At 40.9% G+C, this 288,358-nt stretch overlaps 1 protein-coding gene across 1 annotated transcript; it reads left to right on the forward strand.

Annotated features, from left to right (window-relative positions):
• The first annotated feature begins 11,038 nt into the window (after window positions 1-11,038).
• On the forward strand, window positions 11,039-195,241 carry LOC138756704 (gamma-aminobutyric acid receptor subunit alpha-2-like). Its single transcript, XM_069923092.1, has 10 exons — window positions 11,039-11,174; window positions 12,282-12,618; window positions 14,275-14,390; window positions 58,300-58,367; window positions 85,103-85,323; window positions 96,742-96,824; window positions 121,098-121,241; window positions 129,433-129,585; window positions 180,540-180,742; window positions 194,315-195,241. Exons 1-10 carry the CDS (start codon window positions 11,039-11,041, stop codon window positions 194,624-194,626), a joined length of 1,773 nt encoding a protein of 590 aa, XP_069779193.1. The 3' UTR covers window positions 194,627-195,241.
• The last annotated feature ends 93,117 nt before the right edge of the window (window positions 195,242-288,358 follow it).

The following is a 288,358-nucleotide window of genomic DNA, read 5'->3' on the forward strand; positions in this document are numbered from 1 at the left end:
GGTAGGTGGTAGGTTCCTTCCCCTTTCGTTCGAGGGTCTGGAATATTGTGGCATGCACTAATTTGCATCGTTAATGTCCACTAGCTACAAGTTGGCTCATAGGAAATCCATGCCCAGGAGTGGCTGTCAAACTGCTGCTAAGGTGAAGGTCCATCTAAAATGGCTGTTACCAAAGCAGAGGGAGATGGTGCGAGTGTCATAAGTCGGTATGTCCAAATTGTGGGCCGCCTTCAGTTGCTGGGCTGTTTTGCCATTGTGGATATCAGTTTTGGTTGGGGGGAGCATGCTTATCACGTGTCCACTAAAAAACGGCAGCTGGATAGGGAGCCTTGGACATGGAGGCTGTTAATGGCCATTAACGACGACCGGCTTTGGTGTTTCCCGGGCATCCAAGACTAAAGACCCAGTCAAAGAGAATGTTGTTGAGTAGATGAATATATTTAATCTTCATGGTAAAAGATCATAGATCTTTTTGAAGACAATGAATGATGAAAGGAACATTGAAACTACTATCGTTTCAGGTGTACAGATTGTTGAATTGAATAGGAATGAATTTTGTGGTTATTAAATGTATATACTCAGAAGACTATGCCTGTGAATAAAGAGAATATTCCTTATCGGGATGATATCTGTGATAGTACAGATCTATCACCAATGTACATAGTGTATATAGTTACTGTATCTAGACTGTGCTTACAGCGATTGGCTGAGAGCTAAGCCACACCTATTGTCTGGGCCTTAAAGAGTTGTGTCCCTAGCCAGGTCGGATCATTCCGGACTGGTCGGCCACCTGTGAAGAGCTCCTGTCTTTTGCTAATAAAAGCCTTGGTTTGGATCAACAAGTCTTTGGTTCTTTCGACGAGCTCTACAATATCAAACAATGGGATCATCTCAAAGATGTTTGCTTACCCAATATTGATGCTAAAATTGAGATGTTAATTGGATTAGATGTATGAAAAGCTCTCGAACCTCTAGAAGTAATAAGGAGTCAAAATGACAGACCTTATTCTGTGATAACTTTGCTTAGATGGACAATTATTGGACCATTTGGAGGAAAAATTAATAATGATCAGAAGTTGTCGAATGTAAATGTCAACAAAATTTCAGTTGTCAAACTTAATGATCAGTGGAAACAACAGTTTAAAATTGATTTCCATGTATGTCACAAAGATATTCAAGAACCTTTGAAGGAGGACAAGCAGTTTCTGGATTTAGTTTCAAATTCTGTTAAACATGTTGATGGTCATTACTGATTGGCATTACCTTTGAAGAAAGGGAAATTTGTTTGACAGACAATAAAATAGCTGCAGAATAGCGTATGCTGAATTTGAAAAGAAAATTCAAGAGAAATTCTTCCTTTCATTTGGAATATACGAATGTCATGTCGGATATGATAACCGAGGGTAATGTAGAAAAGATATCTAAAGATATTTTGGAATGTAAAGATGGTAGTAAATGGTATTTACCTCGTCTTGGAGTTATACATCCACAAAAGGAGAAGCTACATGTAGTATTTGATTGTGGAGCATCATTTCAAGGAGTTTTATTGAATTCTCAACTTTTACAAGATCCAGACTTAACCAATACTTTAATAGGTGTTTTGTTAAGATTTGGTAACGAGCCCATTATACTTGCTGCAGATAATGAAGTGATGTTTCATCAAGTGAAAGTACCATCAGAAGGTCATGATTTTCTATGATTGTTATGGTGGCCTAATGGTGATTTCAGTAAAGATATGATTGAATACAGAATGAGAGTTCATTTATTTGGAACAACTTTGTCACCGAGTTGTGCCAATTTTGTTCTCAGGAAATGTGCTGAAGACAATGAAGACCAATTTCATTGTCAAACTACAAACATCATCAGAAATAATTTCTATGTTGATGATTGTCACTCCAGTGGTTTCAGAAAAAGAAGAAATTGATCTTTATCATGAGTTAAAAGAGATCTGTAATAAAGGAGATTTCTTCCTTATGAAATGAATTAGTAACAATCGAGATGTGTTGGCTGTTACTCCTGAGACAGAAAGAGGAAAGGAGATAAAACATAGTAATTTGAATTGTGATGTTCTACCTGTTGAAAGAATTCTAGGGGTGCAATAGTGGTGTTCAATCTGATGTTTTCAAATTTAAAATTGTTTTGAAAGAATGACCTTTGACAAGAAGAGGTATTCTTTCGATCGTAAGCTCGATATATGATCCTTTGGGAATATTGGCACTGGTAGTATTAATAGCCAAGAAAACTTTGCAAGAATTGTGCAGAAGAAAATTTGGATGGGGTGAAGCTATACCAGATTCCATTGCACAAGCTTGGATGAATTGGGTTGAGAGTTTTAAAATGTTAGAAAGTTGAAGTTGACAGATATTTTAAACCAACAGAATTTGGAATTGCCACATTTGCTCAGTAACATCATTTTGCTGATGCAGGTGAAGGTGGTTTTAGTACTATCAGTTATTTAGTACTGTGAATTAACCAAGAGCGAGTACATTGTGGATTTATAATGGGAAAAACCAGAGTGGCTCCATTAAAACCAGTCACCATACCTCGAATGGAATTGACTGCCACTACTATATGGCGAGCAAAATGGACACTGTGTTAAGAAAAGAATTACAGATGGAGTTAGCAGACTCTATGTTTTGGACTGATAGTATATCAGTGCTTAAATAGATTAATAATAAAACCATGAGGTTTCTTACCTTTGTGACTAACAGAATTAATGAGATTGAGAAGGTTTCACATGCTAATCAAGGAGATATGTTAAAACAGTGGATTATCCATCTGATATGTCTTCATGAGGATCAAAAGTTCAATTATTTCTGAAAAGAGGAAACACTTGGGTGTTCGGCCCTCAATTTTATTTGCAATCTCAAGAAGATTGGCCTCAAAATCCAGAAGTGTTAAAACAATTTTAACTGAAGAAAACACTAATGTGAATACTATTCAAATATCTAATGAGAATTATTCAATTAATTTGCTATCATTCTTCATGATTTATTGAAAAAGTCAGTAGCATGGATTCTTAGTTTAAAAACTATGTTTTTTTACATTATATCAAAAAAAATCTGAAGTCTCGAGAGAGAGAGAGAGCTGTTACTTGAAAGTTGATGAGTTGACGAATGCTGAATTGGAGATAATTTGATTTTGTCAGAAAAAGGCGTTTGATAATGAGATATCAAAATTGAACAAAAATTTAAATGTTACAAAAGCAAGTCATGTTTATAAGCTAAATCCTATTCTTGTAAATGATGTAGTGAGAATAGGAGGAAGATTGGAAAAAGCAATAATGCCAGAAAAAATGAAACATCCAATTATATTAGCTAAGGAATTTCAAATTTATGAATTGATTGTTTGACATATACATGAAAAAACAGATCACGGTGGTTGTAATCATGTGTTAACAGAATTATGCCAGAAATAATTGGATACTCAATGCTTCAACATTGATCAAAAGAATTATTTCAAAATGTTAATTGTCGACGGCAAATGCTAAACCTGGACAACAACAAATGGTGGATTTGCCACAAGACAGAGTTTCACCTGATGAACCCCCATTTACATACATGGGAGTTGATTACTTTGGTCCTTTGTAAGTAAAATGAGGAAGAAGTGTTGAAAAACAATACGGAGCTATTTTTACTTCTTTGACTATGAGAGCAATTCATATTGAAGTAGCGTAATTGCTTGGCACAACATTTTTTATCACTGTTCTTCGATGTTTTATCGCCAGACATGGCCAAGTGAAAGAATTACGTTCTGATAATGGATCTAACTTTACAAGGCTCAACTAGACTTACAAAAAGCAATTCAAAATAGGAATCAACATCAAATTCATTTTTCATTTCTTCAAAAGGAAATTAATTGGATATTTAGCCCACCCACGGGATCACATCATGATGGTGTGTGGGAAAGAATGATTAGATCAATCATGAAAATCCTTAATTCCATTTTGAATAGTCAAATACTGAATGATGACAATCTTCAGACAGCATTGTGTGAGATTGATTCTATTTTAAATAGTCGTCCACTAACTAAAGTTTCTAACGATTCAAATGACATCAAGGGACTTACAGCATATCATCTTTTATTTCTTAAATCTAAACCTTTAATGGAAAATATGGGTGAAACAATAACTTTCATTATTACAAGAAAGACAAAAATGGTCTAAAGCTAAATTCAATTTTGTATGCAGAGACGTTGTAATTATCATGGACGATTCTGCATCAAGAAATTCTTGGTTGCTGTGGAAAATTGTGGAAGCAGTTCCAGACAAGAAAGGTTTCATTCAGCAAGTGTGAATTAAATTGACATATTACTAAAATCTGACTTTTACAAGAAGCAGAAAGTTTTCATTTCTAGTCTTATATTTACTTTTGTATCTGTAATAATACTTAATATGTCTTTGTCATTAATGTCTATAATAATAATTAGGGGCCAGAATGTAAAGGTTAAAACCTTGTGCTTTTAATTTTTATTTAACTTTATGACTATCCCTTTAAGGATAGATTATTTTTGTAGTGTTACCATAGTTACTATGTCATTATATGTTGTGATATCAGGGCTAACCAAAAGTTTTGTTTCTCATTCTTTGAAGAACCATTGAAGGTACATGAGATTGAAAAACTTTTCTTTGAATTCATTTTAATAATCTTATTTTATGTTAATCATTTATTATTGTCTGATATCTTTATTTGTTTAAATATGCTTTGTTAATTCATCGTTATGAAAATCTTGATGTGAAGTTCTGCGAAATATTATATGTAAATATCAATAAATTAAAGCTACTTTCAGCTGTAATTACGATGTTTGATTTATTGGAATATTAAGATAGTAGTTTGGAATATCAATGCTTACATTTCTTTGAAGATGACATGTGTTGAAATTGGGAAATAACAGAAAATAGAAAGTGTCATCTACAATTGGGAGTTGAAACCCACATTACCTGTAAGGAGTTTGTATATTCTTCCCGTGCCTGCATGGGTTTGCCCTGGGGGCTCTGGTTTCCTCTCACCTTTCAAAAAATGTACTGGGGGTTGTAGGTCAATTGGGTGGCAAGGGCTCATGGGCCGAAAGGGCCTGTTACCATGCTGTATATCTAAACTTAATTTTTTTTTTAAATTTAACCCTTCTCGGTAATAATTTATCACAGATTGTCGAGAAAGCATTGCAGTTGATACTGTGCTAAAGACAGATACCAATTTTGACCGAAATTGAATCTTTTGCTGGTTTGATCGAGGTCTGGTCCTTTACTGAACACATTCATGCTTGTTTTCAGCGTGCTATGCAAATTAGGTGGCATGCAGAATATTAGAACTGTACTACCTGACGGTATCAAATTGCTTCAGAAGTTTGGTTCTTGTCCTCTTTTACAGTCTCTTTTGCGACCTCATTTGCGGCCTCATTTGCGGCCTCATTTGCATCCTCATTTCCAGTCTTCTGAAGTCTTCAACTGTGCTGCAAAATTATTTGCAGATCTTGCCTCACTTGATAGGTTTGCTATTACATAAATTCTCTGATTGTGGAATATTTCAGAATGTAACTTTCCATCTTCCTCTTTCCAACCCAATGGAAATGTGACAGTAGTAAGCCTGAAAATGAAATTCAGTAACCTGTTATTCTGTTGTTGATAGTATTACATTTTTGAGATTAACTGTAATATTAGTATAACTTTTCATCTGTCACTTTATGCACAGAACACTTACTTTGAAGAAGCAACAGGATCATTCAAATAGGTGAATCTTATTGATGTGTTTGTTCTGGTAGAATAAAACTAGCCAAGACCTGAAGAGGCACATCTCATATGTCCTTCTAAAAGTTTATTGAAATGAACAACATTACAACCTGTGGGATTCGGGGGGAAAAAAAAACTACCAAAATAGTCAAAGGTGTTGATAATGGTACGTGGAGAAAACTGAATATAAATAACTACAGTTTCAATGATTTGGCGTACCCAGGATTTTTTCAATTCAGTCCTACTTGTCCCTGATGACCAAGATGCCTACCTACACCAATCCTATTGGCCCGTGCTTGGCCTCCTTTGAAAAAGACTGCAGAGCCCGCCTCACTGACAAAAGACAAAGGAGGAAAAACCCAACACCCAACCCCAATCAACCAATTTTCCCCTGCAACCGCTGCAACCGTGCCTGCCTGTCCCGCATCAGACTTGCCAGTCACCAACGAGCCTGCAGCAGACGTGGACATACCCCTCCATAAATCTTCATCCGCGAAGCCAAGCCAAAGAAAGATGTTTCTGCACCCATTTCCTTCCTCCTTACATTTTCTAGTTACTAATAGAAGCCTACTCTGCCATACTCTTATGCTGTGATCCTCAATCATTGTAACAATGTCTTGAGCCAACATTTCTTGTGCAGTTAGTGCCTTAGTTAATCGATTTATCTTCTGTTGTCTCTGAAGTCTAATCCTTTTCAAGTACTTGCTGTGCAATCTGGCTCCAGTTTCAAATGTTAATTAAGAGGATGGTATTGTACATGTTGATGACGTTCACACATGCAAGTTCCACCTGTCACAAGCACATGCACAAATGGGAATTGGGCCAAGAAGTGCCTGGACCAATTTCTCTCTGGTCAGGACTACACCACAAATGGGGGCAAACAAGGGTGGCACTGATGGTGAAAAGGTGCCATTTTAGCTATTCGTTTTCACAGGATTGTTATTAGGATACAGGATTGTAATTGGAAATTGCTTTAACCCTTAAAACAGCCCAAAGCTATTTGTAAATGTTATTTAAAGAGAGAAGACTTCAGTTCTAAATGCGTTGTCCCTTATTGGTGTATTGCACAATCATCCGAATTTAACACAGTAGATATAATCTGTGGTGGCAGCGTTGTACCTCAATACAAATAATGCTCTTCGAGGCACAGGGTAGAATTTCTGCTAAATGATGGGACGGATGTGGGAGATGGCTCCTTGGGTTCAGAGAAACCTGGGCAGGCTGACAAAGAACTGTATCCACAGGAAGTGTATTCAGATGGCCTAGGGCCATAGCCAGAGACTCCTTGCAGAGCACTTGTGCTTTGGGGAAGTCTACAATGAAGTCAAAAACTTGGTATTCACTCTGCTTGTTCCTGCAGATAAATGGGAAAATAGGTGGTCTCCTTGTCCTGAGTTAATTGTTTACATGATATCCCTCGAGCAGCAGTAAATAACAAATAGTATTATTTGGATGAGATCAGCAGAAACAGACCAAAATAATCTTGAGTCTCTGATACTACGAGTGATTGACCAAAACCTCAAGCCACCTGGGTGCTGCTTTTAAGGTGAAGAAATCAAAGATTTTTTTCAGGCCAGTTCCTTTCTTTTGCTCGATAACCTACAGAGGGCAAAAAAAAAAATGCAGATTACATTGGCTCTTTAAAAAGTATGTAAGTGAATTTGGAAAAAATCTTTTTGTTCCCTGAGCTGTGATTTTAGACTGATGAGGTTGAAAATTTAATTTCATTTGTAATTGTTGTTTATTGCATTAGTGTTGATGCTGTTTGTGGGAGTTTCACACTGGAGAAAAGATATGGAGAGAGCAAATTTTCTGCTCAGAAACACATGTCTAGGTTAGCCCTTTTTTGTCATTTTCTCACCATTACTGAACGTGTTTCTTATTTTGAATCTTTAGGTAAAAAGATGTCATTTGCCAATGTTGAAAGTTGATTTATCCCCCTAAACCTATTCAACCTCTGTGGATCTTGAAGCAGAATAGATTACTGTATCATTGTGAGTGTCCACATTGGACCCTATGCATTTCTAACCTTGTGCTCACTGATTTACTTATTTTCTGTATAACTAGCACATCAGCTTCTACTTGAATGCACTAAAATTGTGAAATTCATAAGGATTAATGATTGTAACATGATTCCAGAAATATTAACATTTTTCTCCAGAAAAATGCAGAGCAATGAAGGCTTCAAATCTGTTGGACTGGAAACCTGGCCTGAAAAATGCAATGGAGGCAGAAGAAGGAAAATATGCTCTTTATTTCATGATTAGATAAGGAACTACTATAAAATAGAGAAAATGGTAAAGGGACCTCATGAAGAAGATGAGTGCAGCATGTTGCAGAAAATGCAGTTTCATACCAATTTGAGGCGCAAATCTATATTTAGACAAATGTGCCGAATACAATTGGACAATATTTTGCCAGACAGTTATGCCAAGTGAACACCTGCACCCGACTAGCATGAACATTGTCAGTATTGATGAAGGAGGTCATTGGATGGTAATTAGGATAATGAAGGACTAGCATCTGCCTCATGTAGTTAATGTGATGCCTGTTCCAATTTGCACATTGCTCTGTGGAGAAAGTCCATTGAAGTTCAACTAATGGCAATGGTTCTCAACCTTATTCTTTCCACTCACATACCACTTTAAGCAATCCCTATGCTATCGGTGCTCTGTGATTAGTAAGGGAATTGTTTTAGGTGGTATGTGAGTGGGGAGGGAAGGTTGAGAACCACTGCTCTTGACCCAATTGTTACTGAAATATTTTCCTTGAGAAAAATTGTCATTGGCCCATTTCCTTTGGAGTTATGAAACCGTGCAATAACAATAATAAGTCAATTAGGTACGATTCAAACAGTGGTTTTCAAACTTTTTCTTTCCACCCACATACCACCTTAAGCAATCCCTTACTATTCACAGAGCTCCTATGGTATAGGGAATACTTAAAGTGGTATGTGAATGGAAAGAAAAAGGTTGAGAACCACTGGGGTAAAGTCTTTACTTGAATGGTATTTCTCTGGTGTTTCCATCCTCTGCTCCAAGTTCAGGATTTAAATTCTACTGAATGTTGTTTGAAATCAGTTGCCTGATCAGTTTATTCTCTAAGCTGGTGGAAAGCAGCACTGTTATGTATTTGATGCAGGCACAATTTTAATACACAATTCAGCATGTCACCAAAGTGGCCAACACATTTGAAGGTGCTGCCTTTGGCCTCTCAGGTGGTTGGTAAAAGCCTACATGGCACTATTCATGAAAAAGGAAGTCTTCAATAAGCTCTCTTTATTTCTCTAGTGAACATTTTTTTTAAATCTTTTGGCTTTACATACCAAATTAATTGTTAGAACACATTGAAAGTACTTGGGATGTAAAGCACTTTTCAGTATGTCCTTGTGTCACAAAAAATTCTTTAAAAGTAAATCATCTTTCAGTTCACGCAGATTCCTCAGATTTTTTAGTGTGTTTTTATTGCAACAGAGCATGCATCTGGGTTCCCTGTGAAGAAGTCTAGTTATCTTGAGAAGATCTCACCTTTGACAACCTGCAATGCACAAAGGGATTTTTGCCAGTATCAAAGTAGTACAAAATGAATAATCATTCAAATTGGCAGCATAATATTGGCTTTGAAATGTTTTGTATGGCTCTGGATTGTATGAAGTGTACATTAAACAATTTAGAAAAACAAGCATTTGTTAACATGATTTTTCTTTATTGTATTTTCCTGTGTGGGAAGGCTGGAACATTTATTTGACTTAACATTGCTAGTAGTCTACTGTAAACAAATTTAAATCCCTAAATATCTTAAGTAGCTTCTGATATTAAAAGGTTATTTTTAGGACTTGTACGTGGGTTTTCTTATGACCATCAACTGAGACACTTGTTTGAAATGGATCCCTCTTGAGCAACCACATTAAAGCTGCTGTTGTCGCTACTTGCTACCTGGCAGGTGGCCCCAAACACAAAACGTGGCGAGCTGACAAGGCCTGCACAGGCTAATGGCCTTTCTCCTTGGCTGACTGCCTGCACGGCGGGAACATCGACCAATCAGTGACCGGAATGCCACTGATGTCAGTTCCAGTGACAATGGCAGGAAAACCATGCCTCCTGACGGGAAACTGGGCCTATATTAGCAGGGGCAGAGAGTGCAATAAACCAGCCTTGTCTAGAACCCCATTGAGTGTGTTGTAGCAACTCACTACATTAGTGACCTGACCAGTGCAAATGGCATTTGGACCCGAAGATGACTGACCAGTCAACTCTATCCACAGGTTCCTTGAAACTGTCGGCATTCTAGACTGCACAGCCACTGGTATGGTTCAAAAAGGCCAAAGCCCAATTCCAACTCTGACAGATCTCTATCAATGCCACAAAGTACTACTATATGGTCATCTCACTTGACCAGGACATAGCCGCACAAGTCGTCGATTTCCTGCAGCAGCCTCGAGAACAAGGGAAATATGAGGCCCTCAAAGAGCTTTTCACCCAAACTTTCAGGCTCTCACGAAGCAAGTGTGCTGCCTGACAGTTGCACATGGTGGGCCTGGGGATCAGGGCTCCATCCTTCTACATGAGCGACATGCTGGCCTTGGCCAAAGGGCACAAGCCTTGCCTGCTTTTTGAGCAGGCTTTTCTGGAACAGCTGCACGAGGATATCCGACTGCTGCTCATCGATGAGGACTTCAGTGACCCCAGGAAAATCGGGTGGAAGTGCTCTGGAGAGCGAAAACGGATGGCAGCTCTGTGATGGAACAGATCACTAGGCCACACACACACAGAGCACAAGGCTGCAACAGCCACCAGAAAGGTAAGTAGACTCCCCCCACTGATCAAACTGCTTCTACCATCAGAGATGGGGTATGGAGGCCTACCAATGCCACCCCTCCCCCTAGCATGTTTCAGGGAACCTCCTTGCCCAGCTGTCACTAGTGGTTATGTCAGTTGGCCAACAAGACAGACTCCTCCACATCTGGGACTCCCTCTCAGGATGGCAGTTCCTGTTTGACATGGGTGCCAAGGTTAATGTCCATCTCCCCCACTCACCCTATGACATCCAGAACAGGAAACCAGGCCCAGCCCTGAGGGTAGTGAACAATAGCAGTATAAGGACCTTCGGCACCCACATCATCCCATTCTATTTTAGCAATAGCGGTTCACATGGACTTTTACACTGGCAGCGGTGGTGCAACCGCTCTTGGGGCCAGACCTCCTCTGAGCCTACTGTCTTCAAAGAGTGGGTTTGGTGCATGCCAGGACTTTACATACTTTCTCCCTGGGTGAAGCCAGATTACTGGCCTCCCATCTCGACTCTGTCTCGATGTCCGAAAATGAGTTCACACGCATTGTGGCTGAATTCCCTTCCATTGTGACAGCTCAGTTTACCTTGGCCAAACCCAAGCACGGGATACGACACCACATCCTGACAGCGGGACCTCCACTCCAGGCCAGGGAACGTAGCTTTTCTCCCGAGAATCTCAACCACACAAAAGAAGAATTTTTTAAAATGGAGGAAATGGGAAGAGTGCAGCGTTCCAACAGTCCTTGGGCCTCCCCCCTACATATGGTACCAAAGGGAGTGGGAGGGTGGTGGCCATGTGGGGACTACTGCTGCCTCGATAAAGCGGCCACACTGGCCAGATATCCTGTAACACATATACAAAGGGCGCAAATATTTTCCAAGGTCGACCTCATCTGGGGTTATCATCAAATACTGGTCCATCCTGATGACATCCCTAAAACTGTGATTATCACCACCTTTGAGTTGTTTTGAGTTCCTAAGGATGGCCTTTGGGCTCAAGAATGCAGCTAAGATCATTCAGAGGATACAGTAGGTCTGAACCTTAGGTTTGTGTCCATTTATCTGGACGATATCCTGATAGCCAGCTGCAATTCCAATGAACACACGATCCACCTAAGACAATTGTGCACCCACCTGAGCGACTTCGACTTCACACTCAACCCGGCCAAATATCAGTTTGGGCTAGAATCAATCGACTCCTGGGCCACATAATCAATAGTCACGGGGTGACACCTCTGCCCTGAAAAGAAGAAGTCATCAGGCATTTCACCAAACACCACACAGTGAAGGACCTCAAGGAATTCATCAGCATGATCAACTTTTACCACCTTTATACTGGCAGCATCCTGTCCACACTCACAACAGGGCAAAAAAAGAGGTAACCGTGGACAAGGAAGCATGAAAGGCATTTCCAAAAGCAAAAGATGCACTTGCCAATGCTACACTTCAAGTGCACCCTAGGACAGATGCCCCAACCGCCCTCACAGTAGACACCTCCAACATGGCATGCTTGAACAGTTGATCGAAGTACATTGGCAGCCACCGGCATTTTTTAGCAGACACCTGAACTCAAATACAGCGCCTTCGATCGTGAACTCTTGGCATTGTACCTGGCGGTTTGATACTTCAGATACTTTTTGGAGGGGAGGCAATTCAAGGTCTTCACAGACCACAAACCACTAACCTTTGCCTTCAACAAAGTATCGGACCCATGGTCAGCCAGGCAATAGACACCTATCCTACACATCTGAGTTTACCACAGATATCAAACACATCACTGGTAAAACCAATGTTGTGGCTGACGCACTTTCACGTCCAGCAATTCAGGCCATCCAGACCCTGTCACAGGGGATAGACTTCAGCGCCCTGGCCAAGCGACGACAGACAGACCCCAAGATTTCCGTTTACAAAATGGTGGTCTCAGGGTTCAGGCGTGAGGATGTCACCATCGACCCAGGCAACCAGATGCTCCTATGCGACCTGTCCATTGGCAAACCCAGCCCCATCATATCGACATCCTGGAGACAGCAGATTTTTGAAGCTGTGCACAACCTGGCACACCCAGCCATCAGAACCACTGTCAAGATGGTAGCCAACAGGTTCATCTTGCACAGCCTCCATAAGCAGGTCAGTCAATGGGCCAAGACCTGCACACTCTGTTAGGTGTCAAAGGTGCAACACACCCCAAAGAACCTCCCCAAACCTTTGAACCAGCACGGCAAAGGTTCATTCACATCCACGTTGACATTGTAGGACTGCTGCCGGTCTCCCATGGGCATGGTACCTTTGATGATGGTCGATCGCTCCACAAGCTGGCCAGAGTGCTTCTGCTGGCAGAAAAAACTACGGAGTCCTGCGCTAGAGCATTGATCAATACCTGGGTGGCAAGGTTTAGAGTGCCAGAGCATATGACTTCTGATAGGGGTGCACAATTCACCTCAGGGCTCTGGGAACCATTGGCCAACCTTCTGGGAACCCAACTCCACCACACAATGGCACATCACCCACAGGCCAATGGGTTGAAGGCAGCTCTGATGGCTCTGCTCAAGGGACCACATTGGACAGATGAGCTACCTTGGGTCTTCCTGGGTATCTGCACAGCACCAAAGGAGGATTTCAATGCCTCGGTGGCAGAAATTGTGTAAGGCGCTCTGTTGGTTATACCAGGCGTGTTTTTGGCTGCTGCCAGGACCCAGAAGCAGCAATGTTGGATAAGCTAAGGGATGACTAGGCACCTTAGCCCCAGCACAGCCCTTGCCGCATGGCCAACCAAAGACATTCATTCCAAAGGACGAAAAGACATGTAAATATATCTTTGTATAATGGGAAGCACACCGCTCACCTCTGCAACGATCATACGAGGGGCCCTACCGAGTGACCAGGCACAATGTGTCTGCATGCATGCTGGATATTGGTGGTAAGGAAGAGACGTCCACTATCAACTGCCTCGAGCTAGCATACCTAGACACCTGCCAGCTGATTATTACACAGGCCGTGCGATGCGGGGGCAGGCCGCCAAAGGCAAAGAAAATACTCAGATTGCTGGTTCGGGGTGGGGGGGAATCATATAGTGGCATGCTACCTGTGAGTTGGCCTGACACATAAAATGGTGGTCAAACGCAGTGATTGCACAAGACCCACACAGGCTTATGGCCGTTCTCCTCAGCCAATTGCCTGCGCGGGTGTGTACATTGACCTATCAGCAACCAGAATGCTGCTGATATCACTTCCGCCAACAACAACAGGAAAATTAGGCCCAACGGCGGGAAACTGGGCCTATGTAAGCAGGGGCAGAGAATGCCATAAATCAGTTTTTGTCTATAACTGCATCGAATGTGTTTCATTCTTCCACTCTTTCCTGTAGCAACTCACTGTACTGTTTCCAATTATTTTAATCCAGGAGAGTTTTGGGTTTTTACACCACATTATATCAGTTAGTATTCTCAAATTTTCTTGATAGCATTTTAGATTAATGCCTCCTGAAACTGGTTGCAGCACTAGACATCCTTACTTTAATCAATTAATGTAATATTGTGAAACAGTAACTGTTTTGCATTGATGAAATTTGTAGTGGTAATGTGGTTAAGTGAAACAATCATGAGGAAAGATAATCTCTGTGTAATGTTTCCAGAAGTATTTTATTATAGTAATCTAAAAGAATTGTTGCATTGAGTATTTATATTGCATTGTGTGCAAAGAGTTTGTTGGGATGCTGGTCATTTTATGCATTTTAACATCTGTAATTTTAAATTCAGAACAGGGCAGCCTAGCTCAGTAGAAGATGAAGCAAGGGACAAAATTACCGTCTTTACCAGAATTCTTGACCGATTACTGGATGGCTATGACAACCGACTAAGACCAGGATTAGGAGGTCAGTAAAGAAAAAGTATTTTGAAATTTGGTTTTATTTTGTTAAGCAAACTATGTTTTTTCTGAAAAAAAAATACTCGTGCCTTCCTGAACAAGAAAAGTACAAGTTTAAAGGTCCAGTTGTCATTGGTATGGTGTTGCAGTAAAATAGTTAAGTGGTACAGAATGCCTGATTTAATAAGGATTTTTTTTAACCATAAGCCTCCTAGATTAGAGCAATGCATGTATCACTCGGTTACCTGGAAACACATACTTTGATTCCACTATCCCAGTCTGGGAACAAACCAGTGTTGGTAAGTGCAGATTTACTTTACACACTGATAAATCTCATCAAAGTTCAAGATATCGGAAGAGCCCTTGTTCATATAGAAATTGCACCATTAATGAAGAATGAAAGGAAACAGCATCAACATTAACAACCTGCACATTTTTGTAACACTGAAAGGCAGAGTGTAATTAGAATGTGTTGGGTAAGATGGAGACTAGGAAGATGAACAAAAGCTTAATTAAATGGTTAGCTTTTGATGGGATAATGGAGAGCAGTTGAAAAATGAAAAGAGAAAATGCCATATCCTTGTGATGGGTTGTGGAAGCTGGGTTATGATGCAGACTCATCCAGAAATAGAAACTCCTGAGCTTCATGTATAGTGAAGAAGTTTGTTGCAAATTAGAAACAGTCTAAAATCAGGTGGCTAAGAATGGAATTAGCTAGATGCAGGAAAAGAGAACACTCTGGTCAATCAATTTTTTTTAAAGAACTGTTTCCGTACTGTAATTATTATATGGTTATATGTTATAGGGTTAACTGCACAGAAGATAAGGACGATGGAGAGCTAAAATGTAACGTACCCATTCTTGATACTTTTGTGAGGGTTTTTTCCACTTTGGGTTGGATGGATTGCTGACGAGATGGAGGCAGGCTTGGAGTCATGGAACAAGTGAGGATAGACGGAGGACATTTCTTTCGTGAACTTACAGAAGAAGAAGATGCAAAATGATAGTTTTTTTCCGAGGGCAGTGAAGCCAAGGATGAATTTATTTTAAGGTTGATGGCGAGGAATTTAAAAGTGAGAATGAAGGAGAGGGAATTGCTTACTGTGTTAGCCATTTGAAGGACAATGGAGGGAGCAGATGGTAAGAATTTTACTAGAAATATAGTATAATTCTTGGATACAACAGAAGGAGGAAAATTGTAGAGAAGGGGAGAGGGCAAAGGGAACAGAGCTGTAGATTGAAAATGGAACAAAAGAAGTCAGACTGCTGAGGCAAAAAGAGAGAGGGGATCATTCTGAAAGCTGATGAAACTTGATGGCTACAAGGTTAGAATTCTGGAAAAAAAGAGGTGAGATGTCTGACAGGTATCAGATCAGAAAGGCAATATGGATCACAATATCACTCCAGTAATTTGTATGGTATAGGTCTTGGAAATAAAAACAGAAACTTCAGCAAGAAGAAAAGTAGCTTCTGTCAAACCCAGGATATCAGTGCAATTGTTCACAGTGATGTTGTGGAGTGCAAGGGCCTTGTTTGTGACTGTTCAAACATTCTGCCAGAAAATGCAGAGAAACATTGATTTTCCTGGAGCATTCAAGACACCAATGCGATGTGTGGTGAGTTTGCTAGTAAGATGTTACTGTGGTTCTCAGCAAGGATGCGTGACATTTGAATTACTGAGAGAAGATGGAGCATTTGTCAGGATGTAGCACTGTGTTCTTAGGTGAACCCAACAGAGAAGATCAAGAGAGGCAAAGAGGCAGCTATGCGTTTAACTACCAAAGATTTAGGATTGTGATACTGGCAAGAAAGCAAATAAAAGGTGAGAGCTTTCACTATGAAAAACAGAAAATTCCTATTCTGTCTGCTACCGCATAATAAAGATCGAGAAACTTGTGGAAAGTTCAGAATGACTGCCTACTGCTAACTAATTAGACTATAAGCTTTGAGAAGAAGAACTGAAGAAAGCCCTCCTGTTTAACATCTAATTCTCTTCAACTTCAGTCACCCAAGAAAATTTGTAATATTGGTTAAACATTTCGGAGAGAAAATGTGATTATGTCTCCCAAAGAAGTGGATGTTTTTTAGATAAAGATCTGAAAAGTCAAGGAAAAATGGAAGCTGCAGATCATGAAACTTCAGAAGACATCTTCAATGTCGTCATTAACATTTTGTCCTTGAGATGAAACTGGCTGGTTTTCAGGATCATAGGAAGTTAGTAGACCTATGGAAGACAAAAAAAACATTTAAAAATTATATAGCCTCCAGTGACCATAAGAAGTTTCTAACAAGTTTGTAAAATCAGAAGTGTTTGAAATATCAGTGTTTGAAGTGTTCGTGTTTAAACTTACAAAAATTGTTTTAAAAAATTGCTTCTTGTATGTTTCCACTTGCAATTTGAGTTATGATTTATTATGACCATAATAGAATGAAACAATATGTTATGTGTGCACATATATCTTTAACCAACTCAAAATTGTGAAACATATCTCTGATGCATTGATTTCACAGATTTCATGTTACTGATTACAGATTTTTAATATCTTGAAACTAAGTATGCCTCTTATCAATTTTGAAAATACATTAATCCAAAATACCCCAATTTTATTTTATGTTATTGTATTCGAAGTGTGGAATTTTATAACTTTACCCAGAGGAGATTGTGCAACAGACTTTCACTGAAATATTACAATGCAAAAATTTGCAATAAATCCAAGTGACTTGTACTATTTCCTTACTTGTCCCATTTGGTCCTTTATATGATATAGAGCTATATTAGAGAAACAAGAGAATTATTTGTTTTTCTCCATTATGAATGGACATAAATTTCCATGGCAAGGTCTGAGTGCATCCAAACCCAACCAACCAGATTCTGGTGTTTTGAAATGATTTATATTAAGACCTGAACTGCAGGTTTTAATTACGTTTTAATAGGAGCTGTTTTTGTAATGTTGGCAAATCTTTTATTCTTCAATATGGTATCTTTTCTTCGTATGAATTGTAAAGTACATTTAATTTTCATTTGCAGCAAAATGATACGGTTGAATAGTTTCTTGCTCTCTTCACTGATGGATCATTCCTGCTCACATTTTATCTTCTGCAGATACAAATGCCAAATTTTGGACTGCTTGATTGGTATCGTGACCTTTGCACAAAACATGAAGTGTTAAATGTACTGAGCTAAAGAGTGTACCTTTCAGAGAATCCGAATAGAAGGAGATGTGGATCATTGAACATTTAAGCCTGTTCTGCCTTTGAGTACCATTATGACTGAACCTTAATCTTAATACCACATTTCTACCCTTTCCCTATATTCCTTGAATTTTTTTTTGTGTCTAGAAATGTTCAGTAACTTGACTTCCACTTATGTAGGTAATTGCAGTTTCACGGCGTTCAGAAAGGGGGGGCGGGGGTGGGGGGATCTCTTCAGCTCTCTAATTCAAAATTGTGTTTGAGACACATCAGCCAGGGACAAAATCGTCCTACCATACCGTCTGTCTAGTCCTAAAGGATTTCAATGAATCTTCTCATTCTTCTGAACACCAGTAGATATAAAATGGGTTGACCTAATCTCTCCTCATGCAACAGACCCACTATCTCAATGTGTTTTAAATCAGCATGTAATATTCTTTCTTTTGGAAGTGCTATGAATGTCATTTGTCACAGCAGCTATCTTAGACATGCATTCAGCGTGGTAATAGGCCCTTCTCACTTCTGACCCATGCTACTCAATTGTACCCATTGACCTTAAACCTCCCCGTATGTTTTCAATCCACACAGACATGGGGATGGCATACAAACTCCTTCCAGACAGTGCTAGATTGAATCTGATTCACTTGTGCTGTATCAGCGTTGTGCTAACTGTTACATTAACCATGCCACTCGCAACCAACTTGATGGGCTAAAAGAGGGTTGTGAACTGTTAAACTTTTTAAGGTGTTGTTGTCTATGGTCATTGTTTATCAAAGTGTATATTATTTAATTGTTGTTACGAGACTTAAATCCAGAGTATAGACTGCCTGAACCTGAGGTTGTAAAATTCTCTGGTCCTTTTTCCTGTGCTTCCTGATTCCGCAGTAAGGCAAGCATGAAATGGTCTGGATTGTGCCTTGCAATCAGCCATTGGGCTGTCCCTATAGTTGTGGTAATCTTTTGTAGCCCATGGGACAAATGGGTCACCAGCCCTGGTTTTCGTGCATATCAGTTCTGCAAAGCAAAGAGGAGCTGGCCATAAGTAGTGACTCATCTTCAGGTGCTTGATCCTGAGATCCTGTCCTTTCTTGCCACATGGTGAGCTTTGCAGGTAATCAGAATAATTTAAAAATAGTTATGATATAATTGAATAGTTTCATTGTTAACATTAATTAAAATAATGCAATACAAACCACTTATATTTGCAATCCAGGTGCATGATTATGTTCAAATGAAAAGCCTATGTATGGCTGAGCCCAGCAATGGAGAAGGAGACCAAATGGGCCAGCAGGATCCTTATTTCCATGTTGTAATGTGCAGGTCTGGAATTCAAAAATTCCAGACAAATTTTAGTCTTGAGGACTTAGAAAGATTGATCGCACTGGAAACCATAGAATAAACTGGTGTGCAGAGACCCACAGCAATTATAATGTTTTTTGCATTAATGCACAACAGCAGGAGGTAATTTTGGAGTCTTATTTATTGACTGAATTTAACATGCATTGATTAAAATCATGTCTGCATTTCTTAAAGGGGAATTTATTTCTACTTGCAGCATCTGCCAAAAATACAGGAAATGCTCAGCAGATCTGGAACTATCTTAAGCAAAGTCCTGGGGATCACACATTAAAGCAATTATTTGGCAATCATTGGACCCCATGTTGGATGCTGTTTTTAAAACCCTTTAGGAAGAGTAAGATATCAGGAGAGAAGTCATGTACTCTTTGGGGGAGAGGCAATAAATCCTCAGGTTTGAGGTGAAGTGCTAGTGCAAGGAAATAAATACTTAGAACAGTGCTTCTAACACCTGGTCCCTGTAGTGCAAAAGTTTAAAACTTGTTCATGAGATCAAGATCAAAAAACAATACTTCAAAAATGTCCCTCTACATTATTAATTCATAATCACACCTTTATTCTTCTCTATCTAATACACAAACATTACTTAACCTCTGTTAATCAGTGCTTCTCCTGCAGGCTGAACACATTTACATTAATAGCTTAAAATTCCCACTCTTACACACCTATTCTCACCTCCTCCTTCTAGATAACAAAAGACAAACATTTACAGTGAAACTGAAGACTACACTCTTCGCATTTGACTCTAGTGTCTACAAACCCTGAAACACTTCAATACAGCAAACAAATGATGTACTTTGAAATGTGATGAATGCCATGTCAAGTTTTTAAAATAAACATGAAGTCTAAGAATATTGGGAATCACACTGTAACATTGAATATTTTTAATTTGTAACACAATAGTCCAATCTTTCCAAATATTCATAGACCCAGACCTTGATGAGATGATTAATGACAACTTATTTTCCATGGAATTGTAAGCAGAAGCTGTTCAACATATGAAGAAGCTCTGACTGTGGCCATCCTGGTTTTGAATTCCTTTGCTGGTTTGTTTTTTGAGAGTGGTGACCCTCCAGAATCTGGTCTGTATTAAGAGAAATTGATGCCAACCTTGTTAGAATACGCATCTGTCCTCTTGGTGGCAGTATTCATACTTTAAGTAATATCACTCTGGCAATGCTCTCATTGTTCACAAGCCGGACAGAGTAGTGTTCTTCCACTATAGATGAATCAGTGCACTAAAAATCTACGCCATGTTTTGGTCATTTTCATGAACATCTGCAATTCACTTGTGACTATTTGAGGGAGGTGGATATTGCCAGCAAGTGTGCATTGCTGATGACCATCTAAGATGGCTACCTGCCTTTCTGGCCCACAGCAAGTGAAGGAATTCCCTTGTGGTGAGAGGTGGAAACTCCAGGTGAATGTGGTTGTTCGGAACAGGAATGTATCAAGTGTGTGTGGCTTGTAATGAACAGAAAATGTCATGGTTAGTCTCTTTGTAGGTAGTCTTTACAAGGTACTTCAATGGTATTTTATTGTTGACAATTTCAGAATCAGAATTCACTGTCATGGACTAGTCACCAAATTGTTTGTTTTGAGGGAGCATCATAACACAAACTTTCATATAAACCACCTTACAAAATAAATAAAAAATAGTGCACAAAATGTCAAAGTAAGGCAGTGAACCCAGAGGACCCCAAAACTCAGCAGCAATAGAAATTCACCAAAACAAATGGTTACTTAAATAAAAGTTACTTTTAATTTTCTTTAAACATAAAAATGGGATCAAACTTTAACTTATTACTATTAACTTAACCTATTTTAACCCCCTTTTAATTCTAAGCACACGTGCATGTAATGTGCATATAGGTTCAGAAAAGTTCTTTGATTCACATTACAATATTACTTCTCACTCAACCAAATTCACTGGTTGCAGGTAATTCTTATACTGTGCACAGAATTTAACATTTATGAAGTTCACCAGGTTTTGGTGCTTGAAAGGTAAATGGCTACCACTCAAGAAGGGTCTCAGTTTTCAGAGAGAGATTTGTTGCTTGTTGGACAAAATGTGTAACCAGTGAACTTGATGGAGTGAGATTGTACTGTGAATCAAAGAACTTTTCTGTCTTGCCGAAGAAACTGGCCCCATCAGGGTTTTCCAGATGATTATCTCTTTCAGGTCACCACAGAGTTCCTTTATGTTTCCCTTCTTTCAAGTAAAACACTATACAGCCAGCCATCTCCTCTTGTATAGACCACAATGGGTTTGACCAGGCTGAACTAAGAAATCACAATGTGTCTTCAAAATGGGGTTTCAAACAAGCTTGCCAGCTTGTCCTGTTCCAGTCCCAGTTGCTGCTGCTGCTGAACTGTAGAACTGAATTCTCTCTTTCTGTCTCAGAGAAAGCCTGTTTGATTCTCTCTGCCTGCAAAACCACATGGCCTTCCTAGAAGAGCAAAATGCATTGAGACAGACTGTGGCACCAGACCTAATCTTTGAGTCCATTCATCTGTTGCTTTTCAAAACAATAATCCATTACTCCACAGCATGTCCAATTAACATCTACTTGTGAACCCCTTATAGGCATTCTTCAGTTTTTTCAAAGGAACCTGGAGCCTGGACTGTCTGGCTTGAGCAGAGCTCTGGCATTTTAAATGAGATCTGTTTTGAAGTGTTTGTATGTGACCTACACTAAAAAAAATGTGCCACAATTTATCTCCTTTAAAACCTATCTATATACAATATAAAAGATAACATAATCCGTCACACATTGATCATTCAAGAACCTGATGACAGCAGGGAAGAAGCTGTCCTTGTGCCGCTGAGTGCTCATTATCAGGCTCCTTTACTTTTTACTGATGGTAGCAGAGTGAAAAGGGCATGGTTTGAGTGGTGAGGATCCTTGAGGATAGAGGCTGATTTATTAAGACACCGCCTCTTGTAAATGTCCTTGATAGAGTGAAGACTGATGCCAGTGATGTGCAGGAAGAATTAACAAACCTCTTGATTTTTTTTTTCTTTTCCTGAGCATTGGCACTACCATACTAGTTAGTGATGCAACCAGCCAGAATGCTCTCCACAGTACACCCGTAGAAGTTTTTGAGGGTCTTCGCTGACATACTGAATCTCATACCAACAACTTACTCCAATTATTTATCAAGAGTTTATTGCATCTGGATGTGAACTGTGAACTCCTCAGCTGAACTAGTGACCAATTTGGCATTCTCAAAAATATTATTTCCAGGAAGAATAAAAAACATATTGCTGGATAAACTTAGAAAGTCAAACAGTACTTTTTCTAGAAAAACTACCTCCAGGAAGAATCTCTTTTTAATAACTATCTGCTTTATTTTTTCTCCTTCCTCAGTTGCACAGTAGGCAATAGCTTTGTTGAAATAGTGACAAAAGGATGGATGAGAAAGTAATGAGGTGAAAGCCCTTCTCTGGAGAGTCCTGCTGGGTGCCTCTGCTCAATCCAGGTGATGCAATATCTGCATGACCACAACATAAAATCACTCATAAGCCTGTATTCTTGTAGCAGTCATTGTTACAACTATGACCAGCAGTAATAGCAATTCACCAAGACAATGTTATCTTCAAAACAATAATTTTTATGAATAATAATTAATAATATAACATTTCGTACTTAACTTTAAACTTAACCCCACTATCCACAAATGCAGATCCGAAACAATTGTGGCACGGCACGCCATTAGGCAGGTGAACTAGCCCCGCTTGTAATCCATGCGGTGGGGCAGCCAGCCAAAATGGCGCTGTCGGTGGGGGTTTCCCCTTCTTCTCAGCACCAGGCTCAGAAGCCTGCGCTGGGGGACCACATGATGCCCGAGTGATGTCGGCATCCCCAGCATGGTTCTCAGCCAGGTCTGTGCTCGGAGTATAAGTCCAGCCCACCAGCCAGCAATAAACCAGTTTTTCTGCTCACTGAGCTCAACCCATCTGGTTGTGTGTTCTTTCAGTAGCAGTGTTGCTGCCACCACACCATTGCAGTTCAGGCACAATTCTGAAAAGTCAATTTCAAATTTCAGCATATAAATCTTTTAAGATGAAACTCAGAATCTTTAAATTGTTCAAAATTATAGAGTAGGTGAGGCGCCAAATTATCAGACTTCTCAAAACTCACAAATTCCTGTAGAGTTGCTTTCAAAGAAATGTTTCATCATACCAATTGTTTTTTTCACAATTACCCTCTCTTTTGTGGAGGTTACATAACTTGTGATTTCCCATAATGACTTCACAAACTCAGTCAAGGGTCACAGTAGCACTGCTCTCTCTTAACAAAGAGAGTCAGTTGAAGTAGCCATATTTTATGAAGTCACTTTGATTCTGTGTTCCTCCCTTGACAAGGAGAACACAATAGCAGTCCTTTTGCACAGAAATGTTACTCCATTTCTGACTTCAGATGAAAGCTGGTTGAATACTTAAAATGCTGCTTTGTGTCTTTAAACATATGATTTCTTTGCTCACTACAAAATTCAATCTCCAGTTTCTTCAAAAGTATGAGTTAAAGAGCAGATGGTCTCCAGCTTGTCTACACAGGCCAACAAGCAAATGGTTGTTTGTGTACACAGGTCATGTCTGAGCAAACATTCATTCTTTCAAAATTTCAATTGAATAATCAACTCTAGTTTTATAGCTCTCCAGCATCCAACATTTTCCAGTTTGTGTTTTATCTGTGTGAATGTGTTTTTTCTCCATTTACAAACCCACGCAATCTTTACTAAAAATAACATTTTTTATAACTTAAAGATTAATAATAATATAATTCTGAAACACGAATCCCTCAATTTCAGGAAATTCTGGACTGAGGCACCTTTGTCTTCCAAGAGCCTTTGAGAGTTTTTCATAGTACCTGAAATATGGTGAATATTGTGGATAGCCACAAAATGAATGAGATAAGAGTTGTAAGGTGCAGAACTCTAATCATGTGGGTTTTTGAATGTGGTTATATTCTATCATGCAGTTAAACATTGAAAAAGACTGGGGTTCTAGTTCATTGTCATATCCACCAGAATGGAGTTATCTGCATTTGTGCATTAGGCCACCTTCTGAGCCTTCCTGAAGTCTATAATGTGGACACATCTGTGTGCCCCCACTGACTGCTCTTGCAACTGGTATAGATGAGCTTGATGAATCAAAGAGAGCCTCTCATGTTCCAGATGAAGAGGTGGAGGTTGCAAGCATTCAAATTCACATGTTGCAGAATCATCAGGAGGCTATGATATTTAGAGTAACCATGAATCTGATATCTTCTACCAGATAGATAGATGAGTCTTTGCATTTGTATCAGATGGCAGATCACAGTGATCAGTGGTTTGAAACTTGCTAGCATATTAATATGATGCTCTCAACCATGTGGAAACAACGTTGCTACGTTGTGGAAACAACGTGACTCCCCTGGGATTAAGTGAAAAAAGTAGATATGAAGTAAAGTTGACTTTATACAAACTACTTTCAAGTTATTTTAAAGTGATCAATAGAAGAGAAAAATGTCACCAAAAAAAAGAAAAAGCTACAAAAGTTACACCAACGGAAGTTGGTTCTGGATCCGTCGGTAAGGACCAAATTATGAACTTTCCTCAGAGCTCTCTTTGCAACACTCCACAAAGATGGCACCACTGGAAAAGACTGCATCGCGCATACCCAAGAAGCTAAAATAGATAGATTTTCAGATGCATTGGAGAGCAATTTTAAACTTTTAACTGTAGAATTGAAGCAAGTTAGAACAGATATGACTAAATTGATAAATGATGTTTCACAAAGAGTTGATAAAGTAGAGGAGAAGATCCAAGATGTGCGTGAAGAAGTACAATGTATTGAAGATACAAATAAAGATGAAGATACAATGACTGGTTTGATTTCTATGAATGAAAAACTGCTTGAGAAAGTTGAAATTTGGAAAATTACAGCAGAAGAAACAATTTTAAAATTGTGGGAATGTCCAAAGGCAAATAAGGTCAAGATGTGATCTGATTTTTTCAAGAATAGATAACGAAAATATTTGGAGGAGAACATTTTGAGGATAAGATTTTAATTGAGAGAGCACATTGACCCTTGAGATCAAAGCCAAGTCCTAACCAGAGAACTTGATCTTTCCTGATTATATTTTTAAACAATCAGGATAGAGAAAGATGCTTGGTTTAGCGATGAGAAGAGCTAGAGAATATGGACCTTTAAATTATGAAGGGGATATTTTGTCCAGATTTGAGTCAATCTCTATTAAAGGAAAGAAGAGATTTTTAACCCGGTTAAGAAGGTTTTATATGATAAAGGCCATCAATTTGTTCTCTGCTATTCAGCTACTTTGAAAGTATTTTTGCCCAGTTCAGCAGAATATGTTTTTGACAAGTCATGTACTGCTGAAGAGTATGCAGAGAGCTTGTCTAAAATTCAAGGAACAAAAGATGCTGATTTGTTGCAATAAATCTAATGTATGAAAGAAGGGGTTTCTTTCCCCTTTTTTCTTCTACTTGACGGATGAACAAATTTTATATGGGGAAGAATTGTTGGTTAGACAGAAAAGATTTTTTTTTATCCCTACAGGGGTCAGGGTGGGGTGATTTCTGATGCCTTCATGTGTTTTCATGGTTTGACCATGACCTGTAAAATGGAGGGTGATAATGTTATTATTTCTAGCATTTTGGGTGGTCCTTTTGTTTTATCTTTTTTTGTAATAACCATTTATAATGTGTTTATTCTGAATCATTTTGATGTTTTTGGAGTGCAGCTGTTGACGTTCAGGACCAAATTAATTTATGGGAATCCTTACTGAATAGGAGAGATGGAAAGGATTTTTTTTAAAAATGTATAGATAATGAAAATGAATAAAGCAGTTAATATTTTGAGTTTCAATATTAATGAGATTAACGGCCCATTAAAAAGAAAGAAAATCTGGTCTTATATTAAGAAATTCGGAGTAAATATTGCTTTTTTACAAGAGACTCGTTTAACTAAAAAAGAACATTTGAAATTAAAAAGAGATTGGGGAGGTCACCTAGTTTTGTCTTTGTTTAACTCTAAACCTAGAGGAGTAGCAATTTTATTTAAGAAAAATTTACCAGTTTAAATTCAAAATGTAATTATATATCCAGTGGGTAGATAGGTAATGGTAAATGGTCAAATATTTTCTGAGGAATGGACTTTGTTAAATATATATGCACCAAATACAGATAATCAGAAATTTATACAAAATACTCTATGGAATTTAGCAGATGTCCATGAAAATGTTTTAGAAGGTGGAGATTTTAATTTTTGTTTGGAACCTTTGCTGGATAAATCATCAAGAACAATAGATAAAACAAAAGTGGCTAAAACATTGTTTTTTTTAATGAAAGATGCATCTAATTGATGTATGCAGAAGGAAACGTCCTAAAGATAGTGATTATTCCTTTTATTTTAGTAGATATTTCTGGTCATTGCCCATTGTTAATTGAATTGGAATTTACTGGAAAACAACACTCAATGGATAGATGGAGATTAAATTCTTTATTATTGAAAAGGGAAGATTTTTGTTTTTTATAAGACAGCATATATAATTATTTTGTGAGACAAATTAACATTCAACAGAGGATAAATTTATTATTTGTTATGCATTAAAAACTTATTTAAGAGGAAAAATTATAACTTATACTTCAAAATTAAAAAGGAACATATGAAAGATATAGATAAATTAGAAAAGGAAATAACAATATTGGAAAAAGAAATTCAAAATTCACCATCAGATAATAAAAATAGAAGCTTAAATTATAAGAAATTACAACATAATATAATGTTAATATATAGAACAGAAAAAATGATAGTATAATTTAAGCAGAAATATTAATAACTAGGAAAACGATCTCATAAAGTTTTAGCATGGCAATTAAAAGCGGAACAATCCTCTAGAACAATTAACACAATACAACAAAATAACAGTGAAGTGACTTTTAAACCACAAGAAATAAATAAAACATTTAAGGAATTTTATGAAAAATTCTATACATCTGAATTGTTACATGATGAAGCCACTATAGATGAATATCAGTCCCAAATAGTATTACCAAGTTTAACTGAAGTTGGTAAAGATGATTTAGATAGTCCTTTCACTGAACAAGAGGTCTATGATGCACTTAATTTTTTGCAAAATAACAAATCTCCAGGAGAGGATGTGTTTCCAGTTGAATTTTACAAAGAATTTAAAGATTTACTGATTTTTTAATTTATGAAGGTAATATAACAAGCTTATAAAGTACATTTTCTTCCAGAAACTTTTTCCACAGTGATAATTACAGTCATTACTAAAATAAATCAGTTAAAACCAGCTTCATATAGACCTTCTTCTTTCTTTGGCTTGGCTTCGCAGACGAAGATTAATGGAGGGGTAATATCCATGTCAGCTGCAGGCTTGTTTGTGGCTGACAAGTCCGATGGGGGACAGGCAGACACGGTTGCAGCGGTTGCAAGGGAAAATTGGTTGGTTGGAGTTGGGTGTTGGGTTTTTCCTCCTTTGTCTTTTGTCAGTGAGGTGGGCTCTGCGGTCTTCTTCAAAGGAAGTTGCTGTCTGCCGAACTGTGAGGCGCCAATAAGCGCAGTTTGAGGCCATATCAGCCCACTGGCAGTGGTCAATGTGGCAGGCACCAAGAGATTTCTTTAGGCAGTCCTTGTACCTCTTCTTTGTTGCACCTCTGTCTCAGTGGCAAGTGGAGAGCTCACCATATAACATGATCTTGGGAAGGCGATGGTCCTCCATTCTGGAGACATGACCTACCCAGCGCAGTTGGATCTTCAGCGGTGTGGATTCGATGCTGTCGGCCTCTGCCATCTCTAGTACTTCGATGTTGGTGATGAAGTCGCTCCAATGAATGTTGAGGATGGAGTGGAGACAATGCTGGTGGAAGCGTTCTAGGAGCCGTAGGTGATGCCGGTAGAGGACCCATGATTCGGAGCCGAACAGGAGTGTGGGTATGGGGCTCTGTATTCGTTAATCTTTGTAAAGTTTTTCAGTTGGTTGTTTTTCCAGACTCTTTTGTGTGGTCTTCCAAAGGCGCTATTTACCTTGGCGAGTCTGTTGTCTATCTCGTTGTCGATCCTTGCATCCGATGAAATGGTGCAGCCGAGATAGGTAAACTGGTTGACCGTTTTGAGTTTTGTGTGCCCGATGGAGATGTTGGGAGGCTGCTAGTCATGGTGGGGAGGTGGCTGATGGAGGACCTCAGTTTTCTTCAGGCTGACTTCCAGTCCAAACATTTTGGCAGTTTCCGCAAAACAGGACGTCAAGCGCTGAAGAGCTGGCTCTGAATGGGCAACTAAAGTGGCATTGTCTGCAAAGAGTAGTTCATGGACAAGTTGCTTTTGTGTCCTGGTGTGAGCTTGCAGGCGCCTCAGATTGAAGAGACTGCCATCCGTGCGTTACTGGATGTAAACAGCGTCTTCATTGTTGAGGTCCTTCATGGCTTGTTTCAGCATCATGCTGAAGAAAATTGAAAAGAGGGTTGGTGCGAGAACGCAGCCTTGCTTCACGCCATTGTTAATGGAGAAGGGTTCAGAGAGCTCATTGCTGTATCTGACCCGACTTTGTTGGTTTTCGTGCAGTTGGATAACCATGTTGAGGAACTTTGGGGGGCATCCGAGGCCCTCTAGTATTTTGCAAAGCCCTTTCGTACTCACGGAGTCGAAGGCTTTGGTGAAGTCAACAAAGGTGATGTAGAGTCCTTTGATTTGTTCTCTGCACTTTTCTTGGAGCTGTCTGAGGGCAAAGACCATGTCAATAGTTCCTCTGTTTCCTCTGTTTGTGATTCTGGGAGAACATTTTCGGCGACACTAGGTATTATTCTATTTAGGAGAATCCTAGCGAAGATTTTGCCTGCAATGGAGAGCACCGTGATTCTCCTATAGTTTGAGCAGTCTGATTTCTCGCCTTTGTTTTTGTACAAGGTGATGATGATGGCATCGCAAAGGTCCTGAGGCAGCTTTCCTTGGTTCCAGCAGAGCTTGAAAAACTCATGCAGTTTGGCATGCAGAGTTTTGCTGCCAGCCTTCCAGACCTCTGGGGGATTCCATCCATACCTGCTGCTTTGCCACTTTTCAGTTGTTCAATTGCCTTATATGTCTCTTCCCGGGTGAGGACCTCATCCAGCTCTAGCCTTAAGGGCTGTTGAGGGAGCTGGAGCAGGGCGGATTCTTGGACTGAGCGGTTGGCACTGAAAAGAGATTGGAAGTGTTCTGACCATCGGTTGAGGATGGAGATCTTGTCGCTGAGGAGGACTTTGCCGTCTGAGCTGCGCAGCGGGCTTTGGACTTGGGGTGAGGGGCCGTACACAGCCTTTAGAGCCTCGTAAAAACCCCTGAAGTCGCCAATGTCCGCGCTGAGCTGGGTTCATTTGGCGAGGCTAGTCCACCACTCATTTTGGATCTCCCGGAGTTTGCGCTGAAGATGGCAGCATGCACGATGGAAGGCTCATTTCTTCTCTGGCCAGGACAGCTTTGCAAGGTGAGCCTGGTGGGCAGCTCGCTTCTTTGCCAGCAGCTCTTGGATTTCCTGGTTGTTTTCATCGAACCTGTCCTTTTTTTTCCTGGAGGGGAAACCCAGTACCTCTTCAGTGGATTGCAGTATGGCAGTCTTCAGCTGATCCCAGAGGGTTTCAGGGGATGAGTCCGTGAGGCAGATTGCATCCTTGAGCTTTGCTTTGAGGTTTTCCTGAAAGTTTCCTCTCACTTCGTCTGACTGCAAGTTTCCAACACTGAACCTCTTTCTGGGGGCTTTACTGTTCCTGGACTTTGGCTTGAAGTGAAGGTTGAGCTTGCAGCGAACAAGCCGGTGGTCAGTGTGGCATTCCGCACTGGGCATGACCCTGGTGTGGAGCACATCTCGTTTGTCTCTTTCTCGCACCAGGACGTATTCCAGGAGGTGCCAGTGTTTGGATCGGGGATGCATCCAGGTTGTCTTCAGGCTGTCCCTCTGCTGAAAAAGGGTGTTTGTAATGACAAGCCGCTGTTCTGCGCAGAGCTCCAACAGGAGGCGCCCGTTGTCGTTGCACTTGCCGACACCATGCTTGCCCAGGACTCCTGGCCAGGTTTCTGAGTCTTTGCCAACGCGAGCGTTGAAGTCGCAAAGGATGACAACCTTGTCGGCTGTAGGGGTGCGTTGAATGAGGTTGCGCAGATCAGTGTAGAACTTGTCCTTTTCTGCTGGTTCCGCCTGGAGGGTTGGAGCATAGACACTGATGAGGGTGATGCGACGCTTGTTTTGAAGGGGGGGGTCGCATGGACATGATCCGGTCCGAGTGGCCTGTCGGGAGGTTTTCGAGTTTGGAGGCAATGGAGTTCTTGACCATGAAGCCAACACCAGATAGGCATCGTTCATCCATAGGCTTTCCAGACCAGTAGAGTGTGTAGCCCGCGCCGTGTTCTTGGAGCCTGCCTACATCTGCAAGGCGGGCTTCACTGAGAGTGGCTATGTCGATGTCAAGTCTGAGGAGTTCATGTGCGATGAGGGCAGACCGACGTTCAGGACGGTGGCTGTCAGCCTTGTCTAGCATGGTTCTGATGTTCCAGCATGCTAGCTTGAGTTTGTGCATATTTTGAGGGGGAGGATGTGGAGAGGGAGAACGTGGACATGTCCTCGGGCCTGCGCAAAGGAGCTTTTAGGTGGAGTGCAGTGTCCGCAGTACTGGCCCCACCCTTTACACCCATGGTTCGTGTGCCGTGGCCAAGCAAGCTGGGACATGGCAGCGAGGTCCTTGGGTCGTAGGTTGTATATCGGAGTGGCCTTCTCCTATGCAGGTTTCTTACCCGGGCTGGAGGGGCCTGCCTCCCCTCTTAGGTCGGACCATACCTGGTCACAATTCAACCTGTTGGCCTATCATTATTAAATGTTGATTATAAAATTATAGCAAAAGTATTAGTGATTAGGATTAATGATTATCTTCTTGAATTAATAAATTATGGACCAGGCAGGTTTTGTTAAAATACATAAACTCAAGATAATATAGTAAGGTTATAAAGTATTCACTTAGCACAGAGGAAAAAATATTTAAGTGTAATTGTGGCTTTAGGTGCCAAAAAGGATTTTGATAGGTTAGAATGGGATTTTCTATTTAAGATCTTGAGTAAGTTTGGTTTTGAATTTTATAAATTGGATTAAGACATTATATAAAAAATCCTAAAGCCAAAATAATAACAAATGGACTCAATCTTGTAACTTAACTACATCAAGTAGGTAAGGATGTCCTCTATCTCTAGCTTTGTTTGCTTTAGCTATAGAACCACTTGCACAAAGGATTTGAAATGATTAACAGTTAAATCAGATGGAACATAAAATTAGTTTATTTGCTGATGACATCTTGGTGTATTTAACTTAGCCACAATTATCACCACCTAGAGTTTATAGTCAGCTGTCAGAGTATGGAAAAGTTTCAGGATATAAAATAAACTGGGATAACAATGAAGTAATGGAATTGGCACAAGGAGATTATTCTGTTAGAAGCCCAAAGGACCCCAAAACCCAGACATTCACCAAGACAAGTGATTTTTAAAACAGAAGTTATTTTAATCAACTTTAAACTTGAAAATAGAATTAAACTTTAACTTAACTCTATACTTAACTAACCCAAATGAACCCCCTTCTAATTCTAAGCGCACGTGTATGTAATATGTGTGTAAATTTATGAAAAGTTCTTTGGTCCACAGTTCAATCTCACTTCTTCTTCCAAGTTTTCTGGATGCAGGCAATTCTTATACTGTACACAGAATTCAACATGTATAAAGTTCACCAGGCATTGGTGCTTCCAGAAAGCCCCATGTGACTCACTTGCAAAACCCCCACCTTCTTCAGCAAACAACAGGAGTTATTTCTTCTGCTCAAGCTGTTGTTAGATAAACAAAACCCAGAAGTGACCTTACTGTGCACTCTTTCAAAACCATTGAAAAGAGCTTCCAACATCCAGAGTGTCTCTAGTCTCAATTTATGACATCAGTTCAATTAACACCTACTTGTGAAAGGTGCTTACATTCTCCAGAGATCTTCAGTATTTCTTGTCTTTCAAATAAAATCTATTTTAAAATGTGTGTATATATGTAACCTATGTAAATGGACACATAAGATTAAATATTAAGTATATGTATTATTAATTGAAAAAAATATATAAATTAAATTATATTCCAATATTTAAGATGATAGATGAATATTTTTTTTAATGGGTGAATTTGCCTATCACTTTAATTGGAAGAGTTAATTGTATTAAAATGAATATTCATCTGAGAATCAATATTTATTTCAGACTTTACCTATCTTTATACCTCAAAATTCTTTTCAGGATTTAAATAAACAAGTTAGTAAATTTCTTTGGAAAGGAAAAATGGCAAGAAAATCATTAGAAATGTTAACATGGAAATATGAATTAGGAGGATTACTACTTCCTTATTTCAAGAATTACTTTAAGGCAGCACAATTAAGATTTCTTGTTTCTTTGTTTGTAAAATCTATATAATCTTGGATGGAAATCGAATTAAATAAAATCAGAGAAACTATATCAGAAGAGTTTATAAATGGGAACCAAATTTAATAACAATGGATAAAGATGCTCCAATATTGAAGCATTTGCTTAATATTGGGAATAAAGTTAAATTAGAAATTGATGGAAATATTTTTATCATTAAAATGCCATTCCTCTTTTAATTTTTTATAAAGATTTTAACTTTCCGCATATTGACTGGGTCTCCCATAATGTAAATGTGCAGGATGGCTTGGAGTTGGTCAAATGTGTTCAGAAAAGTTTTCTAAATCAATATATGTAGGTACCAACTAAAAATAATGCAACACTGGATCTCCTATTATGGAATGAGACAGGAAAGGTGACAGAAGTATGTGTTGGGGAACATTCTGGGTCCAGTGATAATAATGCTATTAGTTTCAAGTTAATTATGGAGAAGGATAGGTCTGGGCCTCGGATTGAGATTCTAAATTGAAGAAAGGCCAATTCTGAGGAAATGAGAAAGGATCTAGAATGCGGGAAATGGGATAAATTGTTTTTGGGCAAGGATATGTGAGGTAAGTGGAGGACCTTCAAACGTGAAATTTTGAGATTGCAGAGTGTGTATGTTCCTGTCAGAATCAAAGGCAAGGTTAGAAGGCATAGGGAAGCATGTTTTTTGAAGGATATTGGGGATCTGGTTCAAAATAAGAGAGAGGTGTATAACAAGTATAGGAAACATGGAGCAAATGAGATACTTTAGGAATATTAAAAAATGCAAGGAATACTTCAAGAAGGAAATCAGGAAGGCTAAATGCAGTCATGAGGTTGTTTTGGCAGGCAATCTGAAGGAAAAACTTCAGAGTTTCTACAGGTCTATTAAGAGCAAAAGTGTATAGTAAGGGACAAAGTTGGTTCCCTGGAAGATCAGCTTTGTATGGAGCCAAAATACGAGGGAGAGGTCTTAATTTTTTTTTTTTCATCATTATTCACTCATGAAAAAGGTACAGAGTTGTGAGAAATAAGGAAAACAAGCAGTGAAGTTATAAGACCTAGCCCAGTGGTTCTCAACCTTTTTCTTTCCACTCACATACCACTTTAAGTGATTCCTATGCCATCAGTGCTCTGTGATTAGTAAGGGATGGCTTAAGGTGGTATGTGAGTGGGAAGGAGCAGTTGAGAATCACTGCTTTAGACCCAATTGTTACTGAAGTCTTTTGCTTGAGAAAAATTGTCATTGGCCCATTTCCTTTGGAGTTACGAAACAATGCACATAATGGGTCAATTAGGTATGATTAAAACAGTGGTTTTCAAACATTTTATTTCCACCTACATACCACCTTAAGCCATCCCTTCCTAATTACAGAGCACCTATGATGTAGAGAATACATGATGTAGTGGTATGTGAGTGGAAAGAAAAAGATTGAGAACCATTGACGTTTACAGATTAAAGAGGAGGAAGTGCTTGCTTTCTTAAAGCAAGTAAGGGTGGATAAATCCCCAGGGCCTGACAAAATCCCTCGGGCCTTGAGGGAGGCTAGAGCAGAAATTGCAGGGCCTCTGGCAGAAATATTTAAAATGTGCTAGAGTATTGGAGGGTAGCTCACATTGTTCCGTTGTTTAAAAAAGGATCCAAATGTAATCCTGGAAATTATAGGCAAGTGAGCCTGACATCAGTAGTAGGTAAATTATTGGAAGATGTTCTAAGAGATACAATTATTTGGATATCCATGGACTAATTAGGGATAGCGAACGTGGCATTGTGCATGGTAAGTCATGTTTAACCAAACCTATAGAGTTTTCTCGAGGAGGCTACCAGGAAAATTGATGAAGGAAAGGCTATGCATGTTGTCAACATGGACTTTAGTAAGGCCTTTCACAAGGTCCCACATGAGAGATTAGTCAGTAGGAGCCAAAGAGTATTGGTGGATGATTGCTTTTCAGACTGGAACCCTGAGACTAAGATTGAAGGTGTTGTAGACAACGAAGAAGATTTTCAAAGCTTGCAAAGGGATCTGGACCTGCTGGAAAATGGCAGATGGAATTTAATGCAGACAGGTGTGAGATGTTGCAATTTGGAAGGCTGAATCAAGAAAGGATGTACATGGTAAATGGAGGGGCACTGAGGAGTGGGGTAGAACAGAGGGATCTGGGAATACAGATACATAATTCCCTGAAAGTGGTGTCACAGCTGGGTAGGGTTGTAAAAAGAACTTTTGGCATATTGGCCTTCATAAATCAAAGTATTGAGTACAGGAATTGGGATGTTTTATGTGAAAGTTGTATAAGACATTAGTGAGGCCACATTTGCGCTATTGCATGCAGTTTTGGTCACCTAACTGTAGGACAGATATCAATAAGATTGAAACATTGCAGAAAGGATTCACTAGGATGTTGCCTGTTCTTCAGGAACTGAGTTACAGGGAAAGGTTAAACAGGTTACACTTTATTCCCTGGAGCATAGATGAATGAGGGGAGATTTGATAGAGGTATTTAAAATTATGAGGGGGATAGACAGAGTAAATGTAGATAAGCTTTTTCCACTGAGGGTAAGTAAGATACAAACCAGAGGACATGTGTAAAAGGGAAAGTTTTAGGGGAACATGAAGGTGAACTTCTTTACACAGAGAGTGGTGGGTGTATAATATGACCTTCCAGCTGAAGTGGTGAATGCAGGCTTAATTTTAACATTTAAGAATAATTTGGACAGGTACATAAAGGGGAGAAGTATGGAGGGCTATGGACTGGGTGCAGATTTGTGGGACTAAGCACAAAATGGTTTGGCACAGACTAGAGGGGCCGAAGAGGCCTGCTTCTGTGCTGTAATGTTCTATGGTTCTGTGTGGGTTTACTCAGAGTGCTCCAAATTCCTCTTATCCTTCAAAATATATAGGGTTTGTAGGTTAATGGGGATATTTGGGTGTCATGGGCTTAAGGTCTTGAAGGGGCTGTATCGTGCTGCATGTCTAAATTTGAATTAAAAAAATTAAAACAGAAGGGGTCCAGGACCCTTTGTTCTTGCGAAGGGTCTCAGACTTGAGACATTAACTCTGTCTGCCTGCAAATGATACTTGCGTGTTTCTTGCATTTTTGTTATTTCAGAAATCTACCATTTTTCTAAAAATATGGAGCGGACATTTCTCCCATGTTAATTTTTCCTTTTTGCACATCAGCAGTCTTGTTTGTAATTTTCATTGTTTATCTGTGGGGCTAATTAGCTTATGGCTACTGCTTTCCAATTGTTATCCTATTTTCACAATATATTTGCCAAGTTCGTTATGCAAAATAGGGAAACATTTATTATCAGTTCTGTGATCATTATGGTTGATTGACACAAGGGGAAGGGTTTTAGTAGATGAATCAATGTTGATTGAACTGGTCTGAATTATTGTTCTTCCACTCTTGGAACCTGCACTCTCCAAAACAATCCTGTGATGGACCCTTTGAAAATATTGGGAGGGCGCTGTCCACCAGATATTGCTTGATGCTGATAATGGGCAATTTCCTGGTGTGTCCATTTGTCTCCAACACTACCCTGAATGACTGTTTCCTTCACCTGATTTTTTGTTGTTGTTGCTCTTGGGCCTGGCATCTGTTAGTCCCCTGCCTCCATTTCCCCATCTATCCATCATCCTTCTACACTCCCTGGTTCATCAATACCCTACCACCCTCTGATCTGGCCTTCCCACCCTGCCCCAATTACACTCTATCCCCCTCTCCTACTCCATGTGATGAAATGCTTTGAGACATAGGTCATGGCCAGAATTAACATGTACCTAAGCAAAGGATTCAACCCACTACAATTTGCCTATTGTCACAACGCTCCACAGCAGACATGATATCACTGCTCTTCACTCAGCTCTGGATCACCTAGAAAACAACAACTCAAACATATGACTGCTCTTCATAGACTACATCTCAGCCTTCATTATTTCCACAATGCTGGGCAACAAGCTCCAAATTTTGGGCCTCTTCATCCCCCTCGGCAACTGAATCACTGACTTCATCATCGGAAGACACAGTACGAATTGAAAACAACATCTCATTCTCGTGGTCTTATCAACACAGGTGCACCACCAGGAAGTGTGCTTAACCCCCTGCTCTACTCGCAAGACACCTATGACTGTGTGGCTAGACACAATTTCAATGCTATCTATAAATTTGTCAATGACACCACAGTTGGGTTGCAGATACAGCAGGTTATTAAGAAGGCAAATGGAATGTTGGCCTTCATCACTGGAGGAATTGAATTCAAGAGCAGGGAGGTCAAGCTGCAACTATACAAGGTACTGGTGAGGTTGCACCTGGAGTACTGTATGCAGTTCTGGTCTCCATACTTGAGGATGGATATATTGGCCTTGGAGGCAGTCCAGGGGATGCTAGCCAGGTTGATCCCAGTAATGAGGAGGTTGACCTATGAGGAGAGGCTAAATTGCCTGAGATTATACTCACTCAAATTCAGAAGAATGAGAGGAGATTTTATAGAAACATATAAAATTATTAAAGGGATAGATAAGATAGAGGCAGCAAATTGTAGGTGAGACCAGAACTAGGGGACAGAGCCTCAAGATTCAGGGAGTAGATTTAAGACGGAGATGTAACCAGTAGAGTGGATGGGGGGAGGGGGAGGAAATCAGTGGATGTAGTATAAATGGACTTTAGTAAGGCATTTGGTAAAGTTCCACACAGAAGACAAGTGTACAAACATAAAAAGCATGGTATAGGAGGTATGGTATTAAGGTGCATAGAGAATTGGTTGATGGATAGGAAGCAAAGAGTAGGTATAAATGGGTTATTTTCAGAATGGCAGCCAGTGACTAGTGGGATACCGCAGAGCTCCGTGCTGGGAATACAGTTTTTTACAATATATATCAACGACTTAGATGTGGGAATAGATAGCAATATCTCAAAATTTGCAGGCGACATGAAGTTGGGTAGCAGAGTTGGCTGGGTGGAGGACGCTAGGAAGGTGCAGAGTGATTTGAACAAGTTAGGCAAGTGGGCCAAGACATGGAATATGCAATATAATATGGATAAATGCGAGGTTATCCACTTTGGAGATAAGAGGAAAGAGGATTATTATCTAAATGGTATCTGTTTAGGAGAAGGGGAGATGCAGAGAGACTTGGGTGTTGCTGTGCATCAGTTGTTGAAAGTGGACGTGCAGGTGCAGCAGGCAGTGAGGAGGGTGAATGGTATGTTGGAATTCATAGCAAGAGGATTTGAATAAGGAGTACAGAGATCCTGCTGCAGCTGTACGGGGCCTTGGTGAGACCACACCTGGAGTACTGCGTGCAGTTTTGGTCTCCTTATCTGAGAAAGGACATCATTGCCATGGAGGGGATGCAGAGAAGATTCACTAGACTGATACCAGGGATGGAGGGACTCGCATATGAAGAATGGTTGGATAGACTAGACTTGCATTCTCTGGAATTTAGAAGATTGAGGGGGGATCTTATAAAAACATATAAAATTCTTAAGGGTTTAGACGTACTAGAAGCAGGTAGATTGTTTCCAATGCTGGGAAAAACCAGAGTCAGGGGTCACAGTTTAAGGATAAGGGGGAAGTTCTTTAGGACTGAGATGAGGAAAAATGTCTTCTCTCAGAGGGTGGTGGATAGATGAAATTCTTTACCACAGGAAGTAGTAGAGGCCAGTTCCATGTCAATATTTAAGAGGAGGTTAGATTTGGCCCTTGTGGCTAAGGGGATCAAGGGGTATGGCGAGAAGGCAGGAACTGGGTACTGATCAGCCATGATCATATTAAATGGTGGTGTAGTCTTGAGGGGCCAAATTACCTACTCCTGCACCTATTTTTCTATGTTTCTATGAGGAAAAACTGTTTTTCCCAGAGAGTCGTGAATCTGTGGAATTCTTTGGCCAGGGAAGCAGTTGAGGCTATTTCATTAAACATATTTAAGGCTCAGTTATATAGATTTTTATATAAAAAAGGAATTAAAGGATATGAGGAAAAGGCAGGTAGGCAGAGTTGAATCAATGATCAGATCAGCCATGACCTTATTGAACGGCAGAGCAGGCTCAAAGAGCCAGATGGCCTACTCCTGCTCCTGTTTCTTATGCTCTTATGAATCACAAATGGCAATGAGGAAGCGTACAGGAGAGAGATAAATCAGCTAGTTGAGTGATGTTATACCAACAACCTTGCATTCAACATTAGCAAAACCATGGGGATAATTGTTGACTTCAGGACAAAATCCTGAGAACATGAAACAGTCCTCATCAAGGGCTCAGATGTGGAAAGGATCAAGAACTTCACATTCCTGGTGTCTTTACTGGAACCTATGTGTTGATACAATAGCGATGAAGGCTCACCAATGGCTTTCCATTGTGAGGAGTTGTTAATTTATTTTTCATTTTCATTTGCATCAAATTAACCATTTATATAATGATATAACATAATAAAAAATGGCACAAAATTATACAATTTTTTCCCCCACTTTCTCCCCTCCCCTTCCCCTTCCCAAAGAAAAAAGATAGAAAGAAGAGAAAGAAAAAAAGATGAATTTATATTTGATCACTATTCATACTATTCTAACATGATAATTTTATCCTCTAAATATTGAGTTGGGAGGAGTAGGGGTTCTGGATGATATAAATGGACTTTTTCCCAACAAAATCCATATACGTTTTCCAAATTCTATAAAAATTCTATTCTTAGATATTTAATTGTTTCTTTTTGCCACTTAAATTTTGTAATTTGTTTACATTGTGTATCATCTCTGTCAATCATAGGCATTATTTCACTATTTTCTATATTAACTTTATAACCTGATACCTGGCCATATTCTATTAATCTTTCAATTATTTTCTTCAATGATGCTTCCAGTTTTTTAGCATATAATATAACATAGTCCACAAATAAATTAATTTTTTGTTCTTCTTCAGCTCTCTGAAAACCTTTAATCTCATTACCCCTTCTTATTATCTCTGCCAGGGGTTCTGGAGCTAAAGCAAATAAAAATGAAGATAGCAGACACCCCTGTCTGAATTATCGTTCTAGTAAATAAAATGTAGATATTTGTCTTTTTGTAACCACTTTAGCTTTTGGTTGATTATACAAAGCAATTCTCCAATTTATAAAAGCATTTGTAATTCCAAAGACACCTAACCCTATAAATAAAAATGCCCTATTCTAACCTGTCAAATGCTTTTTCTGCATCTAATCCAACAGCTACTGTCGGTATATTCCCCATCTGCACTACATTTAATAAACTCATAAATTTTACTATATTATCCTTAGATCTTCTATGTTTAATAAAACCACTCTGATTCATATTTATTAATTTGGGGAAGTATTTAGTTGGTCTATTTGCCAATAATTTAGATACAATTTTATAGTGTGTATTTAATAATGATATTGGTCTATAAGAAGAAAGTTGTAAAGACTCTTTTCCTTTTTGTTTTGGAATAACTGTTATTAATGCTGTTTTAAAGGATTCTGGTAGATTATGAGATTCTCTCATTTGGTCCAATAGTCCCATCCAAACAGGAATTAATATTTCTTTAAATTCTTCATAAAACTTTGGAGAGAATCCATCTTCTCCCAGATCTTTATTAGTTGGTAAAGACATCAGGGTTTTATACACCTCCACATTGGTAAAAATATTCGATTGAGGAAGTATGATTTGTGACAAATATTCCTCTCTTTTGTCATTTTTAGAGACTAAATGATATAACTCTTTATTAAAAAATTTCTAAAATTATCATTAATTTGTTGTGTCTGATAAGTAGTTTGACCATCTTCCCTCTTTGTTACTATTATTGTTCTTGATACTTGCTCAGCTTTTAAATGCCACGCTAAAACTTTATGGGCTCTATCTCTTAATTCATAGTATTTCTGCTGTGTTCTCATTATGTCTCTTTCTACTCTATACGATTGTTTTGTATTGTTTCAATTTTTTTGTCTAATAATCTTCTTTCTCTTCATTTTTTGAACATGTAATTCCTTCTCTAAATCAAAAATATCTTTATTCAATTGATCTACCTCTTTCATATGTTCTTTCTTTATTTTTGATGTATAACATTATTTGACCCCTTAAATATGCCTTCATACAGTCCGATATAATAAATTTATTCCTTATGAATTTTCTTTAGTTTCTAGAAAAAAATATATCTGCTGGCTCAAAAAATCACAAAAATCCTTTCTCTTCAAGATAACTGTATTAAATCTCAACATATAACCTATATTTTGCTCTTCCTCCAATGCAACTGACACTCCAATAAAGGTGAGTGATCAGATAAAACTCTTGCTTGATACTCAATCTTGTAAACTCTTACCTGTAATTGTGCAGAGATTAAAAAACATATCAATATGTGAATATGATTTATGTCTGAAAGAATAGAAAGAATAATCCCTATCACTTGGATGAATCCTTCGCCAACTATTAACAAGTTTCAACCCATTCATTAAATCTGTTACCATTTTAACTACTTTATTTTTTTTGTATTAGTTACACCTGATCTATCTAATTTTGGATCCAAAGTAAAATTAAATTCTCCACCTATTATTATTTTACCCTTTGCACCTAATAATTGTAAAAATATATTTTGCATAAATTTCCCATCATAAACATTTGGTGAATATATGCATTAATGTCCAGTATTCTGAATAAATTTGACAATTAACCATTACATATTTCCCCACTTTATCTATCGTTGTATCCAATATTTTGATTGGTAAATTTTTATGTATTAATATAGCTACTCCTCTAGCTTTAGAATTAAATGAAGAAGCAACCACCCTTCCTATCCAATCTCTTTTCAAATTTTCATGCTCTATCTCTGTCAAATGGGTATATCTATTTTAGTTTTTTTCATATAATTTAATAATTTCTTTCATTTGATTGGATTTTTTATTTCATTTATATTGATACTAATTAAGTTCAAATTTCCTGTCATTGAATACCATTATTAAATCTTTTGTCTGTCAATTGTCCCTCTCCCACTCCTCTTTGTGAGGAGTTTGAGGAGATTAGGTACGTCACCAAAGACTCTTGGAAACTTCTATAGGTGTACCATGGACAGCATTTTGGCTAGTTGCATCACTGTCTAGTGCAGGAGTGCCAATGCTCAGTACAAACAAAAACTCTCAAGGCTTGGTAACATGGCCTGCGACATCCAGGCACCAGTCTTCACACCATCGAGGGCATCTACAAAAGGGATGTCTTAAGAAAGCAGCCTCTATCCTCAAGGACCCCCACTACCCAGGCCATGCCCTCTTCATTCTGCTCCACTAGAAAAAGGAACAGGACCCTGAAAACAATCACTCAGCTGTAAAAGGACAGCTTATTTCCCTCTGCCATTGGATTCCTGAATTAACCATAGACACTGCCTTATTTTGACTTTTTCTTGCATTATTTCTATTTATTTTGTAAGATGGTTTATATAAATGTTTTCACTGTGATGTTGCTGCAAAACAGTGAATTTCATGGCATGTTCATGTCAGTAAATTCTGATTCAGCCACCTGTGACATTAGGGCACATCTATGACACCTTTTTTACAAAGGAAACTTAATAATGCAGCTGAAAGTCACTTAAGTTATTTTGTTTCTTTGACAGTACACAAGCCCATTCCACAGCAATCTAAAAGTAAGAAAAATTGTTGGAGATTTGTCTTATTTTTTTAATTTTTAGATTTGAGACATACATCTTGGTAACAAGCCCATCAGCCTGTGCTGTGCAAATACACCAATTAACCTAAAAAAACTTTGTACATTTTGGAGGGTGGGAGGAAAATGGAGCACCTGGAGGAAACCCTCACAGTCACTGGGAGAACATGCAAACTCCTTACAGAGAGCACCAGATTCAAACCCGGATCACTGATGCTGTAATAGTGTTGCGCTTACTAGTATGCAAACCGTGTTTTTTGGATAAAATGTTGAGAACCTGTCCACCCTCTCAGATTGTCAGATTGTGGATTGTTATCACTGATAGATTCATATTTATTCATATTTATTCCTCAAACAGGGTACCTTATACAGGCAATCTGATGATTATCATACTGCTGTGTGTAGTACCTTACAACATTTTAATTTCTTGAAGTGTTTTCTACATTTCTGTAATTTGTGCACTTACTAAGTGTTAAGAACTAACCAATCCCCATTAATACTAACACAGGAACAGCAATGGAAGATCAGCCATACAGTGGGAAATGCAAAACACTTAACTCCAAATTTACTTAACTCTAAACTTAAACCACACTATGCACAAATGTAATTGTATTAATGTGTGTGCGTGTGTATGTATTGAAGTTCAAACCTGAGTCTGAAAAGTTATATTTAATGCCCAGTATTTTAAAGTCATGTTGAACTTGAAGATCAGAAGTGAAACATCAAGTTCTTTTAAATTATTGCTTAAAACAGTAAGAAAGCATTTGCTAACATTGACTTAGTCCTTAGACTGTTCAAACTCACAAATCTTGTTGAGTTATTTCCTCAGGAAGAGATTTCTTCTTTAACTCTCACACTGGTGATCTTCAGCTCCCTCTTAGCTTCTTAAGAGATCTGGAGTTCTTGTCCATGATAAGGCTGTCTTCATATAACAAAAATAAACACTCAGAAGAGGTCTGGCTTACTTTAAGGCCACATCCTCCTTCTTCAGAGAATTCTGTCAGTCTTCTTTCTGGTTTCTTCTTCTGGTTTCTGGTTCTTCTGGGCTTCTAATGCCTCTGCCTTCGGATATATATACCCTTCTTCTTTGGCTTGGCTTCGCGGACGAAGATTTATGGAGGGGGTAAAAAGTCCACGTCAGCTGCAGGCTCGTTTGTGGCTGACAAGTCCGATGCGGGACAGGCAGACACGGTTGCAGCGGTTGCAGGGGAAAATTGGTTGGTTGGGGTTGGGTGTTGGGTTTTTCCTCCTTTGCCTTTTGTCAGTGAGGTGGGCTCTGCGGTCTTCTTCAAAGGAGGTTGCTGCCCGCCAAACTGTGAGGCGCCAAGATGCACGGTTTGAGGCGTTATCAGCCCACTGGCGGTGGTCAATGTGGCAGGCACCAAGAGATTTCTTTAGGCAGTCCTTGTACCTTTTCTTTGGTGCACCTCTGTCACGGTGGCCAGTGGAGAGCTCGCCATATAACACGATCTTGGGAAGGCGATGGTACTCCATTCTGGAGACGTGACCCATCCAGCGCAGCTGGATCTTCAGCAGCGTGGACTCGATGCTGTCGACCTCTGCCATCTCGAGCACCTCGACGCTAGGGATGAAAGCGCTCCAATGGATGTTGAGGATGGAGCGGAGACAACGCTGGTGGAAGCATTCTAGGAGCCGTAGGTGGTGCCGGTAGAGGACCCATGATTCGGTGCCGAACAGGAGTGTGGGTATGACAACGGCTCTGTATACGCTTATCTTTGTGAGGTTTTTCAGTTGGTTGTTTTTCCAGACTCTTTTGTGTAGTCTTCCAAGGGCGCTATTTGCCTTGGCGAGCCTGTTGTCTATCTCATTGTCGATCCTTGCATCTGATGAAATGGTGCAGCCGAGATAGGTAAACTGGTTGACTATTTTGAATTTTGTGTGCCTGATGGAGTTTTTCAAGCTTTGTTGGGACCAAGGAAAACTGCCTCAGGATCTTCGTGATGCCACCATCATCACCCTGTACAAAAACAAAGGCGAGAAATCAGACTGCTCAAACTACAGGGGAATCACGTTGCTCTCCATTGCAGGCAAAATCTTCGCTAGGATTCTACTAAATAGAATAATACCTAGTGTCGCCGAGAATATTCTCCCAGAATCACAGTGCGGCTTTCGCGCAAACAGAGGAACTACTGACATGGTCTTTGCCCTCAGACAGCTCCAAGAAAAGTGCAGAGAACAAAACAAAGGACTCTACATCACCTTTGTTGACCTCACCAAAGCCTTCGACACCGTGAGCAGGAAAGGGCTTTGGCAAATACTAGAGCGCATCGGATGTCCCCCAAAGTTCCTCAACATGATTATCCAACTGCACGAAAACCAACAAGGTCGGGTCAGATACAGCAATGAGCTCTCTGAACCCTTCTCCATTAACAATGGCGTGAAGCAAGGCTGTGTTCTCGCACCAACCCTCTTTTCAATCTTCTTCAGCATGATGCTGAACCAAGCCATGAAAGACCCCAACAATGAAGACACTGTTTACATCCGGTACCGCACGGATGGCAGTCTCTTTAATCTGAGGCGCCTGCAAGCTCACACCAAGACACAAGAGAAACTTGTCCGTGAACTACTCTTTGCAGACGATGCCGCTTTAGTTGCCCATTCAGAGCCAGCTCTTCAGCGCTTGACGTCCTGCTTTGCGGAAACTGCCAAAATGTTTGGCCTGGAAGTCAGCCTGAAGAAAACTGAGGTCCTCCATCAGCCAGCTCCCCACCGTGACTACCAGCCCCCCCACATCTCCATATACCCTTAAACTCGTATGAAATGACATCACCAATGAGGTCAATCTTAATTCCTCAAAAACGTGGTCAATTATTGGAATTTTAAACAGTTACCAACCCCAGTTTCTTGTAAATCATGTGATCATCATACCTGTCTTGTAGATGATACTACTCCAAAAGATTTCCTCTCTTCTGTTTCAAAGGCTTAAGTATATTACTCACAAGGCTCTGAATTTCACTTCTCTTGTTCAAGAGGCCTTAAGTTGTTTCATTTAAAAAAAAGCCAGCTTCCTTCAGCAGTTTTTATTGAGTACTTAAATAGTTCTATTTTTTATAAAGCAAACACTGCATTGTTCTTGAACAATTAAGACCCATTTCAAATCCATTAGCTCTGTCTTTCTAGATGGCATGACTCCAAACTGACACTGCTCTGAGTGCTATGAGGCTTTTGCAAAACATGCTGCAGCCTGTGTGTAACCCTGTTCCAAACCCACTACATTATTTAAGACATATTTATAAGAAATACAACTTCACCTTATCCTAAATATTACTATTAACACAGATGCATTACTGTAAATACTTTGTTGAAGTTGAAGGACGCTGGGATTTCCTCAAGTTATGGAAGTGACTTTACAACTGCAGGCTACTTTCCTTCCCACTGGTTGGTGATGATCTGACCAGCTACTGAAATGCCAGGAAAATCAGAAAACTGTTCAATACAAGTTCCTTCCTCCCCTATTGGTCCTGCTTGGGACATACAGAGGCTCTGAATGGGTTTTTGGACCACAAGTGAGCTAAAATTTGGAGATCAGGCATTAAGCTGGAGTTAACACCAATCAAATCAAACAGCATTTTATTTACTGATGCCCAACAGAAATATGTGCTAGTCTAATCACTGTGTGGCAATGGACTGAAATAACTTATTAGCCTCATTCTTGATGCTTGTGGGATGTGCTGAAGCAACTTATTAAATATGGGACAGTGAATTATTTCCTTGCAAATCTGGAGCTACTTCCTGGCCCTCCTCCTAATCTCTCGGGTTACAAACAGTAATGAGTTTTGCTTATTTGACAGAAACATGTATTTGATCATGTGCCATTCATACAATATACTAGTTCTCTTACAAATCATGGAGTATTGGCAATGCATCCAGGAATTCCCAGGACACAGCCAGTGACCATCACATAGTTAGAAGCACCTTGTGACCAGGAAGAGTTAGGAAGTAGGACTTGACAATGACTGATGTCCTCTCAGTCCCTAAAACCCACCTGATGCCAGTCTATAAGGGCAGCCATCTGATCAAAATAAAAAGATGGCAGCAGAGTGAGGAGTGTGGTTTATGTTCAGGCCTGGATTGACATACAGATCAGGACCCCAGTATAGTAGAGACATCAGTTTAGTGTCAGATCAGATTCGCACCTGTGACATCACTATTACCAACTCCAACATTTTGTAAGCATTTCTATTACCTAGAAATTTCATGCATTTCCCTTTTGTATCACACACATTTACTCATGTTATCAAACTTCAGGAGCTTCTCCGAAAGTTGTCTGTTAATGTTGCAGAACTTTTGTTGCGCACAAAATTTCTTCCTTATACTATCAGCAAATTTTTTTGTTTTTCTTTCTAGAACTTTGAGAATTTGAAATGCAGCAATATTCTAGTTCTGTATATCATTTGCAAGTTCCAGTGCTTCACTCTTCAAAAAGAGTTGATCCCTTTTGAAATGTGTGTATTTCAGAAAATGGCAAAAATAGGATCTATATAAAAGGTAACACTTTAATAGCAAGTTGAAATTTCCTATTTTAAATTTTCTGAATTCCCAGTACTTTGTAGATCTTAATATATGCCTGGAAGGGACCAGAAGAAAGGGATTGACCTGTCCAGTTTTAATGTGAGGAATAACTGTCCAATAGGCTTTTAAGACAATGAAAATCCTAGATAAGAAAGCCAATACTGATGTCTAATACTAACTTGTAATATCAGATCTTCTATCCCAGAGGGGGAAAAAACAAAGAAGTCTGTTGCCTGCTTGGTATTGGCTCCTTTCCAAAAGTTTCTTTATTGGAATACTGTACTATCTATTACACAGCACAAACTTGCACATTCTCAGCTGGTCTCTGGATAAAACATGTACGTGTTTCAAATAGAAAATGTAACTGGACAGATAAGTTTTTATCTGAAATAAAAATAGAATCTGTGAATGCTGGAAGTATTTAGCATATAGGGCATTATCTGTGGAGAGAGAAAGAGAGTTAACATTTACACCTGCACTATTTGGACTTAGATCATTATTTAACTCAGAAATGTTGTTCAAACTAATTATGAAATATTCAAATAAAAAGAATATACAGGAGGAATATGAATTTAATTTTCTATTGTTTCCTTTTTTCCTCCAGAAGATGAAAATAAAGCATTGAGTACAAAGGCCTATTCCCAAGTATTTGTGTTGACAAACATTTTGGATTGGTTGCCATGAAAACTGATCACATATTCTGAATATACATAAATGTGAAATATTATATAGTAAACCCCTTGGTATCCAGTACCTATGGGGGTTGGTTGCTTGATATTGCATGTTGCATGCTTGGCAAAGTAATAGCGAGGCTGGCAACTTTAAACTTCCATATATTTTACCAATTTTATTTTCTGCAATTTTTTTTTACAAATTCTGCTGGTTGCTTGAATTCTGGACAACAGAGGTTTCTACTTAACTGCATAAAAGTTGTTAAATACACATAATATGAGTGAAATTGAGTTAATAGCAGCCTTGGAGAGGCATTGGGGAGAAAATAATAATTAAGGTTAGCTTAACAGTTGAGGGGAAGAATGTTGCAAAGCTCTACTATAAGTACTAAAGTAGATGTTACTAGAAATGTACAGATTGATTTACAATATCTTGCAAGATCACAAGGTACATCTGTAACAGTATAATAGAGTTACCATGCTGAGAAAATGTAATGTATTGCTTAAGTCAGATGAGTACAGAAAAGAGGGCAAAGCTGATCTCAAGTGAAAAAGCAGTATCTTATAGCATTCTGGTCCAGAGTATTTCAAAGTAGGATCCTGAAAAAGAACACAAACCAAAAAACCCTTTTTTTTCTACATTTCCAAATAGTGGAAGAATAAAATTACTGTTTTCAAACATTAGATTTCATAATTACAGTATATGTACACTGGAGGGGACGGCACATGATGCTGTAAGATTCCTAACCTTCCTGGTGAATTAGTAAAAAGGTGCTGTTTAATAAATGTTTTGAACTATTAAAAATTTAAAAAATGTATTTGAAAACACTTATATAATACTTTCAAGATGCCTATGAGGAATAATAAAGTAGCTGTTGGCTTACCTTGAGTCTGACGTAATGAGAAGGCAAAGAGAGACTGGAGGCCTGCTGTGAGTCAGAAGTAGGTAGTTAGCACCCAAGCTACTCCCTGGGTGAGTGATCCTGGCGACGGGACTTCTGCTGTCATTGTTCTCCTGCAGTGTCAAAGAGATGGTGTGGGAGAAGAACTCAGAAGTGCAAAGTCCATGCGTGAAAAACTGAGGCCTTCAGAAATGCCGTGAGAGGAAGAAAAAGAAGAATCAGGCTCCCAATGGACCAGCAGTGAAGAGGAGGAAGATGAAGAGGAAGTTCAGCTACTATGAGGAGGAGGTATTAAAAGAAACACAAACTTTTAAAAGTAAAGGACATAACCAGCATTGATTTATTAATAAAAGAATTTCATGAAATGAGAAGAGAAATGAAAGGAGAAATAGATAGATTTGTGGATGTTGTTAATAAGATGAAAAAAATGATAGATAGGAAAATGAAGAAAGTGCAGGAAGATATGCAACATATGAATGGCAAAGTTACTCGAGTGGAAGATTCCAACACTGCTTTAATTATGGAAAATCAGGAGCTTCAGCAAAAGGTGGACAAATTGGAAAATTGAAGTAGAAGAAATAACATCAAAATAGTGGGTCTTAATGAAGGAGTGGAAGAGCAAAATCCAGTTGTTTTCTTTGCAATAGTAAGTCAAGCGAACTTTGATCACCTAGAGATTGAAAGAGAGCACAGAGCTCTTAGTCCAAAGCCACTTCCAAATCCATGGTCTGCATTAATTAAGTTACTTCGGTATCAAGAAAGAAAAAAGATCTTGACATTAGCAGCAGAAGGGGCAAGAGAAGGAAAGGTCCACTTGAGTATTTTATCCCAACATACGTGCTGATTTATTTAAAAAAACAAGAGAATTCAATCTAGTTAAGTAGATCCTTTGGGGAAAAGGATATCGATTTGTACTGTGTCATCCGATAACTTGGAAGATTTTCTTGCCTGGAGGTGAAAATAAATTATTCTCAAGCTTTGGGCAGCAGAAGAATTTATGTAAGATCCCCCTAGAGTTCAAGGGAATGAAGCTATCAAATAGTTTTGATGGACTAATACTATTTTTCAATTTATGATGAACGGATACTTAAAAATATTGTGTACTTATTTTTCTTTTGTTGATTTTTAAAAATTAAAGATATTTTCTTTTTGAATTTTATGAATTTCTCTCTTTTACGTATATATTAAATGATTAAAGATTAATTAAAGAATATACCAGGGGGTTGGGGGAGGAGATGAGTATCTAACTTTTACTGTATCATGTGGGTAATTGTGACTTTGGTTGCAACCCGTAAAATAGAGGGAGTTAATGTTGGGTATTATTTAACCAACACTCATTGGGTGGGGGGGGGGGGATGTTATCATTAATATATAGTTATAAATGTAGCAATATCCATGCTCCAGAAGTACATTTGTTTTCTTTATCTGGATTGCTGGACAAGGTACCAGATATCCACCATAAACTGGATTTTGAATAAAAGAGTCAAGGAAGGAGGGGTCGCAGGCAGAGGCGGAGGAAGGGCTGGATTAGTAAAATGAGTAATATTGTGAAAGTTTTAAATTTTAACGTTAATGAGTTAAACAGGTCGCTGAAAAGAAAGAGTGTGTTAGCACATATTAAGAAAATGGGAGCAGGCTTAATTGAGAAAGAACGTTTGAAATTTAAAAGGGACTGATCTGGGTATGTGGTAGCTTCACTGTTTAATCCTAAGGCAAGAGGAGTGGCAATTTTTGTGTGAAAAAAATCTTCGTATTAAATACAAAATGTAGTAATAGACCCTGTAGGGAGATATATGATATTAAATCACCAAATATATAAAGAACCATGGATTCTTCTAAATCTTTACACACCAAATGTGGATGATGAAAAATTTATACAGGAAACTTTTTTTGAATTTATCAGAGGCACATGAGAATATTTTAATAGGAGATTTCAACTTCTGTTTGGATCCAATCTTAGACAGTACTATGAGAGGAATATCAAGAGCTAAAGCAGCAAATGCCACGTTGGTTTTAATGAGGGACTTAAATAGAGGTGCCAAGGAGAATTCATACAAGAGAAAGAGGCTATTCTTTTTATTCAAATAGACATGACTCCTATTCCAGAATTGTTTTATTTCTGATTTCAGCACAATTACAGGGCAGGATATTAGATGCAGAATATAAAGTGAGAATATTGTCTAATCATTTGCTTTTATTAATGACAATTGCAATGCCAAAGAGAAATCGGTTTATAGATGGAGTTTGAATTCATTACTATTAAAAAGACCAGATTTCTGAGATTTCATTAGAGAACAAATACAGCTATTCTGTGATATAAGACCTATTTCATTATTGATGCAAATTACAAGATTCTTGCTAAAATACTGGCAAATAGGATGACTAAGTTATTGCCTAAATTAATAAATATGGTCTAGAAATGCTTTGTTAAAAAGGGACAATCGGACTACTTAGTATTATACATTTGGCACAAAAAATGAAAAGATCTATGTGTTGCGGTGGCTTTAGATACAGAAAAAAAGCAAATTGGAATGGGATATTTTGTTTAAAGTTCTGGATAAATTTGGATTTGGTCATACATTTATAAATTGGATTCAGTCATTATATAATAATCCTAATAATGGAGTAACTAATGGACAGATATTTACTCCATTTCAACTGACGAGATCAAGTAAACAAGGATGTCCTTTTGTGGTGAATCTCTGCTAAGCTGTCAGTCTTCCCTTCAGCTAGCCTTGCCTTAATAACATTGGCTGTGCATTATCTCTACTGTTAGGGACACTCCCCTTGGATTTAACTGTGTATGCACCCATTGTTTTTCATTATTGTAACATGAGTTTCTGCTAATAAAAGCCATGATTATTGTTTGACTACATCGGCTTTGTCAACTTCATCAACTGGCACTTCACTTTTATCTCCAGCTTCATTTGTACTAGCTATTAGCAGAAGTAAATAGAAGTGTTCTAGAAATTAAGGGATTTAAGGTTGGTCAAGAAGGGCATAAAATTAGCTTATTTGCAGATGATGTTTTAATATATTTGACAGAACCTGAGACTTTCTTAAGGAAACTACACTTTAATTTAGAAGAATATGGTAAAATCTCTGGTTATAAAATAAATTGGGACAAAAGTGAAATTATGCCTCTTACTGAAGGGGATTATAGTTACTGTCAAATAAATACTCAATTTAAATGGCCAAAAGATGGAATTAAATATTTAGGCATCTGTGTAGACAATATTTTTTAAAAATATATATAAATTTAATGATTTCCATTATTCAAAAAAGTTGATTTAAAAATTGATGACTTTACCTATAACATTAATAGGAAGGGTTAGCTCTATAAAGATTAATATATTCCCAAGAATTAAATATGTCTTCAAACCTTAACTATATTATTGCCACAAAAGTTTTTTTCAAGTATTAGATATTCATGCAAGGAAATTTTTTTGGAAAGGTAAAATGTCATGAGTCTCTATAGAAAGATTAACATAGAAATATGAAATAGAAGGTTTACAGCTTCCTAACTTTATGAACTACTACTAAGCAGCTCCAATGAGATTTCTTACATCTCTCTTTGAAGGAGTAGAAAAACTGGCATGGGTTAGATAAAATAGGAGAGAGATAGCAGAGGAATTTATATACGAAAAGAATTCAAAATTATTAATCAGGTTTAAAGAGACATCATTGCTAAAACATTTGATTACTGTCTGGAAAAAATAAATGACAAAATTGGAATTAAAGGAAGTATATCACCTAAGATGCCTTTAATTCAAAACCAACTTATACCTTTTTCAAAAGATAATTGATTTTTAATCATTTGGTTTAGTAAGGGTGTTAAAAATACTGGAGATTGTTATGAACAAGGCCAATTAATATCTTTTGAACAAGTGAGGAATAAATATGGAATACCTAACAATACTTTGATATTCCAGCTGAGGAAAAGTTAGGTTTAGAGATGCAGTTACCTATTTGTAGGGAGGTAGAAACTCTTATTAGGAGAGGAAATATTAAGAAATTAACTTCTGCAATATATCTTCTATTACAAAAAGGGAACTAAGAACAAAACGTAAGTTGAAATTATCAATATATCAATTGAAATTTGTTAAAATAGCATGAGCAGTAGCAAGGAAGTATATGGCAGTGATTTGGAAATTGAATTTATATATAGGCATGGGAAGATGGAATGCAGAAATTCAAAGCTGCATTTCTTTAGAGAAAATTACATATAATTTGATAAATAAATATTCTATATTTCTGTGAATTTCGAGCCCATATATGCAAACTTTAGGTATAAATATGTAGAAATGAGTTTCCAGCCTCTTGAGACCCGTGTAAGCTTCTTCCTTAAAATGAAAATTACCATATAAAATCTATTAAGTTCCAGTGACACCCCAAGCATTCCAAGGTACCATATTTATTTTATTAATTTTTATTACTAAATGTATTATTCTTTACAAACACACCACACACACACACATATAATATATATATATACACACATATATATAGATATAATTATATATGCAAATAATTTATATTATATTACTATATATTATTCTTTATGAGAGGAAGGCAAGCAGGGGTTGGGAGAGGGAGAGAAGGGGAGGGGCTATAACCATCATGCAATGATTGAAATTTTGTTCAATTTAATCATCTATCGTGATGACGATTTATTAATTACATGTATATATAAAAAATTAAATATTTTTTAAAATGTGTGCACTGGAGACATGAACTGCAATGAAATGCATGCACTTTCCACCCAAGTTCTTTCCATGTCAAAGTGTGACAAAATTTGATAAGAATGCATCTTGGAGTCAATGCTATAAGATGATATATGAAATGACCTTAGTCAGTGGAATGGTTTGATGAATGCCAACCTAAACAAAGTTGGAGTCAATGCTATAAGATGATATATGAAATGACCTTAGTCAGTGGAATGGTTTGATGAATGCCAACCTAAACAAAGCATGATTGAAAAATAGAAATTGGATTATTTCCAAAATGTAGTATTCTAAGGTTCAGCCAAGCCCATTTTACGATACTACTATTGCATAAAGTTAGTTTGCATTTATAGAACATCTTTAATATACTGAACGATCCTAAATTTCTTCACAGAAGCGATAACAAATACATTTTGACAGCAAACTGCTTAAGCCGTGATTGGTACTTGTGATCAAAACCTTGATCAAAAATGGACCTCTTAATGAGTGCCTTAAAGGTGACAGTGAAATAGAGATAGGTTTGTATTCTCAGAAATCCAGAAATCTCAGATGAAGGGCTCAAGCCCAAAATGTTGGTTAAAAATCTTAATCTTTGCTATATAAAATACATTGTGTGACCTGCAGAGTTTCTCCAGCATTGAGTTTTTACTGAAATCTTAGAAGCGTTTGGAACAATAGGAGGAGACTGCAGTAAAGTGCAGGGGGAAGTAATGGAGATACTATTTCATAAATCATATTCATTCTGAAGTTATCTTGAATTTGCATAACAATGTAACTCCTATTCAGATAACTGGTATCAACTCCTTTGATGCTGCCATATTGTGTTTGACTGGTGAAATTAATATCTTTGCTCTATTGGTTCACAAATTAGTTACTATACAGATTATAATTGGCAATGTTTTGTTCATTCAAAGAGGTTAGAGCTGGAACAGAAGGAGAATATCTGCAAGATTTTATGTAAATAATTACATGCACGTAGCATAATAAAATAGTAGTTACTCATAGATTTCTGGAAATGTGCTGTTCAAATATTTGAATCATCTATCGTGGCCTCAGATGTCTCAAAGCAATGCACTTCTAAATATTAGTATGTAGCGGCGGCTACTCTGTTACTGAATGATCTCACAACCAGACGGGTTGAGTTCAGTGAGCAAAGACTCGTTTATTGAAGTCTGCCTGGCTGGTCTTATGCTTCCAGTCCGGACCTGGCTGAGAACCCTGCCGGGGCCTTGACGTCGCCGGGGTGTCACGTGGGCCACAGAGTGTTGGCTTCTGAGCCTGATGCCGAGGTCGGGGAGAAACCCCCGATGGCGCAATTTTGGCCGGCTGCCCCACTGCATGCGTGACATGCGGGGCCGGTTCGCCTGCCTAATGGTGTGCCGCCACAAGTATTAATTTTTTTTGTAATAAATGTGAGTTCAACCCATTGAGCAGATACTCAGTCAATTATCACTCCCTTTAGATTGTAAACAGTACTTCATGCATTCTTTGTACATTTCTGGACTTTATTATATCTTGCACAATGTGAAAGATGTTTCCTATAGCGGCAGCTGAGGGGCGGGACTTCATGCTTGAATCACCCCTGTGATTCCAGCCAACTACGCGTTCCATGGGTCCATGCCAAGATGGCGCTGGTCTCCCTTCATCTCGGGGATGAAGTCAGCAGACTGTGGTATGTGTCGGGAACGTCATGATGTAGCTCTGCCCTTAAGGCACCACATTGGTGACCTCGACAGTTCAGATGTCTCTGAATCCTAGACAATGGCAAATGAACCAACTCTGAGCGCTGTTGCTGTTAAGTGGCTAGCTTTCTAGCCACACAGACCACGTGTGTGGTTCATCTAGATGGAGGCACAATTCCACCTCTGCAATATTACCAGTGAAGCTAACAAAAATTGGTATGCTGTCGTGTCGCTAGACGAGGAGTTGGCCACTAAAGTCGAACTATTCCTGAGCAACCCTCCAGCAGAAGGTCAGTACAAGGTGTAAAAGATCCACCTCCTATGAACTTTCTCCATGACCGAGGAAAGAGGGATGGGCATCCTCAACCTAGATGAACTCAGGGAGGGGTCCCCCTCCAAGCTAATGACTGAAATGCCAGGGCTAGCCAATGGACATTCCAAGTGCCTGATGTCCAATGCTGCCTTTATACAGCGCCTTCCCTGCGATATTGCCTTGTTCCTGTCCGACGTGGATTTTTCTGACCCTCATGCGGTAGCAGCCGAGGCAGACAGTCTATTCAGAGTTCCCAAGACCTCTGTCCTGACAGTCCAACAGGTCACAGCAACCAACGGAGTGACTATGTCGTCCACCTCAGCAACCGCCCATAACCCCAGACAGGCAGGTAGACCCAAAGCCCAGCAATAAGACCGGTGGTGTTTCTACCACAGAAGGTGGGGCCAGAATGCCCGCATTTGAGTCCCACCATGTACCTACTTGACTAACAACCAAGGAAATGGCACTGCCAGTTGCCAGTAATGGCCACAGCGGTTGACAAACACACAGGCCTCTTCTGCGCTGTCGACCAGATCTCCAGACAAAGAATTTTGGTCGGCACAGGACCCAAAAGCAGCATCCTGCCTCTGAACGCCTTTGAATGGGGAACACAGGCCAAGCAATTCAACCTAATTGTGGCAAGCGGAACACCTATGCCCAGCTATGGCAGCAGGTCAGTCTATTTGTTACTGGTGACTCGACTTATCGGTGGGATTTCACTATCGCAGCCATATGCCAACTGATCCTAGGGGCATATTTCCTGAGGGCCAATAACTTACTGGTAGATGTGTGCCACCGCCAGTTAGTTCATGCCTCCACTTTCCAGACATTCCCACCCTCGCCTAGAATGCGGCCAACCTTGCATGTACAAACCCTAGCTACAGACAACTTTGCGAAAGTCTTAACTGAATTTCCCGAAATCCTCACACCAGATTTTAATTTGAACACCCCACCACACAACGTCCATCGTTATGTGACAACCGAGGACACTTCCCCCTCCCCCGACTGTCTACAACAGGAAGCTCCAGGATTGTGGTCTTACCGTCAACTCAGCCAAGTGTGAATTCAATAAGGACACTATTGACTTTCTCGGGCACAGAGTCACATTCGCCGGAGAAGCCTTGTTGCCAACTAAAGAGGCAGCCATTCGGAACTTTCCAAGACCCTCCACCATCAAAGTTTTGCATGAGGTTTTGGGCATGGTGAACTTCAACCATGTTTTGTTCGCACGGCTGACAAGATATTGTGCCCACTTTTCCACCTCTTCTCAGACAAACGAAAGAGGAGGCAGAGACAGCATTCTGGGAAGCTAAGGAGGCGCTAGCTAATACAACCATGCTAGCACACCCACGCATGGACCCACAGCAGTTGGAGCAGTCCTAGAACAGCGAGACAATGGCCACTGGCAGCCACTTGCCTTTTTCAGCTGCCATATTAAATATAGCGCCTTCGATCGGGAACTGTTAGCACTTTATCTGGCCGTGAAACACTTCCGCCATTTTCTATAGGGATGGCAATTCATGGCATTTACCGACCACAAACCCCTCACTTTTGCCCCATCGAAAATCTCGGACTCTTGGACAGTGAGACAACAGCAACAACTGTCTTTCCTTTTAGAATTCACCTCCGACATTCAATGTGTTGGGGAAAGACAATGTCATTTCATAAACCCTCTCCAGACATAAGATCAGCTCCATCACTGGGGCCCTGGACTTGAAAGCATTGGCCACAGCCCAGCAGGAGGATGCAGAGGTGCAAGCTTTCTGGACCACAATAACAGGACTCCAGCTGCAAGAAATCAAAATGGGCCCAGAGAGAACCACACTGCTCTGCGACATTTCCACGGGTAAAGCCCAGCCCCTCGTACCAAAGCGTGGTGCAAAAGACTTTCTGACCAGGTACATAGGCTGTGGCACCCATCGATATGGATGACAATTAAACTTATGGCATCCAAGTGGATTAAAAAAAGCAAGTCTCGCAGTGGGTAAAGACCTGTCTGTTTTGTTAAACGGCCAAGGTCCACAAACATACCGAGGGCTCGGTACAGGACTTTCCCCTGACCACCCAGAGGTTCCAACACAAACACATTGATATCGTTTGACCTCTGCCCATATCATGCGGCCACAGATACATCCTCAACATGGTCAATTGTTTAACCCACTGGCCAAAACCTGCACCCATGGTTGATGTAACAACAAAAACTTGTGCCAGGAATTTCCTATCTATCTGGGTGGCACGTTTTGGGGTACCAGTGCATATAACCTCCGACAGAGGTGCAGAGTTTACTGCCTTGTCTCACCACTGTGGCACCCGACTCCATTTCACCACGGCCTACCACCCACAGTTCATTTTTCAGAAAAATGGCGCGTTTTCACAGAAACCTGAAACAGGCACTGTGTGCATGACTCACAGGACCGCAGTGGCTGGACACACTACCCTGGGTGATGCTGGGGATACGGACCACTCCAAAAGAGGACCTGCAACCATCATCAGCTGAGCTGGTTTACAGCATGCCCCTGTTGGTGCCAGCCGACATTTCACCATCGCCCTCCAGTATCAACTCCACATTTTTGAATGAGCTTCAGCGCTTGCGCCAGTGACTCGGGGCGTTGGCCCCAATTCCAGTCACAAGACATGGCTCAGCACCCACACACGTACTGGTGAACATCGACTAAGTAGGCTTTGTGTTTGTCCACTGCCTGATACAGGGAATACAGCTGCACATCCCTACATCAGTCTATACAAAGTGCTGAAAAACAATGGTTCCACCCTGTTCTTGGACATTGGGGGCAAACATGAACTTTATACTCGGGATTGACTCAAAACCACCCATGTGAATACAGCTGCCATTTCCACCTCCACGTCGCCGTGATTGCCACCCCCCCAAACATGCTTGAATCGCCCCCGTGATTCCAGCCGACCACGCATTACGGGGGTTTGCGATAAGATTGCGCTAGACCCCCTTCATCTCGGGAACGAAATCAGCAGACTGGGGTATGCATCAGGAGCGTTGTGATGTCACTTCTGGTTTTGGGATGGCTGAACCAGAGGTGACATAAAAGTTGCCTGTAAAACTGATTAAAGCAGTTTTTTTGCTGACCACTACTTGAGTCAGACATTTTGCTTGTTGCTCTGCCCTTGAGGCACTATATTTCCAATATATCTGAGCAAAAAAGTGATTGATCAATATTTTAAGTGCTGAAAATTCTAAGTGAATTTGAACTTGACGAAGTTTATTGAAGTCAGCATCAAGTGTTTGAAATAAATTATGAATTTTGATGTGTAACAAACAAAACAATGATAGTAGCAGCACATAATCTGAAAAGATTAAAGATTGCTTGTCCGATAACTTCAGTGTTTAGATTTTTGTGCTTGATTAAATGGAGGATGTTCAGAATTTGTTTGTACATTGAAAAATATCAAGTGTTTGTTTTATTTTATTAGAGAGAATAACGGAAGTGAAGACAGACATCTACGTAACCAGCTTTGGACCAGTTTCAGACACTGACATGGTAAGGAGGAATACATTTTTGAAATTAAGGCATTGTTTACTAACTGGCTATCAGAGCACATTGTCCAAGGGACGACTTTCATGAGGCACTACTCCAACTGTAACACTGATCCAGGAGGCTAGCAAAATAAGGGCTTTTTTGCCTTTCTCCCACCACCCCTCTCCATCAACCCCAGATCTGAAACAAGACTCTATAATATTCTGAGTTCTCCTGACACCTGGTGCAGAGACTGACCTCCCACAGGCACATTAATTTAAAACTTTAACATTTGTTGTTCACCTGCACTGACATGAGCAAATAAAAGTGGAATTAAATCCAAAGAAGAGGCTTTTCAAGTTGCCAGAAATATCAGCAGGCTTGAGGTTTGGAAGCATATTAGAAGCAAAGATTGGAAGTGACATTTTAGTCTCAGAAATTTCTTTCTTCAAGAAGTGTTGACCCCTTTCCATTTTCCTAGCTCGAAGAGCTGTTAATGGCCAGTTGTTGATACAATCATAGTAGAGTTCTGCCTGTCCCGCATCGGACTTGTCAGCCACAAACGAGCCTGCAGCTGACGTGGACTTTTTACCCCCTCCATAAATCTTCGTCCGCGAAGCCAAGCCAAAGAAGAGTAGAGTTTCCTAAATGTCTTTATATTAACAGAAGATGGGTTAATGAGGATCGGGCAGGAGAATGTTGTTGAAACAGAATATCTTGATGAAGGCGGGTAGGTAGAGCAATTGCAAAGTGCCAAATGCTGAATCATTCTCCTTTTCTATGACAGGGTCTTTTCCTGTCCTTTAAGTTGGTAAAAAGTTTCTTAGCTCACCTACCTGGTTAGCAATATTCATCTAATTGTCCTGAAGGAACATGAAGCTTTTTGCCTTCTGAGTACCAGCTAATATTTAACAAGAATATTTATATTTTGATTGGATCCAAGAACTGATAAAGGTTCTGAGCTATCAATTGCTTTTCACTAATTGCTTCCAGATGGATCTGTGGAAATCGCAATGAGACTCTGCCACACTCTTGGCCAAAGAAATGTGGTTTATCCCATTGAATATGAGATTGATTTCACATTTATGGTGGCAAATATCATCAAACACCATGATGCTCTAGTTGCAGTCTGGGGTGCTGAGCTCTCAGCTCAATTGTGTTAGAAGCCACTCACCTTGTAAATTGAAGGCTGAGGAATTGTAGCTAACAATCTGCAGTTGGCTACAAGATTTAACATTATATCTTGACTAACAATAAACCTTCTTTAGTTTCAGGCACATTTTACAACTACATAATATCAATTCCATTTCCTTTGTTCAAACAAGTTCCAGGAAGTAAATAACATGACCTTCTTTTTCTAAATCACCACTCACTGCCCTTTAACAAATGATTATTTTCGAAGTATTATCTTGCTAGGCAACACTTCATCCATAGAGACGAAGAAACAGAAGCATGATGTGTGAAGAATATCAATGGATATCCTGTATGCTTCGGCCATTGCCACAAAACAAATCTAAAAATATTTGCCAAATAATTGATTTCAAACAGAACTGTTCGAACAGTGATTAAATGAATGGAAACAATAAAAGGGAAAGGGGATTGAATTTCCAGGTGTTACAGTTAATTGATAATGGAGTGGAAATTTATGGGTCTACATGCTGTTGTCACATTACCGATGAATGGTCCAAGCAGCCTCAACTCTGATTAATTCTAGCATCACTCAATAATAATGCAATTTTGTTTTATTCAAATGTTATTATAACTGAAATATTGCTTGCAGTGCAAACATGTCCAATCTATTATAAAACTTCATTTATAGTTGCAAAAAATGTGAATTAATCATTAAATCTGTCACACAATAGATTAGTGATATGATTTAATATTATATTGAGTGCATCATATGTTACTGAATTTATTAATATTTCAAAATTATTCACTATTAGAATTGTGTGCTGGAACTACAATCCTGCCACTAGACCATCAACGAAGGGCAGTGCGGAGGGTGGGGAAAGATTTTCCCCTTCTGATTTGTGCTCCTGCTCTGTCAAACTCTGTCAAACAGAGTCTGAATCTAGAGGGCACGGATATAGAGGAGAGAAACTGAAAAGTGATCCAAGGAGTATTTTGTATATAGCATGGTTAATATCTGGAATGAGCAGATATTAGAAGCAAAGATTGGAAGTGACATTTTAGTCTCAGAAATTTCTTTCTTCAAGAAGTGTTGACCCCTTTCCATTTTCCAAGCTCGAAGAGCTGTTAATGGCCAGTTGTTGATACAATCATAGTAGAGTTCTGCCTGTCCCGCATCGGACTTGTCAGCCACAAACAAGTCCTGTTCCTTCAGGACAATTAGATGAATATTGCTAACCAGGTAGGTGAGCTAAGAAACTTTTTACCAACTTAAAGGACAGGAAAAGACCCTGTCATAGAAAAGGAGAATGATTCAGCATTTGGCACTTTGCAATTGCTCTACCTACCCGCCTTCATCAAGATATTCTGTTTCAACAACATTCTCCTGCCCGATCCTCATTAACCCATCTTCTGTTAATATAAAGACATTTAGGAAACTCTACTCTTCTTTGGCTTGGCTTCGCGGACGAAGATTTATGGAGGGGGTAAAAAGTCCACGTCAGCTGCAGGCTCGTTTGTGGCTGACAAGTCCGATGCGGGACAGGCAGAACTCTACTATGATTGTATCAACAACTGGCCATTAACAGCTCTTCGAGCTAGGAAAATGGAAAGGGGTCAACACTTCTTGAAGAAAGAAATTTCTGAGACTAAAATGTCACTTCCAATCTTTGCTTCTAATATGCTTCCAAACAGGAGGTAATGGGGGCAGAAAGGTATTTGGATACAGACTTAAATAGGATACAGGTCTAATCCAGGCAAGTTAAATTAGCATAGAAAGGCATTTCATCTTACATGGGTGAGGTGTACAGAAATTAACCATTTCTGTGCTGTATGCTTGTACAATTCCTGCTATGCGAGTCCTTTCTCTTTTTCACATATTGTAGATCCAGCAAAATAGACACCAGCACACTTATGTCATAATGAACCATTCAGATATAATTTCAGGACACACCCTCCCTGGATTTTTCTCCAATTAACTGGGCTCCCAATCAATTACCAACAAATCAAATTGGATACATTTACATAGATTGCAGTATTTATCCTGAAACTAAATCTCTAATTTTTCCATACACGATGAATGCATGGGATTTCTAGATTAGCTTGATCCAGTCTAATTTGGAAAGGATGGTATTAAAATTGACATTGATATCATGATGTGGTCGCTCTGTTGTTCCAACCTGTGCACATCTCAAAGTGATTGTGATGGTTAATTTCCCAGGTTCATGACTTGTTCTAAATGTTTGCAATAATGTGTTGGGCAGAGAATTAAATGCCCATAGGTCATTATTTCTTAGTAACAATTCCTCAAAACAGTAGATTTCCTTGGCTATAATTTTATTTTAATAAACACTGCACACTAAAAGAGAGTAGTACCTAGATTAATGCATTATTTATTCTTGTCTGCTCCTTGATATGAATCAATAGGTGTTCAGATTTTTTGATAAGAAGGCATTTGAAGTTTGTGAAAGAATGTGACACTGAAGCAAATGATTGTATTGACTGGCAGATCAGGTTCTGGGGGAAATGTTTCTTATGTTGTTATATATTAAATTACTTTAATAAAATGAATAGACATCTGGCCTGATGCATAGGAGTTCTTAAGAAACTTTTAAAATCATAACCATAATACCTTTCAATCCACAACAAGTCCGTTTTAGATTTTCTGTTTCATATGGTCTTTGATCCTGCTGGATATTCATTGAATCCAAAATGAGAATCCAATTTTTGATGTTAATAATGGTCGCTTGTTTATTTTTATTTCCCTTCAAACAGTGATAAAGTTGTTCTATGGAAATACAGATGAATTCCTGTCATATAGGGGTTACTGTGGTTTCTGGTGTTGAGGCCAGCAGAGATAAGCCATGAGCATATTGAATGAAGGGACTGGTGCCCTATGTCTGCTCCTCCTCTATTGTGTTCTTCAGTAATTTTAAGTTCTTGATGCTCACATAGAGAACTTAATCAGCAAATCAGCATTGTTCTGTGTGGCAACAGTCATAATGTTGAGGACTAATTAGACATGTGTTGCAGGATTTGTTTCTAGTATTCACAATACATTCTCTGATCTGCACTCGTTCAAACTGTACTGTCCGGGTCTGCAAATATTGTGCAATACACAAAAGCACTGGAGAAGCTCAGACTTTCCTGTTTAACTCCACATATTGTGCTTCTTGTTGCTGTTGTTATATTTCTGATTTTTTTTGTAGGCTTTTTGCCTCCATCATTTTGCAGTTTTACTTTTATATTTCTTCTTTACCATTGGATATAGGTCACACATGTCAAACTCTGGCCCGCGGGCCAAATTTGGCCCGCGATATAATTATATTTGGGCCGCAAGATCATTTCAAAAATGTATTAGAGGTGGCCCGCCCTGCAGCAAGAGCCGATGCTGTTTTTTGGTAATGTCACCATTGTAACACGAGAAATTGTAACGAGAAGTCTGTCGATGTCATCAGCCGGCAAGCCAGTTGGAAGGCTCCCCGCACAACCAGTCACTTCTCCCACCTGTCGAGTGGAGCGGCGGATTGGCGAGCGCCTGTGATTTCCTGTCGGTGCAACGGGCATGGCAGGCTGCGCACGGCCCCCGGGCTGCGCGAGCCCCGCGTGACTGGCACCGGACGGCCCTTCCACAGCGTGAGCGCACTTCTCCCGGTCGCCACAGCCTTCAGTGCTTGCACCCGCGCGGACCCCAGGGTCGGCTGGTTCGGCCCTGCACGTGAAGAGAGAGATGGTGGCTGTCCGCAAAGGCTGATTGGCAGCGCGCTGGGCCTGAGTGGGTGGGTAAGCAGGGGTGGGCAGAGGGTGTAGGTGAGGAGTAATGGGCAGGGGAAGTTATGGTGGTGCGAGGGGCAGTTAGAGGGAGGGATGAGTAGAAGGAGGGGTGGATAGGGAAGAGGTAAAAGGGGAGGGGCAGGGTGAGTAGGGGAGGGGTGATTAGAGGGTGAGAGACGGGTAGAGGGAGGAACAGGTTGAGGGGAGAGGCAGTAGAGGGGCGTGTATTGGATGGGGTGGGTAGAGGCAGAGCGAGTGGAGTGAGGGGTGAGTACCTGGTCAGGTAGAGGGATGGTGGGTCGAGGGTGAATAGAGGCCTAGAGCCTGAGGAGTGAGCAGGAAATGCTGAGTCCTGATGCAGGCCAAAATGGACACAGCCTATGAATGCTGACTACATCTCCACAGGGACCAAATATGTTTCCCTCTTGAGCTACCTACTCCTGACCTGTAACATTATCCTCCTAAAGTTATATCCTAAAGTTTAACATTACATATGTTGAAAGAAGAGAAAACATGCAGATGTTGTTGAAAATTTTCAATAAATATTTAGTTCGGCCCTCGACTTAGTCCAAGTTTTTAATTTTGGCCCTCCGTGAATTTGAGTTTGACACCCCTGATATAGGTGATACCTGAAGTGACTTCAAGTGGTGAAGTTTAATTGCAAAATAATGAGGGATGCAGTGCAGGTTGCAAAGCTCCCTTGGGGTTGCATCCCAGGTACTGCCAGGGATGTGATCTTTCTGGTTTGGAGAAGTCATTATCACAGTGTGAAGAGAGGAGGCTTAGCGAGGACTATAGACTGACAGTGAAGAGCAGGAGGCATCTGAGGAAAGGTTACATACTCAGACAGCAGTAATAGAAATTAACCAAAACAATGTTATATTTAAAATAATATTTTAATTTATTAATCAAAAATATCTAATACCTCATCTAATATATTTAAACTTAATCCCCAAATATGCACACCTATACATGTGAGTGTGTGTGTGTAAAATATCCCAAGCCATTACAGTTCAGGCCCAATTCTGGAATGTCAGTGCAAAGAAATGTTTACGAATGAAGTGGGAGAGACGAGGGTGAAATCTTTGTTGGTTGCTTCCCAAGTGGTAGTCAACACTTCCCTTTTCCTTTTCTAGGAGAAAAGAAGCTAGTGGCTTTCAGAAAGCTTCCCAGAACTCTTTTGTGGGTCACTCAAAATGTGACCTTCCCTTTCTGGTCAAGGCATGGTATACTGAGGCCCCTTCAAAAGTGACCTTTCCTTTGGCCATCAGACATATTGTCCATTACCACATAAGGCCACTTCAGCACCATATTACTTCAAGATCTCCTGCTCCTGTGCTACCTCCTTAAAATTGTCCCTGATCAAATAGACTACTGTTTCTTTATTATGTTGGACACATGGTCTCTGCATCTGTGTTCCAGGGCCTTCCTCTCTCTTCAAAAGTAGCGAATTTGAATACACTCTCTCCCTAGACCATCAACCCACAGTTAATCTCCAAAGCTTGCAGATTTGCAGCTCTTAAATTGACAGTCCCAGCTTAAATGAAAATGAACTTTGAGCACATAATAGTTAGTCAGTTGCATTGTACAGCACACATAACCATCATTGACAAGTTAAAGCAAGTGTGGTGGAAATGTGCAATAGAGAAAATATTTATATGGAAGTTTTTGTTAAGTATTATTAATAAATTTAAAATGAGATTCTCATGATATATTGGAGAATAGTGTATCTTATAATAGACATTTTTGTTCTGTGTAAAAAATATAATGGGGTCATTGACTCCAAGTGACTAAATAATTTTACATATAATCTGATGCATGTAACAGGATAATTATATATTGGTTAGATCTGTGTTCCTGGTATTCAGCAGTATGTGGAAGAGCCGCACTGGGTTTGGCAGCATTAAATGGATCTTTGGATGATTTGCAGCTCAGTTTGCATAACCCCTCATCATTAATTATCCCTTTTCAGTTTAGGCAGAACTCGGTTGAATCTGAGACCATTGTATCCTCCATGGGGTCCACTACTAGAAGTGAAAGAAATAGTGGATGTTTCCTGATGATAAAAGACATCAATTTGTTTTTTTTTCCCCACTCAACAATAATATTTAAATGATTCCTTTGTTTGAAATCCATCTCCAGAAATGTATTCTGTTTCCCACTCCATTCCTACCTATAAACCTTACCTGATTTCCTACACCTTTACGTTCCCCCCTCACCCCCCCCCACCCCCACCAACCAGTCCAGCACAACCACTCTCTACCTTCCTTACATCAAATGGTGACAGAAGAGGAAGAGGATCAATACCTCTGAGCAAAAAACCCTGTAAAATGTAGTGGACGCAGGGTACATTGCAGGCAAATCTTTCCCCACCATCAAGAACATTGTTGCTCTCAGAAAGCAGCAACAGTCATCAAGGATCCACACCACCCAGGACATGCTCTGTACACGCTACTGCCATCATGAAGGAAGTACAGATGCCAGAGGACTCATGCATCCAGTTTCAGGAATAGTTGTTAACCCCTCAACCATCAGACTCCTGAAGAACAAACTCGTTCAGAGACTCATTTAAGGACTTGTAGTTTGCTAATTATTTATTTCAGAATATCTGTATTTCACATTTCTTTTTACACATTTCTTTCTTCTTGAGTAGATTTTAAAGTTACCAGTAATTAGAAATTCTGCCTGGCCTGCAAGGAAAATGATCTCAGGACTGAATATAATATCATGTGTGTACTCTGACAATAAATTTGAAGTCTAGCAACTTTTCTATTTTACCACATTCTGAAATATTATCAAATTCAGCCCAACTGTTAAGGAACTTCCAACAGTAACTGGAAAATAGATCATTTTCATAACTGAGAAATACAAAAACTGCAGATTCTGGAAACTTCAGTGAATTTTGAGGGGCAGGAGGATCTCAGTGATTCAGGCCACATCCTTGGCAAACAATGAGAAGCTTCCTAGGATGCTGTCTGGCCCGTTGGGTTCCCACAGCTTCTCATTGTATGTTCGTTTCATAGCAGTCAGCCAGTCTGCATTTCTAGTTTTATCACTTGTTAGTATTTGCAAAGACTGGAAAAAAAACCTGTAGAACATTTTGATATATACTTCAATTTTCTAAGCTTAACCATTATTGAATAATTCTGATATTCCCCCCCACTCCTTTCCTAACGTTTGTTCAGGTAAATAGCAAATGCATTGTTTTATTTTGGCTTATTAATTCCATGGTTTATTTGGACCGGAAAATAGAATTCAACATTGTAATGCAGACAATATTCATCCCTGTGTCTTGATTTATTGGAAAGGCAGCACATTTCTTGAAGATTACATGTGGAAACATTACAAACATTTTTATCTTCATTATTGTTATATATTTCTGATTTAATTGCATTCTATAAAATCTATTTTGTATTTATGTTAAACTGCTATGCTTACTGGAGAAAGATATCATTTAACTCACCATATTGGTTTTTAGTGTCATTTATTGTCACATATCAACTAGGGAATTTATTCAGTCACCCTCGATTAGCAGAATTATACATTTGCCCTTTTCTAATTAACAGCTGCAGAAATAACTATTGATTGTACCTTAGTAATGTTATCTGTGCAATGCATAATAACATTTTATTAAGGAAAGGTAAAGCATTTGTGAACAACAAATAGGTTTTTGCATTTTTAAATAAAGTAGAATAAACTAAAAGATACTCACAAATTTTTGGCAAGGAATATTAAAAGTGTAGCTTTCAATGGGACAATAGGGAAGTGTTTTGAGGGCCTGTTGATTCATGGTGTGGGAACCTCAGTGTGTCACATACAACATACAGGTCTCTGACATTGGCAGGATCCAGCATTTTACCAGTAGTTGCCGCACTGGTGAGCTGTACCAGACAATGAAGGTGTTAGGCTCCATGTGATATTGAGTCTGAAGATCCAAGGATCAACTCCACCAGATTACAACTAAGTAGGATGTTTTTAATGTATTTTACTATTATAAAAAGATGACAAATGGCACAGTTTTGTGATGGGTTAACTTTGTTAAGGGTTGACCATCTAAATTTTCACCAAAATAAGTGGCATTCTTGGGCCTGAATTATGGGATGTTAATGATGCTGTAAAAACAAAAAGGTTTCCTCAGCTCCTCTGAGCATTTCTCAGACTCAGCCATAGTAGACATAAAATTTCTTGTTCCCATTCAGTATTTTAGTTCATCATTGAGATTATATTTCCAAACTGACATCCCTCATACTTATGAAGATTAAGAGTGCCCTCCATAATGTCTGGGACAAAAACACTTTTTTTCTCTATTTGCCCTGTGCTCTACAGTTTTAAATTTGTAATCAAACAATTCACATGTGATTACAGTGTATATTCCAGATTTTACTCAAGGTTATTTGTACACATTTTGGTTTGACCGTGACGGCACTGTTGGTGTACGGTTAGCGCAATGCCCTTACAGCGCCAGCAATCAGGTCCAGACCAGGGTTCAAATCCCACACTGTCTGTAAGGAGTTTGTATGTTCTCCGCTTTCTGTGTGGGATTTCTCCAGTGGTTCCATTTTCCGCCCACCCTACAAAACGTGTCGGGAGTGTAGGTTAATGGCGTGTAAATTTGGAAGCACAGACCGAAATGGCCTGTTACTGTGCTGTATGTCTAAATTTAAATTTAAATGTAGAATTACAGCTCATTTTAGACATAGTCTTCTCATTTCAGGCTACCATAATATTTGGACATAATGGATTTTGTTATGTCTATCTGCGTATATTTATGTAGTCAAGTTTAATACTTTGTTTCATATTCCCTGCATGCAATGACTGCTTGAAGTCTGTGATTCATAGACATCACCGAATGCTGAATATCTTCCCTGCTAATGCTTTGCCAAAGCATCTACTGCAGCCAGCTTCAGCTCCTGCTTGTTTCGGGAACTTGTTCCCTTAAGTTTTCTCTTCAGCGTATGGAAGGCATGCTCAATTGGATTTAGATCAGGTGATTGACTTGGCCATTCAAGAATTTTCCAATTTTTAGCTGTGAAAAACTCCTTTGTTGCTTTCACAGTATGTTTTGGACCATTATCTTGCTTTAGGACGAAGTGCCATCCAATGAGTTTGGAGGTATTTGCTTGAATTTGAGCAGATAAGATGTATCTATACATATCAAAATTCATATTGCTACTGCCATCAGCAGTTACCTCCTCAATGAAGATGAGTGTCCCAGTTCCTGTGGCACCCATACATATCCAGGCCATAACCATTGGCATACATAGCGCAATGACAGCCAGGACACTTGCACTGGGTGCCACTGTCCTCACCTCATCCACCCAATATTGAACTCCCAAGTCCCAAGCCTAACAAAGAATCTCCATCTGACAAAAGAACTTCAAGGTATGGGCGACCGACTGAGGTTCTTTAATGATTGTCACATTTTGCTTTCTTTTTTTTTATAAACTTTATTTAAAATTTTATGACATGAATAAAATAAAAATTACATCTAAAAAAATAATAAAACATAAGATAATAAAAATTAGAATACTACATCATTAAACTACACAAATTAAACCCCCCCAATAATTATAACACAACATTAATCATCTAATTTAATATTAGTCCAACCCTCCCCTCCCAAAATAAAGAGTGAAGAATTAATTAACAATGTTGTAAATAAAATAGAAAAAAACACACTTACAAAAAAAGGATAAAACTTAACAACAAAAAAAATCAATAATAAAATAATACCCCTAAACATTTATTTAAATCAAACATAATACATGTATTTAACAAATGAAATCCACTTTAAAACTAATTTCAAATATTAAAATCATATATCAACCACATATCTGTTATACAAAAAATCATAATTAATAATACATAAATACAGAATTTCCATTAATACCAAGTTTCCTTTATAATTCATCGAGAGAACAAAAACATCCCTTAGAAAAACAATCAGATAAACTTTTAATTCCCTTCCTCTCCCCTTATATAAAAAAGAAAAAGAAAAAAGTTCAAACTCTTATAAAATTCTCCACATTCTTCATTTATAACATCTTCAAAATTCTCTATCGAAATTAACTTAATTTTATTAAACTCTTCTCCCTCAATGTATTTGTACTTAATTTTCTTCTTTTTCTTCTTATCACTTTTCCCCTCATCTTCCTCTTCATCTAATTCAACATCCTCAATTTTTGACTTATTATCTTCTGTGACATCATCCTCTTAAAAAAGAAAGAAAAAAGAGAAAAAATCCCCCCCAAAAAAAGAGAAAAAAAAGGAGAGAAAAAAACCTCCTAATGCACTCTCAATTACATTCAGAAAACAAAAAGAGTTAAAAAAAATTATTTATTTAAAAAAAATAATAAAAAAAAACCTTCACTTCTTAACCCAAAAATTAAAAAGAAAAAAAAACATGTCGGAGGTCACAACTACCTCCTCCTGTTTAAACCGCCCAAAGCGGTAACTCCCCCAAAATATTGGGTGTGAGATAACTCACAGGTAGCTGATGACTTCTGGAAACTAGTGCCCACCCAGTTCCCTCTCCCAACTCCCATTTCATTAAACTATCATCATTATTTAAGCTATTTAAACTCTTCTCAAAAAAAAAGATAAAAGATTTATTTTTTAAAATCAACGTTTCCACTTCGGTCACCATTGCTTCCATTTCTTTTAAAAAACTGGATCCCACCTTACATCTCTACTCTCTTTGGAGACCTTGAAGGACTACATTGTTCCTAAAACTGCATGACTGGTAGACACTGAGCAAAGTCCATAACCTCTTTACGATTGTCAAAGAACTTTGGCTAATTTCCATCCTAAAAAAATCTTCAGTACCGCAGAATACCTGAATATTGCCTTATGTCTTTTTTTCCACAACCTTTCTTTCACAGAATTAAATTTGCGTCGTTGAAACATAATTTCTTGGCTCAAATCTTGATAGAAGAAAACAGGATTATTCTGAACCATCAAAGGAGATCTATTTTGCTGGGCATTTCTAATAGCCGTACGTAAAATTGTCTCTCTGTCACAATAGTTTAAACAACGGAGCAAAACAGATCTTGGATTCTGTCCTGAAAAAGATTTTCTTCTTAAAATTCTATAAGCACGTTCCAGTATTAAACCTTCAGGGAATTTATCCCGTCCTAACACTCGTGGAATCCATTCAGTAAAAAATTTTCTTGGATCTGGTCCTTCTATGCCTTCTGGCAAACCAACAATTTTCATGTTGTTCCGTCTAGATTGATTCTCCAAATAATCAACCTTTTTTGCTAAATTTTTATTTTGGATCTGCAATGTTTCAATTATTCTATTTTCATCTTGCAGTTGATCCTGTGCATCGACTAAACCTTGATCACACATTTCAAATCTTTCAATGGTTTCAAGCTTAAAAGCTCCATTAATGACTTCCGCCATCGCATTAATCTTGGAAATAAACAGGTTCACAAAATTAGCTAAGTGACTCGATACAGAATATATCTTATCTTCAAGATCCTTAACAGACATTTCAACAGAAGTAGATTCAGGCATAATGGGGTCTTGCTGTTCCTTAGAGACCACGGGATCTTCTGTCGCTTCCCTTAATTTAGTATCTTTTCTAGCAGTTTGACTTCGTATAAAAATCCCTCTCAAAGTCCCTTAATTTAGTATCTTTTCTAGCAGTTTGACTTCGTATAAAAATCCCTCTCAAAGTCCCCCCAGCAATGCCAGGAGACTGAAGATCAGGGTTATCTTTAAGCCAAATCTCTTTAATCATCTTCACTGAATCGATGTCTGGAAAAACCGTTGTAATTGAAGATGCATTTTGCAGCGCCACCACTGTAGCAGTAGAATGACAACTCTTTAACTCTCCAGCTGGTGGTGCCCCAGCTGATTCAACTGTCAAAGTCTCAGTAACAGCACTCTCAGTGGCCGTTGTGTGAAATACTGGCACCCGTCCAGCCCTTTGTTCTGAAAGCTGTTGAGTGCGACCTTCAGAGAGCCTCACCAGCTCAAAATGGAGCTTCAATGCCGAACTCTGCACGTCCTCCTCTGGATCCATTCTACGCTGAGTCCTGGCTTCTTGTAAACAAGTAGGCTCAGACAATTTCAGAAAATGTAGTTTTTTAACAGTCTGTTGATGTTTTCTTTTACCTTTTTTTTGCATATAAACCATTGGGCACTAATCCAACACCTCTTATTATTTATAAACTTTTAAAAGAACTTTAACGGGCACTTAAAGACAAAACAATAAATCAGAGTCAGGAGAGGTCTGGAAGGCACGTCTGTTCCCTACACCATCTTGCCACGCCCCCCTCACACACATTTTGCTTTCTGATGAAATCCCCACTCCTGCCAGCAGCCTGAGCTCCCCGCTCCTGCCTGGGAGCCTGATTTCCCCACTCCTGCCGGGAGCCCAATGTTGCTGTTCCTGCCTGGGAGCCCTAGATCCCCGCTCCTGTTGGGAGCCCAACATCTCCGCTCCTGCCACACCACCCAGAAAACCCAGAGAAATCAATGTTTCAGAAGTTCAAAAAATGTTTTCCCAGACTCTTTGGAAAGTTTCTCCCTCGCTCTCAGATTTTGTCCGGTGGATCTGTTGGAGCTGTTGAAGGGGAGTGGAAGGTTTGGGGACTGGGGAGTGGGGTCTGTGTGCCCAGGGAGTGAGGGTTGAAACAATTCCAGGAGCAGATCTTACAGCGAATGGCAGACGTACAAAGTGGGTCGATTATATCACATAGCACACACGGTCTGTCCAAAGCAGGATGCAGCATTTTCTTTTCTTCTCTCATCCCTCTCTCTCACCCCTCTCTCTCCCTCTCCCTCCTTTCCTCTCTCCCCTTCCCCTATCTCCTCCCTCTCTCCTGACTTCTCTCATCCCTATCTCACCCTTTCTCCCCTCTCACACACCTTTTGTCTCATTCTCTCCCCTCCCCTCTCTCCCCTCCCCTTCTCACTCCTTTCACTCTCTCCCATCAATCACCCCTCTCTCTCTCCCCTCCCCTTCTCACTCCTTTCACTCTCTCCCATCAATCACCCCTCTCTCTCCCTCCTATCCTCCTTTCTTTCTCCCTCTCCCTACCTCTTTCCCCCCTTTCTCACCCACTTTATTACCCTCGGGTGCTGGGCAACTGGTGTCAGGGATGCAGTGCCCCCCCACTCCTACCTGGAATTAAACCCCATCCAGGATAGAGGGTCCCTTTTAAATAGCAGGCTCATGGTTCTGTTCAGCGACATCATAGTTTCATCATGGAGTAGCACCCAAAAATGCACACACCCTTAAAAATAGCCCAAAACATGGGCTGATCTTGAATCTAGCCCAGTTGTGTGTGAAAATTGCCCATTTGGTGACTTTATTTGCAATTTTTTAACAGTGGGTGGGGCGCAAATTTCAATGCTCGCCATAGGCACAATTTTATCAAGATACGTCACTGGCCATTTCACCCCCACAACCTTGTTTCACAGATGAGGTGGTGTGCTTAGGAACATGGGCAGTTCCTTTACATCCCCACACTTTGCTTTTGCCGTCAGTCTGATACAGGTTAATCTTGGCCTCATCTGTCTACGAGGACTTTTTCCAGAATTCTGCAGGCTCTTTTAAATATTTCTTGGCAAACTAATCTGGTCATCCTATTTCTGTGGCTAACTCGTGGTTTGCATCTTGCAGTGTAGCCTCTATTTCTGCTCATGAAATCATATTTCCCGCTTGCACATAAATGAAATGTATTCCTTGCGTCTGTTACTAGTTTTTCTGATATATTTGCTTCTATGCTTAATTAATTAAAGCCATTTGGCAGATCCATACAATGCAATTGAACCTCTAAGAAAACATATTCCAATTTACAATATAAGCTAATTAATTTTGCAGCTCCTAATAATGACTCCAGAGGTCCTGCACTTCAACCTCCACTTTTGTTGCCATCCATTTTATTGACCACAGATTTTGAAGAACAAAACTTGTATAAACTGATATATTTCATGAAATATATTCGGTTTATTGATGCACTAGCAATAACTTCAAAGACTATAAGTTGTCGGAACGATAGGCTTTTCATTGCTTAAAACTATGTATGCTCGTTGCTTGGCTCAAGTCCAGAGCTCGTACTGGGGGAGAGGTCTGGGCGTAACAGCCTTTGTTAGAGGGTACCAAGGGGAGGAATCACTTGTACAGTCAGCATGGAGGCGGGTCAGCCATACCAAGAGTGATATAGTGGTATCACCACACTTATAAATGTAAAATCCGTTTTATGATACCATGATAAATTGTTATCAATTTTTGTATCTGACTTGAGCCCCAATATTTCAAACAATATCTACTCAGTCACCCTACAAATCCAAAAAAATATTTTAAAGCTTGCCTTCAAAATCCACCTAGGATCAAAGTTTATAATTCAGTGTATGTGGAATTTTACCCAAAATCTGCATTTAGGAATGATTCATTTGTTTTTCACTCAGCCTACACAATAGACCAAGCTAGGCAGAGGGAACTGCTATTATAGCAAGCTTCCTCACAATACATTCATACACCTCACTAGTCATTTCCTCCCACCAAACGACGTGTTTCTGCAGGCTCCTAAAGAAAACACAACTCGTGTTGTCCACCAGTCTTGAGACCCTGAAAGTCCATTCCTTCGCCTCTCCTGGCATTACAGCAGACATGCTTGAAGCAGCAATGCTCCTGGAAATTGATTCTTCTTCTTTGCATATTTCCCTTCAGGTATGGCTCCAGATATCACAACTGCAACCTTAAAGGTGCTCTGTAAGAGATCTACACATGACACGAGCAGAAATTGACATCTTTGTTTGTATCCGGGAACCTGACAATGTTGCATGTTGTGATCTTACTAATGCAAAGTAAAGATCTTTAAGGCATTGCTTTTCCATGTCAATTATGAAATCTAACAAGAATCCAAACTTGGATTTTGAAAAATTGCTAAGCTACTCTTATTTTAGCAGAAAGAATGAATCAGAAAGGAATTTTTCAACTTGTTTCTTCTTGTACAGATACTTCCTGACCTTTTCAGTATTGCCAATGTTTTGTATATCTGTTTCAGTCTTCAAGCATCGAGGGAATTCTGTGCACTTGTCAGATCCCACAATCATCTCCACATCACAAAGGTTTGTTTGAGGCTGGGGTCACTCCAGTCAGTCACCAAAACCAACTTCCACCTGCACCCCTCGTCTAATTTTCACTGGGAGCCCTGGCACTACTGCAGAATCTGCTCACACAATCATTGTACTTACAAATCTCAGGACATCCTTCGGAAATTTAGAACTGTATTCACTGTTATGAGCCAAGCATAATGACCAGCAATGAACTAGACAGTGTTTAATTTTAAAACACTAATTGTATTTTTTACTCTTAAACTACAGTCTTGACTCTTAAATTATCCTTAACACTAAATATATCCCCACTTATGCACAGGTGTCTAGTGTATGTGTGTGTGTGATATACCCAAACCACTACAGTCCAGGCCAAAATCTAGAAAGTTACTTCAAAGTCTTTCAAATTCATTGTTGAAGAGTAGGCCTTTGAAATTTGATGCCCAGAATTAACTGATGGGAAGATTGGAGTTGTAGCTGCTACAGACTCTCGAATTCTTCTTGCATTGCCTTTGGTTAAATGTCCTTACACACGAGCTGTGGATGCAACACTCCTGGTCCTTTTGTAGGCCTTCACAACACTTCCAAGGCCCAGTCTCTCTAAGTAACTTCATTGCTAGTCACACTTAAAATGAAGCATTTTACTTCCCAAAAAGACCCTTCTGGCACTGGTCAATCCACTGAAAAGGCCCATTCACAGAGCAGGCTTTGCTCTGAATTCCACCAAAATGGCTGGCCACAAGAGCAGCTTCAAAAAGCTGCTTTCTCTTCAGCAACCAGAATGATTCTCCTCTGCAAAATTACAATGTCTTTGCAAATGTATTGAATTCTAGAACACACTGTGACAAACTTTCCTTCAGTTCTTCCATTGTATCAAATTATCACTGGTCTGTGACTTGTGCTTATGTGAAATGTTAAATGTTAACTGTGACCATTCAGTCCCTCCGGTCTATATTATTGCCTTACCATGATAGTCCCATTTTACTAAAACGGGAGCTTGTAATATCATACCAAAGCTTTCTGCATCATTTTCATATTTCCTGTGGGAGTGTAACAGCCATGAACTCTCACCTCAAAAAGCAACAGGAAATTAACATACAGGTATTTGGAGATGTCTACTTTTCCATGTTTGACAAACAGATGCTCATGCAACATGCTAATTTCATTAACCCAGTACAGATTCAGCCATATCAACCTTTGCATGATATGTGTACTTGTCAAAGAACAGTATCATTTTCTTCACAATGATTGGACTAGCACATTACAAGATGTACAAAATAAAAGTTTTATTTAACTGCATAAGTAAATCTTCCTATGCCACTTATTTTCAAGCACAAGGCTCTTGCATTTCTAAATTCTGCTTCAGCACTTATAGCACTCCCGAGGGCTCCTGACCAAACAAACAAGTTAACTGGGTTCAGAAGACCACCCACCTGAAACCAGTTCAACTTATCATAATTCAAAGATCTTCCTGCATTGTTGGCAACAGAATTCACTTGACTACTTTTAAATATGGAACCCATAATCAATTATATTGTAGTAACATGAAAGTCTGAAGACTTACCTTGTGTGGAAAGGTATCTTTGAATCAACATATTTATAGTAAGAAAGGAGGAAATGGAGTCAGTTAAGTCCTCCAGTTGTGGGATGTGGGAAATCAGAGACACCACAGCTGCAAAAGGTGCCTCCAATTGCATATAATGAGTGACCGTGTTAGGGAGCTTGAGCTGGATGAACTGAGGGAAGCAGAGGCAATGATAGAGAAGAGTTACAGGGAGACAGTCACCCTTCAAAGGCAGGAGTCAGGGATTTGGGTGACTGTGAGGAAAGGAGGGAGAGTGCCTGTGCAGAGTACCCCTGTGGAATTGCCACTCAGCAACATGTATTCAGCATTGGATACTGCTGGGGGTAACAGCCTAACAGAGACGAGTTGTGGGGGTCAGGTCTCTGGCATACGGGCTGCCCCTGAGGTTCAGAAGGGAAGGAGGGATAAGAACAGGATACTTGTAGTTGGGGACTCATTAGTCAGAGGGATAGATAGAAGGTTTGTGGGATGAGATCAGGGATTCAGGTTGGTCTGTTGCCTCCCTGGTGCCAGGGTCAGGGATATCTCTGATTGAGTTCACAGCATTCTGCAAGGGGAAGGAGAACAGCCAGAAGTCGTGGTCCATGTGAGGACCAATGACTTAGTTAGAAGTGGGGATGAGGTCCTGAAACAGGATTATGTGGAATTAGGTAGGAAGTTAAAAAACAGGACCTCCAAGGTAGTAATCTCTGGACTGCTACCGGTACCATGCGCTAGTGAGGATGTGGAGGATGAATGCATGGCTAAAGAGATGGTGCAGGAGGCAAGGGATAAGATTTCTGGATCAATGGGATCTCTTCTGGGGAAGGTCGGACCTGTACAAAAGGGATGGACTCCACTTGAACTGGAAGGGGACCAATGTGCTGGCAAGCAGATTTGCTAGAGTTGTGGGGGAAGGTTTAAACTAGTTTGGCAGTGGGGTGGGGAACAGTGTGTGAGAGCAGTATCAAGAGAGCATGACCACCTAGATAGGAATAATAACGATAACAAAGGTAGGATGAAGATTAGGGTAAAAGGTAGAAAAGAGAATATAGGTGAGGCTCATTCTCTGAAATGCATATATTTTAATGCAAGAAGCATAGTGAACAAGGTAGATGAGCTTAGAGCATGGACAGATACTTGAGGTCATGATATTGTGGCAATTAGTGAGAGCTGTCTACAGGAGGGGCAGGACTGGCAACTTAATATTCCAGCATACATTTGTTTTAGATGTGATAGATCAGGGGGGTAAAAAAAGGGGGAGGTGTTTCTCTGCTTGTTAAGGAGGACATTACTGCCGTGAGGTGGCAGGATGGTCTGGAGGGATTGTCCAGTGAGACTGTTTAGGTGGAATTGAGGGGTGAAGGAGGCATGAGGGTGCTATTAGGGGTGTATTACAGACCACTGAAGAGGTACTGGGCTTCTCCTCCAGGAAAAACAAGGACTGGTTTGACGAAAACAGCCAGGAAATCCAGGAGCTGCTGGCAAAGAAGCGAGCTGCCCACCAGGCTCACCTTACAAAGCCGTCCTGTCCAGAGAAGAAACAAGCCTTCCGTCGCGCATGCAGCCATCTTCAGCGCAAACTCCGGGAGATCCAAAATGAGTGGTGGACTAGCCTCGCCAAACGAACACAGCTCAGCGCGGACATTGGCGACTTCAGGGGTTTCTACGAGGCTCTAAAGGCTGTGTACGGCCCCTCACCCCAAGTCCAAAGCCCGCTGCGCAGTTCAGACGGCAAAGTCCTCCTCAGCGACAAGATCTCCATCCTCAACCGATGGTCAGAACACTTCCAATCTCTTTTCAGTACCAACCGCTCAGTCCAAGATTCTGCCCTGCTCCAGCTCCCTCAACAGCCCCTAAGGCTAGAGCTGGATGAGGTTCCCACCCTGGATGAGACATATAAGGCAATCGAACAACTGAAAAGTGGCAAAGCAGCAGGTATGGATGGAATCCCCCCAGAAGTCTGGAAGGCTGGCGGCAAAACTCTGCATGCCAAACTGCATGAGTTTTTCAAGCTTTGTTGGGACCAAGGTAAACTGCCTCAGGATCTTCGTGATGCCACCATCATCACCCTGTACAAAAACAAAGGCGAGAAATCAGACTGCTCAAACTACAGGGGAATCACGTTGCTCTCCATTGCAGGCAAAATCTTCGCTAGGATTCTACTAAATAGAATAATACCTAGTGTCGCCGAGAATATTCTCCCAGAATCACAGTGCGGCTTTCGCGCAAACAGAGGAACCACTGACATGGTCTTTGCCCTCAGACAGCTCCAAGAAAAGTGCAGAGAACAAAACAAAGGACTCTACATCACCTTTGTTGACCTCACCAAAGCCTTCGACACCGTGAGCAGGAAAGGGCTTTGGCAAATACTAGAGCGCATCGGATGTCCCTCAAAGTTCCTCAACATGATTATCCAACTGCACGAAAACCAACAAGGTCGGGTCAGATACAGCAATGAGCTCTCTGAACCCTTCTCCATTAACAATGGCGTGAAGCAAGGCTGTGTTCTCGCACCAACCCTCTTTTCAATCTTCTTCAGCATGATGCTGAACCAAGCCATGAAAGACCCCAACAATGAAGACGCTGTTTACATCCGGTACCGCACGGATGGCAGTCTCTTCAATCTGAGGCGCTTGCAAGCTCACACCAAGACACAAGAGAAACTTGTCCGTGAACTACTCTTTGCAGATGATGCCGCTTTAGTTGCCCATTCAGAGCCAGCTCTTCAGCGCTTGACGTCCTGCTTTGCGGAAACTGCCAAAATGTTTGGCCTGGAAGTCAGCCTGAAGAAAACTGAGGTCCTCCATCAGCCAGCTCCCCACCATGACTACCAGCCCCCCCACATCTCCATCGGGCACACAAAACTCAAAACGGTCAACCAGTTTACCTATCTCGGCTGCACCATTTCATCAGATGCAAGGATCGACAATGAGATAGACAACAGACTCGCCAAGGCAAATAGCGCCTTTGGAAGACTACACAAAAGAGTCTGGAAAAACAACCAACTGAAAAACCTCACAAAGATAAGCGTATACAGAGCCGTTGTCATACCCACACTCCTGTTCGGCTCCGAATCATGGGTCCTCTACCGGCACCACCTACGGCTCCTAGAACGCTTCCACCAGCGTTGTCTCCGCTCCATCCTCAACATCCATTGGAGCGCTCACACCCCTAACGTCGAGGTACTCGAGATGGCAGAGGTCGACAGCATCGAGTCCATGCTGCTGAAGATCCAGCTGCGCTGGATGGGTCACGTCTCCAGAATGGAGGACCATCGCCTTCCCAAGATCGTATTATATGGCGAGCTCTCCACTGGCCACTGTGACAGAGGTGCACCAAAGAAAAGGTACAAGGACTGCCTAAAGAAATCTCTTGGTGCCTGCCACACTGACCACCGCCAGTGGGCTGATAACGCCTCAAACCGTGCATCTTGGCGCCTCACAGTTTGGCGGGCAGCAGCCTCCTTTGAAGAAGACCGCAGAGCCCACCTCACTGACAAAAGGCAAAGGAGGAAAAACCCAACACCCAACCCCAACCAACCAATTTTCCCTTGCAACCGCTGCAATCGTGTCTGCCTGTCCCGCATCGGACTGGTCAGCCACAAACGAGCCTGCAGCTGACGTGGACTTTTTACCCCCTCCATAAATCTTCGTCCGCGAAGCCAAGCCAAAGAAGAAAGAACAGACCACCAAATGGGCCAAGAAAATTAGAGGAACAAATTTGTTGGGAGATAACATATATGTGTGAGAATTATAAGGTAGTGATCATGGGAGATTTTAACTTCCCTCACATTGATTGGGATACCCATACAGTTAGAGGGCTGGATGGGCTAGAGTTCATTAAATGTGTTCAAGATTGTTTTCTAAATCAATTAGTAGAAGAACCGACTCGGGACGGTGTAGTACTAGATCTCCTGTTAGGGAACGAGCTAGGTCAGGTATCGGACATTAATGTTGGAGAACAAATTGGGTCTAGTGATCATAACTCTGTTAGTTTTCGGGTAGTTTTAGGGAAGAGCAAGGAGGAGCCTAAAGTTGAGGTTCGAGATTGGAGAAGAGCAAATTTTAAAGGAATAAGAAGGGATTTGGGGAGTATTGAGGATTTGGGGACAGGATATTTTCAGGTAAGGATGTTAATGAAAAATGGAGGATATTCAAAAAATAAATTTTGAGGGTACAGAGCATATATGTCCCAGTGAGGATCAAAGGAAAGGCTGGAAGTCATAGGGAGGCTTGGTTTTCGAGGAATATTGGAAATTTGGTTAGAAGAAAAAGGGAGGTGTACAAGAGGTATAAAGAGCAGGGAGCTGAGACTTTGAAGGAGGACTACAAGGAGTGCAGAAGGAATCTTAAGAAAAAAATTAGAAAGGCCAAAAAAAGGCATGAAGAGGCTTTGGCAGACAGAGTAAAAATAAATCCAAAGGGTTTCTATAGGTACATTAAAAGTAAAAGATTAGTGAAGGATAGAATTTGACCCCTTATAGATAGTGAGGGTAGGCTGAGTGAGAAGTCAGAGGAAATGGTGGAAATTTTGAATGATTTCTTTGCCTCGGTATTCACTAGAGAAAAAAATATTGAACCAGTTGAAGTAAAGAAAAATAGTGGGGAGGTCATGAAGCATATAAGCATAACCGAGGAGGTAGTGATGGCTGTGTTGAAAAAGATAAAGGTGGATAAATCTCCGGGACCGAACAAAATATTCCCAAGAACACTCAGGGAGACTTGTGGACAGATAGTGGGGCAATTAACAGAGATATTTAGGATGTCACTGGCCACGGGGGTAGTGCCAAAGGATTGGAGGGTTGCGTATGTGGTTCCGCTGTTTAAGGAAGGGTCCAAATGTAAACCTGGGAATTATAGGCCCATGAGTCTGACATCTGTGATGGGCAAGTTGATGGAAAGTGTTCTATTTACAAATATTTGGAGGTACAGGGATTGATAGGGAGTAATCAGCATGGTTTTGTCAGGGGTAGATCATGCTTGACAAACCTGATTGAGTTCTTCGAGGGGGTTACAAAAAAGGTTGATGAAGGGAAAGCTGTGGATGTTGTCTATTTGCACTTTAGTAAAGCTTTTGACAAAGTTCCCCACAGGAGGTTAGGAAAAAAGGTGGAGGCATTAGGTATAAATGAGGAGGTAGTGAAATGGATTTAGCAATGGTTGGATGGGAGGTGTCAGAGAGTAGTGGTAGAAAATTGTTTGTCCAATTGGAGGCCGGTGACTAGTGGAGTTCCTCAGGGATCGGTCCTGGGTCCACTATTGTTTGATATATATATTAACGATCTGGAAGTAGGGGTAGAGAATTGGATAAGCAAGTTTGCGGATGATACAAAGATTGGTGGTGTTGTGGACAGTGAGGAAGATTACCGTAGATTAAAAGATGATTTAGGAAGGCTGGAGGTGTGGGCTGAGAAATGGCTGATGGAATTTAATACAGATAAGTGTGAAGAGTTACATTTTGGAAAGGCAAATCTAAATAGGTCATATGCATTAAATGGTAGGCTATTGAGATATGCAGAGCAACAAAGGGATTTAGGAGTTATGGTAAATAGTACCCTCAAGGCTGATACTCAGGTAGATGGTGTGGTGAAGAAGGCATTTGGAATGTTGGCCTTCATAAATCGGAGTATTGAATTCAAGAGTAGGGAGGTTATGATGAAATTGTACAAGGCATTGGTGAGGCCAAATTTGGAGTATTGTGTACAGTTTTGGTCACCAAATTATAGGAAAGATATAAACAAAATAGAGAGAGTGCAGAGAAGGTTCACGAGAATGTTGACAGGATTTCAAGGTTTTACAGGGAAAGGTTGTGCAGACTGGGGCTTTTTTCTCTGGAGCGTAGAAGATTGAGGGGGGACTTGATAGAGGGGGGACTTTTAAGATTTTAAAAGGGACAGATAGAATAAATGTGCTTAGGCTTTTTCAATTAAGAGTGGGGGTGATTCAAACTAGAGGGCATGGTTTAAGATTGAAGGGGGAAAATTATAAGGGGAACATGAAGGGAAATTTCTTTATTCAAAGGGTGGTAGGGATGTGGAATGAGCTTCCGGCAGACGTGGTTGAGGTGTGATCATTGGTTACATTTAAGGAAAGACTGGATAGTTGCATGGAGAGGAGAGGACTGGAGGGGTATGGACCAGGTGCTGGTCAGTGGGACTAGGAGGGTGGAGATTTGTTACGGCATGGACTAGTCGGGCCGAACTGGCCTGTTCTGTGCTCTAAGTGGGTATATGGTTATATCAATTACAGTGCTTTCCATGTTTGGGACAAAGACACATTTTTCATTTATTTGCCCCTGAGCTGAACAGTTTTAAATTTATAATCAAACAATTCACATGTAATTTAAGTGCACATTCCAGATTTTATTAAAGGGTATTTGTGAACATTTTGATTTGACAATATAGACATTACCGTACATTTTAAACTTTAAGCATAGTCCCCTCATTTCAGGGCACCATAATATTTGGGTTGAAGCAAAGGTGTGTATATATATAGAAATAGTCATGTTTAATAAGTTGTTGCATATCCCTTACATGCAACGACTGGTTGAATTCTGTGATTCATGGACATTACCAGGTGTTGAGTATCTTCTCTTGGTGATTACTGCAGCCATCTTCAGCCCCTGCTTATTTTGCGGTCTTGTCCTCTTACATTTTCCCTTTAGCATATGGGAGGCCTGCTCAATTGGATTTAGACCCAGTGACTGATTTGTCCACTCAAGAATTTTCCAGTTTTTAGCTTTGAAAAACTCATTTGATTCTTTAGCAGTTGTTTGGGACAATTGTCTTGCTGAAGGATGAAGTGACATCCAATGAATTTGGATGTATTTTCTTGAACTTGAGCAGATAAAATGTTTCTAAACACTTCAAAATTCATATTGCTACTGCCATCAGCAGTTATTTCCTCAATGAAGACAGTATGCCAGTTCCTATGGCAACTGTACATGCTCAGGCCATAATAACTCCATCACCATGTTTCACAGATGAGGTAGCATGCTTTGGATCTTGTGCAGTTCCATTATACCTCCACACTTTGTTCTTGTCATCAGTTTGATACAGTTTAATCTTAGTCTCGTCTATCCACAAGAACTTTTTTACAGAATTTTGCAGGCTCTTTTAAATATTTCTTGGCAAATTATTCTGTTCATACTGTTTCAGTGGCTGACTAGTATTTTGCATCTTGCACTGTAGCCTCTGTATTTATATTCATGAAGTCTTCTGTAGATAGTAGTCATTAGGCCCTTTCAAACTGCCATGTAATATTGGGTTAACCGGGCAATTTGCTGAGTTAGTGCTCCAGTTACACAGCAGTTAGAAAGGGTCTGACCCGGTCAACTCCATCGGAATCCAACTGGGTCCCTGACCTACCTCAGAAAACTAAATTGGCCGACCCACTTATTCCGGTGACCGCAGTGCTTGCGTGCATGTGTCACTGGGTAGCCTGCATCCGAACATCCAGTAGTACTTCTAATGAGTACTTGACGTGTCATTGCAGGGGTGTGGTCCCCCTTAAATCGCCAGGTTGGCAAAGTTGGTGAATTAAATCGCCAGGTTTGTGATTTAATGGGTAGATCTCCCTGCAATTTAAAAGATGCTTTACCCCAGTAATCGCACCCGGGTCCCAGGAGGGTTACGCATGTGCTGCAGTTTAAAGGAGATTATTGACACATCCATACCCATCTGCTCAAGAGTGCCACTCATTTGTTGGATGGGGCTTAGGGATTTTTCTTCATTGTGATGAGAATTCTTCTGTCATCAGAGCTGGTGGTCTTCCTTGGCTTACCAGTCCCTTTGCAATTATCTAACTCACTAGTACACTCTTTCTTTTTAATGATGTTCCAAACAGTTGATTTTGATAATCCTAAGGTTTTGCTGATGTCTCTTATGGTTTCATTCTTGTTTTTTCAACCTCTTATTAGCTTCTTTGAATTTCATTGGCACAATTCTAGTTCTCATATTGGAAAATAGCAACTACAGACGCCAAGGGTGATCAAAAGCTTAGAAGCATTATACCTGCATCAATTATACAATTAAGCATACTCGACTACTCACAAACACCTGTGAGTCCAATACCCCAAACTTTATGGTGCCCTGAAATGTTTACAACATGCTGTAATTTCTACAAGGACAAAACAAAATATATACAAATCATCTTGAATAAAATCTGGAAAGTTCACTTTAATTGCATGTGAACAGTTTGATTACAAATTTAAAACTGTGGGGCACTGAGGCAAATACAGGTAAAAAGTGCCTTTGTTCCAAACATGGAGAGAACTAATAATCTGCACTCCCACTTGTTAATTTTGAGCCTTCATTTTGGTTGAATGGTAAACATAGATGACATATAGAGTTTAATATTGTTACAGCAATATCTTATTTTTTATGCTGATGGATTAAAGCTCCACAATGTTCCCTCATTCTGTCCTCCCACTATGGCAAATACTTGCAGTAAATTTGCAAGGAAATTTTACCCACCTGTCTACTAAAGAAACTGCTAAAGTTACAAGAAAGCAATTGACAAATCCCTGAAGAAATGTTTGAGTAGAGCAGGTGGACATTATTGATTATATTCTCAAAATACAGGCAGAATTTCTGCGTAAACAATATTCTGCGGTAGGTTTATAAATCCTTAATTATTTTTATCTTTATTCACGACATAAGCACTGCACATTTGTACTCTATTTACATATATTAACCTTCATTTGATACTTCAATTTCAGCTGTTTAAATAAAAGGCGTCATGTAAACTTTATGGATTTTCATGCTGATGTCACTATGATCAGGCATGTTCTAAGTAATGATTTTAATTGGAAATCAAAATAATTTAAATCAAATTTTAGCTGCCATGCTCACAATTCTATTCATTTATTTTCATTCTGCTTACAGGAATTAAACACAAAATATCTATAATGGCTAAAAATCTTATATTTATTGCAATTTTCACATTGCTATCATCTGCCATAGGCATTTTCTGGGTTTCATGAAATCACAAAATTTGCCACCCATTGTGGCATTCTGCAAATAAATCAGGGCAGATATGTGGACCAGACCAATTACTTCTATAAAATTGTTCCCAAATGAGATGAAAATTGGCCTCCAACCATACCATTGGGAAAATAGATGGAACTTGATGGATTTCATTTTGATTTTACAATGTGCTGAGTCTGTAAGATGTGCAGTTTGTTTCTATTGTTTTGACCATAAATTGATTACTGCTCACAGGAATATACAATTGACGTGTTCTTTCGACAAAGATGGAAAGATGAAAGGCTTAAATTTCAAGGTCCAATGAATATTCTTCGATTGAACAACTTGATGGCCAGTAAAATATGGACACCAGATACATTCTTTTATAATGGCAAGAAATCGGTGGCACATAACATGACCATGCCAAACAAGCTGCTTCGAATTCAAGATGATGGAACTCTTCTTTATACAATGAGGTAAAAAAATAAAATTAAAAATGTGAACATTTGTAGTGACCATCTTTACAATGTTTCTACTTTGTAGGCTGATGCCATTTATCCTTACATGTAATTAATGTTAATATTGAGAACTAAATATAATAGAGAAATCTGTTTTAGATTAGCAAAATATTTAAAATATCTTGCTGTCCCCTCATATTGACTGTGCTGCTAAATAAGGGATGAAAGATATTATTATGTACTGCCAAAATACACACTTTTTTTGAATATTTTATATAAAATTTTCAAACATGTATAAGTATCCAAGTACAGAAAATGTCAATTATATATTCATGCTATAAACCCCAATAAACCCCACTAGCCCCCCTCAAATAATAATCTCCAAAATAAAATTTAAAAATAAAAGAAAAAGATTGAAACAAAGGTAGAGAAAAGTTAGCAAAAGGAAAAAAAAAACCTGGTTACCAAAATATCATTACCATTTACACAACGTTTTCTTCAATATCATCATGCAGTTAGGAAGATTTCATGAGGTTCAGGGAAAGCTCTTTATAAATTCATACCTACTTTATGTAAATATGGGTACCAATCTTTCAGAAAACATCATATTTATTCCTTAAATTATATGTAATTTTCTCAAGAGGTATACTATGTCTTTCTGTATGCCATCTTCCCATTCCTAAATGGGAATCTGATTTCCATGTCACTGCTGTATATTTTCTTGGAACTGCTAGTGCAATTTTCTTAAATTCCTTTTGGAAAAAAATTCAATTTCAATTTTGGTCTTACTTCCAAACAAATGCCCAATAAAAAAAAACCTTTGGATCTTGCAGAAGTTTAACTCCCATAGCTTGTTCTAAAGATTTTCCTAATTCTATCCAAAAATGGTCTCAATGTTGAACATGACCATGAAGAATACAAAAAAGTGCCTATCTCTTGACTACACCTAAAACATTGATCTGATAGATCTGCTTTCAATCTATTTAATTGTTATGGGTTAAGATAAAAATGATGCAAAAATGATATTGAACCATCAATATCTAACATTTATTATGATTGTCATACTATCATAATTCCTGCCAATTTTTCTCTGCAGTATTTATATTCAAATCCATTTCCCATCTCTGTCTAGATCTATGTATTCCCTGCTTCAAAGTTCCTTTTTGCAATAATATGTACATAGCAGATGTAAATTTCTTAGTAAATCTTTAAGTCAAAGTTTCTATTTCACTTCTTTCGGCAATAACATTGTTGGACCCAATTTATCTCGTAAATATGGTTTTAATTGATAGAAACAAAATATTGTATTATTCTATGCCATATTTATTTTTAATTGATCAAATGACATTAAATTTTCATCCTTCATAACAATCTGCAATATTTAAAATTCCTGTAGAGAAACAAATATTAATAAATGGTATGTTTCTTTTGAATCAAAGGCATTTTAATTAACCCATAATTCCTTATTTCCATTACATTGTTTACTTTGTTCCATATATTAATCAAGTGCTTTAACAATGGTGTATCCCTATCCTCAAATATTAATCTTGGTTCCCATTTATATATACAATCTTCTGATGTATTTTCTCCTATCTTACCATCTCTATTTTGATCTATTCTGGCTTTTCTCCTTTTTCATAAAAAGAAGAGAGAAATCTCATTTGCCTAGCTCTATAATAATTAAAATTTGGAAGTTGCAGACCTCCCAATTAATATTTCCATGTTAATATCAATGTTCTTAGCATCTTGCCTTTCCAAATAAATTGCCTTACATATTTATTTAGTTCCTTAAAAAATGTTTGTAGAAAAGATATAGGTAATGTTTGAAAAATATATTGCACACTTGGAAATATATTCATTTCTATAAAATTAAATCTTCCCAATAATGTTATTGGCAATTCCAAACTTTTTTGTAAAATCTTCATAATTTTTCTTGTGAAGGGGTAACTATATATATATATATATATATATATATATCTTTGGCTTGGCTTCGCGGAATTGAGGGGTGGAGGAGGCAAGAGGGTGCTAATAGGGGTGTATTACAGACCATCAAATGGGCCAAGGGAATTAAAAAAAAAAATATATATATATATATATATATATATATATATATATAGTTTAAATTATTATCTACCTGTATCCCTAGATATTTTATTCCACTCAATGGCAATTTAAATTGAGAATCACTGAGGTAATCACCTTCAGTCAGTGGCATAATCTCACTTTTATCTCAATACCTTGTATCCAGATACTATTCCATATTCTTTTAATTTTAAATATAATTTACACAATGAATTTTCAGTTCTAACAAATAAATTATTACATCATCTGCAAACAAATTAATTTTATATTCCTTTCTGCCAACTCTAAAACATTTAATTTCAGGGTCAGACCAAGCCAATTCTGCTACTGGTTCTATTGCTAAAATAAATAAATCTGGAGATAATTAACATTCTTTTCTACTGGACCTAGTTAATTGAAAAGATGTGGACATTGTCCATTTGTTACAACTTTTGCTTTTGGTCCATTATATAAATCGTTAATCCAATTAGTAAATATTGGTCCCAATCCAAATTTATCACGTACTTTAAATAAAAAGTTCCATTCTAACGTTTCAAGATAACAAAGGTAGGATGGAGATTAGGGTAGAAGGTAAAAAAGAGAATATATGTGAGGGTCATTCTCTGAGATGCATATATTTTAATGCAAGAAGCAAAGTGAACAAGGTAGATGAGCTGAGAGCATGGATAGATACTTGGGGTCACGATATTGTGGCAATTAGTGAGAACTGGCTACAGGAGGGGCAAGACTGGCAACTTAATGTTCCGGGATACATTTGTATTAGATGTGATAGATCAGGGGGTAAAAAAGGAGGAGGAGTTGCTCTGCTTGTTAGGGAGGACATTACTGCCATGTGGTGGCAGGATGGTATGGAGGGATCGACCAGTGAGGCTGTTTGGGTGGAATTGAGGGGTGGAGGAGGCAAGAGGGTGCTAATAGGGGTGTATTACAGACCATCAAATGGACCAAGGGAATTAGAGGAACAAATTTGTCAGGAGATAATGTATATGTGTGAAAATCATAGGGTAGTGATCATGGGAGATTTTAACTTCCCACACATTGATTGGGATACCCATACGGTTAGAGGGCTTGATGGGCTGGAGTTCGTTAAATGTGTTCAGGATTGTTTTCTAAATCAGTTAGTAGAAGAACCGACTCGGGATGGTGTAATACTGGACCTCCTGTTAGGGAACGAGCTAGGTCAGGTAGCGGACATTAATGTTGGAGAACCAATTGGGTCTAGTGGTCATAATTCTGTTAGTTTTAGGGTAGTTTTAAGGAAGAGCAAGGAGAGGCCTAAAGTTGAGGTTCTGGATTGGAAAATAGCAAATTTCGAAGGAATAAGAAGGGATTTGGGGAGTATTGAGTGGGACAGGATATTTTCAGGTAAGGATGTTAATGAAAAATGGAGGATATTCAAAAAATAAATTTTGGGGGTAAAGAATAGTTGTGTCCCAGTCTGGATCAAAGGAAAGGCTGGAAGTCATAGGGAGGCTTGGTTTTCGAGGAATATTGGACATTTGGTTAGGAGAAAAAGGGAGGTGTACAAGAGGTATAAAGAGCAGGGAGCTGAGAAGTTAAAAGAGGACTACAAGGAGTGTATAAGGAATCTTAAGAAAGAAATTAGAAAGGCCAAAAAAAGGCATGAAGAGGCTTTGGCTGACAGAGTAAAAATAAATCCAAAGGGTTTCTATAAGTACATTAAAAGTAAAAGATTAGTGAGAGATAAAATTGGACCCCTTGTAGATAGCGAGGGTAGGCTGAGTGAGAAGTCTGAGGAAATGGGGGAAATTTTGAATGATTTCTTTGCCTCGGTATTCACTAGGGAAAAAAATGTTGAAACAGTTGAAGTAAAGAAAAATAGTGGGGAGGTCATGAAGCATACAAGGATAACCGAGGAGGTAGTGATGTCTGTGTTAAAAAAGATAAAGGTGGATAAATCTCCCGGACTGGACAAAATATGCCCTAGGACACTCAGTGAGGCTAGTGGACAGTTAGTAGGGCCATTAACAGAGAGATATTTAGGATGTCACTGGCCACGGGGGTGGTACCAAAGGATTGGAGGGTGGCGCATGTGGTTCCTCTGTTTAAGAAAGGGTCCAAATGCAAACCTGGGAATTATAGGCCTGTAAGTCTGACGTCTGTGGTGGGCAAGTTGATGGAAAGTGTTCTGAGGGATGCTATTTACAAATTTTTGGAGGTACAGGGATTGATAGGGAGTAATCAGCATGGTTTTGTCAGGGGTAGATCATGCTTGACAAACCTGATTGAGTTCTTCGAGGGGGTTACAAAAAAGGTTGATGAAGACAAAGCTGTGGATGTTGTCTATTTGGACTTTAGTAAAGCTTTTGACAAAGTTCCCCACAGGAGGTTAGGAAAAAAGGTGGAAGCATTAAGTAGAAATAAGGAGGTAGTGAAATGGATTCAGCAGTGGTTGGATGGAAGGTGTCAGAGAGTAGTGGTAGAAAATTGTTTGTCCAATTGGAGGCCGGTGACTAGTGGAGTTCCTCAGGGTTCGGTCCTGGGTCCACTATTATTTGTTATATATATTAACGATCTGGATGTAGGGGTAGAAAATTGGATAAGCAAGTTTGCGGATGACACAAAGATTGGTGGTGTTGTGGACAGTGAGGAAGATTACCATAGATTAAAAGGTGATTTAGGAAGGCTGGAGGTGTGGGCTGAGAAATGGCTGATGGAATTTAATACAGATAAATGTGAGGTGCTACATTTTGGAAAGGCAAATTTAAATAGGTCATATACATTGAATGGTAGACAATTGAGGAGTGCAGAGCAACAAAGGGATTTAGGAGTTATGGTAAATAGTACCCTCAAGGCTGATACTCAGGTAGATGGTGTGGTGAAGAAGGCATTTGGAATGTTGGCCTTCATAAATCGGAGTATTGAATTCAAGAGTAGGGAGATTATGATGAAATTGTACAAGGCATTGGTGAGGCCAAATTTGGAGTACTGTGTACAGTTTTGGTCACCAAATTATAGGAAAGATATAAACAAAATAGAGAGAGTGCAGAGAAGGTTCACGAGAATGTTGACAGGATTTCAGGATCTGAGTTATAGGGAAAGGTTGTGCAGACTGGAGCTTTTTTCTCTAGAGCTTAGAAGATTGAGAGGGGACTTGATAGAGGTGTTTAAGATTTTAAAAGGGACAGACAGAGTAAATGTGGATAGGCTTTTTCAATTAAGAAAGGGGGAGATTCAAACTAGAGGACATGGTTTAAGATTGAAGGGGGAAAATTATAAGGGGAACATGAGGGGAAATTTCTTTACGCAGAGGGTGGTGGGGATGTGGAATGAGCTTCCGGCAGACGTGGTCGAGGCGGGATCAATGGTTACATTTAAGGAAAGACTGGATCGTTACATGGATAGGAGGGGACTAGAGGGGTATTGACCGGGTGGTCAGTGGGACTAGGAGGGTGGGGATTTGCTACGGCATGGACTAGGCCGAACTGGCCTGTTCTGTGCTGTAAGTGGTTATATGGTTATATGGTTAAATGCCTTTTTCAGCATCTAAGGCCACCACTACACTCAAGTCTCCTCTCTTTTGTGCAAAATGTATTATACTCAATAATCTGGTCACATTATCTGCTATTTTTTTTCTTTTTAATAAAACCATATTTGTCAATTTCGGCAAATATTTTTCCAACCTATTTACTAATTTTTTAAAACTATTTTATAGTCTGCAGTTCACAATCAAATTAGTCTGTACGATTCTGGTTTTAAAAGAACTCTATCATTTTTGGTATTACTGTTATTATTGATATCTTAAAAGATTCCAGTAAAGTATGTGTTTCAGCTTCCTTGTCCAAATACTTTCATAAATGGAGGAATTAATAAGTCCTTAAACTCTTCAGAAAACTCAGGTGGGAAACCATCCTATCCTGGTGACATTACATTGTATTGAGTTTCTTTGGCTTGGCTTCGCGGACGAAGATTTAATGTGTCCCTAACTAACACAAGGGAAAAAGGGGCAGCCAATTCTCTCTGCTCTTCCAAATTTAATTTAGGTAAATTTATTTAGGACAAAAAATAATCTATTTTATTATCATCCTTTAAGGATTCTGATTGATATAATTTAGTCTAAAATTGTTTAAAATTTTCATTAATTTCTTGTGGTTTTACAATATCTTTAATTGCAATAATCATTCTCGATGCTTGTTCTGTTTTCAACTGCCATGCCAGCACCTTTTGTGCCCTTTCACCCAATTCATAATACCTTTGTTGAGTTCTCATTATCAATTTTTCTGTTCTATATGTTTGTAAAGTGTTATACTTACTGAAGTTTTTTTTAATTAATAAGCCGTCTTCAATTATTCTTATTTACTTGTTGCTGTAAATCCTTTTCCAAAGGTCTTATTTCTATCTCTAATGGTTCTACCTCTTTCATATAATTTTTCCCAATTTTAGAATTATAACTTATTATATGACCACTTAAGTATGCTTTCATTATGTCCCACAAAATAAATTTATTATAAAACAAATTAAGAGTTAGTCTCAAAAAAAATCCTTATTTGTCTTCTAATAAATTCACAATTTTTTTTTCCTTTTTAATAACATAGAATTAAATCTCCATCTATTAACTGATTTTACTCTAGCCCACATCGTTATTGTCAACAACAGAGGGGAATGATGTGATAAAATGCTCACCTTAAACTTGCTTGTTGTATTCTACCTTGAAGTTGCACAGCTATTAAGAAAAAAATCAATCCCAGAATAAAAATCATGCATGTTTGAATAAAAGGAGTAATCTCTTTCTCTTGGATGAATTCTACACCGTGCATCTATTAAATTGAAATAATTTATTAACAACAATGTAGCTATAGCTGCTTTCATTCATGTTATTACTCTTGTCTATCTATCAAGAGCTGGAGCTAAACAAAAATTAAATTCTCCCACATTAATATATTTTCATGTGCATTTACTAAATTTATAAATGTTTCTTGTATAAAATTTTCATCATCAGCATTTGGTGAATATATATTCATAAATGTCCAATATTCTGAAAAAAAATTGAGAATGTACAATAACATATCTCCCTACAGGATTGGTAACTACATTTTGTATTTTAACAACCAGAAGGTTCTTATGTATTAAAATCACTACTCCTCCAGCTTTTGAATTAAATGAAGAAGCTGCAACATATGCTGCCCAGACTCTCTTTAACATCTGATGTTCTTTTTCAATTAAATTAGTTTCTTCCAAAAAGGCTATGTACCTTCATTTTCTTAATATATGCCAAAATCCACTTCCTTTTCTCTGGACTATTAAGCCAATTAATATTAAAACTTAGTATTTAATACTTTATCCATTGGTATATTTTAAAAGCAATTTAATACTATATCTCCCCTTCACTTCTCTCCTCCCACTCCTTGTTGTTTCAAATCTTTTTTTAACTCATATGTTAAGGCATAGCCATCTTGTCAATCGAGGTAGAACAGAAAAAGAACAAAAATAATATAAAAATAAAAGTAACAAAAAAAAACCTTCTAACATTGTTCAAATAAGACACAACATTATCCCCCTCTATTTTAAGGGTTGTGGCCCAAGCCACAAAAATACACATGATTCATGAGATGTCAGTCCATTTCCCTGCCGAATGTTCATTTATTTTGAATCATTTCCATTAGACTGAGTAAAGTAATTTCATTTCATTCCTCATCAATCAAGAAGAATTTTAAACTCCTGCAACCCCCTATTCAACTTCTTGATGAATAGTCAGTAAGACATCTGCATATTCATGCGCTTGTCCAGGGTCTGTAAAGAACTTATTCGCTCCTCTTTGCACAAAGATCTTAAGAGCCGCAGAGCAACATAGAATAAACCTATAACCCTTCTTCCACAAATTATTCTTTACTGGATTGAATTCTTTCCTTTTTTTCAACAACTCAAAACTGATGTCAGGATAGAAGAAAATCTTGTTTCCATGACATTCCATTGGACCCTTTCTCTGTTTGGCTTGCTTTGCTGCTAGTTCAAATATTTTCTCTCTAACTTAATAACAAAGAAACTTTATCAATATAGACTGTGGTTTTTGATCTGGAGATGGTTGTTGTCTTAAAGCACTATGTGCTCTTTCTATTTCAATATCACCTTGAAACTCCGGTATCCAACATTGAAAAAAGATTATTCCTTCTGCACCTTCTTTAAGGCCAACAATTTTAATATTGTTTATTCTGCTGAAATTCTCTAATAAATCCACTTTCACACAATTATTTATTCACAGCAGCCAGTGCATCAGCTGAATTTTCCATTTTATCCATTCTCTCCTGGACAATTTCTACACCAAATTCAACATTTGTAACTCTTTCTTCCATGTCTTCAAATTTCTTCTTCTTCTTCTTCTTCTTCTCCTCCTCCTCCTCCTCCTCCTCCTCCTCCTCCTCCTCCTCCTCCTCCTCCTCCTCCCCCTCCTCCCCCCCCTCCCCCCTCCCCCCTCCCCCTCCCCCACCTCCCCCTCCTCCTCCTCCCCCTCCTCCCCCTCCTCCCCCTCCCCCTCCTCCCCCTCCTCCCCCTCATCCTCCTCCTCCCCTCCTCCTCCCCCTCCTCCCCCTCCTCCTCCTCCTCCTCCTCCCCTCCCCCCCTCCTCCTCCCCCTCCTCCCCCTCCTCCTCCTCCTTCTCTTTGTCTTCCTTTTCTTCTTCCTCTTCATCCTCTTCTCCTTCGTTGCTGGCTTGCAGATCAGTTACATATTCTTCTTCTACAGTGTTTCAAACAATCTGCCTTCTCTAACAAATTCTTCAAATTCCTTTGATCTGCGCATGCGCAGTGACTCTTCTTCTTCCTCTTCGTCTTTCCTCCATGGCTGCAGCTGTGCTGGTGTTGCAGTTAGCTGAACAGCTGCCTTGAAGACTCTTGTCGATTGGCTGGAGGTCTTCACTAAAGTGCGCTGGCTCCATCTGCAAGGTAGGCCTTCCTTCTTATCCTTGGCATTTCCTTTGTTGCATTCCTGATGGGCCAGCGATGTTTTCCTCCTTTTTTTTTTGGTGACATTAATAAAATATTGTCTGTCCACTCTTAAACAGTTTCTGATACTTTACTTCTGGTCTCTTTATTGATTTTCACTTTTTTCCTGGAGAGACAGATCCTTACATCCTGACTCTACCTCATCACATGACGTCCCCTGAAATACACACATGTGACCAATTAACATACTAACTGTGTTTGCTTGAAAGTGGAAGGAAATGGGAGCTCCTGGAGAAAACCCATGCCGTCATGGAGAGAATGTATAAAATCCTTATTGACAGTGGCAGATTCAAATTCAGATTGTTGCTGATGTTAAAGCATTGTGCTAACCACGAAGCCTTCTTCATGAATGCCTCTGCCATGTCAAAAAGGATCATGGGGATAACACTATATTAATTGGCTTATAAATCAAACATTTCAACACATAAATCTTATTGTGCCCTAAATAAAACCAGGGCAAGGATGAATGATAATATTGCCATTCTAAATAAAGGAATGTAGCTGATATTCATAAACATACTTTATTTAATTTTGTTTTGTTCATCTCTTTAATCTAACTGAGAAAATGGCCTACACAGGTCGAGCTCCCAGAATAGCCATCAGCAAACATGGTCACATTTCAAGCTTACATATTGAGTAAGACCCATTCCTGTAACCGTTGGTTGGCACTTCCCATTCGTAAATAGGCCTATTTGATTCCTTACTTGGACCATTTTTAAAGTTAGCACCCAAGCAGGGAATTAGGAGGACCACTTAAAGAAATGATCCCTGGAGCTCTCACCATCATTTTGAACCCCCTTTGTTACAATATCCAGAACTTCCTCTCAATATCACAATGTCTGCTTGGTCCCCCCTTAATTCTCCTCTCTGACATTATTCCTAGCTGAATTCACAGATGAATCATTCTTTAATAAACCTATTGGAATTCTTTGAAGAAATTACAAGCAGGTTAGATAAAGGAGATGCAGTGAATGTTGTGTATTTGCATTTTCAGAAGACATTTGACAAGGTTCTGCATATGACGCTACACAACAAAAATAAGAGTGCGTGATATAACAGAAAACATATAAATGTGAGTGAACATTAGCTGATTGGCAGGCAGCAGAGAGTTGGAATACATATCATATTCTGTTTGGCTGCCGGTCGCTTGTAGTGTTCCACATTGGTTGGTGTGGGGGCCATTACTTTTATGTTATACAGATACTCCTCTACTTAAAATGGTTTGACTTATGATTTTTCAAAGTTATAATGGTACAATAGCGATATGCATTCTAATGAAAATACCTGTATGTCGCCACTTGGTACTGTAGTTTCACAATTCGCCGCATGGTGGTGTGGTGTGACTGTCATGTTTTAAATAAATTTGCCCAACTGTAGGCTACGTTAAGTGTTCTGAGCATGTTTAAGCTAGGCTAGACTAGGTTATGATGTTTGGTGGGTGTGGTGCTGTTTTCTTTTTCGACTTACGATTTTTCCACTTACGATGGGTTTATCAGAACCTAACCCCTTCATAAGTCGAGGAGCATCTGTGTATCAATGATTTAGATTATGGAGTGAATGGCTTTGTGGCCAATCTTGCAGATGATATGAAAGTACATGGAGGAACGGGTAGTTTTAAGGAAACGGAGGCTGCAGAAGGACTTGGATAGATTAAGAGAATGGGTAGAGAAGTGGCAAATAAAATTCAATGTCGAAAGTGTACAGTGATGCACTTTTGTAGGAAAAAAATAGGCAAACTTTTTCAAAATGGGAAGAAAATTGAAAATATGCTGATGCAAAGATGTCTGAGTGTCATCGTGCAGGATAGCCTGAAGCTCTGCTTGCAGGTAGAGTCAGTCGTGAAGGTGGCATTCATTTCAAGAGGAGTAGAATATAAGAGCAGGAATGTGATATTGAGGCTTTGTAAGGCACTGGTGAGACCTCACGGAGTATTGTGAGCAGTTTGGGCTACTTATTTAATTCAAACTTTCAACACTTGTTTTGGTTAACAAAATCATTTGGTTTTAAGTATTGTAATCTGATAAATATAGATAACAGTTTACAATATTAGTTAAGCAATATAAATACTATTGGAAACAACAGATGTGTTAATTTAAATTTAATTCATGGTGACATGTTACATATTGATTAACAAAATCATTAAGATCACTTTATGTATAATGTACATTTGAAGATAAAAACTCTGCTATACAATTAAAATGGTTTATGCAGTTTTCAAAAGAAGTCCTGCTTGTTTAATTAACTTTACTTTTCCTTTGACAATGTGAATTGGAACAGTTTGTTTAAACCTGAAGATTTATAAGTAATGCAGAGTAATTTTGGAAAAAAAATTCCTGGAGATGTAATTTTGCTAGTAATGGTTTCTCATCGAGTCAATTACAATGTGTTCTCACAGGCTAACTGTTCAAGCAGAGTGCCCAATGCATCTAGAGGATTTTCCAATGGATGCACACGCTTGTCCTTTGAAATTTGGAAGCTGTAAGTATTAAGATCTGGTTTACTTGATTTTTAAAAAAGTTTTACAAAACCAGCTATATTTTTTATGCAGCCATTGAATTTAAGGCCATCTGAAATCTTTGCTGATTGAATGATAATGGATAAAGTCAGTCAGTGGTGCTTGATAGTGGCTCAGGAGAAGAGCAATGAACCTTCTCTTGATCACTGCATCCTAACTTGCCAGATGGTGGTTTGAGAAAATGCAGCCACCAAGTGTGGTGGTCTACCTCTGCCCTACTGCAGGGGGCAACCTCTGTACCTGCAGGAGAGTATGGGGGACAGGACAACACCTGGCCGGCCGTCAGTCAGCTGACCTGAATGGATCAAGCCGCACCCGGTCGGGTGTCAATCACCCTCTGGGATATAAGCCTGTGCCAGCCTCCCGAGGCCTCACTCAGAGTTTACAGCAGCCACAGCCAGCTTGGCTCTGTGGATGTCTTTGCCAATTAAAGCCTGTTGTACAGTCTCTTCAGTTTTGTGTGTTTGCTTCTGTCTAACAGTGCACCACACCAAGGCACTATGATAACTCCCCACCTTGATGGCCCCAGTCCTGATTTTGCATTTCTGGGCTAGTGGCTGTGGACATACTTCTCCTAGTTGCCAAGGGAATATCAAATCTTTTGAGACCTTGCTTGACCTTGTCATTGCATCAACAGAAAAGTTAATCCACTTAAACAAAGTGTTAATAGTGTACAAAATGTCATAGGGATACTGCAAGTGTTGCTATGTAATTTGAAGTACTTTGCACATTGAATAATTTACTTCCACAAATTGAAATGAAGTAAAAAAAAATTGAGGGAGATCTAAAATAGACTGTGAACATGCATATCATCTATTTTACATTAGCTCAATAAGGCAGAATCTAAGTCATAGAGCACTGACTTTATAAAAGTTCACTTTTCTATCAGCAATTATGTCCAGATCGTTTTCTGTGATCTAAATGCTATATATTTGTAAATTGCTTTGATCTTCTCAAGAAACAGTGGTAGTTGAATTGAAAAATAAATGGCTGTGTTGTAATTCTGAAATAACATTCCAGGCAGCATCAGTAGAGAGAGAAAAACAGAATGAATGCTTCAGGTTTCACTAGAATTTTGAAAAGTTGGAAACCACTGCTCATATAAATCCTCTGTGATTCTACTACTTATTTAATTATAATATTTATTTATTTTAATATTTGTATTTGTGTACTGTATCGTTTGTCTCTAGGTGTATTATGTCTGTATGTGTGTTTGCAGTCTTTGGCGCTGAGGGCAGAACAATAATGTTTCACCAGGTTGTTCTTGAGCAATCGGATGATAAATAAACTTGATCTTAATTTACAATGAAGGAGAGAGCGAATGTCTATATTTTGGAGAAGTACACAGATGGTGTCAATATTGGCTGATGAGTGGTGAAGGTGATTTGCACGGAGGATGTTTTAACAGAAGGAGATGACTAGTGGGAGAGAGCAAAAATGGTGGTACTATGACATACTGAATACTGATTGCTGAAATCTTAAAGAAAGAAAATATTTGAAAATACTGAGCAGGTTAGGCAGCATCTATGGACAGAGAAAAATCAGAAGTTGATGACTTTACATGAGAACTATTAATAGTTGATTACTTTTTTTTAAGTGTTCAAGCTGCATCCAAACAACTTTTCACATGTAATTAAAACAAGAGGGGAAAGATTTAAAGGGAACTTGAGGCATACACTGAGGTTAGTTGGCATATGCAATGATTTCCCAGAGGACATTTTAAGGTGGGTGGAATTGTGATATTTAAAAGACACTTTGATGGATACCTGGGTGGGAAAGATTTCAAAGATATGGGCCAAATACAGGCAAATGGGACTACTTCAGGTCTACTTGGCTATCACAGACAAGTTGGGCAGTGTGACTGACCTACCAAAACTAAAATGAGAACAGTTTGGAAAATATGAATTGGAAAACTATTCTGGCTCCTTTTCAAATGTGCTCCTCGTCACTGCTTGCCATGGAGTCTGTAATTGTATGGGTTTAAAATCTAATTTTCACTTTCTATAGCTAGGAAAGCAGACAGTTAATTCCAAGAAAGTTGGTGGGTGTAGTGATATGACCACCAGCCTACTGCAGGGGGCAATCTCTGTATCTGCAGGAAGACCACCTAAGGGCTGACTCCACCTGGCCAGCTGTCAATCAGCCGACCTAAATATAAACCTGAACCGGCCCCTCCTGAGCCAGTCGCACGGGGAGCCACCAAGTCTGGTGTTCAGACTTTTACCTGAATAAAGCCTGTGGTACAGTCTTTTGAGTTTTGTGCTTGTTTGCTGCTACCTCAGTGCACCACAGTGGGACTTCCCGAGGTCTCTTTTTGAACTGCTGTTCTGAGCATGCTGGGTAGATGCTGCTCCAAAAATAGCAAGTTACCTCTCTAAATATGCAGATTGGGTTTGAAAATGCTGTTAGGGTTTATGTGACTTTCTCATCAGGTAAATCCAGGAGAAAGGGGAACTAGGGCCAGAAAAGGATCAGGCAGATGGCTCCCACTAATATTTTTCTTTCTTTCAAATAGGTATAGAGAGATACAGTATCAAAACGGGAACAGAAAATCCATGTTAAGCAACAAAATTTTTTAAACACTAATCTTAAATTAATCTTTTTTTTAGTTCTCCTCATTTTCCCCCAGATTGCACTGCTACATACGTGCTTGGGACAATTAACGGTGACCATTTAAGTTGGTTATCCACACATCTTTAGGATGTGGGAGAAAACTCACATGATCACACAGAGAATGTGTAAACTGTAAATATCTTTAAAAAATGAAAATTTGGTAAGTCATATATGTTCAAAAGACATTAAACAATCTTCCTTAAATAAATTTGCAATATAAATAATACCTTTAATTTTCCATATAGAGAAGGATTAATCAATTATTGATGGGAAAAATTATGTTAGATACCATTAGATAAAGCAGTTTTTTAAATTTAAAGAAAAATTCTAAATTGGAACCAGACTCACAATATATGTTTGAGTATTGGATTGATTGACTTTGGAAAAAATAACTGGAAGGGAGGCCCCCAATAAAGAGGCCACTGAATCCTGCTGTAGAGATCTCAATTCTAAACGTGTCCGTAATAGATGATCCAATTTATCAGAATAAAACATCCAAAAACTTAGAAAAGGAATAAAATCTAAAATGAGGTAGGGCCATACCTCCACCCTTTTTTAAAATTTTTGTAAATGAAATTTATAATTCTATAATTTTTGTTCTTCCAAATAAAGGAAGAAATTTTTGAATCAATATATTCAAAAACAAAACTTAGGATGAAAACTGGAATCGCTTGAAATAGCCATAAAAACTTAGGTAATATTATCATTTTAAATGCATTAATATGACCTATTAAAAATAATGATAAAAGACTCCTTTGGCTCAAGGACCCATCTTATTCTAGACCTCCAGTAGTGTTTCAATGGTTCCTCATATTATGTCCCGTTTAAGTTAATAAAAAATTGGATATCATGTGTTTGATTCATCGGTGAAAATTGAAGATACATGGTGACCTTTTATGGCTTATTTTCATTTGATGTAAATGTTTCTAATGTGATTAGATATATTCACTCTTCCAGGTGAGATATAATCTTACCTTTGTCTTTTGATTCACAGTATAAATCAAAAGCTACAAATTATATGTAACCCTCAGGATTTTTTTAATTAGTTTTCTTTTTGTCAATAAAGAGGATTAAGTGGGATTTTAATTGGTTGTACCCAACTTATGACTGTAATGGAGACTGAAGGATTGGTTGTAACTCAGGTTAGTCGTAAGTTTGATTCACTCTGCCGTGCATGCCCAAGGTCATGCAACAATCAACAAATGAACATGTGGGTGCAAACGACATTGACAAGAAAAGGGAGGAGGTAATGAAAAGGGATTACAGTGAGCTGGGACAAAAGCTGAAAGACAGGAACGCTAGGGTGGTGATCTTGGGATTACTACCTGTTCCAAATCCAAGTGATGAAAAGAATGTAAGGATAAGGAAAATGAATGTGTGGCTGAGGTGCTGGTGTACAAGGCAAGGATTTGGCTTCTTGGATCATTGGGATCTCTTTTGGGGAAGGCATGATCTTTACAAGAGGGACGGGTTGCACCTAAATCCAAAAGGTGTCAACATTTTGGCAAGTATGTTTGGTACAGCAGTGGGGCAAAGTTTAAACTAATTTGGCAGGGGTATGGGAACCAGAGTGATAGGGAAAAGGGTAGGGAAGATAAGTAATGGCCAGGAAAAGTAAAATAGGAAAAGTAATGTTGGGAGGAGAAAGTAAAAAATCAGATGGTGCAGTGAGTTTTCGGGTCAATGATAGTGTTAAGAAAATTACAAAGAAAAATAGTGGGCAGAAAAATCAAAAGAAAAGGTTACAGAAGTCACTAGATATTAAAAGGACAAAGAACATAAGGGCACTTTATCTGAATGCCCGCAGTATTAGAAATAAGGTTAGTGAACTTGATGCGCAAATCGGTACCCGTGCCTATGATTTGGTAGCCATCACGGAAACATGGCTACAAGGTGACCCTAAATGGGAATTAAACTTTCAAGGGTATCAGGTGGTGCAAAAAGACAGACAGGATGGTAAGGGAGGTGGAGTTGCACTCTTAATCAAAGATGAGCTCCAGGCAGTAGTGAGGAATGATATAAGATCTAAAGAGCATAATGTAGAGTCCCTTTGGGTAGAGATAAAAAATAACCAAGGGAAAAAAATATTGGGGGGTGTTATCTATCGCCCACCAAATAACAATAGTTTAATGGCACAGGAAATAAATAGAGAGATAAGTGAGGCATGTAATAATGATACGGCAATAGTCATGGGGGACTTTAACTTCCACATAGATTGGGAAAATCAAGTTGGTCGTGGGAGTCTAGAAGAGGACTTCATAGAATGCTTCCGTGATAGCTTTCTTGAGCAGCATGTTAAGGAACCCACAAGAGAAAATGCTCTCCTGGATCTAGTGTTGTGCAATGAGATAGGTCGAGTAAATGATATAATAGTCAGAGACCATCTGGGAAATAGCGATCTTAGTATGATTGAATTTCTCATTCAGATGGAAGGGGAAATAGTTAGATCTAAAACTAATATATTATGCTTAAACGGGGGTGACTACCATAGGATGAGGGAGGAATTGGGCAGAGTGGCTGGGAGCACAGGCTAATTGATGAAACAGTTGAGGAACAGTGGAAGATTTTCAAAGAAATATTTTGTAATGCTCAACAAAAATATATTCCGGTCAGGAAAAAGGGCAGCAAGAGAGGGAAAAATCAAACGTGGTTAACAAAGGAAATAAAGGAGAGTATAAAATTGAAGGTGCAGGTGTACAAAGCTGCAAAGAGCAGTGGGAAACTGGAAGATTGGGAAAACTTTAAGAGACAACAAGGGGTTACAAAGCAGGTAATAAGAAATGGGAAAAAAGATTATGAAAGTAAATTGGCACAAAATATAAAAACAGAAAACAAAAAATTTTATAAATATATAAAACGGAGGAGGGTGGCCAGAGTTAACATAGGACCCTTGGAGGATGAGAAAGGAAAACTGGTAGCAAAAAATGAGTAAATGGCTGAGGCATTAAACAAATATTTTGTGTCAGTCTTCACGGTGGAAGACACGTCCAGCATGCCCAAGTGCAGAGTTAAGGATGCGAATGTTGGGGAGGGCCTTGATAAAATAGTTGTTACAAAGGAAGTAGTGATGGAGAAACTAATGGGACTAAAGCCAGACAAATCACCTGGTCCTGATGATATGCATCCAAGGGTTCTGAAGGAAATGGCAGAAGTTATAGTTGATGCATTGGTGGTTATATACCAAAATTCCTTGGTTTCTGGGCAGGTCCCGGCAGACTGAAAGACAGTAAATGTCAAGCCACATTTTAAGAAGGGATGTAGGCAGAAGACTGGAAATTATCGGCCAATTAGCTTGACGTCTGTAGTTGGAAAATTGCTTGAAGCTGTCATTAAAGATGAAATAGTGAAACTTTTGGAATGTAAGGGTTCAATTAGGCAGACGCAGCATGGTTTTAGAAAGGGGAGATCTTGTTTGACAACCTTGTTAGGATTCTTTGAGGGTATAATGGGTGCAGTGGATAGAGGAGAACAGTTTGATGTATATTTGGATTTCCAGAAAGCGTTTGATAAGGTGCCACACAAGAGACTTATCAGTAAATTACAAGAAAGTGGAGTCCGGGGAAGTATATTGGCTTGGATTGAAAATTGGTTGTCTGACAGGAGGCAGAGAGTCGGGATAAGTGGGAGTTTTTCAGGTTGGCAGAGAGTGGTAAGTGGGGTGCCGCAGGGGTCAATGTTAAGCCCACAACTGTTCATCATTTACATTGATGATTTGGAGGAGGGGACAAAATGTGGTGTAGCCAAGTTTGCGGATGACACCAAATTGAGTGGAAGAGCAAATTGTAATGAGGATGTGGAGAGTCTGCAGAGGGATATAGTTAAGCTGGATGAGTGAGCAAAGGTCTGGCAGATGGAGTACAATGTTAGTAAGTGTGAGGTTATCCACTTTGGCAAGAAAAATAAAAGAGCTGAATATTATTTAAAGGGTGAAAAACTACAGCATGCTGTTGTGCAGAGGGACTTGGGAGTGCTTGTGCATGAATCGCAAAAAGTTAGGTTGCAGGTGCAGCAGGCAAATGGAATGTTGGGCTTAATCGCTAGAGGAATTGAATTCAGGAGTAGGGAGGTAATGTTGCAACTGTATAAGGTACTGGTGAGACTGCACCTGGAGTTCTGTGTCCATTTCTGGTCTCCATATTTGAGGAAGGATACTCTGGCTTTGGAAATGGTCCAGAGGAGGTTTACTAGGTTGATCCCTGGGATGCAGGGGTTGACTTCTGATGAAAGATTAAATCGTCTAGAATTATATTCGCTCGAGTTCAGAAGAATGAGAGGAGATCTTATAGAAACATATAGGATTATGAAGGGTATGGATAGGATAGATGTAGGAAGGTTTTTTGAGCTGGCCGGGAAAACTAAACCGAGAGGACACAGTCTCAAGATTCGGGGGAGTAGATTTAGGACAGAGATGAGGAAAAATAGTTTTTCCCAGAGAGTAGTGAATGTTTGGAATTCTCTAACCAGGGAAGTGGTTGAAGCTGCCTCATTAAACATATTTAAAATTCGGTTAGATAAATTTTTACGTGATAGAGGAATTAGGGGATATGGGGAGAAGGCAGGTAGGTGGAGTTAGGTCATAAATTAGATCAGTCATGATCGTATTGAATGGCGAAGCAGGCTCGATGGGCCACTTTTGGCCTACTCCTGTTCCTACTTCCTATGTTCCTATGAACCTTTAATGGGGACTTAGGGCTGCCACGGGGAAAGGGGATCTCAGGTTGTGGGGGAAGCAGGGAGGGTTTTGTGCTGCTTCCAGGATAGGGGACCACTGTATACATTACTTTTAATACAAAATATGCACTTGCATAATAGTTGTAATAAAGATTTGTTTTTAAATTTGATTGTATGTGCAGGTGGAGGTAATTTGCATAGGTCAGAAGTCGAGGAGTACCTGTACATATATAAAATATTTTTGATGTCTTTTCTGTCTTCATCCAGTGCAGTGGAGGAGGGACCATGTTGATACTATATATACATATATATATATATCTATTGATATATATAGATAGATAGATATATCTATCTATATATATCATGTATATATCTATATCTATCTATATAGATATAAATACACACACACACACACACACACACACACACACACACACACACACACACACACACACACACACACACACACACACACACACACACAGAGGTGATATTCAATTTTCAATTTTATTCCCTTTTCATTGTACGATAGTTATTATTTAAAAATATATATCCATATATAATGGAGGACCATCGCCTTCCCAAGATCGTGTTATATGGCGAGCTCTCCACTGGCCACCGTGACAGAGGTGCACCAAAGAAAAGGTACAAGGACTGCCTAAAGAAATCTCTTGGTGCCTGCCACATTGACCACCGCCAGTGGGCTGATATCGCCTCAAACCGTGCATCTTGGCGCCTCACAGTTTGGCGGGCAGCAACCTCCTTTGAAGAAGACCGCAGAGCCTACCTCACTGACAAAAGGCAAAGGAGGAAAAACCCAACACCCAACCCCAACCAACCAATTTTCCCCTGCAACCGCTGCAATCGTGTCTGCCTGTCCCGCATCGGACTTGTCAGCCACAAACGAGCCTGCAGCTGACGTGGACTTTTTACCCCCTCCATAAATCTTCGTCCGCGAAGCCAAGCCAAAGAAGAAAGAAAGAAAAATATATATAAGATTGAAAAATAAAGAGTATGTATAAACCATGAAAATAGCATCCAAGGTCAGGATTAAAGCTGGACCTCTGAGGCACCAAGTGCTAATGTGCTGCCTTTGACATCGTTTCTTCCAAAATCCTGATTGTTCCCTTCCCAGGTTCCAAAGACAAAGTTAAAACCTATTCTGGCCTGCGCTCTGCATCATAATATCCATTTTGAATCTTCTATTCACATCTGACCTGTGCAAAAGACTGTTTGTCTCTTGCCAATAAATATGATTGTTTGTGCCTAATTTACCACTTGCTCTGTTGATCAGGATTTCTCCTAGCTGACTTTGGGCATCAGACTATTGGAGTTGTGCATTGAGAAGAATGAGCCTCAAACAGATTTTTGTTGCTAGTGCCAAGCCCTTTTTAATTTTAAAAGTTGAAACATGCACTCAGAATTATTAGCTGTCAGTTGATGAACCTATTCTTTGATTTCTAGTCAAGTTTTATTGGAAAAACAAATCGTAGACAATTACATTCAGAGGAACACTGTAAAGGCAACATTCTGAACTATTCAGAAAATAAATGTGTGCTAAGTTTGGTTTTGATAAGTTAATAGTTCAACATTTCCCACTCTCCAGAGTCAGGAATCTAAATGCATTTCCTCCTTGTCTACACATAATAATCATTTATTTCACACCCACAGCTTTAGCAAGTATACATATTTTTGACGATAAAGAGGAAATAATGAGAGAGAAGTTATGGCAGAAATGATATTTCAAAAAATCTTAATACCCCATTGGGTCTAAGCAGTTTTATAGACATTGTATAGCAGGACAGCAAGATGCACCAATCTACCAGTACTGTACTACAAGAGTAAAGTGTGACGGATGTGTAACTATTTGCACTTTATAGCACTGATGTATGATGAGAGATCTGTGTCCACTAGTACAATGTCCCAGTACTTTACAATAAATAAATGTGTGTCCACCAATGCTGTTAAGTGTAAAACATGAAAGTCTGCAGACACTGTGACTGAAATAAAAACACAATGCTGGAGAAACTCAGTAAGTCAAACAATGTATTTTATTTGGCAAAGCTCAAGATACATAACTAACATTTCAAACTTGAGCCTTCATCAAGGTATGAAGAAATGTGGACAGGCAATCTTTGCTAGGTCCTACTCCCCCGTCCCTTCTCCCCACCATTTTGATTGGGCACCTGCTTACATTTTGCTCATACCTTGATGAAGGGCTCAAACCTGAAAAGTTGGTTATGTATCTTTATCTTTGCAAAATAAGGTACACTGTTCGACCTGCTGAGTTTCTCCAGCATTGTGTTTTTATTTTAATATTGTGCAAGCATTGTACAGTGTAAGACTTCAATCTCAAAGTTACATGGCGACAGATCTTTAACTACCAACACCATGATCAGTGCCATTCAAGAGCAAATTGTGTCCATAATTATAATATCCTATGAGCACACTGGTAAACTATTTTGTGCCAACACTGCATCCATATTATAACTTTGCTCATCAATGCAGCTTCTTTGATCAGAGGTTACATGAGAGATTGCAGTCTCTGGAATTTGGACCAAAATGTGGTCTTGATTCCAAATTGAAATGTTCACTGTTATTTTTGACCTCAATTAAGTGTTTTGAGAGAAACAAATCTACTCCAGTCTTAGGAAGGATCTGGACCTACTTCAGTTCACCCATCATCACAGCAGGTTAATAGCAGATGCCAACTTGCTGGCTCTCCACTCTGCATTAGATTACCTGGACGTGAAGAACAGTTCGATGAGACTGTTTTTCTTTGACTACACCTCAGCTTTTAGCATCATCGTACCAGCAAAACTCATGACCAAACTAAGAGATCTGGGACACTGTCCATCCCTCTGCATCTGGATTCTTGACTTCCTCATCGGCAAACCCCAATCAGTGTGGATTGGCAACATCACCTCTTCCTCGCTGATCATCAACACAGGCTCCATGCTTAGTCCCCTACTCCATTCCCTATACACTAAAGATTGCGCAGCCCATTTCACCTCCAGCACAAATTAAATTAGTAGACAATGCCACTGTTGTATGCTGAATAGTTGGAAGTAATGAAACATGAAAGTGTGCAAATGCTGTGATTATCATATAAACAGAAATGTTGAAGGGACTCAACCAGTCTCACAGTGTTAATAGGAGATAATGATATATTACCAATGTTTTTGGCCTGAGCATTTCCTCAAGGGTTCAGTAAAAAAAAAGACAGGTGTTCATGTTAAAAGGCTAAGGAAAAGGGAAGAATAGGAGGGGGAAGAATTTGGCCAACAGATAAAAGGTGTCAATTGCATATGATGAGAGAACAGGAGTGAGGAAAGATGAGAATCGATGGGGAGGAGAGATTGCTTTTGGCTCAGTGGAAGTGAACAGAGAGAAAGGGGGAGGGAAGAGAGTGAAAGATAAAGAAAAGCAGCAAAGGGAAAGATGAAGGGATTAACGGAAACTAGAGAAGTAAATGTTAATGCCATCCGGTTGGAGAGTGCTCAGTCAGAAGATGAGATATTTTTCTTCCAATTTGTGGGTGGTCTCAGTTTGGCACCACCTGAGACCATTGAAAGACATATCAGCAAGGGAATGGGACGAGAAATTTAAATGGGTAGCCACTGGAAGATCCATGCTGTTGCGGCTGAGGTGCTCAGTGTAGCAATCTCTCAGTCTCTCTGATGTAGAAAAGACCACAGAGGGAGCACCTGATGCAGGGGATGACCCCTGCAGATACAAAAGTAAAGAGCTGCTTCACTTGAAAGAACTGTTTGAGGGCCCAAATGGTGATGAGGGAGGAGGTGTGGGTGTAAGTGGAACATCTCCTGCCAACACAGGAGTAGATGCCAAGAGGGCAATTGATAGGATTGGACAAGAGAATCATGGAGGGAGCAGTCTCTGGAGAAGGAGGAGAGGGAAATATGTGCCCAGTTGTGGGATATGGTAGTACGTGACAGAATTGGTTGAGAAGGATATGTTGGATGCGGAGGCTTGAAGGTGAAGACGTGAGGAATCCTGACCTTGTGCCTGAGAGTGAAGGGGACAGGGCAGTTGTGCAGGTAATAGAGGATATGCAGGTGAGGGTGAGTGAGAAGGTCAACATCTCTGATGATCTGCCATGGAAGACCTCGTTCTCAGAGCAGATGCAACAGAGACAGAGGAATTGAGAAAAAGGAATAGAATCCTTACAGGGAACAGGGTGCAAAGAGGTGTACCCGAGGTAGCTTTGGGAATTACTGGGTTTGTAAATGATATCTGTCGAGAGTTCGCCTCCCAAGAAGTAGATAGAGAGATTGAGAAAAGGCAGAGTGTTGTTAGAGATGGACCAAGTGAATATGAGTTTGGATGGAAATTGGCAGCAAGGTGGATGAAATTAACGAGTTCATCATAGATGAATATAGTGGAGGAAGAGTTGAGGGTCCTTGCCTGTAGCATGGATTGCTCCAAATAGCCAACAAAAGGCAGGCAAATCTCTGGCTCTTACGGGTATCATGGCTACCCCTTTGATGGAGAAAGTGGGCTGAATCAAAGAAGATGTTATTAAGCATGTTGACAAGTTCTGTTAGCCTGAGGAGGATGGTCATAGAAGTGGAACTGTTTGGACCAGTTGTCGAGAAATAAACGAAGGGCTTTGAAACTTTTGTTTTGGCAGATAAAAGTGTTTTGTAATGGATATTCATGGTAACAATGGGACAGTCAAGTTCAGGGAACAAGAAGTTTTCAAGTGATCGAGATGATTTGAAGTATCACAGATGTAGAGGGGAGGGACTGGATGGGGGGAATGGGGGGATGGTTGATTGGTGAAGAAAACAGTTGAGATTAGTGGATACCTGTTCATTGGGGCAGGATGATGTGGAAACAATGGGTCAGCCGGGATTATTGGGTTTATGTATCTTGAATAGAAAATAGAACTGGCAGTGAGAAAAAAATGAAGTTGGATGCCATACTAGATAGATGACTGAAAGTGTTGAGTTCAGAGATAGTGCATGCTACAATGTTTTGATGAGTTTTGTTGGGCTCCAGTTGGAAGGGTAAGTGTCTGTGAATTGACGTCTGGCTTCAGCCAGATAAACATCAGTGTGCTAGACTATAACAATGCTACCCTTGTCTGTGGGTTTCGTGGTGAGTTTGGAATTGGTGTGGAGAGAGTTAAGGACCAGGCATTCCGAGGAGGTTAGATTCAAATAAATTAAGGGAGTTGTGGTTGCGACGATTGATATCTCAGTGGCAGTTGGAAATATAATGGTCCAGAGAAGGCCGGAATTAGGCATCCAGGAGGAGATAGAATGTTTAAAGTGGTTGAAAGGTTCTGTAGTGGGGAGTGGAGAATCTTGATTGTATAAGTGGGTGTTGAGACGGGGCTGACAGAGGAAGTGCTCGGCATATTGCTTTCCTGGAACTTGCTGATGTCTGGGAGAAGGGAGACAAAGTTGAGGCCTCTATTGAAGACAGAGCGTTCCGTCTCCGAGAGCGGATGGTGAAGACCAGGGTCAAAGGGGTGGATGGTGTTGGGCGGGTGGTGAGGAGGTGGAAGGTAGGAAGGATCTGAGGGGAGGATTGAGGATATCAGAGGGGGCAGTGGGAGGGTGAGAGTGGCCATGGAGAGAATTTGTGACAGAGGATCGGTCATAGGGGCCACTGGTGCCAGAGTGAGAGTTCGCACGAGAGGCTCAGTCCTGTATGATGCCAGGATCAGGGAGAGTCAGAATATAGAATGGAGAATGAGAAACCTGGTTGCATGTGCCAGAACCACAATCCTGCTCTCAGAATTAAACAGACCAAGCTACTGGTTCTGGAATTGAGATAGGGAGGCCTAGGGACCATGTATAGGATGTTGCTGGGAAGAGTTAGTACCTTCAAGTTCTGAGAGTCCACTTATTGGAAAACCTCTCCTGGACCTAGCACGTCAAGACAACTATGAAGAAGGCCCAACAACTTCTCTGCTTTGTAAAAAGTCTGAGGAGACCTGGCATGTTGTTGAATATGCTATCAATCCTCTACAGTTGTACTGTGAAAAGTATACTGACTACTTGCTGGTTTGATCATTCAAATGCTAAGGAACATAGAATGCTGGAGAATGCCACAAATATTGCTATGTCTATCAAGGCTGAGACCACCCCCACCCCTTCCCCCCATCACTTCAAGATATCCATGTGAGGCACTGCCTCAGAAATTTAAGCCACTATCATAAAGGACCCCAATCATCCAGGTACAACCTCTTGTCAATGCTACTTTTGGGAAGAAGGTAGAAAGGTACATAAGCTTGAAGTCCAGCACCTTTCAGTTAAAAGAGCTGTCCAACTCCTAAAGGCTTTGAAACACCCTTAAGCAGCCAAACATAAAGTACCCCAGGACCACCAGAAAGACCTGTTTGCACTGTTGAAATGTCACTCTTTTCTTGCACTTATTTAGAATACAGAACATTACAGCACAGAACCTTTGGTTCATGATGTTGTGCTGACCTAAATATACTCATAAAAACTCAAAGCCTCCCTACCTCATTACCCTCTATTTCCCATTTCTCATCCCATTCCCTTGCTGATATGTCTGTCAATGGTCTCAGGTGGTGCCAAACTGAGACCACCCACAAATTGGAAGAAAAATATCTCATCTTCTGACTGAGCATTACCCTCTATTTTTCTTACCCCCATGTGCCTAAAGTCTCTTAAATGCCCCAATGATTCAGCCTCCACCACAACCCCTCGTAATGCATTCCAGGCATCCACAACACTCTGTGTTAAAGAAAAAATAACCCCGACGTCTCCACTAAACTTTCCTCTCTTCACTTTGCACAGGTGATTACTGGTGTTTGCTATTCCTGCCCTTGGAAAGAGGTGCTGGCTGTCCTCCCTACCTATGCCTCTCATAATCTTGTAGACCTCTATTAAGTCACCTCTCATTCTTCTTTTCTCTGAAGAGAAATGCTCTAGCTTTGCTAACTGCCTCATAAAATATATTTTCCAATCCAGGCAGCATCCTGGTAAATCTTCTCTGCATCCTTTCCATAGCTTCCACATCTTTTCTGTAATGAGATGGCCAGAACTGAACACAATATTCCAAGGGTGGTGATTTTTATATCTGCAAGATTACATCATGACTCCTGAACTCAATCCCTTGATTAATTAAGCCCAGTGTTCTTAACTGTCCTATCAACTGACACAGCGACCTCACGGTATGCCTCAGCGATCGGTGCTGTTGTTTATCATTTATATTAATGATTTGGAGGAAGGGGTGGTTAACTGGGTAAGCAAATATGCAGTCAATACGAAAATAGGGGGAGTGGTGCATAGTGAGGAAGGATTTCTTGGATTACAAAAGGATTTGGTTTGTTTGGAAAAGTGGGCTGGAAGATTGGAATTTAATGTAAGTGCGAGGTGCTGCATTTCGGAAAAAAATAACCAAAATAGGACATATAGGGCATTGAAGAATGCAGAGGAACAGAGGGATTTTGGAGTTATGGTACAGAGCTCCTTGAAGGTGGATTCCCATGTAGACAGGGTGGTTAAAAAGGCATATGGTATGCTGGCCTTCATAAATCATAGCGTAGAGTATAGGAGCTGGGAAGTGATTTGGCAACCTTTTACGGCATTGGTGAGGCCAGGTTTGGAGTATGTGTTCAGTTCTGGTCACCAAATTAAAGGAAGGATATAGATTAGGTGGAGAGGGTTCAGAGAAGATTTACAAGGATGTTACCTGGCTTACAACATCTAGGTACAGAGAAAGATTAAGGAGACTGGGACTTTATTCATTGGAAAATAGACAGTTGAGAGGAGATTTGATAGAGGTATTTAAAATTATGAAAGGAATAGATAGACTAGATGTGAGTAGACTCTTTCCCCTGAGGGCAGGGGAGGTTGGAACAAGAGGGCATAAGTTAAGGGTAAGGGGGAAATACTTTAGGAGAAATGTTAGAGGATGCTTCTCCACTCAGAGAGTGTTGGCAGAATGGAATGATCTTCCAGAGAAGATATTTGTGGCAGGGTCCTTTCTGTCATTTAAGAGATGGTTGGATGTGTACATGGATATGAGGGGGTTAGAGGGTTATGGGCGGAGAGTGACAGGAGAGAACTAGTGGAGTTGTTCAAGTGAACCAGCGCGGACTCGAAGGGCTGATAAGTCCTGTTTTCGCGCTGTAAACTTTTATATGGTTATATGGAGAGATCTATGGATTTGGACCCCAAGGTCCCTTTATTCTTCCACACTGTGAAGTATCCTACCATTAACCATGTACTCTTTTTTTCAAGTTTGACCTACCAAAATGCATCACCACACTTATCTGAATTGAACTCTATCTGCCACTGTTCTGCCCAACTATCTACATCCTGTTATTACTTATGACAACCTTCAACACAATTCGCAGCATTTCCAACCTTCGTATCATCTGCAAAATTACTGGCACATCCCTCTACTTTTTCATCCTAAAACTTATCTATTTCATCCTTTATGTTTATTATCTCTTTCTATATATATAGTATTGTATACTATTGTAGTTGGTGTATCTTGTGTACCTGTTTAGTCAGGATTCAAGATTGCTTTATTGTCATACAGAACATGTAATATTACACAAATTTTCCTTTTGTCTGCCGTAAGACAAATAAAGTGTCACCATTATTGTCACCCAGCAACTTTTACAATAAGAGAGAACAAGAAGCAAAAGAGCAATGGCACTAACATCAACTTCTCCTGTTTCTGTTAAACGCACCCCTCCCCCCACCTTTTCCCTGATATTTCCTTTCCTCGAGCTGTGTGTGTATCTCTCTCTTTCTCTCCCTCTTCCATTTTCCGTGTCTCCTATCAGAGAGCCAAAATTAATTCTCACGGTTCCTCTTTCTTGACCTTTTATCCAATTAACACCTTTTGTCTATTGGTCTGTACACCTCCCCCTCCCATTTTTCCCATTTTTTTGAACCCCAGTCTTGTTTTGCACATACCTTGAGGAATGGCTCAGGCCTAAGACATTGATAATATATCTTTACTTCCCATGGACGCTGCAAGGCCATCTGAGTTCCTCCAGCATTTGTATGCTTTTACTACAACCACAACATCTGCAGATTTTCATTTATCACTCCAGGAACCTGCAGCCTGTGCGGTACCCTGACCACAAATTGCTCGCGGCTTACTGCCATAGCCACTGTTCAGTAGTCCTGTAGGGTTGGCTCCTCTGCTTCTCCTTCTCAACGGGAGCTGTTTTCCCCATTTTTAGTGCCCTGCTTTGGACCAGTGCTCCCCCAGTCTACAACCTTTTGTGGCTGATTCTGAGCATAGGTGCCACTATCTTGGGCACAGACCCTGTAGTTGCACGATTTATATATAAGAGTGTGTGTGTGTGTGTGTGTGTGTGTGTGTGTGTGTGTGTGTGTGTGTGTGTGTGTGTGTGTGTGTGTGTGTGTGTGTGTGTGTGTGTGTGTGTGTGCATGTATACACACCCACACATGCAACATATACATTGTACTTGTATACATGGCAATAACCTCCTTATCATTCTCCCACTGATGCTGCTTGACCTGCTAAGTTCCTCAGACAGATGACTTTTCTTCCCTCTTAATTTGAACTTGAATGTGGATCTGAACCTGGATAGAATTAGACTTTGACAATCAGGCTGTGTCTAAAACCAGACGTGAGGTGTGTAAAACTAGGTCGTTGGTTTAGAGCCATGGTATTCTTCCATTTTTTTCACCCACATAACACCTTACTAACCACAGAGCACCTATGGCGTAGGGTAAGGGATAAGATATTTGAAGGGAATCTGAGGATGATTTTTTTTTTCATCAAGAAAGTAATAGAAGCTGAGACTCTCATAGCATACAAGTATCCAGGAGAGCACTTGAATTCCCAAGGCATAGCAAGCTATAGACCATGTGGGATTAATATAGGTAGATAGTTAATTGTTGATGTAGTTTAGTGGGCATGTTCCAGTGCTGTATTATTCAATGACTCTTCCCTTGCTTGCTCTGGCCCTTGGTGCAGCCTGGTCTAAGTTTCTGGTTCCTATGCCCAGTCTGACCCCTAAGTTTTTGGCCCAGGCCCAATCTAGTCATATGTACCAAATGGTGGAGAACTAGTTCAATGCACAAAAATGGTGGAGAAACTCTGCAGGACATACAGCATTCATGGAAGACAACAGGCATATGATATTGTGAGCCTCGGCCCTTCGTCAGGAATGCCAGAAAATGAGACTGAACAAGAAGGGGGAGGGATGGAGCAATAGGGAGTTGACATTTTGAGGAAAGCAGCTGGCAGGAACATTTTGATAAAGTTATTTGCCCTCTTCTCCCCATCACCTCTCAGTTCCTTTCTCTTGTTCTCCATTCCACCTGCATCTATCCACTTGTTCTCTTCCCCCCATCCCCCAACCTCCTTACTAGGGTGAATGTTCCTGATGAAGAAAGCTGAGGCTCATCAAATGCTTATTGCCTTCCATGGATGTTGCACAACCTGCTGAGTTCCTTTTGCGTAATTCATCTGTACCAGGTCCAGACTAATCTTGGTTCTTTTGAACCTCTGGTGCTGGGTGGACCACAAGGGTAGTTGTGCTTTCTTTTCCAAGGATCATCAGCCACGTCCTTCTCCATAATGTACTTCTTGGCCAGCATTTAATAAAGAGTCACATTTTAAAATGGCAGCTTCCTTTAAGGTGCAGTGGAGGGCCTTGGAATTCCCAGATAGGTCCCCACCCACAGTAAAATGAGAATCTTCTATCTATATCACATTGCACAATAATTTTCCTTGTATAAATTTCTTTAGACATTGGAGCACAGTGTTAGGCCCTTCTATCCCATGAGCCCATGCTGCCCAAACACCCCAATTACCTAAAATCCGTTGTATGTTTTGAAGGGTGGGAGGAAACCTGAGTGTCTAGAGGACTCCCATGCAGACATGGGAAGGACATACAAACTCCTTACAAACAACACTGGTGGTGTAATAGCATTGAGCTAACCACGACAATAACTGTGCTGCTCACAGTTTGAGATCCAATATCACAGTGGTTCTCAACCTTTTTCTTTCCACTCACATGCCACTTTAAGTATTCCCTATGCCATAGGTGTTCTGTGATTAGTAAGGGATTGCTTAGGGTGGTATGTGTGGAAATAAAATGTTTGAAAACCACTGTTTTAATCGTACCTAATTGACTTGTTCTGTGCATGGTTTCAGAACTCCAAAGGAAATGGGCCAATGACAATTTGTCTCAAGAAAAATATTTAGGTAACAATTTGTCTTAGAGCAGTGGTTCCCAACCTTCCCTTCCCACTCACATCCCACCTTAAGCAATCCCTTACTAATCACAGATCACCGATGGCATAGGGATTACTTAAAGTGCTATATTAGTGGAAAGAAAAAGGTTGAGAACCACTGCAATATCAGAACAGGACTATTAGACACCCAGTTGTCAGTTGTGTTGATTAGAGAGATATATAGGAGTTGGATTGAAAGGAAAGGAGAATTGTGCATAAGAATTCTAATAGATGCTCCAAGGCAAAAAAAAAATGAGGGAGTGCTGATTTGCCTCTGACTGAACAAATGAGGTATTAAATGGATGCTTTTTTTCTCCCTTAGGTAAAAGTAAAAGGTTATGGATCTGATTGATATTTAGCCTTAAGAGGAACATTATTTTATGAACTGTAAAAAATTGGAGGCCTTGGAGGGAGCAGGTATAAATACAGGTTAATGGGGATCTTGTCTGCAAAGACCTCAAAATAAATGTTCAGACATCATCCAATTTGAGGAAATATGGCAGTGGGATTCTGACCCAGAGCCATTCATGACAGGATACAACTACTAGTTGCATTGTCTCTCAGTCTCACTGCTGGTGCAAGAATGGTGCCCATATGGGTAGAGATTCCAGTCAGAAGCATCCTAAGTAGCTGAACCCACCATGACGCTGGATATACTGATCTGACTTAGCGCAGAGGTTTGTGGCAGAGAGTATTCCCACTTCATTGCATGTACAATGATTTTCAAATTCACTATATGAGAAAACAACTTGAAATTGTGTCAAGACATAACCTTGTGTCATAGTGTCCATTGTTTTAGATTTTTCCTATGAATCACAACAAAGACAGAATGAAAACACACTTTTTGTCTATATATTTGTGTTGTCTGAAGTAGAAATAAAGATTGAGCTTGATAACCATATTTGCGGGGCAAAATGCTTTAACTTTGTATTGGAAAATCACCAAAGTGTAACCATTACAAAAATAATTATGCTTCTCATATCAATTTGAAAAAGTTTGTCATTTTTCCTCCTTCTCACCCACCTCTCTTGAAGTCTGTTTCAGATCTGTTGCTTTTAATTATTTGACTGCAATGGTATTAAAATCTTGCAGTTTTATAATTACTGTTGTCACTATTGATCCATCACACAGAGAAACCCCTAAATATTCTCAATGTTACGGATTCCTGAAATGGTGTGCAGCCATCTGATTCTAAAACTACAGTTCACAAAAAGGCTTGTTATTTATGAGATGAGCTTCGTATGCATAAGAAGTACCACAAGCAGATGTATACAAGGGAGTAATCACTCCTCAACAGAACACAAGTGGTAGGCACTTCTCATTTTCAGCTAGATTGCTGTGTTAACGTACTTCCACAAGAAAATTATTCTATTAAATTACTTCTCTGCAAACTTCTGACAGTCCAATAATTTTCCAATTTTTTTAGAAATGTATCTAGTTTTCCAATCCACGTCTATATGATTCACAACCTTTCTGAAAATATTAGCATTCTTTTGTCTGTTTTACTTCAAAAGTATTATTGTCTACTGACAGACTGAATTTAACTCATTACTATTCTCATCCATTCACTTGCAGGCAATGCAGACTTGTCCGTTCCCTCCAGCAGGCAGTCCAGATGTATGTGTGTACTATCAATTAATATTAATTAATGTGACATTAATTAATTAATAGGACAATTAATTAATTGGCGAATTCAGGGGTTTTTACAAGGCTGTAAAGGTTGTGTATGGCCCCTCACCCCAAGTCAAAAGCCCGCTACGCAGCTCAGACGGCAAAGTCCTCCTCAGCGACAAGATCTCCATCCTCAACCGATGGTCAGAACACTTCCAATCTCTTTTCAGTGCCAACCGCTCAGTGCAAGAATCGGCCCTGCTCCAGCTCCCTCAACAGCCCTTAAGGCTAGAGCTGGATGAGGTCCTCACCCGGGAAGAGACATATAAGGCAATTGAACAACTGAAAAGTGGCAAAGCAGTAGGTATGAATGGAATCCCCCCCAGAGGTCTGGAAAGCTGGCAGCAAAACTCTGCATGCCAAACTGCATGAGTTTTTCAAGCTCTGCTGGGACCAAGGAAAGCTGCCTCAGGACCTTCGTGATGCCATCATCATCACCCTGTACAAAAACAAAGGCGAGAAATCAGTCTGCTCAAACTACAGGGGAATCACACTGCTCTCCATTGCAAGCAAAATCTTCACTAGGATTCTCCTAAATAGAATAATACCTAGTGTCGCCGAAAATGTTTTCCCAGAATCACAGTGCGGCTTTCGCGCAAACAGAGGAACTACTGACATGGTCTTTGCCCTCAGACAGCTCCAAGAAAAGTGCAGAGAACAAAACAAAGAACTCTACATCACCTTTGTTGACCTCACCAAAGCCTTCGACACCATGAGTAGGAAAGGGCTTTGGCAAATACTAGAGTGCCTCGGATGCCCCCCAAAGTTCCTCAACATGGTTATCCAACTGCACAAAAACCAACAAGGTCGGGTCAGATACAGCAATGAGCTCTCTGAACCCTTCTCCATTAACAATGGCGTGAAGCAAGGCTGTGTTCTCGCACCAACCCTCTTTTCAATCTTCTTCAGCATGATGCTGAACCAAGCCATGAAAGACCCCAACAATGAAGACGCTGTTTACATCCGGTACCGCACGGATGGCAGTCTCTTCGATCTGAGGCTCCTGCAAGCTCACACCAAGACACAAGAGAAACTTGTCCGTGAACTAATCTTTACAGACGATGCCGCTTTAGTTGCCCATTCAGAGCCAGCTGTTCAGCGCTTAACGTCCTGTTTTGCGGAAACTGCCAAAATGTTTGGCCTGGAAGTCAGCCTGAAGAAAACTGAGGTCCTCCATCAGCCAGCTCCCCATCATGACTACCAACCCCCTCACATCTCCATCGGGCACACAAAACTCAAAACGGTCAACCAGTTTACCTATCTCGGCTGCACCATTTCATCGGATGCAAGGATCGACAACGAGATAGACAACAGACTCGCCAAGGCAAAGAGTGCCTTTGGAAGACTACACAAAAGAGTCTAGAAAAACAACCAACTGAAAAACCTCACAAAGATTAGCGTATACAGAGCCGTTGTCATACCCACAGTCCTGTTCGGCTCCGAATCAAGGGTCCTTTACCGGCATCAACTACGGCTCCTAGAACGCTTCCACCAGCGTTGTCTCCGCTCCATCCTCAACATTCATTGGAGCAACTTCATCTCCAACATCGAAGTAATCGAGATGGCAGAGGCCTACAGCATCGAATCCATGCTGCTAAAGATCAAACTGCGCTGGATAGGTCGCATCTCCAGAATGGAGGACCATTGCCTCCCCAAGATCGTGTTATATGGCGAGCTCTCCACTGGCCACTGAGACAGAGGTGCACCAAAGAAGAGGTACAAGGACTGCCTAAAGAAAGCTCTTGGTGCCTGCCACATTGACCACCGCCAGTGGGCTGATATTGCCTCAAACCGTGCATCTTGGCGCCTCACAGTTCAGCGGGCAGCAACCTCCTTTGAAGAACACCGCAGAGTCCACCTCACTGTCAAAAGACAAAGGAGGAAAAACCCAACGCCCAACCCCAACCAACCAATTTTCCTTTGCAACCGCTGCAACTGTGTCTGCCTGTCCCGCATCGGACTTGTCAGCCACAAACGAGCCTGCAGCTGTTAGCCCTCCATAAATCTTCGTCCACGAAACCAAGCCAAAGAAGAGAATTAAAACATTCCCAGATGTTTTAAGATTTCCTCAACTGGCCCAGAGGGCAACAGCCACACAGTTACACAACATAAAAGACATTTTGAATTTACGCAGTCCCCAAAACTTCCAGACTTCCAGCAGGATGTTTAATTTTGTTTTTAATTGAATGATCAGTAACAATTCCTAGATATACCTTTCATTTCCACTTAAGATTTGTTTCCCTGATGATCTTCATTGCACCCTGCCCTCAACACATACTCCGCCTGCCCCAATTATTATGTAAATTTGAAGCCCTTATTATAACAGAGCTGAGCAATGACCTTAGTTTAGATGTTTGTTTTCAGAGTTAATGAGTTAACATTTGTGGTCATTCTGAACCTCGACTTGTTGAGTATTTTTTACCATTTGCTGATTTTATTTAACCATTACAGCATACTTTAAAGTAATTAACTGGAAAATTATTGAAAAGGTGTTTTACGCAGTGCTCACTTTGCTTTGTGAAGCCTTGAATGCTTTATTGCTGAAGCACATTGATAAAAGAAAATAAATGTATCAACATTCTGGATAAATGGATGATTTCAGGAAACTGAAGCAAAAACAAAATATCAAAACTTGTCATGGGAATTTTCCCATCCTCCCTCATCACTCCAACAAGAGACCTGTTGAATCTCCAGGGAATCTGTTCCTGAAGGTGGAAGAGCTGGAGAAGCAGAGGAATATCAGAAATGAAGATTTATTTTTAAAATATTTGTGCAGTACATAACCTTTGGCTAATTTTCTCTAAATATTCTTGGACTCCCATGCCTTGATATTGTCATGAATAAATTAATAGGAAAATGTCCAAGTGGCCAGTATAATCAAAACTGGTATAAAATTGCAGACAATGATCTGCTAATTTTGTTTCTAATATCTTTAATATAAGCAATGTCCCAGTGGGATCAGTCTGTAGTCCTGATTATGCTAGCCTATGTTTCATAGGGAAATAGATTTGGAGAATCCTTAGGAGTTTCTGATCTGGGAGAGTTCAATCATAAGTGACCATATAAATCTATTACAGTTATACCCCATTTTATGAATAGTTGCTTACAAAAATTCGCTTTTACAAAGAAACCTGTGTTAGCTATCTAAAAGAAATTTGAATGGCTTTTCACTTTTATGAAAATATCTTTCAATAGTACTGAATAGGTCTTAGATTTTGGCCATTTCGGCTTACAAAAGGTTTCACAGGAGGGTGTAGCACATTTTGGTGCTAACAGTTAGGTGGATCTCACCGTGGGATGAGGGGAGTGCAGAGATGTCACCAGGGTAAGATAGGAGTTCGGAGATGTCACTGAAGGGAGATGGGAGTTTGGAGATATCACTGTGAGGAGACGGGAGTTAAGAGATGTCACCACGGGGTGAGGGGAGTTTGGAGATGTCACTGTGGGGAGTGTAGCGATGTGACTGCATATTCGTTACATTTGTTTTATTTAATATTCATTAATATTTATATTCATTATATTTAATTAAAGTTATAATAAATTAAATGCCATGTCCATTGCCAAATGTGGGCACCAAAATATCCGGTGCCAAAATGTCCAAAGGTCTACAAGTCATTTTTTTCACCAAAATATCCAGCACCAAAATGTCAGTTGCAATAATGCCGAGCACCAAAATATCAGGCACCAAAATGTCTGATTCTGTTCATAGGAACGTTCTGGTTTCGTAAAGCGGGTTTTACCTGTAATTGCAGCAAGAGCTAATACTGGTAAACTGTTTCCAATTTTGAATCGAAACCCTATAATAAGGACTTAGGTTAAAGGTGTGTTTATTTATAAATGCTTTGAGGTATTGACTCACATTTAATGATAATCAGATACCAATTGCAAGGAATGTTATTGAAGGAAGCAAAATATCTACCTTCTGTTTTTAATTCTCCTGTGTATTTGTATATTGGTTTCCAGGGATAGTTGCAGAGGTTCAGAGTGACTTTTCAGCCAAAGGCAATACTCTCTATTCTGTCTTTTCAAGCTTTTTCCTTGTGTCTGCAGATGCATATACCCGCTCAGAGGTGAATTACAATTGGACTTTTGAACCAGGAAAATCGGTGGTGGTTGCAGAAGATGGTTCTCGACTAAATCAGTATGATTTGCTTGGACAAACTGTGGGGGAAGAACTTATCAGGTCCAGTACAGGTTTGTAAATAGCATTGTAGAAAATAATGCTGACATTTACAGCATCTTTTTTATTTGGATGGAATGACCATACTTAAAATATGAACATAGTTAGCAATCTACAGTAATCATTCAGGAAATACATTCTTAACTGGAAACTTTGGTTTATTTTGACCTTAGAATTGCTGTAATCTGGGGAATAATGAGATACCTTTATGGTGGAGACTGTTCCTGCCAGAGATCCAGCTCCTTTGTGATTTTCTTCCAAATTCAAATGGATTAGTTCTTCCACCTACACCCCTTTTCACTATGTCATCACATCATGGCATCATCCCCTCTTTAATTTGTCAGTCATGCTGTGCTGAAATGCCCCAGACATCTCATCCGCTCTGGGTGGAATAGAATCAACATTGTTCCATTAGCCTACAGTTTGGTGTTCTGTGCCATGTTCTTTTTAGAAAGTGTTTTGAAATTAACTGCCATTATTTCAGGTGAATAGAGAACTTTGGCCAAGTAGGGCAAGCAAGACCAGCCTACCCACTTCCCATAGAATGGGATGGTATCATTCTGAAAATCTGATGCCATTCCAATTGTTCAAGTCCACACTCAAATTAGCATACCTTTTTAAAATGTGGTTAATTGTTAATAACAATATAATAACCATGTTGTTGGGGAGCTTGAAATGTTGTCCCCTCTGCTTCCAAGAACAGCATAGGCTTCCTGCAACCAAGAGATTACTGATAATTCTTATAAAAATATCTTACTAATAAGCTCCCTGGTCTGTGTAGTATTAACATTGCTTTGCTCCTTATTATGACCAGCTATTTGCATGTGATTATTTACAAAAATATACATTGTATTTCAGACAGAAAATTAGAGCTTTACAGATCAGTGCCAAAGGACAAGGTTATTAACAATGTATTACACCATTTTTCATTCAGGAGAACAAAAGAACAAAATAGCATAACTGTGTAGAACTATATTTATTAGCAAAAGTAAATATTAGGTTTTTAATACATTAATTTCTTTGAGACTTTCTGTTAGAAGGACTGCAACATTTTTTAAACAATTATTTGGTATTCATTATATATTCCACTACCAGATTCAAGAAAACTTGTTTTTTTGAAACAAAAAACAAAAAGTAAATGTTGAAGTATAAAAGTTGGAATTGATTACTCTTCCAAGTAGACTCTGAATAGAAGTGGAACATGCTGGTTGACTGCCTGATGGTTGGTAGGGTTTACAGTATATTTCGGCATATAAGTTGACTGGCATATAGGTCGACCCACACCCTCTTTTTTTTCAGACTGTCCGGGCCTCCCAACAACAACCCAAATGTTTTAAAACACTCCAATCACCAGGTAAAAAAGCTGTAAATTAAGCAAGTAAAAAAAAAACCTCAGCCTAACAGGTAGGAGAGGGAACGTCAACCTATGGGCAGAAGCGGAAACCTCATTCTCCTGAGTAGGAGTGGCAACATCGTTCTCCTGGCAAGAGCAGGAACCTCGGACCTACATGACAGCAGCCGCGACCTCATTCTCTGGAGCAGGAGTGGTGACCTTGTTCTTTAAAGTAGGAGCAGAGACCTCATTCTCCCGACCGGAACGGGAACCTCCTGCAAGAGCGTGAACAAGGTCGCTGCCACAGAGAACGAAGTTGCCAATTCTGCCACGTGGCAGAAGTAGTGACCTCAGTCTCCCAGCAGGAACGGCGACCTCAGCTTACCGGGCAGGAGCGGCAGCCTCAGGCTGTATAATTGTAGAATATCTGTGTGGGTTATGGCGGCACCAGGCGGTGGGGAGGTGCTTCCAGGGACGATTAATGTGCCAAATTGGTGCTTCCAGGATCGACTTATATGCTGAATCAGCATCAAACAGTTTTTGACCTGAATTTGTCTCAAAGGTATATTTGTCTCAAAAGTTGACCCCTATATTTTGAATGATTTTTGAGGGTTTCATGACTCAACTTATGGTATTTGGTTTTGTGAAGTCTGAAAAATCTCTCCCTGTTACTGTACCCTTCAAATAAATATCCATAAAACTCCTCTTACCTGACTGCTAGCAGGCATAGATGAAAGTATGTATTACCATACCTCTGCCTCAAAGATCTAAATTGGCAGATACTATATGAATGTCAAAGGACTCTTAAAACTGTTGGTACCTGATTCACTGCTTCCAATCCTATTTATTTACAAATCAGAGTATTAACCACTTAGATTTTAAAGGATTCCCTGATAACAATTAGTAAATGGCAGTAATGAGTTGAATGAAAAGCCCTGATTTTTAATTTGCTCATGATGGAGCAGTCATTTAATATCATTATGGTATTTGTCACTGTTTGCAGTTTTGGAAGAACAGGATGTGTCATCTGGAACTGATCTGTATAGAGAGTTTTCAAACGGATTCATTCTCAAGAAAAAACTACAGGGAATGACATGCAATGCAGTTAGTAATTATTTGCTCATTTGATGAAGTATAAATGTGGCAGCTTTGTTTAAATTAACATTAATGTGTGAATTAATTTGGGTATCTACTCTCAATTTGGTCTGATTGAAAGCAACTTATAGCTACTTGTAATGACTTTGAAACTATTGCTGTTTGACATCATTACTATGTGATACTGACTGTAAATTGCAGATTTTTGCATAAAGCTATAGATTAGGAACATCACTCAGAATCAGAATTTATTGTCATTGGTGGCAAGCGAAAGCGGGTATTGGCTTATATTAAAAAAAGAAAATTGATATTGCCTTTTTACAAGAAACACATTTGACCGAAAAGAAACATTTGAAATTGAAAAGTGATTGGGTTGAACATGTGTTATTTTTATTCTTTTAATTCTAAGGCAAGAGGGGTGGTGATTTTGATTCATAAAAATTTATCATTTGAATTGAAATCTTCAGAGGGAAATGTAGGTAGAGTTTTACAGGTGAATTGTAAAATTTTGCTGAATCTTGGACTTAATTTTCATGCACCTAATATAGATGAGCGGTTTATTTCAGAAGCTTTTTTATTGTTAACTCAAGCTAATGTTACGTACTTACCTAAGTTGATACATACTGATCAAACAGGTTTTATTAAAAACAGAAATGCATCAGATAATAATCTTCAATTAATTACTTTGGTCAATGCATACCGAAAGCAGAAAAGGCTTTTGTTAGGGTTGAGTGGGATTTTTTTATTTAAGGTATTAGAAAAGTTTAAATTCAGCCCTTTTTTAATGGTTAGGTTAAAGCTTTATATACGAACCCGATTGCTAGGGTTGCTAGGTAAATGGTCAGAGCTCTTTACCATTTAGGTTGACTCGTTCAACTCGGCAGGGTTGTCCATTGTCACCAGCCTTATTTGCATTGGCTATTGAACCATTAGCTCAGACTATTAGACAAAATGATGAAATTAGAGGGATGAAGGCTATGAATGAAGAATATAAGATTAATTTATTTGCAGATAATGTATTGATATATTTGACGGAACCAGAATGGTCATTGAAGCAGTTACAAGAGTGTTTGTCAAAATTTGGTGAACTGTCAGGATATAAAGTTATTTGGGATAAAAGTGAAATTTTACCAACTGGAATAGGAGATTATTCAGAATTTAAAATTATTACAAAATTAAGGTGGACAAATAAAATGAAATATTTAAGTGTGCTTATAGATGTTAATTATCAGTCATTGTATCAGTTAAATTATATGGCTATATTAAAATGGATTAAAGCATATTTGATTTAGTGGAAAGATCTTCCATTGACTGATTGGTAGGGTCAATTGTATTAAAATGAATATTTTCCCCCAAATTCAATATTTATTTCAGTCAATACCTTGTTTACTTTTAAAAGATTTTTTCAGGATATAAATAAGGTAATGCAGGAGTTTTTATGGAAAAGTAAATTAGCTCAAGTGGCATTGTATAAACTTACATGAAAATATGTGTTAGGTGGACTTCAGTTACCACATTTTCAAAATTACTATGAAGCAGCCCAGTTGAAGTTTATTAGCAGGTTGATGGATCTAAATCAACCTCCTAGCTGGGCTAAGGTGGAAATGGTGTGTATTTCTGAGGTCGAGGTACATGAATTTATATTTCGTTGGAACTTGAATTTGTTACAGGAATATAATATAATTGAAACATTTGTTAAGGATCTGGATTTTTTTTTTAAAATAGGTTTTTTGGGTTCAAAAGATAAATGATCAATTTTGACCTTTTTGTATATTAACCAACTTATTTCTTTTTCAATGTTTAATAATTATTTAAAGAGTTGGGATTTTAAGGGTATAAAGACAATACAGGATTGTTTAGAAGAGGGACGATTTCTTTATTTTAATCAATTGAGAGAGATATTTGATATATCTGTAAATTCTTTGTTTTGTGTGTTACCAACTTAGAGCCTGGTAAAGGATAATTATGGTAGAGAGATGAATTTACCTACTTTGTTAAGATTTGGGTCTTTGATTTCCTCTGTACCAAAGAAGGGTTATATTTTGGTTATGTACAATTTGTTTCAAGATAATATGGATAAACCGGATTGGGATAAATCTAAACTTAAATGGGAGAGTGATTTAGTGTTTATTTTTCCTGAAGATGATTGGGCGGATATGTGTCAGGACAATGTAATCAAATTGACTAATGTAAGATATGGAATGATTAATTATAATTTTTTACATCAATTATATTACACTCAGGAGAAACTAAAAAAATATGGATTTAGTAATTCAGACTTATGTTTTAGATATGATTCATGTATTGGAACTTTTTTACATGCTGTTTGGACTTTTGTTAAAGTTCAACCATTCTGACAAGGAATTAAAGTGGTTTTGGAAAAATTATATAACTTTACATTACCATTAGACCCAATGATTTTCTTGTTGGGTAATTTGATTTCGTTGAGGGGATTAGGTTTGGATAAAATTCAAATTGCTTTTGTACATTTGGTGTTATCAGTAGCGCATAAATGTGTTGCGAGTACTTGGAAAGACAATACAGAAATTAATATACTACTTTGGAACAATGAATTGAAAACTTGTATTGTTATGGAAATAATTACCTATAATTTATGTGATCATTATTCTTTTTTCATTAGCAAATGGTCTCCGTATTTGGAATATATGCATTTAGATATACTTTGAATTATTTTTAACATTTATAATTTTTTTTGTATATAATTTATATTTTTGGCTCCCCTTAAGGGAGCTGGCTGAAGGGGTGGGAGGGCGGGTCTGTTTTTTTAAATTATTTTATTTTTCTGTCTTTTTTTTGTTTTTTTTAATATATATTTGTAAAATTAATTTTTGATGATTATTGGACTGTATGTTATGTTTTTTTCTATCTTTAAATAAAGTTTGAAAAAAGAATTTATTGTCATCAGCAAGTCACAAAATTGGTAGTAGCATCATAGTGAAAACATTCATATTATGAACCACCTCACAACAATAATTTTTTTTATAACATTGCATGAAAAGTAAGGCAGTATCCTTGGTTCATTGATTATTCAGGAATCTGATGGCAGCAGGGAAGAAGCTGTCCTTGTGTGCTTCTTTAGGCTCCTGTATGTTTCTCCCAACAGTAGCAAAGTGAAGAGGGCATGGCCTGGGTGTTAGGGTATTTGAGGATAGAGTCTGCTTCTTTAAGACACCAACCACCTCATGCAGATGTCCCTGATGGAGTGAAGCCTGGTGCCTGTGATGTCGCAGGCCGAGTTAATAACCTGCTGGAGTTTTTTCTTGTTTTGAATATTGACGCTTCCATACCAGACAGTGTGGCAACCAGTCAGAATGCTCTCCACGAAGCACCCGTAGAAGTTTTCGAGAGTCTTCGGTGACATACCGAATCTCCTCAGACATCTCACAAAGTATAGTCGCTGGCAAGTCTTCTTTGTGATTGCATCAACATGGAGGCTACAGGTCAGGTCCTCGGAGATGTTAACATCCAGGAATTTGAATTTCTTGACCCTCTCCACTACTGAGCCCTTGACGAGGACTGGGCTGTGTTCCCTTGACTTCCTCCTGAAATCCACAATCATTTCCTTGGTTTTGCTAATGTTGAGTGCAAGATTGTTGGGGTAATCCATTCAATGAGCTGATCTATCTCCCTCCTGTACGTTTCCTCATTGTTGTTTGTGATTATGCCGACAACTGTGGTGTCATCGCAAATTTATCGATAGCATTAAAATTGTGCCTGGCTACACTCTCTTGGGTGTATAATGAATAGAGCAGTGGGCTAAGCACATATCCTTGGGGTACACTGTGTTGATAATTAATGAGGAGATGTTTCCAATTTGTACTGACTGTGGTCTTCTGATAAAAATGTCACTGGAATATGGGAAGGAGATGAAGTACAGGCAGGGCAACATGACAGTTTTGTGTTTGATTTTCTATTTGCACAAGGCCCAAGGTTTTGTTATGTATTTCATCCTATCACATGAATATTTATATATACAAGGGATTTTAAAATACATCAAGTTGTTTCAATGGCTGAATTTTTTTTACATTGAGGTCTCTGAGTGAATCTGAAGGCGAGAGTAAATGAAAGTCTGCAGGCATCATGATTGAAGTAAAAACACAATGTTGGAGAAACTTAGCAGGTAAACAGTGTATTTTATATAGCATAAATAAAAATAACTAACCAACATTTTGGGCTTCAGTCCTTCATCAAGCTATGAGCAAAATGTAGGCAGGCACCCAAACAAAATGTTTGAGGGGGAGGGGCGGGACAGAGCATGGTCCCACAGGCAGGAGGTAGTGAGAGAGGATCCCACAGAAGTCCCTTTTATCTTTGCTATATAAAGTATACCATTCAACCTGCTGAGGTTCTCTAGTATTGTGTTTCCACTTGAATCACGGTGTCTGCAGACTTCTATGTTTTACTCCTGTCCACTGTAAAACTCTTTGCTTCTTTGCTCCTTGAAGGGAGAGAAACTCAGCAGGTCATGCAGCATCAATGGAAAGCCCAAGGCATTCGTTGATTTGGGCCTGAGCCTTCATTCAAGTATGCCAAAAATCAAGCAGACTCCCAGATAAGAAGTTGGAGGTGGGGTGGGAGAAGAGGAAGGAGCACAATATTTCACATAGTCATGCAGAACTCCACATTCACACATTCACAGGTGTGACTTGTGGCACTGAGATAACCCAGTTGCATTTGGTTATTTTCTGCCCCTATTTGTATCATATACAAAATGAGGTGCAACATAATGGAATGTCTAGGCAGTCTCTATAGTATGTAAGCACTTTAGATTACTTGGAAAGATTTATGGTCTTTTCTCATCAAAATTATTTGACTTGTTATTCATGATGAATATTTGTAATGTAACAAGTTAAACAAATTGACTTTAATAACATTTAGAAACCTACACATACAATTAAATTATTTTATCTTCTCAGATCTCACTGTGTATTTGATTTTTAAGATTTGACTTTAATATGTTCAGAAAATATTGAATCCCTTTACTCTGAATGGCCATGTAAAATGAGTAGGAAATTAGCTGATCATGAAATTCAACCTTTCTCACCATTCATTTCAGTTTAACTATGGGGCCGGGGTTGGGGAGGTATGAAAATTAGGTTTATAATTTGTACATTCTGTAAAATGTTGGACTGGATGCAGACGGTAGATCACTTTGCTGACCACCTTTGCTCTGTCCACATCAATGACAGGGATACTCCCAGTGGCCAACCATTTCAATTGTACTCCCTACTCCCGCACTAATATGTTTTTTCATGGCCTTATGCGCTGCCAAATTAAAGCCACTCACAAATTGGAGGAGCAACACCTGGTACTCTCTGACCGGATGGCATTAACATTGACTTCTCTTGTTTCTAATAGTCCACTCTCCATTCTCCCTCTGTCTCCTTTCCTCTAGCTCTCCAACCCCTTCCCTTTCCATTCAACCTGTTTTCTTTTGTGCCCTCCCTCCCTTATCCACCTATTATCTCATGCCTGTGGGCCTGTGATCATTTCCCTGCCCATCCACCTCACCTCAACATTTTATACAGGTGCCCTCCTACAATTTGTTCATACATTGATGAAAGTCTCAAGCCCAAAACATTGGTTATGTATCTTTATCTTTGATATATAAAGCACGCTGTTTGACCTGCTGAATTTTTCTGGAAATGTATTTTTACTTCATTCACTGCATCTGCAGACTTTTGTCTTTTACTCCTTATGGCATATATCTTGTATTTTTCAATGCAAATCTAATCTTAATTTGATTTTCATTTTAGGTGAATATAAAGTCATGACAACATATTTCCATCTGAAAAGAAAAATAGGATACTTTGTGATCCAGACGTACCTACCGTGCATAATGACCGTCATACTCTCACAAGTGTCATTTTGGTTGAATAGAGAATCAGTGCCTGCAAGGACTGTCTTTGGTAAGTACAATTTTATAGTCAATCAATCTTATTTTTCTCAGCTAATCTGTTAAATGTCTTTGGCGATATCACTAAGCTAAGGTAATGTAGTAGTGAAGATGGTTGCCAAAGATTGCAGCTGGGCAGGAATGGTGGATGAAATTTAATACAGAAAAATGTGAAGTGTTGCATTTTGGGAACTCTGAGATGGCTAGGAACAACACAATGCATGGTCGGGATCTGGAAAGTGTAGCAGAGTGGAGGGATCTAGGAATCCAGGTACATAATACCTCTAATGTGGTGTCACAGGTAGATAGAGTGGTCAAAATGGCTTTTGGCGCATTGGCCTTCATCAATCAGAGTATTAAGTAAAGAAGTTGAGAGGTCATTTTGCAGTTGTATAAGATATTGGTGAAGCCTCATTTTGAGTATTATGTTCAGTTTGGGTCACAGTGCTATAGGAAAGATGTTGTCAAGCTGGAGAGGGTGCACAGAAAATTTGCAAGCATGTTGCCAGGACACAAAGACCCGAGCTCTAAGGAGAGGTTGAGCAGTCAATATTCCTTGGAGTACATAAAGATATGGGGTTGATCTCTTAGAGGTATTAAAATCATGATAGGGTGAACACCGAGAAGTCTTTTGCCCAGAGAAGCGGAATCTGTGATCAGACGACATCAGTTGAAAGTGAAAGGGAAGAATTTTAACAGGAACCTGAGTGGTAATTTTTTTTTTACACTGATGATGGTGGGTGTGTGGAATAGGCTGTTGGAGGAAGTGGTTGAGGAAGGTACTGTTGCAGTATTTGAGAATAAAATGGACAGATACATAATAGGATAGATTTAGAGCTGTGGTTTTCAAACCTTTTCCTTTCACTCACATACCATCTTAACTAATCTCTATGCCATCGGTGCTCTGTGATTAGTAAGGGATTGCTTAAGGAGGTGTGTGAGTGGGGAAAAAATGTTTGAGAACCACTGCTCTAGACCCAATTCTTACTGAAATATTTTGCTTGATAAAAATGGTCATTGGCCCATTTCCTTTGGAGTTATGAAACCATGCACATAACGAGTCAATTAGGTACGATTAAAACAGTGGTTTTCCAACTTTTCTTTCCACCCATGCAATTCCTTACTAATCACAGAGCACCTATGGCATAAGGATTACTAAGGTGGTATGTGAGTGGAAGAAAAAGTTTGAAAACACTGGTTTAGTGGGACATGGGCCAAACGCAGAGAGGTGGGACTAATGTGGTTGAATTTAATTACAATAAATGTTTATTTATTTATATTAGGATAAATGTTTGCTATTAACCCATCACTTTTAAATATTGACTTGGTGACATAGTGTGGCTAAACACATTGAATTTGAAAAGTTATGTTCATAAATTCCTTTGAGATTGATGAAGATTATTCTTCAGGAACTGCCTGTAGTGCCAGGAGGTTAGAGCCTATGTTGATGGCAGGGAGTAGGGTTGCAACCAGGGAAGCTACCCAAGGTGATTGGGTGTTCAAAAATTACAGGGTATTTATATGGTTCAGGTTCTCACTCCTGGAAATGGAATGTGTGTGTGTGTGCATGCTTTTTGCTCATACCTTGACAAAAGCCTGAGGCCAGAAATGTTGGCTACTCTTTGCTTTCTGTAAATGCTGTGTGTCCTGCTGAGTTTCTTCAGCATTTTTGACTATTGCAAAGGAATTTCTTTGCATTATTTACCTAAGTAGCAGAAGAAAATTTGTTATCTAACCAGAAAGATGGCCCAAAATTCCTCAATAGTTATAATTTATGTGAAAATGTAATGTGGTGACTGCAGTACATATGTACAGCTAACAAACAAGAGAGCTCAATTTACAAAATTGTGAGAGCTGTGTATATGACTGGATAATCTGCTGTAATGATGCTAATTGAAGGATAAAGTTACAAAAGATAATATTAGATATTATAGCACTAGGAGGTCAAAACTTCTTTGTAAAGTGTTATAGATTACCTGAAGTGATGTTTAATTCACAAGGTTCTGACTGAAAAATGAGTGTCAACTCTTACTATCTTTCTCGGACCATTAAAAGACATTTTTTCGCATAGTCATCTGACAGAGGCATAACAGCTTACAATATTTCAGCCTAAATACAAAAAGTATATTTTGCACAGCATACTGGGACACACAATTTAATAATTTTGCAGGACATCCACTAAAATTGCTGGAAAGGCTTAAGAACACACAAATTACAGGATATAATGTTTGTTCTGTAATGCTTCTGTGCTTCAGCTTTCATTTTTTTACAACAGCTAAAACATATAAAGGCAAGATGTTGTCAAGTGTTTGTTTATAACATATAATTTCCGATTAAATTTATACTCTCTAACACAGTTCAACTGCGAGTGAATTTCTGCAATGACACTTATTTTTGGTTTTCCAACTACTGTAAGCAGCATTCACCTTTCAATTATTGCCCCTTTTATTTATTATCTTGAACTAATCTGAATTAAGACATTGAACTGAATCCAAAGTGGGTTTGTCTGAGATGAAAAAATGCATTGTTAGTTCAAAGTTTAAGTCAAGTAATGCCAAAGTCAAAAATGATATCTCAGGGTATTTTTGTTTAGAATTAAAATGGAAAGAAGTTCTGCTCTCATTTAGAATTTTTGCACTGATTACAGGAGTTCATTTAAGCACTCAATTCTATTAACTTAATGCAGTAAAATCTTGATGAATACAAATTTTGACATGTGGCCAGTAATTTAAGCAAAATGTCTTCCTGGTTTCCTCTGGGGCTCATTCCCGAGATAGTCACAATTAATTATTGGTAGTCGATAATGACATTTGCCTATGAGGAAATCAAGAATGGCTCTCTCGACATCAGAATGCAGGAGCAACAAGCCTGCTTAACATTTAACGTTTGTCCCAGATTATTATATCGTTTGGCTCTATCAACATTAGTGTGCAGCTCCAACTACATTTTCTTCTCAATAACTTTGTGAACACCTGCTAAATATGGTGCATTCACAACAAAATTACATGCAATCAAGGCATTTTTATGACAATAGCATGTGATTAAAAAATGTAAAGGAATAAATGCTGATTTTGAAGAATGAATATTGACATTAATATTAAAAATTAATTGTAAAAATAATGAACTAGTTTATATTTATTCACACTTTTTTAAATCATAAATTGAAAATGACTTCACATCTTCAAATATGAATATTTCACCAATGGGTTTTTTTCAAACACACCACCACATTGCACTTTCCATCTCTATTCTACTAATCTAATTATGATCATTTAAATCCAGTGAAATCAAACATGAAAGCTAAATGAAAAATGAAAAATGCTTACAGAAGTTGGAATACTATTATTATATTTTTGGTCAGAATTGCGAACTTTGTTCAACAGCCACTGAGCCCCCGTTCCACTCCCTCTCAACAGCTTGAATTTGTACTAGTTCAGGTGCAATCTTGTGGTCACATTGAGCCCTGAGTTGATGTTCAGACTGCATGCCTGGGCTATCATTAAAACCATCTATTCCCTACTTGGAATGGTAGAAATTTATAGCATAGAAGGAAGTTATTCAGCTCTGACCAGTTCACTCCTCTGTAATAGCAGTGCCACTTGCGCAGCTGATGGAAATCTGTCATCACTCCCAACATTCCTGACCCATGCTGGCTTCTGGCTAATCATATACTTTTGTTCTAGAATTCTAACTCTTATTTTCAATTCCTTCCATCTCTGAAATCTTCAGTCTAAGCCTTTAGCATCACACAATGATTAATACTTGAAACATTGACCATGGTTCACTCTTTGTGGTTGGTGCCTAACCTGCTATCTGTTCATTCATTAATCTTTCAACCAGATTGCTTTGTAAAGACTCTATTACCATGGCAACCTTGGTCTCACTCTATCCGAGTTATTCCATTTGTCCTCTCTACCTTTTCTTCAACTTCAAGCCAATTTTTTTTTCAGATCTGATGAAGGGTTTTTGACTTTAAATGTTAACTCTTTTCTTCTTTGCAAAGATGTTTCCTGACTTGTTGAGTATTTCTAGCATTTTCTACTTTTATTTCACATTTCCAGCATCTGCAGTTTATTGTGACATATAAAGACTCTTCATCAGAACTGGGAAATATGAAAAACATTAGCTTTAAGTTGCAGAGAAAATGAAAAGGACAAATGGAATAGCTGTAATAGAGTGAGACCAGGGTTGCCATGGTGATACACTCTTTATAAAGCTATCAGACTGATAGATGAATAAGTGAAATGTGAATAAGAGAACAGTAAGAGATTTGAAAAAGCAGGTCAAAGTTGTTGTAGAGAACTGAAACCAACTGCAAAATGCAGGAAACACTGAGCAGATCAAACACTGTGTGGGGAAAGGAGGAAAAAAATGAACAAAAGAGAATTTTAAGGCAAACTAAATATATAGTTATCTGAAGATAAAAATTCAATATTGAGCCCAGAAATTTATAACAAGCCCAGAATAGATGAGGTGTTGTTCCTCAAGTTTGGGTTGTACCTTGATTTAACAGTGCAAGAGACCATCGGTAGAGACGTCAAAAAGAGAGTAGAATGGGGAATTAAATTGGCTGGCAATGGAATGCTCAAGGTTGTCCCTTTGAACTAAATGGAAGTTTTATGAAAAGCAGATGCCCAATCTGCAGTAGCTATCTCCAATGCAGACGAGACCACAAATCATGAGCACCAAATGGAAGACATACAAGTGAATCATTGCTTTACCTGAAAGGACTATGTGGGTCTCAGGATGGTGGGAAGAATGAGGCATGAGGATGAGAATCATCTTCTGAGGTTGTACCACAAAATAGGAAAGGTTAGGAAAACAGATAAAGGAATTAAAAGTTAAACAAGAAAGTCTGCAAATGCTGCTGGGGTTGAATGTAATACCCTTCTTATGGATGCTGCATAACCTACTGAGTTTCACCAACACATTTACATATTGAAAAGGGAATAGCAAAGAGAACAGCCACTCAGGAATGGTGAAAGGGGAGGAGAAGATGCGCCTGGAGGTTGAATCTGATTAAAGATAGCAGTAGTTATGAAACATGAAGTTGAGCACCAATGGAACCCAATTCATACTCTGCCCAGGATGAAAATCAAAAAGTAGAGGTGTGGGAATTAGATGATTCTATCAGCGGCAGTGAAGAAGAGGCCATGGTTGAGGAAGATGACCTGATAGAAGATATAAATGCACCTGTTTAGAAAGTTTTGTATCAGAGCAAATATGATGCTGAAGGAGGAATAGAAACCTTAGAGAATCAAAGTGAGAAGTATAGTCCAGGTGAATTGCCAGTCTGGAATTCAATGGATATTTGTCTTCAAAGTGACACCTGAGATGGAGATATAGAGATCCAGGAAGTAAAATAAGTCATGATTAGTTAGTTTATTGGAGACTGTTAAGTATATAAAGGGAGCAGATAGATGTGTTATACTCAGGGTTTGATAAGGTGCCATGCAAAATACTTCTTCATTAGATAAAAATGCATAGAATTGGGGGTAATGTATTGGCATGGATGGAGGATGGTTAACAAATAAAAGGTAGTGTGTTGGGATAAATGGATCTTGCTCTGGATATAAACCAGTGATTAATGAGGTGACTCAGCGATCGGCACTGTAACTGCAAGTATTCACAATATACATAAATTATTTGGAGGAGGGGACCAAATGTACCATGGAGTGAAACACAAAAGTCTGCAGGTGCAGTGAATGTAGTAAAAGCACAGTGCTGGAGAAGATCAACAGCTCACACATTGTCCCTATTCATTGTGTATGCAGACATTTGTGTTTCACTGCATTAACCTACACCTGTGACAGCAGGAAGTGCCATACTTGTACCCACACCTTCTCCCTCACCACCATTTGGGGCCCCAAACTGTCCTTCCAAGTGAAGCCACTCTTCACTTGTGAATCTGTGGGGTGTCATCTACTGCATCTAGTGCTCCTGTTGTTGTGTTCCCTACATTGGATAGAATGAATGCAGACTAGGAGATCATTTCATTGAGCTCATTTGCTTTGTCCACATCAATGATGGGGATCTCCCAGTAGCTAATTATTTAAGTTCTACACCCCACTCCCATGCGGACATCTGTCCATGGTCTCATTCACTGCCGAACCAGGGCCACATGTAAATTGGAGGAACAGCACTAAATATTCTGTTTGGCCACTCCCAAACTGAATTGCATTAACATCAACTTCTCTGGTTTCTGCTAGACCATTCCCTGTTTTCCCTCTCTTCCCTATCCCTCCGTATCCTTTCCTCCAGCTCTCTACCCCTTTCCCTCTCTGTTCAGAGAGCTCTCTGTCCCTCCCCTGTTTTCTCTTGTGCCCTCCCTCCCTTATCAACCTATTATCTGTGGGTGTGTGCTCCTCTTCCTGACTCTCCCCCACCACATTTTATTCAGGTGGCTACCTACATTTTACTCAACCCTTGATAAAGGGTTTAAGCCCGAAACATTGGTTATGTATCTTTATCTTTGCTATATAAAGTACACTGAAGAGCTGGCTCTGAATGGGCAACTAAAGCGGCATCATCTGCAAAGAGTAGTTCACGGACAAGTTTCTCTTGTGTCTTGGTGTGAGCTTGCAGGCGCCTCAGATTGAAGAGACTGCCATCCTTGCGGTACCGGATGTAAACAGCGTCTTCATTGTTGGGGTCTTTCATGGCTTGGTTCAGCATCATGCTGAAGAAGATTGAAAAGAGGGTTGGTGCGAGAACACAGCCTTGCTTCACGCCATTGTTAATGGAGAAGGATTCAGAGAGCTCATTGCTGTATCTGACCCGACCTTGTTGGTTTTCGTGCAGTTGGATAATCATGTTGAGGAACTTTGGGGGACATCCGATGCGCTCTAGTATTTGCCAAAGCCCTTTCCTGCTCACGGTGTCGAAGGCTTTGGTGAGGTCAACAAAGGTGATGTAGAGTCCTTTGTTTTGTTCTCTACACTTTTCTTGGAGCTGTCTGAGGGCAAAGACCATGTCAGTGGTTCCTCTGTTAGCGCGAAAGCCGCACTGTGATTCTGGGAGAATATTCTCAGCGACACTAGGTATTATTCTATTTAGTAGAATCCTAGCGAAGATTTTTCCTGCAATGGAGAGCAACGTGATTCCCCTGTAGTTTGAGCAGTCTGATTTCTCGCCTTTGCTTGACGTCCTGCTTTGCGGAAACTGCCAAAATGTTTGGCCTGGAAGTCAGCCTGAAGAAAACTGAGGTCCTCCATCAGCCAGCTCCCCACCATGACTACCAGCCCCCCCACATCTCCATCGGGCACACAAAACTCAAAACGGTCAACCAGTTTACCTATCTCGGCTGCACCATTTCATCAGATGCAAGGATCGACAATGAGATAGACAACAGACTCGCCAAGGCAAATAGCGCCTTTGGAAGACTACACAAAAGAGTCTGGAAAAACAACCAACTGAAAAACCTCACAAAGATAAGCGTATACAGAGCCGTTGTCATACCCACACTCCTGTTCGGCTCCGAATCATGGGTCCTCTACCGGCACCACCTACGGCTCCTAGAACGCTTCCACCAGCGTTGTCTCCGCTCCATCCTCAACATCCATTGGAGCGCTCACACCCCTAACGTCGAGGTACTCGAGATGGCAGAGGTCGACAGCATCGAGTCCACGCTGCTGAAGATCCAGCTGCGCTGGATGGGTCACGTCTCCAGAATGGAGGACCATCGCCTTCCCAAGATCGTATTATATGGCGAGCTCTCCACTGGCCACCGTGACAGAGGTGCACCAAAGAAAAGGTACAAGGACTGCCTAAAGAAATCTCTTGGTGCCTGCCACATTGACCACCGCCAGTGGGCTGATAACGCCTCAAACCGTGCATCTTGGCGCCTCACAGTTTGGCGGGCAGCAGCCTCCTTTGAAGAAGACCGCAGAGCCCACCTCACTGACAAAAGGCAAAGGAGGAAAAACCCAACACCCAACCCCAACCAACCAATTTTCCCTTGCAACCGCTGCAATCGTGTCTGCCTGTCCCGCATCGGACTGGTCAGCCACAAACGAGCCTGCAGCTGACGTGGACTTTTTACCCCCTCCATAAATCTTCGTCCGCGAAGCCAAGCCAAAGAAAGATAAAGTACACTGCATGACCTGCTGAGTTTCTCCAGCATTGTGTTTTTATTACCAAGTGTTAATATGTCGATGTTTGCAGATGACACAGAGTCTGCAGAGAAATATGATGGGTTAAGTGAATGGGGAAGTATCCGCCAGATGGAGTTCAATGTTGGTAAATGTGAGGTCATCTACTGAAAGAAAACTATAGATTGGGCTATAATTTTAATGATGAAAAATGCTTTTGTTGAGAGAGTGCTTGTGCATGAATAAGAGGAAAGTTAGTTTGCAGGTGCAGCAGGATATTAAGAAGGAAAATGGGATGTTGGCTTCATTGCTAGTGGGATTTAATTTAAGAGCACGAAGGTTCTGCTGCCACTGTATAGGATACAGGTGAAGCTACATCTGGAATACTGTGTGAAATTCTGGTCTCCTTACTTAAGAAAGAATTTACAGGGTTTGGAGGTGATCTGCGGAAGGTTCACCAGGTTGAATCTAGAAATGAGGGGGTCAGCTAATGAGGAAAGATTGATTTGCTTGGAGCTATAATTAGAGTTTGGCAGAACAAGAGGAAATCTTACATGAACTTATAAAATCATGAAAGGAATGGATAAGCAGGTAAGATGTTTCCTCAGGAAATTGAGACCCAGAACAAGGATACATAGCCTGAAACTCAGCAGTGTATATTTAAGATGGAGATAATGAGGAATTGATTCTCTCAAAGAGCAGTGAATGTGAGGAATTATCTGTCCAAGGAAGCAGCAGAAGCTGCTTCGTTGAATATAGTCTATCAGTGGATAGACTTACTAAGAACAGGGGAAGTAAGTGTTAAGAGGCAGACAGGTGGAGCTGAATCCACAGCCAGATTAGACATGATTCTATTGAATGGCAGAACAGGCTCAATGGGCCAGATGACCTACTCCTTCTCCTATTTCCTATGTTCTTATGACTTCATTAGTGCTGCTTCCTGCACTTATAAGGAATTCAAAAAATTAGTTCCGTGCTAAATTGTAAGGTGACTACCTCATCCTGTTCATAGGAGATAAAACAGAAATCTCTTCCAGGGTGTCAGGCACAGTTCTCAAAGCAGTGTGAGTATTTAGTATTCTCTATCACAGACATCGATGGATAACTATACTCAAGGCCCTTTCAGACAGATTTTTTGTCAACAAGAGATTGGCAAGAAAGTGAAGCTGACTTTAATGAATGTTGGAACAGACTGAAGAAGTTATGTGGCCCTACTGATGTTATTTCTTTCTTCTTTTCCCCCATAGATATTTTAGCAGCTTCTGAGCCTTCAATAAAAGGTGAAAGGGGGATTATTGAGAGTGTGGATTTGAAAAGGGAGCAAAAGGATGAAGAGTTTTAATACACTTGCTCCATCAAAATTGTGGGGGAAGGAGGGCTTCATTGTCATTGCCTTATTAAAGTATTCCAACTGTGAAAATGAATAGCAGAAGTTGAATAAATTGAGTTATATTTCCAAGAATCAAAAGCCTTCGTCAATTCCAGTTTATTGATTTGTTATAATTGAATACAATAGTTTTAAAACTGAGCAATATAATCTATAAAGTGAAGACAGTAGTAAGATGGAATTATTTATATCTAACCCAGAATTCTACTAAGATTTATGGACTGATGACATTTCATTCTCCATGAGTGTCATGAAATAATGCATGGTACTGTTAAATTACTCATAATCCATTTATATTTATCTTTATCCATTTGATGAAATATTATTTGTTTAATGCAAAGCTTCATTACACCCTTTAATGGAATGTTGATAAATGCTGTGCATAAGGAATTTCATTTCCAGTGCTACAATAATACATTTTAATCTTCGTTAATTAGAGAGAGCTCAGGTTAGAAACGATGATGTGAATTATTTAACCTTTATGGCATATTATCTCAGAAACCTGTATGCCACTTGGCAAAAAAGGCTGAATTTAATTTTGACCTTGGATTTGCTGTGACACAAACAGTGACAGGAGTTCCGCATAGGCCATATCACCCCAAAACAGGACAGTGATAGAGGAGAAGATGAAGGATGTTCAAAGACAGCCAGCCACTTTCCATTTTGTTGTAAGTTAAGGGATCTCACCATGAATATTTAAAGCTTGATGTGGGAAGACACCTTCCATCTCTTGCATTAGAATCCCCATATATTTTTTTCAGAAATACTAAAACAAAACATTTTTCAGTCAAGAAAACTCTCTGGATGGCGAAATGTAATAAGAATAATTTCATCACAGAAAGGATATTCATTGACACAAAAACAGAAAATTCTCAGAGCATTTACCAGATCAGGCAACATTTCTCAAGAGTGAAACAGGAAGTGTTTCTGGTTGATGACTTGGAAAAGCAGAAAGACATTTTTTTTTAAATGCAAAGATTAAAGTGGAGGTAGGGAGGGAGGAAGAGAAGTAAGAAAAAAATAGACTTTTCTTGGATAGGGTGAAAGCCGACTGTTCTCAGCTTATTTTAAATACAGTTGTCACTGATGTTCTTACTAAGTACCCAGTGACAATTGTAATAGAAATCAATGGCCATTTGCAATGCCACCTACAGTCATAAATTGTACTATATTAAATTCATCTTGAAATGGAATCTGATGAATTGCTTGGGAATCTTAATGTAGAATAGATATTCTAACAGTGCAAAATGTGAAATGTATTCAATTGACTCCTTTGAGATTAAGAAGTTGAACTTTTATCTACTGATATCGCCAATTTGTTGCTCTAAAAATCTTATGAGCAAGGTTAAAAATACCAGATTGAACTTTGTAAATTTGAACCACATTAGAAATCCTGATGAAAGCAAGTTTGTTTATTTAACATCTTGGGTTTATTTTTAATGCCCCACTCTCTGAGTTCATTGTGACCAAACTTAACTTAATTGAAAATACTTTTTTTCTGTTTTTTGTACATAGATAATATTTTAGTGTAGGTATATTTAAATTTTGAACAATGGAACACATACTGAATTTGGATTTATTGCACTAAAAAAGTACAAATAAAAAATTACTAAATCTGAAAGGTTGTTAGATGTATCTCTGCCTTAATATAGTAGTTGTGTTAAAGCCTCAGATCCCTCAATTTTCTCCATGATGAATCTGTGCTTTAAAAATCTTGATGTTTCACATTTGAGGACAACATATCGCATTCCTCTTGAACACATACCTAATGGCATTACCTTGTGAAATGACGCAAGAGTAACAACTTGAGTCTCAACATAGACAAGATAAAGAAGATGATCATGGACTTCAGAAGGACAAGGAATGACCACCCTCCACTATACATTAACAACTTTGTAGTAGAAAGAGTGAAGAGCAGTAAGTTCCTTGGAGTTCACTTAACTAGCGATCTATCGTAGTACTCAATTTCTCCTCATTTGTCAGGAAGGTGCAACAGTGATTCCACTTCCTGAGAAGACTGAAGAAGGCAAGGCTACTGGCCACCATTATGTCAACCTTATATAAGAGCTTTATCAAGAGCATCCTGATGGCAGCATCACAGTGTGGTGCAGTTGGCGCAGAGAAATGAATCAGAAGTCAATCCACAGGATGATAGGAGTGGCAGAGAGGATCACTGGAGTGTTCCTCCACCCTACCCACCATCGATGTGATCTGTCGGGATCAGTGTCTGAAGAAGGAGTACAAAGTCATTGAGGACCTCTTTCACCCTGCACGCAACATCTTTCAGCTGCTCCCAACTTCTTTCAGCTCCTCCCATCGGGAAAGAGACACAGGAGTCTCAGAATCAGGCTGAGGAACAGCTTCTGCCCACAGGCAGTGAGAATGCTGATTGACTAAAGGAACTGCTCACACTAACCATTCGAGACTCTCATATTCATTAAACAACCTATATTTATTTATTTGTGTAGATGAAAAACCTGTCTAGCCTATGTATTGTTTGTCTGTTTGTGTGTTTTGCACCAAACACCGGAGAAGGCTGTTTCGTTGGGTTGTACTTATACAATCTGATGACAATCAACTTGACTTAGCATTGACTTCTCTACCCCTGTCTGATTTCTCTCTCTACTTGTCTCTCCACCTGTCACACCTTCTGTCTTATACTTTATAACATAACATTTTTTTCTTTGGCTTGGCTTCGCGGACGAAGATTTATGGAGGGGGTAAAAAGTCCACGTCAGCTGCAGGCTCGTAACATAACATAACATAACAATTACAGCACGGAAACAGGCCATTAGGCCCTTCTAGTCCGCACCGAACCAAACACACCTCTCTAGTCCCACCTCCCTGCACAATGCCCATAACCCTCCATCTTCTTCTCATCCATATACCTGTCCAACCTTTTCTTAAATAATACAATTGACTCCGCCGCCACTATTTCTCCCGGAAGCTCATTCCACACGGCTACCACTCTCTGAGTAAAGAAGTTCCCCCTCATGTTACCTCTAAACCTCTGCCCCTTAATTCTTAACTCATGTCCTCTTGTTTTAATCTTTCCTCCTCTTAACGGAAATAGTCTATCCACATCCACTCTGTCTATCCCTTTCATAATCTTAAATACTTCTATCAAATCCCCTCTCAACCTTCTACGCTCCAAAGAATAAAGACCTAATCTGTCCAATCTCTCCCTATACTCTAGATGCTTAAACCCAGGTAACATTAATGTATATAAGGGCTCACCTGTGAGCCCTTCTTACTTTATCCTCTATAGATACATTTTCACCAATTCTATATTAGTCTTGATAAAAGATTCAGACACAAAATGTTGACTGTCCATTTCTACTCGTGGATGCTGTCTGACCTGCTGAGTTCCTCCAGCAATTCTTTGTTTGCTGGTTATTAGATGAATTGGCCATACAATGGGCTCATGGGAGACTTGAGTGATGTTAATACATGTGTGATAAAAAAATAGTTTGCAAGGAATTGAAAGATTAAATTTGAGACTTGGCATAGGCTCAATAAACCAAATAGCCTCGTTCTACATCATGTGGCTGGAAATGATGTTTCTCCTATTAGAAATTTGCCTCTGTGACTTGTCATTTGACATTTCTGTGCATTTACCAATTATGGAAAGATTTGACTGATTATGTGATCAATCTCAGGTGATTAATGTGTGCTGTAATACCTAGTTTGGGCTTTGCCGTCTGAGCTGCGCAGCGGGCTTTGGACTTGGGATGAGGGGCCGTACACAGCCTTTAGAGCCTCGTAAAAACCCCTGAAGTTGCCAATGTCCGCGCTGAGCTGGGTTCATTTGGCGAGGCTAGTCCACCACTCATTTTGGATCTCCTGGAGTTTGCGCTGAAGATGGCTGCATGCACAATGGAAGGCTCATTTCTTCTCTGGCTAGGATGGCTTTGCAAGGTGAACCTGGTGGGCAGCTCGCTTCTTTGCCAGCAACTCCTGGATTTCCTGGTTGTTTTTGTCGAACCAGTCCTTGTTTTTCCTAGAGGAGAAGCCCAGTACCTCTTCAGTGGATTGCAGTACGGCAGTCTTCAGCTGATCCCAGAGGGTTTCAGGGGACGAGTCCGTGAGGCGGATTGCATCCTCGAGCTTTGCTTTGAGGTTTGCCTGGAAGTTTCCTCTCACTTCGTCTGACTGCAAGTTTCCAACATTGAACCTCATTCTGGGGGCTTTACTATTCCTGGAATTTGGCTTGAAGTGAAGGTTGAGCTTGTAGCGAACCAGCCGGTGGTCAGTGTGGCATTCCGTGCTGGGTATGACCCTGATGTGGAGCACATCTCGTTTGTCTCTTTCTCGCACCAGCACGTAGTCCAGGAGGTGCCAGTGTTTGGATCGGGGATGCATCCAGGTAGTCTTCAGGCTGTCCCTCTGCTGAAAAAGGGTGTTTGTAATGAAAAGCCGCTGTTCTGCGCAGAGCTCCAACAGGAGGCACCCGTTGTCGTTGCACTTGCCGACACCATGCTTGCCCAGGATTCCTGGCCAAGTTTCTGAGTCTTGGCCGACGCGAGCGTTGAAGTCGCCAAGGATGACAACCTTGTCGGCTGTAGGGGTGCGTTGAATGAGGTTGCGCAGATCAGTTTAGAAAACTGAGGTCCTCTATCAGCCAGCTCCACACCATGACTACCAGCCCCCCCCACATATCCATCAGGCACACAAAACTCAAAACGGTCAACCAGTTTACCTATCTCGGCTGCACCATTTCATCGGATGCAAGGATCGACAACGAGATAGACAACAGACTCGCTAAGGCAAATAGCGCCTTTGGAAGACTACACAAAAGAGTCTGGAAAAACAACCAACTGAAAAACCTCACAAAGATTAGTGTATACAGAGCCGTTGTCATACCCACACTCCTGTTCGGCTCCGAATCAAGGGTCCTTTACCGGCGTCACCTACAGCTCCTAGAACGCTTCCACTAGCGTTGTCTCTGCTCCATCCTCAACATTCATTGGAGCGACTTCATCTCCAACATCGAAGTACTCGAGATGGCAGAGGCCGACAGCATCGAATCCACGCTAATGAAGATCAAACTGCACTGGGTAGGTCACGTCTCCAGAATGGAGGACCATCGCCTTTCCAAGATCGTGTTATATGGTGAGCTCTCCACTGGCCACCGAGACAGAGGTGCACCAAAGAAGAGGTACAAGGACTGCCTAAAGAAAGCTCTTGGTGCCTGCCACATTGACCACCGCCAAGTGGGCTGATATCACCTCAAACCGTGCATCTTGGCGCCTCACAGTTCGGCGGGCAGCAACCTCCTTTGAAGAAGACCGCAGAGCCCACCTCACTGACAAAAGACAAAGGAGGAAAAACCCAACACCCAGCCCCAACCAACCAATTTTCCCTTGCAACTGCTGCAACCGTGTTTGCCTGTCCTGCATCGGACTTGTCAGCCACAAACGAGCCTACAGCTGATGTGGACATTACCCCTCCATAAATCTTCGTCCGTGAAACCAAGCCAAAGAAAGAAAAGAATACATTGTAAAGCCTTTTTTCACAATTCTGCTAATGTTAACCTTGAAGTTACTGGGTCATAGATATCTTCATTACAGCCACCTAAACTTTGTTCAGTAACTTGCATCTGGCCAATTACAAAGTTATGTATCGAAATTCCAGATTGAGTTTAAGCACATAAAAAGGGGTGTCATTTCAGTATGTTAAAAAATACCCTGTTTTGTCAAAGGGTTTGTCTTTCAGGTAAAGTGTTAAACCTAAGGCATTATTGCTTTAATCAATTGGTTATAAATATTCCAAAGAGCTTCAAGTTGTTATTGTCAGTCCTCATCCCCAAACTAGGTCTCCAATCTGAAATATTATAGTAGCTTTTCATTGCACAGGTGCAGTCTAACCTGCTGAGTGTTTCCAGAATTTTCTATTTTTATTACCACCAGAAGATAATTTCCTTATGTATGATTTTCTATTCATAGCATTTAACAATGTACAACCTGGCTGTTGTAGCCTACTGTACCTCAGTTGTCTTGTACTTCATCCCCCATCAGTAAACTATTTTGGTGTCACCACGCTCTGACTTTGGTGGAATGGGTTTTGGAAACAGAGTACATATGATGCTTCTGTATGGTGTGTTTAGTGCTATTGACTGAATCAATCCACTGGCAAATGATTTTTAAATTTTCAATCATTTTATTTGCAACACGGTAGAAGCCATTTCGGGCCATTTAAACCCTTGTAGCCCGATTAACCTTTGGGAGAGTGGGAGGAAACAGAAGCACCTGAGGAAAACCCACGCAGGTGATGAAGAGAACATACAAACTCCTTACAGACAGTGCCAGTTTCAAACCTGTGTTACTGACACTCGAATAACAAATATTAACATTCATAATGAAAATAATCTATTAATTGCAAAATTATTCCAGGCATCCTGTGGATGTGCTAAGGTCTGTTATAAATGTAAAATCTTTTCCATATGTAGATATTAATTCATGATTTGTAAAGAAAAAACCCTGTATTTACTGCAATAACATTAAGATTATGCTGCCATTACAGTCCTCTTTGTGAACAGAAATTAAGATAATGAAAGAAGTGATGGAACATTATCACAAATGTTCGAGTCATCATTAAGTTAGATAGGTAGCAATAGCTTTGTCTTTACCACTTGGATTGTAATCTGGCAGACTCAGAAAATCATATTGATTCTAGATTCCTGTCAAGGCAATGAAGGCAAAAGTATACCCTGTTCTTCATACCATGAAATTTGTTCTTACAGTGGATAATTATGTGTTTTTATTTGATTGCATTTGTTAAATATTGTGGAATAAATTATACAAATCTCCTTTGCTTAGATTGGTTCAATATATACATATGTCATGTATGTTTACAAGGATGAACTTTGTGCATTTCAACACATTTCATTTTGTACCCATTTGAAATATTTTTGAATTCTGACACAGACTTTGGAATTTCTACTGTTTTCAAACAGCATTATTTTGAAAGTCTCCAAAAATTAAGGCAGGCTTTAGTTAGGTCGACACACTGTAAAAGCTTTATTTGTTTAATTTTCTCTAGGTTACCATAGTGGATTTCGGATGGAGCATTTTTAGAAAAATTGTTAAAATCAGATGAGATTAAGCATAAAGACTTTTTAAGGGCAAGTAGAAATGAATAGCTGCTCTAAGATTATCATTGCATTGCCTGCATGGTTACACTTTGCCTAGGCTCCTATTCTAGCATCTTGTGAGTATGGAAATGAAACTAAGAAAAATAGAGGTTAGAAAGAAAGTTTTGAGCAGTTCAAAAAAATTAAGGCAACCAAAAGTTAATTACTGGGCAAAATTTCACATGAACTCCTTGAAGACAATTAAATAAGGAATGGAAATTAAATTGGAAGTGACTGCTCTCTGACACATCAGGATAGTTGAAGAATTAACATCAGAGGAGCTGGCCATTGCTGATGGCCAATGTACTCCACAGAGATTTTAGGATGGAAATTCCTGGATCTTGATCCAGTAATAATGCATTATGTTCACATGAGGATTACACATGCCTTAAATGAAAACCTGCTGATGGTAGTGTACCCATGTGCTTATTCTAATTTTTTTTTTAAGTGACTGATTTCTGCCTTGTTTTGGTAGAAGCCCAGTGAGATGACAGATCAGTGATTTGTTATAGAATATCAAATCATTAACCTGCACTCATATCTATAATCCTATAGAATTTCTGGCCATGTACTGAGAATGTAAGTTTTAAAGCAGAAAGCAAAATAATATAGCAGAGAACATTCCATGATATGTTTTGATAATTCAGCAAGGTTAAAGAACAACAACAGCTCCATATTTGGCTAAGACAGTAAAATACTATTAACCATTGGGTAAGGGACAAGACCATGATTAGCAAATCCCAAGAGAATTCTAAGAAATATGCAATTATATGGAGAAATCTGTTCAAATGTTCTGGAGAGCTCAAAACTTATCTGTATAAATATGCAACCAGTGAGCCATGAGGCAGACTTTTTGCCTACTTACCTATATCGGGAGGAGTGCTAGTTTTCACTGATGACATAGGCAATGCAACATGCGGACGTAATAGCACGCGCGCGTGGGTGTGTTAAGTATCGGTATATAGGTGATGGATCTCAGACGCAGGAGGAGGAGAGTGAGAGAGTCAGGATCATCCGTGTAGCAGTGAGCCAGTGAGAACATCAGACAGGTTTGGCTGGATGGTGTTTGGGGAGTTGAAGAAGGCAATGTTGTGTCTAAAGGAAATAAAAGAAAGTTGTCTCCATTGCATCCTAAAAGAAGTGAGTGAGTTTATTCTTTATTTATTTGTAAACTGGGGTAAATCAGTGTCATTACAGACTCTATTGGAATGAGATTAGCTGCAGGTGGCAGTGCCTCTTGCTGTAAAGGGGTTTTCATCCTTTGTAAAATGAGTAATTTTTTAAATTTTTGCAGCTGTATTTGTGTTTGTTTTCAAGCAAACTCAGGTCTACTTTAACTGTACAATACCTGGAATGTCAAGAGCAGAGGATTCAGTTATAAAAGAAAAGTGATTAGTCTCTCTTTTGAAGATGCTACTTGGGCGATATTTTGTGAAATGTATGTAACTTGCCCCTAACAAACATCCTGGCGCCTGAACCTTTTCCACAGTCTAACATTAGTGCAGTTGCATCATGAGTTGTCTGCAGATCTAATGGCAATGGTTTGGAAGTCACTGAACCAGTATTCAGGGCTCCTATGGTAACATTGTGAGATAAGCTGTAGGGTCTCTTTTGTTAATTCATTTTTTTACTTGGTGCTGCGAGTAACCCAGCATTTATTCCCCATAATTGCTCCTGAGTAGAACCCTGTGGGGTGAGAAAAAGAGAGTGAAACAACTGTACACATATACAAATATACAGATTAAGTCTGACATAGTAAGCGGTGTGGCAAAGATTGGAGGGGGGTAGCTTAACATCATGATCAGGTTGAGGGAATGGCCTGTTAACAGATTACCGAGGGGCAGAAACAGATGGGGGTGTAAGGGAGTGTGGTTCTGGTACATCATTGGCCACAATAGTAGCCTGGGGTAAGGGGTAGTCAGCTGCAGATTCAGGGACCCCTAAGGTTGGAGTGAGGGAGAGTGTCTGTGGAAAATCAGTGGTGGTCAGGGGGGATCCCGATGGTGCCAGGTCTTTGATTGAGACCATGTCCTCTCGCCCATCAGGGAAGGGAATGTAGGCATACTGGGGGTTGGCATGGAGGAGGCAGACCCTCTCAATCAGCAGGTCAGCCTTAGATTACCTGACATGCTTGAGGAGCAAGACAGGTCCCAATGAGGTAAGCCAAGCAGGCAGTGTAGTCCCTGAAACAGACTTCAGAGGGAAGGTGGCCAAACATAAAAGTGACCGAACAGAGTGAAGTGCATCTGAGAGGACTTCTTGCCAATGGGAGACATGGAGACCCCATGACCTCAGTGCCAGAAGGATGGTGTTCTATACCGTGGCATTTTCCCTTTCCACTTGCACATTACACCTGGGATTGTAGCTGGTAGTCGTGCTTGTGGTGATGCCACTGGCCAACAGGTACTGTTGTAGCTCATTACTCATGAATGATGTACCCCGGTCGCTATGAATGAAGCTGGGGTTCCCAAAGAGTGTGAAGTTACTACAGAGAGCCTTAATAACAGTGGCCATGGTAATGTCAGGGCATGGGATGGCGAAGGGGAAAACGGGAATATTCAACGACAACAGTAAGGAAATAGACGTTCCAGTTGGATGAGGGGTCCCTTGAAGTCAATGCTGAGGCGCTTGAAGTGGTGCATTGCTTTGATGCGATGCACCTTGTCTGGCTGGTAGAACTGTGGTTTACATTCGGCACAGACCTATAAGTTTCTAGTCATTGTTCAAATCACATCGACGGAGTAAGGTAGATTCCAAGATTTAACAAAATGGAAAAACCTGGTAACTCTGAGATGACAGAAGTTACTGTGAAGAGTCTGTAGTTTGTCCATTTGAAAACTAGCACGTTCCACAGGATAGGGCATCTGAACACTTGTTAAGTTTGCCAGGTATGTGGAGGATATCATAGTTGTAAGTAGACAGTCCAATTCTCCACCCGAAGATTTTATCATTTTTGATTTTGCCTCTTTATTTATTATTAAACATGAATGCGACCACTATCTGGTCTGTGAGAAGAGTGAACCATTTTCCAGTGAGGTAGTGCCTCTAGGGTCATACAGCTTCCATGATAGCCTGGACCTCCTTCTCGACAGAGGAGTGGGAAATCTCAGGGCCTTGGAAGGTGCAAGAGAAAAGGTGACCGGCCTGCACACCTGGTTATGAGCAGCTGCCAGGGCAAAATCAGACGCATCGCTCTCTGCTTGGAATGGTGTTGATTCATCTATGGCATGTATGGTTGCCTTGGCGATGTCATCTTTGACCTGTTCCAATGCCGTCTTGGCTTCTTTCATTAGGCTAATCATTGTGGCTCTGATCAGTGGCCAAATCTTGTCTGCATAGTTGGGGATCCATTGAGCGTAGTAAGAGAAGAACCTGAAGCATCTCTTAAGTGCTTGTAAGCTATGTGGGAGGAACAGGTCCGTCAACGGATGCATACGGTCAGGATAGGGCCCAATGATACTGTTCTCAACAACACAGCCAAAGATTGCCAGTCTTGCTGTCCGGAAGACACATTTGTCCTTGTTATAAGTCAGGTTCATGCATTTCACTGATCAAAGGAACATGTTGAGATTAGCATCATGGTCCTGAAGATTGTGGCCGCAAATGGTAACATTATCGAGGTAGGTGAAAGTGGTCTGTAGACTGTAGTGGTCCACCATGCAGTCGATTTCCCATTGGAAAATGGAGACCACATTTACGAAACTGAAAGGGACCCAGAGGAAGTGATAGAGATGGCCGTCCACCTCGAATGCCTTATATAGGCAGTCCTCTCGGTGGATCAGGCACTGGTGGTTGGCCGACTTCAGGTTGATTGTAAAAATCACCCGATACTATGTGACCTGGTTAACCATATTGGATATCTGGGAAAAAGGGTTTTGCATCAAGCTGCATCTACAGGTTGATAGCTAAGGTGTAGTCCACAACCATCCTATTCATTTCCCCATTCTTGACCATGACAACCTGAGCCATGCAGGACTATTGCTGGCCTCGATAATGCCCTCACCCAATAACCGCTGGACCTCTGACTTGATAAGTGCTCTGTCAGCAGCACAGTACCGTCTACTCCTGGTGGCTACCTGCTTGCAATCGGGCGTGAGGTTGGTGAACAATATGGGGAGAAGGATCGATCTTGAGGGTTGAGAGGCCACCTGCAGGTGGCCATCCGAGAACTATTCATCACAGAGAGTAAGGGGAGGGTGGGCGGGAAAGGCTTGTCAAATTTCAAGGTGATCTTCTGCAGTTGGTACTGGAAGACCAGCCCCAGTAACAAAGAGGCACAGACCCAAGGCATGATGGCATCACTGGAGTGCAGTGAAGATGATTGCAATGCCTGGGGTAGTGAAAGGCTCCACGGTGTGCTAGTGGATCTCAGGGATGGTTTAGATTGGCAAGCTTTGGCGTAATGCCCCTCTTTCCAGCACCGGGATTATCACCCATCCTTGGCAAGGCAGTGATTCCTCAGCTGCGTGCCCTGCCCAAAAAAGTAACAACTGCAGAGATTACCCATGATGGCAGCCAAGATCTGAACATCAGAGTAGTGGGTCGAGGTAAGGAGCCAGTCATTCACGGGGTGAGATCATGCCCCATCCCAGGATGGTGGTGCCTGCGGCGACCAAGCAGCCGAGTAGTTGTCAAAGTTCTGGAGGGCCACCTCCAGTGTCTCCATAAGCTCAACTGCCCTGATCAAATTAAATACCCGGAGCAGTGGCCGGCAACATAGGCATCTCTATTAAGATCCTTGCCACTCTGGGCAGTGGACTTGGATTTGCCGTCACAGGCTCTGCACAGGATTCAGAGAGCCCACAGGAACACAGCACTATACTCATCAGGGCACTGTTTTCTGGTGGCCAGAAAATTCCTGGCATATTCCTCGTTAACCTTCGGGGGGGATATTGAGCCTTGAGGATCTCCATCACTGCCTGTTATGAGCTGATCATGGGGAAAAAACCTGGGGCCTGACCCACGAGATGACAGTCTGAGCCGACTTGCGTCCATGGAAATGGTGCCCGCAGTTTCTTTCTTTTCTTTTTCAATCTTTTTATTATTATTATAATTCATAAACACATACAGTTCAAAGAGATATAAAAAATACATAGTAAGTAATGAATTAATACAGAGATATTAAACAATAATATTACAGAATAAAAATATATCATAAAAAAATTTTTTGATCACTTTAGGGTGTGAACTATCTCTAAAAAAAAATATAATTAATAACAATATATGAAAAAAAGAGAAAAAAAAAACCCAAAAAAGAAGAAAAAACAAATCTGAATTAAAAAAAAACTTTAAAAAAAACAAAAAAAAAACCTACAGATATAGCTAAACCACGCCGATCACTCCGATCTCATCTTACAGCCCAATTATCATACATAATCATAGAAAGAAAACAGAGCCAGATCAACTCACCACAAATGAAAATATTGAATAAATGGTCGCCAGGTTAACTCAAACTTAGAAGGGGATTCATAGACAGAGTTTCTAATTTTTTCTAAATTTAAACATAGTATGGTTTGGGTAAACCATTGGAAAACAGTGGGAGGATTTACCTCTTTCCAATTTAATAGTATAGATCTTCTAGCCATTAGTGTAAGAAAAGCAATCATACGATCCGCAGGAAGAGATAAATAAGTCAAATCTATCATAGGTAATCCAAAAATTGCAGTAATGGGATGTGGTTGTAAATCAATATTCAAAACAGTAGATATAATGGAAAAAATTTCCTTCCAATAATTCTGTAAAGAGGGACAGGACCAAAACATATGTGTAAGGGAAGCTATTTCCAATTGACATTTATCACATATAGGATCGATATGAGAATAAAAACGATGGAGTTTATCTTTAGACATATGAGCTCTATGAACAACTTTAAACTGTATTAGTGAATGTTTTGCACATAGAGAAGAAGAGTTTACCAGTCGCAGAATTTTATTCCAATTTTCATTAGAAATATGAAGGTTGAGTTCTCTTTCCCAATCATTTTTAAACTTTTCAAAAGTCCCAGAATTTATTTTTGTAATTATATTATATAATTTAGATATCACACCTTTTGGAGGGAATTTTGAATATAGTATATCCTCTAAAACAGTCGTAGTCTCCCGATTGGGAAAAGAGGGTAAAGTCGAAACTAAGAAACTCCTAATCTGCAAATATCGAAAGAAATGAGATCGAGGTAAATCATATTTCTTGGATAATTGTTCAAATGACATGAAAGAGTTATCCAAGAATAAATCCGAAAAGCATGTTATACCTTTAACTTTCCAGAGTAAATAAGCTTGATCAATTAGAGAGGGATGAAAAAGGAAATTTAGTACAATAGGAGTTTCCAAGATAAAATGACTTAGGCCAAAAAATCTCCGGAATTGAAACCATATACGTAGTGTATGTTTAGCCATTGGATTATCAATTTGTTTATATAATTTAGTAAGAGTAAAAGGGAGAGCAGCTCCCAAAATAGAGCTAATTGAAAAATTTTGTATCGGTTTAATTTCTAAATTTACCCAATGGGGATTTAGAGATAATTCTGAATAATTCAACCAATACCTTAAGTAACTAATATTAATTGCCCAGTAATAAATTCTAAAGTTGGGTAATGCCAACCCTCCCTCTAGTTTAGATTTCTGTAAATATTTTTTCCCCAATCTAGGATTCTTGTTTTGCCAGATATACGAGGACAATTTAGAATCGACCTTATCAAAAAAAGATTTAGGAACAAAAATAGGTATAGCTTGGAATATATATAAAAATTTAGGTAAGATCATCATCTTAATAGCATTAATTCGTCCTATCGTGGATAGGGATGTGCCCGCAGTTTCTGCCAAAAAATTTTTTGAAGCATCGTAGCCACATCTCAAAAGTGTTTGGGGTGACCAATGACCAGGAGTCAATGTCAAGTTTCTCTGGATTTAATTACTGTTCCATACTCCTTTGAATGTTTTTAGCTATTAAAATTGATGTACAATCAACAATTCACAAAAGGCTGAGTACTGAAACCAGCCTTCCAGACTTCTGGGGGGATTCCATCCATACCTGCTGCTTTGCCACTTTTCAGTTGTTCGATTGCCTTATATGTCTCATCCAGGGTGGGAACCTCATCCAGCTCTAGCCTTAGGGGCTGTTGAGGGAGCTGGAGCAGGGCGGAATCTTGGACTGAGCGGTTGGCACTGAAAAGAGATTGGAAGTGTTCTGACCATCGGTTGAGGATGGAGATCTTGTCGCTGAGGAGGACTTTGCCGTCTGAGCTGCGCAGCGGGCTTTGGACTTGGGGTGAGGGGCCGTACACAGCCTTTAGAGCCTCGTAGAAACCCCTGAAGTCGCCAATGTCCGCGCTGAGCTGTGTTCGTTTGGCGAGGCTAGTCCACCACTCATTTTGGATCTCCCGGAGTTTGCGCTGAAGATGGCTGCATGCGCGACGGAAGGCTTGTTTCTTCTCTGGACAGGACGGCTTTGTAAGGTGAGCCTGGTGGGCAGCTCGCTTCTTTGCCAGCAGCTCCTGGATTTCCTGGCTGTTTTCGTCAAACCAGTCCTTGTTTTTCCTGGAGGAGAAGCCCAGTACCTCTTCAGTGGATTGCAGTATGGTAGTCTTCAACTGATCCCAGAGGGTTTCAGGGGACGGGTCCGTGAGGCGGGTTGCAATGTCGAGCTTTGCTTTGAGGTTTGCCTGGAAGATTCCTCTCGCTTCGTCTGACTGCAGTTTTCCAACATTGAACCTCTTTCTGGGGGCTTTATTGTTCCTGGGCTTTGGCTTGAAGTGAAGGTTGAGCTTGCAGCGAACCAGCCGGTGGTCAGTGTGGCATTCCGCGCTAGGCATGACCCTGGTGTGGAGCACATCTTGTTTGTCACTTTCTCGCACCAGGATGTAGTCCAGGAGGTGCCAGTGTTTGGATCGGGGATGCATCCAGGTGGTCTTAAGGCTGTCCCTCTGCTGAAAAAGGGTGTTTGTAATGACAAGCCGCTGTTCTGCGCAGAGCTCCAACAGGAGGCGCCCATTGTCGTTGCACTTGCCGACGCCATGCTTGCCCAGGATTCCTGGCCAGGTTTCTGAGTCTTTGCCGACACGAGCGTTGAAGTCGCCCAGGATGACAACCTTGTCGGCTGTAGGGGTACGTTGGATGAGGTTGCGCAGGTCGGTGTAGAACTTGTTCTTTTCTGCTGGTTCCGCCTGGAGGGTTGGAGCATAGACACTGATGAGGGTGATGTGACGCTTGTTTTGAAGTGGGAGTCGCATGGACATGATTCGGTCCGAGAGGCCTGTCGGAAGGTTTTCGAGTTTGGAGGCAATGAAGCTCTTGACCATGAAGCCTACACCAGATAGGCGTCGTTCATCCGAAGGCTTGCCAGACCAGTAGAGTGTGTAGCCCGCGCCGCGTTCTTGGAGGCTGCCTACATCTGCCAGGCGGACTTCACTGAGAGCGGCTATGTCGATGTCAAGTCTGAGGAGTTCATGTGCAATGAGGGCAGACCGACGTTCAGGTCGGTGGCTGTCAGCCTTGTCTAGCATGGTTCTGATGTTCCAGCATGCTAGCTTGAGTTTGTGAGCATCTTTTGAGTGGGAGGACCTGGAGGGGGAGGACGTGGAGGGGGAGGACGTGGAGGGGGAGGACGTGGAGGGGGAGGACGTGGACCTGTCCTCGGGCCTGCGCAAAGGAGCTTTTAGGTGGAGTGCAGTGCGCGCAGTACTGGCCCCGCCCTTTACACCCATGGTTCGTGTGCCGTGGCCAAGCAAGCTGGGACGTGGCAGCGAGGCAAAACTCTGCATGCCAAACTGCATGAGTTTTTCAAGCTTTGTTGGGACCAAGGTAAACTGCCTCAGGATCTTCGTGATGCCACCATCATCACCCTGTACAAAAACAAAGGCGAGAAATCAGACTGCTCAAACTACAGGGGAATCACGTTGCTCTCCATTGCAGGCAAAATCTTCGCTAGGATTCTACTAAATAGAATAATACCTAGTGTCGCCGAGAATGTTCTCCCAGAATCACAGTGCGGCTTTCGCGCAAACAGAGGAACCACTGACAGCTCCAAGAAAAGTGCAGAGAACAAAACAAAGGACTCTACATCACCTTTGTTGACCTCACCAAAGCCTTCGACACCGTGAGCAGGAAAGGGCTTTGGCAAATACTAGAGCGCATCGGATGTCCCCCAAAGTTCCTCAACATGATTATCCAACTGCACGAAAACCAACAAGGTCGGGTCAGATACAGCAATGAGCTCTCTGAGCCCTTCTCCATTAACAATGGCGTGAAGCAAGGCTGTGTTCTCGCACCAACCCTCTTTTCAGTCTTCTTCAGCATGATGTTGAACCAAGCCATGAAAGACCCCAACAATGAAGACGCTGTTTACATCCGGTACCGCACGGATGGCAGTCTCTTCAATCTGAGGCGCCTGCAAGCTCACACCAAGACACAAGAGAAACTTGTCCGTGAACTACTCTTTGCAGATGATGCCGCTTTAGTTGCCCATTCAGAGCCAGCTCTTCAGCGCTTGACGTCCTGCTTTGCGGAAACTGCCAAAATGTTTGGCCTGGAAGTCAGCCTGAAGAAAACTGAGGTCCTCCATCAGCCAGCTCCCCACCATGACTACCAGCCCCCCCACATCTCCATCGGGCACACAAAACTCAAAACGGTCAACCAGTTTACCTATCTCGGCTGCACCATTTCATCAGATGCAAGGATCGACAATGAGATAGACAACAGACTCGCCAAGGCAAATAGCGCCTTTGGAAGACTACACAAAAGAGTCTGGAAAAACAACCAACTGAAAAACCTCACAAAGATAAGCGTATACAGAGCCGTTGTCATACCCACACTCCTGTTCGGCTCCGAATCATGGGTCCTCTACCGGCACCACCTACGGCTCCTAGAACGCTTCCACCAGCGTTGTCTCCGCTCCATCCTCAACATCCATTGGAGCGCTTACACCCCTAACGTCGAAGTACTCAAGATGGCAGAGGTCGACAGAATCGAGTCCACGCTGCTGAAGATCCAGCTGCGCTGGATGGGTCACGTCTCCAGAATGGAGGACCATCGCCTTCCCAAGATCGTATTATATGGCGAGCTCTCCACTGGCCACCGTGACAGAGGTGCACCAAAGAAAAGGTACAAGGACTGCCTAAAGAAATCTCTTGGTGCCTGCCACATTGACCACCGCCAGTGGGCTGATAACGCCTCAAACCGTGCATCTTGGCGCCTCACAGTTTGGCGGGCAGCAACCTCCTTTGAAGAAGACCGCAGAGCCCACCTCACTGACAAAAGGCAAAGGAGGAAAAACCCAACACCCAACCCCAACCAACCAATTTTCCCTTGCAACCGCTGCAATCGTGTCTGCCTGTCCCGCATCGGACTTGTCAGCCACAAACGAGTCTGCAGCTGACGTGGACTTTTTACCCCCTCCATAAATCTTCGTCCGCGAAGCCAAGCCAAAGAAAGAAGAAGAAGAAGTACTGAAACAATCAGGCGTTTAATAGCTAAAGGCCAGAACACTATCAAACAACCATCCACCTCCTTGACTGATTAGAGCAAAAGTAAAAGGGTGGCATGCAAGGGGTTATGGGTAGGATGGGTCTCAGGAGGTGTGTGCAGTTGGTAGTAGCCAATCATGGTATAACAGCGGTTTACCACAAGAAGGGGTTTCGGGATTTAAACCCAGTGACAATGAAGAAGCAATAATACATTTTAAAGTCTGAATGGCATATGGCTTGGACATGGATGTGAGTGGTACTCCCATATACTTGAAGCCCTCGCTCCTCTGGGAGGAAAATGTCACTGTGTTGGGTGGTGCTGTTGAAGTGTTATTGCCTGGATACTGATGTGTATTTTGCAGAAAGTCCAACCAGTGGTGGGGGGGGAATGAACATTTAAGTAGCGGATAGAATACCAGTCAAGCCAACTGCTTTGTTTTGGATAGTTTTGAGTTTCTTGCTCAAATCCTGTGATCATATAAAGAGTATAACACATACAAAGAGTATAACATCTTACTTTGCCTGACTGTGTGCCTTGCATATGGTGGTAAGTTATTGGAGTATCAGGGGAAGAGTAACCCACCTTCTGACCTCAGATCACATGAAATTGCATACATCCTGAAGTTCTTTATTTCCAGTGGGCCAGACAGAATTAGCACTTATTAATTGTACAAAATAACATATGTAAACAAATAAACCAATGTAAACAACTGACTGTGTAATACAGAAAGAAGAAAAATAAATAAGTGCACAAATAAGAGTCCTTAAATTAGTCCCTGATTGAGTTTGTTGTTGAGGAGTCTGATGGTGGAGAGGAAGCAGTTGTTCCTGATCCTAGTGGTGTGTGTCTTCTGGCCTTTTTCCTGATGGCAGTGGCGAGAACAAAGCATGGTGTGGATCCTTAATCCGATGGCAGTGTTCCCCGTAGATGTTCTCGACAGTGGGAATGAGATGTCGTGGATTATGTCCACTACCTTTTGCAGGGCTTTACACTCAAGGATATTAGTTACCCCATACCAGACATTTTCCACCAAACATCTGCAGAAATTTGCCAGGGTTTCCAATGTCATACCAAACCTCTGCAAACTCCTGAGGAAGTAGAGGCACTGACATCCTTTTTTCATGATGCCATTAATGTGTTGGCTCCATGAAGGTTATTCGGAGATAGTAACTCCAAAGAACTTAATTTGCTCACTTTCTCCACCTCTGATCCCTCAATGATCACTGGATCATACATCTCTGGTTTTCCCTTCCTGAAGTCAACAATCAGCTCCTTCATTTTGGTGACATTGAGTGCACTATTTGGGCAAATATTTAAACTCCCTCCTGTATGATGACTCTTTGTTCTTTTTACACAACCCATGACCATGGTATCATCAGCGAATATGTAGATAGTGTTGTTGTCGAACAGACCAACACAGTCATAGGTGTAGTGAGTAGACTGGGGGCTAAGAACATAGCCCTGTGATGCTCCAGTACTGACGGAGATTGTGGAGGAGATGTTCTTGCCAATCTTCACTGATTGTGGTCTATAGGTGAGGAAATCCAGGATCCAATTACACAGTGGGGTGTTGAGTTTCATGTCTTGGAGTTTGCTGATCAGTTTTGAGGGGATTGTCCTTGTAGTTGCAGTATTTATCAGGTTTTTTTCCTGAATTTTTTGCTCAAGGTGATCCTCAGGATGTTGATAGTAGGGGAATGCTAAGGTTGTCGATCACATTTCTGGCATGAATGCTATTTGCCACTCAACATTAAGGCACCATTTGATCAAATTTGACATCGAGGAGCTGTGGCTAAACTGAAGTCAATAGGCATCAAGGGGAAATCTCTGCAAATATTTGAATCATGCCTTAATTGCTACTTCCTAGCTCACAATTGAATGTTTTCTTGGTTTTGCTTCATGCAGGCCTAGTCTGCCTCCTGAATGAGGACTTTCTTTAAAATAGTGCTTTAAAAAGGTCACTGTCATTGCGGTGTTGAGGCATTAATAACTACCGCCTGGTGGCTTTAACATTCACCGTCATAAAGCGTAATGAGAGGCTGCTCATGGCTCTCATTAACTCCAGCCTCCCAGCCAGCCTCAACCCACTTCAATTTGCCTCTTGTTGCAACAGGTAGAAACAAGCTCGCTTGCATTCCAGTTGGTCCTGGAAAATCTGGACATCAAGGATACTCATGGTAGACTGTTTTTATTAATTGTTGCAGTGCTTTCTACATCATAGTTCCAAATAAGCTCATACCCTAATTTGGGGACCTTGGTCTCAGCACCTCACACTGCAATTAGATTTGCAAACCACAATCAGTGAGGATTTGAGACAACATCTCCTCCATAATCACATCAACACTGGTACCTTGCAAGGTGGTGCACTCATGAACCCCTCCTCATAATCTTTATACACCCATGAGTATGTTGCCAAATGCAACTCCAATTCACATATAACAACACCATTGATGGCCAGATCATTAACTGTGTTGAGATGGAATATAGAAGGGAGATAGAGAATCTGGCCTGGTTCCAGGATAACAACCCCTCCCTCTATGTTGGCAAAACAAAGGAGCTGATGAGACTACTGGAGGGGGGGTGGGTTTCCCCCTGTCCACTTTAATGGCTCCAAGGTGGTTAATAGATAGCTTTAAGTTTTTCAGCATAAATATAACCATATAATCATTTACAGCACAGAAACAGGCCAATTTGGCCTTACTAGTCCATGCCGAACATCTTCTCCCACTGAGTCCCACTGACCCGCATTTGGCCCATAACCCTCCACTCCTCTCCTGTCCATACTCCTATCCAACCTTTCCTTGAATATTAACATCAATCTCACTTCTACCACCTCTGCCGAAAGTTAATTCCATACCCCCACCACCAACTGCATGGAAATTCCCCCTTATGTTTCCCCTAAACTTTTTCCCTTTTACACTCAATCCATGCCCTCTCATTTGAATTTCCCCCACTCTCAGTGGAAAAAGCCTATACACATTGACTCTATCTGTCCCCCTTATAATTTTGAATACCTCTATCAAATCACCCCTCAACCTTCTGCGATCCAGGGAATAAAGTCACAGCCTGCTCAACCTTTCCCTGCAAATCAAACCCTGAAACCCTGGCAACATTCTTGTAAACCTCCTCTGCACCCTCTCTATTCTGTTTTATCCTTCCTGTAATTTGGCGACCAAAACTGCACAGTATTCTAAATTTGGCCTCACCAATGGCCTTATACAATTTCAACATAACATCCCAAATCCTGTGTTCTATAATCTGATTTATGAAAGTCAACAGTCTAAATGCCTTATTCACCACCCTATCCACATGTAATTCACTTTCAGGGAATTATGTGCCATGACACCTAAATCCCTTTGTTCTACTGCACTCCTCAATTGTCTACCATTTACCGTGTATGTTCTACATTAATTAGTCCTACCAAAATGTAGCACCTTACATTTTTCAGTCTTAAACTCCATCTGCCATCTTTCAGCCCACTCTTCTAACTGTGTAAGCTTTGATAATCTTCCTCACTGTCCACAATACTGCCAACCTTTGTATCATCTGCAAATTTACTAATCCAATTTGCCACCCTACCATAGAGATCATTAATATATGACAAACAGCAGTGGGCCCAGTACCGATCCCTGAGGCACTTCACTCATCACCAGCCTCCAATTTGGCAAACAATTTTCCACCACTACTCTCTGGCATCTCCCATCCAACCATTGTTGAATCCATTTTACTACTTCATCATTAATACCTAATGCTTCCACCTTCCTTACTAACCTCTTATGGGGAACCTTATCAAAAGCCTCACTAAAGTCCAAATAGACAACATCCACCTCCTTTCCTTCATCAACCTTTTTAATAACCTCCTCAAAAAACTCTATAAGGTTTGTTAGACATGGTCTACTGCAAAACCATGCTGACTACTTAGAATCAATCTCTGCCTTTCCAAATAGTTGTATATTCCATCTCTAAGAACACTTTCCATTAATTTACCCACCACCAACATCAGACTTACAGGCCTATAATTACAGGTTTACTTTTGGATCCTTTTTTGAACAGCGGAACAACATGAGCCACCCTCCAGTCCTCCGGCACTTCTCCTGTGGCCAGTGACATTTTAAATATTTCTGTCAACCTCCTCACTAACCTCCCTCAGGGTCCAATGGAATATTTTGTCAGGAACTGGAGATTTATTCACCTTGATCTTTTTCAATATAGCCAACACTACCTCCTCATTAATCCTTATATTATCCAGGAGCTCCCTACCATATTTCTTCACTTCATCTGGCTTAATATTCTTTTCCTTAGTGAATTCTGAAGAAAAATAAATATTTAAAATTTCTCCCATCTCCTCTGACTTCTCATGGAGCCTACCCCCCTCATCTTCAAGGGGTCCAATTTTATCCCTCACTATTCTTTAACCTATAGAAACCTTTTACTTTGCCTTCCAAAGCAGTTTCATATTGCCTTTTAGCCTTTCTAATTTCCTTCTTAAGATTTTTTTTACACTCCTTGTATTCCTCAAACAATTCACCTATTCCCTGCTGTTTAAACCTGTTGTACACATCTCTCTTCCTCCTAACCAAGTTCCCAATATCTTTTGAAAACCAGGGCTCCTTGCAGTTTCTAACCTTTCCTTTAATCCTCACAGGGACATACCGGCTCTGTGCTCTCAGAATTTTTCCTTTGAATATCTCCAATGATCTGCCCTAACATAAACATAATTTACAGCATGGAAACAGGCCATTAGGCTCTTCTAGTCCGCACCGAACCAAACTATGTTGACGCAATGCCCGAAAAAGTACACCAAAGCCTCTCTTTCCTCAAAATCCTGAGGAAATTCTGAGTTCCTCAACAACTTCTACAGATGCATCACTGAAAGCTTCCTATCATAGGGCATCACTGCATCGCAAGGATACTGCTCTGCCCAAGACCGCCAGAAACTGCAGAGAGTGGTGAATGCAGGTCAGACCAACATATAAACCCCCATTCCCTTCATCAACGCTACACTTTCCATCAATTTGGAAAAGCAATCAACATATTACAGAGCTTGTCCCACTCCAGTCCATATTCTTTTCTCCCTCCTCCTGTTGGGAGGAAGATACAAGGACAGTTTCTGCTATCAGATTCATAAACAAACATCACATTATCAAAATAAAGCTGCCCTTGCTCTGTTCCAACTGATCTCTCTGTTGCTCTTGGTGCTGCATTTTCTTTATTGTTCTTGGGTTTACCTATTGAATAGCACACAAAATGAATCTTTTCTTTGCCCTTCAGCACACATGACAAAGAATTTTGAACCTGAATTATGAATAGATATGAACATTGTACAAACTTTTGGCCTCATGTTGAAAGGGAGTTGTGATAGTACAGATCTATCACCAATGTACATAGTGTATATAGTTACTGTATCTAGACTGTGCTTACAGCGATTGGCTGAGAGCTAAGCCATGCCTACTGTTTGGGCCTTAAAGGGTTGTGTCCCTAGCCAGGTCGGATCATTCCGGACTGGTCGGCCACCTGTGAAGAGCTCCTGTCTTTTGCTAATAAAAGCCTTGGCTTGGATCAACAAGTCTTTGATTCTTTCGACGAGCTCTACAATTTTATTAGCAAAAATAAATTTTTTAAAAGGGATGGAGCGTTTAACTCGGCCAGAAAAACTTGATATTGACCCACAGTCAGCTACTGCCTTCAAAGCCTTTACCTTCTGGCTGCTGAACTTTGAAAACTTCCTGAGATTCATTGAGGTGGAGGAGGATAACCAACGTCTAACAGCATTGCTGTCTATGGTGTCCTTGAGAGTCTACGAGAACATCCAGGATGAGACCACTTACACCGCAGCCATAAAGGTACTGAAAGAACTGTATGATCAACCGGTGAACAGAGTTCATGCCCGGCTCGTTCCTGCGTGAGTCCAGCAGGACATATTTACAACTATAAAAGGCGTTGGGCAAGGACTGTAACTGTGGACAAAACTGCTGCCGAGATCACAAACGATCTCGTCCGGGATGCCTATGTGGCCGGGCTCCGATCGAACGAAGTGAGGCTGCGCTTGCTCGAGCAAGGGGTAGAAAAACTAGAGGACGTGGCCCGGATTGCAATCACAATGGAGGATGCAGCCTTAGAGTCCAATGAGTTCTCTAGGGACTGGACCCCACGTTCTGATTTGAGTAGAGTGCCCTTCTACCCTACCACCCCCCGAGATACTGACGGCCTGTCGGCTGTTGCTACACTGCCCCGTGCGAACCCAAAATGTTATTTCTGCGGGAGGAACAAGCACAGCAGGTCCCAGTGCCCAGCAAGAAAAGCCTGGTGCCAGAAGAGCCTTAAAAAGGGCCACTTTGCTGCAGTCTGTAGGTCTAAAATGGCCGCCGGCAAACACAGTGCCTCGTGCGAAGCCCAATCGCCACTATCCCATTCAAACTCTTCTTCCCCAGAGCTCTTGTCCAATGAGAGTGAGGGCTCCCCTGCACGGCAACGCCTGACGTCACGGAGCCGCCGAACACGGAAGGGGCAGCCCACCCTCGCAACCATGGTGTTGGCCCGCCTCTCGCCCCCGTGCGGAACACTCGACCTGGCCTCGGTCCCGACTGTGGCTACCGCTGCGACTGCCGCCGCCATAACCACCCACGGGGCCAACGCTGCCGCTGCTGCTGCCACCGCCACCGACACCCCCAGGGCCGATGCTACTGCCGCCGCCACTGTCACACCCGCGGCCAACCAGGTACTCACCCTAGCGTCCATCGCTGATGACCGCCGGGGCCCGACCGCTGCGACCGACGACCTACCCACCGCCAACCGCGAGCAACTACAAACCCCACTACTTACCTTTCATCCGCCGACGCCGCCACAACAGCACTTCCGGGAGTTCCTCCAACCTGCTCCTCCAGCGTTGACTATGTCTATTATGTCATCCCATTGCGTGACGTTATCCTGTTGCGTGACGTCATCACACAAAACTCCCCTGTCAACTGCTTCAATAACACTAAACCAGCAATGCTCTCATCCCCTCACCAGAGCAATGGAACTGATTAAAGTGCATGGACACTACACCAATTGCTTATTTGACTCTGGGTCAACTGACAGTTTTATCCAGCCAGATCTGGCCCTCCGTTGGGGACTTGACATTATCCCCACTACCCAGAGGATCTCATTAGCGACGAGGTCGCACTCGACCGGGATAAAGGGGTTTTGCATCGCCACACTGGAAGTACAGGGCGTAACGGTCACCCACTTCAAATTATTCGTCCTTCCCCAATTGTGCGCCCCAGTGTTGGTGGGATTAGACTTTCAGTGTCAGTTCTGAAAGGGGTCCCTACACTTTAGGGGACCCCAAGCCCCCCTCTCGGTTTGCCATCGCCCCACCCCCGAAGCACCCGAGCAACCCGCTCCCGTGCCCCGGGGCCAATCCTGCAGCCTTTCCACACTCCGGATTGCCCCGCCAGCACTCTTCGCAAACCTCACCCCTGGCTGGAAGCCTGTGGCCACCAAAAGTCGGCAATATAGTTACGAAAACAGGCAATTCATTAGGAGTGAGGTGGATAGATTGCTGGATGAGGGCATCATCGAACCCAGTTCAAGCCCCTGGAGAGCCTAGGTGGTGGTTGTCAAGAACGGAGAAAAACTACGGATGGTGGTCGACTATAGCCAGACCATTAACCGCTTCACGCTCCTGGATGCGTACCCCCTGCCACACATCACGGATGTGGTGAACCAGATCGCCCTATACCGCATATTCTCCACCATTGACCTATGTTCGGCCTACCACCAGGTCCCGATCCGCTGTGAGGACCGACCATTCAAGGCCTTTGAAGCGAATGGGCAGTTATATCAATTTCTCAGGGTACCATTCGGGTTCACGAATGGTGTCGTGGTCTTCCAGCGGGAAATGGACCGGATGGTGGACCAGAACGGGCTAACCGCTACCTTCCCGTACCTGGACAATATCACCATCTGTGGCCACAACACGCAGGACCACGATGCCAACCTAGACAAATTTCTTCAAACTGCCCGTCGGCTGAACCTCACTTACAATTTGGACAAGTGTGTCTTCCGGACCACACGACTCGCTAGGTTGCGTGGTGGAGAACGGGATAGTCATGCCAGATCCTGACCGCATGAGTCCCCTAATGGACTTACCCCCCCACCCCATACCCACAAAGCGCTCAAACGCTGCCTGGGCCTTTTCTCGTATTATGCCCAATGGGTTCCACACTACGCCGACAAGGCCCGTCCTCTTATCAAGATCACCTCCTTTCCCCTCTCAATCGAAGCCAGAGTGGCTTTCGATCGAATCAAATCCGGCATCGCTGCTGCGACGCAGCATGCGATCGATGAGTCTGTCCAGTTTCAAGTCGAGAGCAATGCATCCGATTTCGCCCTGGCAGCCACCTTGAACCAGGCCGGTCGGCCTGTAGCCTTCTACTCTAGAACCCTCCAGGATCCAGAGAGTAAACACTCCTCGATCGAGAAGGAGGCCCAGGCCATAGTTGAAGCGGTGTGTTGTTGGAGACATTACCTCGCTGGGAGGCGCTTTACACTGTTGACTGATCAACGCGCGGTCTCCTTCATGTTCAGCCACACCCAGCATGGTAAGATAAAAAACGACAAAATCGCCAGATGGAGAATCAAACTCTCCACCTTTAACTATGTCATCCTGTACCGGCCTGGTAAGCTCAACGTCCAGCCTGACGCGCTCTCCAGGGGGACGTGCGCCAGCATACAGATGGACAGACTACAGAAACTCCATGAGGCACTCTGTCATCCAGGGGTCACTAGGTTTGCCCACTTTGTGAAGGCGCGCATCCTACCCTACACAGTCGAGGAGATCCGCTCCATGACCTGAGCCTGTTCGGTGTGCGCTGAATGCAAGCCCCACTTCTTCCATCCGGATAACTCCCACGTTATCAAAGCCACCCGCCCTTCGAGTGTCTTAGCATAGACTTTAAGGGGCCCCTACCGTCGACCAACCATAATACCTACATCCTTTCGGCCATCGACGAGTACTCCCACTTCCCGTTCGCAGTGCCCTGCCCAGACACCACTGCCACCTCAGTGATACAGGCCCTTCACAGTATTTTCGCCATGTTCGGGTACCCCAATTCCATCCACAGTGATAGGGGGTCCTCATTCATGAGTGCAGAGCTGCAACAGTACCTTCTGGAGTGTGGTATCGCTTCAAACAGGACCACGAGCTATAACCCACGCGGTAATGGCCAGGTCGAGAGGGAGAATGCCACCATATGGAGAGCAGTTACACTGGCTCTCCGATCTAAAGGTCTCCCCACCTCTCACTGGCAGGAGGTTCTCACTAGTGCCTTACACTCCATCCGCTCCCTCCTATGTACCGCAACAAATGCCACCCCCCATAAAAGGATGTTCCTTTTCCCGAGGAAATCCGAATCAGGAACCACTGTACCGGCATGGCTACCCATCCCTGGCCCCGTCCTTTTGCAACACCATGTCCGGCACTCAAAGAATGACCCCTTGGTCGACCGAGTGACTCTACTCCACGCGAACCCACATTACGCCTACGTTGAGTTCCCAGACGGGCAGGAGGGCACTGTTTTGGTGCGGGACCTAGCTCAGGACGCGGTAGACCCAGCAAACCCCCCAACCCAACCTTCCCCAACTCTTTATTCCCCAGGCCCGTGCCGCAACAGAAGGACCAACAGCACCCCAACGGCCCGGGCCACCCTGCCGATAACACGACTGGGGAATTCAGCGAAGGAGCGGTTGCACCCGACGAGCCCGCTGGCGACACTACTCCAGCGACCCCAATCCTGGCACCACGGCGGTCACGCCGGATGGTCAGACCCCCTGACCACTACAGTTCTTAACCTACCCCTTCCTTTCATTCTCTCCCTCGTTTTTTTTTTCCAGGGTCAGTTCTCCAAGAAGGGGTGAATGTGATAGTACAGTTCTATCACCAATATAGATAGTGTATATAGTTACAGTAGCTGGACTGTGCTTACAGCGATTGGCTGAGAGCTTAGCCATGCCTACTGTCTGGGCCTTAAAGGGTTGTGTCCCTAGCCAGGTCGGATCATTCTCGACTGGTCGGCCACCTCTGAAGAGCTTCTGTCTTTTGCTAATAAAAGCCTTGGTTTGGATCAACAAGTCTTTGATTCTTTTCGGGGTTTATTGATTAAGCTATTGAAGATGACTGGGCACAGGAAACTGTCCTGTGACATTCCTCAAATAAGATTCTGGTGGTGCACTGATTTGTTTCTGCAGCTGCAACCACCTTTCTTTGTGAATCCAGTCAATAAAATATTTTGTTCTGATGTTCCTGGCAGCTTTACTGTGGCTCTTTGGTGTCACACTTGAAAAGATGCTACTTTGATGTCAATGCAATTACTCTCATCTCATCGCTGGAATTCATTTGTACGATTCACATTTGGACCATGGCTTCCATGAGGTTTGAATGGTATAAACCTAGTGAAACTTAATTTACCCGCATCTTTGAGAATGTTATTAGTAAGTCCCTAATAGTATCATTGATGATTTCTTCCATCACGTTCTTGAAGACACTCGACCTGGATGATTATAATGGATCTCTGAACAATTTTACACATTGGTTGGGGGCCATGGCTAGTTCCAAACAATACTCCTTCAGTAAGAAACCAAGCATGCTACCTGGTCCACACCTTTGCTGCATCCAGACATCTTAACAATTTTTTGATGTCCTGAGGAGTGAAAAGAATTGATGAGAACTGTAATATAAGAAGGTGAGATTTTCATGAAGTACCCAAGATTGCTCATGATCAGCATTTCTGCTGAACATGGTTACTAGTGTTGAACTCCTCTCTTTAACACTCACACTGTCTTTAGCTCTCTTATAAGTGAAGATAGTGATATCTGTGGGGATCCCTCCTCCTGTTAGCTCTTTAGTTGTGCACTGCCATTCAGAACTAGATGTGGCAGAACTCCACAGCTCTGTTGGTTGTGAGAATGTTTTGGTCTGTTACTTGAATCCCATTTATCACTCTTCAGCTTCACAATATTAGGGAAGTTTGATACTGCTTTTGGCATATTCCACTTCACTCATCATTGAGCCAGGGTTAATAATAATGATTTTCTGAAGGATACATTGGGCCTCAAGGTTGAGACTTGTTGGAGGCATCACGTGATGGAGTAATGGCCAGTAGGAGAATACCAGCCCTCTCCAGAAAAGAAGAAAAAAAGTGAAGAAAAAGCAAAGCCCCAGATACACAAAACACAACAAATAAAAGATAAAGTTGTGGAGAAAATGGGACCTAAGAAGAAAAACCAAAATCAACGGGAAAAAAAAGGAGAAGGAAAGACGCCGGGAGGGAAAGGTGAAAGCTTTACCTGCACAATAAAGCAGGAACCCACCGTGGAAAGAGGAGCCCGCTCCCCGAGGTTAGTAGAGACCCTGCAGGGTCGCAACCTACCAACCGCGGGACTGCAAAAATGGCTCATTGAGCCAAACAGAGGTGCGCGACTCCTCGCACATGCACGATGCGCACGTCAAGGAGAACACCAAAGGGGGGGGCCAGCTGTGAAACTCCACAGCACAACAGCAGGGCTCCCAGCTGGAAGATAAAGAAAGCAACAGGAAAGGGAGGGGTGAGAAAGGGAAACAGAAGCAGGAGGCCCAACAGATAACCAGCCCAGAGGAAGGGGAGCAACATCAAGAAACCATGAAAAAATTACCCAACAAACTGAGACAAGCAGCTCAACGGGAAAGTCAGAAGAGACACAGATACAAGGAAGAAAAATAGAACACACGAACCCAAGAACAGACACAGAAGAAGAAGAAAAAGAACACCAAGCTCTGCACAGAGGAATAGTAGGTAAAATGAATGGACAGTACATAGATTTTAAAAAAAAATTTAAGAACAAATGAAAGCATTAAAAGAATGGCTGACACTAGAATTTAGAGAAAAGAAAATAAAAATGAAAAATACAGAAAAAGTGAGTAGAATAGAACTGGTCATTACAGATGTAGGGACAGGATTAGAAAATGTTGAAGAATGTGTAATGGCGGTAGAAATGGAAGTAAATGACTAAAAAAGAAAATTGGAAGAAAGTGACAGAAAAGTTAAAGAAACACAGGAGATGTTAGCTCAGAAGATGGATATAATGGAAAACTATAGTAGGCGAAACAATATAAAGATAGTGGACCTAAAGGAAGATGAAGAAGGCAAAGATATGAAAGAATTTATAAAAGAATGGATCACAAAAGTCCTGGGAATGCCAGAAATGCAGGAAGGAATGGAAATAGAAAGGGCACACAGAACATTAGCCCCGAAACCACAGTCACAACAAAACCCAAGATCCGTTTTAGTAAAATTCCTGAGATGCACGACAAAAGAAAATATATTGGAGAAGGCAATGAATAAAATTAGAGAAGACAAAAAACCACTGGAGTACAAAGATCCAAAAAAAAATTCTACCCAGACATAAATTTTGAGCTCCAAAAGAAGAGGAAAGAGTTTAATGCAGCAAAATCGATCCTACGGATATAAGGCTATAAATTTATGTTAAGATGTCCAACGGTGCTTAAAATAGTTATCCCGGGGAAGCAAAATAGACTGTTCTTGGATCCGGAGAAAGCACGAGAATTTGCAGAACACCTGCAAGACAGAAAGAGAGATGAAGAGATGTAACAGGAACAAAGAACAATGACAAACTACATATAAAGAAGTAAAAATAATGTATAAGTAAGAACTAAAGGAGGGAAGAAAAGGGAAGTAAGGGAGAAGGGGGGAAAGAGGAGGGGTTTAAAAAATAAAAAGAAAAAGAGAAGAAAAGAGGGGGAGCTTTGTTGTAATGTGAAGATAAAAATCTTTTCTGGAAGGGGTTGGGTGGGAGAGAATAACAGTCACTGCGAAATCAGTTGACACTTGCGAACGGGTTCACAGTCTGAATGGAGAGGGGAGTTGTGGTTGCCCGGCAAGTGACAAGGGGCGACTCAGAGAGGTGGGGGGGACACTTGGGGTTAAGGGAATTTTAGATGTTGGAGTGGTTTATGTTTTAGAAGTGTTATCATATAGTGCATTCAAAAAAGGAAAAATTAGAAATGAAAATGGGGAAAAGGGGAAAGGTGGTGGTAAGGAAGTGGAATGAAATGTAAACAGAGTATGAGATGGCCATGTTGAACTATATGACTATAAATATTAATGGAATACATAACCAAATCAAAAGGAAGAGGCTATTAAATTTACTGAAAAAAGAAAAAAATAGATAGACTATTCGTGTAGGAAATGCATTTAACAGAAGTGGAAGACAATAAATTAAGGAGAGACTGGGTAGGGCACATAACAGCAGCATCATATAATTCAAAAGCCAGAGGTGTAGCTATATTATCAATAAAAATAATAGATCCAGCAGGGAGGTATGTAATGATAAAGTATCAGATATATTCAGAATTTTGGAATTTGCTCAATATATATGCACCTAATGAAGAGGATCAAAAGTTTATGCAAGATATTTTTTTGAAGATTGTAGATATGCAGGAGAATATGTTGATAGGAGGGGACTTTAACCTTAATTTGGATAAAACTGGACAAAAGACTAGCAGAAAGAACAAAGTAGCCAAATTTATGGTTAAATCAATGCAGGAAATGCAACTTTTGGATATATGGAGGAGACAACACCCAAAGGAGAAGGAATACTCATATTATTCGAGTAGACATAAAACATACTCAAGGATTGACCTGTTCCTTTTGTCAGCCCATACCCAAGGGAGAGTTAGGAAAATGGAATATAAAGCTAGATTGTTATCTGATCACTCACCCCTGTTATTAGCAATAGAACTGGAGGAAGTCCCACCAAGAACATATAGATGGAGATTATACACCATCCTACTTAAAAGACAGGAATTTAGAGAATTTATTGGGAGCCAAATTAAAATGTACTTTGAAATAAATACGGAATCAGTGAAAGACAAATTTATATTATGGGATGCAATGAAAGCCTTCATCAGAGGACAGATAATAAGTTATGTAGCTAAGATGAAAAAGGACTACAATCGGGAAATAGAACAGCTGGAAAGGGAAATAGTAAGTACAGAAAAAGAACTAGCAACAAAGGAAGATACAACAAAAAGAAGAGAATGGGCAGACAAAAAAAAAATATGAAACACTACAAAAGTATAAGGTGGAGAAGAACATAATGAAAATAAAGCAGAAGTATTGTGAGCTAGGAGAAAAAAACACACAAAATACTAGCTTGGCAGCTTAAAACAGAACAAGCTAAAAGAACGGTATTGGCATCAAGGAAAAAGGACAAACAAATTACATATAACCCAACAGAGATCAATTAAAACTTTAAGGAATTCTACGAGTAATCTTACCGAACTGAGAACGAAGGGAAAGATGACAAAATAGATGAGTTTCTAGCTAAAACTGAACTACCGAAATTGCAAAAAGAGGAGCAAGACAAATTGATAAAACCATTTGAAATAGAGGAAATACGGGATATATTACAAAAGCTACCGAACAATAAAATACCTGGAGAAGACGAACTCTCAATAGAATTCTATAAAACATTTAAAGAGTTAATAATTCCTCCTCTCCTGGAAGTAATGAACCAGATAGAAGAAACACAAAACTTGCCAGATTCATGTAAAACAGCAATAATTACAGTAATACCAAAGACGGGGAAAGATCCACTAACACTAGTATCGTATAGTCCAATATCTCTACTTAACTCAGATTATAAGATAATAGCAAAACCATTAGCAAACAGACTGGGTGACTGTGTACCAAAAATAGTAAAACTAGATCAATCTGGATTTATTAAGAAAAGACGAACAACGGACAATGCCTGTAAGTTCATTAACTTAATCCATGCAGTACAAGGAAATAAGACACCAACAGTGGCTGTTGCTTTAGACGCAGAGAAAGCCTTTGATAGGGTAGAATGGAATTATTTATTCAAAGTACTACAGAGGTTCAACCTACCAGAGAAATATATTAATTGGATTTAAGCATTATATAAGGGACCAATGGCGAAAGTGACAGTAAATGGATAAATATCGAACCAATTTAAATTAAGCAGGTCAATTAGGCAGGGATATCCACTATCTCCCTCACTGTTCGCTTTAGCAATAGAACCATTGGCAGAACTGATAAGAACAGAAAATAAAATAAAAGGAATAAAAATAAAAGAGAAGGAATATAAAATCATTCTATTTGCAGATGACATCATAGTATACTTAACAGAACCAGAATTATCAATAAAAGAATTACATAAGAAATTGAAGGAATATGGAGAAATATCGGGGTATAAGATCAACGCAAATAAAAGTGAAGTGATGCCAATGAATAATGCAGATTACACAAAGTCTAAAAAGAATCACCATTTAAATGGCAAACACAAGCAATCCAATACGTAGGTAATAGACTAGATAATAATTTAGGCCATCTATACAAACTAAATTATCAGCTATTAATGAAGAAATTGCAAGATGACTTAGAACATTGGAAAGATTTACCACTAACACTGATAGAAAGGGTAAATTGCATTAAAATGAATATCTTCCAAGGATACAATACCTATTTCAATTGTTACCAATTCCCTTAACAGAGAAATTCTTCAATGAGCTAAAGAAAATAATAAGGAAATTCTTATGGAAAGGGGGGAAACTGAGGATAGTGCTAGATAAATTAACAGAATGGTTCAAACAAGGTTTGCAGCTTCCAAACTTTAAGAATTATTATAGAGCAGCACAATTAAGATATCTATCAGATTTTTATCAAACAAGGGAAAAACCAGATTGGACCAAGATAGAGCTAGATAAAATAGGGGAGAAGGTACCAGAACATTACTTTATAAATGGGATGAAAAAAGGGTGCAATATAGTTCACCAGTCTGCACCATCTGCTCAACATTTGGAAGAAGATTCACGTAGAAAGGAAAAAAAATCAAATTTACAACTACCAAAATTATTATTGATGGAAAATCAACTAATCCCTTTCACAATAGATAACCTTTCCTTTAGAGAATGGGAGAGAAAAGGAATTAAAAGAATAGAAAATTGTTTTTTGGGAAATAATTTATTATCATTTGAACAAATGAAGTACAAATATGGAATAACTTATGGTACAATGTTTGCATACCACCAACTGAAAACCTACTTAAAGGACAAATTGGGAAGCAGGCTGAGGTTACCAGAAGGAAGCAGCTGTGAATATGTGATTACAGACACAATGATAATTAAAATATTTATAACAAACATGTGCATCAAGCTGCAAGAGAAAGAAAATGATGAAATAAGCTATAAACCCAAACAAAAGTGGGAACAAGATCTAAACATAAAGATAAAAAAATGAATATGAGAAAAGCTATGCTCCGGAACTATGAGAGATATAATAAATATGAGGTTACGCATAATACAATATAACTGGTTCTTTGGCTTGGCTTCATGGACGAAGATTTATGGAGGGGTATGTCCACGTCTGCTGCATGCTTATTGGTGACTGACAAGTCTGATGTGGGACAGGCAGGCACGGTTGCAGCGGTTGCAAGGGAAAATTGGTTGGTTGGGGTTGGGTGTTGGGTTTTTCCTCCTTTGTCTTTTGTCAGTGAGGTGGGCTCTCCGGTCTTCTTCAAAGGAGGTTGCAGCCTGCCGAACTGTGAGGTGCCAAGATGCACGGTTTGAGGCGATATCAGCCCACTGGCGGTGGTCAATGTGGCAGGCATCAAGATATTTCTTTAAGCAGTCCTTGTACCTCTTCTTTGGTGCACCTCTGTCTCGGTGCCCAGTGGAGAGCTTGCCATATAACACGATCTTGGGAAGGCGATGGTCCTCCATTCTGGAGACGTGACCCACCCAGCGCAGTTGGGTCTTCAGCAGCGTGGATTCGATGCTTGCAGATTCTGCCAGCTCGAGTACTTCGATGTTGGTGATGAAGTCATTCCAAAGAATGTTGAGGATGGAGCAGAGACAGTCCTGATGGAAGCATTCTACAGGCTATATATCAGGCCCCCAAAAGTTAAATAAATGGGATCCAACATTATCAGATAGATGTTTTTGCTATAAGAAGGAAACAGGAACAACAGTACATGCAATTTGGATGTGAGAAAGCGAAAAAATTTTGGGAAGATCTAAATCAGATACTAAATAAAATCAACAAAAGCAATATACCAAAAAATCCAGAGATCTTTCTTCTAAGTAATATAAGAACTAAAGAGTTAGGCCTTAAACTTGATAAAGCATAAAAAAGATTTATTATGATAGCCTTAGCTGTAGCAAATAAAATGTATAATGTCATCTTGGAAATCAGAAGTGAGTACAGCAATGGTACATGGAAATGAATAAATGTATTCCATTGGAAAAAATAACATATAATTTAAAAAATAAAGTCACATTATTTGAATAAATTTGGGAACCGTACATGGAACACAACAGAGAAGTCCTACCGCAGAACTCCATCCCCTAAAATGATAGAATGAGAAGAAGACAAAACGAACTGACCCAGTGTGTAAAAGTAGATGACACAATTTTCTTGTTTATTTTCTTTGTGTGATGACATTGTTTAATGGGTTTATTGTATTGTATATGTTGAATGTTTAATGGGTTTGGAGGGGGTGGGAGGGAGGGAAGGAAGGGAAGGGGGAAAAAAGGGGAGAAAATGACACTGTGTATATTCAAGAGGGAAATGTTTGTGTGTATTTTGATGAATATGTTTCATAGTGCGAAAAATTTTTAAAAATTAAAAAAAGGTTGAGACTTGTTTTTATATGTTTTTGCTGTTGCTCACAGTCTTCTTTGATATTAGTTTTGAACAACTTGATTTGTACAAAGTCCATCCCATTCGGTGGAATTGTTGAGCCAAAAAATAAAATTGAGAATCTCCTAATTAAGGAGGCAGGATTTTTTCTTCACAAGGATGGTGCAGTCATCACAACTACCAATGGCATTGTGAACAGATGCATCTGCCACAGGAAAATTGGCAAGAATTAATCTTATACTTTCTGTGTGTTCATCCATAATCCAGCAACCATCCCCTCCAGGAATTGGCCAGCTCAGGTAGAAACAGTGTTTCTAAACCATTCTTGTTAATGGACATTGACATCACCAATCACAGTAAATGTTGTGCCCTTGTGACTTTCAGTACTTCCTTTGAGTATTTTTTTAACATAGGGGAGCACTAATTCATCAGCAGAGACAGAAGAGCTGATGGAAATCAGAAAGAGGTTTCCTTGCCTATATTGAACCTGATACCCGAAGTAATTAAAAAAAATGTTTAAACTACATTATTAACTCCATTAACTAAGTTAATGAAAATATTATTTCCAATTAAAGTTAAGTAAAAAATAGTTAAAACTGTTAACTTTGTTTACCCTTTTAGCATAGGTCAAGCAAATGAGGCCACACTGTACCAGCCACAGCAGATATGAAATACAGTCAAGGTCCAAGCTCAATTCTTTATGAAACATCTGTTGGACTTAGCCAAGTATATTTCAAGTTCACCTTCTTCCAAGCTCCAGTGGATTCTCTACTTCTCTACTACTGACTGCAAGCTCAGAAGTTATTGTTTTTATTACATTAAATTTAAACATGGAAATGGGCCCTTCCAGCCCACGAGCCCAAATACCCAGTTAACCTACAACCCCTGTACGTTTTGAAGGGTGGAGGAAACCAGAGTGCCCAGAGGAAACCCATGCAGTCATGGGGTGAATGTACATACTCCTGATAGACAGCACCAGATTCAAGCTAGACACTGCAATAGCATTGTTCTAACTGCTATGCGAACTGTGTTGCCCAAGTCTAGAATGTGCACTGCAGCTTTGCCCAGAACCACTGGCTATCAGCATATTATACCATTTCTAAGTCTGCTGCCTTCTACCCCATTGTTGCCAGAGTATCAGAGTTCTAAAGGACTGTTCATTGCGGTGAAGATTTAGGTGAGCTAGTCAATATTATGTGTGCTTTATGCAAGGGTACATATAGAGAGAAGTTATCCGTTGGTAAAAATTTGGTAATTGGAGGTCACAAATTTTAGGAAAATTTCAAAAGGACTGAAGTAAAATGCGAATATTATTCAGTTCATTATTTTCTGGAATGCAATGCCCAGAGGACCAGTGATAAAGATTCAGTAGTTATATTCAGAAGAGAATTGTATAAAATTTTTGGATGGAAGAGTTGCCCCAGTTTGTAGAAAGAGCAGTGGGAATATATGGGTGATTTTTTTTTAATTTCTATCTGATCTTTTTTGTGAGTAAGATATTGTTCCCAAGCTCTTGAAGCACATGGTTTTCTAATTCTTCCACATGAACAGGATATTGTTTTTCTCTCTTTTTCTCTATTATTTAGTTTGAGTACAAAGCTTGCAGGTCTATAATAACAGCTTATATGCAAGGAGAGTGTTCTGCCGTCATTGAATTAAATGTTGCCGTTTTTCCGTATTGCATTACCCTTATCAAACTGATTGAGAAAATGTAAATTTCGGAGGGTGGGTGGATAATAAATTAAAATAAGATCACATCCATAATCTATATGAATTCTGGTCTCTTCAGTGAATGGACACACATTGAATGCCTGCAAGTAACCTTCTCCTGGAAGTCAGAACCTTAATGAGTGCTGTCAAGCAGGTACTGATTGAGACCAATTAATGTCCTTAAGAAGCATTAATGAAGTACATAATTCAGTTAAATTTTATTTAGCTTTAATCTTAAAATGTGCATCCAAAGTTTTTTTGGGCAGAAAGCACTCTTCCTCAACCTTGTCAGAGGGAAATTAGATGTCAGCTGTACTAAATTAGGTTTTGTTTATGATCTTGATTTGGAATGATCTTTAGACTAAGCAGCTGAGAATGACTGACTTCCTTAGGCAAAGTAGCTCATGCATGAGGCTTTGTTTGAGGTTACAGGATGCTTATTGATCTCATTGAAGTCGAAGAATGTCATTTGAGTTTTGGCCTTTTTCATAGAATACTGGTAAGGGAAAGATGAGGATAGAAGTTGGAGTGGAATGGCACCCTTGCCATTCAACAAGATCGTGGTCTCAACATTGCTTGACCACTCTCCCCCTTATAGTTCAATTTTTTTTCTGTCTCTGCCTGAAATGTATTCAATTATTTCACTACATCAGCTCTGAGTTACAGAATCACAAACCATACAGTATCTTAAAAAAACAGCCTCTCTCCTCAAAGACCCCCAACACTCAGGCCAAAAGTAAATCAAACATTTCTGTAGAAATCATGGTTGAAGTTAAAAAAAAACACAAAATGCTCGAATCACATTATCCACTGGAAATTCCAACACTCACTACAGGATACCACCACCAGACACATTTTTCCTTCTCTTCCACTCTTGGCCTTCCACAGAGTCTGCTCCCTCCTCAATTCCCTCAAGCACTCATCCCTCCCCACCCATTGCATCCCCGGCCCTTTCCCCTGTGGCTGCAGGAGGTGCAATACTTGTGCCTACACCTCCTCCCTCACCACGATCCGGGGCCCCAAATAGGCCTTTCAACTGCAGCAACACTTCACTTGTACACCCAGAGAACTTATTTACTGCATCCGGTGCTCCCTTTGTGGCCTTCTCTACATTGGAGAGACCCTTTGCAGATTGGGAGTTCGCATCGCTCAGCACCTTCGCTCCGTTCACAACCACCGTGACCTCCCAGTGGCCTACCATTTGAATTCTGAGTCACACTCGTGCACTCACACGTCTCTCCATGGCCTTGTGTTCTATCCTACTCTAACCACCCACAGATTGGAGGAACAGCATATTATTTTCCATCTGGGTACTCTCCAGCCAGAAGGCATTAACATCGACTTTACTGCTTTCCCTTAAAACTGCTTGCTTTTATTTTCCCCTCCCCCTTTTTCTGTCTTCCTGGTTTATCTACCCACACAGCCAATCCTCCTCCCCTTCATTTTTGCTGTCCCCTCCCTCCTTTCTCCACCTATCATCTCCAGCCTATGCTACCCTCCCTCCCTTCCCCACCCCCACTCTTTTGTTTGGACATCTGTCAGCATTTTCTCAAACTTTGATGAAGAGCTCAAGCCTGAAGCGTCGGTTATATATCTTTACAGTTGCTATATAAAGGACATTGTTTGGCCTGCTAAACTTCTCCAGCATTTTGTGTTTCTTACACCACCTTCTTCACTCTGCTACCATCAGGAAAAAGGTACAGGAGCCTAAAGACGAGCACTCAGCGGCACAAGGACAGCTTCTTCCCCGCTGCAATCAGATTCCTGAATAATCAATGAACCAAACACACTGCCTTACTTTATGCACACTATTATTTTATTTATTGTTGGAAGATGGTAATAATATGAATGTTCACCCTGAGATGCTGCACAACTTGAATTTCATGACTTATTCATGACAATAAATTCTGATTCCGATTCACCCTCTGAGAAAAGAAATTACTCAACATATACTGAAGGATCTTTTAGATTAAACCAATCCTCCCTATGTTTAGTTATCCTCATGAGGGAAATATCTCTCAGCAGATTTTCTGAATTCCCTCCCTGTGAACCAAGACCTGCATGTTTCAATAGGTCACCTCTTATTTCTAATTAGAGAAAGGACCCAATACTCCTCCAATAACACCCTCTTCAAAATAACAAGTGTTAACTGACCTTTTTACAACTTTCCAGAATCCAGGGAATTTTAAAAGTGCATCCACTATCTCTGCAGCAACTTTCTTTGAATGCAGGCCATAATGAACAAGCTAGTTGCCTCATCTGTTTTTCCTTTCTGTTAAGTTCCTCTCACGCCGTGACCCTCTTGATTATTTATTATTAGGGTTGGTAGAGGCTGGTTGATCTCTGAGTTTTCTGACCATTGAATTTGAAAAGTTAACCTAAGGATGAATTTTGTCTGTTGCAAAGCTGTTGACATTATTTAGGGATTCTATTCCCTTAAAAAAGGTGCTATGCCAGCAGAAAATCTCTTGTGGGGTGAAGGGGGTGGGTGGGGGAGAGGGTTAAGAAGAGTTTTAATTTCACCTTGGTGCTAAGATTCACAAAAGTGTACAAAATATTGCTCCATTCCGTATTAAGCCTATTTTCAATTGCAGGACACTTTACTTTCCAAGCAATACAATTGAATTTCCATGCCCCAGTCTCTTATCAAAAGGGATTCAAGTGAGCACTTATAACCAGGGCTATTTCCTCGGGGTTATACAGTGAAATGATTTGTTGTAAATCATCTCCAGTCCGTTTTGTTTTTGCACTTAGTTATCCCACAGGGGATAAGAAACAGTGAGTGAGTATGATGAATATGATGCATTAGATGTGAGCTGTGAGACAGACACACCATAGTTCTTAAGGAATAGGATGAATGGCAGTGATAAGTGGAAGGATCATGAAATTTATCAAAAGTAAAGGCTGAGTGTTGTGAAAAGTTGAATGTATTGAGGAAAAATGCTTGACATGACAGAGTGAGAGGATGTGGTAGCTCAGTAAATTTATAAATGTTCTCTGATTTCCTAATGTTGTTACCAATGTGCTTTCTGCACCATAAATCAGAAAGTGATTAAAAAAAATACTGTGCTTGCACACCATCGACAGAATCTCAAACCAACTATTAGCTGCTGCTTCAGATCTTCAGCGACCTGGATTCCGTCCTGACATGACTATGTGGAGTTCGCAGTTTCTCTCTGACAGCGTGGACAAATGTCCAAGTGAATTAGCCATTGTAAATTGCCCCTGGTATCTAGAAAGTGGTAAAATCTGGGAGAAATTGACTTGATTGTGGGGAAATAGAATGGAATGGAATGAGTAGTATGTTAATAGATATAGTTCCGTTTAAGCTATTGTCATGTGTACCAAGGTACAATGAGAACGTTCATGTTATGAGCAGTCCATCTAGTCAGCCCATACATAGTATAGGAGTAAAATCACATTGCAAAATGTAGTTACAGAGAGAGATCGGTTTGAACAGAGCAAATGTAAAATTACTATTGTGAAATGCATTGTGGAGTCTTACAGCAGTGAGAAAGAAACTGTCCTTTAATCTGGTGGTATGTGATCTCACACTCATGAATCCTCTTCCTGATGGAAGGAATTCAGCCCTTTGTAAACAGAGCTACTTTCAGTCATGCATTACTGAATTTGATTGCAACTCTGTTATTTCATCCATTATGAATACTTCCCAATTTCTCCAATGCACTTTTATTAAAGTGAAACATTATTATGAGAATCGTCATTATCCCATGTGCAGCTTGCTTTCCTAGAATCTCAAAATCAGCATTTATTGTTGTATTTGCTGATGTGACCACATCTTGGTATCTACTCCAAGTAAGGAAGGGGTCTTTGTTAATATTAGGAGCATTATTCATTAAGGCACTGAATCAACATGCTGCTTATAGGGATTACTTTAATTATGTTTCTTGTGTACATGTGCTTATGTACATTTCAAGAAGTATCAAAAGTCAAAGACAAATTCAGGACAGAGTAAACATACAAAGCATTTCCACTATTAGAGAAGAAGCCATTTTGTTTTTAATTAAAAGGTTCAGGGACTAGGACTGATGAGAGCTCGTGTAACTTGTTCTTTTGCAAAAGAAAAGCATTTGTTCTCCTATGCGCACTAGTACCCATCTTGGATTTCAGTGAAATATTTAGTTTTTCAAAAGCCATCACAATTCAGATTTATTAAAATGACAGGAGCTGCACCTCAGGCACTGTGTGGAAGTAACTTTCAGCCTCTTGTCTTTAAAGTTCCATGTATTTAATGAACAAAGGAAGATTGCTATTTCAAATGTGAATCGTAATGAGGTAAAATACTGTAGAAAAACACACTACAGTGGCAATAAAATCAGAGTCTATGTTTTGCGAATAGTAATAATTTTGCACTGTTCTTTGCTTGAACAGGAAAATAAACATAAAAGAGATTTTCAGGCACATATTGTATTCTACATGTTGGTGTAAAATGGAGCAATCTTCTGTAATGTCTTTTGTTCTTTTCCAGGAGTGACAACAGTTCTTACAATGACAACTCTGAGTATCAGTGCTCGAAACTCTCTTCCGAAAGTTGCTTATGCAACTGCCATGGACTGGTTTATTGCTGTCTGCTATGCCTTTGTGTTTTCCGCACTTATAGAATTTGCCACAGTAAATTATTTTACAAAAAGAGGCTGGGCCTGGGATGGAAAAAGTGTTGTAAATGATAAGGTAAGGGTTTCTTCAGTCTTCTTTCAATAAAATTATAATGTGGAAAGTTATTATCTAATATGTTCCATATAATTACATAATATACATCCTCCTTGGCCTAATAGGTATATCTTAGTACATAATGCACTGCAAAGCAATACAGGCTAGGAGAGTGCCAGATTCACAATGTTGCATTGGCTGATGTGAACCACTGGGGAATTGAGCTATCATAATGTTTAGCATTGTAGTATTCTGGGTAAAGTGGAAAGGCTTGGATATTCACTACATGTCAGTTTCCAATGAATCTTTTTAGAAATACAGGACACAAAGTGGCAGTGGTTCAGCCTCATTTGTGAGGCCTAAGCGATTGTTTCTTATAGGCGATAACAATCATGACCAAATATTACTGATCTAATAAACAAATATATAAAACAAGGTTGCAAATCTGACAACAAATAAATAGAAATTTCTTTAAAATTTTCCACCAAAACTAACTGAAAATTCCATTGATGGTCTTGGAAGGGGCTCAAGCACCCCTTCATCTCCCTTCACTGGCAATCCATCATAAAGGAATACGTAATGCAATCTAGGTTATAAAGAGAAATTGTGCAGAGTGCTAATTTGCTCACTCTCATTTTGTACAGTTGCTCAGATCGATTTTTTCATACTCTTGTAGCAGGCCGGATCAACCCCGCACACAATGGGCTGAATCGCCATGGCGATCAGCCAGCATGGCAAGGCACAGGGGCTTACCCATCCCACCGCGCAGAAGTTCCAGGCTGCAGGAGCTTGTCACCAGGGGAACAGCCAGGTCTCACAGCAGCATTATGATATCACTCCCATGAGCCTGTCGCCTCCCCTAAAAAGGAATGCATGTGGTTTGACAAAATGGCCGTTACTGATTTACTTGCTTGGTGTGGATAGCATTTATTTCAGCAGCTCTGCATTTATCAGTGCTACTGTGGTAAACCCTGAACAGATTCTAACGTTCTTAGAACCCACAACACGCAGCAAAATGAAGACTGTTGACTCATCCACAACCCAAGCGGCTGCCACCAACTAATCTCCCACGGCAGTTTATGCTGTAAGCGTTCACTTGTCGCCATTCTGGGCAAACCACCCACGCTGCTGGCTGCAACTTACAGAATCACAGTTCACCCTGCAAGGAATAACAGCTGAGGATGCAAAGTTCTAGCACGTGGTCAGTGCCCTGGAACCTGCCACAGCAGCGACAGTTGGCCCATTTGTGGACAGCAAATGGACGATATTTTAAAAGTTTTTGCTCGAGTCATTTGAACTTAGCCAGCATAAACAGGCCATTTGCGTGCTTAACACACAGGGTCTAGGTGATTGCAACCCCTCAGAACTGATGCGGAGCTCGTGGCCCTTGCAGACGGACACACAAAGTGCTTCCTGTTTAGGCTCTGTTCCTTTCCAAGTTGTCGATCCACGTTGTCACCGCCATCTCCAACATAGAATTTGCCGAACCACATCTCATGGCGAGAGAAGCTGACCGGCTCTTCTGCCCTCCTCAACCCGACTCCATCCATGTGCAGCCCATTTGTGCAGTGAGAGCAAGAGCACACACATCAGCCACCTCTTGTGCCCCTATCATGGCCATCGCAGCACTCCAGCCACAATGCAGTGACCAGCGCAACAAAACAACAGGGTACTGCTACTACCACCATTGGTGGGGCCACAATGCCTGGCGATGCGTACTACCCTGATCCTTTTCAGGCAGCAAACCCAGTCTAATGCAGGGAATTGAGCAAGTTGGCCACCGTTAGTGGCCTCAGTGGTTGGCACAAGAAAAAGCCTGCTTTACCTTTGCAACTGGAAACCCAGTGGGAATTCCTGATAGACACCAGTGCAGATATCAGCCTAGTTCTGCCCATGTTCTTTGAGTGGAAGAACAATGCCAGAGGCCTACCCCGAGAGGCTGCCAATGGTTCAACCATCTTCACTTATGGGACACGTTTCTTGACCATTCACACCGGGAACACCGTTTTCAGGGAGACTGTACCATCACCTCAGTAGGCCATGCTCTCCTAGGAACAGATTTACTCTGGGTGAATGAACTCCTGGTCGACCTCATCCGATGCCAGCTGGTTAATGCCACCACCTTCCAAGTATTCCCCAACACACTTTCCAGCCTTTTGGAGTCCATGCTCTTGAACAAAGCGAGTACACTGCACTGCTCATCAACTTCCCTACTCTACTGGCCCCCAACGTCCATGATGCAGAACCAGCACATGGTGAGCAACACCACATTGAGACCTCCAGACCACCCGTGTATGCGCAGGCATGGCGACTGGCACAAGATAAGCTCCTACAAGTCAAGGTCAAGTTTTCCATGATAAAGGAATTGGGGATCATCCACCATTCCAACAACCTCAGGGCTTCACCACTACACATGGCCCCAAAGAACTCTTGCAGCTGGTGCCCCTGCAGAGACTACCACAGGCTCAATGACGCAAAAGTACCAGACAGATACCCCATCCCACACATACAGGACTTGGCTGCATTACTCTAAAGTGCTCAGAATATTTCCAAAGTCGATCTGATGAAGGGCTACCGCCAGATCCCAGTGCACCAAGATGGCCATAATCACCCTGTTTGGCCTCTTCAAGTTCCTGAAAATGCCTTTCAGGCTGAAAAACAAAGCCCAACATTCCAGCTCCTCATGGACATAGTGACAAGAGAACTGGAGGGAATTTTCGTGTACCTGGATGACATCCTCATTGCCAGCCGAGATGCCAGGACCCACAAAGAACATTTAAAATGCCTGTTTGTCCAGCTGCAGATTTTCGGGCTAACCATCAACCCATCCAAGTGCCACTTCAGTTTGTTCACCATCGACTTCCTTGGGCACTGCTTCTCCAGCAAAAGAGTAACACCTTTGCCTGACAAGGTCGAGACCATTTGGAAATTTCCCAAGCTCAAAATGCTCAAAAGCCTCCAGGAATTCCTTGAGTTGGTGAATTTCTATTATCGCTTCCTCCCAAGAGCAGCAGCATGTGGCCTCTCTTCGATCTCATTAAGGCAGGTAACAAGGAGCCCAGCTAGTCTGTGGAAACACTCCAGGCATTCGAGGAGACTAAAACAGCACTTTCCAAAGCCACATTCCTGGCACACCCGGATCCAGACTTACCCCTGTCATTAATGACAGATGCCTCAGACTGGGCAGTGGACGCAGTGCTGCAACACTGGGTGGATCACCAGTGGCGGGCACTCACTTTCTTCAGTAAACACCTCCAATCATCCAAGCTGAATTACAGCATTTTTGATCATGAACTGCTGGCAATGTACCTAGCTCTACGTCATTTCCGGTACATCCTCGAAGGCTGAATGTTCAAGGGCTACACGGACCACAATCTGCTGGTGCAAGTGCTGGGCAAAATCACAGACTCTGCTCGGCAAGGCAACAATGGCACCTTTTGAACATCTCCAAATATACAACGAACATCCATCACGTAGCGGGGAAGTCCAATGTGGTAGCTGATGTATTATCTAGGTCAATGATCTCCGAGGTGACGAGTGGCATTGACACAGCTCAGCTCGCCAGGGACCAGGCTGATGACGCTGACACACAAACATACTGCCCGCCTACAGATTGAAGAGTTCACACTGGACCCAGGAGGCCCAACACTCCTGCGTCATATGTCTACAGGCCTCCCCAGGCCAATCCTGCCCACGACCTGGAGATGGCGGGTATTCAATGAAGTGCATGGACTCTCTCATCCTTCCAACCGGTCAACAATCCACCTCATTTTGGACAGGCATGCGCTTCAACGAGAAGTTTCACTTTGGGCAAAAACCCGTGTACAATGTCAGCGAGTCAAAATCCATCAGCACACTAAAGGCCCAGTGCAATGTTTCCCACCCGCAATTGACAGGATCGACCAAATGCATGTGGATATTGTAGGGCCCCTTCCCATCAGCCAAGGGATGAGGTACCTTTTCATTGTGGTCGACCGCTTTACATGCTGGCCAGAGGTGGTGCCCATGCCACACTGCGACACAGAGACCTATGCGAGAGCCTTTACTTCTCAGTGGGTCACCCATTTTGGTGTCCCTTCCCACATAACCAGACTGGGGAGCCAAGTTTACCTCTTCCCTCTGAGCGACCGTGGCCAAATTCTGCGGCAGCTAACTGCACCACACAACCACCTACCACCCCCAATCCAATCTAAAAGTAGCCCTCAAATTACAGCTGCATGGGCCCAACTGGATGGATGAACTCCCATGGGTCCTGCTGGGCATCCGCACAGCACCTAAAGAGGGCCTCCCCACCTCATCAGCAGAAATGGTTTATGGCACACCTCTCTCCAACCCAGGCAATGTCCATTTCAGCTTCACAGAACCACCACAAATGCCCTAGACATCCTACAATGGCTGAGTAACCACACTGCCTACCCACCTCCATATCCTACCACCACCCAAGGGACACCAACCAACCACGTCCCACAACAATTCAAAGCCGTGGACTTTGTCTTTGTAAGACAGGGAAAACCAGGTACCCCCCCCCCACTGCAGTGCCCTTACGAAAGACCTTTCAAGAAACTGAGAAGGGAGGGGGTTGTATATACTCTAGACATTGGAGGCAGGCACAACATGTTTACAGTTGACCACCTCAAGAAAGCCCACCTGGACTGTTCTGAGGATTTCTCTACCCCTACACTAGGGTGCCGGGGCTGCCGGCCCAAAGACAATCTCCCAAACCTCACCCAAAGAGAATGAAATTCTGGGGGGATGGGGGGTGGTAGTGGGCAAAGTCAACCCTGCACTCGATGAGCCGAATCACTGTGGCGAACAGCCAGGGCTGCAGGGTACAGGGGCTTTCCCCCCATTGCACAGAAGTTCCAGGCTGCAGGAACACGTGGCCAGGGGAACGACCAGGCCTCACTGGAGCTTTAAGACATTAGTCCTGCGAACCTGTTGTCTCAGTTTGACATAATTGCCAAGTGTCATTGAATAAATGACAGTTACTGGTTTACTTGTTTGGTGTGGATAGCATTTATTTCAACAGCTCTGCCTTTAGCAATGCTACACTCTCATTATTGAATGTTAAATGTATCAAAATAATATGAATTGTAATTAAGAATTTATAATGCATTTTACGATGAAATAAATGTATCATTAAATCAGTACTCTCAATTGACGTAGACCTAACTTTCATTCCTTTACTTGCAGATGATAGTCGTCTGCGACAGAGTATGGTCTAGCATTATAGAATCTTAGTCACACTAAGGTGCTCCCTATTTTCTTGGCCCTCCTTCAAAGAATGACAAACCAAGAATTGTGATGCAATCTAATTACAGAGGTGTTCCAACAAATATATTTAAAATTCAATTTAATGCTAAGAAAGTGGGCACTCATTACCTTTCACTCTACCTTATTTCAGTAGTTCATGTTAACTACATAATACTAAAATGTCTAGGAGTGATTTTGCCTATTCATGTAAATTGTATATTCATTAACATCTGCCTGCATAGAAACAACCCAGAGGAACAGTGTTTCTCCAGACCACAGTGCAAACGCAATGCATGGAACATTATGATCATGGAAGTTTCAGACGCTAGGTATTCATGGTGAAGTTGTGAACTGGATTTGACAATGGCTGGGCTGGAGAAGCCAGAGAGTACTGATGGATATTTGCTTCTCAGACTGGAGGCCTGTGATGAGTGGTGTGCCTCAGGGATCAGTGCTGGGACCATTGCTGTTTGTCATCTATATCAAAGATCTGGATAATAATGTGGTAAATTGGATCAGCAAATTTTCAGATGACACTAAGATTGGAGGTATTGTGGAAAACGAAAAAGGTTTTCAAAGCTTCCTGAGAGATCTGGACCAGCCGGAAAAATAGGCTGAAAAAACAGCAGGTGGAATTCAATGCAGACAAGTGTGAGGTGTTGCATTTTGGAAGGACAAACCAAGAAAGGACGTACACGGTAAATGGTAGAGGAGAGTAATAGAAAAGAAGGATCTGGGAATACAGATGCATAATTCCCTGAAAGTGTGTCACAGGTGGATAGGTTTGTAAAGAGAGCTTTTGGCTTAATGGCTTTCGTAAATCAAAGTATTGAGGACAGGAGTTGTGTGCGATAGTACAGATTCTATCACCAATGTGTATATGTACATATGTACAGATAGTAGTATAGAATGACGTGGTCTGGCTCGGAGCAATCCTTTAAGACCTGCCAGTAGGTGTGGCTACACTCTCAGCTAATCACAGTCACAGAGGTGAATGTGATAGTACAGATTTTATCACCAATGTGTATATGTACATATGTACAGATGGTAGTGAAGGATGACTGTGATTGGCTGAGAGAGTAGCCACATCTACTGGCAGGTCTTAAAGGATTGCTCCTAGCCAGACCAGGTCATTCTGGACTGGTCGACCTACTTGTGATATGCTGCAGTCTTTTAGTTAATAAAAGCCTTGGTTTGGATCAACAAGTCTTTGGTTCTTTCGACGTGCATTACATTGGGATATTACAATAAAGTTGTATAAGACATGGGTGAGGCCAAATTTGGAGTATCGTGTGCAGCTTTGGTTACATAGAAACATAGAAAAATAGGTGCAGGAGTAGGCCATTTGGCCCTTCAAGCCTATACCGCCATTCAGTATAATCATGGCTGATCAGTACCTGGTTCCTGCCTTCTCCCCATACCCCTTGACCCCCTTAGCCACAAGGGCCAAATCTAAACTACTCTTGAATATTGACAAAGAACTAGCCTCAACTACTTCCTGTGGCAAAGAATTCCACAGATCTACCACACTCTGAGAGAAGACATTTTTCGTCATCTCAGTTCTAAAAAAACTTTCCCCATATCCTTAAACTGTGACCCTTAGTTCTAGTTTTTCCCAGCATTGGAAACAACCTACCTGCATCTAGTCTGTCTAATCCCTTAACTACAGGAAAGATATCAATAAGATAAAGAGTGCAGAGAAGATTTACTTGGATGTTGCCCAAACTTCAGGAACTGAGTTACAGGGTAAAAGGTTAAACAGGTTAGGACTTTATTCCTTGGAGCATAGAAGAATGAGGACAGATTTAATAGAGGTATTTAAAATTATGAGGGGGAGAGACAAATTAAATATAGATAGGCTTTTTCCACAAAGGGTAGGTGAAATACAAACCAGAGGACATGGGTTAAGAGTGAAAAGGGGGAGCGTTTAGGGGAAACACAAGGGGGAATTTCTTCACAGAGAGTGGGGGGGGGGGTGTGGGTATTGAAAGAGCTTCCAGCTGAAGTGGTGAATATGGGCTCAATTTGAACATTTAAAAGGAATTTGGATAGGTACATGGAGGTATGGAGGGCTATGGCCTGGATGCAGGTCAGTGAGACTAGGCCAAAAAAAATGGTTTGGCACAGACTAGAAGGGCTGAAGGGGCTTGTTTCTGTGCTGTAATGTTCTCTGTACATTCTATGTACATAATAATATTTTAAAAATGTACAAATATTTCAGAATAATTTACTCATGTCTGAGAGCAAATCAAGAGATGTATCTCTCCCAATATTATGTACTGTTCCCAACTCTTTGCATCATACCCAATTTTAATTCATTAATTTTTCAATATACTACAGTCAGTTAAAATGGTAAAATGCCATAGACTTAAAATTACAATATGCCAATATGCTAAGAAATAAATAAGGGACCCTCAAAGGCTTAACTGATCCTAGAAAGGATCCTTATGAGCTTCATGTGCATACATCATGCATATTTGAAGTATGACTCCAGTTCTTTACCATGGGTAATTTCAGGACACGTGCAAAAAGTGCAGACTTACCTGTATGATGTCTCACTAAGATGGGTACTGTTGATTAAATAGAACTGGTGTGGAAAATAAAAATTTGGGTAGACACTGAACGGGAATTCCTGATTCGCCAATACTCAGACACTGGGGTGAGAATCATTTGAAGTTGATGCCCCCTTCACCTCTTTTGTTGACCCCTTGAAGTAGAAGGAGTCACTAGCTAAACATCTAGCAACTCATAGCACTTCATTCATCAATGCATCAAGAGGTGAAAGTTATCTGAAATTGGTCACAGAAATGGCAACTATTTCACAGATTATCTGCGCTTCAACCCAAGTTCCTGGTTACATGCCATTTCAGCTCATCTTCCCATTCCTACACCATCCTGTCCACCCTATGCCTCCTATCCTTCAAGAGAAAGATTAAAGAAGTTAGGACTTTAATCAGTGGAATGTAGACGGTTGAGAGGGGATTTGATAGAGGTTTTTAAAATTATGAAAGGAATAGATAGACTAGATACAAGTAGACTCTTCCCCCTGAGAGCAGGGGAGGTTGAAACAAGAGGACACAAGTTGAGGGTAAGGGGGCAAAATTTTAGGAGAAACATTAGAAGATGTTTCTTCACTCAGAGAGTGGTGGCTGAATGGAATAATCTTCCAGAGGAAATAGTTGAGGGAGAGTCAATTCTTTCATTTAAGAGGAGGCTGGATATATACATGGATAAGAGGGGTTTAGAGGGTTATGGGCGGAGAATAGGCATGGGGAGCTAGCGGAGTTCTTTGAGTGAACCAGCATTGACTTGTAGGGTCGAGATGGCCTGTTTCCATGCCATTAACTGTTATATGGTTATATGTTATATGGTTTTAATTTTTCAAAAAAACATACGCCCAACCATTAGAGGAAAAAAAGTTATATATTCAAAAGAAGTTTTAATTAAATCATTTACTGCAAGTGTATTTCAATGCAATTAAGGTCAAGAAGACACTGGGACACATATTTCATATTCAACTACTACCTCAATATGTCAACCATCTCAAACACACATTGAACAATTGTTCCCACCAAGTGGGACCCTTGCCCCTGACACTGGCTGGAGATTTTTTTTATTCGAGGAACTATTTTTGTTAGTTTCAACCTTAAATCTCCATGTTTTGTAATTTCCAGTCAGTTTTTCTTAGCTTGTAGCAAATCATTAACAGAACTGAAGCCACATTCTACTAAAGAAGATGATGGGAAGTAGTCGAGTTTGGGTCTTTCTTTTTCATCTCGTTAGACAGCCACATCATTGTTCCTTTCACTTTGAACAGAGTTTTTACAGATTCATCATGTGGCAACTCAGATAACTCCTCTTGGTATTGCACTGAACTTCAGATAAGTCCAGCAGCAATGGCTGAGTTAACCAAGAGGGAAAATCCATTGCCTTTAAATCACAAAAATCTATCATTGAAATTGGTAACCAACATTTTCAAATGGTCAACAATGACGTTTGTAGCAGCATTAGTTCTTCTTTGGCTTGGCTTCGCGTACGAAGATTTATGGAGGGGGTAAATGTCCACGTCAGCTGCAGGCTCGTTTGTGGCTGACAAGTCCGATGCGGGACAGGCAGACACGGTTGCAGCGGTTGCAGGGGAAAATTGGTTGGTTGTGGTTGGGTGTTGGGTTTTTCCTCCTTTGTCTTTTGTCAGTGAGGTGGGCTCTGCGGTCTTCTTCAAAGGAGGTTGCTGCCCGCCGAAGTGTGAGGCGCCAAGATGTACGGTTTGAGGCGATATCAGCCCACTGGCGGTGGTCAATGTGGCAGGCACCAAGAGATTTCTTTAGGCAGTCCTTGTACCTCTTCTTTGGTGCACCTCTGTCACGGTGGCCAGTGGAGAGCTCGCCATATTACACGATCTTGGGAAGGCGATGGTCCTCCATTCTGGAGACGTGACCTATCCAGCTCAGCTGGATCTTCAGCAGCGTGGACTCAATGCTGTCGGCCTCTGCCATCTCGAGTACTTCGATGATAGGGATGAAGTCGCTCCAATGAATGTTGAGGATGGAGCGGAGACAACACTGGTGGAAGCGTTCTAGGAGCCGTAGGTGATGCCGGTAAAGGACCCATGATTCGAAACTGAACAGGAGTGTGGGTATGACAACGGCTCAGTATACGCTTATCTTTGTGAGGTTTTTCAGTTGGTTGTTTTTCCAGACTATTTTGTGTAGTCTTCCAAAGGCGCTATTTGCCTTGGCGAGTCTGTTGTCTATCTCGTTGTCGATCCTTGCATCTGATGAAATGGTGCAGCCGAGATAGGTAAACTGGTTGACCGTTTTGAGTTTTGTGTGCCCGATGGAGATGTGGGGTGGCTGGTAGTCATAGTGGGGAGCTGGCTGATGGAGGACCTCAGTTTTCTTCAGGCTGACTTCCAGGCCAAACATTTTGGCAGTTTCCGCAAAACAGGACGTCAAGCGCTGAAGAGCTGGCTCTGAATGGGCAACTAAAGCGGCATCGTCTGCAAAGAGTAGTTCACAGACAAGTTTCTCTTGTGTCTTGGTGTGAGCTTGCAGGCGCCTCAGATTGAAGAGACTGCCATCCGTGCAGTACCGGATGTAAACAGCGTCTTCAATGTTGAGGTCTTTCATGGCTTGGTTCAGCATCATGCTGAAGAAGATTGAAAAGAGGTTTGGTGCGAGAACACAGCCTTGCTTCACGCCATTGTTAATGGAGAAGGGTTCAGAGAGCTCATTGCTGTATCTGATCCGACCTTGTTGGTTTACATGCAGTTGGATAACCATGTTGAGGAAACTTTGGGGGGCATCCGATGCGCTCTAGTAGTTGCCAAAGCCCTTTCCTACTCATGGTGTCGAAGGCTTTGGTGAGGTCAACAAAGGTGATGTAGAGTCCTTTGTTTTGTTCTCTGCACTTTTACCTCACACTTATTCACCAATAGAATTGACAGAAATTTCTTGCAGAAATATTCCTTTGGCATAATTCTACAAGTGTCATGAATCCAAATAACTTTGTTTTTGCATCAACGAGCATCATATTTGCTACTTGGAGTTGCTTGTTCAATGCACTTAATTTCTCAAAAATTGGTCAAGTAACCCACATAAGCTTTGCCATCTGTTGTTAGCAAGAGCTTCATTTCAGGTTTGCCTTCAAAAACTTGCTGAGGAGATCAAACAGTTCCATAAACCTATTGAAGCAGTTTCCCTTTGACAACCACCTTACTTCAGTGTGCAGCAATAATCTCACATGTTCTGCATTCTTATTGACACAAAACTGCTTAAGCAGACATTCATCTTTGACATTAGCTTCCATGGCATTGATACACTTGATCACTGAATGCAGTATCTCTTGTAGAACAAGAGAAACTTTCTTGGCAACTAGATTTTCTCAGTGGATAACACAATGCAGTACCAACATGTTTGGATTTTCATCCTTCCTTAATTTTAAATATCCTGTTTTTTTGACCCATCATAGCAGGTGCACCATCTGTAGCACAAGAGACAATGTTTCCTTTTGTTATTTCATTTTCATCCAAATAATTTTTGAGCTTGCTGTAGATATCAACCGCAGTCGTGGTTGTTTCTAATGATTCACAAAACATCTCTTCTTGAAGCTCTTCTTGATCAATATATCTCACATATACCAATAACAGAGCCTCACTGTCCTGTATGTATGATTCTTCCCATGTTTTGCTCTCAGCAGAGAAATTTCATAGCTTGCTTCAAGAGTACGATTCAGGGCTGTAGTTTGCACAGCAAATAATGAAGTGATTTTTGATCTATTTTCAAACTTCTCTTTCAGTGATTTAAAATATTCCAATTTTGAATTGAGATGGTTAGGATGTTTTACACTCAAATGAACTTCAATTGATTCATTTGTCAAAGTCTGTTGGCATAATAGGCAAAAAGGTGCACGTTTATCGTGTACAGCAGGTATAAACCCAAACTTCAAGAACTCCACTGACTATTGATAAACCTTTTGCTTGGTTGGTCTACTCATTTTGAATATACAGCTCCCAGAAACAGATTAATCAACATTTTATTATGTCTTAGAATTGAAAAATGTAATCGAATCAAAGGAAGAATACTGACCCTAAAAAAAATGGAATATAAAGCACTAGCTCATTTTCTGACATTTTTTTTCTCGCAGAGAGTGTATCAAAACTGCACTACCCTCATGCTTTACTTTCTGGTGCCCCTATTTTTTTTCTGATTTCAGCTTCCCCCTCAGGCTGGTGCCTGGGGTGGACCCCCGCTCCCCCATCAGTATGCTAGTGCACAAAGATACATACAGATACAGGTCTCACTCACTACTGAATTGAAAAAGTAAAAGATTGTGGACGGAGATGTGATTGTTGAGATAATTTGGAATCCTCATCACCAACGAGATAATTTGGAATAGATGATAATAAGACTAGTCAGAAAAAATCTAATTATAATGTTAACCAAGGAGAACAACAGTTAAAATAATAGAAACAACAGAGAAACATTAAAAGAGCAAAAACACGTTATGAAAATAAAAAAAAACAAAGTGATTTTACTTGGAAGTTACCAAAATTGTGTTGTACCGACAGTGTTGTCAGGTCACATCTTTCGCACCAACATAACAAGTTTATATTTTCAAACCAGCGTTTTAATTATTTCCCAAAATATTGCTATGCTCCACCAAAATATTCCCACACCCCTCTTTGAGAATCTATGCTCTATCCCATTTTGACTGACACCACCAGTCACCTGCCTCTGTCTCCTAACTCTACCCCTCATTTCCCCTATTTGTCTATTCATCACTCCTTGAATCACCAGTCTCCTCCTGTTTACCCTCTCCACAATCTGTATTGTTGGAGGGTTTCAGCCTGAAACATCAATTCATTTTCCTCTCCCCCTTCACACCCCGCACCCCCCCCATACTTACTCCTCCACTGGCCATATTCAGTCTTTATTCTTATTCCTTCCTTTTGTTGCTTATTCCTTGGAAAAAGGACTCAGACCTGAAACATCAGTAATATATCTTTACTTCCTATGGACGCTGCAAGACCAGTTGAGTTCCTTCAATATTTCTGTGTGTTTTTGCTTTAATCACAGCTTCTGCAGACTTTTGTGTTTTACTTTGTCAAATCTTTGCACTGAAAAGGAAGTAGGTTATTCAGCTAAGATCGATGCATTCTGTCATGCATTTTAAGATGAATTAAATGGATTTTTAATATTTGCAAAGATTGAGACCAGACCTGTGATTTAAAAGTATTTATTTCAAAGATTTTTTTTATTATATTTCTGATCTTAACAAATGTATTTGGAAATGGATTACATAATTTAATTCACTTTTGGACACTCATCACTAAAGTAGCAGGAAGATCTTGTAGGGGCATTCCCTTTGTTTAACAAACATTTGTAATGCTATAGACTTTCTTTTTATCCTTTCAGTGGAAAACCCAGCCCTGTCTCGAATTACTTGTAAATCAAGTGGTTTTGTTCTTTATTTTGAAGGGCTATCTTCAACTATGTTGCTGGAGAACTAGTTACATTTCAGTCAGAAGGACATTAGTGTTCAAAAAGTTTTTTTTTTAAACAGCAAAGCGGCAGTTTAATGGGCATCATACTGATGTTACTTCTTTGTAAATCCCAGAATTATTTAATGATTATATTTAAACCTGCAGCTGCTTTAGCAGGGTATAAATTTGGGATTACAAATAGCATAAACACTACTCCATATTCTGGGATGGACACCAGTGGGATGTGCCTTGAAAGAACTGGTATAGACAAGATATATCAAATTATCTAATTTTGTGCTCTATGTTTTGATTATTTGCCGTAAAATATAGAAATTAATGATGGCTTTTACTTACAGAAGAAAAAAAAGGCTTCCATCATGAAGAAAAATAATGCGTACGCAGTGGCAGTCGCCAATTATGCACCTAATATCACTAAAGACTCTGTATTACCAACAATTGCAAAGAGTGCAACTGCAGAGCCAAAAGAAGCCAAACCAGAGACCAAACCACAGGAAGCCAAGAAAACATTTAACAGCGTAAGCAAAATTGACAGAATGTCCAGGATAATGTTCCCAGTTTTATTTGGAACTTTCAATTTAGTGTACTGGGCTACATATTTAAACAGAGAACCTGTTATTAAAGAGATAAGGAATGATGCCACAAAATAATCACTGATGCATTTTAAGGCATGTGGAATTTCTAAAGGATGATGATGCCAAATACAACCGGTAATTGCTAATCTATGTACTTTGGTCTGTTTTTAGAAATAAGCGTTTACTTTGTCATGTATCATTCATACAAGACTTGCAGAATCCATACAATCCACGTGTCAATTTAAAAAAAATCTAGCTGCAATTGAAGGAACAATTGGAACATGCTATTGGACAGTGAAAGGATTAGTTATGAGAGCAGACTCAGAGTGGTCAGTTTTCATATGATGGCATGGACAGCAACCTGTCTGAATCTGACTTTCAGAATCTGCAAATAGTTTTTGATCCATTGTAATCAATGGATGACAAATCAGGAAGATTTTATAATGGGTGTGTCATCATTCTGCCCAGTATCTGTCCAGGTGCAAGGTTGAAATCTGCTTCCATAACATGTGATGGAGAAAGCTTGGGATCACAAGTTTAAATATTTTGAGCCACACAACTGTTTACAAGGTTTTGCATTGCAGATGCATTAAATCAAAGGAGTTCATATGTTAGCACTCATTGGTTGAATTAAACAATTAGGTTACACTCCTGTCATTTTTTAAATGTAAAAATCCACATGTTATATGAAAATGTTGATGGTTAAAAGTAGTATCTAGTGATTTTTAATTTCTGGTATCTAGTACACAATTTACATTGGTTCCAGTGCAAAACTTTAAATTGTAAAAAAAATGTTTCTATATCGTGCAAGAGATACTTTACGTTTAAAGAAAACACAAAAGCTAGGTTTCTCAAAAAATCTTATAACACAACTTTACTGTTTACTTTATTGTATTTCTTCCGCATTTGTTTTGTGCTACCATTTTGGTTTTAATGTTGAATATAACGCATGTGATTTGGGGATTTGCATGATTATAATGATGCCAAGCTCACAGCAGATTTTGTGACGAACCCAACAATGGCATCATACAGTGCACAGAGAAAAAAATGCCTCAGTAACCACACTAACATCTCTGAAATCCATTTTATCCTCTGAACCAACTTTAACAATGCAGAACCTTGAGGGATACAATAAAGAAAAATGAATCCAAAGCTGTGTTTGATAGATTTTCTTCCATCATGCTAAGTTTTTGACAGATTTTTATAAAAGAAAAGTTAAAAATCAGGGGATTGGAATTTAAGTAACAGAATAATTTTCTCATAGAATTATTTTAAAATGCACTGGGATGATTGTAATTTTTAAAAGTTAACATCCCACCAAATTGTAAGCATGCACAGTGAGTGCCATTTACTTGTGTATTTTGTCATTAATCAGCCAAGTTAATTGTTAGAAGCTCTTGGGTGATTTTTCATAGGGCTGGATTCTTTTAAGAAAGATTGACGTGCCAATTTTAACTTGGTGCTGGGAAGTGGTTGCTATAAGGAAAAATCAAGTGATGTTATCAAATCATCGAGATTCATAGACTAATATGACACAGAAACAGACCCTTCATTCAAATACTTATCTATTCTAACCCAAATCCCAGCATTGTCCCATAACCTTTGATTTTTTGGCATTATCAAGTCCTAATCACTGGCCATTTTTCAGGATTAAATTTATTTTGCTATTTTCTGCCCATCTTTCTGTTTAATTGATTTCATTCTGCAGTCAAAGATAATTCTTCTCATCATCAATAACTCCAACAATCTTCAATTCTTCATGGTTAGCTGCGAACTCACCTATCTTGCCTCCTACACTCACACCATTGATATTAATCATAATGACCCAACATTCTTGCTTCCCTTCTTAAAGAGACACTTCATATTTGCTGTCTTTCAGTCAACTGGCACCTCTTGTTGCCAAATGAGAATTAAAAGCTTCTGCTGGAGCCCATGCAATCTTCTCTACCTCACCACTCTTAGTGTGAAGCCTGGGAAACTTCAACTCCCAGACTTAATTTGCACTTCACAACAAGAATCCAGCTCTTGTTGCAGCTTGGAATAAATTGGCAAATTTCTCTGATCTTTGCTTGTCCATGTACAGTAGATTCAGATTACTGCTAAGGCTGTTCAGTGCTTGTTGCAACTAGGTAGGCCATTAAGAATGGTTATGGTAACCCAATTTTCACTTGCGGTCTGATTAAAGGATCCAGAATTATATCTTTAAATATGTTTATTTTATGCATGTACCCAGAACCCCAAACTAGTACGCAAATGTGATGTTCTTTTGGTAAACAGAAATTACAAAGAGAATTTCTGAAGACCAATTCCAAAGTCATCTGCCCATCACCCATTCAAGATATAAGATGTAGAAAATGGACATTTACTGCTGAGGATTATTTGGAGTGATTCTTCTAGACTGTTAGACCACAAGATCTTCAATGTTAAACTAAGAAAATTAAAACTTTGGAGATAGATCTATAGAAAAGAGAACATTGAGTGTTTTTTTCTAGTTTTCTTTAATTATAATGCATGCAAGTAGAGTTAATTGAGCAGATATAAAGTCATGTACAGTGGAAAGTACTGTAGACAATCAGCATATTCCCAATTGTTATTTATTTGAGATTGTTCTATTGTAAAAAGTAGGTCCTGTGATCCTGAGAGTGATGCTGCCTGGACTATACTCCTGTTAGGGGTACCCATGGCAGTAAGGTCAAGGGTGTAGTCCTGAGATCCTGAGAGCAATGCCGTCTGGAGCTATGTTCCTGGTAGGGCCACTCATGGCAGTAAGGTTGAGGGTGAGGTCCATGTCAAAAAATAATCCAACTAAGACCTCAATAGTGGAACAGGCAGATGAAGTTATTTCGAACTCAACAGCTGTGAAGGCAGACGAAGGCTGCAACAAATCCATCATCTCCAATCGTTGTAGTTTCCATGTCATTGGAAATAGTTGATTGATCCGTGAAATATCATGTGCTTTGAGTGCAACATTAAGTACACATTAAACAAATACATGCACAGGCGTCTTTGCTCGGTGGAAAATGGAACAAAGTTCTTCATCCTTGACCTCGAGGGATAGCCATGACTGACGACCAGTTGTAAAGGAGGGGTTTCCTATTAGGGCAACATTACATGATCAAATCAAGATCCTTGGATTACCACTTAAGAAAAATTCTGTAATAATCCTCAAAAATATCTTTGAGTTTATCTAAAAGAACTATGAATGCCAAAGAAAGCCCTTATCACAGCCTATTATCTTATCTAATATTGAATATGAATTGGCTGGATTACTCCAATTAAGGATGTTATGGATTGAATGTTCACTAAGGAATACTGAATGAAAATCATAACATTACTACACAATTACTTCTGGTATTGGTCAGATCAAAAGAAACTTACTTAACCCATTTCTGCTCCAGTAATGCAAGCCGTTAAATAAATTTGATATTTTCAGCTTCATTAATGATATGTATAGGTGTCTCAAAAAGCTTTTCTTTTTTTAACATAATTGAAGTCTCAGCGAATAGAGAAAAATGTTTGAACAAAAATATGATATTTCTAAAACTATTTACCCTCCAGTTTGTGAAAATGACAATTGCAACATTATCCTGACTAGAATACTAATGAAGCTTCAATATTCCCTACCTTGGAGATGAATCTCCATTGTGGGGAAAGAGATTTTGATGTCTCAAAGTAGCCAGCATACATTAAGCAGTTATCTCTGTGGTTATATTTCCTGGTCATTTATAACTCAAGGAAAACTGGAAGGAATGCTGAAGAAATGTCATAAATGACTTTTTGCCATTTGCTAAGCTTATGAATTGTTTGCAACAAATCTATCCCTAATGTTTATGATATTTTCAGATGTTTTTTTATTAAGTGATATCTTCATGCAAAATATAGAAACATCCCAGTCACTTTAGCACTTTAACAATAATGTTCGAATGAATAAATATTAAAGTACATTTGCAAGGTAAAGCATTGAGTTATAGATCTCACAGTTGGTGTAGCGGTTAGAACAACACCTTTACAGCACCAACGACTGCGACAGGGGTTTGAATCCCGTGCTCTCTTTAAGGAGTTTTTAGGTTCTCTCTGTATCTGCATGGGTTTTCCCCAGGGGTTCTGGTTACCTCCCACTTTTCAAAAACGTACCTGAGGTGTAGAGTCAATCAGCTATAATTGGGCGGCAGGCCTGCTACCTTGCTGTATGTCTAAATAAAATATTGAGGAAATTTGTCATGTCTCCAATGATCCTTACCAATTTTTAGTGACACATCATAGAAAGTATTGTTATGCCTCAAACCATCAACAATCGAGAACACAATACAAAAGGGTTACATTTTAACATTATTAATAACTATTAACAATATATCACCCAAATTAACCCCACTATATGCCTCTAATAGTAAGTATACAGATAATATTTTTAAAAGTATGTATATGAAAAAAAAGACCATTACAGTCTTTGCCCATAGGTCAAAAAAAGGAAAAATCCCCAAACACCAGGTCAGTCCGTCAAGTAAGTTAGTCCAAAAACACAATCGGCAGAATTTTCTCTCCAAGGTCAATGTCCAAATTCAGTTCTTCAACTGATAACAAAAGGACTCTCTATGAATATTGGAGAGAGAGAGATGACTGCTATGGCTTGGCAGGAAATTTACGAATCCTTTGCAGGCTTTTTCACCATGGACTTTCCTTGGTTCTTCATGGTTGGTTGTTTTTTAACCACCTCACTTATGAAGCCTGCACCTTTAACACAGCTTCTTCAACATTTCCTTCTTTAACTGCAGACTCAAAGTGACTTTTTTGTCACACTCGATTTCAGTCAGCCAGAACTCAACACAGAGCAAGTGGTGCCTTTATGTCCACAGTCCACAGTCCACAGTCCAAAATGTCAGTCCATGGTCAGTCCAAAATGTCAGTCCATGGTCCATAACTGTATTCTGTCCCGCTGCATAAAATTGTTCTGCAGGAAATCGCAGAGAGCTGTGAATGCAACGCAGTGCATCATGTAAACCAGCCTTCCCTCCATTGACTCCATCTGTAGTTCTCACTGCCTCGGGAGATCAGCAAACATAATAAAAGGCCCATCCCACAACAGCCATATTTCCTTCACTCATCTATTATCGAGCAGAGGATACAAGAGTTGCAAAACACGTACCATGATGTTCAAGGACAGCTTATTTCCCATTATCAACTCTTGAACAGAAAATATGACATCCTGATCTCTCAAAGCTCTCTCTATGTGTCCCCTGCACTTTTAACTAGTTTTCTCTAATGCTATATTTTGCATTTGGGTTTTATTTTACATTACCTGTTGTATTTTTGTATGGGTTTTTTTTTCCCCCTGGAAAGCACTCAAAACAAAGTGTTTCACTCTATCCCTGTACATGTGACAATAATAAACAATTCATTTTATTGTTTACAAATTCTCCCATTCAAATTGACATTGTAATCTAAAAGGCAAGTATTTATAAAATGCAATAGAACGTCCCCTGTTGTTTATCATTTATATTAATGATTTGGAGGAGGGGGTGGTTAACTGGGTAAGCAAATATGCAGATGATACAAAAATAGGGGGAGTGGTGGATAGTGAAGAAGGTTTTCTTGGATTACAGAAGGATTTGGTTTGTTTGGAAAAGTGGGCTGAAAGATGGCAGATGGAATTTAACGTAGACAAGTGTGAGGACCTGCATTTCGGAAAGAAATAACCAAAATAGGACTTATGCAATTAAGGGGAGGGCATTGCAGTATGCAGAGGAACAGAGGAATCTTGGAGTTATGATACAGAGTTCCCTGATGGTGGATTCCCATGTGGACAGAGTTGTTAAGAAGGTATATGATATGCTGGCGTTCATAAATCATAGTGTAGAGTATAGGAGCTGGGAAGTGATGCTGTGATGTTTAAGGCATTGGTGAGGCCAGGTTTGGAGTATTGTGTTCAGTTCTGGTCTCTAAATTATAGGAAGGACATAGATAAGGTGGAGAGGGTGCAGAGAAGATTTACAATGATGTTGCCTGGCTGACAACATCTAGAGTACAGAGAAGGAGAGACTGGGACTTTATTCATTGGAATGTAGATGGTTGAGAGGGAATTTGATAAAGGTATTTAAAATTATGAAGGGAATAGATAGACTAGATGTGAGTGGACTCTTTCCCCTGAGGGCAGGGGAGGTTGGAACAAGAGGGCATAAGTTAAGGGTAAGAGGGCAAACTTCAGAAAAAATGTTAGAGGATGCTTATTCACTCAGAGAGTAGTGGCAGAATGGAATGACCTTCCATAGGAGATAGTTGTGGCAGGGTCCATTCTGTTATTTAAGAGAAGGTTGGATGTGTATATGGATATGAGGGTGTTGGAGGGTTATGGGTAGAGAGTGGGAGGGGGGAGCTAGTGGAGTTGTTCAAGTGAACCGCCGCAGACTCATAGGGATGATATGGCCTGTTTCCGCGATGTAAACTGTTATATGGTTACATAACAAGTCTCAATGTAGCTCTCATTTTCACATTCCATCACTAATTATTCCTTCAGTATTTCTTTTGACTCTGTCATCTCTTTGTGTGTTTCTATGTAGTAGTGTCAAGAAACATCTGAAAAGACAGTTCACTCACCAAAAGCTACTTCAGTAATTTCCAAAATTCATGCTGTAGTTTTCTTTAAAATAAGTTGGAAAAATAAATAACAATCACAGGAAATATTTCATCACAAACCAGGAACAAGCCATTCATCTTCTGATGTCTGTTCTGCCAGTCATTCCAATAATGACTGATATTTTCTGGTTTTATTTACAAAGTTTTAATCCATATTTTCAAAATGTATTCATGAAATGTTCAATTCCTCCATCTGTCCTAGCCTTTCTAGTGGCAAGGTTGCAGATTTTCATTATCTTTAGTGTAAAACAACTTGCATCTTTCAATTGGACCCTGACAAGAACATTTAAGATCATTGATTTTGATCTGGATTCGTACTCAAGTCACTCTGAATGTAACCAATCAAATGATTTTATTAATTTAAAGGCACAGTCTCTCCACCAAGGAGAATAATTGCAGCTTTGGATAACTTCCATGTACATGAGGATTTACTCAAATGTATTGTGAATTATTGGCAAAGATGCAGAAATCAATTTCTATGGGAAATCTAACATTTTCTATCTACAATGTTAATGGAAAATCTAAAAAAATCCTGGAAAAATAGCAGGGAAGAAGAACTTGCGGGCAACATTCTAATACTTCAAGTAAAAATATAAAAGGCAAGTTGCAAGGTAAATGTGTTCAGAAATAGTTTTTATTGACCAAACCTTAGGGTCAAATTTTTGTGCTAGATATTGATTTGACATCCAGACATCATACTCTGTAGTGAATTTTGTAGGTTTTAAAAAGATGGTTTTAAAGAGAATGGTTTTCCTCTACCTTCACTAAGAGTGTATTAATCACCACTCAGGCTATGATTTCAGCTAAGACCCTTAGAGCCACACTTTCCGAAGTGTGTTAAAGAAAACTTTTTTCATTGTTGGACCATTGAAGAAAGCAGTATTCGTGGACTTAGTTCTGGGAATTATGCCAAGTCAAGTGGAGCAGATATCAGAGGGGAAAGGAAATAAAACACAAAACGTTTGCAGACACCATGCTGCATGAACTCAGCAGGTCTCCTTTATATTGCAAAGATAAAGATACATAACTGACGGTTCAGGCTTGAGCCCTTCATCGAAGAATGAAAAAAGTTGGCAGGCATCCGAAAAAAAAAGTAAGGGGGGAGGAGCATGGTCCCAAAGGCGGGAGGTGATATGTGGAGAAGGGAGGGAGAGCACCGCAGCAAGCAGGGGTAGGAAGGATGGCTAGATGAATAGATAGGGAAGGGGTGGAGAGCTAAGGGAAAAGATAAGGGAAGAGAAGGAAGGGAGAATGGAGAGTAGGTGAGCAGAAACCGGAGAAGTTTCCAGACTGAAAACCAGATGTTGCTCCTCCAATTTATGATGGACAGGATGGGATCATTAGGCCATGGACAGTCTTGTGAATATGGGAGTGGGATGCAGAACTGAAATGGTTGGCCACTGGAAAGTCCATCTAATTGATGTGGACAGAGTGAAGGTGCTCAGTGAAAAGATCTCTCAGTCTGCATCTAGTCTTTTCAATGTAGAGAAGGCCACAAAAGGAGCACTGGATGCAGTAAATCACTCCTGCAGATACATAAGTGAAGTGTTGCTTCACTTGTAAGACCTGTATGGGGCCCGAAACTGTGGTGAAGGAAGAGGTGAAGTTGCAAGTGTGGCACCTCCTGCAGCTACAGGGGAAGGTGCTGGGGATGGGCCAATTGGTGGGAGGGATGAGTGCACAAGGGAGTCACAGAGGAAGTGGTCCCTATGGAAGGCAGAGGGGGGAAGGTGCGTCTGGTCATGGGATCCTGTTATGTGCCAGAAATCCCTGAGCATAATGTATTTGATGTGGAAGCTACTGGGGTGATAGATAAGGACAAAGGGAACCCTGTGTTGATGCCTCTAGGGGTGGGGGGAGCAGGCCAGAGGACTGAGAAATGGAGGAGATGTTGGTGAGGGCTAAGTTGATGGTGATGGAGGGGAAGCCACATTTGTGGAAGAAGGCAGACATTTCAGACGATCTGGACTGGAAGACCTATCTTTGGATATCAGAGGGGGTCCTTTATGAAACAGTGATGATAATTAAACTTCTGGAAAGAATGTAAGACAACTGCAAAGTTACAGCAGTCAATTGAGAAAGAGTCACTTCTACTGATATGAGAGGGAGATAGTTTGGCAAATAAAATTGTAATTGGTGGAGATGTTGCAATAATAATATAAATGCATATTCCCATGAGAAAGAAGGGGAAAGAAATAGAAGTCAGAATTCCTCAGATGACCAAAAAAAAGAGTAAATTTAAGCTCAAAACAGATCACGTGACATGCTAGGGTTATTGCTTAATGTTAGAGAACAAGTGAAAAGATTGGTAAGTGACCGTTGAAAAGACCAGGCAGCAAACAAAAGGATATTCTCCACTAATGCAAGCAGGAAAGAGGTTGTAAGAGAAGCTGCAGGACGACAGAAGCAAAGGAACTTTATTCATGGAGGCAGTGAGTGGGCATGGCTTAAGCTTCTGCTTTACATCCACCACGGGAAAAAGATGCTACAGCACTTTCAGCCATAATAAATGGAGCTGGTTGCAGTAATTGCTTTTAATGAGCCATTAAAAATGAATCATGACTGGCTTATGATCAGCATGAACTGAGTGGGCTGAAGGGCCTGTTTCTATGCCTTATCTCTCTATGACTAAATCTTGGGCTTCTGTGGGAAGTAAAGGAAGAAATTCCAGAGGCCCTGGCCATAATCATACATACATTGTTTGATTTGGGATAGTGCCCAAGTACAGGATATTGTAACTGTTTTGCTCTTATTCAGAATGTTCTGGAACAGTGATTCTCCACCTTTTTATTTCCACTCCCATACCACTTTAAGTAATCCTTATGCCATTGGTGCTCTGTAATTAGTAAGTGTATGTTGAGAATCACTGCTCTAGACCCATTTATTAATGAAATATTTTGCTTGAGAAAAACTTTCATTGGCTTATTTCCTTTGGAGTTATGAAACCGTGCACATGATGAGTCAATTAGGGACAATTAAAACAGTGGTTTTATAATTTTTTCTTTCCACCCAAATACCACCTTAAGCAATCCCTTACTAATCACAGAGCACCTATGGCATAGGGAATACTTAAAGTGGTATGGGAGTGGAAAGAAAATGGTTGAGAAGCACTGTTCTAGAAACAATAATCAAGGATGGAATTATCTTGACAGACACCAGAGTTAAATGGGTTAATATAAACTTCCATTCTATTTGTAGAGTTAAATGTAAGTATGGGAGATTTTTCATGGTTTTGGAACGTCAGGTAATGTGCTATCCAGAGAGGACCAATAAAATCCAAGCTATTATTCTGGTACAAGAATTACTGTTGAGTTAATCCCAGATGAAATTGGTGAAAATGTAATGACTACTAAGCTTGCCAATCTAAGGTCAAGCTTTATATTAATCAAAAAAAGGGTGCAAGTGTTGGTAGTCCTTAATTATGTAAAATTCACTTTAATCAGGTATTTCCCATAACTTACAAAATTTAAATTTAAATTCGAAGCCTAGGGCTGGTGTTGTAACAGCGTGGCACTAATCACTGCACTAACCAGGCCACCATCATAATTAAACCCCCTCCTCCAAGTTTACAGATAAAGCCTTACTAATATACCTAATACTGAAAAAGATAAAAGACTCTTACTAGATAGGGATAGGGAGACACTTTTGGAGAGTGGTCCCAGCAGTGAGTGGCATTGACCAGCTCTTCAATTGGCCGCTGCCATTTTATTCAAACACTTCTTTATTGAAAGTTAATTCAAACGGCTGCTGCGGGCTGGGCTCAAATAGGGCTCTCCACTGGCTGTATGTTTGCTCTCATCTTCACCAAGGGCTTGTGTGTTGCTTCAAAAAACATCTACTTATTACAATTTTTAACTTTAATCTAATTTTTTATTTATTTATTTGTGTCTTATTTATCTATTTATTTATTTATTTATTTATTTGTCTGTCTATTTATTTATTTGGGATGCTTGCTTGAATTCTGGCTACTGTGGATTTTTTACTGTATGTTATCTTTCAATAAACAGAAGGAAAAGTATTTTAGATGCTAATCTTACATGTGCTTGAAGGCACGAAGTCAAGAATTAGAGCAGTGGTTCTCAACTTTTTTCTTTCCACTCACATACCACTTTAAGTAATCCCTATGCCATGACTGATCTGTGATTAGCAAGGGATCGCTTAAGGTGGTATGTGAGTGAGAAGCGAAGGTTGAGAATCACTGCTCCAGACCCAATTGTAACTGAAATATTTTGCTTGAGAAAAATTGTCATTGGCCCATTTCCTTTGAAGTTATAAAACAGTGCACATAATGAGTCAATTAGGTATGATTAAAACAGTGGTTTTCAAACTTTTTCTTTCCACTCATATGCCACCTTAAGCAATCCTTTACTAATCACAGAGGACTTATGGCATAGGAAATACTTAAAGTGATATGTGACTGGAAAGAAAAAGGTTAAGAACCACTGAATTAGAGGAAAACTGATCTCAATGCCTGAGAATCGGTAACTAGAGGCCATAGAATGAAGGGAATTGACAGCAATGTTATGCACCATCAATTACTCAAAGTCTGAGGTTGAGAAACCAATAGGCTTTTATTCATTGAAGAACAAAGCACATCCATACTGCTCGACTGCCCTGCACTGAGGAGGGGGCTGTGGAATAGTCATCTTGATACAGGAGCCTGTGGGAGGGGCCACACATACAGCTGGCCAATGGGTGTGCCCGACCAGATAATACATGCAACAGTGATTTACCACATTCACCGCTCATTTTTTAAAAGGATCCAGTGGGTGAAGTGGTGCTCTCAGGTGATTTGGTGGTTCGTTGGGACTGTCGTAGTACCAGTTGTGATTGCAGTGCAGTGATGAGGTCGTAAGTGGTCTCAGGCATCTGCATGTGCTCATCAGTGCTATGCTGGGGTTTGTATTGGTCCTGCTCATAGCAAACCCCTGGCCAACAGATACTGGTGCATCTTGTCACTCATAAAAGAGGACCCCAGTCGCTGTGAATATAGCTGGGGAAGCCAAATAGAGTGAAGAGACTGCACAGAGCCTTGATGACTGTGGCAGCTGTCATGTTAGAGCAGGGGATGGCAAACAGGAAATAGGAGTATTCATCAATGACATCGAGGAAATATACATTGCGCTCTTTGGAGAGCTGGAGTCCCTTGAAGTCGACACTGAGGCGCTCAAATGGGTGGGTGGCTTTTATAAACTGCACCCTGTCTGGCCAGAAGTGTGGTTTGGACTCAGTGCAGGCCTGGCAGTTCTTGGTCATGGATCTGATCTCTTCGATAGAGTACAGCAGGTTGTGGATTTTGATGAAGTGGAAGAACCTGGTAACTTCAGGTTGGCAGAGATCAATATGGAGGGTTTGTAAGTGGTCAATCTGCATACTGGCACAAGACCTGCAGGACAGAACATCCAGAAGCTCATTAAGCTTCCCCAGCCAGTACAAGATGTCGTAATTGTTGGTGGACAGTTCAGTATCATGTCGTTTTTAATTTTGCCCTGCTGCTGGTTGTTAAACATGAACACAACTGCATGTTGGTCAGTTAGCAGGGTAAATTGTTTACTAGCCAGGTAAAGGCACCAATGCCGCACTCCCTCGACAATGGCTTAGGCCTCTTTCTTGACCAAGGAGTGTAGAATTTCGGGGCCCTGTAGGGTACGGGAAAAGAAAGCAACTGGTCTGCTTGCCTGGTTAAGGGTGGCAGCCAGGGCAAAGTCTGACACATCACTTTTCACCTGGAATGGGATGGATTCATCCACAGCCATGCATTGTGGCCTTTACAATGTCTGCCTTGATGTTGAAGGCTGTACGAGTCTCTGCTGTCAGAGGAAAGGATGAGGATTTTAGGAGGGAGCAGGCCTTGTCTGCATAATTAGGGTCCCATTGGGCCTAATAAGAGAAGAACTCAAGACACCTTTTCAGGGTCTTATAAGGCCGTTGGGGAGTAGAAGCTCCAGGAGTGGCCTCATACTGTCATGTTCTGTGCCATTGACTCTGTTTTCCATGACAAATCTGAGGATTGCAAGGCAGGTTGTGCAAAATACACACTTGGTTGAGGAGCTTGACAGTTTGGAGGAATTTCTTGAGGTTGGTATGATGGCCACAGATGGTAACATTGTCAAGGAATGGGAAAGTGGTCTGCAGCTTGTACTGGTCCACTATGTGGTTCATCTCCTGTTGAAAAAATGAGACACCATTCGTAACACTGAAGGAGACCAGCAGGAAAGGGTAGAGGCGGCCATCTAATAGTGTGTACCTGTTGATGGTCTGACTGTTGTCGATGACCATCCTATTCTTTTCCTCATTCCTCACTGTCATGACCTGCACTCTCCCAGGGCTGGTGCTGGCTTCAATAATCCCCTCCTTAAAGGCTCTGTCCCCGACACTGTACCGTCTACTTTTAGTGGTTTAAAGTCAGGGGTGAGGTTGACAAGCTATGATGGAGGGGTGATTTTAAGTGTGGAGAGCATGCAGGTCGTGCCTGGTGGGCAACTGGGTTGTTGCTGTCTATGATGGGGGGAGGAGAGCTGGGGGGTGGGTGGAGCGCAGCGGTCAGTTCAAAAATTGCCGGTTAAAAACAGTGAGGGGAAGATGGGGCCTGTCGAATTCCATCGTAATGTTTTTAAGGTGACATTGAAAATTTAGTCCCAATGGCCCAGCAGCACAGAGCTGCGACACTACCAAAAGTTTAAAGTCTCATCTGTACCCCACACGATTAGAGTCACTACGCAATAGCCCCGGACATCTGCCATGTGCAATCTAGAGGTGAAGGAGACCTTTTGGTTCACTAGTGTTACTGCAGTGGAGAAACGCTCTGTGCTCCCACTGTTAAATAGGCAACTTGTCACATAGCTATTTACCTTAATGTTCATCATTGACCTGGCAAACTGGATTGGAGTGTCCTGGTCGAGTGTGATGGAGGCCAGTGGGGTGTCGCTGCTTGTTGTTGTTACGGAGGACTACGGTCTCCAAAATGATGCCCCCCAAGGCCCTCATGCTGTGCTGCTGGATCCCGAAGATATTGCCCAAGATGGAAGCCCCCACAGTTTACAAATGGCACTGCTGGCTCCCGGCAAGGGTGGCCCCCTTGATCTGCATGCAGCGCTACTAGGAAAGGGTTTGGACTTCAAAATTTTGGTGTAGTGTCCCTTCTTCCCACAGCTGGAGCAGGTCAAATCCTTTGCTGGGCATCATTTCCTCTGGTGCTTGCCCAGGCCGCAGAAGTAACACTTCTGGTGCTCCCGGAGTACCGTGGCTGTTGTCAGTTTGCCAACGGAACCAGGCAAAAACGATGAGTGGCGTTCACAGAGTACAGCTGCCATGGTCAACTCGTTAGCAGAACGAAGGGGTGGCAACGTGTGCCACGATGGTGGCATGGGGGGGTAATCATGAGGCAATTGTGTTATCTGTCGAGTAGGCTTCCATATTCTGGAGGGGCACCTCCAGCGTACCTGCCAGCTCAACTGCTCTCTGCAGACTGAGCTCCCCTTGTTCCAAAAGTCTGAGGCAGATCTAGTTCAATCTGATCCTGGTGACTTAGGCATCCCCCTGATCAAGTCCTCCATTTAATCAACAGCAATCACAGCTTTATATTCATAGGCCCTTCCAAGGGCTCACAGGGCCCAAAGGTACATGGAATTCAACTCACCGGGTAGCTGTTTGTGGGTTACTAGAAGGTACCTGTTGTAGACAATGTTGATCTTCTGCAGGTACTGGCCTTTAAGAATGGCCATGGCCTCCTGCTATCATATGACAGGAGGCTGCCAATGGAATACAGCAGAATGCCGACTGAGGAATGCAGTACCTGCAATTTACTAGTCTCTGATCACACGATGGCTGAAAATGCCTGCAGCAATGCTTGAAAGCAGCATAGCCAGAGCTCAAAGTTGGTAGATGCCTCAGGTGATAGAGGGTCAATTTCCAGCATTTCAGGATCTGCTCCATTGCAAAAGTTTAGTGAATAAAATTGATGCACCATCAATTACTCAAAGACTGAGGTTGAGAAAGCAATACGTTTTTATTCACTAAAGAACAAAGACACATCCATATTGTTCAAATGTTCTGCACTGAGGAAGGAACTGTGGAACAGCCCCCTTTACATAGGAGTCTGTGGAAGGGGCCACAGGCACAGCCAACCAATGGGTGTGCTGACCAGACAAATGCATGCAACAGTGGTTTACCACACAATGCCAAAACTAACATGAGGTAAATCATTTTTTTTAAGGAGTGATTAGTCTGGAGTGGCAATATAGAAAAAAACAACAGATGCTGAACATCCAAAACTAAAGCAGGAAATGCTGGAAACATTTCTGCAGATTAGCCCGCATCTGTGGATAGAGAAACAAATTGTTGACCCTTTACCAGAGCTAAATATGGGATGGACGATGGATGTTGGAAGCAGCAAATGGAAGTCCTTTTTACTTAAAATATAAGGCCATTGCCATAATTGCTGAATGTTTTGTACTTGTTGACTGCAGAGAGAGATTCTCACCTGTTCATCATGGTGAAGTTCCAGGCCCAAAGCACTACCAAAATTCGGTTGTGCTGCGTTAACTTGGACCACACACTACAAAACCAGGCTTTGGGATTTGAGATCAGAACAATCCCCCATAACTCACCCAAATCGCAGGGGAAATGGCACTGTCCACCCCAAAGCTACATCTGTCTCTACTACTTGGTCTTTATTCGCATGTGTCCTTTTTGAGGAGAGTCAAGTGATAACCTATGACAGCCAGTCATTACTCTTTCATCAGTGTATCTGTTTACAGAATGGATTGGTAGCTGCTGACAGCACATTGGCAATGGTCCACGCTGCTGGCAGTCAGCATTTGCATACCTATGACATGGATTGTTGCCAAGGAACTTGAGAGGGCAATGTACCTTCCCCCTTCCTTGAAGTCTTACCATCCAACACTTCTCCCCGCCTACTCCATTACTCCCTCTGGAGACAGCAATGTTCCTTCTGTTGCTCCCCTTCCCATCCAGTATAATCACCAATATTCCACTCCCCCCGCCCTTCCTCCACTGTCCTCTTCTCCACACCTCCTTGGCTTCTGAAAGTACCTTTTCTTTTATTTAGTAAAAACTGATATTTATGGACAGATTCGGATCTCTTTTGTCCAACCCAATGGTTTTCAAACTTTTTTCTTTCCACTCACGTACCGCTTTAAGTATTCCCTATGCCATCGGTGCTCTGTGATTAGTAAGGGATTACTTAAGGTGGTATGTGAATGGAAAGAAAAAGTTGAAAACCACTGGTCTAACCTTTATTACTAAGGATTTACAGATTTAAAATAATTATGATTTACTGTGCAACGTGACATGCTTACAAATTGCTGAATTGATCTGATGCCCGTGTCTCCACATTCTGTGCACCCCATGTATTTAAAAAAAATGACACATTGTAAGGTAAAACATCATGAGATGGGAATGTGTAAGGAGTTACCCTGTACAGGGCTGTAACAAGATGTGAATGCATCCTTGTACTTACAAGATAAGAGAGACATTGATGGATTGAGAGGCAGGAAGCTAGCAGGGAAAGGATAGCAACAGTTTTAGTCATTGGACAAGTAATGATATGATGATGTTCTAAGCATGTATCCAAGGGTATAAAAAATCACCATTTTGCTGATAACGGCAGAATGCATTCTCCGACTAACATGTTAAGTCGCAAGTGTTACAATCCGGTAATAAAGAACAAAGAACCCTGATTTCGACTCAGCCTGGTGTTTGTCTCACTCATTCATGAACAAAGCAGACCTAACACACATCCACTCTGACTCTGTACTCTGACAATAAATTTGAACTTTCATCCATTAGCCTGTATGTAGGATAACCTCAGAAGTAATAGCTCACATTCATAGGCCACTTTACTGTCCAGTAGCCATCCACTTTTGCTGGGATACATGACAACATGTCTGTTTCTGGGAACTTTGCAAGCACCAATATGGACTCGGTGTCCAGTGTGGACAGTGCAGTCCTTGCACGTAGTTACACTGATTGAGATGATTGTGTGCTCACCAGCGTCTGCCAGTACACAATGCATTGGTTTTAGCAAACCAAGCACTTAGGTTGATAGGAAGATGCTAAGTATAACGCTCTGAAGTTAAAACTGAAAATAAGCAGTTATAGGGTTAAGCTCGAGGGCAAGAGCCCTGCAGTGAGTCAAATAGTGATGATCTTGCCAATTAATTCACCAAGGATGTGTAGGTGTGTGCCTTTCATGGTGATGTCATTATCTGAGAGCTTTGGCCTTGTTGCTTTGATAATAAAATAGACTGCTAAGCTCAACTGGGAACATAGACAGGCCATCAGTGATTTACTTAGCAACACACTGCATGTGAACTTAAATGGAGAAAATCTAGTAAATTAGTGGTCAGAAGATCCAACCAATATCTTTACATATTTATATTTTAAACCACTGACCATTTGTGGTAAACCACTCCATATATGTTTGGATATGCTGTGCTTATCTTTGGATGTGCTGTCTATATGTTTGAATGTGCTAGGTCATTCACCCTACTGACTGTGCCTGAGGCTCCTGCCACTGACACCTGAATAAACGCGACTGCGCCACAGCTCCCTCCTCAGTCCAGGACAGTCGACCAGCATGGATGGGCCTTCATTCTGTTGTGAATAAAAGCCTATCAGTCTCTCTACAACTTCTAGTCTTTGAAGTAATTGATGGTGCATCAATTTTACTCACAAGAGTTTTTTTTGACAATGGAGCAGATCCTGAAGCCAAAATGGCAGGTCTTCGACCCACAATCGCCTGATGCTTCCAACAGCTTCGAATCCTGGCTGTGTTGCTTTGAAGTGTTCCTGCAGGCCTCCTCTTCTATCATCCAATCAGAGGATGACAGGCCTCTGGTATATCTGATGATCAGGGACTCCCAGTTGTACTCAGCAGCAATAGTCATGCTGAAAAGCCTTTATACCGAGGTAACCGAGGTCCATGCTCAGCACATCATGGCTACCCATAAGTAGCGACCTGGAGAACGAGTGCCAAGTACCTTTGGGCCCTGTGAATTCTCGGCGGGCCTGCAACTACAAGGCTGTGACAGCCGCAGTGAACACGAAGGATCTGATCAGGGATGCCTATGTTCCAGCCATAAGATCCAGCTACATCTGGCAGAGACTGCTGGATTAAGGTGGACTTCCAAAACATGGATGCGTATTCAGCTGACAAAGTGGCCACCGTGGTTATCATGGGCGGCACCATCATGGATAATGGGAGGGCTGCAAGCCACATCGACCCGAACACGAGCATCCTAAGTGCTACCTCTGCAGCCTGCTAAAGCATCTGGTAAAAAGCTGCCTGGCGAAAGACATGGTCTGTGCTAACTGTGGGAAGAAGGGACACTACACTAGGGTGTGTAAATCCAAGTCACCCTCTAAACCCAGCAGCACTGTGTACAGGACATGAGGGCCACCATCTTGGACATTGCCATCTTCTCAACCCAGTAGCACCACATGCAGGCCTTGGGGGCTGCCATCTTGGATACTGCCATCTTCTCAATCGAGCACTACCACATGCTGGCCATGGGGTTGCCATTTTCCCAACCCAGCAGCGCTGCGTGCGGGCCATTGGGGCCACCCTCTTGGAACTGAACGCGACTCAGTACTGGCCTCCATCACGCTAGACCAGGGGAGTGCTCAGCAACTCACCAGATCGATGATGAACATCAGGGTTGATGGTCACGAGACGAGCTGCTTGTTCGATAGTGGGAGCATGGAGAGCTTCATCCACACTGACATGGTGCAGCGTTACTCCCTTGCGGTAAGGCCAGTAAGCCATAAAATCTCCTTGGTCTCGAAGTCCCAAGTGGCAGATGTCCGTGGCTACTGCATAGTGACTCTGACTGTGTGGAGCACAGACAACAATGACTTTAAACTCCTCTTGATGCCACAGCCTTGCACTGCCGTTCTGCTGGAGTTGGAATTTCAATGCCACCTTAAGAGTCTCATGATGGAATATGACGGGCCCCATTCCCCTATCACAGTCTGTAACCAGCAGCTTTTAAGCTGCCCACTGCGCTCCACCCATAGAACCTAGGAGCCTTTCCTCCCATTGTTTTCAGTCAGCAACCCACAAGACCTGTGGCCTTTCAACCCTCAAGATCACCTCTCCACCACTGTTCGCTAACCTCACTCCCAACTATAAACCTGTGGTCTCCAAAAGTAGGCGATATAGTGTCGGGGACAGGGCCTTTATTAGGTTGGAGGCACAGTGGCTTCTGAATGAATGGATCACTGAAACCAGCACCAGCCCCTGGAGAGCCCAAGTAGTGGTAGTAAAGAATGGGGTGAAACACAGAATGGTCATCGACTACAGTCAGACTATTAATTGGTATACGCAGCTGGACGCATTTCCTCTCACCCGCACATCCCGTGTTAAATCAAATCGCTCAATATCAGGTGTTCACTACTATCGATTTAAAGTCAAAATATCACCAGTCCCCTATCGGCCCAGAGGACCACCAATGCACTGCCTTTGAGGCAGATGGCCACCTCTACCATTTCCTGAGGGTTCCCTTTGGGGTCACTAACGTGGTTTCTGTCTTCCAGTGGGAGATGGATCACATGATAGACTTGTACAAGTTGCAGGTCACATTCCTGTATCTAGACAATGTCACCATTTGCAGTCATAACATGGAGGATCATGGCATCAATCTCCAAACATTTCTCCAGGCCGCCAAACTCCTTAACCTTACATACAATAAAGATAAGAGCATGTTTTGTACCACTCGCCTTGCCATCCATGACTGCATCATAGAGAACAGTGTCATAGGACCCGATCCCATTTGTGTGCGCCTTATTTTGGAACTCCCCCTTACCCACGGCCTCAAGGCTCTGAAAAGATGCCTGGGCCTTTTTCTTACTATAATCAGTAGATTCCCCCATTATGCAGACAAGGCCCGCCCTCTCATCAAATACACCTCTTTTCCCCTGATGCCAGAGGCCCGTGTGCCCTTCAGCCCCATCAAGGTGGACAATGCATACAGTGGACTAATCTACCTCATTCCATGTGGAGAGCAATGTGTCCAACTTCGCCCTGGCAGCCACCCTTAACCAGATGGGCAGACCTGTCGCCTTTTTTTCTCCCGCACCCTCCAGGAACCCGAAATCTGACACTCCTTGGTCAAAAAGGAGGCCCAGGCAATTGTCCAGGTAGCACGGCACTGGAGACACTACCTTGCCATCTAACAATTCACCCTGCTGACTGACCAACATGGAATTGTTTTCATGTTCAAAAATCAAAAACGACAAGATATTAAAGTGGAGAAATGAATTGTCCACCTATAATTTTGATATATTGTACCAGCCCAGAAAAATCTGAACCTTCAGATGCCCTATCCTGTGGAACAAATAGACCAGTTATAGGCCCTCCATGACAACCTCTGCCATCCTAGGGTCACTAGATTCTACCACTTTATCAAAGCCCACAATCTGCCTTTCTCCATTGATGAGATCAGGAGCACATGACCAGAAATTGCCAGGCCTGTGCAGAGTGCACCTGATAAAGGCCACCCCCCTCTTTGAACGTGTGACCATCAATTTCAAATTCCTCTGACTGCTACGTGTACTTCCTCAAATTAATTGATGAATACTCATGTTTCCCATTCGCCATCCCTTGCCTGGACATGACCACTGCCACCTACGCAATCTCTTCACCCTGTTCGAGTACCCTTGCTGTACCCATAATGACCAGGGCCCTCCTTTATGAGGGGTGAGCTGCGTCAGTACCCACTGGCCAGAGGCAACGTCATGAGCAGGACCGCCAGCTACGACTCCAAGGGAACGGGCAGGTGGAAAGAGAGAACACTACCATCTGGAAGGCCATCCTCCAAGCTCTGAGATTCCTAGCTCCTAGGCTTACCAGTATATGCTGCACTCAATCAGATCACTCCTGTGTACCACCATCAATGTCTCTCCACATGAAAGAATGTTTTTGTTCCCTCAGGGACCACGATGCTGTCCTGGTTGATGTCCCCAGGGCCGGTCCTACTCTGGTCGAAAAGTTCCATCTCCTCCACTCCAACCCCCATTATGCCTACATGGTTTACACCGATGGGCACGAGGAAACGGTCTCCGTTTGAGATTTGGCACCCCCAGGAGTCCCCAAGACCATTATCAAACACCCGCAACCCATTTGTAATGATGCACCAGTGTTATGGCATGTTACTCCTGCCCCAGTGGATGACATGCCAGATCAGGTGCCATACATACCACTTTATCAAGTCATCACCGAAGGCAATATACAGGTGTCCCAGACCAATCAAGACTTAATACTTGCATGGCAGCTGGCTCTATGGCAATCGTAACAGCAGACCAGACCACCCCAAAGACTTAATCTGTAAGTACTTTTAATTCACTTCATCCCACTGGACTCTTTTTAAAAACAAGGGGTGAATGTGGTAAACCACTGTATATATGCTTGGATGTGCCTGAGGCTCTTCCCACTGACCCCTGGATGAAGGCGACTGTGCTACAGCCCCCTCCTCAGTCCAGGACAGTCAACCAGCATGGATGGACCTCCATTCTGCTGTGAATAAAAGCCTGTCAGTTTCTCTACAACTTCTAGTCTTTGAAGTAATTGATGGTGCATCAACCATATCACTCGGTTCCACATTTTTTGGACAATTATCGTTTGGCCATCGTTAACTGTATCATTGAGACTCTTAACACCATGCCACTTCTCAGTTTGAAATAAAAACAGAAAATACTTGGAATACTCAGCACATCAGGAAGCTTCTATAGAGAGAGAAAAAGAGTTAACCTTTTAGGGCAATGACTTTTAATGGAAATTCTCTCATAATAGAGCAATAACCTGAAATATGAAGTCCTTTTGCAAAAACACCAGACCTTCTGAATACTTCCAACATTTACTGATTTTATTTCAGGTTTCCACTATAGTCAGTGTTTTATGTTCTAGCACATCTCAATCATCTTCTTCAGTAAGAAAATGCCCACATAACTATCCCTTGTAATCCGATAACTCCATTGTCTCCATTCTTTGGATGGTTTATTTTTGGAATCTTTCAAGACTTACAATATATTGTATTGTGGTGACCAGATCTGTTCATAGAATTTTTAGAATTGCATATTGATGATTCATAAAATATTAGGAATGCCTCACTATTCTCACCTGTTAATTCATCTCAGTACCTGTTTTTCATGACCTCTGCTGCTGAATTCTGTTTCCTTTCTATTTTATCCATTGTTCCTCTTTGGATGTTGTCATTTCAGGAAGATTTTCAGAAGACTCTGCTCCCTGCAGTTAGTTCATGTATTTCCGCCCCGCCCCCCCCACCCCCACCCCCACCCCCAAGTCCTCAAGAGTCCCTTACCTGGCCATAACAGTAAGTTATCCATTTGCAAAAGCACAGTTATATAGTGGTGGAAATTGAATTAGGACATGTACATTGTGTACAACAGTTGGTCGTCGTGCTCTTACTCAACCCACTTTCAGCTGCCTATAGATTTAATGTTTCTCTTAAAAACAATGTTTCCTTCATTTTCTTTGCCAAGCTGATTTCAATATTGTCCATGTCATTTTGATATCTTTTATATTTTACAGTCACTTCCTTTTGTTATTCACCCCATTGTAATTCTGATTCACTTTCTTCATGGCTTAATTACATTACATAACTTGAGTTGCGTGAGAGTTCCATTCAACCAGCTTGAACAGTTACAGCTGAGGTAATCTGTGCATTTGCTTGATGAAAATAAAACAAAGTAGACAAGCTACTGCACAAGAACAACTGAACATTTTATATATTGTGCTCTATAAATGAGAAAATGAAACAGTTCAATAAAATGACAACCCTGTCCAGCTGCACTGAAACAATAAAAGTAGAGCTCAGTTCATCAAATTCCAATAACAAGTTTAGATTTTAGGTTGAGATTGAGAAATTTGGGACTAAAATGATTCAAGGGGAATATTACAGGGAATTACAAAGGAATGAGGATAGAGTTGTTTGGTGTCCTGGCCAAATCGGTTATTTGATAAGACAATAGACATGGAGTGTAGGGAGTGTCTAGGGAGGGGTAGCACGTCAGGGGGGCTAGGCCTGTTGTGCTCTTTTCAGGCAGCTTAGGCAGCACGTCCATCATTGGTCCCCATGTGATACTCAGCTCTCATCAGTGGCTCCAAGTTGCTGAAGCACACACAGAAGCTGCACCCTGTTAAATCAACTCGGCAGATGGGCTCAGCCAGGTGAGAGTAGCCGACGAGTCTTTGACCCTAGGTGAGGTAGGGGATCTGTCTATTCCAACGCATGATGTCTGGCCCTGGTGGATTGAGCAGAAGGAACCGATTAATGGTCCGATGGTCAAGAAGGTAGGCCCAGCAGGTGTTGTGGAGCTCTAGGAGCATTTCAAAACACTTAGACATCCTGGTCATTCAATGCAGCAAGAGAAGTCTCCAACCGTAACAGTTTTCTGTGCAACTGGATCAAGGTCTCATCTACCAAAAGAGTGGGATTGCTCCTGTGTAATGGCTGTTCCACTTAAAACTCCATCACACACAGGTTTCTGTTGTGTGATTCATCTCAGTTAACCCAACATTACAACAACAGATTTCCAGAGTCTCCATTGGGCTAGACTAGACTTTGCACTTCTAGACTGGCACTGAAAAGTCACCTTGTGTCCATAGATGAACTACACAACGTGTCTCCTTCGAACCGAAAAACGACCAACATACCTAGGTAAGCAGCAGCAGAAAAAAAGAGAAATTTACAAATCATAGCAAAAATATGTCCAAATGAGGAGGAAATGTTCCTATAGGGTTTGGGGAGGAGGGCTGGTGGAGTTCCAGAAAGAACCAATTATGGCAAACTGAGAAGAGTGTTGAGTTGAATGATAAACATACAAGTTGGCAAAAAAAAGAGCAATTGGTATAAAAATTGGAATAAATTCAGAATCCATCAAAGGGAAAGTAATGAGAAATATAAAAATTGACAGTTTTTTTTAAATACATGAAAAGAAAGGGAGTGATGGACATTGGCCTTTTGCAGAATGTGGCTGAGGAGATAATTATCGGGAATGAAGAAATAGCAGAGGAGTTTATCAGATTCCAGATCAGTCTTTCCCAGAAACGAAATATGAGCATCCCACTAACACAGTATAATGCACGGTAGGAATTAAGTACTGCACCAGTGACATCAGGGAATAGAATGACATAGGCCTTGTGTCGGCAGATGGGAATAATTTAGATTGAAATCATGGTTGGTCCATACATGGAATCAATGGGCCTTTTCCTGTGCAGGTGGAATTTTCTGCATATTGAAGCAGGGGAGGTTGCCTCAGTAAATATATTTAAGGCAATGTTGGATAGATTTTTATATAGTAAGGGAATTTGGAGATATGGGGAAAATTCAGGTAGGTGGAGATGAGCCTATCATCAGATCAGCCATGATCTCATGGAATGGTGGAAAAGGTTTAATGGGCTGGATGGCCTTCTCCTGCTCCTATTTCTTATGTTCTTATGTTCTCTTGTGTGCTTGAGGTATCATCAGAAAATGAGTCTGAAGCAAACTCGTTTATAAAGTTTGCAGGACATGAAGGCAGACATCCTGGGATTTAAAAGAAATAATGAATATGATAGTATTTCTTACATTCTGGAGAGAACCCTAAAGAATGGGTAAAATGTCAGTGTGATATATTTATTCAAAAAGTATGGGAAGCAAAAGCAGGCAACGAACTACAAGCTGGTTAGTCTAATAACTATTGAAAAAGCGTTAGAATCCCTTATTGTGGAGATAAAAGCAGAACATTTGGAAAGCCACAATCTGATCAAGCAGAATCATCAGAATGAAGGAAATCATGTCTGACAAATTTATTAGAGTATTTGAAGAAAGAATCAATCAGATTGGTAAAAGGGAAGCTAATAGATACATTTGGATTTTCAAAAGACTTTTGACAAAATGCTGTAAAGGTTACTGAACCCGAACACAGTATAGGAGATAACATATTAGCATGGACAGAAGAGTGACAATCTCACAGGAAATAGTGAGTAGAGATAAGGTAATAATTGGCAATGATCAATTTTAGGATCTCAGAAGTTTACAATAAATGCTCTTGGAATGGAACAAATGACCTAGGGTCAAATTTACAAATGAAACAGAATGGGAAGGCAAGTTCTGAGAACCATGCAAAATGTTTGCAGAGATATACTAATAGGTTAAATGAATGGCGCTAAAAATGGCCAAATTGCATGTAATGTGAGAAAATGTGAAGTTGTTCATTTCAAAAGGAAAAATGATAAAACATTATCCGAATGAAGAAAGTCTTCATAAATCTCAGATTTATTGTCAGCGTTCACACATGAATTCTAAGATTCCTTTTTTTCCTGCAGGTGGGGGTGAATTACCACTAACTGGTAGTGTAAAAATTAATTGTACACACTTTAAACATATAAACAATCAAAAGAACTGTAAACGGATAATGAATGCAAACAAACTGACTACAATACAGGGAGAGCAAAGAAAATCAATAAAGTGCACAAGTAAGAGTCCTTAAATTAGTCCCTGATTGAGTTTGTTGTTGAGGACTCTGATGGTAGCAGCTGTTCCTGAACCTGGTGATGTGAGTCTTGTTGCACCTATACCACTTTCCTGATGGCAGCAGTGAGAACAGAGCGTGTGCTGGGTAGTGAGCGTCTTTGATGATTGCTGCTGCTCTCTGATGCAGCGTTCCCTGAAGATGTACTCAATAGTGGGCAGGGTGATGCATGTGATGTCCTGGGCTGTGTCCACTACCTTTTGAAGGGCTTTACACTCTGGGGTATTGGTGTTCCATACCAGACTGTTATGCAGCCGGTCAGCACACTTTCCAACACATATCTGTAGAAATTTGCCAGGGTGTCTGATGTCATAGCAAACCCCCACAAACTCCTGAGGAAGTAGAAACACTGTCATGCCTTTTTAACAATGCCATTGGTGTGTTGGGTTCAGGAAAGATCCTCCAAAATAGTGACTCCCAAGAACATAAATGGCCTCACCTCTCCACCTCTCATCCCCAAATATTCACTGGATTGTATACCTCTGGCTTTCCTTTCCTGAAGTCAACACTCAGCTCCTTAGTATTGGTGACATTTTTGGGCAAGGTAGTTGTTGGTACACTATCCAGCCAAGTTTTCAATCTCTATCCTATATGCTGACTCATCCCCTTTCTTTATACAATCCACCACCATGGTATCGTCGGCAAATTTGCAGATGGTGTTATTGTCGTACCAAGCTACATAGTCGTAGATGTAAATTGAGTAGTGCAGGGGGCTAAGAACACAGTCCTGTGGTGTTCCAGTACTGATGGAGATTGTGGAGGAGAAATTCTTACCAATCTTCACTGATTGTGGGCTAGAGGTGAGGAAATCCATGATCCAATTACACAGTGGGGTGTTAATTCCCAAGTCTTGGAGTTTGCTGATCAGATTTGAGGAGATGATGTTGCAGCACAAAGGGTAATGCATGTAATTGGAAAAAAAAAAGCTAATGAAAAATTGGATTATATTTCAATAGAATTGGAGTATAACAATAGAACATAATATCTGGCACCAGTGAGGCTACATCAAGATTACTAAGCACAATTTTGATCCTTTTATTTAAAGATAATTTATCAATGGAAACATTTCAGAATGGTTATGAAGGGGTTGTCTTATAAGGAAAGTTATCCAGTGGGGTCAGTACTTATTGGGGTTTAGATGGGTGAGATATTATCTTTTTCAAACCTGTCTGATTCTCAAAGGGTTGGACTGAATAATTGCAGGGAGAATGGTTCCTCTATGAAAGAGTCTAGGACCAAGGGGTTTGTCGCAGGATAAGGACATGCTCGTTAGACTGACATGTAAGCAGATATTTCAAAATGGAAAGTGTGGAAGGATATTGTCATAATACAGGGAAAGGTGATTAATGTAGGTCAACATGGATGTGGGCTGAAGATCCTATTTCGGTACTGTATAATTATGACTCAACTTAGTGTTTTAAAGAGAAGATTTTTTAAATGTTTTTGCCTTTCATTACCATTTAGAATGGTACAAATCCTGTTGGCATAATCACAATTACATTATGTGTAGGTGGACAAGTCTTATAGATCTTTCAGATCTAAGCAAAATGAAAAGTTAAGCCGAGGCACTGTCCCTTTTTATATTTTTTTCTGACAGATATGGAAACATTTTTATTCTTTCAAAGAAATTGAATAATCTTCCTTCCTTGACCTATAATTATTTTTATTTTAAGTTCTTTTAGAAATAAATGGATAGATCTTTTAGTAGGAACTGTCATTTACACAAGGACAAGTATTTCAATAATTAATATGTGGGAGTCTGCAAGGAACTCGATGTGCCCTAATAATTCAGGAATTCTGGATATAAAGATTCTAAATTATTGGAAGGGAGATGGTGATAGACCAGCTGACAGTCAAGTTGCATTTATTATGTGTTGTTATAATCTGTTAAGATAAGTTAATTTTCGAAGTGCTTGCTTGCAATGTTCACTGGCAATACATCATAATTGTCTGTTGTCACATGATCTGTCCAGTTGTCTCTCGTTGATGTAGACTACAGTAAAAAATGGCTTATAAATATTTCAAAACCTTGTTAATGCATTTCCTTATTTCAACCCCCACAAAATAAGTGAACAGATTCTCTCCATCACAACATAATTAGACAGTCTGGACATCAGGGGTTTGTAAGTACTTTGTACTTGTTAGCATCCTTACAGCTGTCCCAACCACCAGTTGTGTATGTCCAGAATTTGGACCTTCTCTCCATTGATTCCATGGGTTTTCTCCAGGGACTTTGTATTCATCCTCCATTCTTAATATGTGTTTTGGTAGGCAAATTGCCGACTGTAAATTGTCCACACTATAGGCGAGAAGAACCTGAGGGGAATTGTTAAGAAGGAAATGGTCACTGTTGGACAGCTGACATATTGGCCCATGGTAGAGGCCAATAGATAAATTTTGCAGTGCGTGGATGATTTTGCTTTTTATTGTACAAATAATGATTCTTTTTAGTTAACGACACAATCAATAAACTTGGTCAAACTTGTGGATAATGGGCCGGGTCATGCTGGACCAGGTGGCCATTTGCTTTTTCCTGATATGGAGGGTTGATTGCTACAGCCTTGAGATGGGTGGCAAGGACTGAATAGTGATTGGGCCAAGGGGTAGCAAAATAGAGAAAGCCCCATTTCTAAAATGCCCGTCACAAGCATCATCAGAACGCTGATCATTTGACTTGTCAAATATGTAACTGAATTTAAATGTCCCTGACATTTAGAAACAATTACATTTGAAACTATTAATTTTAAAAACATTAATAATATTAAAGCTGTTAAATTTATACAATTAAATAGCATACTATTGGTTAGCCTTCTAATCTAGAGACCAGAGTCCATTAAAATCTCCACTGCAATAGGGAGTCAGATGCTATGCTAAATTTGACCTGCCATGGATTCTGAATGTCAATTGGCCACTAAGACTAAGCTCCACCAAAGATTTGCCATTTTATTCCATAAGCAATCAACATTGGTAATGTTGATAGCACTGTGGTGCAGCTAGTAACTGCCTTAAAGTTAATCCGATCACCAGTACAGACTTTGTATTTCTCCCTGTGACTACATAGATTTCCTCTAGTTACTCTGTATTCCTTCTTGATCTCAAATGTACCTTAGGTGAGGTGAGATAGATGATTGAAAGTAAGAAAAATGACATGGGTTAGTGTAAATACAGTTGATGGTCTGCATGGAAATAGGCCATTCATCCCAACAAGTCCATTCTCATTGACAGAGATGAATTGCCTGTGATTGAAGGTTCACCTGGCATGCTATATGATTCAATCACTCTATTAATACAATCTCACCTACTGAATTTGTTGGTAGGTCCAAGATTAATTACATGTTAAGCATGTACTCACAAATCCTGGACTGACTTCAGATAAAATGCCTGAATGTTAACACTTCCAAATTGAACCACTTGTCACTTTCACCTATTCGATGTACCAGCTCACTCAACATAAATGCATCAACCCTCGGGTTATTTAGTGTTTTGTTTGGTCATGATTCAGTTGCTGTTTACTGGTTTTCTTGTGCATCAATTATGGCACTATAAATTCCCTGTTTCTTAAAAATCTTAGCCCAATAGCAATGTAAAATGTTTTCAAAATGTCATTATTCATATGCCATTTTAATACATCCTGATCTCAAGTTTTCATTTACAAAATTTTGTGTTGATCAGTATAGGTTATGGAAAACATTCTGTAAATATTTTCATTCTGTTCATTGATTTATTGAGCCCAACACCATTTTAAGGTATACAGCATATAATATGCTAGGTTGTGTAAAGCCATTGTTAAATAACCCATCATTACTAATAAATTAAAACTAAACAAAATGCCAGAAGATTAATAACTGAACTATTCAATGAGTTATTGTTCATGTACAGAATTTAGCTTTGATCTGCTAACAATGGTTGATAATAGCCATAAAATGACTGTGCTGACTGGCTGGGCATTATCTGGAAAATAAAATCGTCCATCTAAAGCTTATAATGTTAGCGAGAAAAGAGAATTTACTTATGATTTCAAAAACCTTTAATAACGGGATTTCAATAGAACAAACTATTTTTCCATTTCCACAATTTGAAAATGTTGAGCTGCTAAATATTTTAGTGGTTTGGCTCTATAATGAATAAGGTAGATACACAATTCAAAATGTTATTTTGAAGATAGATTGAATGACACCATATTTCAAATGCTTGTGTCTACTCTAAAGTTACATGGAAGTAGAGTAATTTCAACTGAAGAATACCCATGCCCATTCCCACACTGACATGTCTGCCCATAGCCTCATGCACTGTCAAACTGACACAAACTGCAAATTGGAGGAACAACACCTAATATTCTGCTTGGCACTCTCAAACCAGATGGATATCTTCTCCAGTTTCCATTAGTCCCCTTCCCTGTCTCTCTCTCTTTCCCTCTCCCTCTGTCTCCTTTCCTCTAGCTCCTCAGCCCCTTCCCTTTCCATTCAGGGAGCTCCCCCTTGCCCTATTGTTTCTCAGCATTTTTTTCTTCTGCCCTCCCACCCATATCCACCTATGACCTCTTGCCTGTTAACCTATTCTCCTCCCCATGCACCTTCCTTCCTCCCCTCACCTTTTTATTCAGGAACATTTCTAATTTCTGCTTGATGAAGGGCTCAGGCCTGAAATATTGGCTGTATATCTTTGCTTCCTATAGATGCTGCATGACCTGCTGATGTCCGCCAGCACTTTTGTGTATTACACAGAGCTAGAAATGTATGGATATGACACTAAGGATGTGAAAGGAACTTTGAACTGTTTTCTTTTGCAAATAATTTATTGTGAATAAAGTTTCTTTTTTTAAAAAAAAAGAGACATGTCTCTGCTCTGTCAACATTGCTTCATAAGATAAATTCTCCAATGCAGGCAACATCTTGGTAAATCTCCTCTGCACCCTCCAAAAGCTTCTACTTCCTTTCTGTAATGAGGCGACTGTCATGATAATGAATATGCATGATATGTATTAACCTGACCGGAAGTCAGATGGTGTGCACTGGAGGTGAAAGATGCAGGATGATGAAATAAGGGAAGCAGGAAAATAAAGACACGGAGATGTTCAACTGGTGGTGATGATGTTATTAATTTCACATTTCGAGCCACAAATGTGACATTGGCGACGAGGATAAACATTTTAGATTTTAAATGTGATCAACATTTTGGATTTTGAATCAGTGGCTTTGAGCTAGAAGGTTTTCTTCATGACAGTCACAGGAGCTGAATTTCTAGCACTTAGAGGTGTTCCTCATTTTGACCCAACGGGTGATGCAAGCACTGTGAGTGTGAAGTGGAAGGCACGGCTGGAAGAATTTGAAGCCTACGCCGACAGTCATGGCCTATTTCTCGATAGCAGTACGGCAGAACAGAAAGTGCAGCAGAGGGCGTTACTTCTCTTCACCGCAGGACCCGCAGTTCGGGAAAATTTTAAGACACTTTTGAATACTGGAAGGAAGGAGGAATACCAGAAAGCCGTAGATGCATTGAATGCATACTATGTGGTGACACCGAATTCTACATTTCAACGCCATTTGTTTCACAAGACAAAACAAGAAGATGGAGAAACAGTTGCCCAGTACGTGACGAGATTGCGACAACTGGCTGTGGGATGCAATTATGTGGTAGCTGATTTGGACAACCAGTTATTGGATCAAGTTGTGCAGCACTGTAGATCAGACAAACTCAGAAGGCGACTGCTGGAAAAAGGGGGTGAGTTGGAACTTACCAATGCTTTAACAATGGCTGCTGCATTAGAGGCTGTGGAGGGGCAATTTCATACCATGAAACTGAAAGACAACTCAAGCCAGCCCAGTAAAGACAAAGTTGGTCAACAAGTAAATAGGCTCTCGCATAGCCATAGCAGCCAATAAATATGCCGACACATGACTTGGAGTGTTACAGATGTGGAAACAGAGGTCATTTTTAGAAAAGACCCATGCTGCCCAGCAAAAGGCAAAGTTTGTAGAAAGTGTGGAGGTAAGGACCACTTTGCAAAGAAGTGCAAAAGCAAGTCAAATGCAAACCAGCTTCTAAGGGCAAAGCTTGGGGGAAAGGAAAGTATCCTGGAAAGAAAGGCACTATTCGCCATATAGAAGGTGACCCAGAAAGTGACGATGATGATGACAACCAGGATGGGCAGAAATACTATCAGTTTACATTGAATGATGTACATCATGAGAAGGTCCCAGTGATAATTGGTGGTGTGACAGTTCTGGTCATTGTAGACTCAGGCAGTGACAGTAATGTAATTGACCGACATTTATGGGAGAAATTGAAAAGAAAAAAGATCATTTGTACATCAAAGAAGTGTTCAAAGAAACTGTATTCATACACAGCAACCAAGCCATTGCAGACCACTGCGACTGTTGAAGCTGGTGACAAGTACACTGAAGCAGAGTTTGTTGTCACAGACGAGAGGGGAGAACCATTGCTGAGTAGACGCACGGCGCAAGACCTAGCAATACTTCATATTGGAGCTCGTGTCAATTCAGTTCAGTCATACGAGGATATGAATCAAGAATTCCCCGCAGTTTTCTAGGGAGTAGGAAAGCTGAAAAGTCGACAACTAAAGCTAACAGTGGACAAAACGGTCAAACCCAAGGCACAACCAGTGTGCAGAACTCCATTTGGACTTCGTGGGAAAGTCGAGGCCAAAATCAAAGTTGATCGAGCAAGACATTATTGAACCTGTAGAACGTTCAACACAATGGGTCAGCCCAGTAGTGATCGTGCCCAAACCAAATGGTGACGTAAGACTGTGTGTTGATATGAGGATGGCCAATGAAGCTATAATTCGAGAACGACACCCCATACCAACAGTGGAGGAAGTACTTCAGGAGTTAACTACCAGTCAGGTGTTCTCAAAAATTGATTTAAAATGGGGCTATCATCAATTAGAGCTGGACCCAGAATCCAGGGATGTGACAACATTTGTGACTCACTGTGGATTGTACCGGTACAAGAGACTATTGTTTGGCATCAATGCAGCTTCTGAGATCTACCAGTACGAAATCCATCGAGTGATTCAAGGCATTCCTGGAGTTGCCAACATTTCTGATGACATCATAGTCCATGCGGCTACAAAGGAAGAGCATGACAGACGGTTGAGGTGTGTGCTATCCAGACTACAGGGGGCAGGCCTTACTGTGAATGGACACCAGAGCCAGTTTGGTGTCTCTGTGATGGACTTCATGGGACACAGGCTTACACGGGAAGGACTAAACCCAGCTGATGCCAAGGTGAAAGCTGTTGCAGATGCACGTGAACCCCAGAATGCAACGGAGATGAGGAGCTTCTTGGGATTGGTTAATTATTGCGCAAATTTCATCCCTAATTTTGCTACACTGGCAGAACCATTGAGGAAACTAACCAGGAAAGGTGTACCATTCCATTTTGGTTCTGAGCAGAAGGAAGCATTCACAGCTCTGAAACAAAGTCTGACGAATGCCGATACTCTTGGGTATTATGATCCGGCTGCACCAACCAAAGTCATAGTAGATGCTAGTCCTGTTGGTTTAGGAGCCGTGTTGGTCCAGATGCATGATGTGGGACCAAGAAATCATTGCCTATGCCAGCAGATCTTTGACAGATGTGGAAAAGAGATATTCTCAGACAGAGAAAGAAGCACTCGGACTTGTATGGGCCTGCGAGAGATTCCATGCATATTTGTATGGCATTGAATTTGAACTCATCATGGACCATAAACCATTGGAGGTGATCTATGCTGCCAGGTCCAAACCGTGTGCCAGGATAGAACGATGGGTTCTCCGACTCCAACCGTACAAGTACAGAGTAGTTCACATTGCCGGGAAAGCAAACATTGCTGATCCGCTGTCCAGATTGTTGAAAGATGGATGCCCACAATCCAAGTCAGAATTGGGGACAGAAGCAGAGAGTTTTGTACGCTTTGTAGCTATTCAGTCAACACCGGAAGCTGTGACAACGAGGGAAGTCGAGAGAGAGTCTGAACATGACTCAGAACTCATGGAAGTTAGAGAATGTATCCAAAGTGGACAATGGGACAAGTGCATTCACAAGGCATATATTCCCATTAAAGACGAACTTTGTTGCATCGGGCAGTGTGTATTGAGGGGGTGTAGATTGGTGATACCACAGAGGTTGAGACCAAAGATCGTATCATTAGCTCATGAAGGACACCTAGATATTGTTGGTACCAAGCAAAACCTCAGGAGTAAAGTATGGTGGCCAGGTTGTGATAAAGACGCAGAGAAATTCGTCAAAACCTGCCATGGGTGTCAACTCACAAGTAGGAGTAATCCTCCAGAGCCGATCCGGAGTACGCAACTCCCGACAGGACCGTGGATCGATGCAGCTGTTGATTTTCTCGGACCTTTACCAACTGGTGAGTCAATCATGGTAGTGGTAGATTACTACAGCAGATACAATGAGTACTCTGTGATGAGGTCAACGACCACTGAAAAAACAATACAAGCATTGGCAGAGATCTTCGCGAGATATGGATTGCCTGTTACGCTATACTCTGACAATGGTCCACAGTTCATTTCAGAGACATTTGCTGAATACATGAGGACCACAGGTAACCACCATCATAAAGTAACTCCTAAATGGCCGCAAGCCAATGGGGAAATAGAGAGACAAAATCAGTCCATCGAAAAACGATTACGGATTGCTCATGCAGAAGGACAGAACTGGAGAGAAGCATTGCTATCCTATGTAGCTGTCTATCGGGCAACACCTCATGCAACCACAGGAAAAAGTCCAGAAGAAGTACTTTTTGGGAGGAAAATCCGCACAAAAATGCCCGAAATAAAGCAAATCAGGGACGACCAGGAGATGAGGGACCACGATGCTGAAAAGAAGGGAGCAGCAAAGCTGTATGCAGACTCGAGGCGTGGGGCCAGGTACTCAGACATCATGCCCGGAGATAATGTTCTTGTGAGGCAAGAGAGTGGTGGTAAGCTAGACACACCTTATTACCATCAACCCTACATGGTTGTATCCAGAAGCGGCAGTATGGTGACAGTCAAGTCTCCAGCTGGAGTCCTGTACAAAAGAAACGTGTCTGGTGTAAAAAAGTACCAATCCAGACTGACACCGAGTGAAGTGGTTGGAAGTCCAATACGAGTTGCTCAACCTGAGGGACAAGATGATGTTCTAGAGGTAGTTACCAGCATTCCCGATGAAGGGGCCAGAGTACCAGAAACACCAGAGGCTGCAGTGAGCAGTGTTTCCGGAGCTGAGGGTGAACAACCAAGTTGCGACAGTAGCATTGCAGGAAGGCCGAGACGGGACAGGAAACCACCTTAGCGATATGAAGATTTTGTGCCATATTTCTAATCGTGCCCGCATTATCGCGAAAGTGAAAGTTTGTGATAGTTAGAATGAGTTTCAATGAAGCGCAGTAATGTTACTCACCAAGGAAGAGAAATTATAATAGGAACATTTGGACAGTGATTTGATCAATACATCATAAAGTACATGTATGAGTGCTGTATGAATTGCATTTTTGTTTAGTCGACTATTTGGTATTAAATGAAAAAAAAAGTATTGGAATTTAAACATGTGAGATGTATAAATTTAAATGTTTACATTTTGCATATGAGGTGAGCATTGTATTAGTATAATTACAGAAGAACAGTTGAGCTATTATATTACATTTGGTTATAACATGTTTATGTTACATTTTGTGAAGAGGGAATTTGAAGTTGTTTTTGTTTTGAATCTGAAGTTGTTTTGTTGGTTCAGAAGGCAGAAAAATGCTATTGATAGTGTTAAAGTGTTTACATTTAAACATAAAGATATAAAGTTTATTTCTGGTGAAAGGAGGGATGTCATGATAATGAATATGCATGATATGTATTAACCTGACCGGAAGTCAGATGGTAAGCACTGGAGGTGAAAGGTGCAGGATGATGAAATAAGGGAAGCAGGAAAATAAAGACACGGAGATGTTCAACTGGTGGTGATGGTCTTATTAATTTCACATTTCGGGCCACAAATGTGACAGCGACCAGTATATTACTTGCTGTTTTTACAAGCATTCAACCTTTTACCTTCAACACACAGATGCACACGTGAGAAGGGAGAAACATGAGCTCTTTTCCAAGCAGCAAGATGTCACTGAAGTAATGCATGTCTTGGGCAGCGAATGGTAACATAAAATGTCACTGATCATGTGACATGCAATTCCTTTTCAACCACCTGTTATCAACACAAAGGTTTCTTTCATATCTTATCTTGTCCAGCAGAAAACCAGATTTTGGCTGCAATTAGGAGGACCTAATTGAATGGAGAAGCTCTTCGCTTTGAGACAATTAGTATTATTACTTCAGTCACTGTCAGAAAGTTCTTACTGCCCAGCCCTACCTCCTGATGTATTATAAACTATTTATTACAAAGTTGTGTTAAATCTGACATTTTAGAATCATTGATTTCTAACGGTGCATGAAATTTTCACATCATCTTTCCCTCCTCCACTCCTCTATCTGCTCTAGCACTCTGGATCCCATTCCTCTGTAAATCTAGTTTAAACCTACCAGAGCAGCACTAGCAAACATTCCCACAAGGATATTAGTCCCAGTTCACATGCAAACCGTCCAATCGGAACAGGTCCCATCTTCTATGGAAGAGATCTCAATGATTTAGAAACCTGAAGCCCTCCCTCCTGCACCATGTCTTTAGCCACATGTTAAGCTGCATTATCCTCCTTTTTCTAACCTCACTGGCTCATGGCACTGGTAGCAATCCTGAGATCACTACCATGGAGATTTTGTCCTTCAACCTAGCACCTAACTCACTGAACTCTCCTTGCAGGACTTTCTCACCCTTCCTAACCAAGTCATTAGTTCCTATATGGACCACTACATCTGGCTGCTCACCCTCCCTCCTGAGAAAGCAGTGAACTCGATCTGAGATATATCGACCATCACACCTGGGAGGCAACATCTGGGATATTCAATCTCTTCCACAGAACCTCTTATCTGTCCTCCTAACTATGGAATTCCTTATCACTACAGCTCACCTCTTCTCCTCTCTTCCCTTCTTAGCCAAAGGACTAAACTCCATGTCAGAGACGTGATCACCGTGGCTTGTCCATGGTAGGTCGACAACCCCCCCCCCCCCCAACAGTATCCAAAATAGTATTCTTGTTATTGAGGGGATACAAGCTTAAACTGTACGCTCCAAGAGTTGGGCTCATTCACTGGTTGGACAATCTGCTGACCTTGGTGACAGAGGTTGGAGTCATTCATTATATACATTTTCTTCTCTCAGTTCCTCCTCCCCAGGTTCAATGTGAAGTAATATAGCAAATTTCATTACAATTGGGGGTAGTACTGGAGAGGCAGATTGTCTGATTATTGGATACCATTTCTTGTAAGTGTTACATTGAGGCCCATTAGCTTGTTCAGCACTATCTCTTTAGTGAGAGCCATTGTATCGATGTCTTCCCCTCCCATTACACTCATGGCATCTGTTTGTTATGTTAGATGTGTCCTTCACCATGGTGATTGGCACAAAATAGTCATTCAAGCTTTGGCCATTTCTCCGCTACTTAATATTAATTCCTGCTTCTTGTCTTCCATGGGACCTATGTTCACTTTAACCACCCTTTCCAGTTATACATAATTATAACAACCAATTTATTGTCTGTTTTTATATTTTGTGCTGATTTACTTGTGTAATCTAATTTTCCTTTCTTTATTACTTGCCTGAGCATGGAAAGAGTGGATCGTTTCATTGAGTCTGCCACAAAAGCCGGGAACTTCCTCTGGCTAACCATTTTATTCCACTTTCTAGTCCCTTAATGACATTATTACTGTACTGCTGTACTGCAGGTTGAGGCCACTCACAAATTGGAGAAGCAGCACTAAATATTGCTAAATCTTGGCAGTCTCCAACTGGACAGCATCAACTTCATCTTCCTCTTTATGGTAACCTGCCCCAACCCTCTCGCACTCCTATCCCTTCTTTCTCAGCCTCTTCCTCTTATTGTCTCTTTTTTCTTTCCCCTCCCACCTACATTCACCTATCACCTGCCTGATTAAGCTCCCCCCGCTCCTCCCCCTCCTCCATCCATTTATTCTGGCATCTTCCCATTTCTTGCTATTTTAGCCCAAAATGATGACTATATTTTGCCTGACCCACTGAGTTCCTCCACTATTTTGTGTGTTTCTTTGTTGCTTGCTCTGTGGTGCTTTGCTGCTCTTTAATTTTTTTCTCAATTTTTCAATTTTCCATTACTCTTGATCACTTTGCATGCATGAGCTCTTAGTTTGATGGCTTCCTTTACTTCTTTAGTTATCCAAGGCTGACTTTACCCAGTCTTACTGTCCTTGCTTTTAACTGGGATAAACTTTCATTGAATAGTGAAAAATTGGTGAAAGTCTCTACTGTTCCTCAACTATCTAGCCATGTAACCATTATTCCCAGTCTACACCAGCCAACTCTTCCCTCGTTCTGGTGTAATCTCCATTGTTTTGGCATAATTTATTCATTTTAGATCAAACTATTTTACCCTCTATTGGTTTGAGAAATTCAATCACACTAATCATTCCTTCCAACTACATGATTATTAATTTTACTAGTCTCATTGCACAGGATTAGATCTAAGATGACACGTTTCCTTGTAGGCTCAGTAACATGCGGTTTAAGAAAACTGTCAAAGATGCATTTCATGATGTCCTCCTCAAGGCTGCTTAAACCATCCTGATTTGCCCAGTCTATGTGCAAGTTAAAAGCCCCCATGACAGCTGCAAATCCATTCTTTATTTAGAGCCACTGTGATATTACGACCTGGTGGCCTATAAACTGCTCCCACCAGTGCTAACCAGTTGCATTCAACATTATGCTCTGTAGATCTTATGTTGACTTTCACCTTTGCCCTGATCTCATCCTAATTGATTACCGAGCCTTCTTGTCTTTTTGGAATCCTTCTGCATTACCTGATATTATTGGATATTTCATTCCCAATTATCTCCATGTTTCTGCAATGGCGAGTAAATCATGCCTCTTTACGCTGATTTGTGCCACAAGTTAATTGATCTTGTTTCAAATACTACAGGCATTCAGATAAGGTGCACATACACTCATTGTCCTTTCAGAATCTAGTAAACTTTGTGCCTTTTGCACTTTTCCTGAGAGGATTGGGCAAATTGAAGCAAGGACCTAAAATCCTAAACAACTAAGAACAGTGAGTTGTAATGATAAGGTAAGGATTCAGATATTAAAAGCTGAAATAAGGAGAACTCTCTTCTTTACGTTAAGAATCTTGGAAGTCACTGCTCTGGAGATTTGTTGATGTTGTGAATCATCCAATATATATTTGTGCATGTCTGTTCTCCATGAAAATCAATATGGAGCACTCTTGAAATGTCCAAGGAGATTTGCTGCTAAAATGTCATAGCCACATATGACCTTTAAGGTCATATGAAATTTTTTTTTATTGAATTTGCACTAGGGACTCCTCAATTAGTTACAGTGCTGACCATCAATGCAGAATAAAACAATGTGACCAAACCCAGTTCAATATGGGCCCAAACAAGTGAAGCAACATTGGCAGAAGCTCTTCACAAGCCCGTAAAGTTAGACAAAGGAGAAAGCAAGAGACATCAGAGGAACATCAATCTCACCTCATGGTTGATGCTTCCAGACATGCAAGGAGCAGGCAGCAGGAAACAGAACAGAAGCGATACGCCCCTCTCAGGCAAGGGGCAGGCAGTAGGAAACAGAATAGCAATACCAGCCCTGTCTCAGTGCTCAGGCTTCCAGACAGGCAAGGGGCAGGCATGTAGTCAACAAATGAGTGTTTTATTTCCCAGACAATGCCGGGCATCTGCTACTTCAGAATATTTAAGGATGAAATATATTTTTTGGAGTATAGGGGGATGAAGAGTCATGGAAATCAGTTAAGAGTGTAAGGCTGAGACCAAGGTCAGATCAGCTGTGATCTTACTGATTGGCAGAGTATGCTCAAATTGGTCTAATATAATGTCAGTTATATCATTGAACAGAGTATGAATCAGGAAAAATTAGAGCTTATAACAATGATTATGCAATAGCCACAAGGACTTGATTTTCTTATTGACAATTTCGTAGAATGGGGACTTCATGATATGATAGAATTTCACATTTACATTGACGACAGTATTCTTAAGTCTGAAACTGAAGACGTGGGCACACGCAAAGCTGATTAAACCAATAACGTGGTGAGCTGGCAAAGCTGCATTGGGAGTTTGCAATACATTTTATGATCAAGGATGAGCAGTCAAAAGCATTTATTTGAAATATATGAAAATTCTTAATGAAGAATTGAGAGTCATATGCTTCATGAGCAAAAAAAGGGTTTCCAACTGTGGTTAAGCAAAAAAAAAATTGAACATTTGGAAAGAATTTTGATCTTAAGGTATTATTAAAAGACAACAAAATATAAGGGAGCATCAAGTAAACAATTTATCAAGAAGTAGGAAAATAAATCACAAGAGCTTCTCAAAAAATCTCATAAAGTAAGGAGTAATGAATGGGAAGTGTGTTCCCCTTTGGTGATTGGGACAGAAAAATCCAATAAATAAGGAATTGGCTGAAACTTAATTATGCATTTTACATCCATATTCACAGTACAGGACTCAAAATCATTCTGAATATAGCAGAGAAGAGCAGAACTAATAAGAATGAGGTACTTGGATTAATGTCAGTTCAGAGAAACCAACGCAGAAGTCAATAGCTACAGAGATAACAAAATCCTCCAGATTCTATAACAAATCCTTAATGTTGAACTGGAAAATAACAAAGGTAACACTGTAATGCACAAAAATGCTGGATGAATTCAGCAGGTCAAGCAACATCCATTGGCAGTAAAGGGTAACTAATGTTTTGATCTTGGGCCCTTCTTAGGCAATATTGAGGTGGAAATAATGGTTATCCTTCACTTCTGATGGATGCTCTGTGACCTATTAAATTTCTCCAGCAATTGAGTATGTTGCACTTGACCTCAGCATCTGCAGATTTTTTTGTTTAACAAAGGTAAAATTTGGCTGAAAGGTGCACCGACATCAAACTTGCACTCAATGCCACCAAAACTAAGGAGCTGATTGTTAACTTCAGGAAGGGAAAGCCAGAGATTTACAATCCAGTGATCATTGTGGGATCAGAGATGGAGAGGGTGAGAAAATTTAAGTTCTTGGGAGTCACTACTCAGAGGAACTTTCCTGGGGCAAACACTAATAGCATCATGAAGAAAGCATATCAGCACCTTTCCTTTCTCAGAAGTTTGTGGAGGTATGGTAATGACACCAGAAACTTTGGCATATTTCTAAAAATGTGAGGTGGAAATTATGCTGACCAGCTACATCATGGTCTAGTATGAGGTCACCAATACCCTTGAGCATAAAGCCCTGAAAAAGCTTGTGGACATAGCCCAGGTCATCACAGGCAAAACCCTCCTGTCGAGAACATCTACAGGGAACACTGCTATTGGAGAGCAGCAGAAATCATCAAGGATCCACACCACCCAGTAGATGCTTTGATCTTGCTGCTGCCATCAAGAAATAGGTATATATAGGTTCCACAAGATTCGCACCACCAGGTTCAGGAATAGCTGCTACATCTCGACCATCAGACTCCTCAGCAACAAACTCAAACAGGGACTCACTTAAGGAATCTTGCTTTATTGATTTTTAAAAATTCTCTCTGTATTGCATAATTGATTTGTTCACATTTGTTATCTGTTTACTGTTCTTTATTTGCTTCCATGTATACGCCATGTACAGTTTTGTTTTGCACTACCTACAAGTGATGGTCCTGCTTTTCAGAAAAAAAGAATTTCAGGGTGATATGTGATGTTATGTATGTACTCTGACAATAAATCTTAAATGTGTAACACTGCTATTTTAATTGGGAGAAAGATAATTGTGTGTGGAGAGGGAATGTGGAGGAAAAGGGACTTGTCTGACATTGTGTGATGGACTTGTGTGACATTGAAATGCATAATTAAGTCCATTATAAAGGAAGTACAACATATATCAGTATAGGGGAAAAATTGGTTGGGATCTTTATCTCTTAGATTGGTCCAATATAATATTTTACATCAATTATATCTTATCCCACAAAAATTAAACAGGCTGAAATCAGATCTATCAGATAAATCTTTTAGATGTAATCAAAAGCTAGGTACTTTTTTTTAAGACTCCACTTGGTTATGTCAAAATTTATACCTTTTTGGACAGAATTAGCAGTGTTTTTAGATTGGGTTATGCAAGTCAAATTTCTTCAAGATCCAATGATTTTCTTGTTAGGTAATCTTTCCGGAAATGGGCCAAAATTAAAGCTTAATAAGTATTAAAATGCAATTTGTGAACATTGCATTGGCAGCTGCAAGGAAAACTATAGCAGTCTCATGGAAATTAGATTCAAATTTGGGAATAGATAGATCGCATGCTGAAATGGGTAATTGTATACCTCCTGAAAAAAATTACATACAATTTGAGGAATAAATATGATTTTTTAAAATTGGTACCCATATTTACACAATGAGGTTATTACATTATGAAACTGTTCCCTAAACCTCGAACCTTCTCAACTCTTTGGTGACTATATGTTGAAATGTTAAAGACAAAATTAATTGAATTTATTGTAAATTTTTATAACCTGATAATTTTATTTTCTTACTTTATTTTCTATCTTTTTCTTCCTTTCTTTAATTCACTCTTGTTATGCTTTTGGATTTATTATTTTGAGGGGAGGATGCATGAAGAATTGGGGATATACTATGTATTATTACTGTTTATATAATAATGAATGACATTTTTGTATTTGGACATCAATACATGTATGAAATTTAAATAAAATTTTCAAAAAAAAGGTAGTAAAGCAGAGTCCAAAGCAAAAGTTATCTTTATCAAGAAAAGGTCGTCATCCATATGACCAAATGATGAAAGCATGCCTGAGGAGATGCTGTGATCAGATTAAATGAAGAGGAACTAGCAGTTGTGGCACTTTTGAAAATATGTGGTAAGTGGCAACAGCACAAGGGCAGCTTCTTCCCCGCTGCCATCAGATTCCTGAACAATCAATGACACTGCCTTACTTTACATGCACTACTATAAAGAATAATAACATCAATAATAATGTTGTAAGATGGTTATAATGTGTATGTTTGCACAATGCTGATGCAAAACACTGTTTCATGACTTGTTTATGACAATAAATTCTGATTCTTATAAAAAGATTGATGAGAAAGCATGGTTGTAATGATTGTGGTGAATGGGAAGGTTGGGAGAAGGGGCATATGGAAATGTGTGGGCACAGATCCTTTATTATGCAAATTCGAACTAGTGTGCTGCCTGAGGGAAATTATTTACCATCTTCATTAATAGCATATATTGCAAGAGCATTGGAATAAGATTTCTTTTTCTGCAAACATATGGGATGACCACACTAATTGTAACGTGTACTATTGATCGCCTTGTTTCAAAAAGGATGGACCTTTGGGAAGCATTCCAGCAAAAGTTACAGGATGACTCCTGGACAAAGGGAACAAACTAGTAATGGCATCTAGGGGTACAAATGGATAGTTCCCTAAAGTAGTAACTCAGGTGGACTGGGTGGTGAAGAGGTCATTTAGCTCACTTTTTTTGGGCAAGGTATTGAGTACAAAGTTGATGCAGCTTATCAAGGTGATGGTGAAGCCACACGTGGTTGTGCGTACAATTCTGGTTGTTCTCCTATAGGAAGGAACTCAATTAGTTGGAAAGGGTTCAGGGGCGATTCATCAGGAATCGGGGGTGGAGGACTGAGTTATGGGAAAAGGATGGATAGACAAGGTTTTTATTCACCAGAGAATGGGAGGTTGAGGGATGATCTTATTGAGGTTTACAAAATGATGAAGGGCATGGATAAATCAAAAGCTCACACTTCTTTCCCCCCAACCCCCACCAACCCCCCGTAGATGATTCTAGAACTTGGGTGCATTGGTTTAAGATGAGAGGGGATTGATTTGAGTGGGACCTGAGAGACAATTTTCTCACTCATTTATGCGTGGGCACAGTTATAATGTTTAAAACACATTTGTATAGGAAGAGATTAGAGTATATAAGACAATTACAAGCAAATGGGACTAGCCCAGAATACCACATTAGCCTGTATGGACAAGTTGGTCCAAAGGGCCTGTTCCATGCTGTATGTTCTTTTGACTTGTGTCAGTGTGATGTTGGTCACATATGGAACTTGTTCTTTTTCAGTATCCTCTTCCTCTTAAGAATTGTCAGCCTCTGGTAAATGTACATGGTCTATTAAACTTGACCATTGGATATAAAGTAGGATATTTTTAAAAATCCATTTTACTCTCAATGGAATTTTACTGGTGTGATGTTGGAAATGTGTTCAGACATGCAGTTACAAGCCCAAGAAAGTGTCGGCATAACATTAAGGGATAGTCCCATGAATTTAATCTGGTAGAAATTTTTGATTAGATCACAAAATATATTGGTGAGAGCAATGTGATTGATTCAGTCTCTTTGAATCTTAGTAAAGCTTTGGCCTGGTTCCACAGAGGAAACTAATCCAAAAGATAAGTGCCCTTGCGATTCAGGCCAATTTGGCAGATTGGATCTGAAGGTGGCTTGGAGACAAGAGGGTGATGACTTAGGACTGTTTTTTGTGATTAGAACCCAATAACCAGTTGTATAATGCTGAGATAACGGCTGCAGCTCTTGCTGCTTGTTTTAAATCTTCATGATGAGGAGAGCCCATAGGAAGTTTAAATTAAATGAGATATACAGCACGCTAACAGACCCTTTTGGCCCACAAGAATGTGCTGCCAAATTACACCAATTCACCTACACCTGTGGTATGTTTTGAACAGTGGGAGGAAACCATAGTACTAAGATGAAACCCATGCAGATACAGAGAGAACGTAAACACTCCTTGCAGACAGCGCTGAATTCAAACCCGGGTTGCAGGCACTGTAATATCGTTGTGCTAACTGCTATGGTACCAGTGCCACCCCTACAAGAATGATCTAGGGGATGAGAGGGTTAAGGTAGGATGGTCTGAGCCTGAACTCAATGAAGTTTAGATTGGCGGGGCGGGGGGGGCGGAAGGGAAGGTTTATTTAAACTTACCGAATATTGTAAGAGCTAGATAGAGTGGATGTGGAGATGTTGTTTCCAGTAGTAGGAAAGTCTAGAACCAGAGGGCACAGCCTCAGAATAAAAGGGCATCCATTTGGAATAGAGATGAGGAATTTTTTTTTTTTAGCCAGCAGATAGAGAATCTGGAATATGTTGTGACAGATGGGTATGGAGGCCATCATGGATATATCTGGTGTAGGTTCTTGTTTAGTGAGGGTGCCAAAGTTGTACTTCCTTAATTTTTAAATTTGTTTCTTCTATTTGTACTGTTTTTTAAATGTTTGATTACCAGTGGGAAGGACCTCTGCATATCCACCTTAGGCCCACTCACTGGTCACTTGCAATGCAGCCAGATCCAGGGGCTGATGGCTAAGATAGAGTCTGGCCATGGAAAAATGCAGGGGAAATCCAGATGGCAGGTGGATTGAGCACGATCTGACTCAACCCATGAGCATGGTATAATCAAAGGCTTAGAGAAGCAAAGCATCTTAAGCAAAGCTTCCTGATTTTAACATTAAAACTTGCTTGCATGGCCTCCAGAAGTTGATGAACATGGATAATTGTTCAAATTGATTTTAATGATTTTGTTAACAGGAGTTGTGAACTATAAAATAATCTAATAGTAAATATAAGCACTGAAAAATTATAAATGCTCAAAACCCAGGTTTTTTTTAGGAGGATTTGCATCTCTAGAATCTATAATTTTACTAATTGAGTGAAAGGGTAAAGGTCAAGGCCTCAAGCTATTTCATTTTCTGTCTTGAAGATCGAACTTAATTACTAGTTTTTACTGCTCATTTTAGTAGTTTCTCTTGTGTTGTTAGATTCAAATTTCTGATGCTAAGTATTTGTGACAAATAACTCAGGCCAAGCAAAGCCAACAAATCAGTATTTGAAAAATAATTGAATCAATTCCTGAGTCTTTCATTGCAAGAAGTGCCTTGTTGCTATCTTGGCAAATTTATGGAATTTTAATAATAGAGCTTTCAATTTTTATATTAATTTAAGTCCAAACTATTAGTAAATATAAATTCTCACTGCTTTGGGGTCTAACTCTTTGGTTTCTCGATCAAGGCTTATGAATGCGGTATCAGGGAACGAGGCATTTATTAACAGCAGCAATCAGAATTTTAAAGCACATCAATTTGTAAAGGGGTAGAAATGTTATTTACAGGGATTTGTGATGAACAGTTGGTAATACTGTGAATTAAATTTTAGTTTTTTTCTCTTTGTGCTCAGTGTATAATACTTTAAATACAGCTCCCTCCATGCTTCCCAGACAGTCAAGTCAAGTTTATTGTCATCTGATTGCACAAGTGCAACCCAAAAAAAAGTGTCCTCCGATCCTTTGTAAAACACGCATACGCACAACCAGACATGACACATATACAGGCAAACAATACATATGCAAGACAAGTATTCAACTATACAATTAAATAAATAAAAATTGTTTGTGACTGAGTCTCAGATGGTTAGTGTGAGCAGTTCCTTTGGTCATTCAGCTTTCTCATTGCCTATGGGAAGAAGCTGTTCCTCAGCCTGATGGTTCTGGCTCTGATATCTCTTTCCCAATGGGAGCAGCTGAAAGATTATACGAGTGGGTGGAAGGGTCCTCAATGATTTTGCGTGCCATCTTCAGACAATGATCCCAATAGATTACATCAATTGAGTGTGTGGTGGGGAGAAAGATACCAGTGATCCTTTCTGTAGTTCTTATGGTCCTGTGGATTGAATTCCGATCCATTTCTCTGCAGCAACCATACCATACTGTGATGTAGCTGCCCAGGACTCTCCAGTAAAAGGCTGACATAATGGTGACTAGTAGCTTTGCCCACTTCAGTGTTATCATGAAGCGTGTTTTCCTGACAAGTGAGGATTCAGATTTAATGTCAGAGTATGTACATGACATCACAGATTCTTTTTCTGTAGGCGAGGCAGAATTACCACTTTTTGGTAGTGCAAAAAAAAACTACAATGTTTACATGTAAACAAATAATGACCTGTAAACATCACAAATGTAAACAAACTGAGTGATGAAGAGACTATTTTGTTTTAAAATATAAAAATTTTTGAAAAAATTTTTCAAACTCTATCAAATCATGCCCATTAATTGCTTTGTTTGGTTTTTCTCAAGAAGGGAACGTTATTGACTTCAGCTCAAAAGTGAATTGTAGCTTTTACCTCCTTGGTAGCTAGATGGGTAATTTTGATGAAATGGGAAGACAACACTCCTACTTATATTTAATGGTTATATAATATAATGTCTCACTCAAATTTAGAAACAAAAATAAGATCTAACAGTAAAAATGTAAAGTTTACTTTTCATAAGATGTGGGGTCCATTCATGGATTGCTATCACAATATAAAGATTTAAGATTAAAGATTTAATTTTGCTCCGGAGATGTGCTGTCTGGTTTCTGGAGGTTTATATTCGATTCATATGTTTTATTTTTATCAGTTAACGTTGCTTAGAGGGAAAGGTTTGATTTTTGGCTTTTTTTGTCTTTTTAGGAAATTAGAAAAACATGTGTTTAACTAAGAATTGTAAACATAAATCCTATTATACAAGATCAAGATTTATTTTTCTGAGAAATATAAATTTCTGTTAATAAGGGAATTTTATTTATAACTTTAAACGAAAGTTTTTTTTTGTCTTAAGTTTTACCTTTAGATATGCTATGAAGAATGTGTAATTGTTGATTAAATGTTTTAGGTAAACATAAAACATAAACATAAACAATTACAGCACGGAAACAGGCCATTAGGCCCTTCTAGTCCGCAACGAACCAAACACCCCTTTCTAGTCCCACCTCCCTGCACAATGCCCATAACCCTCCATCTTCTTCTCATCCATATACCTGTCCAACCTTTTCTTAAATAATACAATTGACTCCGCCGCCACTATTTCTCCCGGAAGCTCATTCCACACGGCTACCACTCTCTGAGTAAAGAAGTTCCCCCTCATGTTACCTCTAAACCTCTGCCCCTTAATTCTTAACTCATGTCCTCTTGTTTTAATCTTTCCTCCTCTTAACGGAAATAGTCTATCCACATCCACTCTGTCTATCCCTTTCATAATCTTAAATACTTCTATCAAATCCCCTCTCAACCTTCTACGCTCCAAAGAATAAAGACCTAATCTGTCCAATCTCTCCCTATACTCTAGATGCTTAAACCCAGGTAACATTCTGGTAAACCTTCTCTGCACTCTCTCCACTCTGTTTATATCCTTCCTATAATTAGGCGACCAGAACTGCACACAGAACTCCAAATTAGGCCGCACCAACGTCTTATACAGTCTCAACATCACATCCCAACTCCTATATTCCATGCAATGATTGATAAAGGCCAGCATACTAAAAGCCTTCTTCACCACTCTATTCACGTGAGTTTCTACCTTCATGGAACGATGTACCGTTACTCCTAAATCTTTCTGCTCTTCTGTATTCATCAAAGCTCTCCCATTTACCACGTATGTCCTATTCTGATTCTTCTTACCAAAATGAGCCCCTCACACTTATCAGCATTAAATTCCATCTGCCATTTTTCAGCCCACTTTTCTAAGCAGCCCAAATCCCTCTGCAATCCTTGAAAACCTTCTTCATTATCCACTATTCCACCTATCTTAGTATCGTCTGCATATTTACTAATCCAATTCACCACCCTATCATCTAGATCATTAATGTATATAACGAACAACAATGGGCCCAATACAGATCCTTGAGGCACACCACTGGTCACCGGCCTCCAACCTGACAGACAATTATCCACTACCACTCTCTGGCCTCTCCCTTTCAGCCAATGTTCAATCCATTTGACTATCTTAAAATTTATACCTAAAGACTGCACCTTCCTAACTAACCTTCCATGTGGTACCTTATCGAAGGCCTTACTGAAGTCCATATAGACAACATCCACTGTGCTACCCTCATTCACATTCCTAGTCACCTCTTCAAAAAATTCAATCAGATTGGTCAAACATGACCTTCCTCCCACAAATCCATGTTGAGTGCTCCTGATCAGACCCTGTCTATCCAGATGTTTATCAGTACTATCTCTAAGAATTTTCTCCATTAATTTGCCTACCACAGACGTCAAACTTACAGGCTGATAGTTGCCAGGCTTCCTCCTTGAACCCTTTTTAAATAACGGAACCACATGCGCAATGCGCCAATCCTCCGGCACTATCCCCATATCTAATGACATTTGGAAAATTACCGCCAGAGCCTCTGCTATTTCCTCCTTCACTTCTCTCAATGTCCTGGGGAAGATCCCGTCTGGTCCTGGAGACTTATCCACCTTTATATTCTTCAAAAGCCTTAAAACTACACCTTTTGTAATCTCTATATTCCCCATATTTACCCAATTTGCTTTTTTTTATCTCACATCTCCCAATATCCTTCTCCTTAGTGAATACCCAAGAAAAGAAACTGTTCAATATCTCCCCCATTTCTCTAGGCTCCACACACAGCTTTCCGCTCTGATTTTCTAAGGGACCAATTTTGTCTCTAGCTTTCCTCTTACCATTAACATATTTGTAGAACTCTTTTGGATTAGTTTTCACCCTGCTTGCCATAGTTTCCTTGTACCTTCGTTTAGCTTTCCTAATTCCTCTCTTAAGATTCCTCTTACATTCAATGTATCTTTCAAACATCTCCTTAACTCCATGCTTCTTATATCTAATGTACGCCTCCCTTTTTCTTCGAACCAAGTTTCCAATATTTCTTGAAAACCACGGCTCTCTCAAACCTTTTGCCCCTCCTTTTAACCTAACAGGAACATAAAGCTTTTGCACTCTCAAAATCTGATCTTTAAAAGACTTCCATCTCTCTACTACATCCTGCCCATAAAACAAATTGTCCCAATGCACACCCTGCAAGTCCTTTCGCATCTCCTCAAATCTAGCTTTTCCCCAATCAAAAACCTCAACCCTTGGCCCTGACTTCTCTCTTTCCATAATGACATTGAAGCTGATGGCATTATGATCACTGGACCCGAAGTGCTTGCCAACACTAACCTCCGTCACTTGACCCATCCCATTTGCCAACAGTAGATCTAACACTGCTCCTTCTCTGGTCGGCACCTCTACATATTGTTGTAAAAAACTATCTTGCACACATTTCACAAACTCTAACCCATCCAGTCCTTTCACAGAATGTGTTTCCCAATCTATATGTGGAAAATTAAAATCTCCCATAATTACAACCCTGTGCTTATCACAAATATCTACTATCTCCCTACAGATTTGCTCTTCTAGGTCTCGGTCCCCTCCGGGTGGTCTATAATACACCCCTACAAGTGTAACCTCTCCTTTCCTACTCCTCAGTTCCACCCAAATAGCCTCCGTGGATGTGCCCTCTAATCTATCCTTCCTAGGCACCGCTGTAATATTTTCCCTGACAAGCAATGCAACCCCACCTCCTCTTGCCCCTCCGACTCTATCACACCTAAAACAACGAAACCCAAGGATATTCAGTTGCCAATCACATCCCTCCTGCAACCATGTCTCACTAATCGCTACCACATCATACTTCCAAGTATCAATCCACACCTTCAGCTCATCCACCTTTTTTACAATATTCCTGGCATTAAAATATATGAATTTCAGAGATTTCCCAATTTTTAATCCCTGTTTTCCCTCATCTTTAATAACATTATTTACTTTTCCTGCCAATTGCCCTTCATCTTCTTCCAGAGCATTTCCCTTCTCTATCACCTGCCCATCCATATTCAAATACTTACTACAAACTTTCTTTGTTTGCATTCTAACCTTCTCCTTACCGCTCTGTACTATTTTGTTCCCTCCCCCCAACCATTCTAGTTTAAAGGATCCTGAGTAGCCCTAGCAAATACCTCTGCCAGGATTCTGGTCCCCCTGGGATTTAAGTGTAACCCGTCCTTACTGTACAGGTCACATCTCCCCCAAAAAAGATCCCAGTTATCCAGAAACTTAAAACCCTGCCCCTTACTCCACCCCTTCAGCCACGTGTTAATCCTCCACCTCATCCTATTTCTATTCACACTGTCACGTGGCACAGGGAGTAATCCAGAGATTACCCCCTTTGCGGTCCTTCTTTTTAACTCCCTACCTAACTGCCTGTACTCACTTTTTAGGACCTCCTCTCTATTTCTCCCTATGTCATTGGTACCTACATGTACCACGACCTCTGGCTCCTGTCCCTCCCACTTTAGGATATCCGGGACACGAGCAGCAACATCTCGGACCCTGGCACCAGGGAGGCAAACCACCATCCGGTTCTCATTGCTGCGTCCGCAGAATCCCCTATCCGTCCTCTTAACTATGGAGTCTCCTACCACAATTGCCCTCCTTTTCCTTTCCCTCCCTTTCTGAGCTACAGGGGCCGAATTGTGGATGTGCTTTTTGAATCTGCACTCTGCTTTATCTATTTTGTGCATGTGATCTGGTTGGCCATCTATTAGTTATATGTAGACATTATTAAACACAATTAAAATTTTTTTAAAATCAACAAGAAGTGCACAAGTAAGAATACTTAAATGAGTCTTTGAGTTTGTCAGTGAGGAATCTGATGGTGGAGGGGTAGCAGCTGTTCATGAACCTGGTGGTGCAAGACTTGTGGCACCTACACCTCTTTCCTGATCGCAGCAATGTGTGCTGGGTAAAGTGGATCCTTCATGATTGCTGCTGTTCTCCGACAGCAGCATTCCCTGTAGATGTTGTGTTTTGTCTTAACCCAGGAGTAGATGAGGTTTTTTAAATGTTCATTCCAACTTGAGTATTCCCTATGCTATAAGTGCTCTGTGATTGACAAGGGATTGCTTAAGATATGTGAGTGGGAAGGGAAGATAGAGAACCACTGCTCTAGACTCAATTGTTATTGAAATATTTTACTTGAGGAAAAATTGTCATTGGCCCATTTCCTTTGGAGTTATGAAACCGTGCATATAACAAATCAATTAGATTTGAAAACAGTGGTTTTCAAACTTTTTCTTCAAACTTGCATGTCACTTTAAGCAATCCTTCACTAATCAAACAACACATAGCATAGGGGTTGCTTAAGGAGGAATGTGAGGTTTTTAAAAAAAAATTGCCCACCCCTGCTACAAACCTGTCCAAGTGCCTTTAAAACATTGTAATTGGTGGTTAAATATTGGTTAAATCTGAGGCTGATCAGTGGAAATTATTGCCATTGTGTTCATGTGTTGTGCCTGTCTGTTTCCCAAATGCACAGCTCAGTTTTGAGATTGACTGAATTTTATTCGGGGTCTAAAGAGCATGTGGATCGGTGAATGAAGCTGAATTAAAGGTCATCCAAGATCTAACAAATGGACTGAGTGGACTATATACGTTCTTGTGTTGACTTTGACCTGATCAGTAAACATTGATTTTCTATTCGGAACCTTGCCTAAACTGAAATGTTGAGATTTCAATTTGTGAATCACTGAACTCTCCTCATGGCTCAGATGTTGAGCTCTAACTTCCCTGCCCACTCCAGTGCTGAATGTCCTGGTTGTGCTGACCTGCGACAATGCACCACAAGAAGAGTGCAAGCAAGGTCACTCCATCATTCCCTGTTTCATCAAACATAACAAGGAAGGAGGAGAGGAAGTTGCAAGCGAAGTTTTGAGAAGCCACAGATTATGAATGTGATGCAGTCGCAGGTAATGTTCTTCACAAGTTTAGAAGATGTTGCTGGTCTCCCAATTGTGAAGCTGGCAAGGGCCAGTAGCATATTATCACCAGTTACATTTGCCATGACTTGTAATACACACTCCAAGTTCATTCTGATACCTCGTGATTTTGTTTTCATCATAGCAGCATTGAATATTCCAAGTCAAGTGCCAACTGCACGAAAACCAACAAGGTCGGGTCAGATACAGCAATGAGCTCTCTAAACCCTTCTCCATTAACAATGGCGTGAAGCAAGGCTGCATTCTCGCACCAACCCTCTTTTCAATCTTCTTCAGCATGATGCTGAAACAAGCCATGAAAGACCTCAACAATGAAGACACTGTTTACATCCTGTACCGCACGGATGGCAGTCTCTTCAATCTGAGGCACCTGCAAGCTCACACCAAGACACAAGAGCAACTTGTCCGTGAACTACTCTTTGCAGATGATGCCGCTTTAGTTGCCCATTCAGAGCCAGCTCTTCAGCGCTTGACATCCTGCTTTGCGGAAACTGCCAAAATATTTGGCCTGGAAGTCAGCCTGAAGAAAACTGAGGTCCTCCATCAGCCAGCTCCCCACCATGACCACCAGCCACCCCACATCTCCATCGGGCAAACTGAACTCAAAACGGTCAACCAGTTTACCTACCTCGGCTGCACCATTTCATCTGATGCAAGGATCGACAAAGAGATAGGCAACAGACTCGCCAAGGCACATAGCGCCTTTGGAAGACTACACAAAAGAGTCTGGAAAAACAACCAACTGAAAAACCTCACAAAGATTAGCATATACAGAGCCGTTGTCATACCCACACTCCTGTTTGGCTCCGAATCATGGGTCCTCTACCGGAATCACCTAGGGCTCCTAGAACGCTTCCACCAGCGTTGACTCCGCTCCATCCTCAACATTCATTGGAGCGACTTCATCTCCAACATCGAAGTACTCGAGATGGCAGAGGCCGACAGCATCGAATCCATGCTGCTGAAGATCAAACTGTGCTGGGTAGGTCACGTCTCCAGAATGGAGGACCATCGCCTTCCTAAAATCGTGTTATATGGTGAGCTCTCCAGTGGCCACCAAGACAGAGATGCACCAAAGAAGAGGTACAAGGAGTGCCTAAAGAAATCTCTTGGTGCCTGCCACATTGACCACCACCAGTGGGCTGATATCGCCTCAAACCGTGCATCTTGGCACCTCACAGTTTGGCGGGCAGCAACCTCCTTTGAAGAAGACCGCAGAGCCCACCTCACTGACAAAAGACAAAGGAGGAAAATCCCAACACCCAACCCCAACCAACCAATTTTCCCTTGCAACCGCTGCAACCGTGTCTGCCTGTCCCGCATCGGACTTGTCAGCTACAAACGAGCCTGCAGCTGACGTAGACATTACACCTTCATAAGTCTTCATCCGCAAAGCCAAGCCAAAGAAAAGATATTGGGTAGACAACACTGTTTCTCATTCAAAGAAAACAGTCACAGGGTACAATATTTAAGGCATTTTCCTACATGCAAATTGGATACAATTTCTTTGAACATATTATTACAACTTATGTTTTATATTTTGCATATCCTCTTCCTAAAGATAGGGAAATGGTTTGTTGTTGGTCATTTATTCTCATGAACAAGTCATAAATAAGGGTCATCCTTGTTGACAAAAATCAACAGATATCTGGAAGGGTTCCTCTCAGTACACATCGATATCGGGTTCTCTGCCCCCTCCCCCCACCCCCTTGATTTCTGGTTTCCAATTAACACATGCAAATAGTTACTCTAATCTTAAATTATTAAAGTTAACAGCGGTGATCAAAACTTCTGGGCAGAACCAATGTCAACGAGGGACTGAGTGGTCCTGGATGCTTATTGCAAGATTTGACAATTTAACTCAATCAATAGTCAGTTAGTACTATTGTCTTAAAGCTATCAGGCAGACATCACAATGTCTGGAGCTCAGGGTGGGGGGTGGGGGGTGGGGGGTGGGAGGGTGGGGGGCTTTGTAGAAGAGGTGAGAATTGATATTTGTCTGGAAGGTTTGTTCGTTTTTAAACTTGCACCCAGTTCTGTGGGAGCTTCTTGACTGTGTAAACTTATCCTGGATTTTATAAACATAACTTTCTACATTTATCCTATGAACACAACTTCTACATTTCTACATTCCCCTCTGTTTCTCAGGACTATGGTAACAAAAAAGGTCTGTGGAGAAAACCACATTAAAACAGTAAATCTACAAGGGTAGCTAGGTAGCTGGGAGCATAATAAGTTTTTTTATAATCCAATGCCAACCCTTTGTGCAAAGGGATAAGTGCAGCAGTCGGGTATTTCGCACCAACTTTTTGTAAATCCTTTTTGCATGTGGTTCACCCATTTAGTGATGTTGTCAGAGCTCTACCTACAGCAGCCTTAACCTTTAATTTTACAGGTCTCCCACGACCGCCTGGAATAATATCAGGGTCCATTGTCACAGACCAAATGGCAACCATTTCCACCGACAGCTGAAAAACTACCTTTGCAGACACTTGGGAGTCCATTAGCTGTTTCATTAGCCAATAGCCCCCCAATGCTGAATCAGAGAATCAGCTCTTAGGATGCCTTTCTCGTATCGTCTCGAGAACAGAGTCATAAAGACCTGTTCCATGCTAGAGATACCTCTCTTCGTCCTGAACCCAGTTACCTCTGGCCATTCAGGGCATTAGTGTAGCTTCTGTACATGAGCCACATATCCCAGTTAACAGGACCACATCAAGTTGGTAGTCAGCCATGGATATAACCATGTACAGAGTGGAAACAGGCCATGTCGGCCTTTTGAGTCCGAACTGGTTCACTAGAACAACTCCACTAGCTCAAACCTTCCTCTCACTGCCAATAACCCTCCAACCCCCTCACCTCCATTTACACATCCAACCTTCTCTTAAATGGTAGAAGGAACCCTGATGCAACTATCTCATTCGGAAGTTCATTCCATTCTGCCACCACTTGCTGAGTGAAAAAGCCACCTCTAATATTTCTCCTAAAATGTTGACCCCTTACCCTTAAACTCATGGTCTCTTGTTCCAACCTCCCCTGCCCTCAGGGGAAAGAGCCTGTTTATGTCTAATTTTTATAATTTTTATAATTTTATAACTTTCATAATTTTAAATGCCTCTATCAATTCCCCTCTCAGTCGTCTACGTTCCAATGAATAAAGTCCCAATCTCCTTAAGCTCTCCATGTAATCCAGATGCTATAAGCCAGGCAACATCCTTGTGAACTTTCTCTGCACCCTCTCTACCTTATCTATATCCTTTCTATAATTTGGAGACCAGAACTGAGCACAGTACTCCAAACCTGGCCTCACCAATGCCTTAAACTGCTGCAACATCACCTCCCAGTTCCTATACTCTATACTATGATTTATGAAGGCCACCGTACCATATGCCTTCTTAACCACCCTGTCTACATGGGAATCCACCTTCAGTGAACTCTGTACCATAACCCCAGGTCCCTTTGCACCTCTGCGTGCCTCAATGCTCTCCCCTTAACTGTATTTGTCATATTCTGGTTATTTTTACCGAAATGCAACACCTCACCACTTGTCTACATTGAATTTCATCTGCCATCTTTCAGCCCACTCTTCCAAACAAACAAAATTCTTCTGTAATCCGAGAAAATCTACCTCACTATCCAACACTCCCCCTATTTTCGTATCATCCACATATTTGCTTACCCAGTTAACCACACCCTCCCTCTAAATCATTAATATAAATAATAAACAACAAGGGACCCAGCACCAATCCCTGAGGCACCCTGCTTGTCACAGGCTTCCAACTTGACATACAGTTGTCCAATCTGACTCTCTGCTGTCTTTCTCCCAGACACTTCTGAACCCATGTCACAATCTCTACTAATTCCTAGTGACTGAACCTTCCTTATTAACCTTCCATGCAGAACCTTATCAAAACCCTTACTAAAATCCAAATAGATCACATCCACCACTCTACCTTCATCCACCATTTTTGTCACTTCCTCAAAAAACTCAACAAGGTTCGTCAAACATAACTCTCCTTTTACAAACCCATGCTGAATGCCCCTAATCATTTCCTGCCTATCCAGATATGTGTATATACTATCTCAAAGAATACGCTCCATAACCTTCCCCTCCACCGAAATCAAACTTACTGGCTGATAATTACTTGGCCTATATCTAATGCCTTTTTTCAACAATGGAACTACATTTGCAACCCTCCAATCCTGTGGTACCATCCCCTCCTCCAGTGATCTTTGAAAAATCACTGTCAGTGCCCCCGCTATTTATTCCCTGACCTCCCTTAAAGTCCTGGGAAAAATCCCATCAAGAGCAGGGGACTTATCCACCTTAATTGACCCAAGAAGCTCCAAAACTCTCACTTTACTAATCCCTATCCTCTTCATAACTAAGCCCTTTGCCTCTCTTGTCTCATAGAGCCAAATGTTCCTTTCGCTTGTGAATAAAGACGAGAAAAAATTGTTCAATATTTCTCCCATCTCATATGATTCCTGACATAGTTCACCAATCCCATCATCCAGTGGACCTATTCTATCCTTAACCTTCCTTTTACTGTTAACACATCTGTAAAGACCCTTAGGATTCACCTTCGCCTTATTAGCTATGGACTCCTCATACCTTTTTTTGCCTCTCAAATATCCCTCTTAAGGTTCTTCCTGCAATCTAAGTAACGACCATACATCTTCTCAATCCCTTGTTTTTTAAATTTGGTATAGGCCTCCCTCTTGTCCCAAACCAACTTCTTAATTTCACCAGAAAACCATGGCTCCCTCCAACCTTTAGTCTTCCCCTTTGGCCTGACTGGAACATAAAGATCCTGTACTCTCAAAATCTCACTCCTAAATGCCACCCCCCCCAATTTCCTCTATATCCTTTCCAGCAAAAAGATCAGTCCACACAACTCTCTGCAAATCCCTTCTCATTTCTCCAAATCTGGCTTTCCCCCACTCGAAGACCTTCAACTTCGGACCCGACCTATCCCTTTCCATCATTAAGCTAAAGCTAATGGACCTATGATCACTGGATCCAAAGTTCTCTCAATGCTTACCTCTGTGGCCTGCCCCATTGCATTCCCAATCAACAGATCTAAAACCGCTCCCCCTCTAGTTGGCTTCTCAACATGTTGCTGCAAAAAGCAATCCTGAACACAATGTATAAATACTAAGCCATCCTGCCCTTTGACTGCATTTCCCAATCTATGTTTGGAAAATTGAAATCCCCAACCAACACCACCCTATTTCTCCTGCACCTATTTCCTTGCACATTTGCTCTTCTAGTTCCCTTTCCCCATTTGGAGGCCTATAATATACCCCCATAATAGTAACCGCACCCTTCTCATTTTTCATCTCCACCCACACTGCCTCCCTCGACGAGCCCTCCAGTCTACCTTGCCTCAGCACTGTTGTAATATCCTCCCTGACAAGTAATGCCACACCTCCCCCTCTTAATCCACCACTCTGTCACATCTAAAAGAATGAAATCTTGGATTTCACAGTAACAACCTTCCTTCAACCATGTCTCGCTAATGGCCACAACATCATAATGCCACATGTCAATCCACATCGTTAGCTCATCCAGCTTCCTTACTACGTTCCTCGCATTTGTCCTATGTCAAAAAAAAAAACCACTGTGTACCGTAAAGTTTTACATCAACTTTCTCCCAGCTTTGGTATGGTTATGTACCTGTGGGTCTCAAAAGATGTCCTGTAACTCTGCTGTCCTGCATGTGTTTGTGTCCTTACTTTGACTTGCCTTTGATCTGATTAGTCTTAAAAATACATTATCACTCCTTGTAAGGTATTATTAACCTGTTACCCAATTCTTTTTTTCAGTCATGACTGATATTCAGTTCACATATCAAGGTAACTAAAATTCACATCAATAAAGTTCTTGAGTTAGAATAAAAGCCTTTAGATTTTAGGTGCGTCGTTTTCCTTCAGTCTGTTTGGCATATCCAGTGAGGGTGTCCTTCAAGCTTTACTGCAGTCAGTATTGTTTAACAGCACCTGGAATGGCCATTCCTCACTGAGTTCTCAATTTCCTCTGATCCCATTTCCTCGTGAGGATATAATTTTCAGATTCGATGTTAGGATATTCACCACATTCTGTTGGATTACCCTCCTTTACTTGGAATTGATGTACCTGTGAATGCACTGCTCAATAAAGTCTTAGTCAGATAACTAGAATATTTTCTATTGTTATCTCCTAATGATAATAAATTCTTCCCCACTGGCGATACAGGCTTTGCTCCCCAAGGTGTCGAATTGGCTGTCCGTGAACCATCTCTGCAGCAGACAGCCCCGACTTAACCTGCCGTGTCACTCGCATTTTAAATAATGCTAGGGGTAGCATTTTTAGTCAATTTTAGCTGCTGTTTTCTTCGTCAATTTTGCCAATTTAATTTTTTAATGGTCTATTCACACGTTCCTCTATTCCTGCTGTCTGGGTTGGATGGGAGTAGTGGAAATATTGCAGGATCCCCAGTTCCTTATTTAATTCTTTACAAAGTGAGGACCATTATCTGAGTTCAGTACCTCAGGTAGTCCATAGCAAGGAATTATTTCCCTTGATAAATTTTAAACTAATTGTTAAAGCACTATTATTTTAACAATTAAAGCAGCAATATTTACTGCAGTGTATTCACAATAATTCAGTAAACAGATTATAAACACAAAAAAATGGCTTCATGGCAAGAGGATCATCTCTTCTGGCATGGTGTCCCTTTATCGACATTGTTTTATTGGCAGGCAGCATTTTTTGTTATTCTTTTATCCATCTGCTTCACTAAAATTTTGGATCGCACCATGTCTGTAGTGATGTTTTTAACGTATTTGTCATTCCCTCCTTGCCAACCGAACAACAAAGGAGTTAGGGGGAAAGCAAAAGTCTTTCTCTATCTCTTTCTCTGTCTCTCTGACTCTCTCATTCAAAGGTGGGGGGTCTGGGTTTGAGTAAATGTGGGCAGAACTTCATATATTTTAACCTTGTTGTGATCTGCTCCTGTTCACTTTTATAAATCATTCGCGTCTATTATTTTCCCACGCTATAAATTGTGTGCTTCTATTTTCCTCAGGCTCATTAATACTTTAATAGTAACTACAAGGTTTTAATTCTGAAATGATAATTTGTGGTCTTTAAATATCCCATTTAAAGTAATAACCTCTACAGGGCTTCTATTTTGACACTTGGGGTCCTCCATTTAGCACCTTCTAGCTTGATATGCTGGAGAAAAGTTCAAAGTGTCTTTTTGGATGAGCTTTTACACTTTCTGCTGTTGCCCCATTACCCTACATCATCCCCCTCTTTTTCTTCTAATATGTCATCCTGTTTTTTTGTTACTTTATTAATCATTGAGTGCTTTTGTTTATTTTCCTTATACCTCTTCTGTTGTTTATCATGCCAGTCGCACTCTGACTGCAATACCTGCTGTATTTTATGTTGTTCATTTTGAGTGCTAACTGCTAGGCCTCTTCTACTTGTATTAACCCTCCAATGCTTAATTCCTTCCCTCATCCCATTTTTTGTGAGCCTCCTCCTTCCATTCTCTAATTCTACTTTTCCATTTCTTAGAGGCATCTTTTTTGCTGCAGTAGTTGGTCAGTATTGGCAATTGTACCAGTATTCCACCTCCCTTCTGCTGGCTATGTTTCATTTCCTAGTTTCTTCGTTAATGCTGCTGACAGGATATGGTATTGTTTACCATGGTTAGAATTGATGTGACACATTGTTTGCCCTTTATCTCTCGTCTGCCCCATTTCCCCAGCCAAATAGATGCCAGACAGTATCTCTCATGGCAAGGTGCACTGAATCTGACTGAGTTACCTGCCAACTGACCTTTGCACTTGGAAGGAATAATTTGGCGCAAGCTATCAAGGTGGCCTGATTCCGAGTAGTCAACTATCGTAATTGACTGTGGTAAACATCTTATGTCCGAATAGTTTAAATAAACGTGGTTGAGAAGCAACCAGCTGTCCAAAACGATATCCATTTGTCAGAATGTACCCTTCCACACATACCTTTAACTGGCAGTACAACTTTCTCAATTTGCTGGCTACAGACTATGCAATGTCCAGCAAGTATACGTCTTTCTCAATACTCATAAAACTCGACCATTATCATCAACATCTTCAGTTTCTTAATTGTCATAAACTCATCATTTCAACATAAACTTATCTTGTATTAATGTAAACTCATCTCTTGTGGCAATTGTACAGAATCTGACTGTGTCATCTGCTAACTTACCTTTGGCACTTAGCAGGAATAAATTGAAGCAAGCTACTGAAGTAACCCTGATTCCAAGTAGTCGAGTTTCATAATTTACTGTGGTGAGACACTGTATATCTGAATAGTTTAAATAGATGTGGTTGAGTAGCAACCAGCTGGCCAAAATGATACCCAAGTGTCAGAATGTACCCTTCCACATTTTTGATGCAAACTCATCTCATTTTATCATCATAATTCTCTTAAAAACTCATTTCACCATAGGTACTGTCTTGTGGTCTGGCTCTCGGCAGGGAATCAGATCAACTGCGTATGAAGGACCACAATGTTACCCTGGGTCAGTGAAGGAGTTCAGGCTCAAGGGTCCTGAAGGTGCAGTGATGCTCTGTCTGATGTCCCAGTGTCCTCTTACAACATGCGTGGTGATCTCCCCAACAAGAGATTGCCGATTTCGTCAATGTGATAGCCGTACTCCTGTCATGGTCCAAAAAGTACAACCAAGCCAAACAGTACAATTCAAACAGACTTTATTTAAATAACGCTAGTGGGAATGAGCAGTCTGTAGTGTTGGGTAGATGGGAAAATTGATCTAAAATTATGAACATGGAAGAAACTAAAGTTCATCAGTAAAATGGCTGTAACCAGTTCAAACAGGATAAGCTTGGGGCTTAGGATGCAGGAAAGCAGAGTCAGCACGATTAACATAAGAATCTTCTAGTCTTTGTGACAAGACCATAGGACTAAGATAAGGAATGGTAAGGTACAATAGAATGTAGGAAGTTGAGGTAGTCTGGATCAGATAAGGGTCTCCTAGCCCTGGACAGAAGTACCAAGTCATACATTTCTAATTAGCTAACCATACACAGATTTATACATATGAAATTAGCCAACCCTAGATAGAATGAGTCAACTCTGCATATCAAGAGACTGTAGCCCCGAGAATCAGGAAGGTGTGAATAAGGACAATGACATGATGGGGCACCCACAGGATACCCCCTGGTCCTCCAAGTGTACTGAAACTGCACGTAGGCAGGAAGGATTACCTATGCCAAACCCATCCAGGGGGCAGAAGAATGTAAGGGGGAGGGCACTCTGATACTGAAATTGACTGTATAAAAGTTGGGTGAGCCCCAGTATGTGTATGTATTCCCAGGGTAAGGGGAAGCACCCAACTTTGCATTGTTGTAGTAATAAATGTTCTTTGTTCTCAATTTTTGTCTCGAGCAATTTCTTTAAAGGTACTTTAATTTCTAACAAATGGGGGCTCGTCCGGGATCACACTCCCTCCACTGACAGAGTACCCCGACGACGAGAGTAGGTGCACCCCGGCTGATTCAGCTGGACTCACGGGCGACGGGTGGCTGGTCAGTGGAAGAAGCGAGTGATATCCGAGAAGAGGCATTGAGAACAAACGGCGGAAGGAAGCGCGCTAGAGTAGTACTACTAGAACTCGGTAAGAGTATTTTACTTGTTTCTAAGCATGGGAATAACGGGCAGTAAAGAGGAGAGTCCTGACACAGGACGTGACCACCAGATAGCTACGTACAGCCCACTTGGGTTGATGTTATCTGAGTGGGGCACAGGAAAGACCCGTGGTAAAGACAAACTGATGATGGTCAGGTATTGTTGTATTGAATGGGTTAAATACCCGGTTAAAGGGAGCTCCGTGTACTGGCCAAAATTCGGATCCGAGGATGAATGGATGTGTAAAGCTTTGAACCTATGGCTCTATCAAAACCAGAAAGACAATGTTGAGAGCAGGGAATATGCAGCCTGCTGGCTCAAGGGATCTATTGAACAGCTGGTTTTGAATGAGAAAGAATTCAGGGATAAGAGAGAGGAGGAACCTTTTGTCCCTGAATCACAGGGTTGGGATGTGTTACATTCCCTCCCTCCACCTTATGTTCCTCCTATGCCGGCTCCTATCTTTCCTTCCCCTCCTATAACCTACCCTTCTGCACCTTCCCCACCTCCCCCACCACTAGAGAAGAGAGAAGAGAGCAGGAGTGGTATGATAACTTGCTCACAAAGCACTCGATTACCACCTCTGTTGACAGGAGAGAGAGGTAACTTTAATTCAGAACAGCGTGAGACTCTTCAGGAAGAAAGGGCAGAACCCTTTGATTCATTTCCCAGGGAGCAGGAACCCAGACCTAATAAGCCAGAAACCAATTGGATGAGACCACTGCGGGAAGTTCCCATGGGAGAGGGTCTCGGTTTCGTAAATGTGCCCCTGACCAGTACTGAAGTGCGTAACTTTAAGAAAGAACTGACCTCCCTGATAGAAGATCCCCAGGGATGTGCCGAACAGTTAAGACCAATTTTTGGGACCAAATATATATACAATATGGGGGTCTCGACATAGAATCCCCAGCAGGGGAACAATTGGTACTAACAGGTTTTGTTACCAACTCAGCCCCAGACATTAGGAGAAAATTACAAAAGACAGAAAATTGGCATGAGCAGGGAATAACCCAGCTTCTACAGATCACACAAAAAGCATTTGTCCAGACATCTGAGGATAAGCAGAAAGCAAAGGCTAACATTTTGATGCAAGCAGTTAAAGTAATAGTAGATGAGTAACATGGAAAAGGCAGGGACTGTGTGCCAGCTCCTGAATGTTGGGAGAAGTGCAGGGAGTGGGAGAGTAGAGACCAGAGATAATTTCATAAATCACGACTTCCCACTTCAGTCACTGACCAATATTGATTAAAATTCATGCTAAAATTTAAATGTCATAAATGATCGTTTTTCAATACTGTAGAATTAGCGAATTTAACTACCAGTTAATTCCAATTTATGAAATAAATTGTATTCAAATGTGATTTTGCACAGGGACTACCTGAGAATAGTGATGTTATAACATTTGCAGGGAGAAATGTTTGCGCAAATAGGGTGAGTTCTACACGTCTTATTTTAAGTGTATGTAAGATAAAGAAAGGATCTGATGTGTAAAGTGGCTGGTTCAGCCAGTTGAAGCAGGAGTGTGCATGTCCCTTTAAGTGCACTGTGGCACTTGAAATTGAGGCTTCAGGCTCTTGTCTTGCAGTTAGAGGTATTTCTTCTACACATTCAGCAGTCAAGGTCCGTGAGTTTAAAGATCACCCACCTCTGGAGAATAAAGATACTTCTGGGGATTCCTATGGGGATTCCTATAAGTTTAATCATTCATTTCTCTGGTGCATTTTCCTCTGGAGTGAAATTAATGCCTCAGCACAATTTCTCTGTATTGCCGCTGTTATTTAATTCATGATAACTTTCCCCCATTCATCAGGTTTATATTTAAATCCGGTAGTGCGGAAGTTACATTGTAAATGATCACGGAGGTAAACCCTGCGCGAGTGGATTCAGCTTAATGGAGAAATAAACCTGCGAACTGGTCTATGGTGGTGTGTGAGTACTGCAATAGGTGGAATATGATTTAAATTGGTGGCATAGTTCAGAACAATTGGGTGCATAAGAATAATAATATCATTAAGAACTCACAGATCTTGTACCAGATGCTATTCAGTACATCTTGACTTAAGGACTGGAGAAATTGGCATGTTAGAATGAGATTGGCATGGCACCAATATTTCTTGATTTAATAATGACTCCACAAGCTCCAGGATTCATGCAGCAGAACTTTTAAGTGGAATATAATAGAAACTAGCCTGTACTTAAATGATTGTGTGTGCAATCTTCAAAAGAACATCTTTTAACTTTTTTTGGTGCCTGTTTTACAGACTGTTTTAAATAAGGCCAGCTCCTGTGAGCTGTGGCACAAGGCATTTTACTTAAGGCAGAACTAAAGGTGGAATATGTTTCAAGTTCTCTTGCAGGGGCTCTTGTGCTGCAATGTCTGTTATGTACTCACTCTAACAAATTGGAGGGTTGTGCCCCATACAGACAAGCAGCTCCAACTGCATTTTAATAAGGTCTAACATATTCAAAACCCATGGAAATATGGTTTGTGTTTCATTTTACAATTTTTACACTAACACAAAGGAAAGTCAGATTGTTATTCATTTTATTAAAATCTAGTGATTGGTTATATTTAAAAGCATGGCAAGAGGATCAACTAAAACCTGCCTGGGATGGTCCCTTCTGTGCACTTTTAATTACAGACACCGCAGTAAGAACAAGAGAGAAAGGCTGGACCCACATTCAAAGAATTAAACCAGCTTCTGAACCACAACATCACGACACACAGATTCAAACCCCAACCTGGCGTGCAGTCCCTCATCCATCAGACCTGAAACTTACACTGCGCCGTGACAAAGTGCCGTAATGTTACATTTTTGTCGTATTTTAATGGTTTATTCAGTTATTGTTGTATTCTTTATTGCCGTATTTTAATGGGTTTTACATTTATTGTCGTATTTTAATGGTTTATTTATTGTTGTTTATTCAGTTATTGTTGTATTTTATTGCTGTTTTCAATGGGTTTTACATTTATTGTTGTTTATTCATTTTTTGGAATATTGTTCGTTAAATGGATATGTCACTTCACTACTCGCTATGTTTTAAGTCCCCCTGGAATAGGGGCAGCAGAGGTTACAATTGTGCTCCTTTAGAATGTAGACAGGGCATAGATTTAATGTATAGTCATAGTGGAATATGGGTTAACAAGGGATTCCAATACGGACCAGGGGAACTGAACAGCTTTAGTGGAGTACATTTAATTTGTCTCTTAGCCTACACAGGTATTAAAGACAAGAGTTTTGAGGCGATAGCACAAAGGACATGGTGGGACAAAGACAGACAGAATGGTAGTCAGGATTGTACATGTAGCAGAGAGAGAGAGAGTTAATACATATGCTAATGTACACAGACAGGCTGCAACTCACAAGTTCAATGATACATATGCTAATGTTAGCAGACAAGCTGCAACACACAGTTAAATCACAAGAAACAACCCCCCCCAGCTTGGTCACTTTTCATCACCCCGTGAAGGGGAGCACCAGTTTCCAACAACGTGAGCTGCTTGACACTTTAATATCAGGCTCCAAACAGCCTTCGGAGATCGGTGGCCCTAGGGTTCGGGGCTGAAGAGGACATCATATACTAACCACAATTCAACGGAACCGCCTGACTACTCGTTCGCTGCTGAAGGCAGCGTTTCTCACAGACTTCGTCAGGACAATGCTTACAAAAGTCGGGTGGTTAAAAGACACTGCTTCAATGTTTCAACGTGAATCTGCCCATGCCCATGTTCAGACGTGGCAACTTCGGACTGATGTGGGATGGACTAGACTCTTTACTGAGAACTGGAGCCTGATACTCACAACCCTAATAAGCAGCTGGACTCGCTACTCTGACCTTCATGGTGCTCCCCTACCTAAAAACTTTACACAGATATTACAATTCGGTTATTGACCAGCTGGGTAAAACTACACCTTACACTTGAAAGATCAGTATTACTGATCTAAAAGAAAAGTGAGGAAGGGGGGGGGATCAGTCACACTGACACTAGTAGCCAAAGATCAGTAACACTGATCATGGTGAAAGATCAGTATTACTGATCTAAAAGAAAAGTGAGGATTGTGAGAGATGGGAAAATTGATCTAAAATTATGAACATGGAAGAAACTAAAGTTCATCAGTAAAATGGCTGTAACCAGTTCAAACAGGATAAGCTTGGGGCTTAGGATGCAGGAAAGCAGAGTCAGCACGATTAACATAAGAATCTTCTAGTCTTTGTGACAAGACCATAGGACTAAGATAAGGAATGGTAAGGTACAATAGAATGTAGGAAGTTGAGGTAGTCTGGATCAGATAAGGGTCTCCTAGCCCTGGACAGAAGTACCAAGTCATACATTTCTAATTAGCTAACCATACACAGATTTATACATATGAAATTAGCCAACCCTAGATAGAATGAGTCAACTCTGCATATCAAGAGACTGTAGCCCCGAGAATCAGGAAGGTGTGAATAAGGACAATGACATGATGGGGCACCCACAGGATACCCCCTGGTCCTCCAAGTGTACTGAAACTGCACGTAGGCAGGAAGGATTACCTATGCCAAACCCATCCAGGGGGCAGAAGAATGTAAGGGGGAGGGCACTCTGATACTGAAATTGACTGTATAAAAGTTGGGTGAGCCCCAGTATGTGTGTGTATTCCCAGGGTAAGGGGAAGCACCCAACTTTGCATTGTTGTTGTAATAAATGTTCTTTGTTCTCAATTTTTGTCTCGAGCAATTTCTTTAAAGGTACTTTAATTTCTAACAATGTTACCCTGGGTCAGTGAAGGAGTTCAGGCTCAAGGGTCCTGAAGGTGCAGTGATGCTCTGTCTGATGTCCCAGTGTCCTCTTACAACATGCGTGGTGATCTTCCCAACAAGAGATTGCCGATTTCGTCAATGTGATAGCCTTACTCCTGTCATGGTCCAAAAAGTACAACCAAGCCATACAGTACAATTCAAACAGACTTTATTCAAATAACGCTAGTGGGAATGAGCAGTCTGTAGTGTTGGGTAGACAAGGTCACCTCACTAAGTGTTTGGTCTCATTCAAAGAGCACAGTCACAGTGTCAGAAATAAAACTTCTCACACATGAGTCTCTTTAAAACTGATGACACGACAAGCTTTATTTACAAGTCTGCAGAGTTGGACTCAACTGGTTTCTCACCAGTTAAGCCCCGATACATACAGTGCATTGATTTTTATACCCTTATTATTTGCCCTTCCCCTTCTTATTAATACTGTTTTAATTGGTTAGTATTACAAAAACATTCTAAGTATAACTGCATTATTAATTATCACGTTCGTTACGTACGCTGTGAACTCTACATTCACTAAATTCTGTTTCTCACACTTCTTATCAATCCTTTGTCTCCTGCATGTCTCTCACTATGACCATGAAAAGATAGGTTTAAAAAAACATATTCAGCAGATCCTTCTGTCCTTGACTGCTAGTAAACTCTCTGTCCGTTCTGGCTTCCCTGTTTATGATTAATCATCACATTTTAACTTAAGTCTTTTTAACCTAAATTCTCTATATCACAATCCACCCCTTTCTCTCTTTAAAATGTGTTGAATATATGTATAGATATGAATGGGGATTCTAAGCTAGGGAAGAGAAATGTTTTATGATACATTAATCTCACGCTGAAATAAAAGTCTTACAGGGTCTCCCATTCCCCCTGGTTGCATAGCTTGTTCGACCATGGAAATCACCAGGCTGCGTAGACAGGGAATAATACAGGGCAAAATAAGTAGGAGGAATAAAATACCTCCGATGACCCACAAGAAGGTACGCCACCAGGTTCCTCCAAACCATTTGTCCATCCAATTAAATTGTGGGAAAGGATGCCAGGTTTGAACCGGTACATGGGACAATGTACGAATATCATCAGCGATTTTACGAACGGCTTTTCCATTATCATCAATCTGTAAGCAGCAGTTAGTCAAATTAAGCTTGCCACATACACCTCCTTCCGTGGCTAGGAGATAGTCTAGGGCTAGACGGTTCTGATATATAGCAGAGCGCATTTGACCTTGCTGGGATGCAAGTAATTGCAGGGCTATAGCTGTTTGATTTGTAACAATTTCAAGCACTGCTTGTAAGCGAATTATACGATTTAACATATATATAGTAGTACGATAACCCCAAGATCCATCTTGAGCCCATGTAGCGGGACCATAATATTGAATTATGCGCTCTGGAGGCCAATCATCTCTCCATTCTCCCAAATGTACCATGGTAGAGCGGGGTTGACGATGTAATGTATCAAAGACCTTCACGCCTAATTTATGACCGTGATCGTGGGGTAGAAGGAAAAATTCTGGGCGGATTATTCCTAGGAAACAAGTTCCACTCCACTGTGAGGGAAGACGAGTATAAGCTTTATTACCACATACCCAGAATAATCCATTTGGGGATACTCCATAACCCCTTTCCCAAACTCTTTTAAGAATGGGATTTGATTGGTATGGTCCTGTGATGGTGGAAGTGGTACAATTCCAAAACTGAATACTGCTATTAGACAGGGGTAGGCAATTAGTTTTAAAAACAGTGGATAAGAACCAAGTCTGAGGTTTAGGAAACCAAGTGAAAACACCAGGCGAAATGCGAATCCATACAGCCTTGCAGGGACTTTCTCCTACTGGGTATTTGCCGGCTCGTGAGAGACAATAAAAACCAGAGGGGACGTTAGAGAGAGACCAGGTTTCTCTTGATCTCGTTCGGTTAGTTGTCCAAATCCGGGAAATCATGGTCAATGAATTGAGGGGTTCTCCCCACCAAGGCCATTGTTCTGACATCCGTGGACCCCCGCAGACCCAACAATTGGTTACATTAAAAGTTCCTGCAATTTTAGTTGCCAGATCTACAAAAAGGTTATCTCCCCCAATTGCATTACCGAAACTTACATGGTTATTTGGATGGACTCGAACTAAGTCCGGCTGTCTTAAAGGGACAGGCAATTTCGAGTGTGGAGTGTAACTTTTCATTGGAACAGTACGTTGGTGTATGCAAAACCAGAGTCCATCAGGGCATGGTGGGCTTGAGTCACCTTTCCAACCGTTAAGAGGGAAAGGAGTGGTATTAGGAATCTGTATATAATGACCTATATTATTTCCTTCTTTTTCCACACAAGGGGTATATGGATGTTGGGTGGTATTTTCTGCCCAGCATTTCTCAGGAACTGAGGTATGGGAAATGAAATTACCTTCCTTTCTTCCCCAAATGTGGTCCTGAAACAGGACCACTGTATCTCTGCATTTCTTACATTTCACACCTGATAAAGACATAGGCAAACTAAGAAAAATCAAAGAATATAACAATAACATTGTGAATTAAGTCTTTTTGCGAAATCGTAAGGTAAGAGGTTTTTCTCCAGGAATACAAGTCCAATCTGAGTTCGTATCAGGGTCCTGAGGCGCCTCTACAGGTCCCTTAAATCTGGATGCGTGTGTCCACCCCTTCTCTCTTGTTCGTGCTGCAGCTTCTGTAGTTAAGAGAACTTGGTATGGACCTTCCCACTGGGGCTGGAGTTTTTCAGTCTTCCAGGTCTTGATGAGAATCCAGTCTCCTGGTTCCACTTTGTGTAAAGAAAAGTCTAGAGGCGGTGTTTGTGCCAATAGTCCTCTCTTTCGTAAATCTGTAAGAGAGCGTGACAGTGCCTGTAAATAGTTCCTAACAAATATATCCCCTTCCCCCAAGGTGGGACACCCCTCAACTGTACTCCAGAAGGGAAGCCCAAACATCATTTCATAAGGGGACAGCCCTACATCTTTTCGTGGGGCAGTACGAATTCTCAATATGGCCAGGGGCAGACACTTTATCCAAGGCATTTTAGTTTCCACCATTAACTTTGTCAATTGGATTTTTAGTGTTCCATTCATACGTTCGACCTTCCCTGAGCTTTGTGGATGCCAAGGGGTATGTAATTTCCAAGAGACCTGTAATGCATCACAAATCAATTGCTGGATTTTTGAAGAAAAATGTGGACCCCTGTCTGAGTCTATAGAATCCATTATACCATATCTGGGGATTATCTGCTCTAGGAGGAGGCGAGCTACTGTAGAGGCTGTAGTATTTATTGTTGGGAAGGCTTCTACCCATCGGGTAAAGTGATCTATTATCACCAACAGATATTTCCATCTTTGAACTTGAGGTAACTCTGTGAAGTCGATCTGGATACGTTGAAAAGGGCGTATGGCTAATGGTTGACCTCCCATGGTCCCTGTCCTCATTATCTTCTTATTAATTTTTGTGCATAGGTAACAATTTTGCACCTCTTGTTGGGCCAAGGTGTAGATTCCCTTACACACATATTCTCGAAGCACTGTGTCACATAAGGCTTGGGTGCCCCAGTGGCTCTGATGATGCAGGTTTTTTAAAATATTGCGAGTTATTTCTTTATTTAGAACCATTCTTCCATCTGGTGTTTTCCATGTTCCATCAGGTAACTGGCTTGCGCCCAGCTGATCCATGTTCTTTTCTTCCTTAGCAGTGAAAATGGGAGCTGTCTTTATGCCTTGCCTTATTGGGATTAAAGTCAGCAAACGGACTTCTTGTTGCATGGCTGCTCTTTTGGCTTCTTCATCAGCCAGTCTGTTTCCAATTGCTGTCGGGTTATCTCCCCTTTGATGGCTTGGTATGTAGACCACTGCTATTTCTTGGGGTAATGTTAAGGCTTCTAAAGTCAGAGTAATCATCTGTTCGTGTGCCAATTCTTTTCCTCTTGATGTAATTAGACCACGCTCCTTCCAGATCTTACCAAAGGTATGCACTACCCCGTATGCGTATTTGGAATCTGTGTAAATCGTTCCAATTTTCTTTGCCAGTATTCTGAGGGCTCTCTGCAAGGCATATAGTTCACAGGATTGTGCTGACCAGCTTCCGGGTAGTCTCGTGGATTCTACTACTTTCCAAGTATTTCCTTCTATTATAGCATACCCATTTCTTCTCATTCCGTCAACACATCTGGCGGAGCCGTCAATGTAGAATTCATATCCTTCTCCCAGCGGAGTATCGCAAAGGTCTTCTCGGGTCTTGGTCTGAAGATCTGTCAACTCGACACAGTCATGCTCCACCTCTTTCTCTGTTTCACTGCCGTATAAAAACTGAGCTGGGTTGCAGCTATTAATTTTTGCAAACTGTAAATCTTCTCCAACCATTAAAATGGTTTCATACTTTAATATGCGAGAATCAGTCAGCCATCGATGGGCAGTTTGTGTTAATAAAACACTCACAGAATGGGAGGTGTACACAGTCATCTTTCCTCCAAAAGTAAGTTTACGTGCTTCCTCTACCAACAGAGCAGCAGCCGCTACTCCCTGGATACACGTCGGCCATCCGCGAGACACTGGGTCCATCATTTTGGAAAGGAAAGCCACTGGGTGTCGCTGACCGCCTTTTTCCTGTGTTAAAACTCCCACAGCTGTTCCTTGGTTATGAGTGACAAATAGCTGGAAGGGCTGTTTTAAAGAGGGCAGAGTGAGCACTGGGGCTCGTGTTAGGCGATGTTTCAAGTCCTCGAACCATCCCTCCTCCTCCTGGGTCCATTTCAATGGATAGTCATTTTCATTTGTCAGTTTATCATACATAAACTTCACCAAAGCTGAGTAGTCCTCTATCCATAACCTACAGTATCCTAAGAGTCCCAGGAATTGTCTTATTTCCTTCTTATTACGGGGTAAAGGCATTCTAGTGATTCCCGCAATTCGTTCAGGGGTAATCCGTTTCTGTCCTTTACTTATCTGGTGTCCCAGATATATCACAGTTTTCTCAACAAACTGTAACTTGTTTCTGGACACCCGTAGACCCTTTTTCCCCAGATAATTCAAGAGTCTAATGGTCTCTCCCCTCATTTCTTGTTCCTTGGGTCCTGATAATAGTAAATCATCCACATACTGCATTAGTTGGGAATCATCAGATTGTGGATAGTCCATCAGGATTTGTTCTAGCATTTGTCCAAATAGGTTTGGAGATTCAGTGAACCCTTGGGGCAATACAGTCCACCGAAACTGTCTCCGTCTACCTGTCCATGGATTTTCCCATTCAAACGCAAACATATCTCTACTTTCCTCTTCTAACGGACAAGTCCAGAAGGCATCCTTCAAGTCGATAACACTAAACCACTCATGGTCTGGGGGAATCCGACTCATAATAGTATAGGGATTAGGCACCACTGGGTGGCGGGTCTGAACAATAGCATTCAAACTTCTTAGATCCTGAACTAGGCGATAGGATCCATCTGACTTTTTTACTGGGAGTATAGGGGTGTTATAAGGTGACATGCATTCTTCTAATAGTCCGTCTCGTATTAAAGTCTCAATTACCGGCTGTAGCCCTTTTCTCCCTTCCAAAGAAATAGGATACTGACGTTTCCTTACCGGCTGATGACCTGGTATTAATGTGACATGTAAAGGTGGGATGTCCAGACCTCCTCGATTTCCCTCCTTATACCAGACTCTCTCGTCAATCTGCCGTTCATCCTCTTCCTTTAAAGCGCAGAGGTGGACTCGCACTTCTCCGTCCACAGGGAGAGCACCCAAACCTAGGAGAGCCTGTAAGTCCCTTCCTAGGAGGTTAAATCCAGCCGAAGGTAATAACAAGAGGTCTTGTACCCCTTCTCTCTCTTCCAGTTTCACTGTTACTTGGGGAATTATTGATACCATTCTGGGAGCCCCTTCTATCCCAGAAATTGTCAAATTACTTTTTATAGGCTCAGTTCCGATTGGTACAGTTATTACACTACTTCGTTCCGCTCCTGTGTCCACCATAAACACCACCTCTTCTCCCTTGGGACCAATTTTTAGTTTTACCAGGGGTTCCCTCTTATATTTGGTCCCTAACATTTGGAACCCCTGACACCCCTAATCTTCTTCCATAAGTTCGAGGGTACGCAATTCCCTCTTGTATCGGGGGCATTCCCTCTTAAAGTGTCTTTCCTCATTGCAGTAATAGCACTTAACGAACCTCCGGGGTCTTCCCTCTCTTGGATATTTTGGATTGTTTAGAGGAAGGTTTTGTTTTCTTTCCCCTCTGGATTCAGCATTCATCTGTCGGATAGTCTGTACCATAACCTTTGTCGCCTTCTTTTGATCTTCTTCTTCTCTCTGCACATATACTTTTTGTGCCTTTTTTAACAGTTCACTTAGGGGTTTTTCACTCCAGTCCTCCTCCTTTTCTAGTTTCTTTCTAATGTCTTGCCATGATTTGGAAACAAATTCAATTCGAATAAGCTGTTCACCCATTGGTGTACTAGGGTCCACACCAGCATACTGTTGGACATTCTTTCTCACCCTCTCCAAAAAATCAGTAGGGGACTCATCTTTCCCCTGGTGGTTCCCAAATGCCTTGGTAAAATTGTGACCCTTTGGCACAGCCTCCCGTATCCCTTTAATTGTCCACTCTCTATATTGTCTCATACTTGCCAATCCCTCGGGTGTTCGTTTGTCCCACCTGGGTTCATTTAAGGGATATTTTTGTTCATGGGGTCTAGGGTCCCCAGGTTGTTCATATTCCCACATGAGGAGGGCAGCCCGTCGAATCATCTGCCTCTCCTGGGGTGAAAATAATGTTCCCATTATTGCCTGCATCTCTTCCCACGTATATGTGTTTGGTCCCAAGAATTGGTCAAGCTGTTCAGCCAGTCCTATAGGATCTTCCAATAACTTTTTCATTTCTTTCTTAAATCCCCGCACCTCTGTACTAGTTAGGGGAACATTCACATATCCCGTTCCCCCTCCCGGTCCTCCCATAGGAACTTCTCTCAGGGGATTTAGGTTTATTGAAAACTTTGATGGTCCTGGACCAGTCTGGGATCTTGTCCAGGGTCGGTTTACCGGTGGAAGTTTAGGGTCCGACTCCCTTAATTCATCTTTTTTTTTCCCGGCCCCCTTCGGGGCAATCAGATTCATCACCTTTCCCCTCCGGTAATAAGCTTTCCTCGGGCGCAGTAGGCACCGGGGGAATATAAGGAGGGGGAAGGTTGTCCAGAGGTTCCCATTTCTTTTCTCCTGCCACTCTCAATTTAAAACATTCTGTTAAGGATCCTGGCCAGGGAACCCAACAAAATGCATATGCTGACTCTTCTTGATTCACCTTTGGTCTCGAATTTACATATATGTTTAATGCTTGTCTAACCCAATCCTCATCAGATCCAAATTTCGGCCACCAAACCGAGGAACCTTTAATAGGTTGTTTTGACCAAAGGAGACAATATTGGACCATCTTTTTCTTGTTTTTGTCCCGATATCTTTTACTATCCCAATTTTCAAACATTCTCCCCAAAGGGCTGTCAAGGGGTACTCCCAGGAATTGTCCTGAATTTTCAGACGAGCCCTTAGATTTTGATCCTCCCATTTTCCCACCTAGATCTGTTTATCGTTGCTGAGGACCCTCTCGTTCTGGACCCTACTCCCTTCCTCTCAGACGCCTCGTCGGAGGTGCTGTCCCTCCTTCGGTTACCGCTGAGGTTTTCCTGGGGTTGACCCCTCTCTTCTCGGCACTTCGTCGGAGGTGCTGTCCCTCCTTCGGTTACCGCCGAGGTTTCCCTGGGGTCTATCCTAGAGTCCCGCGACAGGGTCCTCACACCATGACAAAAGATCTATACTTAATCTATTCCGTTAGGTTTTTATCCAAACAGGTGTATCCCGTTACACCTGTTACCCAATCCCCACACCACAATCGTAAGTCGTCACTTACCGGTGTCTTCCCGGGGATTGAACCGTCACCCTTCTCCTCTCCGTCTTGTCGTGTCACCCTGTCCGGATACCACTCGCTCAAGCCGCCCGAAGCGACGAGCAAGGGACTAGGAGCCGCTGAACTCAGCGGGGTGCACCGCCTCCGATGTCCCTCTTCTCGCCTCCCCTCACGGCCGGAGTGTAGATCCCGGACGAGCCCCCATTTGTCAGAAATAAAACTTCTCACACATGAGTCTCTTTAAAACTGATGACACGACAAGCTTTATTTACAAGTCTGCAGAGTTGGACTTAACTGGTTTCTCACCAGTTAAGCCCCGATACATACAGTGCATTGATTTTTATACCCTTATTATTTGCCCTTCCCCTTCTTATTAATACTGTTTTAATTGGTTAGTATTACAAAAACATTCTAAGTATAACTGCATTATTAATTATCACGTTCGTTACGTACGCTGTGAACTCTACATTCACTAAATTCTGTTTCTCACACTTCTTATCAATCCTTTGTCTCCTGCATGTCTCTCACTATGACCATGAAAAGATAGGTTTAAAAAAACATATTCAGCAGATCCTTCTGTCCTTGACTGCTAGTAAACTCTCTGTCCGTTCTGGCTTCCCTGTTTATGATTAATCATCACATTTTAACTTAAGTCTTTTTAACCTAAATTCTCTATATCACAACAGGGTACAATAATTCATTTTCCTGCATACAAATTGGATATAATTTCTTTGCTTGTATTGCTACAACTTACCCTTCCTAAAGATAGAGAAATTATTTGTTGTTGGTCATTTATTCTCATGAACAGGTCATAATTAAGAGACATCCTTGTATACAAAAGTCAACAGAAGTCTGGAAGGGTTCCTCTCAGTACACACCGATATAGGTTCTCTGCCCACCTGATTTCTGGTTTTCAATTAACACATGCAAATGGTTAGTTTCACTCTAATCTTAAATTATTAAAGTTAACAATGGTGGCCAAAACTTCTGGACAGAAACAATGTCAATCAGGGACTGAGAGGTGCTGGATGTTTACATCGTGTCTAACTGGTAGCAGTAACTCAATAGACAGTTAGCACTATAATGTTAAAGATATCAGGCAGGCATCAGGATATCTGGAGCCTGGGGGATGGGTGGGGGTGCTCTGTAGAAGAGGTGAGAATTGATTCCTGTCTGGGAGGTTTGTTAGTTTTTAAACTTAATTCCCTGTTCTGTGGGAGCTTCTTGTCTGAGCAAACTTGTGTTTTTTTTAAACACAACTTTCTACATTTATCCTATGAACACCACCTCCTACATTCCAACTCTGGTACTTGACTAATGAAGACAATAATGCCATCTACCTTTACCACCCTGTCTACATGTGTTGCCACTTTTAGGGAACTATGTAATTGTATCTCAAGATCACTCTGTTCAATAATACTCCTCAGGGCACAGTTATTTCTTGTGCATCTCCTACTGTGGTTTAACTTCCTAAAAGGGATCACTTAGAATTTATTTGAATGAACTGGTTGAGTTCCTCCAGGATTTTGTGTTTTAACTTCTATCTGCCATTCCTTTGTCCACTTTTCCAGTTGATCTATATTCCATTGCAACCTTAAATGACTTTTTTCGCTTTTTACAATATCTCCAATTTTGATGTAACCTGTAAACACTAAACATTGCCAGCTTCACTTATTTGAATTTAAATGATAAACAACAGTGGGCCGAGCAGCTATCCCTGTAACACCTCACTGGTGAAATGCCTCTAATGTGAAATAAAACCCTGTATGACCACTCTCTGACTCCTTCTACTGAATCAATGTTGTATCCAATTTGCTAGCTCATTCTGTGTCTTGTGTTGTAATCTTCTGGCGAGCCTATCGAGCGTGATTTTGTCAATGGCCTTACTGAATCTATGTAGACAACATCTACAGCCCTGCTTCAGCTAATACTCTGGTCAATCAATCACATTTTTGACACAATTTTTCATGCTCAGAGCATTCTGGTGATCTCTAATCAGCTCTCGACTTTCTCAATGTCTGTAGATCACTCACGATCCCTTCAACTAAACTCCCCATTACTAAAGTAAGTCTCATCAACTTGTCATTCCCAGCTAATTCCTGCAGTCCTTCTTAAACAAAAGCATTAGTTATCCTCAAGTCTTCCATTACTCATCCATTCTACTCAGTTTACAAATATCTCTACTATGACCCCGCCAAGCTTTACCCTTACTCTGCTTAACATCTTAAGAAATGCTTAGCATGAACAAGGACTTATCTATAGTTATGATTTTTAGAGCCTCCAATACCTCTTTTGTAATGTTCGTGGGTTTTGGTATGTCACTGTTCTCCCCTCTGAACTCAAAGCTTCTGTGTCTTTTTCAATGGTACATACAAACATCTATTTTGAATTCTCCTTCATTATATCTGTCGGGGATGTTTCCTGAACCTTTTTTTTGGCCTCTTATTTTCCGTCCTAAGGGTACTCCTTCATCTCTTGTAGTTTTCAAGGGTCTCTTCTGATCGTAGCTGCCTATACCTGGCATATACCAACTTCTTCCTGACTAGTCCCTCATCAACCAAGGATCCTTCATCTTTCCAGATTTGGCCTTCATTCCAACAGAACTGAACTCACCCTCTCTCACTTTTAAAAGCTCTCTGACCTGCTGATGTCCCTTTTCCTGCAAATAGCTTCTCCCACATCAACCTTTGAGAGTTTCTGTCTGATGCCATTCAAATTCAGCCTCCACCATGGGGCCTGTCTTATCTTTTTTCTGATTTCAGATTTATTGTCAGAGTACATACTTGACGTAACACACAATCCAGAGATTCTTTTTCCTGTAGGTGAGGCAGAAGTATCACTGGTAGTGTAAAAATTGTGTAATCCTATGACAATTGTCGGACTCTGGCTTTACCTTACTCTTAATTTAGTCTATGTGTGGTCTGAGTCCAGCGTGTTCTTTGAATGAAGTGATAGGAGAAGGTATTCGGTTCAACAGTCAGTTTATTACACAGCACAAGAATAAAACTTAACAGAGCTCTGGGTCAGTCGTTAGTTCATAGGTCACCTACACAGTGAGCTATTCCCCAAGACTGACCCCCATTGTCCAGTTGGCTCAGTTTATATAGGTCAACCTTATCATACAGAACAAAAGTTGGCTTCCTTTGCTAGATTTCATTATCATACAGAACAAAAGTTGTCTTCCTTTGCTAGATCTTTTTGCATAAGGGTTATCACAAGTCATCTCCTGTTTTGCAGATATCTGGGGTGTAGCACTCCCATCTTAATCCTCCAGGCCAGACTATCCTGTTGTGTTGATCAGAAATTAATTCATCCCCAGATATCTCTAATCACCATTCTGCTCCTGTCTGGCCAATTTCTGCTGTTCTCTTTAACACCTCCTCCTGCCTTAATCTTCCTCCTAGACTGGTTTTCCATTCCCTTTGTTCCTTGCAGGCCATTTTTGTTCTGGTCTGTCTTGTGTCTCCTGTGCTACTCACCACCTCCTTCAGTTTGAGCATTCCTCCTAAATCGTTTTATGCATTTCCTCTCCCTGTATTTGGGAGCAGACAATTTTGCTCAGCTAACTTTGCTCCATGCTGTGATTGCCACTTAATCACATTCCTCTTTTCCCCTGAACCATGCAGTAAATATACACTTATTAATTAATCAATTCTTTCATAATGTTTTAACCCCTAGATTCCAACAGTCCCCCTTTTGGTCTCAGGAAACTGAGACCAACCACCTGTTACCTTATGGGACCAAGAGCTCAAGAGTTTTTGCAAGGACCGGCATCTCCGACCCCTTGTTAAACTTAACCTCACAAACTTGGCCATTATGAACACACTTCAGTTCAGTGTTCAGGAACGTCAGTCCAATCCGCAAAGTACTGTTTCGGTTAGTTATGAGCCTCCCAGGCTGACCACAAACCCTTTGTACAGTTGTTTCCTTCTCCAGATGCTTCAAAGGCTAGGAACAACATCACCCATAATCCCCACATAGTGTCTATCGCAGCCCCCTAAATTCTGTTGACTTCATTATAGAAATATCACTTCAAATACTGAAATACAGTCACCGTAATCCAATAGTCTCTTTAAAAAGGGACGTTAAGTGTTCTTAGTCCGTGGTTGCTTCACAGGTTCTCAGTCACCTCCGTTCGAATCTGTTCCAGTGTCCGTGTCGGTGGGTCCGTTGCTGTTCACTGACTCCAATGATACCACATCTCGCCTTTTCCTTGTAGTCGAACCGCATGGGACGTCCACTCCACCACTCTGTAGGGTCCTGTCCACCTGGGCTCCGACCACTTTCTCTTGACGACCTTTAGCAGAACCCACTCCGCGACTGAAGGTATCGGTGTTTCCCCTTCTCTGTTGGGACTTGTGACCTGTTGTGAAAAATCTGACACCAGAGCCATTAGTTTATCATAATAAAGCTTGCATCCCATTGAACTTACCTCATTCTTCGTAGTCTGAATTCCGGCTCCCGGTCCCGGAAACTGGTGCCCCGTTTGTAGTTCATATGGAGTAAATCCTGTCACAGAATTTACCGAACTCCTTATTGACATTAATGCCAGGGGCAACGCATCCACCCAATTTAGTTTGGTCCATTGCTGTACTTTCCCGATCTTACTTTTTATTGTTTGGTTCATCCTCTCCACTTTCCCTTGGGATTGTGGATGGTACATCGTTCCAAATGACTTCCATTATCGGACCTAATTTTTCTAGGAAATCCGTGTCTGGGAATATACTGGTTGATCAGGAATTTACATACCGTCCTTGCATCTTCTCTTTTGGCAGGGATTGCCTCCGGCCACCCTGTGAACACATCTACTGCTACTAAGAGGTATCGATAGCCACTTACCCTCTCAATCATGTTCGTATAATCAAGCACAATTTCCTGCCCTGGTAACTTAGGTAGCGGGAACTGACCTTCATGTGGCTTTACAGTCGCCTTGACATTGAAAGTTATACATACCTCACACTCTCTAATATGGTTCTCCACCATCGCTGACAGGAAGGGGTGCCACCAATGTATCAAGTACCTTATCATCTGCTTCTTTCCACAGTGTGATAGCCCATGCGCCTCCTCGAGGAGGGGTTTCATGAGTCCAGATGGTAAGACTGGCCTCCCGTCTATCGATCTTCACAGTCCTTGATCCTCGGTTGCCCCCCTTTGCTCCCATACCATCCTTTCCTGAGGTGATGCCTTTGCTTGTTCCTGTATTATTACTTCTACCTCACACGGTGTCAATAAGTCATGTGCCGTTCTGTCTGCCTGTGTCATAATAAACTGAGGGCCGTATCCTGCTGCCCTTCTAGCGGCCATGTCCGCTTCCTGATTTCCCCGAGCCACCATTGTATCTGTTCTATCATGTCCTTTACATTTAAGAACTGCTAATGCCCTTGGTTTTAGGATGGCCTCCGCCAGTTTCTTAACATCCTTCTCGTGTTTAATTGGGGTCCTTGCTGCTGTTAAAAACCCACTTCTAATCTATTGACTAAGTTCAACCTGTATTGTCCCTACCACATATGCCGAGTCTGTATATATATTGACCTCCTTCCCTTCTGACCATTCTAATGCTGCTATCATTCCCTGTAGTTCTGCGAGTTGTGCTGACTCCTTTCCTCTCACTGTCCCTGTAATGATTTCTTCAAATCCTCCTGTAGTTCTTCGTACCACCGCAGAGGCAGCTTTCAATCGATCTGTGGGGTGTCTGTAACAACACCCATCTGTAAACAAGGTTTCATCTGGTTCTCTTAAGGGTGTAGCCTGTAAGTCAGGTCTTATTTTAATATCCTTCACTACCCTCTTCTCACAACAGTGTGGTTCTCCCTCTCCCATATTGTCTGCCATGTTAATGCCTTCATGGGTAAATGTAACATTTGGATCATTCAGGATCTTTTCTAGTCTCGTCTGCCTTCGCGAAGTCATTGTAAATGCTGTCGAGCTCACAAATGCTACAATGCTATGTGTTGTTAATACCGTCGGGCCATGTCCCATTACTATGTGTGCCACCTTTTGTAAAATCTTTGCTAATCCCGCTGCATGTCTCGTACATGGTGGGTGTCTGTCTTCCGTCGGGTCTAGTGTGATACTCACATACATGAGCACATATCTTCCACCCCCTTTTTTCTGAAAAAGTACGCCATCAATTGTGTGTGCTTTTTCAGAAACATCCAAAAAGAAAGGTAGTTTATAATTTGGAATCGCCAAATCTGTAGCTGTTGTAAGAGCTTGCTTAAGTAGAATAAAATTCATCTCAGCCTGTGCAGTCCAATCAAGTGTAGCTCCCAGATTCCTCATCCCCTGCTCATTCACCAAAGTTCGCAGTGGATGTGTCAACTCACCATACGATGGGATAAACTGCCTACTATAACCTGACAAACCCAAAAACGAAAGCATCTCCTTTACTGTCTTTGGTTTTGGATGATGTAGTATCGCTGTTCGATGTGCAGGGGAAATCCCTGTGCCTTTCGCTGAGACCATTCTCCCTAAAAAGGTGACCACCTGTCTGCAGCATTGCAGCTTTGAGCGAGAGACTTTAAAGCCTGCCTTGAACAGCTGCACTAGCAGGAGACAGGTGGCCTCCAAACAGGAAGTATGATCAGGTGCTGCTAATAGGATGTCATCTACATACTGGATCAGAACTACCCCACCTGGTAGTGCTAGCCCCCCCAGATGTTCTTTCAACACCTGATTGAAAATCCCTGGAGATAAGATAAAGCCCTGCGGAAGCCTAGTATATCGCAACTTTCTACCTCTATACGTGAACGAAAACACATCTCTTAATGGTTCTGCCAGCGGCAAGCAAAAGAAAGCATTCGCTAAATCTAAGCAAGAGAACCACTTGTGGTTAGGGGTTAAATCAGTCATGGCAGTATATGGGTTTGGTACTGGAACTGTGGGTGTTCTCACAATACCATTGATGCGCCTTAAGTCATGGGCCATCCGATATTTGCCCGTGTCTTGTTTAGGAACAGGTAAGATGGGTGTATTCCAACTAGAACACGAATGTTCCAACACCCCTGAATACATAAGGCCATCAATTGTATCTGCCAAACCTTCCTCAGCTTCAGGTTTGTGGGGATACTGCATCTGCCAAATAGGGGTGTAATCTGACAGTTCGAACGTTATGGGATCAACCTGCTGACAAAAACCCACATCTGCTGATCCCACTGACCACAGGTTCTCAGGAAGAGAATCTAGCATAGGGGCCGAGTCGGGGTGATCCATCTTCTCTCTACCATGAAAGCGTTCAATCTGTCTATGCTCAAGGAGGACTTGATCATATGTCGGAGACAAAATTCTGTATGCCTGACCAGATGAGGAGAACTGCACTGTTGGTATTTGGGTGTCAGACCAGTCACTAAGGGACATCAAGTTCCAACACATCGGTCCCAAATCTTTTGCCTGGTGAGTAGTGCCAATTGCAAGGGTGACATTAGGAATGGCCTCACCTGCCATCTCATACCATTCCAGCTGTTCAGATGTCAGTGCCACCATAGCGGCGACTCCCTCCTTTCCTACCACTATGTAGTCTGAATTAATCTCCCATTGCATGCCCTCTACGTCGTCATAAAAGGCATGCTGATACATTTCATCCCCATCCCTATCGTAAAAGAGGGTCATATGGGGGGGTTCCGAGGGAGGGGTATACGGGTGTAACGTCTGGATCCACGGCTTCCATTGATTATAAAGCTTTAGCAGCCCTCCCTTCTGCGGGTCCTCTGGTTCCAACAGCCCCCAGTAAATGTCAGCCCATTGTCCCTCAGACGCGGATCCTCCAGCTGCTGCCAACAACATCTGAGAACCGGAATGAAGTGTAGTTACTGAACATTTCATAGAATATCCATTTGGAAAGGTGACCTCTATTCCGCTGGGTCCACAAAGGATCGATGCTCCGCACCTGACCAGCAGGTGTCTGCCCAAAAGATTGGTAGGGCACCTGGCTGACAAAATGTATTGATGTGTAAAAGTCTGTCCCGCCACAGAAGTGACTAGTGGTGTAGAAAACGGCAGATTTTCTGGTGTACCCGAGAACCTTATCAGCTGGACGCTAGAGGATGATGTTTTATCTTGAAACTCAGCGCCAGTGAGTGTTGAAAATCTGGCTCCCGTATCCACTAGAAAGGATACTTCCATGTCCATTACTTTAATCTGCAGGAAAGGGTCTGCCAACCTAGCCTGCTCGTGGGTGCTCGGGCTCCGTCACTGTGGGCAATATTGCTCCTCCTCTGTCAGCAAAGGGAATTGTCTCTTCGGAGCTAGAGCCGCATGGGGTGCCTGATGTACCGGGGGTGGCACTGACGATCTCTGGGGCTGGACCCAATGCTCATTTTGTGGTGGTCCATATCCCCTTCCCCCAGTGTCCCGAGGATCCCAAGCTAGGGTGCAGTCTCTCTTCCAGTGTCCTGGCTGACCGCATACAAAACATACGGCTGGTTGCATTCGTGGAGCACCCCGACCTCTCCCTCTTACTTGGAATCCCCCCATTGGACCTCCCGTTCTGCCCACATAGGTGGGACCCGGTGCCCAATATGGGGCCGGGTGCCAACTCATATTATTCCCTTGTGGTGGCTGCGGTGGCTGCTGAATCATCTGGTTCGCACCCTTTGAGTAAATCTTTTTTGCCTCGTTTGCCTTTTTCCTAGCCTCTTCCAATTGAAGCTTAAGGAGTTGCACTTGTGCCGACTCCGTAGTTTGTTTGTCCTCCTTTTGCTTAGCCCTGTAACGTTTCATGTGATGGGTCAAATGTTTTTCCCATTGCTCATTCGAGCAGCCAGGAACATCAGGGTTATTCTCTAATGCCTCCCTAATTACAGCTGGCAGTCCGCTCGTTACTGCAGCCCTAAAGAGTGTAGTCTGCAAGGGATCTGTGGCTGGGTGTACTCCTGCTTTATCCATCCAACTCTCCTTACACTGACTCAAAAAGGTCAAGATCTCCTCATCCTCCTTTATGGAAAAGGTCAGGGACTGCATGACACTGGGGGGAACGGGAAACTTATCTCGCATTGCCCCTCCTACTGCCGTAGCATGGTTGGCAAATGGCTCGGCATCGAGGCACCTGGTGATTCCTGCGATCATTTCTACCTGCTGTATCTCCCACAGCCCAAGCTGTTTACCCAATAATGCTCTCCAATCCCCTATGGCTATCTTATGTCCCATCGTATATTGGTATAACTTTCCCATCCACGCTCCACCTCCCTCAGTCGGAGGTGGCATTTTGTCCAAAATACAATTCATGTCGGTGAATGAGAAGGGTTGATACCTTTCCCCAATTTGCGGACCCTCATAAATTAGCGGCATCTGTCTATACCTTTCTGGAAGCCATACTTCCTCCCTGTCCCGCAACGCATATCCCAAAGGGGAGTGAGGGTTATCCTGACTCTGTCTTCTGTGTGTGATCATGCTTCCCCTGATCGTGACTGGCTGTTCCTCCTCTTCATTCTCAACACTCACACTAGCTAGATCATTATCCTCGTTCTGCGCTCTCTCTCCTGTTCCCATCTGACACTCGCTGGGTCATTTCCCTTCCTATTCTCCTCTTATCCCAGCTCTCTCTCATCTGTATTTCCCAAACCCCTACTATTTTTCCTTACTGCACATCTATCGTTCTGTACTTCGTGCACTCACTCTTTTGTTTCCTCCACTCTCTCCTGCGTAACTCTCTTCAGTCTCTCCTTCGCCTCATGTAGTTATGGACCTGCTAACTCAGTGACATTCACTATTCCCTCACTTATCTGCATCGCTGGCATTTGGGCAATGTCTCCGGTAACTCTGGATATAACGTGGCTGACGGCTTCACCTCCCCCGTATTCTACTTAGTGGTATGGGATCCCTTTTTAATATCATGTTGAAGGTTCGTTTCCACAGCCATGCAAGCCAATGTCATAATGTGTAATTCTGCCCTTCTCTGTTCCTTCACTTCTCTCTGTTGTTTAAACCTTCTTCTATTCCATATAGATCCTTGTCCTTTTGCCTCATGTTCCTGTACCTCCTTGGCTGCTTCCCTCTCTGCTTCTCCTAAGTACAGTACCAGCCGGATTTTTTCAAACCCTCGTGGTACCTTCCCCTGACTCTGCAGCTCTCTCCATATCTGTTCGTACCGTGCCATAGCCTGTACCTCCTCTCCCTTCGGCAATACTCCCAGTAATTGATTCCTTGTTTTTTCCCACTGTCGGTTTACAGATGGGGGAACCCCTCTGTCTTCCCCGAGCTCTTGCCCTACATCCCTATTTACTCCTTTCATCTCCGTTCCGATCTTTAACCCTTTAGACTTCGTACTTCACTGGGTCTCTCCCCTGGTAGGATTTTGCCACCCTGCAATCTACTTCGATCCTTCCCACGTTATTATAAACACCAGCGGCACACTGTACACAATCCTTAAACAAATACTTATTATAAATTATTATGATACACTAGATGATTCCTAAACAGATACTTATACACTATAGAAGCCAATAACTATAAAACAATACACCTTATACAGATACTGATTATACACTACTATGGTACACGATCCTTAATCAAATACTTATTACATACTATAGAAGCAAATACCCATCACCATACACCTTATTCTAATTGACCAAGTGTCTAACCCTATCTCTCGAGATCGCTACAGGGGACTCCAACCCCGTTCTACTAGGAGGACTCCAACCCCCTTTTTTCTACAGGGGACTCCAACCCCGTTCTACTAGGAGGACTCCAACCCCCTTTTACTACAGGGGACTCCAACCACGTTCTACTAGGAGGACTCCAACCCCCTTCTACTAGGGGGACTCCAACCCCCTTTTACTACAGGGGACTCCAACCCCGTTCTACTAGGAGGACTCCAACCCCCTTTTTTCTACAGGAGACTCCAACCCCGTTCTACTAGGAGGACTCCAACCCCCTTTTACTACAGGGGACTCCAACCCCATTCTACTAGGAGGACTCCAACCCCCTTCTACTAGGGGGACTCAAACCCCCTTTTACTACAGGGGACTCCAATCCCATTCTACTAGGGGGACTCCAACCCCCTTTTGTTTTATTCTTGGGCTTTAACGAGGGCTTTTGCAGAGTAGTGACAACACACAATTTATCGTTGCCAATAGCAGAACTTCGTTAAAACAGGCGTCTGCTTACCTCCCTTTGTAGACTGGTCACTTGTTGTTATCACCACACCACAATCGACCGGTGTTTCGTATCTTTTTCTTCCGTCACTTCTCCATCTTCATCACGTCGGGGTCACCAAATTGTCGGACTCTGGCTTTACCTTACTCTTAATTTAGTCTATGTGTGGTCTGAGTCCAGCGTGTTCTTTGAATGAAGTGATAGGAGAAGGTATTCGGTTCAACAGTCAGTTTATTACACAGCACAAGAATAAAACTTAACAGAGCTCTGGGTCAGTCGTTAGTTAGTTCATAGGTCACCTGCACAGTGAGCTATTCCCCAAGACTGACCCCTATTGTCCAGTTGGCTCAGTTAATATAGATCAACCTTATCATACAGAACAAAAGTTGGCTTCCTTTGCTAGATTTTTTTGCATAAGGGTTATCACAAGTCATCTCCTGTTTTGCAGATATCTGGGGTGTAGCACTCCCATCTTAATCCTCCAGGCCAGACTATCCTGTTGATTTGATCAGAAATTAATTCATCCCCAGATATTTCTAATCACCATTCTGTCCCTGTCTGGCTAATTTCTGCTGTTCTCTTTAACACCTCCTCCTGCCTTAATCTTCCTCCTAGATTGGTTTTCCATTCCCTTTGTTTCTTGCAGGCCATTCTTTGTTCTGGTCTGGCCTGTGTCTCCTGTGCTACTCACCACCTCCTTCAGTTTGAGCATTCCTCCTAAATCGTTTTATGCATTTCCTCTCCCTGTATTTGGGAGCAGACCATTTTGCTCAGCCAACTTTGCTCCATGCTGTGATTGCCACTTAATCACATTCCTCTTTTCCCCTGAACCATGCAGTAAATATACACTTATTAATTAATCATTTCTTTCATAATGTTTTAACCCCTAGATTCCAACACATTCTACCACAATGTTGTCCATTTTGCTTGGCTGATTCAGTAAAACAACTATCAGCCTCGATAAAATGAGCAGAATAACTCAGTTATTACACCAGGCATGGCTGCAATTGGTATTTTGGCTATAAACTGAGAAAATGCATCTCAAAAGTACCATTTGCAGCCATGCTTGGTGTAATAACTGAGATATTCTACTCATTTTATCTAACAATATTTGTATAAAGAGCTAATTTTAACTTGAAGATTTATTACTGTACATCGTCAAAATAATCTGTAGCTGTACTAAAAATCAAATATAAGGTAAAAGAAGGAATTGGGATAAATGTAAATTTATAAATTTGCAGTATTTGTGTCTGATGGAACAGATCAACTTGTATAATGTCTATCCCTTTTTTTCTCCCTCCATCAGATGGCATGGAGTTTGTAAAATGTGCTGTTGGAAGAGAGCCATTGACTGGTCCTGTAGGCCATAGGCTTTATCCTCAAGTCCTGCTTATTTTGTAGTTATGCAATGGGTGATCGGTATTTCACTCTGTTAGTATGCATCACATACTTCATGCAAATCTGATACGATTCCTAATAAACCCTTGGTGCCTGGGGGAAAAAAAATCTTGCAGATTCTAAAAATTAAGACTAACATCAGAAATGCTGCAAATACTCAGCAGGTCAAATAGCATCTGTAAAAGGAGAAACAGTTCAAGCTGCAGGTGAAAGGTTTTTCATTGGTATTGGAGAGGGGAAAAAAAAACTGCCTGAGGTACAAGAGACTGCAGATGCTGGAAACCGGAGCTAAAGAAACAATCTGCTGGAGGAAATGATTGGATTTCCCCTGGCTCCTGTGCTGACTCTCTTTCCTCTGCACTCTGTCTTGATAGAGTTTGTAACCCGAAATGTTAATCATTTGGGTTTTTTTTTCCCACTGCCTTATCTGCTGGTGCTTTCAATGTTGCATTTTTGGTTTTGTGTCTCTGTATCAGCCTTTGCCTGTGTTTCACCACTTCTGAGTCCCTGTTTTTGTTTTTTTTTGCTCTAACTTTCCTCAACCTGCTGAATCTTTTTTATATATTTGTATCCCACCCAGAGTGACCTTCACTGCATTGCCTCCAAAACAAACATGCAGACCAAACTATGTGCAGTAATACTGGTACAGTCTGAACAGTGCTCTTAGAGATGCAGTAAAATTGTCCTCATTTTATGCTCAATGCTGTTTGCAATGTTCTTTCAATGCCGTATCTGCATATCTAACATTAATTTTCAGAGATACAGCATGGTACAGCCCACAAGCCTACACTGCCCATTTACACCTATGCAATGAAATAACTTATTAACCCTGTATGTCTTTGCAATATATGAGGTAACCAGAGCATTTTGAGGAAACTGTTGGAATCTAGGGGTTAAAACAATATGAAAGAAATGATTAATTAATAAGTTTATATGTACTGCATGGGTCAGGGAAAAAGAGGAATGTGATTAAGTGGCAATCACAGCATGGAGCAAAGTTGGCTGAGCAAAATGGAGGGAGAGGAAATGCATAAAACGAGTTAGGAGGAATGCTCAAACTGAAGGAGGTGGTGAGTAGCACAGGAGACACAGGCCAGACCAGAACAAAGAATGGCCTGCAAGAAACAAAGTGAATGGAAAACCAGTCAAGGAGGAAGATTAAGGCATGAGGAGGTGTTAAAGAAAACAGCAGAAATTGGCCAGACAGGGACAGAATGGTGATTAGAGATATCTGGGGATGAATTAATTTCTGATCCAATCAACAGGATAGTCTGGCCTGGAGGATTAAGATGGGAGTGCTACACCCCAGATATCTGCAAAACAGGAGATGACTTGTGATAACCCTTATGCAAAAAGATCTAGCAAAGGAAGACAACTTTTGTTCTGTATGATAATGAAATCTAGCAAAGGAAGCCAACTTTTGTTCTGTATGATAAGGTTGACCTATATAAACTGAGCCAACTGGACAATAGGGGTCAGTCTTGGGGAATAGCTCACTGTGCAAGTGACCTATGAACTAACGACTGACCCAGAGCTCTGTTAAGTTTTATTCTTGTGCTGTGTAATAAACTGACTGTTGAACCGAATACCTTCTCCTATCACTTCATTCAAAGAACACGCTGGACTCAGACCACACATAGGCTAAATTAAGAGTAAGGTAAAGCCAGAGTCCGACAATTTGGTGACCCCGACGTGATGAAGATGGAGAAGTGACGGAAGAAAAAGATACGAAACACCGATCGATTGTGGTGTGGTGATAACAACAAGTGATCATTCTACAAAGGGAGGTAAGCAGACGCCTGTTTAAACGAAGTTCTGCTATTGGCAACGATAAAATTGTGTGTTGTCACTAGCCCTCGTTAAAGCCAAAGAATAAAGCAAAAGGGGGTTGGAGTCCCCCTAGTAGAACGGGGTTGGAGTCCCCTGTAGAAAAAAGGGGGTTGGAGTCCCCCTAGTAGAACGGGGTTGGAGTTCCCTGTCGAAAAAAGGGGGTTGGAGTCCCCCTAGTAGAACGGGGTTGGAGTCCCCTGTAGTAAAAAGGGTGTTGGAGTCCCCCGAGTAGAACGGGGTTGGAGTCCCCTCGTAGCGATCTCGAGAGATAGGTTTAGACACTTGGCCAATTAGAATAAGGTGTATTGTGATAGTTATTTGTTTCTATAGTGTGTAATAAGTATTTGATTAAGGATCGTGTACCATAGTAGTGTATAATAAGTATCTGTATAAGGTGTATTGTGTTATAGTTATTTGCTTCTATAGTGTATAAGTAACTGTTTAAGAATCGTATAGTGTATCATAATAGTTTATAATAAGTATTTGTTTAAGGATTGTGTACAGTGTGCCGCTGGTGTTTATAATAACGTGGGAAGGGTCGAAGTAGATTGCAGGGTGTCAAAATCCTACCCGGGTAGAGACCCAGTGAAGTACGAAGTCTAAAGGGTTAAAAATCGGAACAGAGATAGAAGGAGTAAATAGGGATGTAGGGCAAGAGCTCAGGGAAGACAGAGGAGTTCCCCCATCTGTAAACCGACAGTGAGAAAAAACAAAGAATCAATTACTGGGAGGGTTACCGAAGGGAGAGGAGGTACAGGCTATGGCACGGTACGAACAGATATGGAGAGAGCTGCAGAGTCAGGGGAAGGTACCACGAGGGTTTGAAAAAATCCGGCTGGTACTGTACTAAGGAGAAGCAGAGAGGGAAGCAGCCAAGGAGGTACAGGAACAGGAGGCAAAGGGACAAGGATCTATATGGAGTAGAAGAAGGCTTAAACAACAGAAAGAAGTGAAGGAACAGAGAAGGGCAGATTTACACATTATGACATTGGCTTGCATGGCTGTGGAAGCAAACTTTCAACATGATATTAAAAAGGGACCCCTATCATAAAGGAGAAAACGGGGGAGGTTAAGCCGTCAGCCTCGCTATATCCAAAGTTACCAGAGACATTGCCACCACCTTATCCTATTCCCCAGATGCCAGTGATGCAGATAAGTGAGGGAATAGTGAATGTCACTGAGTTAACAGGTCCAGAACTACATGAGGCGAAGGAGAGACTGAAGAGAGTTGCGCAGGAGAGGGTGGAGGAAATGAAGGAGTTAACAAAGGAAATACAGAATGATGTATGTAAAGTGAGGGAAACTAGTATGCGACTGGAAAAAACAAATGAGAGAGAGCAAGAACAGTCACTTGAGAATGCCTTCTCGGTAGGAATGTCAGAGGATCACACCACCCCCTCTCCTCACAATAGATAAAAGGAGTCAGAGGATGAGGAGATCTTGACCTTTTTGAGTCAGTGTAAGGAGAGTTGGACGGATAAAGCAGGAGTACACCCAGCCACAGATCCCTTGCAGACTACACTCTTTAGGGCTGCAGTAACGAGTGGACTGCCAGCTGTAGTTAGGGAAGCGTTAGAGAATAACCCTGATATTCCTGGCTGCTCGAGTGAGCAATGGGAAAAACATTTGACCCATCACATGAAACGTTACAGGGCTAAGCAAAAGGAGGGCAAACAAACTACGGAGTCAGCACAAGTGCAACTCCTTAAGCTTCAATTGGAAGAGGCTAGGAAAAAGGCAAATGAGACAAAAAAGAATTCCTCAAAGGGTGCGAACCAGATGATTCAGCGGCCACCGCAGCCACCACAAGGGAATAATATGAGTTGGCACCCGGCCCCATATTGGGCACCGGGTCCCACCTATGTGGGCAGAACGGGAGGTCCAATGGGGGGGGATTCTGAGTAAGAGGGAGAGGTCGGGGTGCTCCACGAATGCAACCAGCCGTATGTTTTGTATGCGGTCAGCCAGGACACTGGAAGAGAGACTGCCCCCTAGCTTGGGATCCTCAGGACATTGGGGGAAGGGGATATGGACCACCACAAAATGAGCATTGGGTCCAGCCCCAGAGATCGTCAGTGCCACCCCCGGTACATTAGGCACCCTATGTGGCTCTAGCTCCGAAGAGACAATTCCCTTTGCTGACAGAGGAGGAGCAATATTGCCCACAGTGACGGAGCCCGAGCACCCACGAGCAGGCTAGGTTGGCAGACCCTTTCCTGCAGATTAAAGTAATGGACATGGAAGTATCCTTTTTAGTGGATACGGGAGCCAGATTTTCAACACTCACTGGCGCTGAGTTTCAAGATAAAACATCATCCTCTAGCGTCCAGCTGATAAGGTTCTCGGGTACACCAGAAAATCTGCCGTTTTCTACACCACTAGTCACTTCTGTGGCGGGACAGACTTTTACACATCAATACATTTTGTCAGCCAGGTGCCCTACCAATCTTTTGGGCAGACACCTGCTGGTCAGGTGCGGAGCATCGATCCTTTGTGGACCCAGCGGAATAGAGGTCACCTTTCCAAATGGATATTCTATGAAATGTTCAGTAACTACACTTAATTCCAGTTCTCAGATGTTGTTGGCAGCAGCTGGAGGATCCGCGTCTGAGGGACAATGGGCTGACATTTACTGGGGGCTGTTGGAACCAGAGGACCCACAGAAGGGAGGGCTGCTAAAGCTTTATAATCAATGGAAGCCGTGGATCCAGACGTTACACCCGTATACCCCTCCCTCGGACCCCCCCCATATGACCCTCTTTTACGATAGGGATGGGGATGAAATGTATCAGCATGCCTTTTATGATGAGGTAGAGGGCATGCAATGGGAGATTAATTCGGACTACATAGCGGTAGGAAAGGAGGGAGTGGCCGCTATGGTGGCACTGACATCTGAACAGCTGGAATGGTATGAGATGGCAGGTGAGGCTATTCCTCATGTCACCCTTGCAATTGGCACTACTCACCAGGCAAAAGATTTGGGACCGATGTGTTGGAACTTGATGTCCCTTAGTGACTGGTCTGACACCCAAATACCAACAGTGCAGTTCTCCTCATCTGGTCAGGCATACAGAATTTTGTCCCCGACATATGATCGAGCCCTCCTTGAGCATAGACAGATTGAACGCTTTCATGGTAGAGAGAAGATGGATCACCCTGACTCGGCCCCTATGCTAGATTCTCTCCCTGAGAACCTGTGGTCAGTGGGATCAGCAGATGTGGGTTTTTGTCAGCAGGTTGATCCCATAACGTTCGAACTGTCAGATTACACCATTATTTGGCAGATGCAGTATCCCCACAAACCTGAAGCTTGGGAAGGTTTGGCAGATACCATTGATGGCCTTATGTATTCAGGGGTGTTGGAACATTCGTGTTCTAGTTGGAATACACCCATCTTACCTGTTCCTTAAACAAGACACGGGCAAATATCGGATGGCCCATGACTTAAGGCGCATCAATGGTATTGTGCGAACACCCACAGTTCCAGTACCAAACCCATATACTGCCATGACTGCTTTAACCCCTAACCACAAGTGGTTCTCTTGCATAGATTTAGCGAATGCTTTCTTTTGCTTGCCGTTGGCAGAACCATTAAGAGATGTGTTTTCATTCACGTATAGAGGTAGAAAGTTGCGGTATACTAGGCTTCCGCAGGGCTTTATCTTATCTCCGGGGATTTTCAATCAGGTGTTGAAAGAACAGCTGGGGGGGCTAGCACTGCCAGGTGGGGTAGTTCTGATCCAGTATGTAGATGACATCCTATTAGCAGCACCTGATCATACTTCCTGTTTGGAGGCCACCTGTCTCCTGCTAGTGCAGCTGTTCAAGGCAGGCTTTAAAGTCTCTCGCTCAAAGCTGCAATGCTGCAGACAGGTGGTCACCTTTTTAGGGAGAATGGTCTCAGCGAAAGGCACAGGAATTTCCCCTGCACATCGAACAGCGATACTACATCATCCAAAACCAAAGACAGTAAAGGAGATGCTTTCGTTTTTGGGTTTGTCAGGGTATAGTAGGCAGTTTATCCCATCGTATGGTGAGTTGACACATCCACTGCCAACTCTGGTGAATGAGCAGGGGATGAGGAGTCTGGGAGCTACACTTGATTGGACTGCGCAGGCTGAGATGAGTTTTATTCAAGCTCTTACAACAGCTATAGATTTGGCGATTCCAAATTATAAACTACCTTTCTTTTTGGATGTTTCTGAAAAAGCACACACAATTGATGGTGTACTTTTTCAGAAAAAAGGGGGTGGAAGATGTGTGCTCATGTATGTGAGTATCACACTAGACCCGACGGAAGACAGACACCCACCATGTACGAGACATGCAGCGGGAGTAGCAAAGATTCTACAAAAGGTGGCACACATTGTAATGGGACATGGCCTGACGGTATTAACAACACATAGTATTGTTGCATTTGTGAGCTCGACAGCATTTACAATGACTTTGCTAAGTCAGACGAGACTAGAAAAGATCCTGAATGCTCCATATGTTACGTTTACCCATGAAGGCATTAACATGGCAGACAATATGGGAGAGGGAGAACCACACTGTTGTGAGAAGAGGGTAGTGAAGGATATTAAAATAAGACCTGACTTACAGGCTACACCCTTAAGAGAACCAGATGAAACCTTGTTTACAGATGGGTGTTGTTACAGACACCCCACAGATCGATTGAAAGCTGCCTCTGCGGTGGTACGAAGAACTACAGGAGGATTTGAAGAAATCATTACAGGGACGGTGAGAGGAAAGGAGTCAGCACAACTTGTAGAACTACAGGGAATGATAGCAGCATTAGAATGGGCAGAAGGGAAGGAGGTCAATATATATACAGACTCAGCATATGTGGTAGGGACAATACAGGTTGAACTTAGTCAATGGATTAGAAGTGGGTTTTTAACAGCAGCAATGACCCCAATTAAACACGAGAAGGACGTTAGGAAACTGGCTGAGGCTCTCCTGAAACCAAGGGCATTAGCAGTTCTTAAATGTAAAGGACATGATAAAACAGATACGATGGTGGCTCGGGGAGATCAGGAAGCGGACATGGCCGCTAGAAGGGCAGCAGGATACGGCCCTCAGTTTATTATGATACAGGCAGACAGAACGGCACTTGACTTATTACCACGGTGTAGGGTAGAAGTAATAATAG

The sequence above is a fragment of the Narcine bancroftii genome, chromosome 3, assembly GCF_036971445.1.
Source record: "Narcine bancroftii isolate sNarBan1 chromosome 3, sNarBan1.hap1, whole genome shotgun sequence".
In the NCBI taxonomy this organism is placed as follows: domain Eukaryota; kingdom Metazoa; phylum Chordata; class Chondrichthyes; order Torpediniformes; family Narcinidae; genus Narcine; species Narcine bancroftii.

What these genes read in the sequence shown, in the direction of transcription:
- LOC138756704 (XM_069923092.1), top strand. Translation starts at nt 11,039, where the DNA reads ATGTCCGAAAATGAGTTCACACGCATTGTGGCTGAATTCCCTTCCATT. An exon ending in TCCACTCCAGGCCAGGGAAC is followed by an intron (nt 11,175 to 12,281) that starts GTAGCTTTTCTC and finishes AGTTTACCACAG; the next exon opens with ATATCAAACACATCACTGGT. An exon ending in CAGTTTCAGACACTGACATG is followed by an intron (nt 58,368 to 85,102) that starts GTAAGGAGGAAT and finishes TACTGCTCACAG; the next exon opens with GAATATACAATTGACGTGTT.